The sequence below is a fragment of the Prionailurus viverrinus genome, chromosome E1 (assembly GCF_022837055.1).
Source record: "Prionailurus viverrinus isolate Anna chromosome E1, UM_Priviv_1.0, whole genome shotgun sequence".
Classification (NCBI taxonomy): Eukaryota; Metazoa; Chordata; class Mammalia; order Carnivora; family Felidae; genus Prionailurus; species Prionailurus viverrinus.
The window spans coordinates 51888371-52136517 of NC_062574.1; the positions used below are offsets into that span (position 1 = coordinate 51888371).

General features: G+C 59.5%; 17 protein-coding genes and 1 long non-coding RNA gene across 36 annotated transcripts; 7 read left to right on the forward strand and 11 right to left on the reverse strand.

The window, feature by feature from the left end:
* Positions 1-4248: 4248 nt before the first annotated feature.
* Positions 4249-7075, reverse strand: ACTG1 (actin gamma 1). Its single transcript, XM_047832780.1, has 5 exons — positions 6933-7075; positions 6211-6579; positions 5489-5927; positions 5215-5396; positions 4249-5122 (listed from the first exon to the last, which is right to left on the reverse strand). Exons 2-5 carry the CDS (start codon positions 6571-6573, stop codon positions 4979-4981), a joined length of 1128 nt encoding a protein of 375 aa, XP_047688736.1. The 5' UTR covers positions 6574-6579; positions 6933-7075; the 3' UTR covers positions 4249-4978.
* A 14002-nt stretch (positions 7076-21077) lies between these two features.
* Positions 21078-27168, forward strand: FSCN2 (fascin actin-bundling protein 2, retinal). Its single transcript, XM_047831623.1, has 5 exons — positions 21078-22438; positions 25349-25505; positions 26045-26166; positions 26550-26717; positions 26829-27168. The coding sequence occupies exons 1-5, from the start codon at positions 21613-21615 to the stop codon at positions 27032-27034; spliced, it is 1479 nt and encodes a 492-aa protein (XP_047687579.1). The 5' UTR covers positions 21078-21612; the 3' UTR covers positions 27035-27168.
* Positions 27169-29333: 2165 nt separating this feature from the next.
* FAAP100 (FA core complex associated protein 100) lies at positions 29334-42065 on the reverse strand. Of its 5 annotated transcripts, XM_047833944.1 has the most exons (10): positions 39333-42065; positions 38883-39001; positions 37088-38046; positions 35807-35963; positions 34186-34958; positions 33952-34088; positions 32655-32771; positions 30618-30704; positions 30182-30324; positions 29334-29889 (listed from the first exon to the last, which is right to left on the reverse strand). In XM_047833944.1, exons 1-9 carry the CDS (start codon positions 39495-39497, stop codon positions 30193-30195), a joined length of 2646 nt encoding a protein of 881 aa, XP_047689900.1. In that variant the 5' UTR covers positions 39498-42065; the 3' UTR covers positions 29334-29889; positions 30182-30192. The 5 variants fall into 5 exon arrangements, 2 of the variants coding, with proteins under 2 accessions (XP_047689900.1, XP_047689901.1); XR_007147059.1 differs by lacking the exon at positions 29334-29889 and having other exon boundaries at positions 30263-30324; positions 30618-32523; XR_007147060.1 differs by lacking the exons at positions 29334-29889; positions 30182-30324 and adding an exon at positions 32004-32523.
* A 144-nt stretch (positions 42066-42209) lies between these two features.
* NPLOC4 (NPL4 homolog, ubiquitin recognition factor) lies at positions 42210-103946 on the reverse strand. 3 transcript variants are annotated; one of them, XM_047833948.1, is made up of 17 exons: positions 103841-103946; positions 99910-99990; positions 90412-90524; positions 85853-86029; positions 84116-84164; positions 83246-83340; positions 81469-81592; positions 80220-80399; positions 77004-77090; positions 74093-74164; positions 73595-73721; positions 69828-69988; positions 52894-52965; positions 49385-49480; positions 48199-48315; positions 46522-46624; positions 42210-44529 (listed from the first exon to the last, which is right to left on the reverse strand). In XM_047833948.1, exons 1-17 carry the CDS (start codon positions 103853-103855, stop codon positions 44372-44374), a joined length of 1827 nt encoding a protein of 608 aa, XP_047689904.1. In that variant the 5' UTR covers positions 103856-103946; the 3' UTR covers positions 42210-44371. The 3 variants fall into 3 exon arrangements, with proteins under 3 accessions (XP_047689904.1, XP_047689902.1, XP_047689903.1); XM_047833946.1 differs by lacking the exon at positions 103841-103946 and adding an exon at positions 103151-103330; XM_047833947.1 differs by lacking the exon at positions 42210-44529 and having other exon boundaries at positions 44536-46624.
* Positions 103947-104039: 93 nt separating this feature from the next.
* TSPAN10 (tetraspanin 10) lies at positions 104040-113724 on the forward strand. Of its 5 annotated transcripts, none has more exons than XM_047834036.1 (6): positions 104040-104353; positions 105612-105783; positions 107754-107880; positions 108843-108989; positions 110324-110898; positions 112039-113724. In XM_047834036.1, exons 4-6 carry the CDS (start codon positions 108954-108956, stop codon positions 112532-112534), a joined length of 1107 nt encoding a protein of 368 aa, XP_047689992.1. In that variant the 5' UTR covers positions 104040-104353; positions 105612-105783; positions 107754-107880; positions 108843-108953; the 3' UTR covers positions 112535-113724. The 5 variants fall into 5 exon arrangements, with proteins under 5 accessions (XP_047689992.1, XP_047689996.1, XP_047689994.1 ...); XM_047834040.1 differs by having other exon boundaries at positions 105615-105783; XM_047834037.1 differs by lacking the exon at positions 104040-104353 and adding an exon at positions 105185-105339.
* A 136-nt stretch (positions 113725-113860) lies between these two features.
* Positions 113861-119257, reverse strand: PDE6G (phosphodiesterase 6G). Of its 4 annotated transcripts, none has more exons than XM_047832164.1 (5): positions 119177-119257; positions 117605-117694; positions 115300-115510; positions 114850-114890; positions 113861-114461 (listed from the first exon to the last, which is right to left on the reverse strand). In XM_047832164.1, the coding sequence occupies exons 3-5, from the start codon at positions 115443-115445 to the stop codon at positions 114385-114387; spliced, it is 264 nt and encodes an 87-aa protein (XP_047688120.1). In that variant the 5' UTR covers positions 115446-115510; positions 117605-117694; positions 119177-119257; the 3' UTR covers positions 113861-114384. The 4 variants fall into 4 exon arrangements, with proteins under 4 accessions (XP_047688120.1, XP_047688119.1, XP_047688118.1 ...); XM_047832163.1 differs by having other exon boundaries at positions 117536-117694; XM_047832162.1 differs by having other exon boundaries at positions 117437-117694.
* A 26-nt stretch (positions 119258-119283) lies between these two features.
* Positions 119284-120801, reverse strand: OXLD1 (oxidoreductase like domain containing 1). Its single transcript, XM_047832158.1, has 2 exons — positions 120686-120801; positions 119284-119877 (listed from the first exon to the last, which is right to left on the reverse strand). Exons 1-2 carry the CDS (start codon positions 120743-120745, stop codon positions 119458-119460), a joined length of 480 nt encoding a protein of 159 aa, XP_047688114.1. The 5' UTR covers positions 120746-120801; the 3' UTR covers positions 119284-119457.
* A 144-nt stretch (positions 120802-120945) lies between these two features.
* Positions 120946-125964, forward strand: CCDC137 (coiled-coil domain containing 137). The gene is made up of 6 exons (XM_047832160.1): positions 120946-121103; positions 121465-121598; positions 122899-123121; positions 124379-124461; positions 124592-124671; positions 124842-125964. Exons 1-6 carry the CDS (start codon positions 120952-120954, stop codon positions 125064-125066), a joined length of 897 nt encoding a protein of 298 aa, XP_047688116.1. The 5' UTR covers positions 120946-120951; the 3' UTR covers positions 125067-125964.
* Positions 125965-127533: 1569 nt separating this feature from the next.
* ARL16 (ADP ribosylation factor like GTPase 16) lies at positions 127534-129877 on the reverse strand. 3 transcript variants are annotated; one of them, XM_047832155.1, is made up of 6 exons: positions 129782-129877; positions 129568-129626; positions 128979-129092; positions 128620-128667; positions 128293-128408; positions 127534-128128 (listed from the first exon to the last, which is right to left on the reverse strand). In XM_047832155.1, the coding sequence occupies exons 1-6, from the start codon at positions 129840-129842 to the stop codon at positions 127936-127938; spliced, it is 591 nt and encodes a 196-aa protein (XP_047688111.1). In that variant the 5' UTR covers positions 129843-129877; the 3' UTR covers positions 127534-127935. The 3 variants fall into 3 exon arrangements, with proteins under 3 accessions (XP_047688111.1, XP_047688112.1, XP_047688113.1); XM_047832156.1 differs by lacking the exon at positions 128620-128667 and having other exon boundaries at positions 129782-129876; XM_047832157.1 differs by lacking the exons at positions 128620-128667; positions 129782-129877 and having other exon boundaries at positions 129441-129722.
* A 142-nt stretch (positions 129878-130019) lies between these two features.
* Positions 130020-144469, forward strand: HGS (hepatocyte growth factor-regulated tyrosine kinase substrate). Of its 2 annotated transcripts, none has more exons than XM_047832152.1 (22): positions 130020-130176; positions 131641-131725; positions 132056-132131; positions 132526-132618; positions 134286-134409; positions 135667-135719; positions 136130-136198; positions 136903-137027; positions 137894-137972; positions 138108-138206; positions 138331-138432; positions 139038-139076; positions 139161-139304; positions 139397-139456; positions 139982-140192; positions 140561-140733; positions 140821-140961; positions 141056-141233; positions 142803-142936; positions 143011-143130; positions 143323-143412; positions 143798-144469. In XM_047832152.1, the coding sequence occupies exons 1-22, from the start codon at positions 130140-130142 to the stop codon at positions 143906-143908; spliced, it is 2343 nt and encodes a 780-aa protein (XP_047688108.1). In that variant the 5' UTR covers positions 130020-130139; the 3' UTR covers positions 143909-144469. The 2 variants fall into 2 exon arrangements, with proteins under 2 accessions (XP_047688108.1, XP_047688109.1); XM_047832153.1 differs by having other exon boundaries at positions 134292-134409.
* A 1062-nt stretch (positions 144470-145531) lies between these two features.
* Positions 145532-149632, forward strand: MRPL12 (mitochondrial ribosomal protein L12). The gene is made up of 5 exons (XM_047833259.1): positions 145532-146021; positions 146645-146831; positions 146990-147073; positions 148976-149110; positions 149239-149632. Exons 1-5 carry the CDS (start codon positions 145948-145950, stop codon positions 149353-149355), a joined length of 597 nt encoding a protein of 198 aa, XP_047689215.1. The 5' UTR covers positions 145532-145947; the 3' UTR covers positions 149356-149632.
* Positions 149633-151208: 1576 nt separating this feature from the next.
* Positions 151209-152680, reverse strand: LOC125151795 (uncharacterized). Its single transcript, XR_007146952.1, has 2 exons — positions 151934-152680; positions 151209-151866 (listed from the first exon to the last, which is right to left on the reverse strand). It is a non-coding gene; the product is annotated as an uncharacterized LOC125151795 (long non-coding RNA).
* An 865-nt stretch (positions 152681-153545) lies between these two features.
* SLC25A10 (solute carrier family 25 member 10) lies at positions 153546-161520 on the forward strand. The gene is made up of 11 exons (XM_047833258.1): positions 153546-154094; positions 156593-156712; positions 157311-157425; positions 157522-157570; positions 157789-157830; positions 158541-158584; positions 158743-158813; positions 158935-159027; positions 159366-159443; positions 160208-160264; positions 160396-161520. The coding sequence occupies exons 1-11, from the start codon at positions 154002-154004 to the stop codon at positions 160495-160497; spliced, it is 864 nt and encodes a 287-aa protein (XP_047689214.1). The 5' UTR covers positions 153546-154001; the 3' UTR covers positions 160498-161520.
* Positions 161521-187032: 25512 nt separating this feature from the next.
* On the forward strand, positions 187033-194687 carry GCGR (glucagon receptor). Its single transcript, XM_047833238.1, has 14 exons — positions 187033-187084; positions 190816-190987; positions 191096-191198; positions 191904-192011; positions 192094-192215; positions 192311-192417; positions 192505-192661; positions 192750-192909; positions 192986-193046; positions 193294-193363; positions 193586-193674; positions 193795-193933; positions 194009-194050; positions 194417-194687. Exons 2-14 carry the CDS (start codon positions 190925-190927, stop codon positions 194645-194647), a joined length of 1452 nt encoding a protein of 483 aa, XP_047689194.1. The 5' UTR covers positions 187033-187084; positions 190816-190924; the 3' UTR covers positions 194648-194687.
* A 5031-nt stretch (positions 194688-199718) lies between these two features.
* On the reverse strand, positions 199719-206410 carry MCRIP1 (MAPK regulated corepressor interacting protein 1). 2 transcript variants are annotated; one of them, XM_047833819.1, is made up of 5 exons: positions 206327-206410; positions 201679-201734; positions 201467-201585; positions 200846-200947; positions 199719-200636 (listed from the first exon to the last, which is right to left on the reverse strand). In XM_047833819.1, exons 2-5 carry the CDS (start codon positions 201684-201686, stop codon positions 200572-200574), a joined length of 294 nt encoding a protein of 97 aa, XP_047689775.1. In that variant the 5' UTR covers positions 201687-201734; positions 206327-206410; the 3' UTR covers positions 199719-200571. The 2 variants fall into 2 exon arrangements, with proteins under 2 accessions (XP_047689775.1, XP_047689776.1); XM_047833820.1 differs by lacking the exon at positions 206327-206410 and adding an exon at positions 204881-205249.
* Positions 206411-206996: 586 nt separating this feature from the next.
* Positions 206997-208343, reverse strand: PPP1R27 (protein phosphatase 1 regulatory subunit 27). Its single transcript, XM_047831616.1, has 3 exons — positions 207687-208343; positions 207451-207601; positions 206997-207132 (listed from the first exon to the last, which is right to left on the reverse strand). The coding sequence occupies exons 1-3, from the start codon at positions 207874-207876 to the stop codon at positions 207009-207011; spliced, it is 465 nt and encodes a 154-aa protein (XP_047687572.1). The 5' UTR covers positions 207877-208343; the 3' UTR covers positions 206997-207008.
* A 3437-nt stretch (positions 208344-211780) lies between these two features.
* On the reverse strand, positions 211781-221361 carry P4HB (prolyl 4-hydroxylase subunit beta). The gene is made up of 11 exons (XM_047833158.1): positions 221141-221361; positions 220038-220244; positions 218489-218622; positions 218215-218352; positions 214970-215074; positions 214660-214785; positions 214278-214478; positions 213830-213950; positions 213535-213716; positions 213342-213428; positions 211781-212675 (listed from the first exon to the last, which is right to left on the reverse strand). The coding sequence occupies exons 1-11, from the start codon at positions 221289-221291 to the stop codon at positions 212595-212597; spliced, it is 1533 nt and encodes a 510-aa protein (XP_047689114.1). The 5' UTR covers positions 221292-221361; the 3' UTR covers positions 211781-212594.
* A 4648-nt stretch (positions 221362-226009) lies between these two features.
* ARHGDIA (Rho GDP dissociation inhibitor alpha) lies at positions 226010-230091 on the reverse strand. Of its 2 annotated transcripts, none has more exons than XM_047833906.1 (6): positions 229968-230091; positions 228282-228501; positions 228083-228166; positions 227709-227785; positions 227557-227620; positions 226010-227393 (listed from the first exon to the last, which is right to left on the reverse strand). In XM_047833906.1, exons 2-6 carry the CDS (start codon positions 228469-228471, stop codon positions 227194-227196), a joined length of 615 nt encoding a protein of 204 aa, XP_047689862.1. In that variant the 5' UTR covers positions 228472-228501; positions 229968-230091; the 3' UTR covers positions 226010-227193. The 2 variants fall into 2 exon arrangements, with proteins under 2 accessions (XP_047689862.1, XP_047689861.1); XM_047833905.1 differs by lacking the exon at positions 229968-230091 and adding an exon at positions 229021-229442.
* Positions 230092-248147: the final 18056 nt, after the last annotated feature.

The window sequence follows — 248147 nt, forward strand, 5'->3', positions numbered from 1 at the left end:
CAGACCTGGCGGCCCCCCGATCTGTCTGCTTGACCCCTCTCCCCCGAGAAACAAGGTCACGCCAGACCTCCTTCCCGGGAGCGGGGCACGGCCTTGGTGAGCAGGCCCCCCCCTTGCAAGGGGACCGGGCCACACCAGGCCGGGCCAGGGAAGAGGGTGGGCCAAAGCCCCCTCAGGAGGGGGAAGTGGGGTGGATGCGGGGGGCCGGGCTGTGGACCCCCCTCTCTCCCTCCTCCTGCAGCCTCAGCAGGGGTCTCTGCACCACCACCACCCCCCCGCCCCCCGCCACGCGCTCTCCCTCCACACGGCAGGTCCTGCCAGCCCTGTCTCGGACCCCGAGCCGCGCTTCTTTGCCAGGATCCTTCTGGATCACCACACCTGTGTCTGTGGAACATTCTCAGGCCTGTGCCCGGTTGGTTTCAGCCTCGTGCAGCCCTGAGGGCTCGGCCGGTGATCTGCTGTGCCCTGTTCCCGCCGGCAAGGCTTCGTGGCCTTGTCTGTGCCACTGCGCTGGCCCAAGGCTGCCCGGACCCGAGGGGAGCAGCCCAGAGAGGGCACCGGGGGCCTGGCAGGGGCCTCCCCGAGCCGCCCGCAGGGCCATCCCCACCCCGGCTCCTGGCCAGGACAGGGAAATGGAGCAGCGTGCAGACCTCGGGCCGGGAGGCATCAGAGGGGCACAGCCACGGCGGGCATCCCAGGCAGGCTCCGATCTTACGCAAAAAACACCATTAAGACTTCCACAGGAGTTGCACTGAATCTGTAGATCACTTGGGACAATACTGACATTTTAACAAGATTTTCTCCAATCCATGAATATGGGATACTTCAACCTACTTACGTGTTTTAAAATTCTTTTTTTTTTTTTTTTTTACAAAGTTTTATAGTCTTCATTGCACAAGTCTTGTATTTCCTTGGTAATTCCTGAGTATTTTATTCTTCTTGATGCCGTTATAAACAGGATAAATTTTATATTTTGTATATTTTAGCGCAATTTAAAAGAGAGACGGGGCTGCCTAGGTGGCTCAGTCGGTTGAGTGTCCAACTCTTGATTTCAGCTAAGGCCGTGATCTCACGGTTCGTGAGTTTGAGCCCCCTGAGCGTGGAGTGGAGCCCACTTAAGATTCTCTCTCTCTCTCTCTCTCTCTCTCTCTCTCTGTTTCTCAAATAAGCGGCACCTGGGTGGCTCAGTCAATTAAGCATCAGACTTCGATTCAGGTCATGATCTCGCGATTCGCGAGTTTGAGCCCCGCATTGGGTCTGTGCTGACAGCTCGGAGCCTGGAGCCTGCTTCGGATTCTGTGTCTCCCTTCCTCTCTGCCCCTCCCCCCCAAATAAATAAACATTAAACAAATTTAAAAAATAAAATAAATGGTTAATTACAACGAAGATAGATGATAGGTAGGTAGACCGATCGATCGATCAATCAATCTTACACTCCAGGGATGGAGACAAGTAACACAGGCATCGAAATGGGGGGTAGGTGCACGGGGGGCAGACTGGGCTGTGCAGGGATACCATGGATGGTCGCACAGGTGGTACACTGCACAACTCCAGAGGGTGCCGCTCACATCTACTGTGATGTTGTATCGGGCAGGAGAGGCTCGTTATGCTGCATAACACGTGACCCCACAATCTCCTTGACTGCTAGCGATAAAGATTTCTTTCCTGCTCACTCCGTATGTCCATCCAGGTTGGCTCTGATGGCATCTCTCCAGCCTCCAGGCTGAGGCAGGAGCCTCTCTCTGGAATACTGTGGTCCCAGGGCCACTCCGCTGGCTCCTAAAGCTCCTCCACTCCTATTTCATTGTCTAAGGCACGCCCCAAACGTGTGCCAAAACCCACAATCAGCGGGGTGGGAAGGGTATCTGTCCTCAGAGAGGGGCAGCCTCCCCCAAATGTTAGAGGACCCTTGGGAATCACACACCATGACAGGCCTCCCTGGAGGACACCCCTAGGAGGGGCCCCAGCAGGGAGAGGAGAGGGAAGGAAAGCTTCACCCGGATGGCCACCGGCCAGTTGGGGGGGGAGGCCGCAGGCCAGCACGGCTGTGGGAGGCCACGAGGCCCTGGGGGCTCCACATGTAGCAGGGACCCCCGCAGCAGCAGCCCACAGGCTTCTCAGAGGGAAGCTCTCTGGGTTGGATGTTTGGGGCCTCTAACCAGAACAGGTTCTGGAAGCCATAGTCTCTCACTCACCGGAGACCAGCCTCGCCAGTGTGAATCCTTGAAATGGTCCCTGTCTGCTCCTAGAGCACTGGTCATTTGGGATGAAAGGACCTCGGACTTGGAATTGCAGCCGATAAACACAATGTCCTTCTCTTGCGTGGGGACAATGACTCCAGGTTGGAGCGGTCACTGACCGCCTGCTGGGCACGTGGACGCTCCTCACCCTGCGGGAAGCTTGGGCACCCGCGAGCCTCCCGCCCCACTCAGAGCGCACCCTTCACCTCTGCCTCACTGTCAGGACACCTGAGTGGCCGTGGGGAAGGAGCCGTTCAGGGGCGCACCGAGTCCCCGGGGAACACAAGACGCTTCTCCAAGGAGCCATCCCTTCCAGAAGCTTCCATTTGTTAAACTAAACAGCATTTAAGACAGCCTCTGAGGTTTCATCTTCTGGACGTCGTCCTCTCACATGCTTCCTTTCGCTTGTCGGCAGACTTCCCTGACTTCGCCTCGCTGGTCTGCAGCTCCTTGCGTAGTCTGGAGATAAACCCCTGGTTCTCCATTTAGGGGACGCTGCACCCCAAGTACTGGTCTGACTTGGTTGATGGCGTTCTTGCTCGAAGAGAGCTTTTTCTCTTGTAGAAGCAGGCAGAGCTGTCCCCGTCTTGCTTTGCTTTAAGCGGATGGTTTCAAAAGCCCTCTCAAGCCCCATCTCCCTTCTCAAGACAGCCTCTTGGTGGATTCGGGGCCACTGAGAAATGAGGCTAACGACAGGTTTCCTGGCTTAGGTGTCAGGGGCCTCACTGAGCCTTCACATCCATGGGGAGGAGGCACTGCTCTCCTGTTTGGGGACACAGGGCGTACATAGAGGGATGAGCCCACCCACCCAACACCAGAAAGGTGGAGTCCGCACGGGCCTGTGTGGCCACCACACCAGAGGTCTTTCTCCCCCAACACATATGGAGCCCAGTCCGTTCTGTTCCTGGGACCCAGCACGCTAAGAATCACACTTAGTCCCAACTCAAAGTGGAAAGCTGCCCAGAGTAAAAAAGGAATTTGAGGGGTGCCAGGGTGGCTCAGCGGATTGAGTGTCAAACTCTTGGGAGTTCAGCTCAAGCCGTGATCCCAGGGTTCTTGGATCGAGCTTCACCTTGGGCCCAGCATGGAGCAGGGGGGCCTAAGATTCTATCCCCTTCTCTGCCTCTGCCCCACACCCCCACTCACTCTGGACAAAACAAAAACAATCTGAATGGCCGCTCTGAATGGTCACAGGAGGGAAAACAGGATGAAGGCCCGAGTCTGGCAAATCCCACTTCCGGCTGAGATGCTCCACAGCCCTCAGTCATGCGCTCTTGGGTCCCCTTGCTGCGATCCTAACAAAGCCCCTCCCAACCGGCAGAGCCCCCGCTAGGAAGCACCACAATCCTCCCTGCTGAAATGTGCTTCCCAGCAGCAAAGGCAAAAATGGCCCATCTGCCAGTCGAAATACTATTCTCCCATTTCAAAATTAAGTCCTTCCAAATTCCTAAGCTTCTTCAGTCTAGTTAACCGTCACTTCCCTGAGCCAACCTGCAAACGATAGACAATAGTTTGAAAATCCGAAAAACCTGAAGACTGAGGCGTGCCATTAGAAGCAGCAGACCTGTGACTGAGTCCAAGGATTTAGATGAAGGCTCATTAGCCTCCTTCACACCTAAGACTAGTTCCTTGGTTCAGTAACCCGAATGTTTCACGGATTCCGTGGCTGCTTCACTGAAACTGGTGGGAAGAAAGCAACCCCCAAGCCCACGATCAAGGAACCTGCCCCCTTAGGCCTCGAAGTGCTTCCCAAGTACCCGCAACACCGTTTTCCCCACAGCCACTTGCAGAGTTCTCCTGCCCAGGATCCTTCACGCAAAAGCCCCCAAACGGGAGGGCAGGGGACCCCAAATCCCAAGCTGCTGTGTGCTGGGCTGTTCACTAGACCTTATTAAAATACTCCCAACTCCTGGTCTGCAGGAAACCAAGCTGCTGCCCAATTTCAGCCAGTTCTCCTCCCAAACCACCCGCCCCTGCCCCCCCCCCCCCCAGACAGAAGCCAGGGCGCTTCACGGCAGCACTTTATTTTCCTCGCACAAGGACGCGTTGCTGGGGCCTAATGTTCTCACATGACAGTAGAAAACCAAAATTTGTTGTCATCTCTTCAAGAATTGAGAATTGTGTACAAAAACCTTACATAAATTAAAAGGATGAATAAATTTACAGTTGTAAATGCAAACCGTTTTCCAACTCAAGGCAATTAACAACCCACGGTGTTCTGGCAGGAAAACATCGGGTAAGAAAGGAAAGTGGGTCCCAAGGCTCGGACCTTCCCAACCCTGTCAGACCGGCAAGACAGAAATGACAACTGGTTCAGGACTCTTGCCAGCCTCTAGAGAAATCCTGGAATAGGCAGCTCTTAGACATTAATACCCTGCACAGATGGAGAATATCATGGTCTCGAAGATTCTCAAACCAATGGATTTCTCTTCCACGAACACGTTCTCAACCTCAGCCACGAAGTGACCGAGCCGCACGTACTAAGGATTTAAATCAAAGAGATGTACAGGGTATTAAACATATACCAAGGGAACAGTGAACTTGGATACAAGGTCAAGATCAGCAACAAGTTCTACAATCCAGTGCTGACATCAGATACAAGCTTCAAGGACAGATTTCTTTTCAAAGGCTTATTCCAGTTTCACGAGGCCAGCAGGAGGCGCACACACTTGCCAGGGCAAACCTAGACTTCGGAATTCACTCGTGCAGCAGACGCTGCGCATCTGCCCGCAGTCCGTTTAGAAGCATTTGCGGTGGACGATGGAGGGGCCCGACTCGTCGTACTCCTGCTTGCTGATCCACATCTGCTGGAAGGTGGACAGCGACGCCAGGATGGAGCCCCCGATCCACACGGAGTACTTGCGCTCAGGGGGAGCGATGATCTGTGAAAACAAAACCGTGGCTTTAGTTTAGGCCGCGGTGGTCTTCACAGCGGGGCCCCGGGAGGCCCAGCCCACGGCCACACTGGACTCACCTTGATCTTCATCGTGCTGGGCGCCAGCGCTGTGATCTCCTTCTGCATCCTGTCGGCGATGCCGGGGTACATGGTGGTCCCGCCGGACAGCACCGTGTTAGCGTAGAGGTCCTTCCGGATGTCAACGTCACACTTCATGATGGAGTTGAAGGTGGTCTCGTGGATGCCACAGGACTCCATACCTAAGAGACAATGCTCTCCCTTAGAGGGCGTCCTCCCCTCTCCCGGGCCCAAAGCGACGCAGCCCGAACTCGCGGCTGCCCAAGACACCTACCCAGGAAGGAAGGCTGGAAGAGCGCCTCGGGGCAGCGGAACCGCTCGTTGCCGATGGTGATCACCTGCCCGTCGGGCAGCTCGTAGCTCTTCTCCAGGGAGGACGAGGACGCGGCCGTGGCCATCTCCTGCTCAAAATCCAGGGCCACGTAGCACAGCTTCTCCTTGATGTCACGCACAATTTCCCGCTCGGCGGTGGTGGTGAAGCTGTAGCCGCGTTCCGTGAGGATCTTCATGAGGTAGTCCGTCAGGTCCCGGCCAGCCAGGTCCAGACGCAGGATGGCGTGGGGCAGGGCGTACCCCTCGTAGATGGGCACGGTGTGGGTGACCCCGTCCCCAGAGTCCATGACAATACCAGTGGTGCGGCCAGAAGCGTACAGAGACAGCACGGCCTGGATGGCCACGTACATGGCTGGGGTGTTGAAGGTCTCGAACATGATCTGGAAAAAGGCAACGGGCTCCTTAGTCAGAGACAGGGACCCGGAGCCACCCCATGCTCACACACCGCATGCTGGCATGCCACAAATGTGATGTGTAGAGAAAAGAAAAAAAGGTTGCAGGCAGAAACACAAACAAGAAACCTTGAGACTTCAGGAAGGAAATGCCAGGAGAAGAACAGAACCCTGGAAATATCGAAAGAAATACTTGAATTTCAGAAAATAAGGCGGAACAGAAAATGGCTAATGAAACAGACGAACGGCGGGCGCTTGGGGCAGCGCTTACCTGAGTCATCTTCTCACGGTTGGCCTTGGGGTTCAAGGGGGCCTCGGTGAGCAGCACCGGGTGCTCCTCGGGGGCCACGCGCAGCTCGTTGTAGAAGGTGTGGTGCCAGATCTTCTCCATGTCGTCCCAGTTGGTGACAATGCCGTGTTCGATGGGGTACTTGAGGGTCAGGATGCCCCGCTTGCTCTGGGCCTCGTCGCCCACGTAGGAGTCCTTCTGGCCCATGCCCACCATAACGCCCTGGTGTCGGGGCCGCCCGACGATGGACGGGAACACGGCTCGGGGGGCGTCGTCCCCAGCAAAGCCCGCCTTGCACATGCCAGAGCCATTGTCGATGACCAGCGCGGCGATCTCCTCTTCCATTGCGGTCTGCGTGAAGACGCGGCCGGCTTAGACACTGAGGGTCCGTCTGCCCGCCCCCCGCCCCCACCGAGCCTGGCGGGGAGTAACTGCCCGGAACTGGGACCCGGTCTTTCTCGGGGCGCCCCGCACTCGCTCGCGGCGGCGCGACCGGGACTCTCCGCACTGCGGCCCTGCCCCGCCCCACCCCCCCCACCCCCCGCGCCAGCCGTGCATCGGCCGTCCGCACCACACCCCGCCCCGGCGCGGCCCCCGCAACTCCCGAGGCAGTGTTGCGGGGACCCTGGGACAGGAGGCGTGGCGTGCACCTGCGGCGCCAGACTCGGGGCCCCGGGGCCCGCGCACGCAGGCCGGCCTCTTACCGGTGGAAGTGGCGGCAGTGGACGCGGACGACAAACGGCGGGACGACACAGAGCACGGGCCGGCTGCGGCGAGTGAGACCGAGCGCGGCCTCCCCCGCCGCTATTTAAGCGAAGCGGGACGCGCGCGCGGGCCGGCGGCGCGCGCGGCCCCAGAACATGTCCATATATGGCGATCTTTCCGAACGCCGGGCGCCCATTGGCTCGCCCGGCCGGGACACGTGGGGCCCCGCGCCCGGCCCCGCCCCCCGCCCGCACCGCCCCCAACGGCCCCGCCCGCGCCACCCCCGCGCGCTCGCGACCCCACGCCCCAGACCTTGTGCGGACCCGCGCGCGCGCGGGCCGAGCGGGTGGGTGCCCCCCACTTGGGGTCGCGGGCAGGGCTGCGGGTCCGACCGGCCCGCCCCGGGACTGCCGCGCCGTGGGGGAGGGCCCGGCTGCGCCCCGAAACTGCCTGGCCCAGAGCTGGGCCGCGCCCCAAGCCGGGGTGTGTCTCCGCGGCCCGGCCTCACGGGGGGCTTCGCCCCCGGCCCCGCGCGCCCCCTCCGAGCTTCCCCCCCCAGGCTCAGCTGAGAGCGTGGACTGTGAAGGCCGACGCCGGGCTGGGGGAGGGGCAGGCGGGGGGGGGGGGCGTCCCTGTCGGTCGCTCTTGCGGTGCTCTGGGCCCCGCGGCCCGGAGGAGCCCCGAAGTGTCGTGACCTCGTTTCGGTGACGGGAGCTAGGAGCCGCGTGTCCCCCAGCGTTGCTGGCCACCGCGCAGGCCCCTCCGCCGGAGGATGGGGCTCCCTGCCTGGGGTCTCTGGAGGTGCAGAGACAGAGGCTTCATTCCAGTCTTAGCCAAAGCTTCCCGCCCCTCAAACCGCAGGCCCGATTGTCCCCTTAAGCGAGCTACACTCGGGGTTTGGGGCCATTCCCCCATCCACTGGGGAGGGGCTTTGTTTTGTTTTAAATTCCTGTGAGCGTTATAAGGAAACTGAGGCAGATTAGGGAAGTTTTGACCTTCCGAACGGTCAACTCTCAGCGGGCACCATCTTCTCCGCTTTATGACACTAGAGAGAACCAGGGTGGGAGTGGGTTTGCTGATCCCCGGGAACAGGAAGCCCCGCTGCTCTCCCGACCCCAGGTCGCCTCCAGGCCGGCCCCGCCCCAACTGCCCTGGAATTGTAGGTTCTCCTGGATACCGGACGCGCCCTTTTCTCCAGCAGCCTGAGTTGGAAGACCTGTCATTGCCAGCAGGGTCTTGGCCGCACCTGCTGGCGCCAATGTTTTCTGCCCAGAGGGGAATCAAAGGCTGGGCTTTCTTTGGGCTGATTTGTAAGCTTTCGGAGTTGCTCAGTATAGAATTAAAGGTCAGAGGAGGCGTGGGGGAGAGCACAGGCCAAGAGTGGGGGCAGCGGGGCCAGGCAGAGTGAGGCAAGGGACACAAGGTCCCCCCCCCCCCCCGGCGCTCAGCTTGACCCGGGCAGGTGTCTGACGGTGGGGGGGCGGGGCCAGGCGCCCCAAGAGCCCCGCGAGCTGAACTGGTGGCCACATCTGTGGCTAAGGACGCTAGGCCCAGAAGGTAAGGCAGCTGTCCAGCTCACCTGAGGACTGCGGTTCCCGAACGCCAAGGCCTTGTCTGTGGCCACAGGCCTAGCTGGGTCTCCGACTCCCGGGCGTTTTGGGGGCGCGGGGCAAGACTGCTGTGCATCAGGTGTGTGCCCCACCCATGAGAGAACCCCGGGGCTTGGCCTCCGTAAAACCTATCCTTATTCGCGCCCTTGGGCACAATCACGGCCTGCTCAACCCTCAGGTGGGGGTGTCAGAGATGCGAGGAGGGCTTCCACTTGGGGGTCCCAAGGTGTCACGCACAGGCCACGGGGAAGGTGGGAAGGGCGGGAGGTCTCCACGTCCTGGGCCCGCCCACTCCGCGAAGGCGTCCAGGCCTCTGACTCGGGCTGGGGGGGCACCTGCCCCTCCTCCAACGCCAGTTCCCTCTAGAGCTCCTTTGTCTGGTGTGTTTAAGGGGCGGCCACTTCTGGGAACAGACGGGGAGGGAGCGGAGATCCACAGACCTCGGTCCCCGCCCCCCTTCCTCGTTCCGCACCTTGCAGTCCGCGGGACGCCGGGTGCCCGGCCCCGAGGTCGTGGAGGTTAGCGGGGCGGGGCCCAGGAGCCCCGACGTCCCCCCCCCCCCCGCGGCGCCGGGCGGCGGGGGGAGGGGCGGGGCGCCACTTCCTCTTCCGCGGCGTGTCACCGGCTGGGCAGGCGGTGGCGGGGGGGGGGGAGGGGGGCAAGGTGCGGCCGCAGGTGAGCGGCGGGGGGCGGCGGCGCGCGCGGCGCGGTGCGGCCATATTAGGCGATCTCGGCGCCGCGGGAGCCCCGCCCGCCGCCCGGGAAGCCGCGGCCCGGGCAGCCCCGTCCCCGCCCGCCGCCGGCCCTGAGTCACCGGCCGGGCGGGGGTGGAAGTAACGGACGGGGGGCGCCGGGCGCGCTCCTCGCCTTATTTAGTCAAGGAGGCCGCCGATTGGCCGGCGGAACAAAGGGGCGGTGGCGGGCGGCCGGGGCGGGAGCGGAGGGGGCAGCGGCTGGCCCCCGCCCCCACCCCCGGTCCCCACCCCCGGCCGCCCGCGACCCCACAGCTCCGCTGCCGGCGCGGCCCCGAGGATGGGGGTGGGGCTACCCGTGCCCGCGCCCCCCCCCCCCAGGTCCGGCGGCTGCATGGGGTGCGGGGGATGCGGGGCTGGGTCGCCTCCCGGCGGGGGAGGAGGGGAGTGACGCCCCTTCTGGGAAGCACCGCCGGGAGCCGGGAGTACGTGGACGCGGAGGAGCCCTGCCCCAGGTAGAACTGGGCCCGCCGACCCCGGCGGGGGGGGGGGACGGGGGAGCGCCGCCTTCTGTGCCGTGATTTTTTTGTTTTGCAACCGGGCAGTACGAGGCCTCGCCCAAGGTCACCTCAGGGCTGTGCCCTTGGAAGCTCGGGGCCGCCCCCACCCCTCCTGGAGCGGGAGAGGGCCCGGCGTCCCTGGGGAGGGGACCGCGCGGACGCGGCAGCCCCTGGTTCGGGCGAGCGGGGAAGCTCTGGGGAGGAGGGAGAGGGCCAGCAGTTGCGCCCTTGCCCAGAAGCGGGTGTGTCCTTTCCATCTTGAGAACAGAAACTTGGGCCTCAGAGAAATGATGTGATTTTTTTTATTGTTTTTTTTTTCCCTAGCTCAGTGCTGGCTTTGGGCGATTTATTGTGACTTTGCTGCATGTCATTTTATCTTCCATGCGTTTAATGGCTGAGGAAATAGCGGGACGGGGAGGTGGGGTCACCTTGCAGGTAACTGTGGTGGGGCTGAGACTTAGCTCGAGGCCTTGCCTCCGGGTCCTGGGCACTGCCTGGCAACCCCACGTCGCTGTCATCTCCCTGCTCTCTTCAGGGATGGTCCCCAGGACTTCTGCACTTGGTAGCGTGGCCACCAGCCCACCTGCACCCCCTCCTCACCCTGCTAGCCTCCCACCTCTAGCCACCTCCCAACTAGTCATTACTTGTCAGGCACACAGGGCAGGTGACTTGGTGATGGGTCGGCCCCCCCAGCCTTTGGCCTGGCCATTCCCACCTGCGAGGAATGCCTTGCCTTCTCCATGCAAATGCGACGTGGGATCCTGGTTTGGATCCTGGGACACAAAAAAGGAAGGCGGCGGAAGGAGCAGTGAAATCTGAGTAAAGTCTGGAGTTTAATACCAAGTGCCAAAGTTCCTCGCGGTGACAGCTGAACCACGCCTGTGTAAGTTGTTACCTTAAGAGAAACTGAGTGGGGAGGCTACAGCAAAGCTCACGCAATCTTTGCTACTTTTCTGTAAATCTAAGATTATAATAAAAACTTCATTTTAGAACATCTAAGCAAAAGCAAAGTTTCCCTACCCGTAGGTCCCTGTCTGGTTCTCCCAGGCCTGTGGACAGATCAAAGGCAGGATGATTCTTCTTCTGCCTGTGTCTGCAGGGCGCGGGGCAGTCTCCCGTGGAGAGGGGGGCAGGCTTGGGCGGCTATGTCTGTCTGTCTGTCTGTCTGTCTGTCGGGAACAGTGGTCTTGAGGGCTGCGGAGGTAGGCAAGGCCAAGTTCCTGCTGGCGTGGCCTGCTTGCGCCCGAGTTTCAACTCCCAAGGGCAAAGTCAGGGCCACATACTTCTGGCCTCGTGCCCAGTGGGGGCCGTTCTGAGGGCACCGTGTCTGCTGCGGCACACCTGGAAGCTGGGGCTCCAGATCCTCTCCCTGCAGAGCCTTCTGGTGGCTGGCCATTTGGTCACGTGCACCAGGCGCCGCCGGCTTATCACCGCCGCTCGTCCTGCAGCCGGAAGCTATGAACCAGGCCTCTGCATGTGCCTGGGGAGGTGCCCTGAAACCATACCGTTTTGCAGGTGGGGAAAACAGGATTGCAGGTTACGCTCCCCACACGCAGTGTGGAGAGACAGGAGTACAGAGACAGCCAGGCCAAGAGTCCCTGGGCCCCTCCCTCCTTAACCTTACCCACTGCTCCAGCAGAGGAGGGTTCCAGGCATTTCAAAGACGGGTGGGCCCCCGTGGAGTTTATCAGAGCTTCTGTCTCCCCATCCTGATGCAGCAGGAGCCAAGGAGGCCCCGGGAAGAGCACTGGGCGAGGAGTCAGGCCCTGGGTTCTGGGCCAGGCTCAGCCTGTGCCAGCTGTGACCTCCCGCTGCCTCCTTCTGTAAAGAGGTGGGCTAGTCGTGCAGCCCATCAGAGGCTCTGAGGCTGGCGGCCCTCTTGCACTGGACGACAGGTCTCCAGGCCTCACTGCAGCTTTCTCAGCCTCGGGCTTTGACGTCTCGGCGTTCAAGTTTCGCTTAAGAAACACTCAGTCGGCGCCTCTGTGTGTCAGACCCAAAATTCCTGGGAGCAGCGGCCTTTGATGGAGCAGCTGGCTCCTGGCTCTGCTTCTGAGGGCACTCTTCCAGGCCTCACTTCCTGGGCCTCAGCAGGTAGAGTGGCAGCGCTCCCTGATACCACAGGGTGGGGGTGCGGGGCCCGATACCGTGGCCCAGCAGTGGTCCGTCTGCTGCCCGTCACCTTTGCCAAGAAAAATTATGTTTATGTCGTGGACGCGCCGTGGGCCCGCCTCACAGCTGCCTCCCCAAGAGATCACCGCTCGGTCTCTGCACGGCCCTTACTCTCCGGGAGCTGCACCCACAGATTGCGGCGGGACCCCGAGGATTCAACCCAGGAGTCCGGGCCTCCGGCTGCTTCGCAACAGCCCCGCCTCCGCACACAGCTCAAGCCAGACACCAGGTGCCCGCCAGCGACGGCACATCCGCACGCCCCTGACCTGCCGTGCTGTCTGTCCAGCCGGGCTGCCCGCCTCCCACTTCCACGGGATCCATGTTGCAAATCAGCTCTCTCTGCTCCCCGGGCCTGCCACTGCCTCGAGACAGAGCCTGAGCCCTTACCCTTGTGCTGGAAGCTCTCTGGTGGCCCTGCCTGACCCCCCCAAGCCCTCACCTGCTGCCTCTCTTGTTCACTGCCTTCCAACCTCAGTTGCTGGCTGGCTCTTCCTCTACAAGTTCTTCTGGTTGGCCGCCACTGCCCTGCAGGCCCCAAGACCTTGCCCTGGCCTCAGGTCCAGTCCCCCACCTCCTCCCTGAATACTGGTTATTCATTGTTTGTCTGCCCCCACCCTCTGCCCCAGAGTTTCCCCGGGGAACAATGGTGAAACTGGTGTCCCCTGCGACCGGAATAGCGCCTGGCACCTTTGTGGCTGCAGGACGCCTGAACGGAGGCAGAAAGAATGAAGACGGAGCAGCCCCGGAGGGACCGTCACAGGGGGGGCTGGGCGAGCTGTCCCCTACCCAGACTCCGGGATATGCTTCTAGGGCTGAGAGGGAAGGGTCGGCCTACCCCGGCTGGTAGGCTCGCAGGGCTGCAGGGGGCAGTGCTGAGGTGGTGGGGTAGGGCACCGAGAAAAGTGCGGGCTCACCCGCACCTCCCGCTCTGGCCCCGGCCTGTGGGGAACGCGCCTGGCCGGCCGAGCTCTCCCGACTGGGCCAGAGCCCCGCGCGGCCGGTGTCCCCAACGGCGGAGGCGGAGGGCATGGAGGCGATCAGGGCGGGACACCGGCAGGAGGCGGCTGCCCTGGGCGCCCCGTCCTCCCCGCCACTGTCGCGAGGGCTGCAGGGGGCGTGGACAGAGTGGGCCAGGCTAGGGTCGAGCCAGGGCTCCGGACCGGTCACCCGACCGCTTGTTGCGCCCTCGCTCCTCCGCCCAGACTTCCCGGGAAGGCTGCGCGGCGCGCGGGGGCCTGGCCGGCGAGGCGCGGGCGTGGCCCCGCCAGGCCCCGCCCACCCTCCTGGGGCTGGGTATCGGGCGGGGCGGGATGGGAGGCGAGGGCCCGACGCTTCGGGGGAGCCGAGGAACCCCCCCCCCCGGTGGGTGGGGCCGCGTGTCGTTATGGACAGGGTGCGGTGCCCGGCCACGAGACCACAAATTCTCGCGCGCCCCTCCCCGCGCCTGGGCCCGGCCTCGCCTCCGGGAGCCGAGTCCCCGCGCCCTTGGGGGACCGCGCAAGTGACCCCGCACGGAAATTCAGAGGGCGGCCGAGGACCGCGGAAGAGGCTAGCCCAGAGGCCGCGCAAGCTGGGGCTGGAGCCCGGGGGCGCCCTGACCTGTCCAGACCCGCACCGTCTCCGGGGATGCGCGCAGGGGTCGCCCGCAGCCCTTTTGCGCTCCCGCTGTTAGCGGCCCTCAGACCTGGCGTCGGAGCCGTCCGCCGCACCCCCGCGTCTCCTCTGCCTCGGCGGGGTGCGGGCAGGCCCGCATCAGCGCGCACCTCTCCGGGTGGGCCACGGGCTGGGAATCGGGACACCCCCGAGGGGCAGCGAACTTGAAGGCCTGGGCCAGGAGACGGCGCCCAGCTCCGAGGCGGGCCCGGTGTGATTCCCAGGTGGGCCGCCAGGTGGGTCCCGCTAGCGGGGTTGGGCGCCTGGGGCTTAGCGAGAAATCCAGGCTGCTCCGGTCTGCGCCGCCCTCTCGAGACCGCTACGCGGTGGGCCGAGCCCTCCCCAGCGCAGGGAGGGACCCCTACAGCCACTGACGGGGTTGGGGAGGCGCCCGGCACTGCGGGCCAGCCGCTGAGTCACTGCCGCCAGAGAGTGAGGGGAGTGGCCGGTGACCTCAACCAGTGCCGACGCAGGGAGAGAAGGTGGGATTGGGGGTCAGCCGGTACTCAAGGCAACGAAGGGGGAGGGCCGGGGCCTCGACTCAGCCAGACGGGGCCAGCCCACCATGATGCCCAGGTACCTTCTGTCCAGGAACAGACAGCGGCCAGAGGGGGACACCAAAGCCAGGGCAGACCTGGACCTGATTCTTGGAATACACAGTGCTGGTGCCCAGGAGATGGGGACGCAGGGGTCCAAGCAGCCATGCCCCGTCTGCTTCCTGGGCACACGGGTTATTTTGACAGCTAGGCCACCCAGGCAGGCGGCCAATGATAAGCAATTCAGAGAGAATGACATGGGAGCTCAGAGGCTGAGGCAAGTCCCAGGTCCCACGGCCAGAAAGGTGGGGCCCGGAGACAGCCAACTCTTTACTCACCCTGCTAGCTATGGGAGGCCCGCCCGTGTTGGGGGACAGAAGGGGTGAGTCCATTCCACTTGTCCAGGGGCCGTCCCAGGGCTGTGAGAGGCTGGGCTAGCCCCAGGAAGATGGCAGCGGGCGCTGGAGTGCCCCACTAGGGCAGTGGGGAGTCACAGAATGCCCTGGGGTGGGGTAGCGCGGAGGAACAGAGGTCGCCCTGAAGGTGGAGGGGGGGGGGAGGGGGGGTGCAGAGACAGCATACTGCGAGGAAAGACAGATGATGCTCTTGGGCATTCGGGACACCTCCACCTCCCTCGGTGACGGGTGGGTTGGCCCCACCGTACCACCAGGGACTGAGGGAGCCCACCCCCGGGAGGGGCCCCTACCCATAAGCACCTGGAGCGAACCTGCAGCTTAGCTGTGCTGAGCACCTTCCCAGACCCCTCTCTCCAGGCCCAGCTTTACGCCAGGGCGGACGGAGTTTGGTGGGCCCCCTGGCAGGGCGGGGTACCCGCACAGGCCTGTATTTTACCCTACCTGGGAAGGGTAGTTTGGGGAGTGAGGAAAATCCATGTTGAAAATGTTCCCTTTGGGGCGCCTGGGTGGCTCAGCCGGTTGAGCATCTGACTTCGGCTCAGGTCATGATCTCACGGTTCGTGGGTTCGAGCCCTGCGTCGGGCTCTGTGTTGCCGGCTCGGAGCCCGGAGCCCGCTTCGGATTCTGTGTCTCCCTCTCTCTCTGTCCCTCCCCTGCTCACATTCTCTCTCTCTCTCAAAATTAACTAAACATAACCATAATAATAAAGAAAATGTTCCCTTTGGATTTTGAAGTCTTGACTCTGTGTCTTGTTTATGCTGTTGTTTTTGGGGAATAAGTGTCATTTGAATCCTGATCCCATGTTCAGGATTGTTTTGTGTTTTCTCCACGAAGCTTTAGGCTTCTCTGTTTCTGCTGATCTGAGATCTCTGGGTGTGCTTCTGGTGAAGTCTCTTTGTCTGGACCACTTGTAGGCCCTGGCCACTCAGTACCCTTCGGTTCTGGTGAAACATCGAAATGTCTTGTGTCCCTTCTATCACAGTTTGTTTCTTTCCTGCTTTATTTTTTGCAGCATTTCTGTCTTGGGATTTCTGTTATTGGGCGTCTTACCTCTCAGATGAGTCCTTTAACATTATTCCTGTTTCTGCTTCCCTCCCCCCCCCCCCTCCAACTCTCTGGGACATTTCTTTGACTTCTTCTGACCCCGTGATGGAATTCTTTATTCTAGTTATGATACTTTTTAACCTTTTTGCTTTGAGATAATTTCACACTTACTGTTTTCACGTTTCCCACACTTGCCTCATTGTTCTTTCTCTCTTCTCATTTCTCAACAGCTTGGGAGTTGGCCCCAGACATCCCGCCCTTTTCTCCTTCATATTTCAGTGTGTTTTTCCTGAGAACAGGGACATTGTCTCACGTAGCTACAGTGCAGTGATCAAAGCCAGGCGACTTAACGTGAATAGGACACGTTCATCTAAGCCACAGCGTATGTTTTAATGATGGCTGTCCCAACAGTGACTTAACCCCGGATCACCTATGTCATTGAGTTGCCATAAAGTCAGATAGTATATCCCCACGACCCCTGTCTTACTCTCTCGCCACTTAGAGCATCACCCAAAGGTGCGGAGAGTTTTACAAAAAGTGGACCAGCACAAAGGCCCGAGCTGATGATGCCCCTGGGAGCCATCTGACAGAGGACGGTGGGCACGTGCGTGGCTTTTCTCACGGTAGGACGAGGAAATGGTCCATTGCTGTTTGGTCCCAGAAGTCCTTTTGGCTCTCTGGCGAGACTTCAGGCACACAGTAGGTACTTACTGTGTGTCTGTGCTTGTCGGCGTGCGGGGTGTGGGCTGAGCCTCTGCGGACAGACGGCAGCTATGTGCATGTGTGTCTGCGTCTTGCTGTGTGTGCGTGGCCGCGTGTGAGAGTGCCGGGCTGCCCTGGTCACCTTCAGAGTCGCGGGCTCCTGACTGTCCCTGCCAGGTGTGTGTCTGGAAGCCCAGGTGGACGGTAATTACCCCCGTCGCTTCTTGGACTTGATCTGGTCCTGATTCCGAGCCCCGTGCAGCCAGGGATTTACTCTCAGATATTCTCGTGAGTGCTCCCTTCCAGTTCCAGAAATATGCAAAGGCCCTGGGGTTTGGGTGCTGGAAGACAGCAGTGGTCACAGGGCATCTGGACTTGCTGAGAGGCCCGCAGTCCTGCCCTCATGGTCCCTTCAGGGATGCTCAGCCTTGCGGGGGCCCTGGACTTCTGGCCAGGCTCAGAGGTCTCTCTCTCTCTCTCTCCCCCTACACCCCTCCAGAAATAACCGCCCCCTCCCCAGGACTTGTACGATTTTACAAGAGACAAGAGACAAGAGCCGAGCCGGGAGACCACACCGGCTTCCTACCCAGACAGCGGCTCTCCACTTCGGGGGGTCGGGGTGGGGGGCGCACGCCGGAGAGGAGCCCATGAAAACCAGTATTTCAGTAGCTGCCCTGCCTTCAGGAGGAGGGGGGTTGGGGTAGGGCTGAGGGGGAGGGGCGAGGCCGGGGGCTGGACTTTCATGGGGAGCGGGCAGCACACGGGCGGGCACCCCCTGGCCCCCTCCCCACACTCTTCATCCCAAGGACTGCCCTGTCCTTTCTGCCCTGCAGAAGGGAGCCTGTCACCCTAAACCGCCCGCAGGCCTCCCGTAAACCAACCCAGGCCCCGCCCGTGTAAATGGAGCTCCAGAGCCGCAGAACTCCACCATGAAAGAATCATGAGGCAACCGAGCCTTGGGCCTGTTTTCAGGAACCATGCAGGAGGCCGGGCCTGGGGCGCCTGCCAAGCTGGCCCCCCCAGGAACAGATGCTGGGGCTGGGAGCATGAAAATCAGGGCCTTGGGCCAGGCCCAGCAGCCTCGAGGCCAGCGGGATAGCCCTCGCCTCGCCTCGCCTCGCCTCGCCTGGGGGGGCCGGGACCAGAAGGGGGCCTGGCGGAGTGGCCTGGCCCCCGGAGGGCACGGTGCCTGGAACCGAGTAGGACAGGAACTCTAACCAGAGCAGCAACTGTCCCGGGGCTGAGGCGGGGGCAGTGGAGAGCCGGTGGGGAGCTGGAGATTTCCTGGAAGGCATTCCCAGAGACTCACTGCCCTGCGGGGAGGGCACAACCGGCCTTGCTCTAGCAAGGGACCCGAGACCCGGGTCCGGGACAGGTGTGGCCCGTGGAGGTCCCTCAGGTGGTAGGGCTGCCCCGGTGTCGGTCCTGGGCCGTTTCCCCATTTCCAGGGTTCCAGGCCAGCCGAAGTGGGGACCCACCCCCCTCCCCCGGCCTGTACACACACGGGGCCTGTGCCAGCTCACGCCACCAGCATCCGAATTGCCCGGGCACCCGGCCTGGTACACGCGCCGGTCGCCATGGCACCAAGCCGTGTGCCGGCAGGAGCCCGGGCGGGCCTTGCGCATCCAAGGCCAGTGGTCTAGATACGTACAACCGAGAGTCCTCTTCCCGGCCGCCCCGGGAGGGGCCCGACGGGGTTGGGGAGGGAGGCCCTCCAAAGCCACCCCCCAGCATCCCAGGGAAGGGACGGCTTCCTGAGATCTCTGGGGTCGATGCCAGGGGCCGGGGGCCCCAAGGCCCTCTCTGCTCCTGGCCACAGCCCGACCTCACTAAGTGGGGCCGGCGGCGGCGGGGGATCTGTCCCAAGCTTGTCTGCTGGGAGCTCAGAGCTGAGGCAATCCCTGCTTTGCAGGCCTGGCTTCCGCAGCAGGGTCCGCCCAGCTCTGTCCGTCTACAGCTGGCCACTCCCTGAAGGGGGCGCGGGGTGCCGCTCACACGAACAGCCCTTAAGCACCCATGAGGGAAAGGCACCTGTCCTCGAGTGACACAGGGCTGCAGCTGGTGCATCAGTCAGGCTGACATCATCCTGGGGCCTCGTCCGGAGGTCGCAGATGAAAGCCCAGGTCAATGGACACACACGGGGGGCACACGCCCCCACCCCCCAGGAGGACAGTTTCAGAGGTGAGCAGGGTCAGGGGGCTTTGGAGGCCCCTGAGGGCATCCTGGACAGGCCCCAGACCTTGTGTGCCCCCAGACGGTGGCTGTGTGGACACCCCCTGGCGGGGGGCGTGGCCACAGGGTGGCACATGTTTCTGTGAGGAGTGCTCCCTGTGGCCCGAGGACACCTCCAGCCCACCACAGGCGCTCACAGGGAGTCTCAAACCGACTCCCTTGTGCTGCACGCAGCCTGATCACCCTCCGGGCGGCCATGAGTGGGCCCTGAGGCTGGGGTCCAGGGAAGCATCTCCGGGGCCGGGGCTGGCCCAGCAGCTGCCTGCGGCTCACTCTGCCCCGCCCCGTCCGTCCGTCCGTCCGTCCGTCCGCGGGCACCTGCACACACAACATCCACACTGGTGCGCGTGCTGCAGGGTCTCAGCGCATCACACAAGGTCCAGACCTTCCCAAACATTCACAGTACCTACTGTGTGCCAGAGCCTCACAGGGGATCCGGAAAGGAACCGTGACCCCCGGCAGCCATCTGGGCCTTGGGGCCGGAGGGGGGTGGGAGGGTAGATCCATGCAAACTACCTGCCTCCAAGGAAGCCCGGGCTCCGAGGCCCACCTCTCAAGAGTCCCTTTGGGGCCTGAAAGGTCACCCCTGGCTTAAACTCTGGGTCAGTGCCAGGCAGCCCCACCCCATGCCCACCTCGGGCTGTAGGGCTCCAGAACTGAGAGGCCACAGCCACTTCTGGCCCCGCCACCAAGAGGCCTCCTGGAGCCAGGCCCACTTAACGCCTGGCAGCTGGCCGCCCTCCCGCTAGGCACGTGATGCCCGTGAGCACCCTGCCAGCACCCGTCAGCACTAATGAGGCCTTGGTGCTAATCAGGCATCCCGCGCTCCGTCAGAGCTGGGAGTTGGGGGGACCTTGGGCATGCCCCGCAGCCCCCCCACCGACAGATGAACTGAGCAGTGCTGCTGGGCACGTGTCCCATGGGTGTTCCCAAAGCCCTGGGAGATGGCACAAAGTGAGATCCAGCGAGGAACAGGTGTGGACAGCATCATGGCTTGTACCCCCACACCACGGACATTTCCCTGGCATCGCGGCTAGGCCCGGGCCCCCGGGGCTTGGGAAGATCTCATGTGGGCACTATCTCTGGGGGGAGGATACGTCTCCCTGCCAGTGGGTACCTGGCACACAGCCCAGCCAGGCACACAGTTGGTGCCCCCTCAATGCGTGTGGGTCGCAGAGATGGACGATGCCAGCCCCCAGGGAGGGCCAAGACCAGCCTCACTTGACCAACCCACGGCGTGCACCGAGCTATTGTGAGGTTTTGTGTCCAGGTCTGTCTCCCGGAATCCCACTCTGGCCCCCGCGAAGGGACATGTAACCCTGTCTGTCTCCCCAGTGTCTGCATGTGCCTCCAAGGGTGCTGCCCAGGGCTTGGAGAACGGAGGAAGCACTCTTGGGTCTTGTCCGCCCTCCCCGCTCCCTGGGGCCCACACACGCCCAGCCCCGGGCCCTTTCCCCCAGTGGGGGGGCCGTCATGGCCTCCAGAGGGTCGAAGGGGTGCTGCCGGAGCATCCGGGACCCACGAGGCCGAGGCAAGGCTCCGGAGGCTTGGCTGGAAATGCCCGTGGCCCCGGGCCCGTTCCCCAGGGAGGCCCGAGTGGCACACGTTGCAATGAGGAAGAGGGAGCCACGGCTGGCCCGGGCCCAGGCCGGGCAGCTCTGCTTTCACCGCTTGGCCCCCAGCCCCGGAGGCAGGTGCAGGAGACAGACAGGCAGGGTGCGGCTAAGCTGACCCCTGCACGTCCCCAAAGATGGCCCCCGTGGGCTCAGGGGGAGGGAGTCTAGCCAGGTGGTCCCAGCGGCCGGGGCCGGGAGGGGCTGGAGTCGGGTGGCCGGCTTCCGGCCTCCCCCAGCCCGCTCTTCACATCTGACTGCTGAGAGGGCTTCGGCCCCCACAACCCCCTAGACCAGACCCTGTAAAGACCTCACAGACCAGTCGCCCCAGCAACACAAAGGACAGTTTAGGAGTCCCCAGGGCCACGCAGCAAGGCTGGCTTCGGCTCCGCTCACCCGGGGAAGGGGGAGAGTGGGCTCCTTGTGGTGCCTACAGCACGGGGGTGGGCTCCAGGCCTGGTCCTCCGGCCCTGGGTCCACACGGCCTTTGGGACGCCATCTGCTCCACGCTCACGGTCCCATGTCACCTTCCCTCGGTGTGGTCCTTGAGGCGGGCATCGCTCTCTCCATCACACTACTGCCATCTTGGCAAACTGGGGGCCTCTCCTGGGCCCCGCACCACCAGGCCGCCCGGCCGGCCTCTCCACACTGCCTGCACCCTGGCTTCGGCCTGGATGCCGCAAGGGCCGGGATGGGGGTGCCTGGGCGCACCTGGCCACTCGATGGCACTGACGCCCCCGCCTGCCACTCGCCCAGCCGGGGCCACCCTGGGAGAGGTACCGGGCGCGGGGCTGCAGGCTGCCTGAGTCGGGGGGCCGTGCTGGGCCCCTGGCACCAGGAATCAGAGAAGGGTAACTAGATCCCGCCGAGGATCTGGCGGCGGCTGCGGGCGGAGGGCTGCGATCGGGTTGCGGCCCCGCTGCGACTTTCCATCAGGCGGCTTTCTCTGCATCGGGAAGGAGCCGGGCTGGGCTGGAGAGTCTGTGCAGTGGGTCTGGGGGCCCTGAGGTGGGAGACACGTGGGAGAGAGGCCAAGAGGCGCGGGGGCCAGGAGGCGGGGCACAGGGCCCCCGAGGCGTGGGCCTGGGCGGCCGCCAGAAGACAACAGGGAGGTGGGCGGCCCCGGGGCGGGCGGAGCTCTCCAGCCGGGCAGGCCCCGGGGCTCCGGCCGCTCACTGGTGAAGTCCAGGAGTGGCTGAAATCCAAGCTGGGGTAACAAAAGGCAGCCGCTGTCCCTAAGCCGGCACAGCTCTGATCCGCCCTCCCACCCGCCCTCCGCTGCCCGCGGGCCATGTAAGAACGGCCCCGGGGGCCCCGCAGCCGCTGGTCAGAGGGCAGCGGGTCCATGACGCCGGCCAGGCCTCCGGGGGACCTCGGGGGCCGTGAGCACGCAGAGAGAGCTTCCCGGGCCCCTCGGGGGCGGGGGGGCGCCGAGGGCCAGCCCCGAAGATGCCCACCAACGGCCTGCACCAGGTGCTGAAGATCCAGTTTGGCCTGGTCAACGACACCGACCGCTATCTGACAGCCGAGAGCTTCGGCTTCAAGGTCAACGCCTCGGCACCCAGCCTCAAGCGGAAGCAGATGTGGGTGCTGGAGCCGGACCCGGGGCAGGGCCCGGCCGTGCTGTTCCGCAGCAGCCACCTGGGCCGCTACCTGTCAGCCGAGGAGGATGGGCGCGTGGCCTGCGAGGCGGAGCGGCCGGGTCGTGACTGCCGCTTCCTGGTCCTGCCGCAGCCCGACGGGCGCTGGGTGCTGCGGTCGGAGCCCCACGGCCGCTTCTTCGGTGGCACCGAGGACCGGCTGTCCTGCTTCGCCACGGCCATCTCCCCGGCCGAGCTGTGGACCGTACACCTGGCCATCCACCCGCAGGCCCACCTGCTGAGCGTCAGCCGCAGGCGCTACGCGCACCTGTGCCCGCAGGAGGACGAGATGGTGGCGGACAGCGACACGCCGTGGGGCGTGGGCGCGCTCATCACCCTCATCTTCCAGAACCGGCAGTACTGCCTCAGGTCCTGTGACAGCCGCTACCTGCGCAGCGACGGCCGCCTCGTGTGGGAGCCCGAGCCCCGAGCCCGCTACACGCTGGAGTTCAAGGCGGGCAAGCTGGCCTTCAAGGACTGTGATGGCCGCTACCTGGCGCCCGTGGGCCCCACTGCCACGCTCAGGGCGGGTCGCAACACGAGGCCCGGCAAGGACGAGCTCTTCGACCTGGAGGAGAGTCACCCGCAGGTGGTGCTGGTGGCCGCCAACCACCGCTACGTGTCCGTGCGGCAAGGTAACGTGGGTGCGACCGGGCCGGCCGCTCTGACCTCAGCGTGGGGGCTCGCTTGGGGCAGTGGCATCGTGTCCGCGCGGGTGGCGACGCAGGGTGGCAGTGCACGGGGCAGGGGCGCACCTTGGGCCGCGTGTGGGGGTCCCGGCCGAGGGCTGTGGCTGCAGGGCCAGAAGGAGGGGGGCCCTCTCGGGACCACTGAGCCCTGGGCGTGCTGGGCAGCGGCTCGAGTGGGGGACGGGCAGTGCCCAGCAGGAGGCGGGCAAGGCCCAGGCCGGCTGCTGCGAGGGGCAGGGGGCTGCCCCCGCTGTCCCCACCCACACCTTCTCTTCCACCGCTCCATTTTCTGAACTTTACAGGAAATTGGGGAGGGGGCTGAGGAAAGGGCCAGGAGCCAGCAGGAGTGCAGTGGGCAGGGCTCCGGTGCCCACACCACCCGTGCCTGACCAGCGGGGATCCTCCACCAACCCAGGGGTGGGATGAGGAGGGACCTCGGGGTCCCTCCAGTCTGGTGCCCGCCCCCCCCCCCCCCACCCCCCCGCTGGGGCCTGGGCTTCTTGGTGGAAGGCACGGTCTCTGCCCGGTGGGTGCAGCCTGGTTCTCTGCATCCTGGATCATCGGTCACCTGCCTCGTGTGCCCAAGGGGCCTTTCCACGTGTGATCACACACCAAGGGGTGAACACGGGCAACTGCTGCTTCCTTGAGAAGCTGAGGTTCCGGAGTGGCCCCTCGCTGGGCCCAGGCCGGCAGTCACGGCTGGCCCTACTTGGGCTCCTGGGTGTGTGCACCCTGACCTGGCCCCTGGTCCCACTGGCAGAGGCCCAGCCACTAGCCCCCTGGTGGGAGGGGGGCGGGGGACAGCCCTGCTGTGGCTGTGGGGGCCCTGCCTGGAGTCAGGGTTCCCAAGGCCAGTCCTGTGTGGGGACGGTCATCCCGCAAACCAACCCCTCCTGCACACCTGTCTGGACCGTGGCCAGGTCGCGGGGCACAACGGAGGGCAGTCAACCCTTGTCCTTCCCAGCACAGGCCCTACAGTCCAGGCGCACGGCTCTCTGGCCTGCGGGAAGGCCCCTGTGGTTGGTTCGTCAGTAAAACGCAGCCATCGGTGTGAAGGGCTTCCTCTGCGAGGGTCAGAGGAGGTGTTGGACACAAAGGCGGCTGTGCGTGTTCAGCTGGCGAGCAGGGCCGCGGTGGCACTGGAGGTGGTGACAGGGACAGTGCTGGTGGCGGTGGTGCCGTCCGGACTGTTCTCCCGTCTCGGGACCACCGTGCACCTGCCTGTCCCTTTCACGGGGGAGTCCCCTACTAAGGGCAAGCTCTGCCTTCCAGGGTAGAAGCCGGACACGCCCCACGTTCGCCTGCTGGGTCCTTTGCAATAAGCCTGAGGGCATATGACCTGCCCGCCACCCCCCATGTTCAGATGCTGACCTGGCAACCAGCGGCTTGGGGGGGGGGGACACGGGGGCTGCCGAGGCAGCCGGAGCTGCAGGTTCTGCCGAGTGCTGGTGGCTTCATCCCAATGCTGTTGCCGGCCGGGCAGCCCCAAACCCGTCTTCCTCCCCATGGGGTGTCTGGGAGCACCCCACTGGCCTGCACGATCTTCTTTAACCTCCATCAACCAGAGCCTGCTTGTTTCTGCTGCTTCCACCGCTGGCCTTCAGTGACACAGTGTGGCTAACAGAAATATGGTCCCGAATGGCCCAAGGACACAAAGTATCTCATATGAGTGCAAGTCTGAGGCCCCGGGGTCGTGGGGTCGCAGGCAGGACACCACTGCCAGTCCAGTGGCGTCATCAAAGCCTTTTGCTCGCTTCTCATGGGGCTGCTCTCCTGGGACAGCTCTGACATCGGGCTGGTGCCCTCGTGGTCACAAGACGGCTGCTGACAACAGCCGTGTGAGCTGGAGCCCCTCAGCCATGGTCTGTCTGGAGGGGTGTGTGACCGGAGATGCCCAGGACGCTGGCCTCAGAGGTGGCAGCGGTGTGCGGCCCCGGCCAAAGCCCACAGCGCCCACGGGCACTGGACACTGTCAGCACTGCTGATGGGACGGTGGCGGTGGAGACAGACCCCGCTTTGGAGGGACGGCCTTGGGAGCCGGCCAAGGACCCCAGGTCTCACCCTCTCTAGCACAGGCCCTGCCTGGCGCCTGCCCCACCTTCCTGGGGACAGGCTTGGACAGGATCTGGCCCTGACCCTCAGGCCCCCATTCCCTCCGGCCCCACCAGCCGGACACGCTGGAGGCCAGCCTCGTCCGGAGCTCTATGATGTGTCACATCACTGGAAACAGGGGGGTGGTTCATGGGAACATACCAGGGAGGCTCCGGTGCCTGCCCTCTCCCCCCCACCCCACCCCGGCATGAATGTCCCCTGTGTCCCCCTTCCAGGAACCCCAGGCAGAGCCTCAGATAGTCTTGCCCTCCCTCAAGGCTCCTGGGAGACCACACATGTGAGAGGGGGGCTGGGGAGGTGACAGGGGGGCCAGCCTCTGCTCGGTGGACCCCAGGCCCCAGCTGTGTGTCCTGGGCGATGGCTTGAGGAAGAAAGGGACCCCACTGTGCCCACCCAGTGGCTTAGAGTGAGTTATAAATAGAGGCTGGTGTAAGGCTTGGGTCGAGAGGGCAGAGGCAAGCTGATTACCTGACGATTAGCAGAGGCAGGGGATTTGCCGGCACGGAAGGGCCCGGCTCCTGGGGCTGTGGCAGGAGCTGGGCCAAGGGCCTTCAGGGAACCAGACACATGGCCATGGGGGGCCCCGCCCTCCGAGAAGTGCCCTCCAAGTCTTAATTCCAAAGGGTTCTGGATGAGAGCCCCTCTGTCTCCAGCGTTGCCCCCAAGCATGCTTTTCCCCACCTTTCTGCTCCCACCCCCCGACCCAGGGAGAGGCGTGAGGGGCTTCCCATATCCTCCCTCCAGGGGTCAACGTCTCAGCCAACCAAGACGAGGAACTGCATCATGAGACCTTCCTGATGCAAATTGACCAGGAGACAAAGAAGTGTACCTTCTATTCCAGCACGGGGGGCTACTGGACCCTGGTCACCCATGGGGGCATCCAGGCCACGGCCACACAAGTGTGAGTGTGTCCCCATCTCCGCAGCACCTTCACTTCCACATCTGCCACCATCACCACCTCCACCACCACCTCCGTCACCACAACTGTCACCATCACCACCATCACCTCCACCGCCACCTCCATCACCACCACTATTGTCACCACCACCACCACCACTGTCACCACCATCACCTCCACCACCTCCGTCACCACCACAACTGTCACCATCACCACCATCACCTCCACCGCCACCTCTGTCACCACAACTGTCACCATCACCACCATCACCTCCACCTCCATCACCGCCATCACCAGCACCATTACATCACCCTCATCTCCAGATCCATCACCACCGCTGTCACCTCATCTGCACCGGGAGGACCACTGGAACGAATGCCCACTGGGGTGAGGGGCAGCTCCTAGTGGTGGTGGGTGTGCCAGAACAAGGCAAGTGTCTCCCCCTGGGGGGGTCGGTCCTGGACCTGAGGGGGACGGGGAAGCCTGACCCTGAGCTCCCAATGTCTTGCTGCTCCGAGGGGACCATGCCCTGCCTTTTCCAGTTCAGCCAGCACCATGTTTGAGGTGGAGTGGCGCGGCCGGCGGGTGGCACTCAAGGCTAGCAATGGGCGCTACGTGTGCATGAAGAAGAATGGGCAGCTGGCGGCCACCAGCGATTTTGTGGGTGAGCACTCCTCACCTGTCCTGCGGAAAGAGGGCTGGGCTCTCTGCGCAGAGACCCCGGTCCCCACTAAGAACCCGTTCCTGCCCCCTGCATCACTGCTGCCACAGTGCTTGGTAACCGCAGTCATCCTTGCTGGTCCAGAAAAGCGCTCGGGACACCAGGGAGCAGTCGGAGCCCAGACCGCCCTCATCTCCACTGTACATTTGGGGGGACCCGGGGCTCCGTGGCCGCGGGCCCCTTGCCAAGGTCACCGATGGCCGTGGCCCACGGGGCCCACAAGAGGCGCCAAGAGTCCGGGCCCTTGACGTGCCCCGCCCACCTCACCCAACCCGGGAAGGCGGCAGGCGCGGGGTCACCCCTCAGCCCCCGACTCCGCCCCCCAGGTGAGGACGAGGAGTTCATCCTCAAGCTCATCAACCGCCCCATCCTCGTGCTGCGGGGCCTGGACGGCTTCGTCTGCCACCGTCGTGGCTCCAACCAGCTGGACACCAACCGCTCGGTCTACGACGTCTTCCGCCTGAGCTTCAGCGACGGCGCCTACCACATCCGAGGTGCGGATCCGGACGGGAGTCGGGGGCGGGGGGGGGGGGGGCGCGGGCCGGGGACGCGGCGATCCGGAAGGGCCCGGGAGGACCCCCGCCGACCGCGTCCCCCGCCCCCAGGCCGTGGCGGCGGCTTCTGGTACACCGGCAGCCACGGCAGCGTGTGCAGCGACGGCGAGCGCGCCGAGGACTTCCTCTTCGAGTTCCGCGAGCGCGGCCGCCTGGCCATCCGCGCCCGGAGCGGCAAGTACCTGCGCGGCGGCGCCTCGGGGCTCCTGCGCGCGGACGCGGACGCTCCCGCCGGGGTCGCTCTCTGGGAGTACTGAGCGGGCGGCCGGCCTGTCCCCCATTAAACCGTGTCTGTGTCGCAGCGGCCGGCGGGCTCCGTGGCGCCACCGGGCGGGGAGGGGTGTACGCGGAGGGTCTGCACCTCGGCCCCGGGGGTCGTTGGGCCTCCCCATCCCTCAGCGCCGGAGACCCAGGGCTGGGGAGCCGGGCCGGGAGGAGGGTCCAGCTGCCGGCACACCACCCCTCCTCCCGTCCAGGGACAGCCCGGACCTTCTCTGGCTCCACCTTGGTTTCCCCCCAACCCCCACCAGCTGCTGTCACGTGTTGGCCACACAGCTGCTCCCCAACACCCAGGGAGAAGAGCCCCCCTTCCACCTGGCGGGACGGGGTGGGGGTGGGCTGCCTGGTCCGAGACCCCGCGTATTGCAGCTTGCAGGGGCTTCGGGGTGAGGTGTCTGCTCACACTTTTCTCCCCAGGGGCAGGGTTTTAGAAAGCCCTGGAAGCAAAAGCGACCCCACCCATCCCAAGCAGGGCTTTGTCTGGCTAACCCTGGGGAGAGAGCCCCTTTCAGCCCCTGCACCCACTTGTTGCTACCAGGCCAGGAAGGGGGCTCCAGGCCTCCTATTCCCAGGGCGCCCCCCCCCCTCACAGACCCTGAGCCTGGGTACCTGCAGGCTGGGCTCCCTGTGGCCAGGCCGGATACCAGGACAAAGTCTGTGGTTCACCAGCCAGCACCCAGAGCCCCCAGCCCTCCAGGACCCCCACCCAAGCCAATTCCCCCTTGGATGGGCTGGGTGACCTAGGCCATGAGGAGAGCCTAGGGAGAGAAGTAGAACCGGGGGGGTGGGGGGGGGGGTGGGCTGGGGGAAGGGGTAGTACACGGCCAGGTGGCCTAGAGCCTGAAGGGAGGGGAGACAGCAGACGCCCTGCCCCGAGGCCTACCTCCCACTCCAGACCCCGGGCAGCCCCTGCCCCTGCCCCTGCCCCTGCCCCTGCCTGGGGGCCCAAAGCCCCGCCCTCTCCCCCAGTGAGTCCAGCCAGTGTGGGCCAGTTGGGACTGGGGCACTTTGGGGAGGGGGTTCAGGGCAGGGGTTGCAAGAGTGGATGTGCTGGACCGGAGAGGGAAGGAAGGGAACCCCTTTCCCTCCCCTCCCAGGCCCCTCCTGGGCCTGGCCTGCTCCTGGCCTCACCGCCCCCTCCCTCTGCCTTGAGTACAAGGAAGGGCAGGGACCCAAGTGGGTCCTTCCGTCCAAGGTGGCTGAGTTAACCCTTTTAAGACCACACACCAGAGCCTAGGGGAGGCAGAGGCAAGAAGCCACGGCCTGCGCTGCCCCCTGGTGGCATCCAGGGCAGGAGAATTGGGGGGCTCATCTGCTCAGGGCTCACCCCGTGCAAGAAGGCAACAGGACTGCATTCACAGGAAAAGATACCCTCGGGGGTCCTCCGGCTCCGCCAGAGAGTACACTTGGCCCCAGGCACCTGCTGAATGGAGCCCACACAGCGGCTGCAGGGGGGCAGGCAGGGAAAGTGCCTGGGTCACCGGGAGGGGCCAGCTGGGGTCGCAATAAGGGTGCCTCGGCACCCCCAGTCCGAGAAACAGACTGGAGCAGGTGGAGGACAGTCTCTGGTGGCTCGGAGCCGTGCGCGGGGGACGGAGAACCACAAGCAACAGAGACGGCTGAGGGACACCTGGTGCTCAGCGTGGCGTTCCATCCCGGACAGGGCACCGAGAGGGCACCCGAGAACACGAGACTCCCCAAGCACCCGGCTGGGCTGAGGTCGGTCCCCTGGCCTGTGTCCCATTTGCCACCAGCCCCCTGCAGATCTCCGCCAATCCACGAAGCTTCTACACAGTCCCCTTCTCTCCGCCACGCATAGTTTTTCTCCTTTTCCGAGTGGGGGTGGGGAGCTGCACGCTGGGGACCAGGGACAGCCAAGCAAACGCCAGGTGCTGGGGTGGCGGTCCCAGCACTGCTCTTTCCACACACTTGCGTGCCCACCGCCTCCGTCACTCCTCCCTCCTGCCCTGGAGCAGCCTCCAGGGTGGGGTCCGTGGGACGACCACCCACTCTCCCGGGCTCTGACTGGAGCACCCCACCGGCCCCTCTCCCTCCCCAGAGATGTCCTCCGTTCTCCCCGGGAGGGACTCCCGTGTCCTGAAGGCCGGGTGGCCACTTCACCCCAGTGCTGGGGACTCCCTACTGGCCCCCAGGACCACGGAGAGGCCAATGTGGGGTTCACCCAAGCATACCTGGGGGAGGCCCAGAAATCCCAGTCAAAGCTGCCACCCAACTGAGGAAGAGGGCAAGCAGAAATAAAACACAGCTGAAGCCAAGGCAGCTTGACAAACAGTGGACATGTCTTGCAGCGGGGGTGCCTCAAAGACCCCATGCGCACAGAAGAGCACCACGTCACAGTCCAAAGGAGGGTCACCCTCCCCAAATGCTAAGTGTGCCAGCACCAGAATGGGAATCAAGCTGGGCCGTTGCCCAGGCTGAGGGAGGCAGCTGGGGGGGGCTGCAGCCCACCCCGAGGGACCCTGCAAACAATGCATAGTGCCCGGTGCCGAGTGCGGCCTCGGATGGGAGAATCTCCCGGGGGAGTGCTCCAGCCCCTGCGAGCGTCCTCCCAGCCGGTGAGCTCAGCGGCTGCAGAGAAGCAGGGCTGACGGGCCCACAGGTGGACGAAAGGGTCTGTGGGTGGGTGAGTGGGCAGCCCACCCTACGTCACACCCAGAAACTTTCTCCGGGGCCTGGGCAGGCCACGAGGCAATGCCACCGTTCTGGAGTCCAGACCCCGTTTCCGGGCGGAGGGGACTTCGCCGATCCAGCTTCCAGTGCTCCAGGGCAGAGACCGCCCAGCAGGACCAGGTGCAGCGGGGGCGAAAGGAAGCTGTCGAAGGCAAAGATGGGACCTGGGGCGTCTCGGGCCGGCTGGGGCCAGGCAGGCGGGGAACAGGAACAGGGCCCAGTGCCCCGCAGGGCAGACCCCAGAGACCTGGCACTTCACACCCCACCTCCTCCGGGCACACCCCCCCAGCAGCCAGGAGCCCTGCGTCCAGTATGCACCCCTCCCCCACATCTAGAGAAAGGGTCGGGGCTGGAAGCGGTCCTTTCTCCATTGGAGACCCAAGGCCCCCGAGCTGTGGGAGGTCCAAGGAAGGCCCAGAAGGGGTGGGGCTCACCTGGAGGGACATCACACCAGGAGGAGGCTGGGGCTGCGCAGCTGCCGGTACACCTGCAGGAGCCGCTCCACCGTGGCCCGTGAGCTGGCCTCATCATCTGTGCTCAGGCGGTCCCGCAGGGTCTGCACCTCCCGCAGCAGAGTCTGCGGGGTGGGGAGGGGGAAGGGGCAGCACTCAGACTCCCCACCTCCCTGCTGGGCACGGCCCCGGCCCCTCTGGGGGAGGCCCATCCTACTTGGGAGGACCGGCCCCACTCCCCGGGTGGCGGGAGGAGCCCCCCGTCCAGACCCTCAACCCTCAACCCTCGGGCTGTGAGTCCTGGCAGGCTCCACTGTGCTGGGGACACCTGAGGCCCTGTGCATGTCCCCAGAGGAGCCCAGCCAGGTCCCGCGCTTGCTGGCCAGGCTGGGGGGGAGGCCCAGATGAGGGACCTCACCTCGTGGTTGACCTGGATCTGGTGGAGATACTGAACACGGAGGTCGGGTGGGCTGGAGCTGTGGGCGGCCTGTTCCACAACCATCCTCTGGTGGGGGGACAAGGGGCAGGTGGTTGGAGAGGACACTTCCCACCTCCCATCTGGAGGGGGTGCCTGGGGCCCCATCACCTCCAAGAGCCCCGCTGCATGGTCTGCTGCGGCCCCAGCAGGTTACTTGGAAGGAACGTCCTTCTCGCTCCCCGTTCCTCTGCTGCCCACTCCCTCCCTTGTCCTCGCAGAGCCCTTCTCTCCTCCTTGGTGTCAGGACTGGCGCCAGCTGCTGCCCTCGCGGGGGCCACCCGACCTGCCCCATTTGCTTTCTGGGGAAACCCAGGCAGCTCCTGGGAGCTCAGATCCAAGCCCCCAGACAGGCTCGGGCTCGGGCGGCGAGGCCCCACCAGCCTCTGCGGCAGCCGCTACAGGAAGACCATGTGGCGGGGGGAGGGGGGGGCCGACCGTTACGTGGGGCACGGTGTCGGCTGACAGGACAGACCGTGGCCTGCAGTCTGCCTGAACGTTCCTATCAAGGGAGCGTCTGCAGCTCCCTGTTAGGAGCCAAACCTGCCCCCAGATCCATACGTGGAAGCTGCCCCCAGCAGCTCAGCACATGACTGTCCTCCGAGCTGGGGTCTTTGCCAACGAACAAGGGAAGAGGAGGCCACGTGGGTGGGCCCTAAACCGACGTGAGCGGCGTCCTTGTAAGAAGCGTGCAGACGTGCACAGAGGACAGCCGCGGAAAGACACAGGAGAACACGGCTGTCTGTGCACCACGGAGAGGCCTCAGCCTCCAGCACGCAATTCCTGCCGTTCGTGACCAGGCTGTGGTTGTCGTGGCACCTGGACACGAACGTCCCCTCCCTGCCAGTGGTCGGGTCAGCACGCTCCTTCCCGAGTGCCACGTTAAGCGTCAACCTCCTGGCTGCCGTGCTCGGCATGTCTGGAGACGGCCTGGCAGGTGCGAGAGGACGGTCGAAGAGGCCCCTCTCTGGGCACAGGGAACAAGAACCAATCCGGGGGCTGGTGTCCCCACCAGGCCCACATCCCTCTGACAGCTCGACACACTCAGGACTAGATCCCTGAACCACATGTGCCACGGTGGGGACATGTGCCATCAGTGTTGCGTGGGGGGACCGCTGGGGTCACAGGCTCCTGAGTAGCGCCCACCTGCCTGGGCTGGTGAGGGCTCCAGGCTCCCCAGGGTGCACTGGAGAGTCTAGACCACCACCACTCAGGTCCTCGTCAAAGCCTAAACGCCAAGACCGCGGGTTCTCCGATTCCCAGGTCTGGGATGGGGCCTGGGAACGTGCTCTGGTAAGTTCCAGGGGGAGGCTGGTTCCCGAGCCATACCGCAGAGCTGTCACCATCGGCCGACGGTTACCACCGCAGACCCCTCTATGACTGTCAAGGCCTCGTTCAGAACAGGTGGGAGGAGATAGGCCGGCCAACCTCGGAGCCAGAGCTCTGTCCCGCCAAGGGCACCAGGTGGCAGGTTTCATCTGGAACCCGAGGACAGCAATGTGACAGCTCATCCCATGCCAGGTGGCAAAACGGGCCCCAAAGGCGTGTGAGAGGTTGGCCGTCACTCCTGCTTTCTTGGCAGAGATGTGGAAGCTCAGAGTGTAGGCACCTTGTCCCAGGACCCACGTTCGGGGCATCTCGCCAGGGCACGGCCTCTCGGCACAGCCAGGCAAGTTGGGAGGCCTGCACGTGAGCGTGACAGGTAGCACACGGACCGTCCTCTTTTGACGCAGTGCCCACGTGGGTTCGTGGACGCGCTGGGGGGCCGCCGGCACACCAGATGGCGGTGCGTTACTGAAGTGCCATCAGCAAAGCTGCCCTACTCACCCCTCAGCTGCCCACAGCTCACCTGCACGACACAAACACGCACAAGCAAAGAGGATGGAGGATCGTCCTGCAACACCCACGCAGGCAGCCACAGTCCGCCACAGTCCCCTGTTCCCACCACCGCACTCCGACCTCCTGAGCAGGCCCGTGTACCTGCAGACGCCCAATGACAGCATGGTGTGCCTGGCACAGATTGGCCAGGGAGGAGCTCTCCACTTGGATCTCCACGGCCTGCATGGGCCCTGCCGCGCACAGGTGGGTCACCGTCACCTGCAAAGCACGAGGAGTCTCGCTGTCCACGCACCGCCCTGCCCCACCCCGAGGGCAACTCTCAGAGGGCCCCAACTCCCGAGTCTGGGCCGCCCCACCTGCTAACTTGTACCTGAGAGCCCGCCACCTGCACCCGACCAGCAGCATCCCGTTGGGAACTGCCGTCCAGAAGGCGTCCCGCTCCCATGGGACGGACACGCACGGCTCCCGTGGGACGGACTACGGCCACGGCACTCACTCTACAACGCAGTGACTCTGTGCCCACTCCACCGTGGACAGCCCACACCGGGCATCCCGGGTCACCCGGCAGCAAGGTCAGGGTTTCAGAAGTGAAACTGGGAGGGGGCTGGGTGCCCAAAGTCAGCCAAGTGCCCCCAGGAAGTTCTGGGCGCACCGAGCTCAGGGTGAAGCCCCGGCACAGCACGGGCAGGCCGGAGGCCAGGACGCGCTGCCTCGCTCCCCACGCAGGACCCAACGGCCCAGGGGCGGAGCCACTGTCCTGGAAGTTCTTCCTTCCGCAGCCTGGGGATGTGCTGGGGTTGCGAGTGCTCACCAGGTCGACTACCCGGCCCTTCCCACCACCTGGGGAGCCACCGTCAGGGCTCGGAATCGGCCCAGGGATGCGCCAACCCAGGCACGCTGATCTGGCCTGAAAGGCTGTGCAGCGGGCGGCCCGCCACCTCAGGGACAGGTGTCTTGGCCGCCCGGGCCACTCTGTGAGCCTCCAACGCTGGATTGTGAGAGTCTGCTGGACGCGACCCCAGGCCTGCCACCGGGAGCATCTTGGGAGGGAAGGGGTGCGCGAGAAGCGTGCTGGCAGTTGGTTCCGGGGTCTCAGCGCCCCTGTAGGGCAGGGGTTTGGTGGTTCAGGGCCTGGGGTCAGTGGGGTCCCGGAGTACACACTGTCGCCAAGCAACGCTGGGGCACCTGGCCACGAACTCCAGCAGTGCGTGGGCCCGTCCCCACAGGGGCCTGAAACGCGAGGTCCACGCTGCCACTGGCCCCGCGAAGGCTGTTCCGGCACAAGTGTGCGTCGGGCGGTGCACGTCAGAAACCTCCGGAAGGTTGGGCCCAATACCCTGATTCCTCTCAAGCCCAGAGATGCCGTGGGCTCTCAGACGCCGCTCTGAAAACCACCACTATCGACACGACTTCCCCAGAGAGCTGACCCCTGGCTTGCCTCTCGGACGACAAGGTGGAGGTCAGTGCCGTCGGGGGCCACTCCCCGGACGGAGGACAGCAGTCGGGCCCTCACAACGTCCAGGGCGCTGTTCTCGGCAAGCAGCCACTGCAGGGTGGTACAGCCCAGGGACACGCCTGGTGGAGAGAGGCACCGCAGGGAGCTCGCACAGGTCCTGGAAGAGGAGGGAGCCCCGCGTCCACAGGCAGGAGCCAGGCCGTCAGCGACACCAACCTGGCTGACCGTCCCCCAGGGCGGCCCTCAGAAGCCCTGCTGACACCTTGATGGTGGCCACCGACGGGGGCGGGAACTTGGCCCGCAGGGAGGCAGGTCCGGCCGGCTCGCTGCCCGGCCCGAGGCGCGCTCCCAAGAAGGTGTCCACAGGGTCGCCAGTGGGGCTGTGCGGGCTGGGGGCCTGCGTGGGGGGCGCGGCCAGGCCAGGAAAGCGCAGGCACTGCAGCACGTCCACGGTGTGCTCGCTCAGGGGCAGGCAGACGCCGTCTTGCTCAGGCAACATGTCGGGGGGGCACCCTTCCAAGGAGTGGTCCTCGGAAGAGTCTGGGGGGGCGAGGGCCCCACCCACAACCTCCCTGAGGCTGTAGTGGAGCGCACAGGACACCGTCACAGGCAGGTCCAGCGCGCCGTCCTCACCGGGACCCAGGGGCAGCGTCACCTCCCGCCGGTCGCCGGGGCCCAGCCGGTCCACGGGGATGGTGTAGGTGGTGGCCGAGCCGGCCGAGTCTGGGTCTGAGGCGCGGGAGCAGGTACGCACCTGCACACACCAGGCCCAGCCCCGGTCCAGCCTGAAGCCGCTGCTGTTCTGCAGCCGGCAGGTGGCCGTCAGCACGTCCTGCAGCTGCGCGCGGCTCCAGGCGGTGGCAGTGGTACACGAGATGGGCCTGGGGCCCTCGCGGCTCGCTAGCAGGACGCAGCTCACGTTCATGGCTTCATTGAGGCACACGAGGGCCCGGTTGCGCTGGTCAACTGCCTTCTTCAGAGAAGACACCCTGGAAAGAACGAACACGGCACCTTGGGGACGGGCGAGGAAGCACGGGGGTGGGTGCCGCATCCCCTCCTCCCAGGCCTGGAAGACACCAGGACCCGGCCGGCCCCGTGACGTGCGTCCAGAGAGGAGCGAGGGCCTGCCTCGGGGTGGCTCGCCGGCCCCACCCCTACCGGAGCCCTTTTGAAGGTGCCCCCAGCTGTCTAACTGAAGCCCGGCTCTCGGGCAGCAGGGCCACAGGGGACAGAGGCTGAAGCTGATGGCACGCCACTCGGCGGGCCTGGCCTAGTCCACCAGGCTCATGGCCACAGCCAACCTCGTCGGGGCCACATGGGCCAGGTGGTGCCACAGCAGGGCTGGCCTCTCCGCTGCGTTCCCGGCCACGTCCTGAGCTGGCCCCTCTGCTCCTCCGCAGCAGTGCTGTGACAGCCCAAGGGACGGCAGGCACTACGGAACGGCCTTAAGTGACAGGGCCCGGAGCCTACAGACCGTCACCCCGGGCCACACAGAAAGGCGGGTCAGAGGATGAAGCCGCTGGGGCCTTTGTTGAGACGGGGGGGCTGAGACCTCCGAGGAGAGGGGACTCCTGGGGGAGAGCTGAGGCGTCGGCACAGAGTGTCTCCCCGATGGCAGGGAAGATGCGCGAGCAGGGCCCAGGACGCAGCGGACGTCCCTCCCGACCTCCGGGATGGGACACGACGTGGCATCTGGGGCTCTCACTGGGGTCAGGGGCAAAGCGACAGGCCTGGCCCGAACCGCCGCCACCCAGAATGTCGTCCCCCCCGAAGGATACCAACCCCCAAGGACACGGCACTGGCCTCCACCCGGGCGACAGGCAGCTCAGCCGCTCACCTCTCAGAGACGGTGCCGATTCCAGAGAGCAGCTCCTTAATTTTCTGGCCAGTGTTCACCACTGTCGCTCTGGCGGGGCAGGGCGCCTCGGAGCTCAGGTCCAGGCTACAGGTCATCAGGCGGCCCCTGGCAGACAGGGCCAGGAGCCTGGTGCCACCTGAGGATGGGCACCCACGGGGCCTGGTCAACAGGCGAGAAGGGGCAAATGGCTGGAGGCACGGGACAAATGTGGCCAGAAGCCAGGACCCAGGCGAGAGAGGGGGTCCTGGCGACGGCCCTGAAGAGATGCCGGATGACCAAAGGGCCCTGGACGTGGGCCGGGGGGCGGACCCACTGCCCACATCCACCTCACGCATGTGGCATGCGGGCCATCAAGTCAGCCCGGTGCGGCTCTACCTTCGACGGGCCACACACGGCAGAGCTGCCTCCAGACCGAAGGGTGCCGCACAAGCTCCTCGTCCTCACTCTGCACTCGCCGGGGCCTCCCCAGAAGCCTGCTCTCTCTAGCACCTGTTCCGTCCCCTCCCGCACCCCCGGGCTCCTGGGGAGCCTCCAGGAGACAGGCTCCACCTCCTGCGACTTGGCCACTGGTCCCCCAAGCCCAATGCCGCGGAGGACCCGAGCCCCGGCCCGGGCTGCAGCAGCCAGAAGAGCGAGGCACAGAGCACGCCCAGGCCGAGCCGCTGCTGGGCGCAGCCATCCACACGACCCTCTCCCTGCGGTACGGACACTGGTGAGTACCGTCCACACTGGCGTCACGGGCCTCGTGCACCATGTTAACAAGAGCGCACATTTCGCTAACCGTGGCGCCGGGCCGACACGGCAAAAAACCCTCTGCGGCTCTATCTGGGGAAAACACAGGGGCAGAGTTCCGGGACGCCGCCCGCACCGGGGCACAGGAGGCTGGCCAGCAGGACACACGGGAAGCAGGGCAGGCGCCTCCCACCTTCAAAAAACACCACCTGCCCCTCCTTGGACCACCCACCGCAGGAGACCCGTAGGTCACCCAGGTGCAGACCCCACCCGGGGCGAGCGGCCGGCTGCCGCTGCGGCCCCCACAGGCCACACACGACCAGACACCCCGTGACCCAAAGGAAAACAAGTACCGACCCCCAGGCTACTCCAGGCAAGGAAACACCTGCCTGTCAGGTTTACGAAAGGCGCGAAGGAGACGGAGAGGGGAGGACGGGCCAGGTCGCAGGAGAGAAGACAGCCACACGGAAAATTCCACCCCCCGCCACGACAGGCTCCGGTTTTCCAGGTTTAAACAGCGGCTCGTACCTTCAGGCACCTCGGACAACACGGAGAGCGTGACGACGCTGCACACACTTAAGCTGGCTGGACACAGCAGAGAGGGCAGGCTTCCCGGGCCCCTGTCAGGCTGCACGGGGTCCTGGGGGGCACCTCCCCGAGCCAGGTCCACGACACAGAGGTCCGAGGGGGTGCTGTGGTACACACGGCTGCCTCCGCCACAGGCTGCACACAGCACAGGCCCTGGGAGCCGGTACTCCTGCAGCTCCGGCACCAGATCTCCCGCCTCGTCCCAGGTGGCCTTGATGGCCAGCACCCGGCCGTGGCGACCCAGCGCCACTAGGCAGTCTGGGTGTGTGTCCTCCACGTTCTCGCCCGAGGACTCTGTCCTCAACACTCCGATGGAAACGACGGGTTCCTCCAGGTGATGGAGAATCTTGACAAGGGCCTTTGGGTCACCAGGGGCCAACCTGGAGGTGACCAGAGTCTTCAAGACCACACAGCAGAGCTGGCCATCAGGGAGACCACAGAGGATCACAGGTGATTCCAAGAGGGAGGCGTCAACTCCAAAGAGCAGCCCGAAGAGGGCCCGTTCCAGCGTGAAGCCCCCAGAGCCCGGCATACGGCCACACAGCCCGCTGCAGCCCGGTGGTGACACACAGCACAGCACTGGGAGGAAGTGGGGGGCTGTGGGCTCCCCAAGGCTCCCAGCCAGAGGGCTGGAAGTGGACAACTCCACCTCGCCGATCTGGCCTGGGGGCCTGGCGTCCTCCCCTGGACGGTGACACCGGAACAGCTGTACCTTCCACTGGGCAGGGCCCTGTGCCAGGGTGACCAGTATGTCGTCGAGCACAACGAAAGCACACAGTGTGGCGTCAGGGAGGATGCAGGCATCTGGGTCCACGGGGATCACGGGGCAAGGGGGCTCGCCGTCCTCACTGTCCTCATCATTCTTGTCGCTGTCATCCCCGTCACCTTGGCTCACAGACCTTCAAGAACCAGCAGACTGTTGGTCAGAACGTTCATAAGCTCTCTTCCCAACAAACCGCCAGCGAGCACACGGGGCACAGAGTCTCCACGGGGAGTGGCCTTGGTGAGGGGGGTTACAGCCCCTCAGCAGTGGGCGGAAGGCCCCCCCGGGAGCGGCTGGTCTGCCCCACTGCCTCCCACCTGCCCGCGGACTGTTCTGACCAGTCACCCAGGGACACATGCGACGGGATGTATCCAGGCTTCCAGAAACGGGATGCCAAAGGAAAATTCTCATCAGTGCAGAACCATAAGAGCCCCCGGGGCCCAGGCTCTGAATCGCAGCCCCCACCTTTTTAAGTCCTAAACCAGCAACGAGCAGCTGCCTGCGTCCAGCCTCTGCACTGGTACCTGGTTGAGGCCTAACTCCTCAACATCGGTCCCCCCTCAACTGACTCAGGGTTCAGGGTGCCTTGGCTGTGACTGCTAACCACAGGGGCCCACCTGAAAAGTGTGTCACAGCAGAGGGGACAGGGTCCCACCTCAGGCTGCACACTCTACAGCCTAGACCTCATTTAGTAAGGGTTCTCCTCCAGCAGGAGCCTGCTAGAGAATGTAGACGCTGGGGGCTGGGGGCACCCAAGACTTCAGAGCCGGCCCCGGCGCCCAGCAGCCCTACAGGGCTGGTGGGTGCTCACTCTGAACCTAATCCAGGGGGCAAGCAGAAGGTACAGGTCGCAGCAGGCACAGAAGCGTGTTTCAGAAGACAGGGTAGGGAGGCCACGGTCCCAGACAACCACAGTCCACCTGCGACCATGTCAGCCTCCGCCATGAGGGCTGCCCAGTGACCCCTCTTCACCTGCTCGCCTGGTCCAACGACACGCAGTAGACGCCTTTCTGGGCGCACAACACGTAGAGCACCCCGCCAAGGGCCGAGAGCTCCAGGTGCCACACCCGACCAGGAAACCTGAAGACGGCCTGGACATCGGAGGGAAAGCGGCGTCAGGCCGGCCGAGGGAAGGACCGAGGGGAGGCGGAGAGCGGCACCCAGTCCTTACACAAGCTCCTCAAAAGCGCCGGCCCCTCCCAGAGAACCAGGACCCCCCACGTCCAAGTCTCCTCACCCTCGGAACCCTGTCCCCTCGCCCCGCCCCCTCGCCCCGGGTGGCCTGTCCTCCCCCGACCCCGGGCTCCAGACACCCGATACCTCCCCGCATTCCCGGTCCGGGACCCCCGCCAAACCCTCCGCCCGACAGCCCACCACCACTCCCCGCCCCTCCCGGGCCCGAGGTCCCCGCCCGGCGCTCACGGTCAGCAGATTCCCCTCCTGGTCGTAGACGTAGACGAGCTCGCTCCCGGTGGACACGAAGATCTCGGCGCCGCGGCACAGCACGCGGGGCTTGCCCGCCGCCAGGCCTCCGAGCGGGCAGCGGAAGCCCGCCAAGTACTGGACCCGCGGCGCGAAGCCGGCCATGGTGCCGGCGGAGGCTCGGGGGGCGGGGCGCTTTACGGCCGCCCACGTGGCGGCGCGACCTCCGCCGTAAAGCGGTCCGGACGGGGGCGGGGCGCGGGGGCAGGGGCGGGGCCCGGGGGCGGGGCCCGGGGGCGGGGCCCGGGGGCGGGGGCGGCTCCGGCTCCGCGCCGGGTGCCGGGTCCCAGTTTGGGTGGCAGGCTGGGAGGCCCCGCCCCTGCGAGGAAACTAGTGGGCACAACGGCTTGGCAAAGGGCCCGCGTGTGTAAAGCCAAACGCGGGGAACCCCAGGGAATCCCGCCCGTGCGCCGCGCGGCCCCAGGCGCCCTCGAAGCGGGGAATGCCGCGGCACCTCCCACGCCGGTGCGGTGCCTCGGGGCTGGTCGGCCGGGACCGAAGTCGCGTCGCGCCTCCCCTGTACGCCGTACGCCGTGGAGCCAGGCAGGGGCCGGAACCCCGGGGAGGGGGTGGGTGGGCCGGGGCCAGCGTACCGCCTCCTCTGGGCAGACGGTCCACTCCTAATGCGATTTTGTGGGGTTCCGGGGAGCGGTTGGACTTCTTGGAGGAGTCCAGGGCTCCCGCAGCCCGGGCGTTCCAGGCCCGAGGACGGGTCACCTCCCTCTGAGCCCACCCCAACCCCAGGGTTTGAGCTAAACATGGACAGAGGTGCCCCTCCCTCCGATCCTGGCCACGAGTTGTTCAGGGTGTGTATTAGTTTGGCTGGACAATGGGGGCAAAGGATCATGAAGAGGAGGGTATAGCTAACCAGAAATCGGTTTGGGGGTGAAGTGAAGCCAGGGCGAGACACCTCTCGTCTCCACCACCCTGGCTGCCCCTCTCTCTCCACATTCCCTGGGGCTTTGAAGTGCTCACCAGAGAAGAGCCAAGAGCTCTCCTCTGGATGAGTCAGGAGGCCCAGAGAGTCCCTGAAAGGTGCCTGCAGACGGGAAGGTCAAATACATGCCACTCCTTGCCAACGGGAAAATCTCCAAGGTCAGAGACCAAGGAGTGAGCGAGGCACCTGCGGGGTGCAGCCTAGCACAGTACGTTAACCGTTCCCCGGGCGTGGAAGTTAAACTGACATCACCGAGGCTGCCGTGTCTGCCAAAATGCACAACCGGTAGCAGTTCTAATTGGCTTTGCTGAGGCGGCCCCCCCCCCCCCCCCCCCGCTCCGCCCCGGGCAGCGGACAGCCACCGCTCCATGGTTTCTGGGTGCTGGGTTGAACACAACGTGAACGTGACCCTCGCAGTCTGTCGTTCGCCCTTTTTGACCCCAGGTGAAGTCTGGGCTGGAAAGAGATCATGGCCTGAGCTGAAGTTGGGACTGAGCCACCCAGGTGCCCCATAAGCCTTCATAATTGGGAAGTGGGGGCAGGCTCCTTTCCTGTGCCCGGGGCCCAAGGCCTGTCTGCCAGTCTGACCACTATTCCTCTTGAACTACCCGCTCATATTAACTCCCATCCCAGTCCTCCCAGGCTGTTCCCCAACACCGAGGAGCTGTCCTAGAGAAAATGAGCACATGGGGAAGTGGATCTAGGAGGTGGGTTGAGCTGGGCAGGCCTTCCCACACCCCGCCCAGGTCTGGCCTGGACGGCCAAACCCTTGGCTGGCCAGGACGACCCTGCAGGCGGTGTTGGGCCAGGTCACTCTTCTGTCCCTCTCCCTCTGCTCAGGAGGCCTAACAGGATCCTGGCCCCAAGCCGGGGAAGCCCACACTGTGATGTGAGGATTTATGAGCAATGCCCTATATAAACAGAGGGGGGCCCTGGGTGCTGACCCCTGGAGTTTACAGACACGGACATAGGGCTGAAGGCCAGCAGCCTCTCGTGGGTGTGCAAGGTGCACGCTCCCGCCAGTGCTCTCTGTGCCAAATCTGGGGGCAGTTCAATCTTCCTAAGGTCAAATGACACTGCCAGCCTGGGGGGGGGGGGGGGGGGAGGGCGAATCCCTGGTGTGTGCAGGGCAGCCCCAGGCCCTGTTGGGCCCCCTCACAGGCAGCACGTCCCCTCTGCTTGGTTTCCTGAGGTGGGGGTGGCTCTCCTCAGATCCAGCAAGTCCAGCATTCTGAGGCGCACCAAGGGCCGGGTATGGCAGTGACCCCAACTCGGAGGCCGTGGTTGGGAGTGTGAACCGCACGCTGCTTGGAGCAGCCAGGCCCAGAGGCACCTAGGGCCCCCCGACGTCAGCAGGCGCCGTTTTCTATATACTTGTCCAGGGAGCAATGAGTCACGTGGCCCAAGGCCCACCTTTCTGGGTGGTGCAGAAAGGTGTGTGTGTGAAGGCGGGCACCTGAGCCCCAAGAGGGAGTGCCTCCTGGCCGCCATCATGCGACAATTCAGGACAGGCAGCCTGTCACCTCCCGGCTTGACACCCCTACACCTGTGCAGTGGAGGGGCTTCCAGACTGCGTCCTTCACCTGCTGCCTGACACCAGCACCTGTCCCCAGACAGAGAGACCTGGGAGCAGCCACGTGGCTGACAGGCAGGGAAGCGCCCGAAGGAGGCCACGCTCTCCTCTTCCACCGGGTGACACACCACACACAAGTCAGTGCCGGGGAGCCCGGGCAGGGGAGAGGGCTCCATACGAGGACAGTGACGTGCAGAGGAAAGTGAAGTCACGCAACAGGAAGCAGACTCCGACACAACCTGCAGACAGAAGCTCGACGCGCAGGGAGAGGCCTCGGGGCCCGGGATGACAAATGGGGAGCCCAAGAGTCGCTTCAGGCGTTTTATTGGTTTCCCGGCAGGGCCGGAGTCCAGGTAACGCTAACGCAAACCCAACTGACGCCCACCTGTAAGCCCCAAGCGGAGCTGGAGCGTGAGCACCAGGAGCGGACCAGTCAGAGGAGGCCGGGGCGGCCAGCCGTGTGCACCTGGGCGGGGGAGCACGCGGTCACCCCTCGCCTGGTGACGAGAGAGGGTGTGTGCGCACAAGGGCAGGGAGGATGCAGGCGGGGCCGGGGGACCCTCCCCCGGGCAAGAGGAGGTGGCTGCACTGCCCACGGCCAAGGCCTCTGGCAGGGCGCCCCCGCCACCCGCATGCTGAGCTGAGTCTATTTGGACGATGAAGGAAAGTGCGTTACTGAACAAAGAGTGACTTGAAACCAGAAGCAGAGAAATCACTTTTCCTTCAGCTCAGAGACAGAAGGAAACGAGTTCTGCATCTGCCAGAACTTCAGAGTGAGGAGACTGTTGGCTGAAGAGAGACGGAGAGCAGCAGGTGGGTGAAGGCGACACCAGGAGAACCGGCGGGGGCGGGCCCGGGAGACACACAGGCCGAGCACAGGGTCCCCCGCAGCCTCGCGTCGGATCACAGCGGCCAGACGACACGGGGCCACGCTGGCGGGGACTCTGTGGTTCAGGCCGGCCGCTCCGCACCTCTCCCGCCACCCCCCACCCCCAACCGATGGCTCTGAGGCCAGACCCACCCCAGCTGGCCCCTGGCCTGGAGAGCAGACAAGTCTCGTGTGCCCCATGCCCGGCGGACTCGGAGGTTCCGGGCACAGCCCTTGCCACAAAAGCAGCCAACACGCAGAGAACGGGGCTCTCTGTCCCCAGTGCTACGGGTAAGGGAGGGTCACACAGGCCCGCCTCCCACCCCCGGGGCAGAGACATGAAGTCCTCAGCACGGTCTGCGTCCGGGCCGGCCTCTCGTGGGCATCGTGCAGCGAAGAGACGTGGCCGGCATTAAGGCAAAGAGGCATCAGGGTGCCGCCCACAAGTCCCCGGGGACCCCAGAGCACACGTGCAAGGTCTGACCTCGACCCCTGGCAGCGGCCCTCCCTACAGGCGGGCCCCTGCTCTCTCACGCAGGCCTGCCTCAGCGGCCACACACCACGCGGGCGGCTGGGGGCCGGCAGGGCGGTGGGAGGGAACGGTGTACAGGGCAAAGCGGGTCCTGGACAACCCAGCTTGCCCCACGCAGGCCTGGTCCGAGGCCTCGGGGAGGGGGCGGGGTGGGGTGGGGGGAGGCGATCCTCGGCGGAGCCACCGCCCCTCCTGCTGGTCCACTGAGTCCGCAGCTGTGGCGGCTGTGTGGCTTGGCAGAAGAGTCTCAGGCACTGAGGTTTACTTCCAAGAACTGACTGTGGGTTCCCGTCCACCCTCGCCCACCCTGTGCCCACCCTGTGCCCGCTCCCAGGGACTCGGTATGGGAGGGCAGGAAGTGGAAACTAGTCTCTCTCACTCCCCTTTTATGTTGTTTTTACCTTAAAAAGAAATAAATAAAAGTCTTCCGGGCAGAAATTACTGATAACTGTTATTACAACCAACGCAGACTTTAAAAAGCCCCACCTGGATGTCTGGTGAGAGCGAGAAGAGTGGGCAGCAAACTAAGCCGCAGATCAAGCAAACGGTGGGTTGGCGAGCCCGGTCCTGCTCACGTTCCGCCAGACGGCGGCTGCTGGCAGGGGAGGAAGAGGCCTCACGGGCAGGGTCTGCCCAGAGCGACAGGTACGGCGGCCACCAAAAACTCCCAACTGGAACCACGGGAGGGGCAAGAACAAAAAGCATCCAAAGGGAAGGGAAGAGAAAGCTGGATGGTGGCAGTAAGGCCTCGGCGTCCCTCCCAACCCCAGGTGACGATTCCGAGGCGCCCGGGGCCTTCCACCACCTCGGAGGCCGGCGTGGGGCGTCTGGGGGGGGGGGGGGGACCACCATGCCGCTCCGCTAGGAGGCTGCTGCCGGCCCGCAGAGCGCCAGGCTGGCTCTCCCTCCACGGAAGCCTGGTGCTGAGAAGCTTCGTGGGTCAGAGACCCCAGGGCAGCCCCCCTGCCCCACCCTTCAGGGCTGCCCACCGCGGGGCGACGGTTGCAATGATCCCGGCTGCAGAGAGAGGCTGCGGTGGGCCGAGTCCTGCCAGCAGGGGCCGGGGGCCCTAGGTCCTAGGGAGGCTACACATCTCGCAGTGGCCGGTGCCCGGCTGGTTCATGAAGGTGCAGTGCTGACAGGCCCACATGGCGGCCGTGGCAGCGTGCGTGGAGCCGCCCACGGCTCCATACTCCTGGAGGCCTGGAAGCTGCACTCCGACCGTGCCTGTGGGGGGAGAGAAACGGCCACTCGTCGTGGTTCGTCGGTAGCGGGTGGGGCGTGGAGGGACGCCCCACCCGCCCCAGAGCTCTCCTGCACCACCCCCAGAGCAAATGGGGGCTCGCAAAGAAAGCACTACAGGTAGGGACGGCCTGGGTGCCAGGACCCCCGCTGCGAGTCCCCTGCTTGCACACAGAACCCCTAAATACACGACACCGTTGCCCGCAGAACCCGAAGCCGTCACCCGTGACCAACTCTACCCCACCGCCACCCTCCTCGTGTGCCGTGTCCATGGCGCCCTCCTTCCTCCTGCTGCGTGTGGGCTCTTTGTGAGAACACCGGTGCTGGCTACCCACTTCCCTGGTGATGGCCATCTGGGTCGTTGACAGTTCCGAGCCGTTATCAACAAAGCTGCCATCAACATGCTTGCACGCACCTCCGCGTGGGCCTGTGTTTTCACGTCTCGGGTGAAAACCTAGGAGCAGGCTCGCCGGATCCCAGAGGAAGTGACCGTTTACAAAACACGGCCAGACGGCTTTCCTGTCCTCACCAGCGTGGGCGAACTCGCGAGCACGTAACACTGCCAGTTTCTCGTCTCAGCCACTCTGCCGAATGGGTAACGGTCTCTTGTTTATTGCACTTTGCGTTTCCCTGACGACTAACGATGGTGACCGTCGCCGTTACCTCTTTTTGTGAAATGTCTCGCCCGGTTGTTGTGTTTTTAAATTCGAGTATGGGTGACGTACAACTTTCTATTAGTTTGGGTGCCCAACACGGTGACTCGGCGGTCCCGTACGTTACCCAGTGCTCCCCCCACGTTATCACAACATCCCTGACTGTTCCCCGTGCTGTGCTGGTCAACCCAGTGCCCAGTCTCTCTGGGCACTCCTGGGCTGACGCTGAGGGCCCCGGAATATTCAAGCTGTTGCCATCCGCATTCCCGTGTGAAGGATTCAAACGGCACGGTGCCGGCGTGGGGGCCACGGGTACCAGAGACTTGCACCAGGGGCTGAGTGCCGCTGGCTGGCACCAGACCGCCGTTCTCCCGAGGACACGAGGCTGCAGGCCTACGTTTTCGGGAATTTGGTGGGGAGACCTTGTCCTCTGCCTCAGAATACGCGAGCAGTGTTTCAGAACGCCAGGGCAAAAGTAAAGGCACGTGGAGCCGGCCGCGTTACTGGTCCGTCAGAATCGTACAGGAAAAAACCTGACGAGCAGCGCAGCACAACAAATACTAGGCCCTTCGGGCCCCCGATCCCCCGGGGACCTTAGCATCAAGAGAGAACGAGAACTCTCCACCTGAGTGCCCTCACAGCGGAGACTCCACTGGCTATGAGATCTACCCACTGCACTGAGCAAACGCTACAGACGCCCCCCATGTGGACTTGCCAAGCCGTGTGAAGAGGGCATTCCAGAGCTTCTCAAAGCCACAGGGCAAAGGGCTGCACCGCGGCCACCACTCTCAGTGCTCGGCCAGACGGGTCGGCCACAGCGTAGCACCTGCCCGGAAGGAACCACAGACGGAAAGCTCTCCCTGGGCAGCGTGCCGAGTCAGGTTCCGAGACACAGATCCCCACATTCTCTTCGGAACACTTTCCCTCCTTATCCATCGAGAAAGTTCGGAGGACCAGCAGAAAGAAGGGGAGAAAGAAAAGGCTGAGACCAAAGGTTTCGGGCCTTTCGGCACTTACGTGAATGTGAGGTTTCTGTTTATCTAAAATAAGGGCTTCCGAATGGCTCCTAAGACGCTGGACGCTTAGCAGATCCCCCGTACACATGCGGGTGCGTGCACGGAACCGCATCCCAACGATCTGAGTGACCTTTACAGCACGCACGTCACAGCAACGAGAAGGGCCGTGCTCGTGTGATGGCCCATGACACCCGTCGGGGCGCACCGGGGGGTCGGGCTCCCGGGACATAAGCAGCTTTGCCTGGGCTCCAGCGCTAGGAGTATGAGAGCAGGACCCCCGGGACCGAGGAGAAAGGGAGGACACTTACTGCAGAGCTGCTCGATGGTGGCCCACTGTTCAGACTTCTTCCACGTCTGCGCGAGCTCCTCATTTCTGGTCCTCACAGCCTCCAGCAACAAGCTGATGCTGTCCTGCAAGAACCCAAAACCGAAGGCTCCAACTGGCTTTGCCTATGGTGGGCACACTCCGCTTAATAAGCGGCTTCTTATTAACCGTGCGTCGGGAAACATCGAGACGCTCCTCAAAGGGAATGTAAAAAACCTCACAGGCCGTCACCATGAAACATAATACCACACACCTAGGTCTATACATCTACATGCTGAATTTTAGTGCTAAAATTAAAGTTCTTCCCAAATAGCCCTAACGTGCTGCTCTCTGTCCTAAGCCAACCAGCGCTCTCAGCCACCGGACACTGAAGCTCACATTCCTTTCCCTGAGGGCCCGGATGCACAGACAAGCGCCTGTGGTCGTGGGGTCCACCCTCCACCCTCACGCTTCTCCCTGGAGGCTCTCTACCTTCTCAACCAAGTCTGTAAAAATGCTCTCTAGATCCCAGGCCTCCAGGGTCAACGTGCAGAGAATTAAAATAGTTTATACGTTGAGAATCTATAAGAAAGCTTTAGGGGCTCTCAGAAGCTCCCCGGAAAAATGTTTTCCAGCAGGTGACCGCCAAACAGTACGTGTTTACTGGCGAGGAGGCCGTGGTGTGAAGAGCCCAGGCTTTCGTCACCTGTCCAACCGGATCGGCAGTGGCTACGCTTGGGGCCGGGGGGGGGGGGGGGGCGCCACTCTCTGGGTTTAACAAGGCAGGCAAAGAAAGCCAGTGGGGAGTCTCGGGGTGCCTGATATCAAATACCAGAAGTGGACACTTCGGGGACAAAATACAGACACAAGATAAACCCAGCAGGACCCAAGAACGGCTATAGGCCACCTGACATAGGAGAACAGTGGGGAGGGAGGGGCATCTTCTCTCCTCTCTGTCACCTGCAGGGAATGTGTTGAGTCAGTGGCTCAGAAAGAAACTCGTCCCCCTCTCTCTGGTGTTTCCTTGGGTCTCCGACAGAAAGAAGGCACAAAATAAGTAGGGGCCTCCTGGCTGGACCCACTGACCACCGCCTACCGCCCCCCACCCCCGCAATGCTCAGATGGCAGCCAGTGTCGGTGACAGACGCCCTCTTCTCCCTGACGGCATGCCTTAAAAATGCCAACTATGCAGCTGTGCACTCAGGGTCTGGACGCTGGCCAACCTTCTGGGCCTAGGCGATAAAACCAAAGCTGATTCAGGAGGAGGCGAGAGATCAGTAAGAAGCAGAGGCTAGGATCCCAAAACCGTTAGGACAGAAATTACGTAAATGGTTGATCTCTAAAGCTGCACGCTAGAGGACACGGAGCTCACTATTGTCTGCCTCCCACGGGATTGTAACAAACGAAGCTGTCCTCCATCACGGGGGGGGGGGGGGGGGGGGGCGGCAGGCACTTAAAACAAGTTGTTTCAGTGCAAATGCTTCGTGTCAAAAACCCGTCATTCTACCGGCAAGCCCCTGGTGAAAAGCCGCCGCCCGCAGGACCTAAGGGGGACTGCGACCCGGCTTCCCAGCCACGCTCTGGCTTGAGAGGAAAAGCGGCGTCTCTTTGTAGCCAATCCCGCCCGAGGACCACAAAGCCAGGCGCTCGGTGGGCGCGCACACACAGGCCGGGCCCGTACCTGCAGAGGCATGACTTCGTTGGTGACCAGAAAGAGCAGGAGATGGAAATCCGAGATGGTGTCCAGGAACACGGAGGAAGTATTCTGGGACAGGTAGGTGGCCAGACTGTGGAAGTCCTAGAGTGGCGAGGCAGAAGGACGCAGTGAACGGGGGGCATGCTGTGGCCACCCCACGGCCCAGACAGCTGTCCGTCTCCGCCTGGGCCACGGCCAAATGCAGGGTGCGGACACACACCTCCCCGTCTCGTTCTACAGCCGACGGGGGCCCAGGCATAGGGATGCACGTGGCCGCGGCACAGGCTGTGGCCCTCGGCACCCGTGACGCGTCGAGGGACGTGCAGGGGAGCACGTTTACAAAGCCGACCCAGCTGGGAGACGCGTTCAAAAAAAGGCACGTCCAGGTGGAGCGGGCTGCGGGAAGGGCCACTCCGGGGCGAGACGACTGGTCCGTGCTCCCTGTGCAGCCGCGCTGCTGATGCAGCCGCGCTGCTGACTGGGGCAGCGTGACTGAAACGGGGAATAACCATGTGTGCGAGCTGGGGGGACTAAGAGGCGCTGCGCCGCCGGCAAAACTCAAAGCAGCTCAAGAGAGCCACCCGGTAAGTGGCTCTGCGCCGCTACAAGCGGCCCGGGTCCCGGCACAGACAGATGCACCTAGGAACACACGTGTCCTGGACCATCCGTGTGGCGGCACGAGGCAGCCTCAGCAATTCTGCACGGCCTCCGCCGTGCCTCAGAGGAGGGGCCACCGCGCAGGACGTGGCGGGAAGCCCAGGCGGCCGGGCCGCCCGAGGCCCACGCGGCAGGACGACAGAGCAAAGAGAGACATCTCCACAAAGACGGGACGCTGGTCAACAAACAAATGACACAAAAGTTGTTGGGAGAGGACACAAGTGATGAATAGATCTGGGGAAAAAAAGAAGTCAGCCGACCACGGCTCTTCCAGCAGGTCCACAGGCCTGGGGCCTCCGAGGATTTGCCTTTGTGGGGATTCATCAACCCCACTCCAGAGAGGGTGTCACGGTGACCTTTTTTCGGTGTCTCGAAAAAAGTCCCAGCTTGTGGTTTTGCCGTAAGAATCAATCGCCAGAGTGTAAAAGCTTGGTACTTTCTGGGAAAACGACACTGACACCAGATAAACAAGCGGCAGTTACTTTAAATCATGTCTGTAAAGAAAAGAGCTTACCTGTGTCTCACCCAACACGTCCCGGTTCTCAATAGGAAACGGATTTTGCGAGATAGAAAAAGTATAAACTGGATCCTTGGGGAAAGTTGTTGTGATCTAATGAACAAAAACACAAAGCCACGATCACTCGTGTGCCAGCGGGTGAGGGCGGCCCTCAGGGGCCACAAGCAGCGCCGATCACGACGCCCTCCCCGAGCCCCGAGTCCCTCACGGCCGCGGAGGCCCGACTGCTCCACGCTGGACGCAGCGGTTACCCGCTAACGACACGCCTCAGTGAAACCCCTGATGCTTAGGACTCTGGGAAGCGAACCGCAGAATCGTTTTTGACGATTTCTAGGATCATGCCATTTGTGGCCGGTTTCTGTAAGCCGACGATAAGCCAGAGGGTGCGCCGTGGGAGCACAACGGACGAGGCCGGGAGAACTCTCGGGGGCAGCCCGCGACGGTCTGAGAGGCGCAGTGACCTCCAGAGAGCCCGCGGCACCACTGCAGGGGGTCAGGACACGTCCAGGCCGCAAGGGAGCCGCCGCTCAGCCCTGAGGCGCGGCGCACGGCGATCCCGCTCCCCCTCAGACGGGCTGGAGTCAAGAACGTGTGTCCAGGGGGGAACCTAAACTCTTCATTTGGCTCAGACGTGCTTTCCGAACAACAGAGAGCATTTTAAATCCAGCACACAATCGACAGACACTACAGGACAGTGGTAAATGTGCAACAATCGATACAAATAGTTTTCACTCCTCTGGGCAGATGCTCCCCCCGCCCCAAAGTGCCACATTGTGGCTGACGCAGCTTTTCCTCTGCAACGTGACACCAGCGGCAGCGGATTACACCTCGTCCAGGTTCAGAGCAGCTATTCTGGTTCCTTCGGGACTGTTTCTCGAGGAGGAAAGTGTTGTTCTGGTCTGTTTTCTGCATCGGCGAAGGCAGCGGGCTCTCTGGGGCTGGCCCGGGATGTGCCGTGATTGTGCCAGCAGGCTCAAGGACGAGCTGAGCCGGCGGCAGCATCTGAGACCAGAGCCCTGACGGTCTTGAAGATTTTATTTTACTTTTTAAAACAATTTTTTAAAGTTTATGAATTTATTTTAGGAAAGAAAGAGCGCGAGCCAGCAGGGGAGGGGCAGAGAAAGGAGAGAGAGGGAGAGAGTCCCAAGCAGGCTCCACTCCTCGCTGTGGGGTTCCATCTCATGACCATGCAGCTGTGACGCGAGCCAAAATCCAGAGTCAGACGCTCAACCGTGTGAGCCGCCCAGGCACCCCAACTGAACAATTTGTTGATTTTTACTTTTATTTTTGTTTACTTTTAAATGTTTATTTAAAAAAAAAAATTTTTTTTTTTCAACGTTTATTTATTTTTGGGACAGAGAGAGACAGAGCATGAACGGGGGAGGGGCAGAGAGAGAGGGAGACACAGAATCTGAAACAGGCTCCAGGCTCTGAGCCGTCAGCCCAGAGCCCGATGCGGGGCTCGAACTCACGGACCGTGAGATCGTGACCTGGCTGAAGTCGGATGCTCAACCGACTGCGCCACCCAGGCGCCCCTAAATGTTTATTTTTGAGAGAGAGAGGACGTGCATGAAAGCAGGTGAGGGGCACAGAGAGAGGGGGACGAGGGATCTGAAGTCAGCTCTGCGCTGACAGCAGCGAGCCCGACGCGGGGCTCGAACTGACGAACCTCGACATCATGACCTAAACCGAAGTTGGATGCTTAACCGGCTGAGCCACCCAGGCGCCCCATTTAAAGATGTTATTTTTACGTAATCTCAGCACCCAATGTGAGGCTTAAACTCACAACCCTAAGGTTAAGAGCCACACACTCTACCGACTGAGCCAGGCTGGCACCCAGCCCACTCATCTTTTACTGACGAGAGCATGCAGCCGTGTGGACTCCAGCCCCGGGGCCACGTACTGGCTGTGCGGCCTGTCAGCTGCGGACAGATCCTAGGCCTCGCTCTGTCCCTCTGCAAGACAAAGACAGCCCCGAGTGCCTACAGTCACCAAGGTTCAGACACGCAAGCCTGCATTATTAGTCTCAGCCTCTGTCCTTGCTGCAGAGACAAAGGTCTGTGGACTGTGCAGTGCTCTCCCTTCGGGAGGCAGAGACAGTGGTGGACCAGCACAACAGGGCAGCTCCCAGGCCACAGATGTGGAATTAAGAGATGTCTGTGCTGGACTCGCAACCTCCCCTTAGAGCACGGCCGAACCAAAGTGCCCTAGGCGGTCTGTGAATATCTCAGACACCGGAGAGGGGTGCGGTGAGCCCAGCACCTCGTCTCCTGTTTCAGTGCCCCCCACCCAGCCAGCTTCAGGTCATCTGGCCAATGCCCGGCCGCCTCCACAGCACATCCACGGCATTCCGGGTAGCGAGGCCCATCCCTCCTCTTGCGTGACATTAGTGGCCCGGTCACGAGGTTTGAGGACATCAGACAAGCCTGGTCGGGCGTGGGGCTGGAGATGGCCGTCTGGTCTGGACACCTGCTCTCAAGGGACTGTTCCAGCCTCCCTCCACAAGAACAGAGAGCTCAGGTGTCTCAGGGCGCAATGTTCCCTTACAAGCAAGCTCACTGACACCGCACACTAAGCAAGAACTCGGTTCTTTTCTAAAAGGAAAGGGGTGGGGAGGCCACGGGGAGGGGAGACCTCAGAAAGCTGGCTTTAAATCATGCCGACCCCTCCTAAGTGTATGTTCCATCAATCTGTTTTCATCTTAATTACACCCTAGGTAGTCTAACAAACAGATGCCTTTACGGCCTAGGTAATAAATATGTTCTCGGGAGCTGTCAATTGGAATGGAGCACCGGTGGGCTTGGCTCACGGGGACCTGCTGCTCCAAATGCAATGATATTTTACATGCCCTTCCTGAGTCCAAACACGGCCGAAGAGATCCTGGCCGGAAGCAGTCAGGAAACGAGCCGCTGCCCATCCCCTTGGGACGGAGCTGGCTGCTACAGATGCCTCGGGCACTGGAGCCCTCTGTGGCGCTCTGGCCGGGGGCCACACCTCCCGCCAGGAGCGGAGCCTGGATGGTGGAGCCGGCTGCCTCCTTGGCTCCTGGAGCTCTGCCCAGGAGAGCACCCGCCGACTCACCCGAGGACAGTCACAGCCGTGTGCCCCCGGGACTGACTCAGGTGAGGCGGCCCACCGCGAGCCCGGCCTGGCAGCCGCACCGTCACCAGCACAGCACCGAGCACACCGAGCACAGAGCCACGCCGGGCTGGCTGGCTGATCTCCAGAGGCCGCCTGGCCAGGTCGCTGGTCCAGGGTTGCATTTTTGTCAGGGAGAGGTAAACCCTAAGTTGTTTTTAAGGAAGTAAAAAAACAAGCTAGAAGAAAACCCCCATAAAGTCACCAGCTTTTCGGGGATGACAGGAGCTCAGGGATTCACACGCTTTCTGGGTGGCTGTCCTGGGCCAGATAGAGGAGCGACTGTCCACGCCGCAGCCGCCACTGAACGCAGCCTCACCCAGCAGCCCGGGGCGGGGGGGGGATGGGGGTGGACGACGCACACTTACGTCTATGATCAGATACTCCACGGGAAGGGGCCGGGCCAGCTGGGTGATCTCATTGCCAAACTTGTCTATGTCCTGAAACGGGAAACAAAAGCGAGAGGTGTGAGCAAGGGTTTGCTGACCAGTGACACGGCTGGCCTCTCACAGGCTTGTCTTACCTGGTCAATGGCCACAATTCTTGTGGAGCATGTAAAAAGGAGAGGAAGATGTGCATGTTTTTGTCCCGCATCTGCCTCTGTTATGATGGCCACAACATGAAGGAGCAGCCGTGTTCTTGGTTAACAGGGAGTCTCCACTGGGAGAGCGTTTTCTAGCACCCCCCCACCCCACACACACACACCAGGCCTGGCACTCGCTGCCCCTTGCAGGACATACGGCCCGGGCCCCTGCCCGCAGGCCCCACCTGCACCTCTCTGTCCCGCACAAGCGCTCCCCAACCTCGGGACTGAGTGCTAGCTCCTAACGACCCCCCTCACACCCTCCTCTGAAATCCCCACTTCATCCTGTACGTTAATAAAATAAATACGTACGCAAATGAGCACACGTACACACAAATACGCAGCCGTGGAAAACCCCCGCCACCGATCTGTCAGAGCCTAAACTTGTTCTGCTTTGTCAGATGCACAGAACATAAAGTTTAATTATGGGGAAAAACGGCCAGCATATGTTCATTAATCATAAAATGACAATTATATCTGATTTATGTCAAACATGCTGAGTTCAAACAGAGCTCTAGAAATAAATTCATAAGAACCAACACTTTTCATTAAAGATTCTGTGAGAGGGGATCATATTTTCTATCTAAATCATCACTTAACATCATATAAATCATTCTCTGAGTCATATATAAATTATATATCCATAACTTCCAATTATGAGGCCTTACATAAAAGTTTACACTTATTAAAGCTCTCAAACCTGAAGGGAAGCCAAGCAGGTCCCCCGGAGGGGCTCCCCCTGCAGGATGACGCAGGGCCACCCCGGCACACGGGCACCTTCCCGGGGACGTCAGAGGTGTGCACCTTCTCTCCAGACAACCCACGTCGGTGGTTCCTAAGTCGAACCAGGCTTATCACCCTAATGGCAAGACCAGGGATCCCATCTGGCCCAGATCCTGTTTTTTAGAAATTAAAATTTCTCATCTGCAATACGTCTCCGTTTATCTAGGCTTTCCCTCCCTTCCTTCCAGTCACGATGGAAGAGAGCTGCCCGCCAGCACCTGCCCCTCGGCTCTCCCAGAAAATGGTCCAAACAGCTTGAACCAGCTAGCTATCCAGGGAGCATTAGCACCCGTCAAAGGACACGATCCCGAAAACAACACACCGCTTTGTCTGTCTGCCTTCCTTTGAAGTCGGAGTGACTTCCTACTGAATTCGGGGAAGAGTCACTTGTCCTGCCACGTGCCAGGTGGCTACCCTGGGCTCGTCTGTGCAGCAGTCAGGTTGGGCCCAGCTTTCCGTGGCCCTGCCGGCTTCACAGGGGCAGCTGGAGACAGGAGACTGCTGAGCGGGGTCCTGGGGCCCCAGAGGCGGTGGTTTCTCAACAGAGGAGATATGGTAGGAGGTGGGAATCAAACCCCATCAAACTAAATCACCATTTCCAAAAATACGCGCTTGCCCCTACAAGAAAGAACCTGCAACAACTCATCCATAATTAGCCCATCTGGAATTCATCTTCAAATCTAATTAAGCTCTAATATGCAGGAACATTCCTCCAGCACCTGTTCGCTTTAATCTCCCCCTCTAGGGATTTTTCTTGTTAAATGCCCCTCTCTCCTTTTTCTGTGTCGTGCTATTCTCTTTCAAATTTAACTACCCAACTGTACCTTTCTGCTCCCCAAGAAAATAAAGGTGTTGCATCCCCCTCTGTTCCCCGGGGCTGGGGGAAAACAGGTAACTTCTCTCTCTCCCACATGCCTCCCTGCTGATGTCTTTGCCAGCCAGCCCCCAGTCCTCTACCGCATCTCAAAAGCAATTACTTTTTATGGGCGTCAGCAGATGTCGGACTGAGGGAGGAGGGCCTCTCAATTCCCGGGTCAGCAGTCAACAAAGCGTCAGCGGTTCCTCGTCCGAGGGGAGCGAGCCTCCGGGAGAGGCAGGGGTCGAGGTCCCCAGCACCCCCCCACCGGCAACGACCATGAGCAGAGACCGCGGCACCGTAGTTGTGACATCACAGAAGAGTCCGGGGATCTCTGTCTTTGTGCCAGGAAGAGGGCAAACTCCACGGACCGGGTGGCACCATCTTGCTTTGGAAAAGGCGAATGAAATCCTTGATGTATTGCTTTTCCCTTTATGTTATTTTTTAAAGTTTATTTGGTTTTGAGAGACAGAGGAAGAGCACGAACAGGAGAGGGACAGAGAGAGAGGGAGAGAGAATCCCAGGCAGGCTCCGTGCTGTCAGCGCACAGCCTGATGTGGGACCCGAACGCACGAACCAAGAGATCATGACCTGAGCCGAAATCAAGAGTCAGACCCTCAACGGGCTGAGCCACCCAGGCGCCCCTTTTTTTAAGTTTACTCCTATTTTGCTTTTCTCTTTAAAGAACTGGCAAGATCTCAGAACAAACTTTCTCCAAGAATCACCGTCTAGGAAACGGTCTCGCTGATAACCACCTGCAGACTGTCTGTCAGATGCAGACACAACCAGTCGCCGGCATGTATTAGGCGCTGGTAGCCTACAGTCCAGGCTAGATACCGCGTGCACACAACCCCTGGGTCCCCAGTGCATGATGAGGACACGAAGGGCTACCAAGGTGAGTTAACCTGCCCAAGATCTAACGGCTGGGAGGGGTGGAGGGGGCCAGAGACCCGGTCCATCCATAGCAGAATTCATCTCTGCATCAGAACTTGGCGATCTCCGCTCAACAACGCGATGGCGCCGTGAGGTCACGCACTCCAACCCTACTCCTCCCCTCGTGGGGACCTTGTGGCCACAGACCCTGGTCCTGACAGCAGATTCGAATGAAAGCCTAGCTTGGAGATTCCAGGTACCACAAAATCCTTCTTCTGAGACTGGACATTATGCTAGTATGTTGTTCAGAATCTCTTCTCTTTTTGGCAATTTCTTGATTAATTGCTAAGTTTTCCTAAATAACGTTGGTAGCAAATGTAATCTCTTGTAATTAAAACATTTTGGGAAGGTGCCTGGGTGGCTGAGTCGGTTGGACGTCTGACTCTGGCTAAAGTCATGATCTCACAGTTCGTGGGTTCGAGCCTTGTGTCGGGCTCCGTGCTGACAGCTCAGAGCCTGGAGCCTGCTTTAGGTTCTGTGTCTCCATCTCTCTCTGCCCCTTCCCCATTCGTGCTTACTCTCTCAAAAAATAAACAAACATTAAAAAAAAAAAAAAAAACACCATTTGTTTAAAAAAGCTAAATGAGGGACATCTGGGGGGCTCGGGTGGTTAAGCATCTGATTCCTGATCTCTGCTCAGGTCATGATCTCATGGTTCATGAAATTGAGCCCTGATTCAGGCTCTGCACCGACAGCACGGAACCTGCTTGGGATTCTCTCCCTCTCTCTCTCTCTCTGTCTCTCTCTCTCTCTCAATAAACAAACAAACAAACAGCTGAATGAGTGAAGGTTCCCACCCTGACAAACATGTGATGTATAAGAGAACTACAATAAATAAACCAAAAAATAACGGATAAATGGATCACGAACCTCAATGTAAAATTAAACGATAAAAACACCAAGAGAAAACATAAGTAAGTACGTAGTTTTGGGATAAAGAATTATTTCCCAAATACAATGAAATGGGCAGAAATTATAACGAAAAAGACTCTTTGAACAGAAACGATTGCAACTTCTATGTATGACAACTATAAAGAAAACGGCACCCTGGCATGTGTGTGCAGCACATGACGGGTTAATCACAAAGTCCGGCCGACCGAATGCAGAAAGCACAAGGCAATTCCCCAAGGAAACAGAAGACACCCTCTCAGGATGAAGGGGTGCGGCGCGGGGTCCCGACAGCATGGCCCCGCGGGCTCAGACAGCGCCACCTTCTCGGAGATTTGGGAGAATGCATAAAACCCCCGAAACACACTTATCCTTCGACAAATGACGCCGGCGCAGAGCACGTGGCAGGAGTGAGGCAGGGCTGGCCCAGAGAGCACTCCTGGGTAAGCGCCAGGCACTGGGATGGCCCCCGAACGATGGCGGAGACAGAAAGGGGCTCCACGGGCCTTGAGAGCCCCCACGGCAGCTCCCTGCAGGAGAGCTGCCCCTTCTCTGCCTCCCTGTCCCCTCTCCCCCTTCCAGGGCCTCCAGAGCGGAGGACACCAAAGATGGCTGGCTTGGCTTCCTTGCGGTCCGGCCACGCCAGACCTCAAACACACAGCCCCGGCCGTGCTCACGGGGCTACTCACCGAAGTTCATGACTCCAGTGCCTTCCCACCCACCCCAACCAGAGGCCTGGCTCCAGCCCGGGTCCCTTCCTGCTAGGACAGCAGAGCCCTGGGCCCTGGCACCCAGTCTCCACACCCAAAGGCCACAGCCAGTGGACGCACGTCCCCTGAATGACAGCGCCAGCCTCATCGGGCTCCCCAGCCCTGTGCCCACAATGACCTTCTACGACAGTGAGCTCCCTCCCCTCCTAGCGCGCCTCCTCGCGGATTTCAGGCCCACCTCACATCTCCCCCCTGCTGCCCTCTCCCAGCTCGGCAGCCAGCATGTGGTGCTTGTGTTGCCTGCCGCAAAATCCACCCGCCTCCACATCCCCTCCGGCGGGCACGTCCCAGAGCCACCTTCCACCTCTGCCCGTGTCTTCCCGCCACCCGCGTCACCATCTCCAGCGCACTCCACCTACCGCAGAGCCACGGCCCCCAGACGCATCGGGCCCTGAGGACGTGTGGTCCCTGGACGAGGCCCTCCCCACCTGGCTAACTCTCACACTCTTCAGTTCTGGAGCGCCCTGCCACGCCACACCGGGACACCCCCACGGTCGCCCCACGGGCCGCCTGGGAGGAGGGCACCGGTGCGACTCGCCCACCGCTGTCGTCCCGGGACCCAGGTGTGACACCTGGCAGGGGGTCTAGGTCTGGCCTGAGTGAAGACGCTGCAGACCCTGGCGATGCCGTCCTAGGCTCTCCTGCCCCCACGCGTGCACAGTGGATGCTGGAAGCACAGGTGAAGGCTGGTGCCGGGCGCCTACTTCCCCGTCATCTAGAATTTCGGATTTCCCGGAAGCACACGTCCGATTTTGTATTAGTCAAGTCCCTGTACGTTAAGTGAGACACAGACCTGTGCCCCTGAAGCACATGCGCCCTGGAGCTGCAGCACCCCGTCCGACGGCACCCCCTCGGGGCTCCCGCTGCCTAGATGCTCGCTGGCGAGCTTCCACCCACTACTTGTGGCCTTGCTCTCGGCCGAAGCCTGGCTTCCCGTGTGCAAACTGGTCCCCCGAGACTCCCAGTCCCAGCCCTCCAGCAGCGGCCCGCCGGCCCGGGAGCTCGGGGCCCCCGTCCACCCCCAGCCGGGACCGTCCTGTCTCTGAAAACCCCGGAGCCCAGGGCCGCCACACATTCTCTACCGTGCTGCGCTGCCGCAAGGACACCACTCGCGGTCTCCTCTGTTCCCCGCCCGTCACCTCTTCCCACAGGACACACACGCGGGGTATTTCTCTGACGTTCACGAAACCCTGAACGAGCAAGTGTCTTGGCCCCGCTTCCCACAGCAGCACCGGCCACTGCTCCGCCTGCCTTCCCAGCAGACCTGGCTCCTCCCTGGTCTCTTCTTTAAACCACCCTAACCAGCCCCGCGTTCCCCACGCTAGCTGCGCCAGGCCCCGACGGCCACGTGGTGCCAACGGCGCCCCCATTCTGGACCTACGGGCGCCTCCTGACAAGGAAGCTCTGCCTGGCTTCCGGGTGTGCCCTTGTGCCCCGAGGGTGCACGGCAGCCCCGCCTGTCCGTGCTGGGGGCCCAGGCCTCAGCTGGCCCTGGACGCTCGTCTCCACCTCATCCAGGCGACAGCCCCGAACACCATCCAAACACCACGCCTGCAAATCAACCCCCAGGGAAACCCCAGGGAACGCAGCACTCTCCCAATCCGCACCCTCACCTACCCGCGGCCGGGGTGACGATGGGGACACCGGCACCGGCGTCCTGTCCAGAGCTGCACCAACGTGCACCAGCACCCCTAGCGGCATCCAGGAGCAACGGAAGCAGATGTCAGTTGTTAAATACGTTGATTCAGCCACATATTCAATAACGTGCTCCCTTATCATTATGAGCCCCACTTAAAAACCTGATGGGGCGCCTGGGGGGCTCAGTTGGTTAAGCATCTGACTCTTGATTTCGGCTCAGGTCAGAATTTCAGGGTTCGTGGGATCGAGCCCTGTGTTGGGCGCTGCACTTGCTTGGGCGCTGCACAAGCACCGGCTTGGGATTCTCTCCCTCTCTCTCCACCTCCCCTGTGTGCGCAGGTGTGCTCCCCAAATAAGTAAACTTAAAAAAATCTGCTCTAAAATAACAGAAATGAAAAGGAAACATGCTAGACACAAACAGTGGCTACCGCTGATCACGACTTCCCTGTGTCTTTTTGCAGGAATCAAGGGTGCGACCATGAACAAGTACAACTCTTGCATTAAATTATAAAAGAAACACACACGTAGCATCAACGCAGCACAGAAGACAGAAAAGACCAGTGCCCTCCACCGTGAACACCCCCCCGAAGACAACCCAGGTCAAGCAGTGACTCCTTCAGGAAAAGCACAGAAAACACGACGCCTTGGCCGTCCTGCGGGTCTCTTCACCTTCCTTCCTTCTCCGGTGTCTCGGTCTCAGGGCACCTCTTCCCAACCCCCGGCCATTCGTTGCAGGCTGCACAGTACGTGCCGGGACATACAGATCGGAGCTGTGGACAAGCACCACCCTCCCGAAGGACCCCCGAGCTCTCCAGCCCCGTCCTCCGTATAAATGCACACATCGATGTGCGCACAAACACCTACACGTGTATCTTTACGCTGCACGTACAGGTACACGCTTAATTTTACATTATGAGTTTTATCCCAGATATTTTTTTTTTTTAAGAGAGCGAGAACAAGTGCGAGCAAGGGAAACAGGGGAGAGGGGAAGAGGGGGAGAGAGAACGTGAAGCAGGCTCCACACTCAGCACAGAGCCTGACGTGGGGTTCAATCCCACCACCTGAGCCAAAACCAAGAGACAGACACTCAACTGACCGAGCCACTCAGGCACCCCTATCCCAGATTTTTAAATAATTTTCAAGCACATGCCTTTAACAGTCACATACGTAGTATTTTATCCCAGAGACATATTTTGATTGAAGGCCCTGTTAGTGAACTTGTAGAAGTACTTCCCATTTTTGTTTACCACATACAACAACACGATGAGTAGCCTCAGACAGGCATCGGTGTGTGTCCCATCTGTAAGCCTGCAGGCCACAGCCCACAGCCTACAGCCTGCGGCCCACAGGAGTTACTTCAATGCTTGCCTGTGGAGGTCTCTTTGCTCAAACTGGTATTTTCCTAAAACATGTGAGAAATGACTGTCTCAAACCCCGTAAGTCCGTAACAAATTGTGGGAAGCACTGCTAGCCTGCTCTCACCGACAGGCGAGTGAGCAATCCAGGGAAACCACAGCAGGATTAAAGAAACAACATAGGCTCTGTGACAAAAGGGAGCTCGCTTCTTAAGTGCAAGAAACTTACAAGACATGCAAGCAAAAAGCAAATCTCCAAATAAAGAGCATTACCAGAAAGACAGACTCACAGTTAATGATAAAATCCTGAAAGCACTTATTTCATGGTCACAAACAAGATAATAGTACTGGTCCCTGGACACTGTTCTGGAAGCCCTACCAGCACGAGGAGCCGAAATGAATGGGAAAGGGCAGACAACTGCCATTTCTGGACAATATGCTCATCTGTGCAGAAAACCCACAGAATATGTATATAAATTAGAGGAACTTACTACCCAAAGCAATCTACATATTCAATGCAAGTCCTATCAAAATAACACCAGCATTCTTCACAAAGCTAGAACAAGCAATCCTAAAATTTGTATGGAACCAGAAAAGACCCTGAATAGCTAAAACAATCTTGAAAAAGAAAACCGAAGCTGGAGGCATTACACTCCCAGACTTCAAGCTATACTACAAAGCTGTAATCCTCAAGACAGTATGGCACGGGCACAAAAACAGTCACTGGGATCAATGGAACAGTATAGAGACCCCAGAAATGGACCCACAAACGTATGGCCAACTAATCTTTGACAAAGCAGGAAAGAATATCCAACGGAATAAAGACAGTCTCTTCAGCAAGTGGTGCTGGGAAAACTGGACAGCGACACGCAGAAGAATGAATCTGGACGACTTTCTTATGCCAGACACAAAAAGAAACTCAAAATGGATGAAAGACCTAAACATAAGACAGGAAGCATCAAAATCCTAGAGGAGAAAACAGGCAAAAACCTCTTTGACCTTGTCCATGGCAACTTCTTAACTCAACACGTCTCTGGAGGCAAGGGAAACGAGCAAATATGAACTACTGGGACCTCATCAAAATAAAAAGCTTCTGCACAGAGAAGGAAACAATCAGCAAAACTAAAAGGCAACTAATGGAATGGGAGAAGATGTTTGCAAACGACGTATCAGATAAAGGGTTAGTATCCAAAATCTATAAAGAACTTATCAAACTCAACACCCAAAAACCAAATAACCCAGTGAAGAAATGGGCAAAAGACGTTAACATTCTCTAAAGAAATATCCAGATGGCGAACAGACACATGAAAACTTGCTCAACATCACTCATCATCAGGGAAATACAAATCAAACCCACAATGAGATACCACCTTGCACCTGTCAGAATCGCAAACGCTAACAACTCAGGCAACAACAGATGTTGGTGAGGATGCGGAGAGAGAGGATCTCTTTTGCACTGCTGGTGGGATTGCAAACTGGTGCAGCCAGTCTGGAAAACAGTATGGAGGTTCCTCAAAAAACTAAAAATAGAACTACCCTATGACCCAGCAATTGCACTACTAGGCATTTATCCACGGGATGCAGGTGTGCTGTTTCAAAGGGGCGCACGCACCCCAATGTTTATAGCAGCGCTACTGACAACAGCCAAAGTATGGAAACAGCCCAAATGTCCATCGATGGATGAATGGATAAAGATGTGGAATATATATACAATGGAGTATTACTCAGCGATCAAAAATCTTGCCATTTGCGACTACATGGATGGAACTGGAGGGTATCATGCTAAGTAAAATTAGTCAGAGAAAGACAAATATCATATGACCTCACTCATATGAGGGATTTAAGATACAGAACAGATGAACATTAAGGGAAGGGAAGCAAAAGTAATATAAAACCAGGGAGGGGACAAAACATAAGAGACTCTTAAGTATAGAGAACAGAGGGTTGCTGGAGGGGTTGTGGGTGGGGGAATGGGCTAAATGGGTAAGGGGCATTAAGAAATCTACTCCTGAAATCATTGTTGCACCATATGCTAACTAACTTGGATGTAAATTAAACAATCAATAAATAAAAAATAAAATAAAATAAATTCAAGGAACTAATAACACGCAGCAAAGCTGCCAAACACACATTTACCAATTTCAAACAGTTTGAAAACCTAATTTTTTTTTGGCCCAAATATAGGCTAATGTAATGCTAAAAATGTAATTTTAAAAAGACACAGGGGCACCTTGGGCGGCTCAGTCGATTAAGCGTCCGACTTCGGCTCAGGTCAGGATCTCGCGGACTGTGAGTTCAAGCCCCACGTCAGGCTCTGTGCTAACAGCTCAGAGCCTGGAGCCTGCTTCTGATTCTGTGTCTCCCTCTCTCTCTGCCCCTCCCCCATTCATGCTCTGTCTCTGTCTCAAAAATAAATAAACATTAAAAAAAAAAAAAAGTTAAAAAAAAAAGGTAAAAAGACACAGTGTAGGGGGAGGTGCCTGGGTGGCTCAGTAGGTTAAGCGTCCAACTTCGGCTCAGGTCATGTTCTCACGGTTCATGGGTTCAAGCCCGCATTGGGCTCTGTGCTGACAGCTCGGAGCCTGGTGCCTGCTTGGGATTCTGTGTCTCCCTCTCCCTCTGCTCCTCCCCAACTCCCACACGCGCGCGCGCTCTCTCTCCCCCAAAAACAAAGTTAAAAAAAAAGTATTGGTTGGCCAACTGAAAAAGTAATAATCCTCATATCTATTTGATGTTTCATTCCAAAAACTTTGAAAAGAAAAACAGATGGCAGTTTGATTCATCTGAAGTGACGTTTTCATTCGTATTATGCACGTGAGGGCTTCCTGAGCATGTGCTGGGGTGGAGCCAGGGGCCCACGCTATTGCTAAAGGAGGCAGAGAGCCTGGGTGAGGGGCCTCGGATGGGAGACACTCAGCTTGTGAAAGAGGATACCGGATTCTGTCATCACCCGCAGACCCACAGCTTTCCTACAAAGGGTCAGATGAAGTCACTGTCCAGCTGTTCAGAATGGCGTCCAGCTGTTCAGAATGGCAGCCAGCAGGACCTTAGGTCTCAAGTGCTAAAAATGAGTCAAAATACTGGTTTTGCATTACAAAACACTGCATCACAAATGCATCTAAGGTAGGAACTTTGGGGGTGGTAGGAACTTTGGGGGTGGGGGCGGGGATAACTTAACTCTCACATGGGTTCCTGGCAGGGTGTGATTTGACGAGTGAAGTACCTGCTACAGAAACAGGACCTGAGGGCCAGGTCTGTGCTGTCAAGCCTCATGGTTTTGGTTTTTATTAAACACCATGAGGGAGTTGGGGCAGGGGGAGGGGTGGAGAAGCCCTAAACAAGGGACTAGGAACCACCCCCCTGGAAGACCAATGGGAGCACCCCTCCCCATTAGCTCCATTACTGCCCCAGACCTGAGAGGCGTCCGAGCGAGCCGTCACAGGAAAGCCTTACTCTCCCTCAACGGCACCAGTCTGGAAGGAGCAGGGGCGGCAAAAGCCATGGTCCTTCACTCGCAGGCATTTCCAGACACGCGGCCAACAAGGAAAGCATGCCTGTCCTCTACGACACACGCCCTGCCGGTTGCCCAGCATGTCCAGCCGGGACCCCAGGTTTCTAGCCAGAACCCCGTGTATCCGGCCAGGACCCCATTTGTCCAGCCAGGACCCCAGAGTGCCGCCCCTGCAGTGGCAGCAGCCGTGTGGACTCAGGAGCAGAAAGAACGGAGCCAGGAGGTGCCGGGAGCCAGAGCACGGGCGAGTCGTCTGCTCCTCTGCCCTGTCCCTTCCCCATGCCCGGGAGCGCCCCCACCACCCAGTAACACGGACACACACGCACAGATGAAGCAATCCAGGGGGTGTTCAGCCTCTATTTCCTTCTGGTTGGTGAGGAAGTAAATTCTTTGTTACGAGTGGGGTCGTTTCCAGTTTCAAAAGTCCCTCTCCAGGTCAAGGCCCCGCCGCCCCCAGCGGGCCGCCTGGTGCGCTGATGAGACAGACTGAGGACCACACCCCACAGACACAGCTGGACCTAAAGACGTTATGGGAAGCGGTGAAGGACACATCACAACAGATCCCGCGTGTGCGATTCCATCAAGCAAACCCACACAGGAAGCAAAGGAACAACTACCAGGAGTCTTAGGACGGGAGGCTCGGGCTCTGTGGGTTTCTGTCTAGGGGACAAAGGTTCTAAATTAGGTGGTGGTGCTGGCCCCCCGACCCTGTGAATATGCTACACACCAGCCAACCGTGCGCTTCCAACGAGTGACTCGGCGGTTGTACTACATGTGAATTTCATCTGTCAAAAATGGTTTAAAAATTTAGACTTGAGGGGCACCCGGGTGGCTCGGTCAGTTGAGCGTCCGACTTCGGCTCAGGTCAGGATCTCGCGGCCTGTGAGTTCAAGTCCCGCGTCGGGCTCTGTGCTGACAGCTGAGAGCCTGGAACCTGCTTCGGATTCTGTGTCTCCCTCTCTCTCTGCCCCTCCCCTGCTCGTGCTCCCTCTCGCTGTCTCTCTCTCAAAAGTAAATAAATGAACACTGAAAAATTAAAACAAAATTTAGACTTGAGGGGAGCCTGGGTGGCTCAGTAGGTTGGGCGTCCGACTTTGGCTCAGATCACGATCTGACGGGTCCGTGAGCTGGAGCCTCCCACCAGGCTCGCTGCAGACAGTAGGGAGCCCGCTTCAGATCCTCTGTCTCCCTCCCTCTCTGCCCCTCCCCCACTCGAGGGCACTCACCCTCTCGCTCTCTGTCTCAAAGATGAATAACCATTAAAAAAAGAATAAATCTTTGAAAACAAAAAAAAAGAAAATCTCTCTCCACGTGGACACCTGCTCATTAAGAAAAGGACGTCAAAGGCGTCACACAGCCTACAAGCACCGGAACGAGTTCCAGTTCCGCAAGCACTGCCTCCAGGCCTCTCCCAGCCAATCACTCCAGAACACGCACTCCCGGCAGCGCAAACCTCCGGAAAGGGAATCCCCTCCAAAACTCTGTGCGCAACGAGGACTCTGCACAGACAGCGAAGAGAGGGAAGCCCTTCCGCCAGGCTTCACGCAGGGCATCCGGCTCAGCAGGCAGCGCCCTTTATCCATTCTAGAACTCCACGTGCTAGGAGCGTCACAAGTCTCGAGTGTCCCCAGGGATGGTGACAGGCTCCCGCGCGGGCAGCGTGCTGGCGCCCAGACCCTGCGGTCCCGGCAGCCCCCGCCTGTGCCCCTCCACCTGTGGCTGCGCGAGCCTCCCTGAGCCTCCTCTCTCCAACCAGAAAGGGGAGGGTGACAACCACAATCGGAACGAAACCTAACCCAGCGGCCGAGGTGGGGAGTAGAGGAGACGCTTGCAGCTCTCAGAAAGCCACGGCCCACGGGAAGCACAGTTCTCAGGTAGGAAAGGAGAGCCCCGAATCCCGCCCCCTCTCAGATCCACGCCTTGGCACCCCGCCAGCTGCCGGGACCCAGAGACACCCACACCATGTGCCAAACGGCCCCCACGAACAGCTTGAGAACACGGACTGTTAAAGCTGCACTTGAGAAGCTGTTAGAGAGCCGTGGGCACGCGGTGGCGAGGGGACAGGGGACTGAGCGGGGGGCTGTCCTCAGGGTGTCCAGCGCACGCAGAGCCAGGGGCGTGCTGGGGAGGGCACGTGGCGGTGCCACAGCTACAGACTGGACACTGGAGGCCCGGAGCGCACGCCCCCCCCCTCCCCCGCCCCGGTTCAGCCCTGAGACACACGGAGGCCGCGCACCTGGAGGGCAGGTCACAGCCCCCGTGCGATCTCACGGAACAGCCGCCTCACTTCGTCTTACTGTGCTTTACAAATGCTGTGAGATTTTAGAAACCGGGGTTTGTGGCCGCCCTGCCGTCACACAAATCCACCGGCGCCATGGCCCACACCCTTTGTGCACTTCGTGTCTGTGTCCTGTTTGGTGCTTCTCGTTAGAACCACATTTGTCGTGGTGACCCGTGCCCAGTGATCTCTGCTGTCACGTAAACTCGTGCACGAGGGGGCGGTGGGGTCTGAGAGGACGGCCTGTGGCTCCGAAAGCTCTCCTGGGGGTGCACCGCTGTCAGACAGCGTCGCCTACTGCAGAGGAGCCATCGGCGAGGGAACGAGCCTGCAGCAAACTTCCCGGCTGTCGTCTGGCAACAATTTGCCACAGCCACCCGGGCTTTCGGCAGCCCCCACCCTAACCGGCTGGCAGCCCCCAGATCAAGGCAAAAAGATTACGACCTGCCGAAAGCTCAGATGATGGTTAGCGTTTTGGGGTAATAAAATATGGTTTTTTTTAATGTTTATTTATTTTAAAAAAAATTTTTTTTTTTTTTCAACGTTTATTTATTTTTGGGACAGAGAGAGACAGAGCATGAATGGGGGAGGGGCAGAGAGAGAGGGAGACACAGAATCGGAAACAGGCTCCAGGCTCTGAGCCATCAGCCCAGAGCCCGACGCGGGGCTCGAACTCACGGACCGCGAGATCGGGACCTGGCTGAAGTCGGACGCTTAACCGACTGCGCCACCCAGGCGCCCCAAATGTTTATTTATTTTTGAGAGAGAGAGAGAGAGAGAGAGAGAGAGAGAGAGAGGGCGCACACGTGAGCAGGGGAAGTGCAGGGAGAGGGGGGACAGAGGATCCCAACGGGCTCTGCGATGACAGCAGTGAGCCCGACGTGGGGCTCGGACTCACAAACTGTGAGTTCATGTCCTGAGCCAAAGTCAGATGTTCAGCCAACCGGGCCACCCAGATGCCCCAATGAAGTATTTTTCAATTAAAGTTTTAAAAGACGCTGTTTTTTAGACACGACGGCACGGCACGCTGAACAGACTGCAGTGTACCCAGAACTTCAGCACGCGCTGGGAAACCAAAACACGCGTTTGACTCGTGTCACGGCACCATCTGCTTGACTGCGGTGGCCTGGCACTGAACGTGCAAGACCTCCGAAGAGGGCTGCTCTGAGGGCAGGAGGGGCCTGGAGGCCACACAGCAGGGCAGTGAACACGCGGACGCAGTGATGAGGGCCACAAGGCTTCCCCACTCCCGAGAGCATGAAGGGCTGGGATTTCAGCTCACTGGCAGCGGGCCGGGGCCGCACACAGAGAACCTGACAGAGACGGGCTTTGCACAGGGCTGGGGTGACCACGTTTGAGACCCGGGGGTTTGAAACACACAGCCATTCTCCCAGTCAAGATAATACAAGTTTTGAAGTGTGTGGGGTGGAGTCTCCACGTGTTTACACTGCACGACACAGCAACCAAGCTGAAACCTGTTTCAGGAGAAGACTGAATCTCCCAGTCATTCAGGGCCGAGGGGACAAACACCCAAAGCAGGTGTCATCTTACAGAGCAGGAACTCTGGACTGCACTCCATGAAAAGGCAAGAACCCGCAGCGGACAGTCTTCCATAAATGTCAGTCAGACCTGACCCCTAAGTACCGCTCTGGTGCATCTGGGTGCTGCATCGTGGCCCCGCTGGACAGAGGGGGGGTCGTCTCCAGGGAAAAACGTCCTCCGGGGTCTTTGGCTTTTTCATATGCGATGACCAGCACACGGCGGAAACTTACCAAACTTGTGAAGAGAAAAGACAGACATTACACCAAAAAAAGACAACAGCTGCAAACCCACAGATGATACAAATGTTGGACACGAGGACCTTAAGACGCCATGATCACAACCCATAATTCGGGGAAAAAAAAAAAATCAACCAATCAAAACTGATCCAGAAGTGACAGACAGATTTAACAGATCGGGACATCAAAATACTCATTATAACTGCATCCCATGCGTGCAGGCAGGTGGAGGTGTGGGAAACACACACACACACACACACACACACACACACACACACACACACACACCAGAGGAAACCGCAGCGATCACGCCCGGGACGGACGGTTTGCTAGATGGGAGCGGCAGCAGACCAGACGCCACACAAGCCAGGACGAACAGGCCGCAAGAAACAGCAACGCAGACTCCTCAAAATGAGGCACAGAAAGAAAACAGACTGAAATACGACAAATGGGGCATCGGTAAGCTGTGGGACTTTAAGCAGCCAAATACACGTGTGACTGGAGTCCCTGAGCGATCAAAAACAAACAACAACAACAAAATCCCAAACCAAAAAAGAAAAAGGTACTGAACGGCTGGCATGTGCAGAATTCTACAGAATTCTAGAAATGGTTCTGGGATACTTCCCAGCCTCCTCCCCAGGACCGTGAATGGGAGGAGGACACACACCCGTGGATCTGTCCCCTCACGTGGCAAAGGGATTCTGCAGGTGTGATGAAGGTTACTAGTCAACTGACCTTAAAATCGGGAGATGACCTTGGACTAACGGGCAGGCCGGGAGGGCACATTCCTGCGGGCCTCCAGGGAAGAGCAGCGGACGGCCCTGCCGTGACCTGCCGCCGGGCCGGGGCCGGGACACTCGGTGCTGCCGACGCCTCACGCCACGGAGAACATCAGAGCCCCAACCGACCCTGCCGTGGCCCGGGCAGACCCTAGACCCCTGAGCACCGGACTACGAGGCAACGCCTGAGCCGGGTCTCATGGCCGCCACGTCCGCAAACACCTGTTACGGCAGCAACGTAAAACAAACACGATGGCCAAAAACTGACACAACTCGCAGACCCGAGAAGCTCAACCACCGCCAAACGCAGGACACGAGGAAGACTACCCGAGTCAAAGTCAAGCTGCTAAAAACCAGCGATGAGACAAGAACGGAAAGGCAGTCAGCAGGAAAGTCACACTGTGAATGGAGGAGCCCACGAGGGGCACAGGGGCTTCCTGCGAGAAACACCCCGAGGCAGGGGACGGTGGAGCTGACCGGTCAACCCAGAATTCTTTCTACCGCGAAGACACCCTTCCAAGTGAAGACAGCGCCCTCAGACGTGGCAAGGCCGCCCCGCGCCAAGAGACATGACTCAAGGAGCCCTCCAGGCGGCAGGATGGGGCAGACGGGACCCAAGTCCACCCGACGGGACCCGAGAACGAGTGCCGAGTAGAGGAGGAAAGCGGGCTCTCCGGCTTCCCTTAGGGAAGCACCTGACTCCTACATGTTCAACAGGACATTTTTCGATAAAAACAGCTTTTATAGCTTTCACAAGGAAAAGGATTTCTAAACAGACGACCCTTTGTCCAACTTGTTAACTCAAATGCCGGCGCCCCGCGGAGGGCCTAATTACTGAGCACACAGCTCCACCCTGGACTCCTGGTGATGTATCCCGTCGTCTTGTCTTGGGAAACAGGAATGGTCTCTGTGCTGCAGGGCTTTGATTTGGCGGCAGAGGACCCAGCCCCGTGAATGCTTCGTCTCCTTTCAGTTAGAAGCCCGAGCAGCTGAATACCAAGCCCTGAGGCCCTGAGGACGGGGCGCTGTTACCCACAAGGTGGGTCCTAAACAAGCTCAGAGGAGAAGCAGCTGAGGGCACCGCGGAGTCCAACACGGGTCCGCGCCCACGCCACGCCGCACGATTCCTTGGGTACCGTGGTGTTTTTACCTTATAAAACACGTCAGGCACATACTGCTCGCTGCTGGACTCCTTGGCGTAGCCGAGCTCAGGGGCGTCTTTGCACGGCAGCAGACACTCGTCACGGACCAGCGCCATGCACTGATTGGACACCTGGTACCCTTCAAAGTGGACCTGGTTGTCGGGACCACCTGCAAGAGAGAGTCCTTCGATGAGCATCCACGAGCGAGATTCGAACCCAGTCCGTATCTGTCACTCTTCACTCCGGACCAACAGAACAAACCCACTCCAAAGAGTCTATCTCGGGTAAGAATTCAAAAACGCGCCGCCGCAACTTTACGAGTGGCTGGAGCGCACGGCAGCGGACACGGGGCACGAAGACGCAGCGCAGCTGTTCAAGCGGTTCCCACCAAGGACACGCTCTCTCAGAATCAGAAAACAGGACTGGTAAACGTTCTCCGATCCTGGGGTGCCTAGGCGTCTGACCGGCTCAGGTCATGATCTCACGGCTCGTGAGTTTGAGCCCCACATCAGGTTCTGTGCTGACGGCTCAGAGCCTGGAGCCCACTTCAGATTCTGTCTCTCTCTCTTTCTCTCTCTCTCTCTCTCTCTCTCTCTCTCTCTCTGCCCCTCCCCCATTCACGCTCGGTCTCTCTCTCTCTCCTTCAAAAATAAACAAACATTAAAAAAAAAAAAAATCCTCCAATCCCACCCCAGACTATGTGTGCTGTCACCCAGCACCGGGGCTCTTAGCTGTCAGGAACACCAGAGCCCTGCCTCCAGCACGCTTGCGTTCGTTCCTGAGTGAGCGGAGGGGGACGGAGACGGACGGGACAAGCGGTGAAGACAACACAGCGTCTGTACCGTGGTCTCTACCCTACAGACGCCCGCACGGCCACGCACTGTCCTCTAGCGCCACACTCGGGAGGCGAGGACGCTGCCACAGAGCCAGGGCCAGCACGCAGGGGGCCTCAGCCCGGGCCGCTGGCTTCACTGTGCCATGTGCGGCCCTGCGTGCCTCTCCCCACTCCTCTCTCCATCATCGCTTCATAAAACCTCCAGCAAGTCTTAAAATTAGGGACAAGGACAGTGCAAAAGCCACTGAGAGGGAACCATCCAGCGAAGTGGAACCGAGCGGCAACCTGGCTGAGAGGAGACCCTGGAGAGAAGGACGGGCACCACGTCAAAGGCGGGCCCCGAGCCTCTGGCCGAGGGAAGACCAGGCCGTGCACCTGGCCGACTTCCACCGCCACAAATACACGCGCCTCCATAATCGGGTGACGTTCTGACAACTCTAATGTCCATTATCGTTGGCGGCTTTGGAAAATTTAAAAAAAACAAAAAATTCTCGATATCTCTACTTTAGTCTCCTGACAAAAACGAAGTTAAGTTCCTCATCGGGGAACAGAAATGTTTTTCCATCTGGCTTTCAAGCATTTATCAGAAACCAGACCTGATGACCAAACGATCAGAAAGTGTGAAGGACAGGGGCAGAACCAGCCTGGAGAGGACAAGCCGGGGGCCTGCCGTGTTCCACTCTGCACACCAGAGGACGGCAGCAGCCGGCTTCCCAAGGCAGAGCTGAACGGGCTCCAGGGGCCCACCGGCGAGCAAGCCTAGCATCTCTCCGGCCCTGACGCACATCCTGGGGAGAGCTGGCCACGACCGCTCACTGAGGTCGAGGCGGCAGATGCAAGGCCCTTCACCCTCCGGTGCGCTCGGGGTCAGGCACACCACCCTCACACCAAGGAGGAGCGCGCTGGCCTAGAAGGAGCAGAGGGGAAGGTGGGGAAGGAGCGTGGCGAGGCCGCCCTCAGTGGGTGCCTCTGGCCACCATTTTGCTTCGGGCGTTGTAAACCCACCCTGGCTTTTGGATGGATCATTAAAACAGGATGGGTCGTCGGAAAAGAGCCTGGCCTTTGAGGACCAGCGAAAAACAGAAAACAGGATTTGTAAAATGGAAGGCGATTTAAAACAAAGCAGTATTCACCCACACGGACGGCCTCCAAAGGTACATTCGATGAGAAGACACGCTCGTTTCCACGCGGAGGAGCGAGACGCCGAGCTCTGGCGGGTCTCTCTAGGCTCGAGGGAGGCCCGATCCCGGCTGAGCTGAGGGGATTGTGGGACGAGCTCTCTCACTCCCCTCCTAGTCCACCTGCCAAGGGAACCTGCGCGCAGGAGGACAGGGCCCGTGGCGGAAGAACTCTGCGCCTGGGCCTCAGCCTCGGGAAGGCACTCCCACAGCCCCGAGGTGTGGGCGGCCAGCCCTCCAAGACACACCGAAGCTAGCATTAGAGCAGAGAGCTTCAACTCGGGCTCGACGACGCCTTCTCCTTCCAGCAGACCCTTCGTGTTCACAGGAGCAAACCCCACACGCGATCGTTACTCCCTTCCTCCAAACGTCTGGAGCTACGGTTGTTCTTGGCGGGGAGGGGCGAGGGGGAGCTCAGAGCTTCAGCAGCAGCTCGAGGGGCGGCTGCGGGCACGGGGCCTGCAGAGGCACCATAAAGCCGGGATGCAGCAGTCTCCTGGGAGACGGCCGCAGACACACGGGCCCGCTCCTTCCCATCCCACCGGGGCCTCGGGCGTGCGGCGTGGGGAGTGCAGCCCTAACAGCTCCACGGGGCAGCGACACGCCCCCGGTGAGGAACCACTGATGCAGGGGGACGGCGCGCTTTATTTTCATTGGGAGCGGGACGAGGTGCGATGCTTCGGACGGCCCCCCCGCCCCCCGCCCTGCCCCGGCTCCCCTGCTCAGCGTCCAGTCTGAGCTGCTCTCCTCCTGCTCGGCACCCACCGTGACAGCCCGTAGCCAAGCCGCCTTCCTGGAAGGACCCTACGCTGGGGAACCGTTTACTGTAACCCCACTCGACGCTCTCATCCACTCCCTTAAGTACCTGGCCCAACAACAGGTTAGGAAAATAAATCCAACTCAACTAATTCACACTAGCATGTGAAAGCTGCTGCCATTGCCTCTCACTCGTCAAAAGCACATTCATTTCAAAGAAGTGACTACCAATCCCAATGGACCTCAAGCCGATGCATCTTAAAAACTCAGGCAGTGCAACCTGGATTAGCAGGGGATCTAGTTGCTTACGGGCTCGGGCTATGTGCGCACTGGTGTGACCTGAGGGTGCTTCTTCCTACAAGACTAGGGGAAGGATGGCCACCGTGAACAAACTGTGAGAGCAGAAACCAGACCTTCACGGGGTCCGGGTTAGACTGGACCAAAGTGACCAAACAGATCATGTCTGCAGGAGTTGGTTCTCAAGTTTAAAGTTCCTACTCGTTTTAAACCGCATGGTCCTATGGCTGGCTCTTCCTACGACAGCGTCCGTCAAGGATGTTATGGGAGATGTGGTGGCACTTTTTTATGGGGCCCCGATTTTTCTGGTCACTATCTACTTGTGACGCACATAACACGGAATAGGACATATATAACCTCTCACACACACACACGTGCACGGAAATGGTATCTTGAATGACTCCTATTCACGACGTCAAAAATAAATAACAAACAGTAAGACTTCTCCTGCACGGCCAGAGTCACTCTTGGTTCCCGGAAGGGGCAAAGGCAGCCCCGAGCAGAGACCCAGAACCAAGTGAACCTGACCTTGGAACGGGAGCAGATCAGGGAAGAGCCACGCGGAGGCCCCAGTTTCAGTGGCTCTGCGGGCGATGCAGGTAAGTTCTAGATTTCTACCACAAAACAAAAAGAGGAATCTGCATCTCACAGGCACAGTAGTAACTAAGTTGAGAATGAAAAGCCACCAAAAGAAGAACAAAACACATACCTGTAGCCACCGCGGTAACGAACTTGGATCCAAAATGTCCATCTGGAGAGAGTCGACATATGTTGGGATGCTTATTTTGGAAGTCTCCTGCCGTGATACATTCTTCCGAACTCAGGAAATAGGTGTCCTAAGAAAAGAGAAACGGCACATGGAGTTGTACGGCATCTATTTCTTCTTTAGAAAACATTAAGAACTGAACTCTGTCAACGGCTACACGACGTCAACACCTCCAGTCCCTAGCTGTCACGGGCTCCTTTCCCACCGCAAATAACTATGAAGGCCAGAAGCGTCAAGCATCCGCCCTACAGGCTCACCTTCCCACAGCACTGGCAGGTGAAGGCCAGGGGTTTTGCTCTAGAAGACACGTCGACAGACCCATCCGTAATTTATCGATTTTCCCCACTGTGTGGAAAATCATTTGGCCTAGAAGCCAGGATGAGCTGTGCGTGGCCACCCCGCGGGCTCGTGACCAAGCTGCGGGCTCCCATCCCACCTCACCTTATTCCGACTGTATCGCACCGTACCCTTCCGGGTGTCTTCTGAGACCAGGTCTGTAAATATCCAGCCAACCTGCAGGAAAAAGGAAAGTATCTTCCGAGCCTCTTCTTGAAAACGGGTGGTGAATGTTTTCTGGCCTCTGCCCGGAGAACTTAAGAACAATGTTCTCAGTAAGAGACTCTCTCACGAGCCAGCTCCTCAACTCAGCTACCATGACTTCCAAACTCCACTCAGTTGCAAACGGCCACACTCCCCTGGTACTGCTGGGCTGGAGGTGACGGTGAGCGAGCAGGGCTCACCTATTGTTAGAAGCCCCGTGGCACCAACTCGGTACCCGGCCCCGTGCCGGGTGTGGGGGGAGACCGCTGGCAAGAACAAGATTAACAGAACGCTTACACTCCAACCAGGAAGGCACACAATGAGCAAGCAACTAGAGACGATGCTGTTTAAGAGGCTACGGCTTTCTCTGTGAGACAAGAAAGCGGACTCCATAGAGAAGGCACTTAAAATAAGGAGCCCTACGACGGAGACCTTGCCCAGCTGCTCCCTTGCATTCTGCTGCAGTGCTGAAGAAACCGTCTGGGGGGTACAATGAGTGAGAGTCCTGTCACTAGGGCACCCACACGCCCGTCCCGGACGGTTGCCTGTCTGTGTGCTCCGTGATCCCTGATCCTCTTGTACCCAGGAACCTCACAGCCGGTTGCCCCTCCTGAACCAGAGCCGGGCTGGGGATGGAAACCAAGTACACATCCTCCGGAGAAGCGATGCAGTGCCCAAGAGCCTCTCCGGCACAACCCCGACACAGAACTCTTCAAATCCCTCTCCCGCACACAAGACCAGGCAAATGTGAACTTCATTTTCTTCAAAAATACCCAAGCAAACGGGGTGCCTGGTGGCTCAGTCGGTTGAACGTCCAACTTTGGCAATCACGGGTCGGGATTTCACAGTTTGTGAGTTCAGCTCTGTGCTGACAGCTCAGAGCCTGGAGCCTGTTTCGGATTCTGTGTCTCCCTCTCTCTCTGACCTTCCCCCATTCATGCTCTGTCTCTGTCTGTCTCAAAAATAAGTAAACGTTAAAAAAAAAAAAAAAAAAAGTACAAATTAAAAAAAAAATTTATTTTATTTATTTTTTTTAAGAATGGAGGGTTTTATTTTTTTTTAATTTTTTTATTTAAAAAAAAAAATTTTTTTTTTCAGCGTTTATTTTTATTTTTGGGACAGAGAGAGACAGAGCATGAACGGGGGAGGGGCAGAGAGAGAGGGAGACACAGAATCGGAAACAGGCTCCAGGCTCTGAGCCATCAGCCCAGAGCCCGACGCGGGGCTCGAACTCACGGGCCGCGAGATCGTGACCTGGCTGAAGTCGGCCGCTTAACCGACTGCGCCACCCAGGCGCCCCTAAAAAAAAATTTTAAAAAGAAGTTATACCAGTTTCTCTTTTGAACAAGAGAAACTTCAAGAATTTAAACCAAAATCTGGCCCTAAATCAAGATGCCGATTCCTTGCTAGAAACAATAGGACGTTTCTGAAAGCTTTTGTGAAAATGACTTTGCTTTATAACATTCCTAGGTTTTAAATACATTCCTTATTTTGCACTTTTATCTTCTGTAGAGAGTTAATTTTTCCATGTTCATAAGTTGATTAAGAAATTAAGGATAGGGGCACCTGGGTGGCGCAGGTGGCTGAGCATCCGACTCTTGATTTTGGCTCAGGTCATGATCCCAGGGTCATGGGATCAAGTCCTGCAACAGGCTCCACGCTGGCCACAGGGGCCTGCTTGGGATATTCTCCCTCTCTTTCTCTCTCTCACCTTATGCACCTTCCCTGCTCACACATGTGCTCGCGCTCTAAAATAAAAAATTAAAAAAAATAAAAACAAAATTTTTTTTTTAATTTTTTTTTCAATGTTTATTTATTTTTGGGACAGAGAGAGACAGAGCATAAACGGGAGAGGGGCAGAGAGAGAGGGAGACACAGAATCGGAAACAGGCTCCAGGCTCTGAGCCATCAGCCCAGAGCCTGACGCGGGGCTCGAACCCACGGACCGCGAGATCGTGACCTGGCTGAAGTCAGACGCTTAACTGACTGCGCCACCCAGGCGCCCCAAAAACAAAATTTTTAAATTAAAAAACAAATAATAAAGGATTGGGGAGCCTGGGTGGCTCAGTCGGCTAAGCGTCTGACTCTTGATTTCAGCTCAGGTCATGATCTCACAGTTTGTGGGATCAAGCCCCACTTGGGATCTTCTCTCTCTCTCTCTCTCTCTCTCTCTCTTTCTGCCTCTCCCCAGCTCGTGCACTCTCTCGCCTACTCTCAAAAATACGTAAACTTAATAGAAAAAACAAAACAGACTCAAAACGAAAGTTCTCTGTTTTCTAACTGCCCAGTAAAATTGGGAAACCTCACGTGCTCAGACACCTAAATCAGAAATAGGAAGTCCAATGATGACGGAAGAAGGAGCACCGGAGGCTGCAAGCACCTGAGACGGAAACAGAACCCCACACACAGGCCTCTGTCACCGGCTCACACCAGGAGCCCGGGCCGCAGCGGGCGGGACACATAGCCCGGCATCGAGGCCCCTTCCCGGACAAAAGAGGGGGTCTGGCTCCCGCCATTACATTCCTCCATTCTCTGAGCTGTCCTCAGGAACAGGGGCCGGCAGATTTAAACACAAGCCCCAGAATGGGGAGTCATCTGTTTTCATTTTACTTTGGATCAGAGAAACATTCTCATTTTATTCCAAATCAGAGGAACAGAGAGGCAGTGGCGCCCAGTAAACACGCTGGGCCTGCACCTGACCTTGAGTAGCTGGGAGCTCAGTCCCAGACAGGACCTGGCTGTGCCACCCACCTGGAGGTCCCCAACAGACAGCTCCGACCCCCCCATCAAAAGCCAGCAGAATGTTCCGTACCTTCCTCAGGCCAAGCTTGGCGGCAATCTCATCCACCACCTCAGCTTTCGGGTCTTCCAGAAGCTCCAGGCTATTCTGCGTGCCAATCTGTTGGGGCAGTAAAAGGAGCAGACCCAACTCAGAGGAGCCCACAACCACCCGGCTCCAGTTCAGGAGTCCCAAGGGCAGCTAAACGCAGCCCGGGGGCTTGGCCTCCTCAGGCCGTACGGTGCTCTGCAACCCAGACTGAGAGGGCAAGGTGGTTCCCCCCACAGTCCCTCGCCGAGTACGTGGCTGCTCTCAGGGAGGAGAAAGGCTCTCTACACATTTTCCTGCTGGGTTCCTTCACTGAGCAAAGTCCGTTTCAAAACTCCCTTGGGTAAACAGTTGCCTTCCAAACGGGTTGGGCCGGGTTAGGCAAGATTATTTGAGCTGTAAGGTAACACGTTTCCAGAAAACCTAAGGTGACGCGTCTCCAGAAAACGGGCGAGGAAAACGTGTGCGCCGTTTCGCACACAGTGCTGCACTTCACAGGACCAAGTGAGCAATGATAGGCGTGCACACCCTAAGGAAAGGACAAGGCAACCTGCTGGTGGGTGGGCAGAGCACCTGGCTCGGGGCGGCAGGTGGGCTCAGACTCTGGCTGGCTCACACACAACCTACGCCGGCCACAAGAGCCCAACTCCCTGCCGTGGACAGAGCCTGCGCTGACACGTAGCTCAAGGGTCATTAGGAAGTACCGTACCCGGCAGAAACCCCAGCCACAGGCACAGAAAAGTGAAGGCCGCCCCAGACCCAGTTATACTGATTGGGCGCGTCCTTGTAAATTAGTCAAATTCTGGCAAAACAACAAAAGAACTTTCTGTCGCTGAGTATTAGCACGTGGAGATCACCTACACCTCCGGAGCACAGGTCCGGACAAATCTAAGGATCTGGTTTCAAGACCTGTCACGGCATGGGCTTCCGCTTCTAACGAACCGGATGCTATTGGAGGTCAATGGCTTCAACCTCCAGGACGATGCTGTTAGGAGTCTGTCTGGACGACAGAGGTTTGTTTCCGTTTTTAATTCAATCAGCTCCCAACAGACCTGCTGAAAACTCCTCACGAGAGAGACCCGGTACGAAACCCAAGGCGAACGTACTACGCTTCCAAAAGCGGCCCCCTCATTACGGAGCACACTTAGTGCCCTACCGGTTGGGCAATCCGGGGATCCCGGCTCTCAGGCAGAGCCTCTGTCGCCACCTAGCGACCCCCGTCCAAGGAGCCACCACAGTAGGTCCACTCAGACACCTCCTCTGCAGCTCTCGGTAAATACAGAAATGGACAAAGGGGTGTAGACGACATTCAGAACCTGCATAGATACAGCCGGGGAGACAACGGCACGTGTGCAAGAGCCACACACCCGCACACCAGGCAGGAGCGACGGGGCCCGCGGTTTCAGACCTTTACTTAAGAAGTCGGTGGGTCTCGGGCTCCGTGCTGACAGCTCAGAGCCTGGATGGAGCCTGCCTCAGACTGCGTCTCCCTCTCTCTCTGCCCCTTCCCTACTCATACTCTGTCTCTGTCTCAAAAACAAATAAACGTTAAAAATAACATTAATAATAATAAAAAAAGAAGTCGGTGGGTCACAGACTGACGTAAAGAACACAGTGCAAGGCGACAAGGGTGAGTATGCTAGGCATACACCCGAAGGATAGTATGAATATCTATTCGCTTGTATTTTAAAAACTCAAATTTTAGGGGCGCCTGGGTGGCGCAGTCGGTTAAGCGTCCGACTTCAGCCAGGTCACGATCTCGCGGCCCGGGAGTTCGAGCCCCACGTCAGGCTCTGGGCTGATGGCTCAGAGCCTGGAGCCTGTTTCCGATTCTGTGTCTCCCTCTCTCTCTGCCCCTCCCCCGTTCATGCTCTGTCTCTCTCTGTCCCAAAAATAAATAAACGTTGGAAAAAAAAAAAATTTTTTAAACTCAAATTTTAGAAGTCTAAGTCAAATATTTCGGAAAGAGGGACAGGATGAAGGGGGTACCTTGGATCTTTGGAAACGTGATTTTTTTTTTCTTTTCTAACATTTTAATTAAAAATTTCAAACATAGGAGCACCTGGGTGGTCAGCTGGTCAAGTGTCCGACTCCTGATTTTGGCTCGGGTCATATTCTCGTGGTTGGGATCAAGCCACGCGTTGGGCTCCAAGCTGAGTGTGAAGCCTGCTTGGGATTCTCTCTCTCCCTCTCTCTCTGCCCCTTCCCTGCTCACATGCTTGCTCACTCTCTCTCTCAAAACAATTATTTAAAAATTTTTTTCAAACATACAGAAAAGTTTACAGAATTTCTTTGTGAGGACTCATACACCGACTACTTAGAGCCAGCCACTAACATTTACTATACTCTAGCCACCCCCCAAGCCACCTTAGTTTTTCTTATTTCATAGGGAACTAGAGACACAAGCACACCCTCCCCAAGTACTCCAGCACGTGTATCACACACTTGGGTTCCATGTTTCCAGTATTCACTTTCGTAATAATTGTATACAATGAAACATACTTCATGTAATCGTGCAACACGTTTAAGAGTATACATACATAAAACCTATGCCTAAACGCTGCAAATAAAACAAACAAACGTAAATGTGTTAACTAGTTGGTGGCACAGTCCTTAAGAGAGGACTTTCCAAGTGACTTTAAAACACTATTTGATTGCTGGTCCCTCATGAGACACGCCCTAAGGACCCTCCTCCTTCCACCAGAAAAGTTTCCAGTCTTATACCGGTGGTGATTTTGGTGCTGTCATTCTAAGATAGCTGTGTGTGTGGCACAGGGATAAAGACCCTCTGGTTCCATCATTTCTGAGCCAGCTGACCACAGGCATGGGCAAAGAAGCTACAGAATTACAAGGGAGAGAGCAGCCGTGTGGCACTTGGAGACAAGAGACAGAAGTGGAACATAGGGCACAGATGACAATATCGCCTCAATGTTCAACCTACTGAAGTTGACAAGTGTATTTATTATTAGGTAAGAGGACATCCTTATGCGTTAGAAAGGCACACTGAAATACGTAGGGGCCGTGAACTTACCCTCTAAGAATTCGGAAAATAAATACCGTGTCTGTGTGCACGTGTCTCGTATAGACACAGACGGAGACAGACTGGGAAATGATAAAGCAAAAGGAGTGAAAGCCTGAAACGAGAGTCCCGCGCAGCCTTCAGAGCAGAAGCCACAGGCCACGAAGCCCCAGCCCACCTACCTGGGGAGGCTCGTAAATCGCGGCCACTTCGGCCCTGATGCCAAGAGGAATGTCTTTGTGCTCTGTATACCGTCCGTACAAATACCCGAAATGCTGGTTCCCTGTCTTCCTCCAGAAGTCAAGGAAGCGATCAGCAACCGTGTGATTCTCAAACATGATATTGTCCACGTGTCTGTATTTCTGTAGAGCACACAATGGGGTGATGAAAACACTCAGTAATAAATAACTTATTTTTCTAGTCTAAGCCATTCATAAATTGCCTTCACCTAGCTCTTACACACATGCACACATGATTTAAGAATGTGCCCTGAAGGGGGCAGTAGGGCTGGAGGGCTCAGTAGGTTAAGCGTCTGACTTCAGCTTGGGTCGTGATCTCGCGGTATGGGGGTTCGTGCCCCCCGTCGGGCTCTGTGCTGACAGCTCGGAGCCTGGAGGCTGCTTTGGATTCTGTGCCTCCCTCTCTCTCTGCCCCTCCCCTGCTCACGCTCTCTCTCTCTCTCTCTCTCTCAATCTCTCAAAAATAAACATTTAAAAAAAAAAAAAAAAGAATGTGCTCTGCCATCAAGATTCTAGAGGGTGGGTGGGTAGAGGTGGGATTCCTCTGTAAATTAATTCAAATTCATCTTACTGGGATTTCACCTAAAGTGCAGGTTTTCAGGATCTCTGGCATAAAAATCAGTTTTCAAAAAAAAGAAAGAGAAGGGGTGTGGGGGAAGGGAAGAGAGAAAAGAAAGAAAGCCGTCCCCAGGCAGTCACAAAGGCTATGGAGAGCTTTCTAAGGAGGAAACATGGGCCAGTGGTGCAGGGAAGGCCAGGCGAGCACGGAGACCAGAGGGGAAGAGGCCAGGATACTGCGTATAGCTTTCCCTGTCTCTTCCTCCTTCCAGAGTCCAGCTCCCTTCTTTACCTGGCCCGGACAGGTGCTCCCAGGGGGCTCCAGGACAATTCGGTTCCCAGCTCCCAGAAGGCAAAGTCACAACCAAGGAGCATTTTAAAGTCACCAAGAAAATTCTACTTCCACGCAGGCCGACAAAACAGAAAACTGAAGACCCCCTCGCCCACGCCTGAAACAGATCTCACAAATAACACCTCCAGGCCTCCAGCGTAGGACTTGAAAGTGCACTTGAACTTGCACTCTGCACGGGGTGGCTCCCTCCAAGGATGGCCCCTTCTGGAAATGTTCATTTCCGAGCCATGAAAACCAATCTACCGCTTTCCGCTGTCTAGGCGGGCACGGCAAACGACTCACCTGTCTGTTCAGTGTGATGGCACTTGGCTGGCACTTAGTACAGATGCCGTTGGGCCACGGAAGGTGCCCCTCACATCCTGATTTAATCTTGCAGCTGATGTTCTCCAGAGCAACAAATTTCCCCCTGCACAAGAAGAGGCAACTTGAGTAAACATTCCGATGGTGAAACGTTCAGCAGGAAACTGGAAATCATATGACAAATATCCTACCCCTCCTGAACAGAGTTCTAAAGACCTAAGCGTGTGGAGGCAACAGCAAGGGAAACGTGCTAACAAGTGCTCTCGCGGAGTCCCAGCCTCCGTCCTGCACATGCAGACTGCGCACGAATACAGAAGTACCGGCCTACAAAAAGTCTCCATTTTCAATGTCGGTCACTAACACCCATGAAGACTTTCAGGGACGCAATTCAATATCTATTGCTCTAACCCGTGCCACTAAGAGGAAACAACGCCAGTTTTTAAGTTTCATTAACTCATCAGCAACATCTACGTCACGAGTCCAGTACTCGGACGCTCGTAAAAAATTCAGAATCACAGGGAAGAACCCCGACGAGGGTACGTTACAAAGACCTCTGTCCCCGGCTTTCAGCTGGAATAAAGACTATCCCGTGAGGAAGCCAGGGCGCCACCTGGATGTGGGGAGAATGTGCACATGTGCCTTGACCCTCTGCCAGCTTCCCATTCACAAACGGTCCCGTAACTCAGTCCTGTCTTCACAGGCCAACAGCACGCTGGCAGCAGGGACCGCCGCCGGCCTGCACGTTACCGACAGCTGCAAATGTGCGGGAGGCTGACGGAGTTCAGCACGACAAAATCTCTACTCATACCTAGTCCAGGAAGTTCCACGGCTTACCCCACGGACAGGCAAGAATGGGTTTCTGGTTGGACTTTTTTCCTCCTGGTCTAACTTTTTTAAAAACTCCTTTTAGGATGTCAGCAGGTTGTCAGAGAAAAAACGACAATCAGGCCAACATGACACCCTTCACAAAACGTTGCTGCCTTGGGTTCAGCCACCATCTCGTCCTGCTGCACTGATGGGAATTGTAAAATCCTGGTGTGAAGTCCATCGCTTTCTGGGAGGGTGAAGTATAGTCAGCGGAAAGGGGTCGCACAGGCAAGTACTCGACGTGGCTTGGAAGAACTCAAAATGCTCTCGGTCAGCCCCTCTCCAGCCACTGTCACCGCCCGCGCTCAGGGAGCCCAGAGCTGGCCGCCCCACCGCCCACCTGGCCGAGGCTGCAGCCCACGCCTGCCGAGCCCACACGATGGCTGTGAGATCAAGCTGATAAAGGGGCGGGCTCCAGGGCAAAGGGCTGATGGGGGCTGTGGAATAAGTGAGCCAAGAGAACCATGCGGTGGTTCAGTTTTTCTGAAAAGCAGAGGCTGAGCCCACACGCCACAAGACTGACCACCATCGTGCCGCCTTATCTTATCCGCCTTCACATACCACTAAGTTGCCGGAGCACCACGTACTGGGGGAAGCGGGGGACGTTCACCAGGGGCCTCCACAGAGACCACTGCCAGCTTGGCATCTGCCCGCCAGTCCGGGCAAGGATCATGACAGGGCATCAGAGGCTCCACCCGTCTGTTTCTTTTCCAGAACCGGGGCAGAAGCCACGAATTCAAATGTTCCACGCCCAGACCCCGATCTTTGCTTTTCTCACTCACGCGCTCGTGGTCTTTAAGCGACCCCTGCCAGATACACAAAAGGGGCACCCGCACGTCAGAGCCACGCCAGAGCCGCACCGGCACAGCCTAACTGCGCTCAGGTTGCTTACTTGTCGGCCCCCCCGGTCAGCTTTCGGATGTAGGCGTGGAAGGACATGTGCTTCACAGGAGGCTCAAGATGGTTCAGGTAATCCTCGTCGAACGGCTGCCGAAACACACACGGTTAGTACAGTCCCACGCCCGCGGGCGCAGAGAGGTGAGGAGAGGCGGGCAGCTGCACTCCTGCTGCACGCCCCCCGGGGGGGGGGGGGGGGTCAAGCCAGGCCCCACGGAGGGCAACGAGAGAGAACCGGGGCTGGCTTCTCACTTATCGTTCTAGGTCAGAACCAAAGGTTTCTTTGTGTACCAGCTATCTTCCCGAGATTAAAATAAATCTCTATTAAATACAAAATGCTCTAGGTCAGGTAGCTATCAGGAAAATTTGGCGGGGCGGGGGGAGCCGCAAGATGGAGAGGAGGCTCACGAAGAAAATCAGGTTGGCCTTGCTGCTGTAAACTCAGCAGTAACCAGTTACCAGTCAGCATTATTATGGTAACTCTCAATCTCACCAGGACAAATCAGTAGGAGGACGGGAGACTCAGGGAAAAGTAAATCAAAACGACGTCGAGCACAGAAACCGCCAGCCCCAGCGCCGTGTCAGGTTTCAGAAGGATTGTCCGGGGAGCCCGCCGGAACACTGCCCGTCCATCACCGCAATACAAACGCGTCGGCCATTCATAACCCACCAGAAGGTCGCTCGCATAAATACAGGCCGGCCCTCTTCACGCGGCTTGCACCAGCGGGAACGCCAGGGCCCAGGGCAATAGACAGGTAAGGTCCGCTCCGGCTCCGGCCCGGCGCAGGGGTGCAGAGCGGACACCTGACACGCCCTGGGAAGCAGTCCCTCCCGCCAGCCCGGAACTTACGCTGCACGCTCTCACCTCTAGCGGAACACAGTGCACACATTTCCCCAGGGGGCCGTGTCGGCACCTGAGAGCACGGGCGAGAGAAACACAGTGATTAGTAGGCCTGTTTTCCTGTTGCTGCCTCCCAATGTTTTTGATATTTAAAAGCGCACACCATACTTAATAAAGTTTTTCCCGACCTGCGTGGAATTATTTTATTTATTTTTTATTTAAGTAAACTCTGCGCCCAACACGGGGCTTGAACTCACGACCCCGAGATCAAGAATTACAGGTTCTACCAACTGAGCCAGCCAGGCACCTGCTGTGCAGAATTATTTTAGCTGGGATGTGAACATTTTTATTGTAATAAAACAGTTTAGTATTTACTCGGACGTGTTATTAGAAAAAATTCATCAGGACGTCAAACCTGTGATTCTATGGGTATTAACTGCTTAAAATGACACCGAGTAAAAACTAAAGTGAGTATACTTAAAATCAATTTCGATAGAGGTTAAGTAAATACTAACAAAGCCGGGATGAGGATGTGGCGAAATCCTTCTCAGTGGAACAGAAGTCACTCCAGTTTGGAAAACACCCACTTTGCGCAAGTTTTGAGAAATGCATGGAGGATGCCTGGCCCTGTGGGTTTCGGCCATTTCGGTCAGAGAAGCCTTAAGAAGACCCACACGTGCGAGGTGACAGCACAATGTGCTCCAATGAGGAGGGCAGTGATGGGCTGGTGGGAAAGCCAAGTGGCAGTCCCTCTGGGCTCAAGCAGATCCTTTTCTAAACGGGGTCAGAACTCCTGGACGCATGAGCATTCTACACTTCAGAGTAGAGACGGCCTGTGTCTACTAACAGGCAGGCTCTCACAGATGGCAGGCCAGAACGCATACATACACGCACACAGCCACCTTGGAAAGGTTCCTAATGAAGGCCCGAAGACACAGGCCGTGGGGGAAGCCAGCGCGGGATCCCTGGGAGGAAATGCAAATGAACAGGGACACAGGCTGTGGCTCTGGAACGGCTCCATGCTGAGCCGCTGAGCACCACTTGGGCTCTTTAGTCCAAGACCCGCGAGTTGCTAAGGCAGCACTTAGATCCCAGCATCTCGGCGTCAGCACCCCGGCACGTTTACGGAGCTCTACTGCAGAGACGAACAACCTTCCCCCAGACAACTTCCCATCACTGAGCGTCCACTCAGATGTTTCTAACTGGTTTCTTTAAAAGAACTGCAAAAAACCAAAACTACACAAACGCGCCCCACGTAATCCCGGGTGGAAGGTAACCGTGCCGACAAGGAGCAGCGAGCGTCCCCGGATGGGACACCCGCCGAACAGAACGGGCAGAACGTACTGTGTGGATGCGCTGTTGAAATGTCCCTCCTGTAAGTGAACGAGGGGACCCGAACAAGGACCTTCCGCTGCTAGGTGCCCAGGCGTCACCCCCCCCACCCCCCACACTTGCCCCGCCGCACCCACACCCGCTAAAGCCGCGCCCGCTGCGTGGGCAGCAAGTGTCTCAGGAGCGCATCCCGGGAAAGGCTTGGTTCCAGTTCCCTCCCGTATTCCAGATCTTAGTTCCAAACACTTGAACGCTTTTAGAGTACGTGAGACTCACACGGTAAGAAAAAGCTTCCAGAGTCACTTGGAGTGAAATCTCGCCTGAACGGAGAGGATCCAACTCAGAACTTGCCTCTCTTCCTCAGCCACTCCCTAAAGCAGGGCCCGTCCGAACCCTTCCCTCCGCCAGCTCAGCGGCGCCAGCACTTACAGCTGTGGGTCTCGGCTTCTGTAAATCTTCCCGTCCTGCTTGCTGAGGTACTGGTCGATCTCGTCTTCCGCCACGGTGGGAGCGCCGCAGGCCTTCGACCCCGGCGGGACCGACGTCTCCATTTCCGACGAGGGGCCGGCGAGGCCCGAGGGGAACAGGAACAGCAAATCTCCATGCCTGTCAGGTGACGAACACAGGGCAGGTCCTGCCTCCCTTCCTCTCACAACCTGGGCCGCCCAGACGAGCTGCTCAGATGTGAGGGTCTCCGGCATCCGACCTCCCCGAAGGCCCAAACGACGAGGCTGCTAATTCTAAGAGCCCAGAGCCCTCCCTGCACGGCACTGCCACGCGCCTAGCACTCCGAAGGTCAGGGAGGGCGCTCCGTGGCCGTGACTTCATCTCTCGCCCAACTGTAAGACCCCCATGCCCGCCCGACGCCACACAGATGAAACACGGTCGCGACGTATACACCCGGCCCGTGGGCGGCACTCTCCCCTGCTCACGCCGCGCCTGGCTCCCACTTCTCTTTGTTCCTTCTTCCCCGCCTACTATCGAGCACTCCTAAGTCTCGCCGCCTAGTACACAGCCTTCCATTTCCACCCTACGTTCCCTACGTTCCTCCCTACGTTCACACTCACCGCCCCACACGTATGCACAGACACGTACGTCCCACTCGATAAAAATGAGATGACCGAAGACGTATTCTTTGCATCCGCTTTTCTCATTCAACGACACCTCACCCGAGATCCCTCCAAACACGGTCTAGGTCTGAGCACTGCTTCTAACGGCCGCACCCCCCGGCGAGCCTGCCTCCGGGCTCACCCCGTCTCCCACGCCGGTGGCGTGTGCACCGACGGGTGTCTGCCGCCATGGGCACCACTGGACGAAACGACCAAAGTCAGGCAGCTGCGTGGTTTTACTTCTACAGGGCACGTTTCCAGAAGTGGCCCTATGAGGAGGGCTCTGCTGGTTTTTAAAGCCAAACAGGCTGCACAACTCACATTTCAAACGGCAGAGTTTGACCTTCTGTCATTTGCCATGTCAACTACGCTCCTTCTTTGCTCACTCACACTGCTGACTCGCCGCCAGACCCGGCAGCACAGCCAAGCCCCAGGCCTGAGGCGTGTGACGTCCCCGCTCACAAGCAGCGGTCCAGACGCAGCATGGGCTCCCGCGCGCGGAGGGCCTGCGGCACGAAGATCAGCCCCGGTCTTGAAGGCAGAGCTGTGGCACCACGTGTGGTAGGCACCGAACTGCCGGAAGACCGAAGGGACAGCCTGCCGCACCCCTGACCCTGCTCCCCGAGTGAGGTGGGGCAGCGGGCCTCGAGCACAGACACCAGAGACACAGGCCGCTAAGAGGCTTGGCCCTTTGGCTCTGCAGCGGGTCTGTTCTCCCCTCTGCCTCTTCCCCACCGAGGGAACAAACCTGCCAGACTCCAGCTAGAGACCTCCGTTTCTAGCAAGGGACCGGACATTCCTCCACACCCCCAGCCGTGGAATTCTTGGCTCGGCGGCTACTTCTGCTTTAGCAGATCTACTCCGACAAGCACCGCGGAGCTCTGGACAAAGTACGGAGCTCCCGCAGGGTCTCGACAGCCCACAGTAGCTCAAACAAGAACAGCGAGAGAACACTGCACGACAGGGGCCCTGAGCTTGGCTTACACAGTCGTTCTCTGGGCAACGGGAAGCGAGGCCTTGAGCCAGCCTGTCCAAAGCAGGTTGCCCAGCCTGAAAGGCCACACATAAAGCCAGACGTCTTAACAGCTGGGAGAGACCACCAGCTGAGAATAGGAACCAAGGAGGAATCCTGTCTTCCTCCACCTACTACGCAGCGGTGGATGCTGTAGTCCCTCAGGGTCTGAAACCAAAGGCCTGCTGTGCCACACGCACCGGGGTGGGATGAGGGATGCTACCCGGCTCAGGAAGCCCAAAGACAGAAATTAACTCGAAGGCCCGCCAGGTGCACGGGTCCCTTTGTCCCAACAGAAGCAAGTGCAGGCCTCCCTCCACGGAAAAGCCACTCCCCTGCAGCTCTCCAGGACTCCCCAAGACCAAGTTTGGTCAACTACAAGCTCTCAAAAAAGGGTCACCAAACGCAGGAGAGAACCGAGTCATCACACGCACGAGTGGGCAGAGACAACAATACCAGAGAAAGAGAACCGAGGACTTCAGATTTGGAATTACACGACTTGGAACACAATCTGCCACAGAATGGTCACCGGAAACGGGATGGAAAAAGCCCAAGCAGCAAGAGACCACCCAACAACATGGGCTTCTGGGAGCAGGGTGGCAGGGTCACAGATTTAGTAAATCTTCCCAAGTCCCCCTCATACGTACAGGCCAGACAACCACAGACAGCACCAACATGCACCCCGATTCCATACGGGGGAGACAGACCACAGACACCCCAAGACCCCAGACAGAAGCCTCACGCGTGTGACTGGCCAAGGCAGAGCCCCCGGGGAGCCCGGCGCTCCTCACCGGAAGCCTAGAGGCCGGTGTGAGAGCAGTGTGGCCCCCACGAGTGCATGTTGCTAACAGCTGGATCCGAAAAGAAATCAATTCGAACATTTTAGAAGTGAAAAATGTAATCACTGCAATCACAAAGAGAACTGGGGAGCAGTGATATTTAAAGAGATAATGGCGGGGCGCCTGGGTGGCTCAGTCGGTTGGGCGTCCGACTTTGGCTCAGGTCATGATCTCGCAGTCGGTGGGTTCGAGCCCCATGTCGGGCTCTGTGCTGACAGCTCGGAGCCTGGAGCCTGCTTCCGATTCTGTGTCTCCCTCTCTCTCTCTGCCCCTCCTCCACTCATGCTCTGTCTCTCTCTCTGTCAAAAATAAACATTTGAAAAAAAATAAAAAGAGATAATGGCCACAAATTCTGCAGACCTGATCTACAGGTATAGGAAACACAGTGTACATCAGGCAGGATTAAAGGAACCAGGAATCCACACCTGGACAGATCAGACAGAAACCAGGACCCCATGAGAAACAGAAGATCTAAAAGCAGCCAGAGGGAAAAAAGGATCACCTCTAAATGAACAGAGTCAAGCAGACTGGACTACAACCCCAGAGGCCAGAAGAAGTGGGGAAAGACCAACACCAAGGTCAAGGAGAGGCACGTCACTCCTGCCCAAAGACATCAGGTAAGAGAGAACATAGCCCTCAAGGTCAGATCCAAGTTGGACAATAACTAGTATGACTATCACTGGAAAGATACATTTAAGCGTGATTCACAGCGCCTCCAAGTGCCCTCCAGGATGGCCGAGCTGCCCCACTCCCGGGCCCCACCCCTCTGGGACAGCTCTACGACAACACTACAGTTTGGAGGCTTTCTCTCAGAGGCGTTTCGCTCTGTAACCTCCGCCCTTGCTTGCATCCGCTATCAAAACAGTTTTGGGCAACACAGGCATCATCCGCACACTCGCCGTGGGCAGGCGCTGCACAGCCACGGGAAGGCGGCACTGCTACTCGAGGACCAAGAGGGTGAGGCCCAGGGGGGTTAAGTAACTTCCCCAGATGAACCCAAACCACGGAACGTTCACGAGAAGTGATTCTCAAGATACAAAGCCCTTTACAAGCTGAGAGGAAGGATGACCTCACCCACGTGGGGAATGGACGTCAACAACGAAAGGCTTTAGCTAATTACAGAAACAGGCAAGTGGCAGGTACCCAACAAATATCTGTTGAGGAACAAATGAATGAATGTTATAATTGCGTATTTTTCCTCCTAGGCATACTAATTCACGAACCTAAAAACGATCACACAAATTGTCCAAATAGCCTATTATTCTAACTGGTAAACAGACGCAGGGCCGACCGCCAGCAAAGCCAGCTCGATCACCACAGCAGCCACACAGCCTGCAGCCCCGACAGGAGAGAGCTCCAAGCTCGCTGCCGAGGACAGAGATCACCGGCACGTGAGCAGGTATGCCCAGACAATTCGGACAGGAGTCAGCAAACTTCTTCTGTGAAGAGCCAAACAGTAAATATTTTCGGCTTCGGGGGCCAGGCCGTCTATCACAATCACTCAGCTCCCTTGGAGCACAAGAGCACAGCAACGCATGGATGTGGCTGGGCTCCAATTAAACTACGGAGAACAGGCAGCGGCCACGGTAAGAGGTTTTTACATCCTGGAAACGCTACTGACGTGACTGCCCCCCCCCCCAAGGAGCTCGAGGGGGTCACGCCACCAAGAAATATAGTGTGGGCGACGGCCCCTCCTCCCCGCCAAGCAGTCCCGAGGCAGAACTCCCCACAGCCGCGTTCAAGGTCCTTCTCTGCAGAGACAGAGCTGAGTGTGCAGCTGGGCGCACACCCCGAACCCATAACTCTCTCTCCTCAGTGACAAAAGCTCAGAATCTGCAAGTCAATCAGCTCAGCACAAGAGGACCAGCGAAGCCGGTGTGACTGCTGAAATCCCGGCAAAAAACACGCTCACCTGCACTCCAGCCACGGCGCGGTGGCACTGGGAGGCAATCAGGTAGAATGAGCGATCGGTGGGCCACTGGAGTCACCCCCTCCCCGCCCTGTCATCCCCCCCGCCACGGCACTTACTTGATTTTGAGCAGACTCAGGGATTTGGTAGATGATGCTGTTATCTCTCCAGTCTTGTTTCTATTTATGTAAACTGAGAAGCCATTATTCTGGAAGCCAAACTCTTTTGCGACCTAAAACAAGCAGAAAACAACAGAGATTTAAAAAAATTTTGAGTATCACTACTTGGGCCACACACATACCAAATAATAATATTAGAACACTCGTTAAATTTAGAAACTGTTCCTCGTGAACCAAATTTCTTTTGTTATTTTGCTCTCTTGGGAGGAAATCTGTGCTGCCCACACAAAAAAGCGGCCAAGCAGAAGCGAAGATTTGTGTAAATGATAAGACTGAATGACACACGTCAGAGTTTGACGCAAGCAAAAGTCATGGCCGTATCTGGAAAGTTTATCTCTATTTATGAAATCAATTCCAATGTTAAAGCCCAGCAGAAGAAAGCCAGAAGTGAAGAACGAGGCTCCCGTGCCTATGACAGCAAGTGTCCACCATGCCAGGTACTCGGTGGGTGCTGAGAATACTCACCGCTCACTCACCAACCGGTAAACGGTCTTACGTGCCGGCTCCACTCTGGGTGCTCCGAACACGACCGTGAACAACAAAGCCAAGGTTCCTGCTATCGAGGACCTCAGCATCACAGCGGGGAGAGAAAGTTAGCAGATGAGAAGCGCAGGTCGAGGTCAGCACCACGGCAGGAAAGGAAGAGAGGGAAGCATGGGAGAGGCCACTCTAGATGGGAGGACAGACAGGCCTCTGCGAAGACCACGTCTGAGCAGAGGCCCGGAGGAAGAGACTAAAGCTGCTACTCAGAGCTGAGGAAGAAGAGTGCAGCCAGCAGGAGCAGCACAGAGGCCGAGAGGCAGGAAGGGGGTGGGTGGGAAGAGAGAGGCCAGTGAGGCCAGAGCCCAGCGGGCAGAAAGGAAACGGTCAGCAACAGAATGGGAAGGGGGACAAGAGCTGGCACACAGGGCCGCAGGGGCTAAGGGCAGGGGGCTGCCAAGCCATCGACAGTCTGAAGGTGGGAAGAGAGCCCAGAGGAGACGGGCTCAGACACGGCCAAGACTTGGGGACGGAGCGGGGAGGACCTTCCGGCTCTCATAAGCAACGGCCTCTGCTGATGGGTGGGATGAGGGGCAGGACAGAGTGAGGGAAAGGAAGGGCATAAGCGGGGCGTTCAGACTTCTGGCTTGGAAGCAGGTGGGATGGAAGCCACACGTGTAAGGAAGCAAGGAAGAGGGCCGAGGAGGAGGAAGACTGAAGGGAAAGCCAAGCCTTCCCTCCAACGCCCAGGCGCCCTGGGGAAGGCATCAGCCGGCAGTCAGCACCTGAGACCCGGCCAGGAGAGGAGTCCGAGCCATGGCTCAATGCTCAGGGGCCAGCAGGGTAGAGGCAAACGAAGAGACCAGGGGTCTCATCAGAGAAACAAACAATACAAGAGAATCAAATGGAAATTCTACAACAGAAAAATACGGTAACTGAAATGGAAAACACCGATGGGCTTGCCAGCCGAAGGGAGAAGCAGAAGAAAGAGTCAATGTACCTGAAGACAGATTACTAGAGCCTGCACGACCTCAAAACAGAGATTTGTCAGAAAATGAACAGAACCTTCAGAACTCCGGGGACAATATTTAATTAATGGTCCTACGGAAAAGAAAATAGAGAACTGGAAAGCATTTGAAGAGAGAATGGCTGAAAACCTCAAAAGTGACAACAAACCGAGTAACAAATCCAGGAAGTTCAGCAAATCCCAAGTGAGATCCATTAAAAAACCACCCCTAGGTGCATGCATCATGCTCGAACCGCTGACAGCCGGAGATCAATGGAGACCAGAAGACAATGGAAGGACGCCTTCAAAGTGCTGAGATGGAACAAAAATCTGTCAACTCAGAATTCTGTATCTGGCGAAAATACCCTTCAAATACAAAGGCACACTGAAAACGTTTTCAGGCCAAAACCTAAGAGGGCGTCACCAGCAAGCCTCCACTACAGGAAATGCCGGATGTTCCCCAAGCTGATGAATGCAACACCAGGTACGAGTCACACCGAGGAAAAACACTGGAAGAATAAGGCAGAAAGTATGACAGCAAAAACTCTAAACTATACAATAGGAAACTATCACATTAAATGTTTCATGATTGGTTTAAAATCTTTTTTTATGTTTATTTTCAAGAGAGAGAGAATGAACAGGGGAGGGGCAGAGAGAGAGGGAGACACAGAACCCAAAGGAGGTTCCAGGCTCTGAGCTGTCAGCACAGAGCCCGATGTGGGGCTCGAACTCACGAACCATGAGATCGTGACCTGAGCTGAAGTCAGATGCTTAACTGACTGACCCACCCAGGTGTGTCTCGTGTGTTTCTTTAAATTTTTTTTTTTAACGTTTATTCATTTTTGAGAGACAGAATATAAGTGGGTAAGGGGCAGAGAGGGAGACACAGAATCTGAAGCAGGCTCCAGGCTCCGAGCTGTCAGCACAGAGCCTGGCATGGGGCTCGAACTCACAGACTGCGAGATCATGACCCGAACCGAAGTTGGACACTCAACCCCCAACCGACTGAGCCACCCAGGTGCCCCTCTCGTGATTGGTTTTAAAAAAAGAACTGCAGGGGCACCCGGACGGCTCAGTGGGTTGAGCGTCCAACTCTGTGATTCTGGCTCAGGTCATGATCTCACTGTTCATGGGCCCAAGACCCATGATGGGGTCTGCACCGACAGCGTGGAGCCTGCCTGAGATTCTCTCTCTCTGCCCCTCCCTGCCTTGCGCACGTGTGTGCTCACTTTCTCTCAAAATAAATAAATAGATAAATATTTTTAAAAATGTACAGATTTATTGCTAAAACCTACTATTAATTCACTATGAGAAAAAAGTTGATTTAATGATTAACCTTACATATTAACCTTATTTTCTACTGTTTTTATTTTTGAACGTTTATTTATTGAGACAGCGCATGTGCGCGAGAGCACAAAAGCTAGGGAGGAGTAGACAGAGAGGGAGAGAGAGAATCCCAAGCAGGCTCCACACTGTCAGTGTGCAGAGCCCGATGTGGGGCTCGAACTCACAAACCATGAGATCATGACCTGAGCTGGTATCAGATGCTTAGCCAACTGAGCCACCCAGGCGCCCCTCTACTCATTTTAAAGAAATGGAATGCAAGTAACTCCAACCACCAGGATAATAAGGCAGAAAGTATGACAACAAAAACTCTAAACTATGTAATAGGAAACTGTTGAAAACTCTGAAATTCTCCAAGTGATAAGAAATGGTCTTCAGACAAACAAGATTTTCTATCAGACAAACATGGTGTCCGATACCATCCATATGGTTTTTTCCAGGCTAAAACTGACATTAATAAGGGGCCACTGGGTGGCTCAGTAGGTTGTGTCCAAGGCTCAGGTCATGATCTCACGGTTCGGGAGTCTGAGACCCGCGTCGGGCTCTCTGATGTCAGCGCAGAGCCCACTTCAGATCCTCTGTCCCCCTCTCTCACCCCTTCCCTGCTCTCTCTCTCTCAAAAATAAAATATTAAAAAAATAAAAAAGGCATTAATAAAATAAAGCACGAGCAAATGAAGACCATGAAATGTGTATTCCCAACTGCAGAAAAAGACTAAAGACTAAAAATAACGTCTTTAGTTTGACTTTTCTCTGAAATAACTTAGGTATAAACCGAAACTAACCGACTGTGGCATTTCGGCTTTTCTGCAAAAGTATCGTGTGTTTCCGTACACAATGCCTTGCAAGCTATTCCCAAAAATGAGAAAGCTCTCGCCAGGAGTGTGAGCTCCATGAAAGCTGCCAAACACTCCCAGGATGAAAAGGCGTTTCCCAAATGGGGCAGGGTTGTTGTAGAGCCGGCCCTTTGTGTGAAGGCAAGTCCCCCGGGGACCGCATGACCAGAGCTTTGCGCTTCCTGTTAGGCCTGAGATGCAGCAGCGTTTTCAAACGTGCTGACCAGCAACAGTACTTCACATACGTCGAATCCCACTTTTGAGAGAGACAGAAGTGTACGGAGTACTTTTTTATGCTACTCCAACGAACTGCTTCTGCGAACTTTTGAGTGCTTTACCTAAAGATCCGGCCATCTACCACGAGGCACCGACCATTAACAACAGAAGTCTGAGCACAGTCTCACAAGGGCATCATCAAGGTCTTAAAAACTTTACAGTCACACCTGAGGTAAACTCTGCGTACGGTTACCCTAACAGAGCCAGAAATGGTATGGAATGAAATTGATACACGTATAATTCAAAGTAACAAGAACACACGGCATGATTGATTCCGTTTACTCCGTTTACGTTAGATTCAGAAACAGGCAAAACCCAAATCTGGGGTTTAGGAACGCACGCTGAGGTGGCACAACACAGAAAAGCGGGGAAGCCCTCCGCGTCAAGCCCGGAGAGAGCCGAGGGAGCGGGGAAGGCCGACCGGCCGATCCCGCGGCACCGGCGGTGCCCCCGCTCGACCTAAGTGTCTCCGCCACCTTCCGTCACTTGGCTGCCTGTAATGCGCGAGCACATCTTAGGATGTACTTTACTTCGTGGTTAGAAAAGAAGAAGACGGGACCGGGTCCCAGACCGCAGAGGGCAGTCAGGACCGGACGGAGCCCTCCACCTGCCCGGGCGGGGGAGGCACAGCAGCGGCCCGGCGGGTCAGCTGGGGAGCACGAGGGGTGGGCACGGGCACCGGCCAGACGAGCGGCCCCTCCGAGGGGCTTACGGCCTGGCGGCACGCGGGACGAGCAGCGTTAGATGGTCTCGAAGAACCAGCCGCGCCGAGACCGTGAGAGCCGCTCCACCTCACCCGTGTCCTCACACCCGCAAACATGGTTCCTTAGGGGGCGCAGCGCCACGTGCTGAGGCGGGATCAAGGCCGTCCAACGTGGGGACGGCAAGCCGGAGCCGGCAATGGTCACAGCGGCCGACGCACGAGTCCGTGAGGGAACGGGAAAGCCACTCCAGGCCCACTTACGCACAGCCAGATCGCTAGTTACTGAAAATGAGTACGATCTACTTCGTGAGACCCCCGGAGTGGTCCTTCGCGGAGACACAACGCGCGACGGCAGATACCAAGGGCCGGGGGGTGGCGAGAAAGAGGAGCTATCTGTTTATGGGGAGAGTTTCAGATTTGAAAGACGAAAAAGTTCTGGAAACAGATGGTCGTGACGGTTGCACAACGATACGCGTACACTTAACACTACTGAACTGTACGCTTAAAAACGGGTTAGATGGGGGCGCGTGGCTGGCTCAGTCGGTGGAGCGTGGGACTCTCAGAGTTGTGAGTTCGAGCCCCACGCTGGCTGTAGAGATTACAAAAAAATAAACTTTAAACTCTTAAAAGAAAATGACACACAAAATTTACCGTCTAAACCAATTTAAAAAAATTTTTTTTAAGTTCATTTATTTTTTTGAAAGAGAGCACGAGCGGGGTTGGGGCAGAGAGAGAAGGAGACACAGGATCCCAAGCAGGCTCCAGGCTCTGAGCTGTCAACACAGAGCCCGATGTGGAGCTCGAACCCACGAACCGCCAGCTCGTGACCTGACGCAAAGTCAGACGCTTAACCGACTGAGCCACCCAGGCGCCCCTAAACCAATGTTTATAAATCTCTGGGTGCCTGGGTGGCTCAGTCGTTTAAGCATCCATCCAACTTCCGGTCAGGTCATGAGCTCGTGGTTCCTGAGTTCAAGCCCCTCATTGGGCTCTGTGCTGACAGCTCGGAGCCTGGAGCCTGGAGCCTGTTTTGGATCCTGTGTCTCTCTCTGTCCCTGCCCTGTCCACGCTGTCTCTATCTCTCAAGAATAAACACTAAAAAAAAAAAAAAATTTGTTTTTTTTTAAATTTAAAGTAATCTCTACAGCCGAGGGGCTTGAACTCACGACCCCAAGATGAAGAGTTGCGTGCTCCACCGACTAAGTCAGCCAGGCGCCCCTGTTAGGCGTTATTTTTAAACATAATTTTTAAAAAGATATAAATCTACATTTATTGACATAAAACCATTCCTTAACGTATTGTCAAGTGAAAAAAACCAAGTTACAAATTCTCCTGTAAGTTTTTAACATCTTTGGAATGGATGCATCTTAGGAACAATGGCGTGTTACAGTTCTTGCCTGTGGGACAGCAGGACATACAGGTGACTGCCTGAGCTCCTGTAAACCTGTCACCTAGGTAGCATGGTTGAGTAACTGTCATCCCTCAACATTTCTGTCAAACAAGCCATCTAATGATCAATCAAGGAAAGAACAGGAATTTTGGCTGCTGGGCCCCGCCCGCTAGTAAGACAGCAGTTTTTGAGTATTCCCAAGAAAACCTCCAGTACCAGCGCCTACGGAACAGGTGTGGGCAGCTGGTGTTAATCCTCCTGACAGAGCAGAAGATGACCCTCTGCAGGGAGATGGGGACAGTGACAGCTGAATCCAAACAATGGTTCAGAAGGGCCAGACTCTGAATATGACATTGGAGAGAGATCCGACCCAATTAATTTCACTCAGATTTTCTTTCTTGTGTATGTATAAGAACAACACGTGATTAAAATAAACTTCCAGGGGCGCCTGGGTGGCTCAGTCAGTTAAGCGTCCAACTCTTGTTTTCAGCTCAGGCCATGATCTCATGGTTCGTGAGATCGAGCCCTGCACTGGGCTCTGTTCACAGTGTAGAGCCTGCTTGGGATTCTCTCTCCCTCTCTCTTGTCCCTCCCTTGAGCACGTGCCCACACGCTCCCTCTCTCTCAAACATTTTTTAATAAATAATTCCAAGCAAGTCTAGAAAAACACTTTATGTAAGTATAAAACCTAAATGACAAGGGAAAGCAGGTGTGAAAGCATTTTTTCTTTCCTAATGGTACATAAATGTTTCTCCTTAAACTCAACAATGTCTTAGATTTGATGAAATACAGCGACAGTACGGTACGATCCCACTTACTGAAGATGTGCACACACCTGTGTATGTGTGCACGCGTGTGCACTAAAGACATGGTGCCATGTTAACGGTTATTTCTGAGTGGTTCTCACTTGCTTCTTTATACTTTTCTGTATTGTTTGCACCTTTTATAATTAATCCATATTACTCTTCTAACCAGAAGAAAGGATTTTCATTTAAGGGGAAACACATTTCAGAGTAATAAGTATGTTTGTTTTTTGAGTATTCCCAAGAAAATCTCCCCTAGACGGTAACTACTATGCAGACGATGGCTTCAGAGACAAAGCGGTCAAAGCTACCCCACATCCCCCAACTCCAACCCTCCCAGTGACTGGTTGTCATTCTGCGTCTCCCTGTGTGAGGTCACAATGAACTACCCAGAGGGAAATACTAGCACTGTAAGGATACTTGTAAAGCAAATAAAAGTGAGAACTACGATGTTATATTCTTAGGTTTCTCTGAAACCTGAATGTAACCTGTTTGACAACCCTACATTTGCTACCAAGCACAAAAGCCTCAAGTTAAAATCAAAATCATATTCCTACACGGTCACTATAAATTTAAGAAATTTCCCTACCACAAAGCCTCAAAGAAAAAAAGAACTGCATGCAGGACTCTAATGGCCGGTGTTTACCACGCAATTGCCTAAGCAGTAGCTACTTAATGCTTAATCTCAGTCTCAGATGATCTCTCGAGAATTCCAGAATGCACCGCACCCCAGCTCGACCCCTAGGAGCAAGCTGACCACGGTCAGCAGCTACAAAAAGAGCAAAGAGGAGGAAATTAGAATTTCTTAAAGACTCAGAGATTCTCCTCTCTGGCGTCCAGCGCAGCTAATTCTCTCTCCTTTTATTCTTATAAATATAGCCCTGTAAGCGGTGCTATGGCATTATGATAGCAACTACCTTTTAGAAACCAAATTTCCCAAGGGTGGCTGGGTGGCTCAGTAAGTTACGCATCCGACTTCAGCTCAGGCCATGATCTTACGGTTCGTGAGTTCGAGCATCACATCAGGGTCTGTGCTGACAGCTCAGAGTCTGCTTTGGATTCTATGTCTCCTTCTCTGTTCCTCCCCTACTCACACTCTGTCTCTCTCAAAATAAATAAACGTTAAAAAAAAAAAAAAAAAAAGAGGAGGGGCACCTGGGTGGCTCAGTCGGTTAAGCGTCCGACTTCGGCTCAGGTCATGATCTCGCAGTTTGTGAGTTTGAGCCCCGCGTCGGGCTGTATGCTGACAGCTCAGAGCCTGGAGCCTGGAGCCTGCTTCCGATTCTGTGTCTCCCTCTCTCTCTCTGCCCCTCCCCTGCTCATGCTCTGACTCTCTCTGTCTCAAAAATAAATAAAACATTAAAAAAAACATTAAAAAAGAAAGAAAGAAAGAAAGAAAGAAAGAAACAAACAAACAAACAAACAAACCACGGCTGCCTGGGTGGCTTAGTCAGTTAAGCACCCGACTTTCGCTCAGGTCATTATCTCACAGTCCGGCCCCACGTCCGGCTCTGTGCTGACAGCTCAGAGCCTGGAGCCTGCTTCAGGTTCTGTTTCCCTCTCTCTCTACCCCTCTCCCACTCATGCTCTGTCAGTCTCTCTCAAAAATAAATAAACGTTAAAAAAATTTAAGAAGAAAGAAACCAAATTTCCCAAATAAGTGTTGTGGACCCACTAACAGATGACAGCCCAGTGATCCTCCTAAATCTGTTTACTTCCCAGGCCTTCAGTTTCCACCTTTGTGAAAAAAAGAAAAGATCAGACTACATGACACCTAAGATTTCCCCTGGCTCTAACACTCTATGACCCCGAAACCTTTTTTGTTTATGAAAATGAAAAACAGTATTTATTATTACAAAGGTAACATCTGCTCACAACAGATTCAAATAACACAGAATGTATAAAGGCGGGCACACTTTTTCCCCTAAAGGAAAGTATATATTTTCGCAAGCCATATGGTGCCCGTCACAACTACTCAGCTCCTTGTTGGAGTTCAAGAGTAGCCAGACGATACATAAACCAGTGAGTGTGGCTGGGTTCTGATGCAACTTTATTTACAGAAATAGGAGGTCAGGGAAATGCAATCAGCGTGCCGAGGGGGAAAAAAATCAGTCCGCCCATGAGCCATAGTTTGCCAATCTCTGGCATGGGGTATAAAGCAAGGGCCACTCTCCTCCCTGGGTGACCCTTCTTAAATCTGGCTGTGCTCTTTCCCATTACATTCTGTGCTCACCCAACACATCTGTGCACGTGGCTCTAAGTCTCTAGGAGCAAAGTGGATCACTCTATACGTGTTTTTAACAACTCTCCTTTGGTGGACAGCTGAAGTCTCTCACTCTCCAATATTTCATTCTCGTAAACACCAGTCCCGTGAACTATTTTTCCACTCATCTTCGGCCCCCTGGTCCTACGAGTGTAAGCAATGGTCAGCTGTGACACGATCTGACGCCGGGTCAGTCCAATCCGTCATGACAGAGAAAAGCAGTGCCAGAGGCTGAGCTAGGGAGTGGGCAGAATCAGGAGAGGAGGAGGGAAGAGGCAGCACAGACGGGAAGGGAGCAAAAGAGCAGGGGAGGGAGGACACACCCAGGCCACAGCTACCTTTTTCAGAAACGCTGCGGCTGTTTCTCTCTTCGTGGCTGTGATCCGCTTCACCCCGTCAGGGGACTGGACACGGATTATCTGTCACAAATGAAACAAGGTGGTCACCACATGGATGAGTAAGCTCCCGACCTACCACTGAAACTAACATCTGCAGTCTCTCAGCATCTGGGTCACCGAAACTTAGAGCCAAACCTCACCGTTCCCCTGGCAACACCCAACCCAGTATTTCAAAAGATGAAGCCGAGGTAGGGGAGAGTCACCACCACAAGGGAAGAAACTCCATTGCCATTTCACTCGGAGAAACACTTCAGGTTTTAACCACTATTCACAAGGAAGATATCTGAAACACTTAACATTTTTCTCTTCGGATTTACAAAAACAACAACAAACAACAGCAAGAAAAAACTCCTCCATGAACCACGAACAGCCAGCCGGGTTCTTTAAAAAAGATCTCACCGCGTTCCAGAATCCGTACACAAAAAGTAGAGTGATCTAAAAGAATCACAGGAAACCTCCCAACTTTAATAAAGAGACTAAAAGAAAAGAAATAAAGGTGTTTAACGCCACAATGAGCTTGGCAGGGTTTTTTTTTTTTTTTTTTTGGGACAGAGAGAGCCAGAGCATGAACGGGGGAGGGGCAGAGAGAGAGAGGGAGACACAGAATCGGAAACAGGCTCCAGGCTCTGAGCCATCAGCCCAGAGCCTGACGCGGGGCTCGAACTCCCGGACCGCGAGATCGTGACCTGGCTGAAGTCGGCCGCTTAACCGACTGCGCCACCCAGGCGCCCCGAGCTTGGCAGGGTTTTAAGAAAAAATACCTTTCTGGCAGGCCTGGAAGGCCACACAAAGAGCACCACTTTCTAGGACTGGATTTTTATGCTGATCAAAGTCCTTGGGGGGCGGGGGGCGGGGAGGGAGCCCAAGTGCCTGCCTTAGTCAGGGAGCGTGAAAGGACATGCCCTGCCACCAACAAGACAGACAGCGCTCCCAGGGACACCTGGGACAGGAGGAAAGGGCAGGAGCGCAGCACCCAGTGCTCCCGGTGCACTCTCCTCCCAGCAACTTCTGCACTGTGCCCCGCACAGAAAACCACACACACACCAAACAAACAACAGAACCCTTTACACGTGGAAAATGTCACAAGCCATTGTTTTTAAAAAAGGTTTTCACTGGAGCCACCTGGCTGGCTCCGTTGGAGGAGTGTGTGACTCCTGATCTTGGGGTTGTGGGTTCAAGCTCCACGTTGGGTGTAGAGATCACTTAAAAATAAAAATCTTTTTTTTTTTTTTAATTTTTTTTTTTAACGTTTATTTATTTTTGAGACAGAGAAAGACAGAGCATGAACGGGGGAGGGTCAGAGAGAGGGAGACACAGAATCTGAAACAGGCTCCAGGCTCTGAGCTGTCAGCACAGAGCCCAATGCGGGGCTTGAATTCATGGACCGCGAGATCATGACCTGAGCCAAAGTCGGCCGCTTAACCGACTGAGCCACCCAGGCGCCCCAAAAATAAAAATCTTAAAAAAAACAACAACCGAATTTTAATTAAAAAAATTTTTTTTCACTGATTCACAACAAAATGCCACAATGGCTTCTGATCTACTGCCTGCTACTTTCGAACAAAATAAGAATCATCTAGATTCTCCTCAAGTAGCTGGACTGTCTCATTTTCTACTTTCACTTGACTGAAAAGGCTTTGTCTCCACAGTTCTCAATTTTGAAGATTTTGTTTTGAATAACTCTTAAGAAATCCCAATTGTTAAGAGCACAAAACATTTTCTGTTTGCTTAACTACATCTGTTCAACTTTCTCCCTCGTCAGTGAGGAGCGCAAATACAGATTCTTTTGAGTTTTGATTTCTACTCCACCTCACTCTGGACTGAACACCCAGAAAAACGGTTCCACGATGCACAGCACGGGCGGCAAATACTTCCATTTGTTCCCGAAATCTGTCTGCAACACTGTGGCACGTTAACAAGAGCTGCGTTGCTCTGTGGGAGATTTTGTGACCCTCCCTTTGACCGTTCACTTCGGAACAAGAGCCTGACACTCCACCTCTGAGCTAAAGGCCAGGCTTACATGTTTCTGGAATGTTCTGAAGCTTGAGAAGTCCTTCTATTTGATCATCTGCAACAGGGCGGAGTCCGGGTTTCTCAACTAACCCCAGCATTCAACTCCAACAAACGTAATTTGTACCGAGCGAAGTTCTAGCTTGGTCTCTGACACAGGCCACAAAATAGAATACACAAGGAGAGGCAGAGACACACAGCCTCCTGCTAACTTAGGTTTCACTATCTAGAAGAAAAGGAGCCTGGAACACTTCTTGGAGAGTCCAAGCATTAGCAAGATAAAAATCAGTTACACCCACAGTTTCTACCCACAGTTTCTAAAACAGGTTCGTCCGTGGCTACTTGAACTAAAAGTATGACAGTAAAGAGAGGTTGAAAGGAGATTTGAATGCTGATTCTCATCCCTTTTCTAGAAGTTACTGATGGGGGCGCCTGGGTGGCTCAGTCGGTTCAGCGGCCGACTTCAGCTCCGGTCATGATCTCACGGGTTCGTGAGTTCGAGCCCTGAGTCAGGCTCTGTGCTGACAGCTCGGAGCCTGGAGCCTGCTTCGGATTCTGGGTCTCCCTCTCTCCCAGCCCCTCCCCCACTGGTGCTCTGTCTGTCTCTCTCTCTCTCTCTCAAAAATAAAAATTAAAACAAAAAACATTAAAAAAAAAAAGAAAAGAGGGGCGCCTGGGTGGCTCAGTCGGCTACGCGTCTGACTTCAGCTCAGGTCACGATCTCATCACTCCGGAGTTCTAGCCCCGCGTCGGGCTCTGTACTGTCAGTGTGGAGCCCGCTTCAATTCCTGTCTCCCTCTCTCTGTGCCCCTCCCCAGCTCACGCGGTCTCAAAAATAAAAACATTTAAAACGAGAAAAGAGTCAATTTCTCTTAAGTTTCTCTTGGGGCATTTGTTCCCTCTGCTCGTCCATGGGAAACAGGGAGGAGACACCAGGGGGCCTGCGTGGCAGCTGAGGGAGGGCTAGAGGAAAGCCTCCAACTCCAGAGCTCCTTCCTGTAGACCCAAGACACCCAGAAGGGAGAATCCAGGCCAGTCTGGACCCCCCAGCCAAACTGCAGAAGCCATCACTCCACTAAAGCAGGAATAGTACCTGCCACCCAATACTGCTTTGCTTCCCCCCCAGAAATCCCAAATATTCCTTAACATTAACCAAAATTCTTCTGTCCACCTGGTCTGTTGATTTTTTTCCAGCCACATTGACTTCTGAGAGGGAACTTGCTGCAAGTAAAGGTAGGACTGTTCTGTTTTCCGATTTGGTTTTGTTTTGTTGTTTCCTCCTCGTTTCCACTGACTTCTTTAAGGGGCACGGCGGGGGGGATGGGGGGGAGGGCATGCCAATTCCTAATTCCTGGTCACAAGTCAAATTCTAAAAGGTCCCCTTTCAAACAGGTAGCTGTCAAACTGTCCTTGCCACCGAGGAGCAGGAGGCGGCGAGCCGCCGTGCGCCCCCCGCCCGGCACCCCGCGTCCGCAAAGGCCCCTCTGGACACAGAGCTCTCTCCTCGCGGGAACTCTGAGCCGGCACCTCCGGGGCCCGGTGCGCGGGCAGGGGCGCGCCCCGGCTCCGAGGGCCCGCCGCCCCGCAGCCCTGCCCCGCAGCCCGGCCCGCGCCGGGGACGTGGTGGCGGAAGGCCCGCGGCCCAGCACCCGGCCCGGCCCGGCCCGCCCGGCGGGGCCCGCGCGGCCCGCGTCGCCAACGGCCGGGGAGGGGCGGACGGGCGGACGGACGGGAGCGCGGGGACGGCGCGAGCCCTCGGCCGGGAGGCGGCGGCGGGAGGCGGACTCCGCCGCCCCACAGGCCGCGCCGGTAAATCTGCTGCCTCATCCCGGCGCCCCGCTCGCGCTGCCGCCCCACTCACGATGCTCTCGGCCATGGCGGCCGATCCCGCCTCCGGGCTCGAGCCCCGGGCCGCCGCCGCCTGCCGCCCCGCGGGCCTCGCAGCCCCGGCCCCGGCCCCGGCCTCAGCCCCGGCCTCCCGCCGCCGCCGCCACCGCCGCTCCAGCTTCGCCGCCGGCCGCCACCGCCGCGACGTCCGGCGCCTCGCCCAACGCGCTCCGCCGGCAGCGCAGCCCCGAAACTGAGTTCCGGCCCTCCAACGGCCCGCGCATGCGCAGGCGCGCGGCCCCGGAGCCCGCCTCGGAGCCGCGCGCGGAGCCCAGGGCCCCGCCGGGCAGGCGGGAAGGACGTCCCGGGGACGCGCTGCTTTCTGAAAGCGCGGGCCGTGCGGAGAAAGTCCGACTCTCACCCAGAAGCCATCCCTGCTGGCTGATAATTGAGGAAACTAGCACGCCCTCCGTCTTGCCGGTAGCATGCAGAGAAATAATTTCAGGAAGGAAACGTCACACTTTCATGCTACGAAAAACGAAAAAAGGTATTGCCAGGAATCCGACAGAAGAGAAACAACTGAATTTAAACTGCATTGAAGGTCAACATTTCTCCGCCCCAGAGATGTAATATTCTAAACTGTGCCGCCAGGGCCAGCCTCCCGGGCCACCGACTGGCCCAGAGGCCCCGCCCCGTGCTGGGTTCGACGTTCAGGTGCCAAGGGCTGGTAACTCTTCATAATGTTCAGCTAGGAGCCCCTCCTTGTTTTGCGCTGGGCCCTGCAAAGTCCGTGGCTGACCTTGCCCATGACTGTGGGGGAGAGTTATGAAAACTTTTAAAGACCCAAATCCGTGTTTTTTAACCCCGTGGCTCAGCTTCAGGTTGTATTTATCCCCTGTGCTGGAAAGTTCAGGGGACTGCCACTCTCCTTTCCTCCCTGTCGGCACCTCCTACCTTCCCCCGCTCTGTTATTACTGCTCCAATCCCCACGTTTACACCACCATCTGTTCTATAACCTCAATCTCAACAGTCATTTGAGCTTGCCTTGTTCAGTCTGTCAACAGATAACTTTTCAAGTGTCTTCTCCGTGTGTGGCTTGGCTAAGCTAATGCCGGGAATAGAGCAGAAAGAGATCCCCTGGTGGAGTCTTCCCAGCAGGAGGCAGGTTGTGGTATACATGCAGGTATACGATGTCCAGTAATGGACAACCAGAGCAGGGGAGGAGGTGGAGGGTGATAGAGACTATTTTATTTTTCTCAGTTTGTTTATTTCTTTTGAGAGAGAGAGAGAAGGAGAACGAGAGCACAAGCACAGGAAGGGCAGAAAAGAGAGAGAGAATCCCGAGCAGGCTCCACACTGTCACTGTCAGAGCCTGATGCAGGACTCCAACTCATGAACCGTGAGATCGTGACCTGAGCCTAAATCACGATTCGAATGCTTGACGGACTGAGCCACCCAGGCGCCCAGAGGCTATCTGAAAGCAGATGGTCAACAAAGACCTCTCTAAGGAGATGATGTGTGAGCGGGTCCTAGGTAAAGCGAGCAATATGGGTATCTGAGGGAAGAGTGAAAGGATGAGGGGAAAGCATGTGCAAAGGTCCGGCGGCGACCTGAGAAGTGCTGGGTGCTCCAGGAGCAACAAAGCAGCCAGCGTGGCTGGAGTACCATGAGTGAGGGCAGGGGAGGGCTGGGTCAGGAAGAACCACGTGAGACGTGGAAAGGCCTTTAAATTCTATTCTAAATAGAAGTTAGGAAGCCTTTGGGGGGAAGAGAGCAAAGAAGGCATGCTCTCCATTATGTTTCAGAAGGATTCTCCGGAAGCTGAAGGGACAAGAGACGGCGGGGAGAAGCAGGGAGACAGGTGAGGAGGCTGATGCCATAGTCCAGAGGACAGCGGGGTGACAGCAAAGGCTGAGAAGTGTCCAGATCCAAGACAAACTCCGGAGGGAGAGCCGAAAGGGTTGCCTGGAGATCAAGGTACTGGGTTTTATTCTGCCAACACGCACCCTTCTATTTCCTGCTCCTCTTTTACAGAATGGCCTCTGGTGTTTTTGCTTCTCTTCTATCCAAACGTATTCATTAAAAAAAAAAAAAAATGTTTTAATCTTTATTTATGAGAGAGAGAGAGAGAGGGAGAGAGAGAGACAGCAAGCAGGGGAGGGGCAGAGAGAGAGGGAGACACAGAATCCGAAGCAGGCCCCAGGCTCCGAGCTGTCAGCCCAGAGCCCGATGCGGGGCTCGAACCCATGAACCGTGAGCTCATGCCCTGAGCCTAACTCGACGCTTAACTGACTGAGCCCCCCGGACACACCTATTACACTGACTCTTTAAAGTTCTATGGTGGTCGTTTCACTTTGTTAGGGCTGCCGTAACAAAATCCCACAGACTGGAGAACTTAAATCTGTTTTCTCGTGGTTCTGGATGCTGGAAGCCTGAGATCAAGGTGACCAAGTTCGGTTTCTTCTGAGGCCGGCCGCCTTAGCTGGCAGACAGCTGTGTCTTTCCTCTGTGCTCAGGCATCCCTGGTGTCCCTGTGTGTGTCCCAGTTTCCTCTTCGTACAAGGCCATTGGCCCATTTGCCTCATTTTAAGTTGATAACCTCTTTTTTTTTTTTTAAGGAAATTTCAAAAAAAAATTTTTAACATTTATTCATTTTTGAAAGAGAGAGAGAGACACAGAGTGCAAGCTGGAGAGGGGCAGGAAGGGAGACACAGAATCTGGAGCAGGCTTCAGGCTCTGAGCTGCCGGCACAGAGCCCGATGCGGGGCTCGAACTCACACACCATGAGATGACCTGAGCCGAAGTCAGCCGCCCAACCGACTGAGCCACCCAGGCGCCCCAGATTTAAATATATTAAGATGAAATTCTCAGGGTGCCTGGGTGGCTCAGTCACTTGAGCATCCAACTCTTGATTTCAGTACAGGTCATGACCAAAGTCATGGGATCGAGCCACATCCGTCTCCGTGCTGAGCATGGAGCCCATTTAAGATTCTCTCTGTCCCTCCTCCTCTCTCCCTCACTCACACACTCTCTCTCTCTAAAATATGAAATGATATGAAATGAAATGCAAATGAAATTCACGTCACATGCTGTTAACCATTTTAGAGTGGACAATTCAGGGGCATTTAGTGCTTTCAAAAGGTGGTACAACCACGTCCTCTGTGGTTCCCACACATTCCCATCACCCCCAAAGGGAAACCCCACCCCATTCAGCAGCAGCCCCCCAGCCCCCTCCCCCAGCCCCTGGCAGCCACTGATCTTCCTTCCGTCCTTACAGATTTACCTATTCTGAGTATTTCACGCGACGGCATCCTGCAGGGTGGGCTTGTGTGTCTGGCTTCCTTCACTGAGCGCGAATTTTCCAAGGCCCAGCTATGTTGTAGCAGGTGTCAGAGTTCTGTTCCTTTCCGTGGCTGACATTCCACTGGGTGGATGGAGGACATCATTTGGATTATCTGTTCTTCGCGGATTCACACCTGGGCTGTTTCCACCTTTTGGCAGTTGTGAATAGCACTACTGTGAATATGCGTGCATGTGTATTTGTTTGAGTCCCTGTTTGCAGTTCAGGACATACCTGGGGGCCAGATGCCTCACAGTGGGGCTCTCCCTCAGCACCTTAGGTAAGACAACACCCCTCCCCCCAACTCTCCTGCCTCCTTTCCTGGCTTCATAACTCTGGCGACCATATAAAATCACATATATTCACGTATCTATTCGCCTACTTTGGGACTTCCGCTTCCTGCTGACAAGTTGACGAGTTTTTCCACTGCCGTATCGCCAGGGCTCCGACAGTCCCTGGCATATATCCGTGATCTCTTGCGACAGTTATCTGTCGTAGGATTGTGTATCTATTGTAAATCTATTGTGACGGTAATGGGGTGAAACAAACTCTTCCAAAACTTAGCGGCTTCAAACGACAGCCACTCGTTTGCCTCACGGTCCTGCAGGTCGGGAACGTAGACTGGGCTCAGTTGCGTGATTGTCACATGGGAACACGAAGCCGGAACACAGATCATTACAAAACGAAGCCAAAAGGAGCACATTAGAAGTGAAAAGTGCCCCCCAAAAGCCCAGGTGAGGGGAGGCCTCTGCTCGCTGGGCAGGATGTGGTCTGGAACTGGACACAGGGAGGAGATTTCAGGGGGTGGCAAAGGTCAAGGGCACTTGAGTGCTTGGCAGGCAGCCCATGGGGCTGGACTGTAAGGCGGCGGGGGGGGGGGGGGGGGGGCTTGGATGTCAAACCGAAGCAGCCAAGAAACACCAGAGGAGAGGATGGTGAAGACAGCGGGGCCTGTGGCATACCTGCCCCGGAGGAAGCCCCCCAACTTTCTCCTGCCATGGAAACATGTGCTCCCCCAACTTCCAGAGATCCCCGCGAGCCAAGGACTCACCTTCGTATCATAATCCCACACATCACAAGGGAGGGAGGGAGGCGTGGAGAGGTATGCGCCCATGTTCTCAAAGCACTGGTAGCGGGTGGGCATCTGCTCTGAGCCTTGCTTCCCCCCCGCCATCCAAACCAGGGAGAGGGGCCAGGAAGTACAGGGCCAGAGAGCACCCTGTCTGCACAGCAGCTGCGTGGCCCGGGTTTGTCCAAGCTCTAGGGCCCAGTGGACACAGTGAACACAGTCCTGCCCCTGAAAAGACAAACTCAGAGAGAGTGGGGAGCCCACATACCTCAAAACCAGGAGGGACGTGATCTGGCCGGTGGACACGGCTTTGTTCTTGCAGTGAATGAATCGGGAGGATAACCTGGCATCTAGCTGCTGGCGGGTCTCCCAGGATTGTTTCTGGGAACCAGTTCGCGGGTCTGATTCCCTGGGTGAACTGATGGAGCCGACCTGCCAGGCCGAGGCCCACCCTGGGGGCCTGCAGCGGTCACCACGAGGTGGCAGCCGACCCACATCACGCCTGCACGGAGCCTCAGGGAATCCACAGAGGCTCTCCGTCTCAACAAGCAGAGGCTGCCTTAAGCCCTAAAATGTGATGCCTCACATGATCTGGTCATGACTGTGGCCTCCTGGCTCGGTTCACAGCTCAGCCGGCCCCGACTGCACAGCTCACAGACCGGCCAAGGACACGGCACCAGCTCTGCGTCCCAGCTAGAGAGGCCAGGCGGGGGCCCAGCGCACCTGTCCTGCTGGGGAATGGAGGAAGGGGAAAAGAGCCCCCTGCTGGTCCAGGTAAGCCAGTGCCCTGTTGGCCTCAGCCCCGGATTGGAGGTGTCTCCACCCCCCACCCAAGGCTCTTGGGAGGACCTCAGGCTGGATTCACCCCCACCCTGAGCCTTGCGGTGTGCTGGGACCGGCCAGCAGGTGGGCGCCCGTGAGGAGCTAAGTTTAGGACGGGGGGTTACTGATCAGGCACCCGTCCGTCACCCCACACCTTGCTCCAGCTCCGAAACGTTTCCTGTTGCTGCCTTGTGTTTGACGTGGCTGCGTCCATGCTCTGGGAACGGGGGGACGGTGCCCACTGGGGCCTTCGGGACCTCCCTCCTGTCCTGCTCATCCACCTCCACCTGTGACTACGCCCCCACCAGCCTCTTGGCCTTCTTACCCGCCCTGGTGCCCCCTTCCCCCCCTCCAGCTCCCCCCTGCCCCCCACAACGTGGTGCCAGCAACCTGCCCTTTTGCTCCTGCTGACTGTTGGGGTCTCAGGGGCTGATAAATAGTTCTCTTCTTCTCAGCTCCAAGTTCATAACGGATGAGGTTTTGATGCAGAGTCAGACGTGGGGGCAGGGGAGGGGTCAGCACTTCCCGACAGTCCGCACCTGGCCTGGCCAGTGCCCCAGAGGGTGGCTGAGTGTCCTGCTGGAGGGCCCTGAATCCCACAGAGCCCTGGTCTCAGGCCGCCCTTCTCCCTGCCCTGGGAGCCTGCCTCCTACAGCTGTAGGCCCGGTACCACGTCTGTGCTCCGACAGTGGGACCAGCCCAGCAGATCCTGGGACATTGGGGCTGGTCTCAGAGGGGGGAGCAGAAAGGGCAGTCCCCTGGGCCAGCCCTTCTGCCTGACAGGCCCCCACCCCCCTGGCCTGGGTGGGGAAGCCCCTCTCTCCACTGCACGTACAGACCAACCCACACAGATGCTTTTCCAAACCTGGGGTAACCGGCTGCCTGCCCCGTGCCTGCGCTGCAGGCAAGTCAGGGGGCCTGACCCACATCCTTCATCACACGGGTGGGTCGGGGGAGATAAAGGGCAGGAGCGTGTTGGTGGAACGGCTGCTTCTCTGGATCCCCTTGCTCAGTCTGGACCGTGAACTGGCAGGGTACAGGCAGCCCTTGTTCGAAAGGAGGTGGGCCCTCACCGTCCCCTCTGCCGCCTGGCTGAACGCGACGAGCCCGGAGGCCACCAGGTCTCCGGACTCCGAGGGTCTCTGACCACCCCCTTCTCTATGCACTGTCCAGCCTCTTTCCCGCTGCCGGGCTCTGACCCCTGGCCGCGAGGAGGAGGCCACCTCCCTGTTGGTTATCGCATCGTGCTGGTGAAGTCTCCCTGTTCATCCCTCCCTCCTCTGCAGGACCCCGGGTGCCAGGAGGGGCCGCTCACTTCAAGCCGTCCAGGTCCGGTGCCCCAAGAGGAGCGGGTCTGGAGGGCAGGCCCCGGGGGAGGCCCGGCCTCCTCCCTCCCCTTGGGAATCAGCTGCCTGAAGTGCCTGACCTTCCTGCTCAACTTCCTCTTCTCTCTGCTTGGTCTGCTGGCCCTGGCCATCGGGCTCTGGGGCTTGGCCGTCAAGGGGTCCCTGGGGAGCGTCTGGGGGGCGGCCCTGCCCGAAGACCCCATTCTGGGACTGGTACTGGGGGGGCTGGCCGTCAGTGCGGTGAGCCTGGCGGGCTGCCTGGGGGCCCTGTGTGAGAGCGCTTTTCTGCTCCGCTGCTTCTCGGGGGGTCTCGTCGCCTTCCTGCTGCTGGAGGCCGTGGTGGGTGCCCTGCTGGTGGCCCTCTGGGGCCCACTGCAGGATGGCCTGGAGCACACCCTGCGTGCGGCCATCACCCACTATCAGGATGACCCGGGCCTGCGCTTCCTTATTGACCAAATCCAGCTTGGGCTCCAGTGCTGCGGGGCGTCTTCCTACCGGGACTGGACGCGGAACCTGTGAGTCCCGGGCCCAAGGGGGAGGGACGGTCCCTAGCGGCCAGCAGACCAGGCCACGCACTCGCTCGCGTGGGCACACTCACTCATGCACGTGCTCACGTGGACACACTTGCACGTATGCACACACACATGCACGTGCACACTCTTGGGCCCGTGTTTCTGCTCCCTCTCGTGGACCAGGACCAGGTGGACCGAGATCGAGCCAGCAGAGTCAGAAAGTCACTTTTGGGGGTGTTTTTGTGAAGGTCATCGTACAGGACATCTCAGTGTCAAATGAAAATGACTTTTAGGTTACTTGGGGACACGGCTCTGGGCTCCACGGTTCTCCCTCAACAGCGTGTGCACGCCGGTGTCCGTGTGCGAGCGTGCGTCTGTGTGTGCATGGATTTAGGAACACGGTGTAGTGTATTTTTTACACTGTGCCTGAGGACAACTGGCCACGAGAGACAGAGCCATACAGAGGCTTGAAAAACAGCCATCTGTATCCAACGGTCACTCAAACATGCCAGGCATTCCAGAAGCATCCATGTGGGTGTTCTCACTCACGGGCTGTGTCTGACTTCGGATTGGTGGCAGGCCCCTGTGGGGTCACGTTGCCACCTATCCTGCCGGCTTTCGAGTCCTTGTCTTGGTGAAGCCCACTCTTCCGGGAGATGAGAGCAGGCCTGTGAGGGAGGGCAAGGGGGGTGACCTGGAGGCACAGGACCCTGGACCCCAGTCAAAGGCCGGGGACGCTGGGCTGCTGCCTGGAGGCGGGGGCCGTGAGGAGAGCAGCTTCCTCCCGCCTGGCGAGCTCCTCCCAAGTGCTGCCCCTCACTCCCCGTTGTGACCCCCTGCAGGTTTCCGCCCACCTGCCCCCTCCAGTCCTGCCTGTTCAGACCAACTCAGCAGCCCCCACCGAGCGAGGCGGTCTTCACTCCCCCCCCTCACGAGCTTGTCTCCCCTTGAACCCTGTCACCAAATACGTCCCTTCTAGCCGAGATTTTACAGGTGCCCGCATGTGCGCAGGGCTACTGGGTGCTGGGATAAGCTCCGGAAACCTGGGTACTGTGTGTGCACAAGTATGTGTGCGGGCGTGCACGCATCTGTGTGTCTGCGTGTGCCCTCCAGACTGACGCCCAGGTGTGCCCGCCCTTACAGGTACTTTAACTGCAGCTCCCCGGGGGTCCAGGCCTGCAGCCTTCCTGCCTCCTGCTGCATCCACCCCGGGGAAGACGGAGCCTCTGTCAACGACCAGTGTGGCTCTGGAGCCCTGCGCCTGGACGAGGATGCCGCTCGGAGAGTGGTGCACCTGGAGGGCTGTGGCCCTCCTCTCCGGCGGTGGCTGCGCAGGAACGTGCGGGCCGCGGGCGCCTACGCCATCGTGGTTGTGGCGGTCCAAGGGGTGGAGCTCCTGTTGGCCAACCAGCTGGTGAGGGCCCTGGCCGTCCGCCGGGGGGAGGTGGACAGCCCCAGAGCCGCAGGGACGGTGGCCTTGTCCACCCGCGCCTCACACTCCGTGAAACGGCCCTTGCCAAACTGGCCCAGGGCTGACAGCCCAGGAGGACCCCCAGGGAAGGTGTCCTACAGCATCCCAGATGCCCTGGCCTCCTCCACCGGCTGTGCCTCCGGCCCCCCAGGGCCCCCCTTCCCCTGAGGGCAGAGCACGTCCGCCTCCTTCCCGGTTCCATCAGGCCCCGCTAGAATGAGTCCCTGTGCCACCTCCCGATTTCACGATCTTTTGGGGACTTTTGTTCTCCACCACTGAGTCGGGCACTGCCTGCTCCCTGGCAAACGCCGCTGTGACCTGAGCGTAAGCTGAGCCTGGTAGGTGCTGCTGGCCGCTGTCTGCCTCCTCCGGGGACGCCAGGCAGAGCCACCGGGCGGGCAGGGAGCGTGTGGGGTATGGAGACCGGATGAAATCCTGCTGCCAAGCCCCCAACTCCAACCTCCACCTCCGACCGCCTCTGTTGCCTACCTCCAAACCCTCCTCTGACCTCCACTCTGACCCCGCCTCTGACGCTTTGCCTAGGATGTCACCTATGACCCCCAGTCTTGATCCCAGCCCTGATGCCTCACTCTCTCACCACGGCCTGGGTATCTGCTCTCCTCTGGGGTCACCTCGCCCTTTCCCACCCGTTGTGGTGGTTGAGGTGGGGCCCAGGCGGGAGTAAACTTGAGCGAGAGGCAGCATCCACACAATAAACAGCGCCGGTGTTAAGCGGGCAGCGTGAGGAACCCTTACCTAGCTAAGCACCTGCAGATCGGCTGCCAGGTCAGGAGCCGGCCTCTGCCAACTCCTCTGCCCCCTTGCTGCGGGCACCCCGATCGCACTTCATCGCCGTCGGTGACCCTTTCACGTTAACGGGACCCCAGAGGGCCCTTCCCAAGAGTCACGTCTGCACCGTGCTGTGTGCAGACGCCCACAAACGCACCTGGCCCGTGTGGATGCACACTTGGGTGGCTTCCAGATGGTGACTGCTGCTGGGGACAGTTCCACACAGGTGTGTGTGTGTGTGTGTGTGTGTGTGTGTGTGTGTGTGCAGGTGTGCCCGCTTCCCCCGGGTGTGGTGTCAGGGGAGGAGCTGCTGGGTCACGGGTGGGCGCCCATCTAGCTTTCGTGGACCACCGAGGACAGGCTGGCTGGGCCACTGAGCAAACTCCACAATCTCTCTGTGCCTGTTTCCTCACCTGTGGGGCAGGGCTAAGCGTCCCTCTTCCCGGCAGGAGCTGTGGCTGGGCCCCATCCACCCCCTGGCGGGTGGGCTCCGGCAGCCGGGCGTGCGCGCCCTGCCCCCCAGCGTGTCTGGCCTTGCCGGGCGTACCCCCAGCCACCACAGGCCCAGGCTCAGCGCCTCGTGGGCGTCCCTCCCCCTCAGCCCAGCCCCTGCGGCCCCCAACACCCTGCACCTGTACCCGTGCACTCCGGCTGGAGACCCACACCTCTGGGCCCTGCCCGCACCACGGCACACTCTAGACGAGCGAGGGGAGGCATGCTGACTTTATTTTGCAACACGGACAGCAAGCATGGGCCGTGGCGGGGAGGTCAGGTTTCCTGCTGGCGTGATGGGTTTGGAGGGGTGCCACGCTCTTGCTGATGCCACCGGGACACCGCCCCCCGCCCCTCCCCCGCCACCAACCCAAGGGCACCAGCTGGGAAGGACTGGCGAGGGGGGCTTGTCCTCACCACCAGATAGCAGGACGGGAGCACGGGGTGAGGGACATTTCTGGGAGCCCTGCCCTGGCTTTCCAGCCCTAAAAGAAGATCTGCGGGCCTCTGGAAGTTAAGCAGGGCCTGACCGGGCCCGAGATGTCCTGCAGGGAGACGGGGGGCCTCTGGTAACTAGCATCTAGGGTCCCAAGGTTGTCACCTTGCAAGGGTCTCCAAACACAAACTGGACAATCCGGACACCCTCGGGGGGATGGGCTTCCTCACAGGAATCCTGACCAGGGGTCGGAGAGGGCAGCGGGGGGTAGGGCCCTGGGACTCCGGGTCAGGCTCTCGCGCTAGATGATGCCGTACTGGGCCAGTTCGTGCAGCTCCAGGTGGTTGAAGGCCTCCCATGGGCAGATGACCGTAATATCTGCAGGAGAAGGGACAGTGGGACCAGGAGGGTCATGGCCCCAGGGGCCACCATCCCCTCAGGGGGTGAGAGAAGTCCTGGGTGCAGAGCCCTCCCCACCGGGGCACGCCAGCCGGAGCGGGCCGGGTGGAAGACAGTGGGTGCAGTAGGCCAGGTGGAGAGAGGGACGGCAAGAGCTCCCCATGCCTTTCCAGCCCCTCCAAGTCCACAGTGAACCCACCGAACGGGAGGTCTAAAGCTCGATATTGGGGCAGAGAATGAAGGACAGGCTTGGGGCGGCGCCCTAGATAAGCTTCTGCCAGAGGAAGGAGAGGAAGGGTGGGACGGCAGGCAAGCCCACAGGTGGGGGAGTGGGGGGGACCTGGGAAGACCCTCGAGGACATCATACCTGTTCCCAGGCCTTCCATTCCAGGGATGTCATCCCCAAACCTATAGGACAGAGTGGTCAGGGCCAGCGGCCAGGAAAAGAGGAGTGGGGGTATGTGGGGGGGTGTTCATGCACTTGACCGCAGACCCCTGAGTCGCCCAGCGTGCCCTGGCTGTGAGTGTGTGTGCAGGGACACACGTCAGTGGTTGGCCTGTGGCTGAATCCCTAGGTGGCAGTGAGCACAGTCTCCAGACCCATTTGGCAGTAACAGGTAGAGGGGGACAGGAGCCCCGGAGCCCTCCCACACCCCCACGCTGAGGGGGACCCTCAGGCCCTCCAGAACCACCCCACCCTATTAGGATGATGGGACCACCCTCAGCCAGGACAGGACAGCTGAGCACCCACTCAAAGTGTAGCCCCGCCTCCTTCCTGTGTAGCCTGGGGCTGGGCCCCTCCCCAAGCCTTGCTTACCCTTGGACGCCTTTCTTGGGGGGTTTGCTCTTGAACTGCCTGGTTTGCCGCTGCTTAAATTTGGGGGGCCCTTTCCTGGGAGTGACAGGCCCCCCAATCACCCTGGTGGCCGACCGGATCTCGGCCTTGGGTGGCTCCAGGTTCATGGCCAGGATGGCGGAGACCTCTGGCTTCTAGACTTCCTCACGCTGTGGGCTGGGGGCACACCAGGCTGGTGGGGGGAGGGGATGCCAGTCAGCCCCCTTGCAGGCCTCAACCCAGAAGAACAGAGGAAATCCTGAAACACGAGATCCTGGGCATGACCCCGACAACAGCCCCCCTCTCATCTCCAGGTGGGGCTCCAGCTGGGGTCAGGCAGAGGGAATGAGAGTCCTGGGTGGCCCTGCAGGTGCACCCCCCCTCGGGTGGGTGGGGACACTCTGTCTCATTCCCGGTGGCATGCCAGGCAGCTAGTAGTGTCAATGAAGAACGACTGAGAAAGGGAGGGCAGCGGGCCGTGTCTCAGGGAGGGTCGTGTCTCAGAACAAGTCCAGAGCTCAGCTGTGCAACCCTCCCCTCCACCCCAGCAGCTTCCTCTCTCAACTAGTAGACTCTTTCACCCCCCACCCCACCCCCGGCCACTCGCTGTGCTGAGGGACTGCTCCGGGCACCAGTGCCACCTGCTGGTGTCCCTGAACCCACTGCATAGGGTGACCTCCCCTCTGCCCCTCCCGCAGAACCTCTCCCTGGATGCCCTAAGCCCCCTGACCCTGCTCAAGGGCAACTCAGCTTCCCCTAAGCCTATTAGCTCCGGAGGGAGACCCTAATCCCTCAGGGCCACTGTGAGCCTGGAAGGTTCTGGGGCTAAGCACATGACACAGACAGGAGCCCCTGGCACTGGATACCCCAGGCACCGCCTCTTGGGACCCATCCCTGGTATTGTGGGCTGCAGTGCCTGAATCCAGCCTTGGGCCACTGCCAGCTGCCTGCTAGAGCACCAGGGCTGAGACTGGCAGGCGAGGACAGGTGGGCCCACCCCGAGGAAGGCTGGGTGGTGGGTGTGGGCACCCGGTACCAGGGGGACCCCACCACGGACCTTCCCTCCCTAAGATTCCGCCTCCATGCCAAGAGGACGTGCACGGGGCCCAAGGTGCATGGCAGCGGGCCTGGTGGTCCAGGCTGCTCAGACCCTGTGATGCCCACTCCTCACAGCCTAGACGGTGTAGGCTCAGCCAGACCCTGCCCCAGTCCCAGGCCGTGGGCCTGGCGTGCGCAGCCCTGGCCCAGACCGAACTCCTACTCTCAGATGCTGGCCTCATGGAAACCGCCGTCTAAGCTCTCCCAGCTGCCCCGGCCCCAGCCCAGCCTGTGGCTGATGCCCACTCAAGTTGGCTGGGAGTGTGTGGCCCAAGGTCCCCGGACCATTGCTGGCCTTGGGGGCTGCCTGCAGCCACTGTTTGATATGGGGGAGCTGAAAGTGATTGGCTGGGCAACCTCTCTGAATAGGACAGCAGGCAGACCCCCACAGACCCAGTCCTCACTCTGGTGAAAAGCCCGCCAGCTCCCCATCCTCGGGGCAGATCCCCACCAACACCCTTGGGTAAGTGGCCACCAAGAAAGGCAACCAGGAAGGTCACTACTCACCACGCACTGGGCAGGTCTCAGGGGGCCATGGGTGTGAGTGACCAGGTCTCCCTCAGCAGGGTGCGGCTGGAAATTTATCCTGCCTCCGGCTAAACCGATTAGGATCGTTCCCTGACGCTACACTAATGAGATCATCAGGGCCATTCGGAAGGGCAGAGGGAGGGCGCCACCTCCGAGGATTCAGGGAGAGGAGGGAAGGGGCTCGGGTGTGGTCTGGGGCCCAAGGCATGAGCCAGGGATGTGGTCGGGACAAGGGATACGATGTGCGATCACAAACAGCTGGGGACGGACAAGACCCTCTCCTGAAGCTGCTCATCTCTGAAGCGAAGAAGAAACTGGCTGCTGTCCTGGGTCTCCCCTGCTTTCCATCCTCCGACTTGTAAAGAAACTGCCTTCATGGCCCCCAAGTCCCGCGTAGTGTGGCCACTATCCACTTCTCTGACTTCATCTTTATCCCTCCCCCTTGCTCTCCCCCTTTGCACCGGCTGCCCCCTCCGGTGGGTGTATTCTGCACCTGTCCTCGTTCGCCTAGCTCCCTCTTCAGAGCTCCGCACCAGGATTCCTTCCTTAGGATGACCCCTCAGGCTAGACCAGGATACGTATTTCACAGGACCTCATGGCAACTGGAACTTTCCTTCATCACTCTTACGTGGTCGTTCGTCTGAGCAATGCTTGTGTTAACCTCCGTCTTGCACGTTCCAGTGGAGTGGGGCAGACGTTTCTGTTGGACCCCAGCGGCTAGCCCAGTGCCAGAACGTCACAGATGAAGTACCTGGGAAACAAACAGATGCACAAGGGCGAGATCCACACCCGCATGCGTCTCAGCAAGCCTGGTGTTATGCTGCCCTGGCACGATTGCCGCGTTCCACGAGCAGGAGGGGCCTGCCTCGCTGGCAGGGCCAACGCCAGTGGCTTCTTGATGGGGACAGCTCACATCACACAGGCCTCTGCTAGGACTGTTGAGCTCTGAAGCGAGGCCAACTGAGTAGCATGCACTTGATGTGTACGTACGTGCCTACACGGGTACGTATACAAAACCTCTATAAATCTGATTTTTTTAACATCTATTTTGAGAGTGGGGGAGAGGCAGAGAGAGAGGGAGAGAATCCCAAGCAGACTCTGCACTGTCAGCACCGATGCTGACGTGGGGTTTGATCTCACAAGCCATGAGACTATAACCTGAGCCAAAACCAAGCTTCGGTCGCTTAACTGACTGAGCCACCAGGCACCCCATAAACCTGAATTGTTGAGAAAAATACAGAAAACCTCTATGTCTCTGAGATAAGCTACCCCTTCAGGGAGGCCCAGAGCCCACCAAGCCTTGCTGTGCTGCTGTCTCGGGAAAATCTTTCTCTTCCTGGGCCGTTTTTCAGTCTGTGTGAGGATGCGGTTAAATTAGATGTTCTGAGATATAATCTAATAAATGTGTCACCATAAATCAGGTTTCTCTGAACCAATCAAAACCCTGTTTCTGGAGGGCACTCAGCTGTTCGGAAAGACAGCCTAAGCCACAGGGGTCTCACTAGGCTCACATGTTCTCCCACTCCCTGGCCCACACATCGCCATGTGATACACTAGCTTTCCATTAAAGCCCCTACCTGGGAAGACCTACCAGCTCAAACCTCTCACCAAATTCTAGTACAATCTTAGCTTTTTCTTTAAATGAGAAGAGATAAAACAGGCATAAATTCTTTTAACCCCCCGCCTCGTCCAGGCTGCTCGTATCAGCGCTTGGAAATGCTGGGGGAGGGACAGAAGGTGGGACAATTTCCATGCTGGCGGTGAGCAGGAGAGGTGGGCAGTGAGGACCCTAAGACAAAGTCCTACCTGGGCTGGATGGCCCAGCAGCCAGGTCTGCAGCCGACCTGGCTGGTTGCCTGGAGGCTGATTCTAGGGCTGATGCGCTGGCCAATCTCCCCGATCCTCGGAGCTAAGTGGGTTGGAAGGACTGAAGGCTCAGGCCCCAGCGGTGTATCTACCGCCTCCCCCCTGGCTGAATGGGTATCTCCCCAAGGATCCCCGCAGCTGGAACAAAGGGGCCCTTCCGAGGCTGCCCGCGGGCGTTCATTCCTGCTAGAGGCCTTGCCAATAGCAGCTTCGAGGGACCAGATGGCCCTCCCTCTGCTGCAGCCCTGAGAATAACCAGAGCTGACCTCGGGGCAGGACTTCTGGGACGCTGGGAGGCAGAAGGGGGTTCCTGGGGTCGTCGTCACATAATCATTCAAAAGAATGGAGCTTACGTAGTTACCCTTACAGGTTGGTAAAGCTGTAGGCCCTCATCGAATGTTCGATTGCAACCTGTACCGTCTTTCTGTGACAACGCAACGTCAGTCCTGCAAACGACAACACGGAAGCCTCCGGTCTGAGCACCACAGAGAACTTATTTATTCCCAGATGAGGTCAATAAATAATTCTTCCTACTCCTGTCTGGCACCAGCCTCGTGAAGGGCTGTGAATGAAGCTCCGTGTTGCTTCCCGAGGAGGAAGGAGCTGCCAGGCCGGGGCCTGTCTGCGTGCGGGTGTGGGCAAGCCGGCTCAGCCTCCACTCCTCGCTCGGAGCTGGATCTCCATCCTGAGGAAGGCCTTGAGGTTCTCGTCAGCCACGTGTTCCTCCAGGGCGGCCAGGGCCCGCTCCCCGCCATCCTGGTAGTGCTGCAGCAGCGCGTCCGCATACTCCACCCACACGCACTTGGGGCAGCCACTCATGCAGCAATTTGTGGGGGGTTCGAGCCCGGGGGGCAGGGGAAATGGGGGTTCCAAGGGGCCCCCGCCAGGCAAGGAGGACTTGTGCTGCCTGGTGCCCTCCGCACTGGACTGAGAGCCCACCTCCACGTGGTCCTTCCCGAACTCTCCGTGGCCTTCCCGGGCTTGGACCCAGGCACAGTGCTGGTAAAGAGTGCTGCTGCCTCCAGGAAGCCTTCGGCACCAGCCCCAGCTGGAGAGTCGCCGTGGCCCCTAAGGAGACAGAGGCTGGTAAGGCCTTGCCTGCCCCCGGCTCCAGGGGAATTTCGGCCCCTGTCATTGGCAGGGGGCCCCAGGTGCTTCTCCACTCCCTCATTTCCCATGAGACCTTACACAAGTTACTTCACCTCTAGACTCAGTTTTCCCTCTGTAAAGTGGACATAAGGGCTGCTATAACACACAACTCATGAGAAATGCTGGTTTCGGGTACAGGCACTGGGTGCGCCCTCCAGCAGATGGTGGTGTGGGGGGTACCTTGGCACCTCCAGCTAAGAACGCTCTGCTCCTTTGGCAGAATGGGGGCGGGGCGGGAGCCTGTGAACTCCGGCCGCACAGCTGCTTCTCCCTCTCCAACCAGCGCAGCCTCGTCCCTGTCCTACCAGCCTGATTGCGGACACCGCCCCTTCATCCCTGTTTTCCCCCAGGTCATCCCCCAAAGGCTCCGAGGGCAGCCCTCCCGCTTCCTATCCGTTCTCCGGTCCCAGGGTCCCCTCCCCTCTCCACTGTGTCTGGGGCCCTCAGCACTGACAGACGCGGCCCTGACTCTATTTATCCATTTCCCTAACTCTTGCGAGGAGCATCAGCTCCTTGTTCACCGCAGCTTCCCCAAAGGGCTCGCACACAGCGGGCGCGCAAGGGACACTGCTGAGCGGGTGGGTCCAGCGCAGGGCGGTCCTTCCCGTGGAGCCAGGGCAGGCAGCCACGGTCCCCTGCAGGCGGGGAAGGCAGGACGTCTCCAGTCCCTGCCGGCCCCGGCCTCCCGAACGCGCCCAGCCCCGGCCCCCGACCCGCTGGTACTTGCCGGACGCCGGGCAGCGGCGGCCAGCGCCCGGCCTCCCCCCGCCAAGCTCCGGAGCGGCATCACACACGGCCCGACCCACGCACACGCGCGCCTCACCCCGCCCACCGAGGCGTGAGGGGCGGCCATTCTGGCCAATCCTGGCCCGCCAGGAAGCGGCACCGCCCCAATGGGCGCGGGTCTGAGCGCAGGAAGCGGAAGTGGCGGTCGTGGGGCGGGACTGTGCGGAAGGGCGGAAGTGGCTTCTTCCTGGAGCGCCCGGCGTGCAGATGGCGGGAGCCGGGCGTAGAGGGGCTGCTGCGGCGGGGACGGCGGGGCCTGGGGGTCCGGGGCGGCCGCAGGGGAGAAAGCAGCGGCCGCAGGGGAGAAAGCAGCAGCTGCCGGGGAAGCAGCGCTCGGCGCCGTGGCCCGGACCGCGCAGGTGGGTCTCTACCCGGCCCCCGCTGTGTCCGTGCCATGGGCGCGACGGGGGACCGGCCGGGTGAGGGAAGGCGTGAGGGTCTCCAGCGTGGAGGCACTAGCCACCTTCCGGGGTGCCGTGTTTGCCATCCTAGTGGAGGTCAGGGACGAGTCCTCCTGGGGCTGTGGGAGCGGCCCTCCGCCCCAGCGTCCTGCGAGAACGCAGCGCAGGGACGGTCTGCGGTGAGGATGCCTCCTTGCCTGGCACGCACCCCAGCAGCCAGGTGGCCTGCGAAATTCCCGTCCCAGGCCCGGCTTCAGTTTCTCTGATTCTGCTTATGCCGAGCTTAAGTCTCGTCTCACCCTCCTGTTCTCCCTCCCAGCAAAGAAAAAAAGAAAGTAAATTGCAAGCCCCAAAACCAGGACGAACAGGAAATCCCTTTCCGGCTCCGAGAGATTATGAGGAGCCGCCAGGAGATGAAAAATCCCATCAGTAACAAAAAGAGAAAGAAAGAAGGTAACGCGCAGGCCCATGCTGGGTGGTAATAAAGCTTTGTGTGTTTGAATCCACTTGCCGTGTTTCAGGCAGAAGAAATCTGCCAGGACCCAGTGGTTTGAGGGTGCAGGAACATGTGGGGGCACTAACCAAGGGCTGGTGTCACCAGGGCCAAAGAGGTGGCTGGCAGCAGGTGGTAGTGTGGTTTCAGATGAGGCTCCAGAACAACCCCAAGGGGCCTCCTGTGAGGATCGTGGATTCCCCTCCCAGAAGTAGTGGAGATCCATCAGAAGAGAGATCACTGTGTAACAACTGAGGGGGTGGACACGACAGGCCAGTGAAGCTCTTGCAAGTGAGAAATGGCAGTTTCTCGGATGGGAGTGCGGAAAGGATGGTGCAGCGAAGTGGATGTTTTCCGGAGGTTAAGGAGAGAATTGATCGGACCCCCCTGAGAAACTTACCTTTCCAACCCTCACCCAAGGCCAGGCTGGGCGCCCACCTGTCAGCCTCTGCCAGAAACAACACTCAGGGCGTTTGAGGGGGATGGAGTCCAGCATGTTCTGTGTATGTAAATGTTTTGCCAAATGTGAGATTGATTTTACAGCAGTGCTGTTCTAGAATTTCTCTGTAAACCTCCTGCTTTTCATTGGGGTTACGTGACTGCCAAAGAGAACGTGAGAGAGGCACGGAAGGGGAGAATTGGAGGAGGCGCGCTGGCCCCAGTGGCAGATGGCACACTTTGAACTGTGCCCTCCTGAGCTGGCCCTCGTTTTTGGTTATTTAAGAGCTGTACGCTCACGTACGCGGTAAATCAAGCAGTTCTGAGAGGTATGAGGCACGGCATAGCCTGACTCCCTGTCTCTGAATCCTGCTGTCACCCTTTGAGACAAAGCACCGTTCATCTTGCCAGATGCCTTCTCGAGAGAGAGGGTCTGCCTATTTTCACGTGTTAACGGCGGTAAAGCTATGCCTCCATCCCGTGCTTTGCTTACTGTCCTCGATTTGTGTGATAAAGTCTTCGCACGAACATAGGGTGCTCCCTCGAGCAGCCATGTTTTGATAGACGTTTAGGTTATTTCCTGTTCTGTTTTTCAGCCGAGCCGTGGTGGACGTCTTTAACATGGAGCGGTGGGCCATGGGGATCCCATCCGCAAGGGTGCCCGAGCTGGGCATCGTAAATCCTCTCTAGCTACTGTGGTTGGGCTGCTCCCACTGGGTCTGGTCTTCCTTCCCCGTGGCCTGGGGCAGAGGCACCAGCACGTGCAGCCAGCCTGGCACCGTCTCCCTCCTGCCCCTCACCCCACGCCCGCTTTGTCCTCAGCCCGGATGGCCTTCAGAAAGACATTGGAGAAGGAAGCAAGAGGAGTGGAGCCGGACATTGCTGTCCCCAAATTCAAGCAGAGGAAGTGGGAGTCTGACGGGGCCTACATCCGGCGTATGGAGCAGGAGGCCCAGCATGTGCTTTTTCTCAGCAAGAACCAGGTGGCCCGGCAGCCTGAGGTGCAGGTGGCTCCCAAGAAGGAGAAATCTGAGCGGAAGAAAGCGTGAGTGGGGGCGGGGTAGGGGCTGGGGTCCCACGACTGTCTCCTGCAGTGTCAGAATGGGGAGCGCAGTAAGAAGTGAAAAGCTGGTCAGTCGGTGAGTGTTCTCTCTACACCCGAGCCTCTTAACCTTGGGGTGCAGGGAGCCTCTAAACCCACGGAACTCTGAAGGCCTAGCTCTGTCTTTGCCTTTCTCTGGAAAAGCATCCAGGGGGCCCAAGAGCCAGATGAGGTCAAGGGCCGGCCGTCCTCCTGGCCAGTTGCAGTAGGGAGGTGGAGAAAAGACAAGGCCCCGTGCTCTCTCGGGAGGGCTTGCTGAACACCGGGGGACCATGCCGCCTCTGCCGGAGATCGGTACTACATGTGGGGTTCCCACGCAGCCCCGGGGTTCCCCTGCCTCTGGCTGGGAGATGCCACGTCATCTCTGAGCGCCTTCAGCTGTGCCATATGCGCAAGTTCTGTGACCTCTCTCAGCTCCCGTGTCCTGTCCGCAAAGTAGGGACACCAGCATCTCCAGGGGGGTTCAGGCGGCATCTGGGGCCAGGGGGAGCCCGCTGCCAGTTGCTGCTCCCCTGCCTCCCAGCCCTGGAGTCTGGGAAGGAAGCCATGTGCCACCTCCCTGGGCTTGGGGGCCGGAGCTGGGAGGTGGTTTTGACAAACAAGGGCTTTTCGAGATGTTTCTGCCATAGCTGCGGCTTTTGAGCCGCACCAGCCCGGGCTTCATCAGCAGTGCCCTCAGCACCTATGAGTTGGGGATGGTCTGCAGCCTCGTGGGGCTTCCCCGTCTGAGCACTCTTTGTGCTTGTAGTCGGGTCAGGTGACCAGAAGCCCATCACAGGAAACCTGTCCCACGTACCGTCTGGAGCCGCAGCGATGCCCCGGACACAGGGCCGCTTTGTGAGACCCTTTAGACACGGTCGCACAGCTGACACTCGGGGCCGGTCATTCTCTGGGGTGGGGGCACCATCCCCGGCCTCCACCTGAGGTGCCAGGAGCGCTCCCACCCGCTGTGACAACCCAGAACATCTCTGGATGTTGTCATACGTACCCCGGGGCACCGTCGCCCCCACTGAGAACCACTGACTTGGAACTCTGGGCGCCTGCCGTTCGGAGCCCTCTCTGGCGCACAGCTGTGGGGACACGGTGGCAGCTCACTGGGGTCCACTCTAGGGCACCCTCCCGGGCAGGGTGATCTCCACCTTCGGAATCCAGAGAAACGAGAGTTTAGGAATCTGAACAGCATCGTGCTTTCTTCCCCAGGTTCCAGAAACGGCGACTGGATAGAGTCCGGCAGAGAAGGGAGGAAAAGGCAGCAGAAAGGCTGGAGCAGGAGCTGCTCCGAGGTGGCTCTTCCTGAAGCGACTGCGTCGGCCTCGGGCCCCGCTGTCTTCCCGGGGTCAGCAGTGGGGGGTCAGCGGATGGGGCCGCGACTGTGTGGGCAGAGGCCTCACTTGTGCTCCTCTGCCCCTGCAGACACGGTGAAGTTTGGCGAGGTTGCCCTGCAGCCCCCAGAGCTGACCGCCCAGCCCAGGATGAGCAGGGGCGGGGGCCAGGTGAGCAGGGGCGGGGGGTGGCCCTGTGTGTCCCCCAGCGCTGCCGGGTCCACGGCTTACGGACGGAATGCTGTGTTCTCCCCGGGCGTCCAGCTGTCAGACCAACGTGGGCCCTTCCTCATCTCCTTCCTTCCCGAACCTGTGCCTCAACTTCTATCTCTGTTCTTTAGCCTGGGAAGAAATCGCTGATGCTGAGGATGCTTCTGAGCCCTGGTGGTGTGTCCCAGCCTCTGACCGCGTCGCTGGCCCGACAGCGGATCGTCGGGGAGGAGAGAGAGCGGGCTGTGCAGGCCTACCGGGCACTAAAGACACGGCAGCGGCAGGCGGCTCAGTCCCCACGGCCACCCCGTTCACCCCACCCCGCTTCCAGGAAGAAGGCAGAGACCTGTCTGTGACTGTGCGACCAGGGCCTCCACACCTGGGTCGGGGAGGACACGTGGATGGCCTGTACACAAGGGTCCTTTCCCTGGAGCACACTGGGACTCCCAGGCCCCCGTGTACTGGCTCTCGAGTGTAGAACAGGGCTCCAGGTCTCTGCTCTCTCGTTTTTTCCTCCCCGAAGAGGGCTCTTCTGTGCCTGACCGTCTGCTGGGCCATCTCCCAGAGGGCACTGTCCATCCCAAGTCCCCAGAGACAGACCAGCACCTGTTTGGGACACAGCCAGTGGGGCATCACGCACGGCTTTGTGCTGAACGCACAGGTCCAGCCTGAGACAACCCACGGTCACTTCGGGGAGGGCCAGTCCCGTAATCCTGTCCTTAAATGCCGACTAACTGTAGACACTGCAGACTTGGCCAGCCAAGCCGATAACTGGGGCCCCGTTGGGTTCAACGGCGCAGCACAGGTGGAAACACAGCCTAGGTGGGGGTGGGCTCAGCGCCTCGGCCACCTGGACCCTCTCCTGGTGCCTTGTCCCTGATGCCACACCTCCACGCGGAGTGGGTTTGAGGAGGTCTGTTCCTGGCGTCCCCAAGGACTCGGGGGAGAGAAGAGCAGGTGTGAAGCAGCTTGACGGCAAGGACAGGCCCCCGGCCCCACGACTTTCTTGTAGTTCGAAAGGCTGCGTGAGAATTCCTGCCGAAGGAGGGAGCCCCAGATGCTCCGAGGGTGCTCGGCTGTAGGACTGGGGGGGCGGGGGTTGAGCATTAAGGGGAGGAGTCCTGCTCACATCCCTGTGAAGGCACCTGGCTCCTCCCTCGGCCTCACCAGCTCAGGTGCCTCTGGCTGGCAGAGCTGGGCTGGGACGGCTCAGGAAGTGCTGGCGGTCTCCACCTTGGCCAGGGTGGCCCTGCACGACATGGGGCGGGGGGGGGGGGGGGGCGGGGGGTTCTGTGGGACCCTTTTTTGCCCTAAGTTTGTATCCCTTACAACATTTATTTTCAAATCCAGAAACTTTACATCGAAGCTGTATTTGAGATCAGAGCTATTACCTTCTCAGGAACGTGTTTCTGTGTGGCAGGGCCCGTCCCCTGCATGGGGTGGGGCAGGGGTGCTGGCTGCCATTACTGTAGGCAGGGGTCCCGCCCAGAGCGCAGCAGGTAGGCAGGGGCGGGACCAGGGGTGAACACAGTCCCTGAGAAACACCCACGTCCCTGGGCTCCTCGCCAAGCATGGCACAAAAGCAGGAAGGTAGAAATGGGTTGTGGTGGGAGGAAATTTGCCTTTCAAAACCGAGTTCACGTGTCCGCTTTGCTCAGGCCTGTCAGTCACCCCCAAACTCACCAACTCGGCCCATGGCTTTGCCGTGAGAGATTACCAGGCCCATATCTCAGAGATGGACCCTGAGCCGGGGGTCGCCCTCAGAGACAGAACAAAGTGCATGTCCCCTGAGCGCACGGAGCTCTCTGAAGGTGGGAGGTGTGAGGAAAGCCCATTCACCCCGGATGTCAGGTTGTCCGTGACATCCACCAGGACTCGCCCACGGGATGGAGACCACCGCGTCTACAGCCGCACAGTGGGACCCCTGGAGCAGTGGTGCCCTTGCCAGAGAGGAGGGGGTTTGTCGCTTCCACAGGGTGGGGGTCGGGGAGAGACTCAAGCCCAAATTACCCCGCGGTCTATGCAAGAGCCTTTCTGAGGCATCACTTGCAACCCCCGAGCGAACACCCCAGCAGAGCGGCCAACAGGAAACCGTGTGTGGGAGGAGGCCCTGGGCCTGGTGCCCTGCACGCAGGAAGCGAGACAACTGATGCCTGGCATTCTTTCGTGGTCCAGCCAGCCCCTGCTGCCAGCTGAGATGGAGAAAGCCGTTTGTCGGAAACTCAACCACGCCCAGGAGTAGAGGCTTCTTGGCCAACTGCAGTGGGCTGGACGGCGGCCCTAAAGAGGTCTCCCTGCGGCCGGAACATGCAAGCGTCCCCTTACTTCAGAAAAGGGCCTTTGCACACGTAATTGTGGACCTCAAGAGATCATCCTGGATTTAGGGTGGCTTCTAAATCCAGTAACGGGTGTCCCCATAGGGAGCAGCAGCCGTGGGAAGACAGGCAGGGACCCTAGTTCCGTGTGTGACAAGCCAGGTCACGGGAAGAAGTACAGCAGCCGCTAGAAGCCAGGAGAGCGGCAAGGAACGCACTCTCCCCTCAGAGCCTCCAGCCCTGCTGACGTCGATCTCAGCTTTGGCCTCCAGAACTGTCAGCACAAATTTTTGTTTTAAGCCACCAGGTTTGGGCTAATTTGTTACGGAGGCTCTAGGACACGAATACACCAGTAGGTGTCCCCCCCCCCCCCCCCACGTGAGCCCCCTCAGCTGAGCACAGCACCCCCTGTGCTCTAGCAGGGCCGCTCCCACTTGCACCGACCCGCGGGAGCCCCGTGCCCTCCTCGGGGCGACGTACGTTTGCGGAACGAATGGAGACACTACTCTTGTCCTGACTCCAGGCTCGGTTCTTCCTAAGATGACGGCCTCACACAACGGAGGCCACACTGTCGGCATGTGGGAAACTCCACAGGTATGGCTTTGTGCCACAGTCCCCAGAGCAAGTCTGGTCCCAGGCGGTGCAAACACCGTCAGGAAAGTAGAGCTGCTTTCCCAGTGGGTGGGAAGCACATCCCAGGATGGCGGCAGGACACGCAGCCGCCTGCAAGCCTGTCCTCCTCTCCCAGCCCTGGGGACGATCTTTTCGTTCAGAGGCCAGTTACCCATCACCGCCACTCAGGACAGGAGCCCATCTCCTAGGCTCACGTCGGGTTGTCCTGTCCCTGATGAGAACAGATCGCCAGAGGCCAAGCGGTGCGGTTCTCTGCCTCCTCCCCAGAGCCGGCTGGTCACGGTTCTCCTCCTGGCAGTCGCCTGTCAGTTCTGTGGGTGTCCTGGAGCCAGCGCAGCACCTCCGATAAGCCGGTGCCCTTCTGGGCGCTGATTTCGGCCGTGGTGATGTTCTGCTTGGCACAGGCAATGATGTCTGGGAGCCTGATCAACGACTTCATCTCGTCTACGGTCATGTAACAGGGCAGATCGCTAGGGCAAAAGAAGCACCCCGTCACGGCGGGCTGCCACAAGTGCATCCCAAACCCCACGGTACCCCCCACCCCCCAAGCCACGAGCCACCGTCCCGGCTCCACTCCAAGGGAGCTCCTCCCAGGACTCGCGGCCGTGCTCTCCTCCAGGAAGACAGACCGTACATCTTATTGAAGAGAATCAAGACGGATGCTTCTGCGAGTTGTTCTGCGGAAAGGAGGCCCAGGAGTTGCACACAGGACGCGGACAGCTGAGTGGGGTTAGCGGCGTCCATCATGAACTGGGGAGGAAGAAAACAGAGATGGGACCACCCCGTGATGGAGACAGTCCTTCCCAAATCCCCTCCCTGGGGCAGCAAGACCTGGCTCAGGAAGAGCAAAAGGACTTTTAAACAAAGGATGTGGGGGGACAGCAGAAGTTAGGGGAAATGACTTTCACGAGAGCGACCTGATGTCATTTGCTTTCACCTACGTGGAAGTCCCTCTACTCACGTGGTCATCGGTTCTCCCAGGAAGGGTCCTGGAATCTGGGGCACAGGCCTTGCCAGGATGGGACAAGCCCAAGAAATGTGAGATTCAAACACAAACATAAAAACACACCCAGAGGATCAAGGCAGAGAGCAAGCGCCAGTTACTGGCAGAGAACAAACGCTCCAGCAAACCTTGCATGAGCTTTTATGCCCGCTCTGAAGCAGAAGCATTTAGGGATCAAGCTATTGGGAAAAGGAAGCAACTCGAAGTTCCATCATGTTTCCTTGCCTTCGCGTAATTGCTCAGGAACCCAAACTTCAGCCTACGCAGAGTGAGGTCCAGCACCAGACAACGCTTAAGTGCAAAGGATTACGACCTACCAGGAGAGAGTGGCAATTTCCAAAGTAGCTGGACCAGATGGGGCCCATACACCCCCCCAGCTCCCGGATGGTAATCTTTCTCTGGACGACGATGTCAGTAAGGTTGGTGCCCACCTGTGGAAAAACTCGAGATGCACAAAGGACACGAGCACTTTCCCATTGGGAACTCCTGGCTAGCAGCTCTCTACACTGTGATCCAAACCCCAAAACGTCCCTTGTCAAGGGCTTAGCCCCTAAACACAGTCCTAGGTAAGGAAAACTAAATTGAGTTCCAACGCCCTAACCCTCAGAGCTGACTGTGGCCGCAGCACCCACACCCATCGGGGGATTCTCCCTCCGAGGCGACCAGAAAAAGCAGTCTCAAGAGTGGTGAGGGGCGGGCGGCTCTGGGCCCCTGTCCCGCACCCACCTCCCCTGCAGCTGTGTCCCAGGAGGCAGTCTCCTTCCCAAGACACCCCTCACCTCCTGAGGGTTGGGTTTAACACAGGGACCGGCCGGACTCCAGCATCCGCTTAAAACAGCCCAAAGCACTTTGCAAACCGCGAAGGGTACCCCCTTCTCGTAGCCCCGCGAGAGGGCGGGTGCCTACCGTGGGGCGCGTCGGGGGAGCATCGCCAAGGTCGCCCTTCCCATCCCCGGAGCTCAGCTGTGCGCGCGGTCAAGGATCCCCAGAGCCAGGCAGGGAAGGCGGGCGGCAGCCGGACCCCGCCCGGGGAAACCCCCCCGTCCCGGCGCCCCCAGCCCCGCCCCCCGGGAGCACCCCGCCCCCCACCCCCGGGCCCTCGCCCGACGCGGAAGGATAGTCTGCAGCCTTTTCACCAACAGCGTTTTCCCGACACCCGAGGCTCCCAGGAGTAGACACATCGCGTCCCCCGACTCCACCCGGCACCCGTAGCCCGCGCAAGTCCCGCCCTCCACCCCGCTTTCATTGGATAGGCCTCACGTCCAAGTTCTTCATTGGCTCGCGGCGCTCACGACCTGGTGCAGCCCAATCGGCGCACAGCCTCTGGGGCGAGCCGAAAAGCCCGCCTCCTCGCCGCTCGCGGCCCGGCCGGCGCCGCGCGCGTGCGCGCGCCCGGGGAAAAGGCGGAAGCGGAAGTCGGGGGCGCGCCGGTTCGCAGCGGGGAGCGCAGCGGCGTCGGGTCGGGGTCCTGGGGCGCCATGGGGCGCGGCAGCGGCACCTTCGAGCGTCTCCTAGGTAACGTGGCCCCCGCCCCCCGCGGCTCGGCCCGCGTCCTGGGAGCTGAGCCGGGAGGCGGCCGCCGAGCCCCCGGGGTGGGTGGGCGCGCCCGCGCTTTGGGGACCGGGCAGTCCCGGGTGCTGGGCGCGGGCTCCGACCCGAGTAGATGAGGGTCCGCGGAGGAGACCGGGCCCGCGCCCGCGGCGACTGCGCCCGGGGCTCTGCTCCTGGGCCGGGAGCGGGGCGGTCCCGGGGAAACAAGCATCTGACTGAGCGGGCCACAAGTCCTGAGTCACGGAAACGGGTGACCTGGTCACATAGACCCGCTCCCCCCAAAAAAACCTAGGTTGCATGGGGTTTGAGGGTGCCCCAAACATTGGGCTCCAAACGGTGGAACCAGTAGTGTCTTCACTGGGACCTGCCACGCTCTTATGAGCGCTGCTTCCCTGGGGAACCAGGCCGGCGCTGTCTGTCCCCACTGGGCTCCCGGAAGGCCGCGGTGGTTTAGGAAGGCGGGTTTTCTGTTTGCCGGAGGTGGAGCTGATCCTTTGGGAGCCTCCTGGAGGTCACGAGTTTTAGCAAAGAAAATGAATGTTTAGGGACGTGTCCTCTTCTGCCCCCAGTGAGACTGCGTTGCGTGGGCTCTGTTTGGGGCCAGTGCTCCCTGTGCTCCGGTGGTCAGTCTGAGCCTGTCACGCTTTCCCCTTGAATACGGTTTTGGAGAAGACCTCAGATGAGGCACCTTCCTTGTTCTGAGCACACGCAGCTGAGCGGTGGCTCAGCCCCCCAGAGATCAACCCCGACGTTACTGCCAGACCAGTACTGCGAGTGGGTGCACCTTGTTAGATCACCTGTGTGTCCCCGGGAGGAGAGCCAGCAGGGCTGGAGGACAGAGCATGTGTGTCTCCCTGAGGCAACTGTGATGTGGAGAGTGTGGAGGTGTCATTCGGAGAGTATTTCTTCCGGGTCAGTCCTGTCCTCATCCCACGAAACACTTGGCATCTTCTCCAGCCTCGCCCTTGCTGGGATCTCATCAGCTAGGCTAAACTTGGGGGAGAACCAGGGACTCTGCGGGATGAGGTGGCCGAGTGTAGTGTTGAACTCTGCCTGGCTCTGCCCCAGCGAGCCGTGTGACCTCACTTCTCGGCTTCCTTGTTTTTGTCGGTAAAGAGGATGGAAACAGGACCTTGCTGGCGAGGCTGTGTGAGAATTCAGCATTTGCATAAAGCCTTTGGAACGGCATTTGGCCCACAAGCGCGTAACCGGTGCTCCGTATCATTATTTTTTAAGCGGTTTGTCCTTTCTCTGAGAAGGACAGCGCTGTCATTATCAGGTGGCAAGAGGATTTTCACGTGCCTTTCCATTCAGTCCAAATGTTTTAAATGGGAAGGAGACGGTCTCTCCTCCCTCTTGTGGAGCTCTGGGGCCACCTAGGGCATCAGACGAATGCCGAGCCCCAGTAATGATGCGTTTTTGCTTTAGACAAAGCTACCAGCCAGCTTCTGCTGGAGACCGACTGGGAATCCATCCTCCAGATCTGTGACCTCATCCGCCAGGGGGACACACAGTAAGTGAGGCGGGCCTGTGCCGCCCAGAAGCGAGGGGGCGGCACCATGGCGCGCTCGGGGTTGCTTGGTGCCCTCTGATGCGCCAAGATCCGGCAGTGGCCTGCCCTCATGGGAGCAGGTCCCGAGGTGGAGAAGTGAATGGTCTCCACACTGGGAGTTTTGGGATCTGGGGACAACGAAAGGGCTTTCTCTGTATAGTCTGGAGGCGTGTGATTCCCTTACCGTGTGCTTGGGGGTTTTGAGGACCAGAGGGCGGGTGGGCTCTCTTCACGTTAGCTTCTGAGGTGGTTCGTTTTTCTATTTCTTTTACCAACGTCCTTTTCTTTCAGAGCAAAATACGCAGTGAGTTCTATCAAAAAGAAAGTCAACGACAAGAATCCCCACGTGGCCTTGTATGCCCTCGAGGTAACTAGCCCCGCCCCCCCCCCCCCCCAACCCAGCGCTCTGGCCACCTCAAGAGTCCCCACCCCAGTGTCCGTGTCAGGAAGGCAGAGACGAGTTGAGTCTGGGGCCTTGCCCACCTGCCTGGGGAACGAGGGAGATACGAGCGACCTGATAGAGGTCATGCCTCCGCTCTCCCACCTGCAGCCGGCTGACTTAGGGGCCAGAGATGGACTCTAGTCTCTGTCCCTGGTAGTAAAAAGTGGAATCAGAAGGGGCGCACGTAGCAGCGGTTGCTGCCCGACCCAGAGCTGCCACGTGGGTCCCTCGACAGGCTGGCTTGCCCGAGGGGCCTGTCCAAGAGGGGCGTCCCACCCTGACCAGTGACTTGGCCCGTCCCCTTCCTCGGGTCCCGCAGGTCATGGAGTCTGTGGTGAAGAACTGTGGCCAGACGGTCCACGATGAGGTGGCCAACAAGCAGACTATGGAGGAGCTGAAGGAGCTGTTGAAGGTGGGCTCTTGGAAGGGACAGACGGTTCTAGACTGTGGGGAGTGCAGTGGCCCCGAGGCCGGGCTCTTCTGGGTCTTTGCCGGCACCTGGGGCAGAGCAGTGCCGGGCGGAGCAGAGGACAGGAAGGTGAGCACCTCAGCCTCAGGAATCTCAGCTGGGTGAGGTCGGGGCGTCACCAGAAGTGAACCAGGCTGCTGCGTCTGGGGACACAGAGGAGACCCTGCCGTTCCTAGGGGAAAGGCTTCCCAGGGGCTGGGCTCAGAGCCTCACTGGGTGGTGGGGAAGGAGCTGTGTGTGCGTGAGTAGCTGTGGGCAGGGTGTGCGGGTGGAGGCCTGCGGGGAGCCCCGAAGCGTGGGCGGGGGGGGGTGGGCGCTGTCCCACACGCAGAGCCAGGATTCTGAGCAGGGAGGCACGTGAGTCTGACGTGTTCGTGGAGGGAGAGCTGGGGGAGACGGCATACCGGGGACACCTTGGGGAGTGGGTTTCACACTCTCTGTTCTTAGGGGAGGGACCGGTCCTCCAGAGTCCCTAGAGAGAGTGTCCTGCACGGGCCACCGCCCAGCTGCAGGGATTGTGATGTGGGTGGTGACAACATGAGGTTGGGTGATACAGAGCAGGTGGTGCGACCATTCTTTGAGGTGAAAGGGCATCTCGCAGGGGTGAGGCCACCTGGAGGCGGCCAAGGAGCCCAGCCTCATATACCGGCTCTGTCACCACTGGTGGGCGGGGCCGCCGCTTCCCGGCCCGGGTGGGCACCCGTGGGCTCACGTGGCCAAGAGCCCATGTGGGGCCTGAGGTGGGCTCCGACTGGTGACCCAGGCAATCCTTAGGGTGGCCTGGCTACAAGGTCAGAAGGGCTAGCCCTGCCCCTCGTGCTATCGTGGCCACGTCCCATGTGCCACATGTGGCTTGAGCCTGTTAACCCCGTTTTGTAGAGGGAGGTAACCGTAAGAAAGAGAGCTCCACTCAACTGGATGCAGGTTACGGGAAAGAACCGGAGGCCTCGTGTGTGAGTCTAGTTGGCATCTCCAGGAAGCAGCTTACTCGCCCTGCTGTCTTCCTGAGCGTCCCTGAGAGAGCTCTGGAGATGTGACTGGCCGTGCTGGAACCTGGTGGAAATGGCGGCTGTGCACGCGGGGAGGTTCCTGGAGCGGCCGGCCCCCACCCACACAGGCTGGCTGTGACCAGAGGAGAGGCAGCCGGCCGCGTGTCCGTGGACTCAACGCAGTCCTGCCCACCTCTGCCTGTTATGGCCTGGCATTTGCTGGAGCCACAGGGGGTTACAGACTGAGGGGCCTCTGGGCTTGGTTAGGGCGCCTTGGGGTAGGGCAAGAGGAGGCAGGGTAGTGGATCTGGGGAGCTGGGCTTCAGGGAGGCCCCAGCTTTTTCTAGGGGACTGAGGACAAGTTCGGTCCTGTGTGGGTAGATGGCTGTGATGGGCTTGTCCTCGGGGCCGGGCTTCACGGAGGAGCATCGGGCCTGGGGAGTGGGTCCGTGCGTGGCCCCTGTGTCCCACGCAGGCCCCCCCCACACACACACACCCCTGCCGGCCCGTGCGCTCAGAGTGGCGCGGTCTCCCTGCCACATCCTCGCAAGGCATCTCTCTGCTGTTCCCATTTCTCACGGCCCTCCTCGTTCTCTGTTCTCCTTTCTCCTTTCTCTGCAGAGGCAGGTGGAGGTAAATGTCCGAAACAAGATTCTGTATCTGATCCAGGCCTGGGCGCATGCTTTCCGGAATGAGCCCAAGTACAAGGTGGTCCAGGACACGTACCAGATCATGAAGGTGGAAGGTGAGCTGGGCGGGGTCTGTCAGGTCCCAGGCTCGGGACACAGCCTCTAGGAGCTGAGGGGCCGCTCTGCACCAGGCCATCCCAAGGAAGGCTGTGTGCACCGTGTGCGGGGCAGGGGACGGCATCGTGCTGCGCGATCGGTGGCGGGAGCGTGAGGTGGTATCGCCGTGGGGGAACCCGACACCCCCTGGGTGAGGCAGATGACACACGAGCGAAGGGTTAGTGAAGGAGCCAATTCCCGAGCGTCAGGTCCTAGGAAGGAAGTAAAGCCTGGGAACCCTGCCTCTAAACCCTGGTGCTGGTTTAGCCCGAGGGCTGGAGAGCGCCTGGGGAGCAGGCAGCTCGCACACCAGACCTGAACACTAGAACGGGCAGTGAGAAGGGCCGGGCCCTGGAATCCCACAGAGGGTTCCGTTCCAAGGCCCTGGAGCCACGGCGGGCTGGTGCGAAGGCATGGGAGGTGCCAGCCCGCAGGAGAGCTCAGGCAGAGCTGGTCCCAGGAGGGCTTTAAGCTGGGCCGTGACAGCTGAGGTTCCTCCCCGCCGCCACAGTGGCCGTGCCGAGCTGGTGGGGTCTGGCAAGGGCTGGGCCACCATGGCTGAGCGGGTGTGTCCCCACCGGTGCAGAGTCCTCCGGCCCTGAAAATGAGGCCTGGGGCAGGGGCAGGGTCTGGTGGCTACGGGTGGGTAGGAACCTGTGGAGAACCTGTGACAAGGGTCCTGCCCGTGTTGGTGAGTTGGCCTCAGGCCCGCAGTCCCTGGACCTCAGACCTGGGATGGTGGGTATATGCTCACGTTCACTTTGCTGAGGAGAGCATCTGAAGCTCGAATTCTCGAGGGATCTGCGTCTCAGAAAAGCTCGGGAACTGGTTTTAAGAATCCTGAGAGGTACAGGGGGCTGGAGCGTGGGGCCAGGAGCCAGATGGGAGGTCCAGGGAGGATCCGTGAGGCCCTGGTGTGGTGGGAGTGCGGCCAGGCTCCATGCCACAGCCCCGGAATGGAGCGGCCGTGGGGAGCCACCCCGGGTACCGGGCAGGCCCACTTGTGCACCCAGGCGCACTCACCTGGTGCCGGGTCGCTGCTCTCTGCTCCCAGGGGCTCTAGGCCTCCTTTTGTAGGTCTGTTTGGGGAGGCGGAGGCCAAGAGTTAGAACGTGGCTCCTAAAGGTCTCGGGGCAGACGGGGTGAGGACAGGTGAGGCGGTCAGGGTCTCGCGTGCCAGGGTAGCACCGGCGGTGACCGCGGGCTCTTTTCTCCAGGACACGTGTTCCCGGAGTTTAAGGAGAGCGATGCCATGTTTGCTGCAGAGAGGGTGAGTTCACCGGTGGGCAGATGCTGGGCATCTGGGAGTTAGGCTGCTTTGAGGGAGCCGAAGGGAAGCCCGGGGGGCCCGGCTTGTTGGGAACCTTGGTGGGGGAGCTGCCGTCTCCACGAGAACGTGCCGCTGGGTCTCGTCAGGCTGGGGTCGGAAGGTCGTTCGAGGTGCCTGTGGCTGGCGGGCTCGCGTAGTTAAGACCCGCCGTTGTGTCGCTGCGGCCCGCAGGGAGCCTGGCTGCCACGTGCTTAGAGCGGACAGGGTGTCCTGGAGTGGCCTCCCTCCTCGCGTCTGCGGACTTGGCCCCCAGCCCCTGCGCTCTCTGGGGTCTTCCCCCATTTGTGGGGAGCGGGCATGTCGGCAGGGAAGGCGGGGGCCGCGTGACCCTGACTCTGCCTGTCCCCCAGGCCCCCGATTGGGTGGATGCCGAAGAGTGCCACCGCTGCCGGGTGCAGTTCGGGGTGGTGACCCGCAAGGTGAGCGTGCCCCCCGGGGCAGCCCCCAGACCACCCGCTGTTGCCGTGAGGCCGCTGCACCCACTCGAGGTCCTTTCCCTCTTGGCTGTGACCTCGTGGTGCGGGGGGAGGGGGGGGGGCAAGTCCACCCCCAGCCGTGCGGTCATCATGGTCACCGAGGGGTCCTGAGTCTGATCGCCTGTGCTGTCGGAGGAAGCTTGGGCGAGGCTGCGGCCCCCAGGGGACAAGAATGCCGTGGGCTTGGGGCCGCGGGAGGCTCGGGCGTGTGTTTCCCGGGCCTGCTGTGCCCTTAGCTGCACCTCACGGCCGACAGCCTGTGCGCTCCAGCCCCCCGGCTGCAGCCTCCCTTCCTGTTGAGGCACAGATGGCAATGGTGCAGGCTGGGGCCGGGGGGGGGGGGGGGTCTCAGCTGACGCCCCGGATCTACTGTCCCGCAAGTACTCATCCCCGAGCACAACTCGTGCGTGGGTTTTTTTAATTGGACTTCTTCTCCCACAACGGTGGCTGCAGTCGGGAGCCTGGAAGCGTGCTGCTTCCCGAGGGTCTTTGTGGCCACTCAGGCCTGCCTTCTGCCCGCTCTTGGCCCAGCTCCCACCCGGGGAGGCCCGGCCGGGGGCACTCAGCAGCAGGCGGAGGTGGGCAGGGTGGGCGCGAGAGGGCAGCGGCCCGGCGGCGGGCCGCGCCCTGACCCGCCCCATTCACAGCACCACTGCCGGGCATGCGGCCAGATCTTCTGCGGCAAGTGCTCCTCTAAGTCCTCCACCATCCCCAAGTTCGGCATCGAGAAGGAGGTGCGCGTGTGCGAGCCCTGCTACGAGCAGCTGAACAAGTGAGTCCCCGCCGGCTGCCCCGAGGGCCTCGTGTGCTCCGGGTCCTGGCTGTCCAGGAGGGGGGCTGGCACGCACCCAGGCTCTCAGACCTGCCAGCCGGGTGCTAGGGTTTGTGTGCTTCTTAACTTTTTAGCTTGGACGTAAAACTTAGGGAAAAGACGCAGGGGTGGTAAGCAGACGCCATATGGTGTGGCCTCCTCCCGGCTCCCTCAGTGTTGAGGCCGCCACGTTGGCATAATTGCACGGTCCCCCTTCCCCACCCACCTGCATGTTCACGCACACCGTGTCCGTTCTGGATCTCTGCGAGCGAGCCGTGGGTAGCCCCCCGCCCCCCTGTACCCCAAGCCCCGTGTGTTTCCCTAGAAGTGCGCGCTCTCCTGGGAGCACAGCACAGTTGTCACACCGGGCCACGTGACATCAGCGCGGGGCCAACACCTACTTTGCGCTCCCATTCTGGTTCCACTGCGTCCCTGTCAGGCCCATCCAGGTCCGTGGCACATGACAGGTGGCCGTCCCACCTCCTTGGCTGCCTTAGAGTCTGGTTCTGTGCTCCTGGTTCCGTCCCGGGAGTGAGGCTTCGTCCCTCTCGGTGCGGCCCGTCTGGAGGCCCGTGCTGTCCATCCTCCGGCGTCTGCAGGCCGCTCCCCTGAAAACTTCCTTTCCCATGTGTGAACCTCATTTTCAGGAGAGGGGGCTGGGGCTTAGGCCGGTGACTTGCCCAGGGTCCCGCATCCCAGAGGCGACAGCTGGTTTGAGGGACCGGCTTTTCTCTAGAGCATGGCCTGTGGCACTTCTGTTGTCGTTCTGTGGGGATGCTGGGGGCTGGGGTGAGGTGCTCGGCCACCCAACGTTCTCTCGCCTCCAGGAAAGCAGAAGGAAAGGCGTCGTCCACAGCGGAGCTGCCCCCAGAGTACCTGACCAGCCCCCTGTCCCAGCAGTCCCAGGTACTCCTGGCCCCGGGCCCCTCTCACCGGCCTGTCTGTCCCCAGCTGCCCCCAGAGTACCTGACCAGCCCCCTGTCCCAGCAGTCCCAGGTACTCCTGGCCCCGGGCCCCGCTCACCGGCCTGTCTGTCCCCAGCTGCCCCCCAAGCGGGACGAGACGGCCCTGCAAGAGGAGGAGGAGTTGCAGCTGGCCCTGGCCCTGTCTCAGTCAGAGGCTGAGGAGAAGGAGAGGATGGTGAGCCGAGGGAGGCTCCCCCGGTCCGGGGGCACGGGGGGAGAACGTCCCTAGACGTTTGGGGAGGGCCGAGGAGTGTGGAGGCTTAGTCCGCCTGCGCCCTGACGCTTCCCTGCTCCTGCAGAGACAGAAGTCTGCCTACGCCGCTGCCACGTACCCCAAGGCAGAACCCGCGCCCGTGGCCTCGTCGGCGCCCCCTGCCAGCAGCCTGTACTCCTCGCCAGTGGTGAGCCCGTCCCAGGCCGGGCCGCGGTTCTGTGCCAGGGGGTGGGGAGGCAGGCCGGAGGGCTGCCCCAGAAAAGACGGCGCCTGATGGGGTGGGTGAAGGTCGAGGTCCGGGCTGGCCCTCCCCGGCCTTCCTGCCCCTGGCCAGGGGTCCCCTGTGAGGGGAGAGGACATGGGAAGGCTGGAGGCATTCCCCCCCCCCCCCGCCCCCACCCCGAGCAAGAGCAGATGGGTGAACCCTGGGGTCAAAAGGGGTCTGTCTTTTTCTGGCTTTAGCTCCCTCTGTAAATAGGGGGTGGGTGGCAGGTGGGGCGGAAGATTTAGGAAGTCATCGTGGGCTCTGCGGGGCTGCACGAGCAGGGGGGCCAGCTGGCCAAGGGCCTAAGGAGACCCTGCACCTGCCATTGGGACGTTACAGTGTGGTTTCTGGGAAGTGGCGTGGGGGTACCACACCCAGAGCCCTGGGGGCCCCTCGGACAGACTGGCCGGTGCTCAGTGCCCACTGTCACGGCTGTGGCATCCCAGCATCCTGAGCGATGGCCTGGGAGGAGCTGGGTGAGTGTTCGAGCCTGTGGGTCACTGCTGATCTGGTCTGTATCTCCCCAGACCTCGTCGGCGCCTCTGGCTGAGGACATCGACCCTGAGGTGAGGGGGCGAGGGTGCCTCTGCGCGTGGTGCTTTCCCCTGCAGCTCCCTGGCCCTCGGGAGTGACCTCTGTTGCCCATGCAGCTTGCCCGGTACCTCAACCGGAACTACTGGGAGAAGAAGCAGGAGGAGTCCCGGAAGAGCCCCACGCCGTCTGCCCCCGCGCCCCTGACGGAGCCGGCTGCCCCGCCCGCGGAGGGGCACACAGTCCCTGCCAGTGCGCTGGAGGTGGGCTGCTCTCGGCACTCCAGGCCCACGGTCCTGGGGGGGCGGTGCCTGGGATAGGCCGGACACCCCTCTCACCCTCTGGCCTCTTCCAGACGCCCCTCCCGGAGACAGACTCTCAGCCCGTGGCCCCCTCCAGCGGCCCCTTTGGCGAGGTAAGCCGTGGCCCCCTCTGAGGGCCCCGTTACGGGCACTACTCCTGGTGGGGCCAGGGCCCTGCCCACAGTGACCTCCTGGAGGCGAGCTGTTCCAGCCGGGAACTCCATGGAGCCCCTGCGCACCAGCTGGCTCTTGGCCACCTGCTGCCTGGCGTGGATCAGAATATTGTAGGGCAGCCCAGAACCACCCGGATGAATCTTTGTTTGCCCTGTCCTGGGACTTGGGGGCTCTGTGGCCCATTGACTAAGAGACCAGGGCCTCTTCAAGGGAATCAGGCCACCTTGAAGGGTGCTGAGCCAGGCCGTCCAAGCTCGGCCAGCTCCGTCCTGGCCGACACGGAGCCCAGTGCGGGAGGCGCTCCTGGGGCTCCTTGGGGCTCAGCGGCACCATTGGGAGGATCGAGTCAGATGCACAGCAGGGTCGGAGCGTAGCGCCTGGAGTGGCGGGTCCTGTCTGGGGGCCCTGGAGGGCACGGGGTGGGGCGGGGACGCTCAGCAAGGTCCCACGTGTGTCCCGAGCAGCAATTCCAGAACGGGGAGTCGGAGGAGAGCCACGCGCAGTTTCTGAAGGCCCTGCAGAACGCCGTCACCACCTTCGTCAACCGCATGAAGAGCAACCACGTGCGCGGCCGCAGCATCACCAACGACTCGGCCGTGCTGTCCCTGTTCCAGTCCATCAACAGCATGCACCCCCAGCTGCTGGAACTGCTCAACCAGCTGGACGAGCGCAGGCGTAGGTGCCGCGGCGCACGGGGCACCTTCCGTGGCGGCCTCGCTGCGCCCCTCGGGGCAGTGCCGGCCGGGTCGCCGTGGGCGCGGCAAAGGTTTTTAGGGTGGGGGCGGGGCCGGGCCACGGGCAACTCGGGGAAGTGCCCCCAGCGGTGGGAAGTACCCCGCTGAGCATAGGGCAGTCCGCTCAAGGAGGAATCCCACCCCCGGCCCTGCCCCTGAGAAGCCCACACCCCGGCCGTGCCCTGTCGCCAAGCCCTTGGCTGGGCAGAGGCAGGCCCGGTGGCCACTGTCCAGAGTGGGAGCCCAGCCCCGGGCGGCCAGCGCTTCCCACCCACTCCAAGGGCTCCCGGCTCCGCCCTCTCCCCACAGTATACTACGAGGGGCTGCAGGACAAGCTGGCGCAGATCCGCGATGCCCGGGGGGCCCTCAGCGCCCTGCGGGAAGAGCACCGGGAAAAGCTTCGCCGCGCAGCTGAGGAAGCCGAGCGCCAGCGCCAGATACAGCTGGCCCAGAAGCTGGAGATCATGCGGCAGAAAAAGCAGGTGCGGCGGTCGGCCCTGCGGCGGGGGGGAGGGGGAGGGGGGCGCCCAGGCTGCGGGCAGCCCTGACCCCTGCCTCGTGGCCCGCAGGAATACCTGGAGGTGCAGCGGCAGCTGGCCATCCAGCGCCTGCAGGAGCAGGAGAAGGAGCGCCAGATGCGCCTGGAGCAGCAGAAGCAGACCATCCAGATGCGGGCCCAGATGCCCGCCTTCTCCCTGCCCTACGCCCAGGCACGCACCCCCCGCTGGGCCCACCCCTGGCCGGGGACGCCCACGACCAAGTACTGCCCTGACCGCCCTGACCGTCGTCTCTCTCTGTCTGCAGCTCCAGGCCATGCCCGCGGCCGGGGGCGTGCTCTACCAGCCCTCCGGCCCAACCAGCTTCCCAGGCACCTTCAGCCCAGCAGGCTCGGTGGAGGGCTCCCCCATGCACACCGTGTACATGAGCCAGCCGGCGCCCACCGCCGGCAGCCCCTACCCCGGCATGCCTGGGGCCGGAGCAGGTAACAGGGCGGGCACCTCCGATGAGCCCCAGACCGCCAGCTGGTCCTTCTTCGTTCTGGAGTAATTTTGGATTTACAGGAAAGTGAAAACAGCACCGAGAGCTTTCCAGGTTTTCCCCACGTTAACGTGTCGTTACGTTTGCGCTCTCTTTTCATTTGGGCACGTGTGCACTCTCCTGAACCTCTTAGAGTAAGGGGCAGGCACGATGCCCTTTGCTCCTCGTGGTCTCGGCATGCGTGTCCTAAAACCAGGTCACTCCCTCACGGCCTGGGCACGGATGCCCTAGGAGCCCCTGAGGCCATGGCGTGACGTCCTCCGCAGCCGGGTTCAGCTCTCACACGTCCCTTTGCGCCAGTAGGAACCCCACGGTTGTTGTCTTTACTGGTTCTGTTTCTTTTTATGCCTAACCTAGAATGTTCCTACTCTGTGTGTTTCATGACACGGACTTCTCAAAGAGCCCTGGCCCATGTCTTGCAGACCACCCCTCAGTGGGTTTTGTCCGGTCTCGGTCAGCGTGACGGCCCGTGGCTGTGTTTGGGCCAGTCATCAGGGGGGCTACAGTGTTCAGCAGGAAGGCACAGCCGGCCGCTGGCCACGTGGTGCGTGGGCCGTCTGTTGGGTGTCCTCCCTGGAGGGAACGGTTTTCCCGTAACCAGCAAGACCCTGGCGAGGAGATAAGACACCTACATCCTTGTTCTTCTGCAGGTTTTAGCTCGTGGTTTTAATGTTTTTTGCTAGTTTTGTCTGAGTTTACCATAACATTTGCCAAACGGTGACTTTATCTCGTTCCTCCCGTTGATCAGAGGTCTGTTCAAAATAAGGCACTTTTTCTTCTCTCCTGTTTACTTTTTCATCAGGCAGACCCATTTTATTCAAATTTCACAGTGTGTTTGGACGCTCAGATGGTCACAGGGTTTCCTGTGGCCCCAGGAAACCCCTTCGGCTGCTCCATTTCCTGAAATGTAGCTCCCGTCCAGCGAGCCCCTGGTCCTGATAGCGGAGGCTCTTTGGCAACCCGGGCCCAGGTGCGCTCAGCGCAGGGGACTGCCGGGACGTGTAGACGCACACGCGCGGCTTATCTTCCGGCAGGCAAAGCTTCAGTGATACCGCACGGGGCTCCCTCCCCTTCCCACGCCTCTCACTCCTGCCTCTCGTCCACTCCACGTGTGCTGTTTTGTCCGTTCCTGGGATACACACAAAGTGGCTCCGGGAACGCCAGCCCGAGCCACTGGGGACAGGCGCTTGCTGACAGGTTCGCTAGGTCTGTGGTCCTCTCTCGGCCGAGGACGCAGGGTCCAGACGCTGAGTTTCCGAAGGCCCGAGGGCTCATTTTCACCAATTTCCCGTGTCCTCCTGTCACTGTCAGTACAGTTTGGTTCATCTCTTCTGATTTCGTTCTGTTTTAGAACTCCTCTCCTATTCTCGTTGATTTCGTTGCTTTTCTTTTTGGGAGAACGTGAAACACGAACTCGCTCCCAAAAGTCACGACAAAAAGGGAGACTCCAGAAGTGCTGCCCCTCCCCGCCCCCCACCCTGCAGGACAGCCAGCTTGCTCCTCTCCCCTGCAGATCCCGGCATGGTGAGCGCCTACATGTACCCGGCAGGAGCCGCCGGCGCGCAGGCGGCCCCCCAGGGCCCGGCCGGACCCACCGCCAGCCCAGCCTACTCCTCCTATCAGCCCACCCCCACGCAGGGCTATCAGGTAGGCAGGTGGGGCCGCTCCCTCTCCCGGGGGAGGACCCCAGCCTTTGTCCCATCATGCCCTTCCCTCCACAGAACGTGGCCTCCCAGGCCCCACAGAGCCTCCCGGCCATCTCCCAGCCTCCACAGTCCGGTGCCATGGGTTACATGGGGAGCCAGTCGGTGTCCATGGGCTACCAGCCGTACAGCATGCAGGTGAGAGACTGTGAGGCGTCCACACGGAAAAGACGCCAGGGGAGCACTGGGCAGGGCAGGCCATCCTGCTCAACACCCCTTCCCCACCGTTAGGGTCTCCCAGCTGGTGGGCGTTTGATTTTTCAGGTCAGAAACGCCCCCCCTTTATTGTCGGCAGGACTCCTTAACGTGAGTTTCGCTTCATTTCCACAGAACCTCATGAACACCCTTCCCAGCCAGGACACACCGATGCCGCCCCCACAGCAGCCCTACATCTCAGGGCAGCAACCCATGTACCAGCAGGTGAGCCTCTCCCAAGGCTGCCGGCGAGGCTCAGGACGCTGAGGGTGGTGGGGCTGCCCTGGGGAGGACAGACAGTGCAGGCCAGGACTGGTTCTCGGCAGCGAGGACATCAACACACACCGCACGCCCACCACAGCACCCACAGATATCCAGGCTACGCACGTTTCCTTAAAAGTTCGAGGCCAAGTCAGCTCAACTCCACAGACGTTGGTCGGGAACGCGTGGGGTCTCTGCTGGGGCAGGAAGGGAACCGGAACCGGCCGCACGCTGGGAGGAGGGAGTGGGGCGGGGCCTCACTGGGGCTGAGACCAGGGCAGAGCATTCTGTAGGACAGCCAGTAGAGGGTGGGAAGGCGGGGCCAATGGTTCCTGTGTGTCCCCTCCAGATGGCGCCCTCAGGGGGACCCCCCCAGCAGCCGCCCCCCGTGGCCCAGCAGCCGCCGGCACAGGGCCCTCCGGCACAGGGCAGCGAAGCCCAGCTCATCTCCTTTGACTGATCCCCAGCTGGGAGCTGGCCATCCAGAACAACACTACGGTTCTCTGAAACCCCTGCCTCCGTCTCTAACTAGCATCGTCCTGCCTTGCTCTCCTCTTACCGTCCTGTAGTGTCCCTGCTACAGGCAGGGGGTGGCCCTTCCCCCTGGCCCCTTCCCCCTTTCTGTCCTCTTCTGCTGACTCCTCGTGCTCCAGGCCCTACCCTCGTCCCCATCTCCCTGAGTTGGGTCTCTGACCTCTTTCCCCAGGGCCAAGCCTCAGAGGGTGGGAGGGAAGGACCTTCTCTGAGAGGGAGCCCCTAGCCCAGTGTGTCAGGTCCTGTGAGGGCTGCTGGAGTGGGGCCCTTCTGTCCCGTGCAGCCTGTGCCCTCCCATCTGCACCGTGAGCCTGTGCAGCCTGTGGTCTGACTAGTGTGCGTGCCCCCCAGCGGTCAGCAGGCACTCCCGGCCCTCACGGGAAGGTGGGGGTTCGTCGCCAGCTTCTCTGCTTTTGAGCTGCCATCTCATCCAGTGCCCCGAGTAGACGGAATGGAACACTGAAAATAAAACGTCTTTCAACAAGTATTGGAGTGTCTGTTCAGAAAGAAGGTGGTAGGCAGCCGGCCCAGGTCTGGGCAGGGGCGTGTGGGCACGTGTTCGTAGGCCAGCCTGTCCTCCAAGCCTGGCACAGCTCCACAGGCAGTTGCCAGGGGTGGATACTCTCTGGCAGCAGCTACAGATCTGCTCCCGCCCTGAAAACTGGGCGCCATTGAGCTGTGCCCTTGGGGACCCAGCAGCAGCCCTCTCCACCCTGCTCTGCTCTGCCCAGACTCCTCCAAGACTTGCAAAGCCCAAGGATCTGGTCTGATTCTACACCAGTTGTAGTCTGGAAGAAAATATTTTAAGAATGTAAACTCACAGCCCTTTGCGTCTAGAGTTCAAAACATTTCACACCTTAAATACCAAGTCTCTTAGATGACCCGGCATTAGCTCTTCTGAGAAAGAATGGACTAGTTTAATAGGCAGAGAGGTGATCTGAGTGCAGGTCAAAAGCAGGGCCAGGAGAGCAAGAGGTGGAGGCAGAGGACGGCTCTGCTTTCGTGATCTAAAGTGTGGTTCCATGCCTGGCTCTTGGAAAATGAGCTGGAAGAGGAGAGACCCAAGGCCCTCAGGGCAGGTGTTGGCTGAGCGGGGTGGAGCTAGAAGTCTAGGCAGAAGAGCAGGTGCGGAATGTCTGGGAGCTGGCTGGAAAGGCAGCTGGAGACAGAGCCAGGTGTATGGCTAGCCCTCCCGTCCAGGGCTCCATCCCTCGACCCTTCAGAGCTCAATCACAACCCTTGGCAACGCTGTAAGGGGAGAGCCCCCAACTCAGCTGCCGAGGCGCTCCCGAGGCTACGGGAACCGCGCGGGCGGGAAAGGCAATCCTTCAGGAGGAGGAGGAAACCAAGGAAAAGACTGCCCAGAGGGCAGCGGGGGCTCCCCGCACTAGGTGGCTCCTGGCTGCGGGCAGCCAAGGCCCCCAGCACGGACCTGCGGAGAAAGGACACCTGGGATCCCCGTGCCCGCCCCGCGGCGGCGGAAATTCGTTGTCAGCCGCCGCGAGGCTTCCCCAGGTTCTCCCTGGCCGGGCTGCCCGGGGGCCGGGACCGCCTCCCCGAATCGGCCGGAGCCTGGCTCCAAGCGTCGGCCTTTTCTGGCCTTGATTCCCCCAGAGAGTAGAGGGCCCCCAGCCGGTCACCGTCCAGCCCCAGGCCCCCGGCCGCCACCAACGACCCTCTACGCCTGCGCGGTTTGCCGCCTAGTGGGTAATCTCGGGAAGCGTGCGCGAGGTGCGGCTAGAGCGTCCTCTCCTACTCGTTTGCCCGGCGGCTTCGTCGGCTAGAGCGTCGGTCCCCAACCTTTCGCCCGTTGGGCCCGCGCGGCTAGAGCGCCCTCGCGCAGCTCGTATGCTCGGCGGCCTCGGCGGCTAGAGCGTCCTCACGCAGCTCGTATGCTCGGCGGCCCTGGCGGCTAGAGCGTCCTCCTCCTGGGGAGCCGCGTGTGACCTTCCCGCCCGCGGACCGATGCTGCCGGCGGCCGCTCGCCCCTTTTGGGGGCCGTGTCTCAGACGTCAGGGCGCTGCGCTCCGTCTCGCCAGGTACCACGGTCCGCCGAGGGCTGGCGGGGCGGCAGGGTCGGGGCCCTGGGCCGGCAACTGAGGGTGCAGGTTGGGGGCGGTGTCCGCGTGCGGCGGGCGGGATGCCACCCCCGACTCGGTGGGGCCCGGAGGCGGTGCGGGTCGCGGGGGTCCCCACTTGCCGGCCCCCTAACCACGCGTGCTGCGCAGAGTGCTAGGGGTGGTCCCAGATGACCTTGCTCAGGTCCCTGCCACTCTGCGGGCCTCAGTTTCCCCTGCAGGCCTAGTGACGTTGGAGGTCTTCCATCGGTGGGCCCGGCGTTGTGCCGTCCGAGGGCCCCAGGTTCTGAAGGCCTTAGTGTAGCAAAATGCCGTCAGGTTGCTGCCCTGCTCCCGTGGGTTGATAGAGAGTTTTCCGACACGGGAACTTAACGGTGTGGGTAGTCTGTCTGCAGATAATCGCGTGCATTTCTACGGCTCTTTGAAGTGCTTAAGGTAGCTGGGAAATCCCCTTATTCGCGTGGACCCTGGAATCTGAGAACCCTGGGTTGGGACCTAGGAGCCAGAACTGCGCTCTTATCGTCAACCTGTCTGGTCTGTGTCACTGGCCTGTGCCAGGCTGACAGCTTTGTTTGGGGGGCTAGGCAACAGGTGCCCCGTGTCTGCGCTGTGCGGCTGATGAGATGCAGCAGCCCTCGAATGGGGGAGGCCCTCGCCGGCGCACCCCTGGATAACGCCCCCAAGGAGTATCCCCCCAAGATCCAGCAGCTGGTCCAGGACATCGCCAGCCTCACGCTCTTGGAGATCTCAGATCTCAACGAGCTTCTGAAGGTACCACAGGCCCTGGCCTGTGTCTTATTCCTGGTGTATTTGGGGTGTGTAGTAAATTGCCCAGAGTGTGCCCTCTGAATGTGAGGATCCTGCCAGGCTGTGTGTTTATCTTGGGTGTGATGGGCAGCTACTGAGATTGCTCTCTCCCCTCCCTGCAGAAAACCCTGAAGATCCAGGATGTTGGACTCATGCCAATGGGTGGCACAGTGCCTGGTGCTGCCCCTGCTGCAGCAGCCCCAGAGGTGAGCCCAGGCCAGGGTCCTGTGCAGAAAGGCTCCCGTCTTGCCTCGTGTCACATGGCCCGACGCCCAGATTTCTCTCATTGTCCCTTGTCTTGGCCCTGCATCAGTCAGCGCGTCCTTCAGACCTGTGTGTGCTGGCTGTGGGCTCCCCTGCGGCCCTGCCAAGGGTGTGCAGGTCCCTGCCCGCGTGGAGACCACGTTTTCGCGGGGGGAATTGACAATGAGTCAGAAGAAAATTTTTGTTGAATAGCAGGACTTGAACTTAAGTGCTATGAGAAAAAAGTAGGGAAGAAGCTGAGGGGAGAGGAGGGTTATGATGTCAAGAAGGCCCTAAAGCCGAGGAGATGTGAGGATACAGGAGGCAAGCTGCAAGGGGGCTGCATGCGAGAGAGCCATGGGGGCACGTCAGGGGCTGGAGCGGCGAGAGGTGGGGAGGCACTGGACAGGCTGGGGTCTCTGTAAGGAAACCAGCAGACTTGAACCCACATGTGAATTTGTTTTTTGTTTTCTAGGTTTTTTAGTTTGGTTGGGGGCTGTTGCAATTTTTACAAAAAGTTTCGAAGTTCTATCTGCAACTGCAGATAATGCCCTGTGTATCTGTCTCCAGTCTCGATAATTAGTAAGGTTTTGATATTTAATTCATTTGTCCTTTGAAGCTTAAGGCAAATTTCTTTTTTTTTTTTTTTTGCTTCTTTTTTTTTTCTTAACATTTATTTATTTTGAGAGACAGAGACAGCACAAGTAGGGGAGGGGGAGAGAGAGAGGGAGACACAGGATCTGAAGCAGGCTCCAGGCTCTGAGCTGTCAGCACAGAGCCCGACGTGAGGCTCAAACCCACAAACCATGAGATCGTGATCTGAACCGAAGTCAGACACTTAACTGACTGAGCCACCCAGGTGCCCCTCAGGGCACATTTCTGATCTGTCCTTTCTTGGTGCGCTCCAGCCCACCTCTCTAAGAACACAGGTACTGATGTAGCCAGGAGCCGTTTGTACAACAAATGTAATTAGCGGTGGTTTTCTATCTCAGTCTATTTAGATTTAGCTAATGGTCCCAGACTTTATAACAGTTGGTTTACCCAAATCTGTACGAGGTCTGTGAATTGCATTTGGTCATTGGGTGTCTGAAGTCTGGATCACTGTCCTCGGTCTCCTTTCCCTGGCCATCCATCCCCTACCAAGGAGACCAGGTCAGGGGTCCCATAGAGTGCCCTCCCGGCTCCGTATGTGTCTGTGGCTCCCCTGGCATCACATCCACTCCCCCACCTGGCACGAAGTGGTAGCTTTACAGACTCATCATGTTCAGCCTGAATGTTTGGGACAAGGAGAGAGAATTACTCTGAAGTCTGTCATCTAAACTGGGACACCTTGGGGGACGAAGGAACACTGTTAATAATAGGGCAGGTGCAAAGCAGGACAGCCCCAGGCTGCCGGGCCGCGTGCCCCCTGCTCTCCATGGTGCTGTATCTTCACATGTGGTGGGAGGGGCTCTGTCAACCCCAGTCCTCCACTGGTCACCTGGGGACGGCGCAGCTGTAAATGTGTCCATGTGATTTGGGGCTCACCCGAGGATGGGCCGAGCACTGTTGGTGTCACCCTGACCGGCCACAAGTGATTGTCTTTAAGGGACGAGGGAACCTGAGCGGGGTCGGGGTGGGGGGAGGTGGTTTCAGAACCGCCTCCGGAGAGATGGCAAGGTTTCCAGCGACGGAGCAGGTGTCGCTGAGGAGCACATGAGGGAGGGGCCCCGGCACTGGCGAGGCGGACCGGTTTGTCCTGAGCCCAGCTGCCCTGCGCGGCCTCCCGCTGGAATTGCGGGCCTTGCTGTGCCATCTTGGCGACTTTGGGGCCACAGGACCGAATGTGCCTGCTTTACCCCATCCTTTCTCTCTCCCTCTCCCAGGAGGCAGAAGAAGACATCCCCAGACAGAAAGAGCGGACGCATTTCACCGTCCGCCTGACAGAGGCAAAGCCTGTGGACAAAGTGAGGCTGATCAAAGAAATCAAGAACTACATCCAGGGCATAAACCTCGTCCAGGTGAGCTCCGCGCTACACAGCCCTCTGGCTGTTGCCGCTAACATGCTAATGGTACTCAGACCGGCCCCTCCTACGGCAGGTTTTTTGGGGGCAACATGGGCCCCATTTCTGACTTTGCTCTCTGGCAGGCAAAGAAGCTGGTGGAGTCCCTGCCCCAGGAGATCAAAGCCAATGTCTCCAAGGCCGAGGCGGAGAAGATCAAGGCAGCCCTGGAGGCGGTGGGCGGCACCGTGGTTCTAGAATAGGCCAGCTCTGAGGACTGGTGGACTGGGGTCCCTGGGACCTGACCTGGGGGAGGCCCCCTCCTGCTCCAGCCCTGGCATCCGGGACCCGTGGTGGGAGCGGCTTCAGGGCAGAGCTCTGGCACTGGCTCTGCCATCACTGCTCCGGGACAGACAAGGGACCTGCTGAGACGGGGGGCAGCTCCTGTGTGAGCACCGGGGAGATGAACTCTGGAACGTACCAGAGGCAACACGCGCCCCCTGGTGGCCACTGAGAAAAATACATTGTTCGGGCGCCGTGTGTGCAGTGGTGTGTCTGGGTCAGCGGCCAGTGGGCGGTGCGGGCTGGCTTGGAGCTCCTGCCCGCCAGGGAGGCCGCCCGGGGGTGGCAGGGGTCACTCCCTGGGGGGCACGTGGGGGTCGGCCAGCGTTCCTTGTGTCTTCTCTGTGCAGGGGCCTGACCTCAGAGGTCCGGCAGCAGCTCACGGAGTGGGGGACGGGGGGGTTGGGGCAGCACCCAGCTTGCCTGAGTGGTGGCAGCTGCCGCGAGGCTGATGTCAGATCGTGACCTGGGAGGTGGGCGTGGGGCACCGGTGCTGGTCTTCAGCAGGAAGCGTAGCACTGGCCTACAGACAGGCAGGAGGTGAGGCGTGTACCTGAGAACGGCCAGCCCCCGTGTCCCCTCCCTGGCCATGCTGGAAGAGTGGTCTGCAAGGACAGGGCTGCGGGCCCAGAAGGAGATGTTGCATCTGGGAGTGCTGGGCTCTGGGTACCCTGAGGACAGGTCTGGGGAGGACATGTGCCCAGGTGGGCGTGCCCAGCACCTGGATGCCACCTGTGGGCCCTCCCGGAGGACCCTGCTGGATGCCACCTGGAGCAGCCTGACCCAGAGAGCCCCACCGGCCAAACCTGTGGCCCGCACAGTCCCAGGGAGTTAATGATTCACCATCAGCAGGTCTCTGGGCGTGCCTTCCCTCAGCAGAGGTGACTCCTGGGCCACCTGAGGCGGGTATGACCGGTTGGGTATCCTGCTGGCCCAACTGCCCTTCCCAGGGGAAGGGAGGATCTAAAGTCAGGGATAGCCTTCAGCCTCGGCCTCGCACTGGTGGCCCGAGTCTGTGTGTGCTCTGAGCCCGTTTGTCTTTCCAAGGGACTTGTGGGTGATGATTAGGACTCTCCTCCCCTCCCCTCTTCCTGGGATGATGACACCCTCGCTGCGTCCTGGACGTGCTGGGGCTGACTGCTCAAAAGCGCAGTTGACCGTGTGCCTCAGGCCATACTCATTTTGCTTCCCTGATGCTGAGTGTCACCTGGTGCCCCCCACCTGACCTCACAGTCCCTCCTGGTCCTGCCCCCACCCCACCCCACCCACCCCACCCCAGCTGTGGTCTCCACCTGCTGTGGTGCAGTTGGCCAAGTGTCTCAGACCTGGCAGCAGATGGGGTGTGCCCTGGGTCCCCAGAGGCCACTTGGCCTTGGCCCGTGGGCTCGACACCAGGAGGTAGGTCTATGCATCCTGCGTTGGCTCGATGTTACTAGCACAGAACCTTGCGAGGCCCCGTCAGATCCTGGTAGGAATCCGCGTACCGCGTCTTCGTCCAGGCTGGTGAAATGGTCACAGAGGACCCGGCAGGGGGAGATCTGAAGCTGGCCCCTGGCTCCTGCCCGTTCCAGGAACCCTGGTGTCCACCTGGCCCCGCGTGGTGCCGTCCTAGCTCCCTAAGCGCCATGCAGGAGCGCTCAGGGACGGACGTCCTCCAGAGACGTGGCCGGCAGCCTTGTTCTCGAGACCTCACCTGACCTCTGCGTCTCAGAGCCCCTTGGATTTATGCAGAAGTCTTCATGATCCGTTTGAGAATTTGGCTGGGGATCTTCTTGAGTCCCCCCTGACCTGCAGCTTGCACAGTCCCACCTTTTTCCTTTTTCGGTTGCCAAATGATCTTCACGGAAGTATTTCCTTTGGTAGTTCTTAGCTAGCGGGGCATCCCACTGCGCCACTGTCGATGTCCTCGGTGGTGCCCTGAGGGTGGTAGCCATTGGTGTTGCAGCCCACAGACCGGGCCATCCCCAGGAGGTCTTTAATGGTTCCAGAGAGTTCTCTGGCTAAAGATCAGTGACGCATCTGTCAGGCAACGTTGACATTCTAATCAAAAGCGACATTGCCGCTGTGCTTAATATTTTTCTGCTTCTTTCTGTCTCCGCGGTTCCTTGAGGGTTTTGATGAGCAGGACGGAGGTGGAAGGTACCACTTCAATCTGGGCCTGTCCCGAATGGTCAGTTTCACTGTAACCCCCAGACCCTTCCAGTCACTGGTTGCCTTGGCGATGTCATCACCAACCTATCTTGGAGATAGGCCAGTAGGGCTGAGCTTCGGGGCCAGGGCGGATGTAGCCCCGACTCCCCCACTGGCGCACCTCAGGTCCACGAGTTTGATTTCGTCTTGCTCGGGGTGGAACTTAGGCGGAAGGGTAGAGGCGGCCGCTGTCGGAGGAACTCGGACTGGGGACTGCTGAAGACAGTAGCACCTTCGCGCCCCTGAGCAGAAAGCCAAAAGCTAGACCCCTTATTTCTTAAGAGGGCGCCCCACACTCCACACACTTACCATTTTCCAGGATTCCTCCGCACGTCCAGGGCTTCTCCCGTTCTAGGCGGGGCTTCGCAGATCGCTCGTGCTGTGTCTCATGTTCTGGGCGGCCCACCATCTGTACACAGCAACCGCTGGTCCCTTGGCCCCTCACCTTCTGGGCTGCCCGCTCCACGCCACTGACGTGTTTGCTTAGTCAGGAGATGATAACATTGCCCTCGGGTGATCCAGGATTCCAACCTCTCGATTTATCCTGAATGAGACCGGTGCAGGGGCAGGTTTTGTGCTGGCCTGGGTCTCAGAGAGGGAGTGGGCTCAAAGGTGCTCCTACTTCCCATAGGACCCTGGACAACGAGGCCCCTCCTCTGCAGCCTACCAGTTCCATCTGGTAGCCCTGTTTTTTTTTAAACAAAGGGCCAGCTCAGCTGTGAAAGCCATCTCGCTGTTTGGTGACACATTTTCACATTTCCTTACGGAGCTGTGTCTCGCATCCTCTCTGGTTTCTTTTTTTTTTCTTTCTCTTTGATGGAATTGTTTCTCCTGATTTAATTGTCAGATTGTTTATTGCTGTTGTATAGAAATACAATTGAATTTTGGTTTAAGTAAGCTCTATGCGCAACGTGGGGCTTGACTCACGACCCTGAGATCAAGAGTCACATGCTCTTCCGCCTGAGCCAGCCAGGCGCCCCCTCTCTGGTTTCTTCTGGAGAACTGCTGCCACCCTTCCGACCCTTCCCTTCCGGCTCCGGGTCCCACTGGCCTGTGTTTTCATCCAGATGCAGCTCCCGTCTCTCCCCCTTCCCCCCCCCCCCCTTAAGAAAAAGCCAGATGTCTGTGTGGCCGACGCTCCCTCCACCTCCCCAGTCCACAGCATTTCTGGGCTGTTCACTTCCCCAGATGATGACCTCAGGGTCAGAAGCCTCCTAGCCTTCTGGAGGGCAGTCTCCTTAGTCTTCAGGTGGCCACTTGAAGCAAATAGGTTTGCTGGCCCATCTTACCCCTCTGACACAGCGAGATAACTGCTGGGCGCTCAGAGGCCAGCTGGACTTGTTATTCAGGGTTCTCAGCAGGTGCGGAGAACCCCTGGGTCCATGTGGCCCCAGGGATTCCAATTTCCATCTTGCCCAGCAGGTGTGTCTTTGTCCAGCACTTGCACCTGCTGTTTGCTGGATGGTGAGGTGAGAGTGGGAACGTGTGCACAGGTGTGTTTCTCCTGGGGACAGGCAGCCGGCCTCCTGATTGCCACTTCCCAGGAGCCTGAACCCCCGTGGCTCAGAACTTTGTCCCCTTGTCCTCCTCCGGGATGGCTGCCTGGGGCTGTCTGGTCAGAGCAGACCTGAGGCTGGCCTTGGCTGGGAGCTCCGGAGAGTGGATTGCCTTCTGCCCCTAGTTTTCATGTAATTCGCAGGTTGGCTCCAAGAAGGTTTTGTGCCACCTCTTTTGGGCGCACGTGTCCCAGGGCTGACCCCAGGGCCTGTGTGGCTGCCTTGGGACACAGGGTGCAAGGTCAGGGCCTCGGCTGGGGCGGGGTGTTTGCAGGAGGCCGGGCTCCGGGAGTGGCGGGGACTGGCCGAGCGCCGAGGCCACTCCTCAGCCGTGACCTTCGGAGACCTGCCCTAGGCCTGAGGGTGGCCCTGGGGGAGCTGGAGCAGGGCGGGGGAAGGACGCCCGGTTCTCGGGGAGAGTGGAGCAGCCCACTCAGCAAGCTCCCGGGGGTCCGCGCGGCCGGGCCCGTTCCCCTTCCCTCTCCCGCCGCCTGCTGCACACGGGGAGGCGGCTCGGAGGAGCCCTTTCCGCTGGCCAGCCCGAGCGCGGCCGCTTTAAGGCGCGGGGCCCGCCCCCTGGCTCGAGGCGGGGTCGCGGTGGCCCCGCCCCCAGAAGTGGTCCCGCCCCCGGGGCCGCGCGGGCGCATTGGCTGCGCGGCGCGCGGGTGGCGAACGGTGCTTTGAACTCGGAGCGGACGGCTACGCGGGCCGGGGTCCGGGACTGGGGTCGGGGTCCGATCGGGGCCTGGGCCTGAGCCGGGGTCTGGGCGGCGCGAACCGGGGCCGGCAGCCGGCGCTCCTGGGCGTCCGCGGCGCGAGCCATGGCGGCCGAGGCGCGCGTGTCGCGCTGGTACTTCGGGGGGCTGGCCTCGTGCGGGGCCGCCTGCTGCACGCACCCGCTGGACCTGCTCAAGGTGAGGTTGGCGCGGGCCGGGCGGGGGCGGGCGACGAGCGCTACGGGCCGGGGGGGGGGGGGGGGGGATGGGGGGGGGCGAGGGGGCCCGCCCAAGCTCTGGGCGCCGACCAGCCTGGCGCTGCACTGCCCGGGAGGGCCTCGGACTTGGGTCGGCCTTGGCGCCGGGCCTGAGGGGCATCGGTTCACCGCCCCCGCCGGGAGACCCTGCCCACTCCCGGATGGAGGCGCCCCGTTGTCGTAGCTCACGGGCCGCGGTTCCCCCATACTACCTGTGTGACCTTGGGCTAGTCACTTGGCCTCTCTGAGCCAGTTTCCACCCCTCACTTTTGAGCACAGTTCTTCTGCCTGGTTGCAAGTTGAGGGGGTGGTTCTGTGAGGCGCACAGAAGTTGGCATCTAGAGACGAGCCAGGGCTCCAGCACACCCAGGGCCCAGGTGGCCTCCCTGCCTGGTGGGGACCCAGCACACAGTGAGGGAGTGCGGACTGCAGGTGGCTGCTTCCTCCTGGACCGGGTGGGCACCTGGAAGCCACCTGGAAGCCAGGGACCCTGCGCCCGTGCAGGTCCTGCCCTGTGAGGGTGAGCAAGAAGCATTCATGCTCACTTTACTTCTTTTAGAAAATACGCTTATGGGGCAGTACAAGACAGAAGTTCTCTTGTCTCCCAGAGCCGGCGGGGGGTGTTTTCTGCCCCTTTCTCCCCACAAAGAACAAAGAAGAAAGGGCCAGTGATGCAAAGCATAGCCTGCCCAGGAGGCCCTGCCCCGGGGAACCTGGACTGGGGTCACATGGACCCGTGGGCAAGGGACAGCAGCCCAGCCACCTCCTTCCCTGCCCCCACCCAGAGCAGCCTGATCCTCACACTGACCCTCTGGGAGGGACTGGCACGGGGGCCCTGTTAACCCAAACCTCAGCCTCGCTTGCAGCCCGGCCAGGCCCCCACGCTGTTGTCCCCCTAAGGTATTTTCCTTCCAGCGACTTTTTTGCTGAGTGGAGGAAATTGACTTCTCGAGTAAAAATGCACCCCCTCCCCGGTCAAGGCAGCATTAGCAGATGGGGAGGGGGGCTGAGAAGCTGGTGGCCCCTGGGCTTCTCCTGGGAGAGGCCTGCGTGGCTCCTGGTAGTCCCCAGGGCCTGAGCGCTGCCAGAAGGAGCAGGGCCAAGTCAAGGCTGCTCTGACCCCCAGAGAGAGGGGAGGCAGGGTCCCCTCCTTGTGTTTCATTTTGCTTCCCCCATGTCCCCTCCCCCGTCCCCACCGTGGGGCCCTGGAGGGTTAGGCTCTCATCCGATGGTGAGAGGACGCAGCTCCCGGGGGCCCTTGGAGCCCTCGCAGGCAGCCTGCAGTCATTTGTACCCGTCCACAGGCCCCGTGCCTGCCCCCCAGGTGCTGTTTTGCCACAGAATCCTGCGGGGGGAGGAGGTCGAGAGAGGCAGGCAGCCACAGGACCGGGGCCACTGTTTGGCCCCTGCTGGGGAGCAGCAGGCAGTGTGGACAGCCACGGAGGCCAGCCTCAAGGGGAGGCCCTGGCTGAGGCTGTTGCCTCTTGGCCCTGTGGTCACTGGAGAAATTATTTTATAGCTCGTTGATCTCTCCCTTTGCCCCTGTGCCCTGGCTCAGTCCTCAAGGCTGCTTCTCGCCTGGACGAGGGCTGCTTCCTGCATGGCCACCTTGCCCCCAGGCCCAGTGCCCTCTGTCCTATCCAGCTCGGCTGATGTGGCCGTGCTGAGCACGAAGCCCTCTCCACCCCAACCCACCTTTGCCCCACCACCAGAGCCCCTGGGCAGCGACAGAGTGGGAAGGGAAGGGTCCGTCCACTGAGCTACTTAGTGCTCACAGCACACCAAGGAAACTGAAGCAGGAGGGTCGGTAACCTGCCCAGCAGGCCCAGCCAGAACATCACTGAGGCTGGACAGACCCCGGGGTGGCCGTGCCCTGGCCCTCCCAGAAGTGTCTTTCCCCTTCTCCCCCGCTGAACTCCCACCACCTCTTCCCAGCCCACTGGGACTGTCTCTGAGTCCCCATGACTCTTGGTCCCTCTTGAGAAGGGGCATAGCTAAGAAACGGGGCCCTGCAGTCACCTGGTGGGTGTCTGCATGGTGCCTCGGTGTCCTCATCTGGAAAATGGGACTGCCAACCGCCATCCCAGTGGCAGGTGCCATGAGGACTCAGACACATATGTGGAGTATTTCTCACGGGCCTGGCAGGCTCACGTGTCAGCTGGTATTGTCACTTGTCGATGAAGAGTGTGGGGTCGCGGCTGGGGCCAGGTGTGGGCGTGGCATCCCATCTCTAACACCCCAGCTGGATGCCCTGAGGACACCTCTCTGCCTCCTCGTGCCTCAGTTTCCCGGCTCTAAACTGGGGTGCTGGTAATAGTCGGCCCGTGGGGTCTTCATGAGGACGTAAAGTGGTAGATGGTGGGAAAGGGCTCAGAGCAGAGCCGGCCTGGGTGGGCCCTGGGGCAGGGGCCCTGTTCTGAGCAGGTGTGACCCCGACAGGTACATCTGCAGACGCAGCAGGAGGTGAAGCTGCGCATGACGGGCATGGCGCTGCAGGTGGTGCGCTCCGACGGCGTCCTGGCGCTCTACAACGGCCTCAGCGCCTCCCTGTGCAGACAGGTGCCCCTGGGGGCCCCCCTCCCAGGACGCCGGGTGGGCAGGACGCATGGCCGGGGCACTTCCGCCTCCCGGCCAGGGGCTTCCTTAGGTCCCGGCCCCAGAGCCCAGGCAGGTTGAAGGGAAGCCTGGCGCCCCCCAGGCCTGGACTCAGACACAGCCACGCCTCCTCGCCATGGGTGCCCCGTGGGCCCGGAAGTGACTTCTCCTCCTCTTCACGGTGGTTAGGACAAAGGAACCACGGGGCCCAGGGACGGCAACTCCCAGATGGCACAGGGTGCCGTGGGATCGGGTGTGCTCTGCCTCCTACGGGGCTCAAGACCCTCCTTTACAGGTGGGGAAGCTGAGCCCAGGGAGGGAAAGAGAGAGGAAAGGGCAGGACTCTGGACTCCGCCAGCCCCAGATTTGCACATTGTCTCAGCCACTTGCTGACCGTGTGGCTTCGAGAGAGTCCCTATATCCCCATGGCCCATTTGGTGATGACTGTGCATGGGGGGCGGGGGGGGGGGGCCTGGAGGGGGGAAGCCCGACAGGTGTCAGACAGACATGCCCAGCAGGGTCCCTCCACCTGCGCCCTCTGAGCTGGGCCCCTTTTCCCCAGATGACTTATTCCCTGACTCGGTTTGCCATCTATGAGTCCGTGCGGGACCACGTGACCACGGGCAGCCAGGGACCCCTGCCTTTCTACAAGAAGGTGTTGCTGGGTTCCATCAGCGGTGAGCTGCCAGCTGGGCTGGGCTGGGCAGGGGGGGGGTGGGGGCATGCGGGCATCGCCAGTCACCGCATGCTGGCTCCGGGGTCTGTCGCCCCAGGTTGCATCGGAGGCTTCGTGGGGACCCCTGCAGATATGGTCAACGTCAGGTCAGTGTGCACACCCACCCAGGTCGGGGTCTTTCCTGTCCCCTGACGGGACCGCGGTGTGTTCTGCTCGGAAAGAGCTGCTCACGCCTTGGGGTCCTGGGCGCTGGGGGGCAGGCCGGGGCGGGCCCAGCTGCTCACTGCCAGGGTGAGCCCTGGAGCCCGCTGACCTCCGTGCGGGGCGTGTGAGGCGCCCCCTGAGCCGGTGCCCCCCGTTCCAGGATGCAAAACGACGTGAAGCTGGAGCCCAGTCAGCGCCGAAAGTGAGTAGCAGGGCCGAGGTCAGCTCCTGGGGCTTCCTGGCGGGTGTGGGGGGCCAAGCAGGCGCCAGCGTGGGCCCCAGTGGGCCGTGCTGCCTGTGGCGGCTGACAGCTTTGGGAAACCCGCACGGGGCACGGCTGTCCTGGGTCAGAAGGCCTCTGGCTGCTTTCTTTGGGGGAGAGTCTGGGATGGTGGCCGGGCTCCCAGGGCCCCCGAGGCCCGTGCTTGTCCTTGTTCACAGGGAGGATGGTTTAGAAGTTTGAGTCTGGGCCTTCAAACAGGTTTGGAAGCTGGGTTTGTTTTGTTTTTTTTTAACGGTAAAAATCTTATTTTCCATGAAGTTTAAGTTCCTGTTAACTCCAAGGCTGCCTACGGTTTGCCGTCCTAGCTAAGGTGCAGACACGGGCTACAGTCAGCTGAGCAGTGAAATGGGGCTCCAGGCAAGCCCGTTGTCCTCTCTGTGGCCAGACTGTGAGCCAAGGGAACGGGGTGGAAGGAGGTCAGGCAGGCCCCCTCCTCACCCTCAGCAACAGCGGGCAGACAGGACCAGCCCCAGAGCAAGGGTTTTCTGGTGGTAGTTGGGAGATCTTCAGGCTCCTTTGTCCCCAGACTCCTGTGAGAGCTGCATGGCTCTCCCCAGGGAGGACCCTCCCTCCCTCGGGGGCTGGCGGTCAGGGAGAGCCTCACGGCGTCCATTCTGTGTCCCTGGCAGCTACGCCCATGCCTTGGATGGCTTGTACCGCGTGGCCCGAGAAGGTAAGAGGAGGGGACCAAGGAGGCCGAGGGTGTGGGGAGCGTCGTGCAGGACCTGGGGGGGCCTCACCTCCTTCCTCCGGCATGGGGGGCGTGTGCGGGACCTGGGCGGGCCTGAGGGATCGGGCTGGGCTGGGCGCCTCACCTCCTTTCTCCGGCAGAGGGTCTGAAGAAGCTGTTCTCTGGCGCGAGCATGGCGGCCAGTCGCGGGATGTTCGTCACCGTGGGCCAGGTGGGGCTTCTGCTGGCCCTGGGGTTCGGTCAGCCCAGGTGGTGTCACTGTGGGCCCCCATCCGCTTTCCCCAGAGCTGGGGGCCCTCCTCCAGGCCCTGATCGCCCCTGCACGCCCACAGCTGTCCTGCTACGATCAGGCCAAGCAGCTGGTCCTTAGCACCGGGTACCTGGCCGACAACATCTTCACTCACTTTGTCGCCAGCTTCATCGCGGTGAGTGCTGGGTCCGCGGAGGTGGTGGGGGTCCCTCACCAGCCTTGGGAGCTGAGGGTACCCAGGATGAGGCCCGAGCCCAGAAAGCAGGAGGCTTGGGGCGAGTCTGGGGGTGTCCCTCCGGGTTGTGTAAGTGGGCACCGAGGCCCTGGGGAGGGAGGAGCTCACGGATGCCCTGCTGCCGAAGCTGGGACAGTCCCTGGTTGGTTCCTGGTGTCCCTCGGGATGCATCCGGGGATCCGGGCCGGGGGCTGTGAGGGGAGAGGGAGGGTGCTTGCGCACTCTGCCTGGCAGGCCCGTTGGTGATAAGCGCCCCCACCTCACCCCACCCCACCCAGGGTGGATGTGCCACGGTCCTGTGTCAGCCCCTCGACGTCCTGAAGACCCGCCTGATGAACTCCAAGGGCGAGTACAAGGTGAATGGGGGCTGCAGGCACCACCCCCTCCCGAGTACAGACCCGGGGGCCCGGGGGGCGGCGGGGAGGGAGGGAGTCCCCGTGCTGCCACTTGACGCTCCGTCGCTGGAGGAGCCCCGTCCTGGCAGGTGGATGAGGCTCTTCCCCCTGTGACTGCGTCCCCTCAGTTGTCCTCCCCGGCTGGCCCCGGGGCAGCGGTTGGCACTGTGTGTGTTTTTAAAGATTTTATTTTATTTTACCTTTTTTGAGTAGGTTCCATGCCCGACATGGGGGTTGATCTCACGACCCTGAGATCAGGAGTCGCAGGCTCTACCGATGGAGCCCGCCAGGCACACACACCCCCCCCCCCCCCCCCCCGTATGTGTTTTTAAATCCGATTCCTCAATGCGTTCACAGAGGCAGCCGGTTCACTGTAGTCCATGAACTTTCGGGAAGTGCCCGGGGCAGACCCACAGCACGCGCCGCGGCTCCCCAGTCATTACGGTGCCCTGCTTCGTGCCTGCCCTGCCGCGTGAACAGTCCCCCACGCACTGTGGGGGCCCGGCCGGTCGCCTGCCCTGGCTCTGGTTTTGCTGTGTCAGCAGACGGGGTGGCCGTTTGCCCCCCCCCCCCCCCCCCGCACTCGCCTCCAGCTGTCGTTACCTTTGACCTCTCTGCACAGGGCTGCTGGCTGGTGCTGAGGGTGGGAGGGGGGTTGATTTGTGCCTTTCAAGCCAAAAGCAGCCTTTCTTTTATTGCTTTGCTTTGTTTTGTGTTTTCTGCAGGGTGTCTTTCACTGCGCTGTAGAGACAGCAAAGCTCGGGCCGCTGGCCTTTTACAAGGTTGGGCAGGGCTGAGGCGGCAGGGCTGGGGCGGCAGGGCGGGGGCGGCAGGGCTGGGGCAGGGCTGGGGCGGCAGGGCTGGGGGTCCCTCTGGGGTCTTCTGACTCCCTGCTTCCCCTTTCCCCGCCCAGGGCCTGGTGCCTGCAGGCATCCGCCTCATGCCGCACACCGTGCTCACGTTTGTCTTCCTGGAACAGCTTCGCAAACACTTTGGCCTCAAAGTGCTCTCCTGACGGGGGCCAAGGAGTGGGCTGAGCCAGGGCCAGCCCCCAGCGCCAGGCTCTTCCAGGGTCTGGGAGGGCCGTGGGCGAGCGCTGCCCTGAGCCCAGCATCTGCCCCGGCGCGCCCCGGCCTCCCTGGCCCCTGGCCCCAGACCCCACCCTGTCCTTTCCCAGCAGGCTCATTCCAGTGACCTTCGCCCCCTCCATCTCCTACCTGCCCGCCCCAGCCTGTCCCCTGCACACTGCTGACTCACCCAGAGGGGAGGGATCCAGGCCCTGGGTCCAGTTTTCTCTCCTCCCTGGGTAGCTGGTTAACACTGGAGGTGGGAGAGCTGGGCTGGGGCTTCTGGGGTCTGGGGTCCCCTGCCCCTTCTCCTTTGGCCCCTGAGGTTTCTTCATTTCATCGAGCAGCCGCCTGGGGCCCTCAACACCATCTTCCAGCAGCTTCCGTGGAGGACCTGGGTGGCAGAGCAGTGGGGCGTAGACCCCCTGCAGCGCTTTACCAAATTGCGTGTGTGCACGTGGCACTTTTATCCGTGGAGAGGGACCACCGCTTTTCCGAAGTTCTCGAAGGCGACCATGCTCTGGTAGCTCCAGGCCAGTGGGCAGATGGCACCGTGCAGAAACCACGTGCCCAGGAGGGAGGTGACCACATGGCCCGCGGGCGCCAGGTCCGGCCAGCCCCCGGTTGCTTTCACAAGTAGTTTCGCCAGAACCTCAGAGCCAGGAGGTCCTGCTGCCTTCAGGGAGCGTGCGGTGTCGTGCACGGGGTCCGCGCCTCCCCCTGCTCCCTGCACAGCGCCCTCTGCGCAGTGTCCCTCGGGGGCCCTCTCTGTGTGGACGGCAGCTGTCCGCGAGGCCCCCCGCAGCCGAGACCCAGATGTCAGCACCTGGGTTCTGTCCAAGCAGCCTGTCCTCCCGCAAGTGGGCCGGGGCCACGTCCATCTGCCTCCCCAGGACCCCCGGGTACTGCACCCCCACCCCAGCAAGGGGTGTTCCGCAGGGACACTAATAAAGGACCGTGAAGTGCTCTGAGTCTGGCCTCCAGGGCAACAGACCCACTCTGCACCCTCCAAGGAGGGCTCTCCAGTGTCCGGGGCGGTGGGGGAGGTGGGGGCAAGGCTGAGGGGCCAGAGTGGGAAAGAAGCCCCTGGATACATTGGGGCAGCCTGCGGGCAAAGGAATTGGGGGACACTGGGCTGACAGCAGCCCAAAACCGGGGAAGGAGAGGGGAAGGGTGTGCAGGTTGGAGGTCTGGTCAGCGTTGAGTTTCCAGATCCAAGTTACCATGGACCCCCAGGGTTTCCCTTTTCAGCGGGCACCTGAGCGCCATGGTTTGAGGGTCCCCTGTTGGGCCGGCCGGCTGCCCTGGGAGCCCCCCCCTTTGGCTGTGGGAGGAGCTCCTGGAGTCGGAGTCCTGGGCTCTTGGGCACTGCCCGGTTGTCTGGCAAGCCCAGAAAGGGGCTGGGGAGACCCTGGCTCTCGAAGAATTCAGACCTTCGGGCAGGCGGGCTGGGGCAGGAGCTGGTGTGAGTACCACCTGAGGCCTTGAAGTGTTCCAGGACCTGTGGGCGCTGCCCCGGGGGCCACCTGCTCACCAGAGACTGACAGGTGGTCTGCTGGCAGCTCATCCAGACATGAGGACCTCCGACACCGTCCTGGAGCATTTCAAGTATATAAAAAAATTAGTGGTGAGGGTCGCCCAGTTCTGCAAATGTACTAAAACCCACTATATCCTGATAAAGCTGTTCCTGCAAAAACAAGCCTGTCCACCCCAGCTACAGGGTAAGCACCCACTGGCTGTCCGTGACCTTCACGCCCCACAGCCCCGTCCCCACCCACTGCATTATTTGGAAGCAAATCCCAGACTTTGAATCATCTGCAGACAGATACTTCGCACCTGTACCTGTACGTTAGTCTTTCAAAGCATGTGATCGCTGCGGTGGTAATCCACCCAGGATAGAAACTAACGGTCAGTCTTCACTACCCTCGGGTTTCCCGGCTGCCCTGTGCTGGCTGTGTGCAGAGCGGGGTCCCCTCCCTGCCCTTTCTCTGCAGCTCGTCCAGTGGGCTCTTTCCTAAACCCAGCAAGCGATCTGGATCCAGGCCCACTCCTGGGCGAGAGAACTTGGTGTGGGGCGTGGTTCCTGCCACATCCTTGCCAGAGGTCTCCGGGTCTGGCCACGTTTGGGGGTCAGCACAGAGCAGCCGCGTGCCCTGACATGCACAGAGGTGCGCTCTGGCCCTGCCCGGCTGTGCGGTGGCCTGGGGCTCGCACAGGGTTCCCCAGCCCAGGCCACAGCCCCCCCATGGAGGGGACTAGAACCCACAGCCCAAACAGGAAATCAGGACAGGCAGGGGTGAGTGAATGAGCCGTAGGAAGGCTGCTGCTTCTTGGACCCGGCAGCAAGTTTGGGCCACTTGAGGGGCAAGTTCTCGCCTCGAAGCCGCTTGGGCTCACCACAGGATGGTCTGCCCTACGTGAAGCTGGCATTTCACCAGCTGCCTCCCAGGACCAGGGGGAGGAAGTGCCCTGACTGGTTTGGTAGGAACAGGACGGGCCTGGCAGGGACGTGGCAGGATGCGGAGGAGGGAGGGACGCTACCTTTCCTGGAGCAGAGATGTCCACCCGCCCACCCCGTGGCTTCCCAGGGCGGAGCTTGGGGCGGAAGGCGGCTGGAAGGCCTGGGCCCCTCGATCTCTGTGCGGCCTCAGAACCCAGGCTCCACCTGTGGTCTGGCCCCAAGCCGATTAATTTCACATTGGGGCCTGAGGGCACGTCAGCATTTCCAGGGTCTGCCTCAGCCCTTTTTTTTAAAGAAACACTTTATAATTTACAAAAAGTTACGTGACAGGCATTGTCAATTTCCAACAAGGGCGCCGAGACCAGTCCTGGGGAGAGGGCAGCCTGTCCACGAGCATCGCGGGGCAGCTGGGCGTCTGCGTGCTGAGGCGTGCGGCCGGACCCTCCCCTCGCGCGTCCGCAATCTCACCGGCAGTGAGTCTTCCACCCCCGTGTCAGAGCTGACACGGTGACCCTGGCGGGAACCAGCAGGGGCCACGCACCCAGAGCTCGCTCTGGCAGAGGCCAAGAAGCGTGTGTCCACACAGACACTTGTGCACAGACGGTCACGGCCGCCTGTGGTGTAAAACCAACCGAACGTCCACCACCTGGCCCGGGGACCACGTGTGTGTTCACCTAACGCAGTATTCTTTGGCCATAAAAGAACGAAGTCCAGACGGCCGGGAGAATCCAGCGTGTGCTGCGGGGACACCGGAGGACCCCAGCCCCGGCTGCAAGGCCCGTCTCTCCGTCTGCACCCCGAGGCCGCCCCCCTCCCCCGCCCCTGGCGCAGCGCCCGGGGCGGTGGAGGTCAGGTCACCCTGGACTTTTCCCCCATTGCCATAGGGGGAAGTTACCGAGTGATTACTGAGTCAAGCCTCCCGCTTTGGGCCGTGGTTGTCCTCGCCAGTGGACGCTGTCTCAGGAGTGAGGACAGCCAGGCGCAGGTCCACAGCCGCGCACGGAAACGGGGGAAGGTTAGCGCAGCTCCAGCACCAGGACCGCACGCAGTTAGGCATTCCGTAGTTTCCCCACTAAAAACTGGGTTTTAAAAAAGAAAGGGGCACCTGGGTATCTCAGTGGGTGGAGCCTGCGACTCTTGATCTCCGGGTTGTGGGTTCGAGCCCCACGCTGGATGTAGAGACGGCTTAAAAATAAAATGCTAGGGGTGCCTGGGTGGCTCGGTTGGTTCAGCATCTGATTTTGGCTCAGGTCATGACCTCAGGGTTTGTGAGTTCGAGCCCCGCGTTGGGCTGTCTGCCGTCAGCACAGAACCCGCTTCAGATCCTCTGTCCCCCTCTCTGCCCCTTCCCTGCCTGTGCTCTTTCAAAATTAAACATTAATAAGCAAATAAGTAAAATGCCAGAAAGGAAAAAAATAAAAAAAACTTCAAGCAATACACAAAACTACAAAGGGAGCCAAACAGGTAGAAATGTCCCTCCCCACCAGCTCATTCCCCAGTAGTAGTGTTGGTAACACAGAAACGGGACCATCTGTTGTAATGGGACTGTAACATATGGGAGCGTTTATAATGCTATATGGAAACATTAAATAAGACATCCATTTCATATCTTGCTTAGAAGGGAGATAATTATATTTAACTTTGAAAAGAGAATTTCCTTTCCAAGATTTTACTTTTAAGTAACGTCTCCGGCCGACGTGGGGCTCAAACCCACAACCCCGAGATTGAGAGTCCCACACTGTGCCGGCTGAGCCAGCCGGGTGCTCACAGGAATAAGTGATGGACTAGGGACCCTGCGAGCAGCCACACTGAAGTGGGGGACGCGAGGGGGCGTTGGGGGCACGGCCTTGTGACGAACACACTGCCCTCCCCGCCCAGCCCCTCCAGGAACTTTGGATCCCTGCATGAGGCTGGTGGGCGTTTGGGGCAGTTGGGGACAAGGACGGAGCCCTGAAACCAGCCCAAAGGAGTGTAGAGGGCAGGCTGGTGGGCAGGGAGAGCCTTCTCCTCGACCCCGCCACCCTGGGCCACCAGCCTCTTCCCGCTCTGCTCCCCCGACCCATTAGTTCCTCTGTCCGTTTAGGGGTTTTAAGGGACCTTGCACCTCGACACAAACTCCACATCGGGAAGGCTCTTCTTGGGACGGTACACACACCTCCCTCCGACCAGACCCTCCCCGGAAACACCCCGTCCGCCTGACCTGGGTACTTTCCCCGCTTCGCCGGGCTGTGACAGAGCAGGGGACAGACAGACATGCCACGGGGAATCTCCGCTGCTCAGGAAACGTTCCACGAGATGCTAGTTCCCAAAAAATGATGGAAAACAGGGCAAAGTGGAGTCATGTGCCTTTTCTCCTCCCGGCCCCTCCCCTCCTCTCCCCTCCCCTCCCCTCCCCACTCTGTCTTCCTCCCTCCTCCTCCCCTTCTCTTCCCCTTCCCCTCCTCCTCCTCCTCCTCCCCCCTCTCCCTCCCTTTGTCTCCTCTCTTTACCCTCCCTTCCTCCCCCTCCCTGCTCCCCCTCCCCCTCCCCCTTCCTTTCCCCTTCTCCCCTTCTCTTCCCCTCCCTTCCCCCCTCTCCCCCCTCCCCTCTCTTATTTCTCCTCCCCTCTCCCCCCTCCCTTCCCCATTCCTAGTCCCCTCTTCTGCCTCCTCTTCTTCGCTCCCCCTCCTCTTTCTCCTCCCCCTCCCCCTCCTCCCCTCCCCTTCCCTTTGTCCCCTCTCTCCCCTCACTTCCTCCCCCTCCTCCCCTCCCCTTTCCCTCTCTCTCTCTCCCTCACCTCCCCTTCCCTTCCTCCTCCTCCCTTTCTCCCCCTCCCCTTCTTCCCCTGCTCCCCAGGCCACCCAACCACCTGACACCCAGTGGTCAACCTGTCCTCTGAGACCAGTGGCTGTCCTGCTGGTGCATAAGCCAGAGGGGTCTGTCCCTGGGCTCAGGCCCACACTCTGCGACCAGCAGGGCCCCTTCTGAGGGTTGGGCACAGGCGACCCTGGAACTTGCCCCTCCTGTAGTGTGTGTTCTCCAGCACGGAAGCTTGCCTCTGTCCTGCCCTTGAAGGTGCCCCTGGCTCCCCAGCAGCCCCGTCTGGACCCTGCCCCTGGTCTCCAGGACCCTCACCCTCTGCCGCTGGGACCTGGACCCAGGGGGACAATCGGCGGGAGGTGCCCCCAGGCCTCTGAAGATCCAGCTCTGCCTCCTACCCTGTGATCCCCAGGAAGATTCCTGCTGGCCAGGGTTTCATTGCTGGGGAGCCTCAAAGAAAGGCTGGGGTGGGGGTGGAAGTCTCGGGGTCTTTCAGCCTGAACGCTACCCTTTGCCTTGTGAGCCAACCACAGCCCCTGGACACCTTCCGCCCCTTTGTAAATGCTGAACCCTTCCTTACCCTCCTTCTTCCGACTCCGGGCCTGCATGGTTCTTCAACCCTGAATTTCAGTGACAACCACAGTGGGTCTCAAGGTCTGTCTGTGGCAGTGTTTTCCTGGAACGTGTGCACCTGGGATCTGTGCATGAGTCCCTCCCGGGTTCGGACCTCGGCTTCCGTTGTGCCTTCTAGAACATTTTCTGCCTCAGGTAAAGGGCTTCCCTCCAGAAACACCTTCCCCTGGGGAGTCTTTGTGCTGCGCGCCCGTTACTTTTCCCAGGTTGCTTGTACCTGCGCCCCTTCTGTGTCCCCAGGGACAGCCACGCTGGGCTGTCCCCGCTGTGAGTTGTCCCCAGGCTGCCCCTGGCTGGCTCTGTCCTGCTCCTTGACAGCAGGTGGTTAATTTGAGCGATTCTCCCCCATTCTCCGAACGCCCTTTGCTCCTTCCTTGGTTCCTTTCCCCAGATCGGGCTTTTGGTCTGTCCCTGCAGGCTGCCCACTGGCTTTCCTGGGCTCTCTGTCCTCTCCCTCCCTCCCTCCCTGCTCTCCCTCCCCCAGTACGCCCCTCCCCTCGCACCCACTCCACCCCTTCGCTGGGCACCGCCCATCTCTGCACCCCCTGCTCCGATGTTGTTCGGTTCCCCTGAGGTCCTCTGGGGTTTCAGGGACACGGCTGCCCATGTATAGTGCCCGCTGCCCCACCCCCAGCCTGGGGCACCCTCGAGGCCCAGAGCAGGCAGGGAGCTGCCTCCCCAGTGGACCTGCCATCCAGCCCGGCTCTGCCCAAAGCTCGGCGTCCGGCTCCCGGGAGAGGGGGTGCTGCTCCCTGACCCCAGTCCCAGGGTCACGCCCCAGGGTGCTTTGCTGCCGGGCCCCTCCGGCCTCCACAGAGGACAGCCGGACATCAACTGCCTGGGAGCAGAGGCCTCCCCGCCTCTCCACACACGGCACTGCCGGCCAAGGCCAAGGTGCTACAGCCCAAGGTGTTACCTGGGCCCGAGCGACAGTCATCACCGTGGCTCCCACTAAGGGGCCTCCTCGGGCCGGGGGACCCCGGGCCTGTTGACCCGAGTGCCCACAAGTGGCCCCCCGGGTGTCTCACAGCCCGGCCACAGCGTTCCAGGAAGGACCTTCCCCAAAGCGGGTGTTCCGGGAGACCACGTGAAGTTCTTTCTTTTTTAAGTTCATTTATATATTCTCTATAAAAGTGCTATATCTTTCCTCGTGTCCTCGCCTCCAAGATGACCAATAAAAGAAGGAATACTGGTCGTGCCAAAAAGGGTCGGGGCCGCGAGCAGCCTGCACCATTGCCTGCCAAGGCCAAGGCCAAGGCCAGGAAGAAGTTCCTTATTCGGGGTGCCTGGGGGCTCCCTTGGATGAACATCCGACTTTGGCTCAGGTCTTGGTGTCTTAGTTCACGAGTTGGAGCCCCACGTTGGGCTGTCCTGTGCGTCTGGGGTGCGTTTTCCTAAGGACAACCAAGATGCAGCCCTTTCCTGTGCGTGGGCTCACCTGCCGCGGTACCCCTCCCCCTCCCTCCCCCTCCCTCCCCTCCCCTTCCTCCCTCCCTCCTTCCTTCCCTCCTTTTTTGACCCTTTTTACTTTTTATTTTGTTATTTTTTATTATACAGAAAGAAAGTATGCAGGGGAGAGGGGCAGAGGGAGAGAGAGAGAGAAAGAGCGAGACTCTTAAGCATGCTTAAGCTCAGTGTGGAGCCTGTCACGGGGCTCGACCCTGCAACCACGACCTGGGCCAAGATCAAGAGTAAGGTGGTCTCAACTGACTGAGCCACCCAGGTGCCCCTCTGTACATCTTCTTTAGTAAGGGGTCTGTTCAAATGCTTTGACCGTTTTTTATAATTGAATTGTTTTCTTATTATTGGGTTTTTAAAACATAACCCCAGCAAACTATTTATTTTGGTTTATATATTTATTTCCGTTTTCCTCGTAGCCAAAAGTTGGATTTCTTTAGTAGATACAGGCCTACCTATTCGGATCACCTACTTCTTTGGTGAGCTTTGTACTTTACGTTGTTCAAGGAACTTGGTGAAGGTATTGGCCTGGAACTGTCCGTAATGTTCCTTTAGCGCCCTCTTTTTTTTTTAAATTTTTTTTTTCAACGTTTATTTATTTTTGGGACAGAGAGAGACAGAGCATGAACGGGGGAGGGTCAGAGAGAGAGGGAGACACGGAATCGGAAACAGGCTCCAGGCTCCGAGCCATCAGCCCAGAGCCCGACGCGGGGCTCGAACTCACGGACCGCGAGATCGTGACCTGGCTGAAGTCGGACGCTTAACCGACTGCGCCACCCAGGCGCCCCGTTTAGCGCCCTCTTAATCAGTCCATTGATTACTAATTACTCACATTTTCTAAGTTATGCACTTATGGCTGCAGACTGTTTTCTCTGAGACCCGCTTTGGCTCCCAGGTCTCTGATCAATAGTGTCCTCCCAGCCCCGAGATCAAGAGCCTCTTGCCTCTCACCCCCCCACGCGCCCCCACTGAGCCAGCCAGGTGCTCCAGGCACTTAAAATTTGTTTCCTCTTTTGCTCAAGAGTCCTCTCAAAGGGTTATTTTGAAAAATAGACAAATTCATCATTGTGATTGGACACTCGACCAATCACACTTGACCCCTCTCTCAGGTGATAAAAAAAAACTGGATAGAAAATCACAGGGGAGGGCCCCTGGGTGGCTCATTCAGTTCAGCTCCTGACTTCGGCTCAGGTCATGATCTCACAGTCCGTGAGTTTGAGCCCCGTGTTGGGCTCTGTGCTGGCAGCTCAGAGCCTGGAGCCTGCTTCGGATTCTGCGTCTCCCTCTCTCTCTGCCCCTCCCCCACTTTCACTCTGTCTCTCTCTCTTTCAAAAATAAATAAACATTTAAAAAATTATTTAAAAAAATACTAGGAATAAGAGGAATGATCTCAACATGATACAGAACTTCTCCAAAAAGCCTACGGCTAACATGACACTTAATGCTCGGAGGCAGGGTGCTTCCCCGAGGTCAGAGCGGGCCCTGGGCTCAGGACACGACTCGAGGACAGAAAACAAAAGGCATACAGAGAAGGGAAGAAATAAAACTATCTCCGTTGACACAAGAATCTACAAAAGGAAAAAAAAAACATTCTCCTAGAACTAAATTTTTTGTTTATAAAAAGGGAGGCTCTTTGAAAGAATAACATGTGCTTATAAACTAAAACACAGGAGTTCCTGGGTGGCTCAGTCGGTTGAGTGACTCTTGATTTCGGCTCGGGTCATGGTCCCAGGGTCGTGGGACTGAGCCCTACATCAGGCTCTGTGATGAGCGTGGAACCTGCTTGGGATTCCCTCTCTCTCCCACTGTCCCTCTCCCGTGCTTAGCACTCTGTCTTAAAAAGGAAAAAAAATAAGGGGCCCCTGGGGGGCTCAGTCGGTTAAGCGTCTGACTTGGCTCCGGTCATGATCTCACGGTTCGTGGGTTCGAGCCCCGCGTCGGGCTCTGTGCTGACAGCTCGGAGCCTGGAGCCTGCTTGGGATTCTGTGTCTCCCCCTCTCTCTGCCCCTCCCCTGTTCACGCTTTGTATCTCCCTCAAAAATAAATAAACATTAAGCAAATCTTTTAAACTAAAACACACACTCTTAATGATTTAGCCGCTGAAGGGGCGATCACAAGGGGAAACATGAAAAAAACTAAGAATGACCAACGATGAAAGCAAAACCCATCAAACTCGTAGCTGCGGCCACAGCTTGTCCACTGAAAGGGAAGCTCACAGCCTGAAATGCATTTGTTGCAGGATTGAAAGGACACCTAAGCAGCTTCAGCAGCATGAAACAGCAGAGTAAAACCCAGAGAGAACAGAAGGAAGGAAATACTAAGATAAGAACAGAACCAGTGAAAGAGAAATCGATCGACAGAAACACGCAACAGGGCCTTTGGAAAGACGAATGAAATCATCCAACGTCTGGATGTCCAACGAGGGGAAAACAAGCGAGGGTAGAAACCACCCGTGAAGGAGAACACCTTAAAGAAATCTTAGAGATTAGAGTCCTAAGCAAATCCCCCAAATGGCTCGCAGATTTGGAAGACAAGATCGGACAGATAATGTTCTAGAAGAACGGAGACAGAATACACAACCGCACGGTGGTGACATATGCCAACACCACTCGGGCCCCAAACGGCCAGGACTTGGTCAATAACTGCCAGTTTCCCTAATTCCTGCCTCAACTGCCCACTCGGGCCCCAGCAGAGAGCCGGTGCGCCCGCTCAGCCATCACAGACGTTGTGCCTCCTGCTCCGGCCCGCGGCTTCCCCAGGCCAACAGCCCCGTCCCCGCCGGGGAGCCCCCGAGCCCCCCGCTTTGCACCACGAGCTGTCCCTCTCCTCCGGCCTGAGTCTCTGCCCGAGTGCGAGTCGCGGGGGCCGCCTCCGTGCCGGATCGGGCTCTGGGACCTGAGCCCCGGCTGGGCGCCTTCATCGATACCCCGCACCTCGCCCGAGTCCCAGAGCTGGCTGGCTCCACAGGTGAATTTTTGCCGCATGTCCACGGACTGTGTCCGGATCAGAAAAATCCCTGCCCTACAGTGTTCGCAGAAGGCTAGCAGGCGCTCGGCCGCAAAACGAATATGAGTAGAGCCATCTAGGTCACAGCCGTGCTGCACAAAGCTTAAATAGACTGGCAAGCAATGCAAGGAGCTTCACACAATTTAATACTCGTTTGTGATTTAAAAAAAAAATCTCTTAGCAACTCAGGAGTAGAAAAACGATTTCTTGATCCGCTAAAAGGCATCTCCTTAAAAATGTACAGCAAAATTAAAGCATACGTTTAGAAGGCGAGATAGACATTTGATTATCTAACAATCTTTTAAAATTACGCATGGCGGGCGCCTGGGTGGCTCAGCCCGTTAAGGGTCTGACTTCAGCTCAGGTCCTGATCCCGCGGTTCGTGAGTTCGAGCCCCGTGTCAGGCTAGGATTCTCTGTCCCCCTCTCGCTTTGCCCCGCCGCTGTTCGTGCTCTCTCTCTCTCTCTCTCTCTCAAAAAAACAAGTAAACATTAAAAAAAAAATAAAGTTATGCACGGCAAAAAGTTTCATAAACAAATATACCAAACACGCACACAAATAACGAATCAGAGACAATATTTGCAAAGTTTGTAACAAAAAGTCCCTACTAATTGCTAATTAATTAGCAATTAATTGCTCTTGCAAAGTACTCGGAAACCTGATAAAAGAATAGGCTAAGACTGTTACTCTTTTGTGGCTCATACACTCACATTAATTGGGAATCTTCTGATTACATGGTACAGAAACAAGGTTCAAAATGACAAAAGAAAATCATTGGCTTCCATGACTGAAGAGCCTGGGTGCTAGCCTTCAGGCATGGCTCGATCTGGGTGCCTCACTCATTCCTCGTCTCCTGCCTCAGTCCAGCTTTCCTCTACGTGGCTTCCTTCTCAAGCAGCCTCTCCTCAAATGGTGGCCACATTCCACCAGTTCAGATTCCCCATGGGAGGGGGGCACGGGGGGGGGGGCAGTAAACACCTGGACAGCGTCTCTTTATGCCGCCTGAGCCATTTGGCCCCCGGGCCAACCTCAACCTTAGCTGCCCTGGACAGGCTGAGCAGCCGAGTCTGAGGCTCCAGCCTCCCTTAGCCCAAGAGTGGGGAGAAGGTCCCCAAGGGAAAACCAACATGCTGTGAACAGACGCACAGGGAGGGACTGGAGAATGTTCTGCAGGCCAAAGAGAACTCTGTCCCATGCAGCCCCGTTTAGAAATTAAAAGAGCAATGGAATATCACTCAGCCGTCAAAAACAATGCAGTCTTGCCATTTGCAATGACGTGGATGGAGCTAGAGAGTGTAACACTGGGTGAAATAAGTCAGTCCGAGAAACAGTTACCATATGATTTCACCCCTACGTGGAATTTAAGAAACAGAACAGATGAACACGGTGGGGGCTGGGGGGACAGAGAGGCAAACCAAGAAACAGACTGTTGACTAGACAGCAAACTGAGGGCTGATGGAGGGAGGTGGGGGATGGGCTAGATGGGGGATGGGCATTAAGGAGGGCACTTGCGATGTAAGCGATGAGTCTCTAGAATCTATTCCTGAGGGGCGCCCGGGCAGGGGGGGGGGCCTCAGTCAGCTGAGTGTCCAACTCTTGATTTCAGCTCAGGTCATGATCCCAGGGTCACGAGATCGAGCCCCGCCTCGGGCTCCTGACAGGGTGTGGGGCCTGGTTCGGATTCTCTGTCTCCCTCCCTCTCTGCTCCTCCCCTCGCTTGTGCGCGCGCGTTCTCTCTCTCTAAAATAAAATTTGAAAAAAGGTTTTTTAATTTAGATTCTACCTCCTGAAACTAATATTACACTGTATGTTAACCAACTGGAATTTAAATTAAACTTGAAACTACAAAAAAAAGAGAGAGAGAGAAAGAGAGGCACCTGGGTGTCTCCGTTGGTTGAGTCTCTGACTCCCGATTTCAGTTCAGGTCATGATCTCATGGTTCGTGAGTTCAGGCCCCACATCGGGCTCTGCGCTGACAGTGTGGAGCCAGCTTGTGACTCTCTCTCTCTCCCTCTCTCTCTTCCCCTCCCCTGCTCGCTCTCTCTCTCAAAATAAATAAACTTTAAAAAAAAATGAAAGAGAAAAAGAAATTAAAACATCTCTGGATCCTGTCCTGCTCAGAAAGTTTGTTCTCACCAGGTGACGTGGAACACCTACTATGTGCTTTAAGACGAACACCTACTATGTGCTTCAAGACGGAACACTCTCTGTCCTGCAGCCTCCAGACTGGACTCTAATGGACTGACTGCACAGACACCGTGGGAGCAATTCAGGAAAGGGGCTGGAGAATTGGGAGCGGGGGGTGGGGGTGGGAATCTAGGGGGAGCAGGGGAAGGGAGGGGAGAGCCCGCCCAGGACCCCCAGGGCAGGGAGGGTGCACGGCCGGCCGGGCTGCGTGGCAGGGGCTGTGGGAGCCTGGGTGGGGGCTGTGGCCGAGTCAGGACTGGGAGCTGGAGGCCCCCCCCGCTGGCGGTTCCTCAGGGAAACCCTGAGTTACCGCTGCCCCCCCGCCCCCCTCCCGGGTTTGTGCCGGAGAAGTGAAACTCGCGTCCCCACAGCAAGCTCCGCCCGCTCGCTCGAAGCCCCCTTACTCATAATCGCCAAAAGGTGCCAACGAGTCGAGGGTCCCCTGGAGGAAGAGCGGATAAACGAACCGTGGCAGGCCCATCCAGGGAAAGGAAATCGAGGCTCGCACAGCAGTCCCGGGGGAACGGCAGACACTCCTCCCAGGGAAGGAGCCAGAGCAGGGGGCAGACCACAGACAGCGGGTCCCTGGACAGTGTGTCAGCGTCTGGGGGGTGGGGGCGGCGGCAAGGGCAGGGGTCTCTCTCAAGGGACCACAGGCTCCCAAGCCCCCTGACGGTGCACTTCCAGGGAGTGAATGGGGGGGCGCCAGTAAAGCCGTTAGAAGAAACAGAACAAAAGGACGCCTGTGGCAGGTGTGTGAAGCTGGAGGACAGCGCGTCCCTGGAGGGGACAGCGCGTCCACTGGCGCCTCGGGCCGCCCACCCTCCCCACGGGGAGCCCAGCACCCCCCGCAGAAGGGAGGTCGTGGCGCCTAGAGCACGGCCCCGGGCAGGGCGCGTCGGTCCCTCTGTCCCACGTGCCAACTGCCCGAGTGTGCGAAGTTGTCTGTGTCCTGCTAGAAAGGTGGTCCCTGAGCAGGGGGACCGAGTGCTTCCTCTGGCTGTGTCCCTCCAGCCATCGGGCCAGCTGGGGTCTGTCTTCGCAGAGGTCACTGTTTGTTAAGTGGATGGATGGATGGATGGACAGACAGACGGATGGATGGACGGACAGGTGGACGGACAGATGGACGGATGGATGGATGGACGGATGGATGGACGGATGGATGGACAGATGGACGGATAGACAGGTGGGCGGGCGGATGGATGGATGGGCAGATGGACAGACAGACGGACGGACAGGTGGGCAGACGGATGGATGGATGGACAGATGGACAGATGGATGGACGGACGGATGGACAGATGGTTAGACAGATGGGTGAATGGACGGATGGACGGATGGACGGATGGATGGACAGATGGACAGATGGATGGATGGATGGGCGGATGGATGAGCAAGCAGCTGAGCGAAGGAGTGGATGGGAGAGGAGCTGGGGGTGAGTGTGCCCACCTGGCAGGCCAGCAGCCACGGGGAAAGCCTGCCACCCCCTGAGTGGCCGCGGGGTGGCAGCCACGAGGCGCCAATGGCCAGGACGGCCCAGGAGTGGAACAGCCCAGGCTCAGGAGGTGACCCAGAAGGGTGCGGCCGGGGCTCCCTGTGCCAGGCTGGCTGCTGAGGGCGTGGCCCTCCAGGGTGGAAGATGAGCAGACGAAAAGTTGGCTGAAATGTTTCTGGGTTTGCCTGGGAACAGCAGTGGTCTGGAAAATACAAAACTACAAAAACGGGGATCAGAGGCGGTCCGAGCGTTCAGAGGGGGTGGCTGTGTCCAGGCGGGAAGGCCTTCCTGCACCTGCCGGCTCCTGGGGGCTTAGCCTTGGGGAGAGGGTGCGCGTGGGCTCCCGACCCCCAGCAGAGAGGGTGCTCCAGGGGCACAGGTCGGACCCTAGGGTGCCTCTGTGCTCCCCACGCGGACGCCGGCACCAGACCACAGAGGCACCTCCTGAGGAGGGAGGGTAGGCAGGGTGAGGGACATTTGGGTGGCCTGAGCCCATCTGGGGGAAGCACGAAGGGGACACGCCAGACCATGTGACGAGTCTGTCCCTCCAGATTCCAGCTGGGGACACCTGGGAGTTTACAGCGGGAGGGAGACCCCAGAGATTGGGGCAGAAGGTTCTGGCTGCCTTCGGTGAATGGTTTGGGGAGCATGGTCTTGAGTTCAAACGGGACAGAGGGGGCTGGAGGGACGGGGTGCAGAGGACCGTGCAATGGCAGGCCTCGGGGTGCCTGACGCGGGTGCAGTGGAGGGGCGTGGAGAGAGGCCTGGCTGTTTCCATTGTGGGCCCCTGGGGCCTCTACACCACCCCTTTGTGGCTTCCGACCCACCTGCCCCTTCTGCCCTGTGTGGGACCAGGTCCTTCCTCACCCGCGGGGGCCCAACCGAGCGCAGGTTCCTTCTCCAGGTGATGGCTCCGGACCCCGTGAGGGTTACCAGGAAGCCCAGGACCACCGTGGGGCTCCCTCCCTCCCCAGCACCCTATACCAAGAGCACCGCCCCCCCCAGGGAACTTGGAGCACCAGCCACTACGGCCTGCTTTGCCACTGAGGGCCAATGCAGAGGCCACACCTGGCATCAGAGAGGAGGTAGGTGATTCATTCTTTGGGGCACCCGGCACGCAAGAGGGCCTCACCTCCCATGACAGGTGCCTGTGGTCCCTGGAAGCCTGGTCACTGCAGGCTCTGTGAGTCATTCCCTCTTGGGGGATCAGGGTCAAGCCCGACCCAGGGCCCACTGTCTGCTCCTGTAAGGCTCAGGTCCCCTGGGCCAGCTCCCCACGCAGGCAGGGCACGGCTCCACTCTTCTAGGCCGAGAGTGGTTCCAGGGAGGTCTGGGCTCTACCCAGGCAGCTGGCCCTTTCCCCAGGGTGGTCAGAGCGGAAGTCACATGGGACCAGGCACCTGGAAGGACTATTTGGTCTCCACTGAGGCACCTAAACTTTCTGCATGTGTGCATGGCGTGTGGGTCCGATGGCAGGACTGGCGAGGCCGCCAACACATAGAGTGGGCAGAACAGACAATCCCAGAGAGATGGAACCATAGCCCTGATCAAGCCTCTCCTGAAGCTGGACCCTCAGCCATTTAAAAAATTTTTAATTTTTAAAAAATGTTGTTTGTTCATTTATTTTTTTTATTATTTTTTTTAATGTTCACTTATTTTTTTGAGGCAGAGACAGAGCATGAATGGGGGAGGGTCAGAGAGAGGGAGACACAGAATCTGAAGCAGGCTCCAGGCTCTGAGCTGTCAGCACAGAAACCGATGCGGGGCTCGAACTCACAAATCGTGAGATCGTGACCTGAGCCAAAGTCAGAGGCTCAACTGACTGAGCCACCCAGGCGCCCCTGTTCATTTATTTTTAAAATAATTTTTGGGGCGCCTGGGTGGCTCAGTCAGTTAAGCGTCCGACTTCGGCTCAGGTCACGATCTCACTGTCCGTGAGTTCGAGCCCCGCGTCGGGCTCTGTGCTTACTGCTCAGAACCTGGAGCCTGTTTCAGATTCCATGTCTCCCTCTCTCTCTGATCCTCCCCCGTTCATGCTGTCTCTCCCTGTCTCAAAAATAAATAAAACGTTAAAAAAAAATTTTTTTTAATAATTTTTGGGGCGCCTGGGTGGCACAGTCGGTTAGGCGTCCGACTTCAGCCAGGTCACGATCTCGCGGTCCGTGGGTTCGAGCCCCGCGTCAGGCTCTGGGCTGATGGCTCAGGGCCTGGAGCCTGTTTCCGATTCTGTGTCTCCCTCTCTCTCTGCCCCTCCCCCGTTCATGCTCTGTCTCTGTCCCAAAAATAAATAAACGTTGAAAAAAAAAATTTAAAAAAATAATTTTTGATGTTTATTTTTGAGACAGAGAGAGAGACAGAGTGTGAGTCGGGGAGGGGCAGAGAGAGGGGGAGACAGAATCCAAAGCAGGCTCCAGGCTCTCGGCTGTCAGCACAGAGCCCGCCGCGGGGCTTGAACTCACAAACGGCGAGATCCTGACCTGAGCTGAAGTCGGTCGCTTAACCGACCGAGCCACCCAGGCACCGCTGTTCACTTATTTTTGAGAGAGAGGGTGGGGGTCAGAGAGAGAGAGAGAGAGAATCCCAAGCAGGCTCTGCAATGTCAGCCCAGAGCCCCACCCAGGGCCCCATCCCACAAACAGCGAGATCATGACGGGAGCTGAAATCAAAAATCGGACGCTTAACCGCCCGAGCCACCCAGGGCGCCACGTGGACCCTCGGTCATTTATTGTTCCAGCAAGTTTGAGTTGAGTTTGCAGTGACGTGAAAGCAGAAACACCCTCACTGGTGTGCACATTCCCAAAGGCTAGAATTGCGGCGGCAGAAGCAGTCACCGGGCAAAGCAGGAAACGTGCGGCGGCCTGCAGGTGAGCGCCAGCCGCTTCCCTGCCGACGGGACGTGGGCGCACACCCCCCGGTCCAGCCCCGGAGCTCGGGGCCCTGGCATCCCACGGGAACTCCAGGGACCCCAGCTCTGGCGGGGCCCACCACCAGCGCTGGCCGAAGGAGGACCCACGGCGCCTCCCACGGCAGCTCTCGCTGCCCTCCGGGCCTCCCGGGGACTGGGTGGGCGCAGGGGCTCTGATCTGGCCACCCCGGCCCTCCCGCCTCTCCGCCCCTTCGCCCTAGGCAGCCGGGGCGCCTCCGTCCCGTTCGCCGCAGGGCCTGGCATGCCCCAGCCTCGAGGGGCACCGCGGCGGCTCTCACGCAGCCTGGCCAGGATTTGCAAAGTGCCTCGTGTCCATAAACTCCTCCGGTCAGGCCCAAGCCCCCGGCAGCCTCAACATTCATCCCCTGGCTCGCACTCTCCCGGGGCCTGCTGGCCGGCCACTCCCTGTGCAATGATGCCCCCCTGCCTGCAGCCTGCAGAGCCTTCTGCCCGGGCAGCTCAGAGGGTCGGCAGGGAGGTCGAGAGGGACAGCTGGCCCAGGTGACAACGCGGCCCGGGACGCGGGAGGCTGGCCCCCTCAGCTGGCCCGTGGGCCCCTGCTGCTGGCTCCTGGCCGCAGGTGAGAGTCCCGTAGATACCCGCCCCCCCAGGGGGTGGGGTCCGCTCTGTCCTCGGGGGCCCTGGCTGCAGCATGGGAGGAGGACTGAGGAGTCACTGTCCCCTCCTTTGTGGCCCCAACACCCTTTCATCAAAGCTTTGGCCTGATTTCCAGGACAATCCACTCCCTGGCTTTAGGAGTCAAGACTCTGAATGGTGCTGTGGCGGCCGGGGACGGTCACGGCACGTGCCACGGACTGGGGGCCCAGACCAGGTCTAGAGCCTGGTTCCGGCCCTGGTTCCTCCCCAGGCTTCTCTCCTGGGCTCAGAGGCCTCTTCTTCCATGTCCTCACATGTCGTCCCTCTGCATGAGTCTGTGCTCGCATCTCCTAGTGTCTCAGGGCCCGCCCACAGGACCTCATGTACGTTAATGACAGTCACACCCCGCGGTACCCGGGACTAAGACTTGACATAGAGATTTGGAGGGGGGCGCCTGGGTGGCTCAGTTGGTTAAGCGTCCGACTTCGGCTCAGGTCATGATGTCGCGGTCCGTGAGTTCGAGCCCCGCATCCGGATCCACATGGAGTGCTCCATTGCTTGGGATCTTCTCCCTCCCTCTCCCTCTGCCCCTCCCTCACTCGTTCTCTCTCTCTCTCAATCTCTCTCTCTCTCAAGATAAATAAACATTAAAAAAAAATTGAATGCAGATTCAGGGGTGCCTGGCCGGCTCCAGTCAGTAGAGCATGTGACTCTTAGTCTCAGGGTCGTGAGTTCAAGTCCCATGTTGGGCGTGGAGCCTACTTACAATAAAAAATTTTTAGGCACACCTGGGTGGCTCAGTCGGTTAAGCGTCCGACTTCGGCTCAGGTCATGATCTAGTGGCTCACGAGTTCGAGCCCCGCGTTGGGCTCTGGGCTGACAGCTCAGAGCCTGGAGCCTGTTTCAGATTCTGTGTCTCCCTCTCTCTCTGCCCCTCCCCCGTTCATGCTCTGTCTCTCTCTGTCTCAAAAATAAATAAACGTTAAAAAAATAAATAAATAAATAAAATAAAGAAATTTGGAGAGACTCCACTCAGCCCACATAGGGCACTTCTGGGTCTCGCCGCAGGCTCCGAAATCTGCTGACCGAGCCGCCTTCGGGGCTCCACGCTAATGCCCAATCCGCAGAACTCCTGTCGCCCCCGTATCTCTTGGATGCTGGAGGCGAGTCTCGGCCGCTTGTTCCTGTCCTCGCGGCCCAGGCCAGGCTGCGGAGCGGCTGTCTCCACCCGTAATCACCACCCATTGCCAGCAACCCTTGAGGCCGGTGGCAGCGAATCTCCAGCGTCCCTGCCCCAGGACTCTACCAGTTCACCTTTTTGAGACAAGAGAGGGAAGCAGAGACCAGTCTGTGTCCGCTGAGAGGCGCAGGGCGCGGGGGTCATGGCAGGTCTTGAGCCGCTGGGTGTGCGCAGAGGTGGTGGGCCTGACCCCGGGAGGCACCAGACTTAGCCCCCTCCGGTGCCTTCCCCAGTCCTCACCCCGTCCTGCCTCCTTGTCCCCCAACCCCACTTGGCCTGGCTCATTCTGCAGGAGCCCAGGGGCCATGCCTCCTCCTGTCCTACATCACCTGGGCTCCGTGACCCACATGGGGGGGTCCTGAGCTCGTGGGTCAGGGGCCGCCTGTCTCACAATCTCCTCCATGCCCCTGCCCCCCTGTCCTCGGGTCCCCCCTGCCAGCAGCACTGGACCCCAGCCTCCCCTGTCCCCGTTTTGTCACTGACCCGAGCCTGGCCCCATCCGGAGCTGGCGGCCCCAGGGCCCCTTCCAGCCGCCACCATCCCTCTAAGTGGCCTGATTTGATCCAGCCACTTGGCATGACACCTAATATGACTTTGCAGAGCCAAATGACACTGATGGTGGCCCCAGGGCGAGAGGCAGCCGGCGAGACAGAGGCCAGGACCCAGGTGTCCTCCCAGAGGATGGGGGTCACTCGGGGAGAGAACGAAGGCCGTGGAGGGGAGGCCATTCTCCTTGGTCCCGCCCCCCTTCCTGCAAGCGGGGGGCCTGGGTCCTTTCCCTAGGACGGGCCCTGAGGACAGAGGGTGACCCTGGACCAGCCACTTCACCTCCACAGCCTCAGGCTCCCCATCTGCAGAGGGGAGAGCACAGCCCTCCCCTCCACAGAGGCTGGTCCCAAGGATCAGAGTCCCCTGCAGGTCAAGTGCATGGGTTCTGGGCTCCAGATGCTTCTTCGTCCTGGAGGGTTGTTGGGCAAGCTTGCATTATTCAGTTCCTCTGTGCCTCAGTTTGTCTTCTCGGAAATGGTGCCCGGGCCAGCGTCCAGCCTGGAGGACGAGGGCCGCCTACAGATGTTTCTTTTACAACCAAAATTCAAAATCAGGTGGTGGGGGGGGGGTGGGGAAGGGGAGAAAAAGCAGGTCAGGAGGAGGAAGACAGGAAGGAGCCCAGGGGCAGGGGTTGGAGGGTCGAGGCCGTCCTGTGCTGCAGCCATGGGGGTGGCCAGGCTGACACCAGGACCTCACCCCAGTCACACGCACAAACCCCGCACTTCTGCCCCCAGCCTCCAGGGCTCAGGGCTCCCACCTGCCACCTGCCACCTGCCACCTCAAGGCAGTGCCTCTCTGATGACACAATCTTTTGTTTGCAGACGGAACTGAGGCTTTCTACCCACAGCTGGATCTGCGTGGATGGACAGGGACAGATAACTGCCCCCCCCCCAACCTCGGATGCACCTGCCACCGGGACACTGACCTGATATCTTGGTGCTTTACATTAAGAAAATACCAGGGGCGCCTGGGTGGCGCAGTCGGTTAAGCGTCCGACTTCAGCCAGGTCACGATCTCGCAGTCCGGGAGTTCGAGCCCCGCGTCAGGCTCTGGGCTGACGGCTCAGAGCCTGGAGCCTGTTTCCGATTCTGTGTCTCCCTCTCTCTCTGCCCCTCCCCCGTTCATGCTCTGTCTCTCTCTGTCCCAAAAATAAATAAACGTTGAAAAAAAAAAAAAAGAAAATACCACACACACACACTTGAAAATGAAACAGAGCCTTGTATTGGTGAAGATTAACAACAGAAACCCCCAAATCCTACATGGGGTGAAGATGAGCACAATAATTTTATTTGACTGATTTATTTTTTTAATGTTTATGTAGTTATTTTGCTTATATATGTATCTATGTATATGTATTTATTTTCTTTATGTATGTATTTTGAGAGAGAGAGACAGACGGGGCACAAGCAGGGGAGGGGCAGAGAGAGGGGGCACAGAGCCCGACACGGGGCTCGAACCCACAAACCGCGAGATCATGACCTGAGCTAAAGTCAGACACTTAACCGACTGAGCCACCCAGGCGCCCCCACCCTGTATCTTTTTTTTTTTTTTTTTTCCACCCTGTATCTATTAAAGACATTGAACTTGTTAAAGGCCTTCCCACAAGAGGACAGCTCCAGGCCCGGACAGCTTTCCTAGTCAATTCTACCAACTTCTTTTTTTGTTTGTTTTGTTTGTTTGTTTTTGAATCCTACCAACTTCTAAGGAAGTAATAACACCACCTCCACAGAGACTTCCAGGAAATAGAAGACAAGGGGACACTTTCCACCTCATTTTATGAAGTCAGCATTGTCCTGATACCCACGCCAATTTTCTTAATACACAAAAAATAAAATTATAGAATAATACCCTTAATTAGGACAGATGCAAAAATCCTTATTAAAATGCTAGCACATCAGGGGCGCCTGGGTGGCTCAGTAGGTTAAGCGTCCCACTTCGGCTCAGGTCAGGATCTCGCGTGATCTCGCGTGATCTCGCGTGATCTCGCGTGAGTTCGGGCCCCGCGTCGGGCTCTGTGCTGACAGCTCAGAGCCTGGAGCCCTGCTTCGGATTCTGTGTCTCCCTCGCTCTCTCTGGCCCTCCTGTGCTCACGCTGTCTCTCTTAATAATAAATAAATGCTGAAAATTTTTTTTCTAAAAACCAAAAACTGCTAAGGAAACTGGAGACCCAGCCAACATGTAGAAGAAAACACAGAAACACGTATCCGGTACAGGACTTGTGTCCAGAAGGTATAAGGAACTCTTACAACTCAATAGAAATAATAAAATAAAATAAAGAAGCCGATTTTTTAATGAGAAGTAGATTTGAACAGATGATCATGACAAAAGCCGCACCCACGGCCAGGCAGCACGGGCGGGGTTCCTGGGGAAGTTCAAGTGAAGACGCCCCAAGTCCCACTGCACATCTACTAAAATGGCCAAAAGAACCAAACACAGAGAGGCCCGACAGCCAGGACCGTGGAGGGTCGGCGGGGTGGGGTGGGGGGCGCCTGCCCCTCCCCCTTGGGCAGATGGGAACCCAGACGGAGCAGCCACTCCAGAAAAGGGCCGGGCAGTTTCTGTCGCAGGGAGCAGACGCCTGCTCTGGGAGCCGACAGCCTCAGAGAAACGACCACCCGCGTCGCAGGGAGACCCGCGCTTGTCCACTCGCAGCCGCCCGAGAGGGGACACAATCCGGGTGTCCGCCGGCCCGAGAGCGGAGAAACAGAGCTGTGGCTGCCAGCGGGGGACAGACAGAAGGGACTATTGTCACATCCCGCGGCAGAGGAGAACCCCCAGGGCTTTGTGATAAAGAAAAACAGTCGGGCGCAGAGGGCCCCACACCCCATTACAGGATATTCCTGGAAGGGCAGGACCGCAGGGACAGAAGCCAGGTCAGGGGCGGCCTGGGGCTGGGGGACAGCAGGGACTTCTGGGGGCAAGACGCTGGGCACCCCCATTGTGGGGGTTACCCGGCTGCATGTGTGCACTGAACTACACATCTCTCAAGGGTAAGTTTCTCTGTGTGCAAATGAAGCCTCCACCAGCCTGACTTTCAACGGGGACGTGTCCATCAGAAGACAAAACACAATGCTGGCGAGCGCGGGCTTGCGGGATTACGAGGGGACACAAGCGCTTTAGGAACGGCCCGTCAAACCTAGCCACCTGACGATGGGCACAGCCCGATGACGAGAGAGCCCCGAGCCCGCGTGCACAGGAGGCCCGTCCGGGACCGCTCCTGGCAGCTCCACGGTCACGCCCGAGAAGGAAAGGAGAGGACGGCGTGGGGAGGAATCGAACCCAGTGCCCTCCATCGGACGCATGAACAGGAAAGTGGGCTTGCCCCACACGCGGGACTACCAGGCGGCAGCCGAGAGCCAGTGCGCCCCCCGGCCAACACGGGTGAGCCCCGGCTCACGCTCAACCACTTTGTTTTTAAAAAAAATTTCTTTTAACGTTTATTTATTTTTGAGACAGAGAGAGACAGAGCATGAACGGGGGGGTGGGGGTCAGAGAGAGGGAGACACAGAATCTGAAACAGGCTCCAGGCTCTGAGCTGTCAGCACAGAGCCCGACGCGGGGCTCGAACTCACGGACCGCGAGATCATGACCTGAGCTGAAGTCGGCCGCTTAACCGACTGAGCCACCCAGGCGCCCCTAACGTTTATTTATTTTTGAGACAGAGAGAGACAGAGCATGAACGGGGGAGGGGCAGAGAGAGAGGGAGACACAGAATCTGAAACAGGCTCCGGGCTCTGAGCTGTCAGCACGGAGCCCGACGCGGGGCTCGAACTCACTGCCCCGAGATCGAGAGTCCCACGCTGTACTGATTGAGCCAGCCCAGGTGCCCCTAACGTTTTATTTCTCCAGACACCTGATATTTCCTGTACTTTTTTGTGTGTGAGACGTTTCATATATTTTTTCAATGTTTATTTATTTTGAGAAAGAGGGAGTGCGTGAGAGCACACGCAAGTGGGGGAGGGGCAGAGAGCGTCCCAAGGAGGCGCCGCATCAGCACAGAGCCCGACACGGGGCTCTAGCCCGCGAGCCGCGAGATCATGACCTGAGCCTAAATCAAGAGCCGCACAAGGTGGGGCGCCTGGGTGGCTCGGTGAGTTGAGCATCCGGTTCTGGCTCAGCTCGTGATCTCGGGGTTCACGGGTTCAAGCCCTGTGTCTGGCTCTGCTGAGGGCTCAGAGCCTGCTTCAGACCCTCTGTCTCCCTCCCTCTGCCCCTCCCCTGTTCTCTCTCTCAAAAATAAATAAACATTAAAAAAAAAGTCGGACGCTTAACCAACTGGGCCACGCAGGTGCCCCTCAGATACGACACTTTTCATCTACAAGGGCTCTCTCTGGTTCTCTGCCCGTCTTCCACGATGTCCTGTTCCCGCTGCAGGGGCGCCTCTCGCCGTCACCGCGCGGTGAGCAGCGCGGCCACCACGTCGCTGACGTTTTCTCCAGCGTCCTTCTTGCCCTCAGTTCTCGGTCCCCGGTTTTCCATCCACATCTAAGAGCGAGGTGCCAGGACCAGCCCGGGCTCTGGTTGAGTCAGATCTGATGGGTCTCACCCAAGCGCAGTGGCGCTGAGATAGGCGCTCCGTCCCCTCTTGCTGATAGAGGGGACATTTATGTGACAAGTTAGGGTGGGGAGTGCAAAGCCGGGAACAAAACTACGTCCAGTCCCGGGTCAGGAGCCCAGGGAAGGTGCCTGGAGAAACCGGTCCACGCTGTCAATGGCGGCTCTGTCTGGCCGGAGGAACCCCTTCTGGCTCCACCTTCTCTCCTGCAGCCCTGATGCCCCTCCCAACCCGGGCTCCCTCTGCCCTCGTTTCTGTTGTTCGGCCACCGGTCTGGCCACCCTAGAACATGAGGGTGGGCGTCTGTCAGGCAAGCGGGCGCTGGGCCTGTGGGCAGCACTCCATAAGCTGGTCAAGCACCTGAATTAAGCCCTGCTGGGCTTCTCTCCAGACCTCGCGGTGCAGACAGATGGAGCCCGCATTCCAGTCTTCACCCTGGCCTTCCCCAGAGCCCAGCCAGCATACCTCCAGGGACATGCCACTCCCCTCAGAACCCTCGGGGACTCTGCAGCGGGCAGGCACCCTCCTCAGCACTCAGGCTCTGTGGGAAGGCCCAGCCCCCTCCTTTCCCGGCTCCCACTTTGTTTATGTCTTATGAGTTCCGTTATGTAAATAGAGGTGGCCCAGCCCTGGGAGGCCCCCCACCCCGACATGTCCCATCCCCTTCTGATGCCCCCCCACCCCACCCCCCGCCCCCGCCCCAGTCCACACGTCACAGGTGTTGCCCCCCACCCCCCATCTCTTTAGCTTGGGACCCAACCAGGGCTGCAGGGCAGGGTCTCCCTTGGGGATGGACGGGGCGTGACCCAGATCTGTGCCCCCCCCTCCACGGGCCCCACCACAGAAAGGTGCGGGGCGGGGGGGGGGGGGGGAGCTGGAGGAAGGGGATAGGGGGAGGGTGGAGGCAGAGGCAAAGGGAGTCTTTGGAAGCTAACTCCCTCCCGCCCCCAGCCCAGCACCTGCACCCAACTAGCTGTGGCCCTAGGTGGAGCCACAGTTTCTGACCTTTGCCTCTGACCTTTGCCTTCTGCCCGTTCCCAGAATGAAAACAGAAAGGCTAGCTCTGGGGGCAGGGTCTCGGGTGGGCTGGTAAGAATGGAGGCCCGAAGGGCACCCCCACCCTGGGATGGGGTGTGCGGCCGGGCACAGAGATGTGCTAAAGACCGGCTACCTGTAGCCCAGCGGGGCCAGCTTTAGCTCTGTTCCGGGGACTGCGGGATGGGCGGCAGGGGTGGCCTACAGGTTCCAGTGCCCCCCTAAAACGGAAGTAGAGTCGAGAGAAGGGTCCCAAGGACAAAGGGTAGCACCAAAAAAGGAGCTGGGCCAGGGAGGCCGTCCTGGGTGACAGTGGGTGGCTGGTCAGGGGTTGACAGTGGAGAAGAGACCCGATAGATTCCAGAGAGATGCAGAAGGAGAACGGAGATTTGCTGATGGACAGGAGGCCTTGGGCCACTGCCCGGTGTCCAGAGGCGGGTGGGGTGGGTGGAGGAAGTCCCTCTGGGAACTGGGAGCAGGTGGGGGGAGAGGGCTTGGGGGGGCCTTGGGCACCCAGAGGAGGCGGGGTGGGGGAGACTGGGAGCTGTGAAGGAGAGAGAGAGCGCAGGGCAGTGAAGAGGGCGAGGGGGGAGTGCCACCCTGGAAGCCACAGACACCAGATAACGTTCTAGAAGGAGGGAGGACGGTTAGGGTCCCAGGATGCTGAAAGGCCAGGAAAGAGGAGGCCCCAAAGCGTCCCTGGGGTCTGGTAACCCTGAAGTCACTGGGCACAGAGCAGGGGCTGGGATTCAGGCTTTAGCCCCCTCCGGGGGGGGCGGGGAGGAGAGGGCACCCTCAGGAGGGTGAGCCCAGGGCAGAAGTCTGGGGAGGAGGAGGTTGGGAGGAGCAGAGCGTCCCCGGGGCACCGGGAGCAGCGGCGGCATCGGTGGGAGGAGTCGGGTCCGGTGGCACCGGCAAGCCAGCGGTGCTGGAGAGGCCCCGAGGGCCCGGGCCGGGGGACACCCCACGGGCCGCCCTGCCCCCACCCAGCCCAGTCTGCCCCGTGGCGCGCTCGGAAGAAATGTCCCCCAGAGCCGAGGCGGGGGTAAGTGGGGTCCAGTCGGCGCGGCATCCGGGAAAGAGGCGGGGCGGGGAGCGGGGAGGGGGGGCGGGGGGGGGCGCGAGAGGAGGGGACGTCGAGTCACAGCCCCCCTCCCGCCACGGCCAAGCGCTCTGCGCACCCCCACCAGTCCCCCCCGCGTCTCCTGTTCCCCGGGGTAGCCGCTGACCCGCCGCGACCCGGTCTGCAGACCCGTCCCGGGGGTGGGGGTCCGCAGGGCAGCGATCTGCGGGCAGGAGTCCGGGACCCGGGCGCGTCCGGAGGGCGGGGGCGGGGGCGGGAGCGCGGCGCCGGGTGGGGGAGGGCGGGCGGGGACCCTCCGTGCGGCTCCCCCTCCCCCCACCCCGCCCCCCGCGGGGCCGCTCCCGCCCCCGCCCCTCCGCCTCCGCCGCCGCCGCCACCGCCACCGCCACCGCCACCCAGCGTCGCCGCCGGAAAGTTTGCGCTCGGCGGGCGCGGGAGCGGAGCGGGCGCCGACCCGAGAGCGCGGAGGGCGGCGAGGAGCCGGGGCCGGAGCGGGAGGCCGAGCGGCACACGGTGAGCAACCCGGTCCCGGCCCCGAGGGGACGTCCCCGGAGCCCACCCGGCCAGGGCCCGCGGGGTGGGCAGCGCAGAAATGGCCGGCGGGGACCCCTGTCGTGGGCCGGGCGGTCTCAGGGCCCGGGGTGTCGCTGTCCTCACCCCGGCCAACACCTCCGTCCCCATCCGATTCGCCCTTCCAGCCCAGACGGTCAACCGGTCAACCGGGTCCCGCACCGTCGGGCAGTCTGGGGTCTCCTCCCTGGGGAGGGCGGCCGGGGTTGTGGGCGGTGGTCCGGGCGGCCAGGCGCTCTGTCCTGCGGCCCCAGTCAGCTCTCCACTCCTGTCCAGCACCCGCCCCCTTGGCCGCCCCGCAAGGCGCCCACAAGCAGCTCTAAGGAGACACCCCAGAGATTCCCAGGGGGAGGGCAGAGGCAGTCCTGCTTGCCCCCTTTGGCCCCAGCTCCCCAGAACAGCCCCCCCTCCCCATCCCCCCAGCCCCAGGTCCTCAGGACTCCCACTGCTCATCCCTTCTAACCGGCTTCCCCAGGAGGGGGCGAGTGGCGCTGCACCCTGCCCGGCCCATTCTTCCTGGGCCCACACTTGTCACTTTGACCCAGAGTGAGGGCCGGTGGCTGACCTGCTCTGCTCTGCCCCCACCATTCCAGTGCCCCCCCCCACTACTTCCAGGCCTCGGGGTTTCTGTCCCCACCCTGAACCAACTGACCCCTGACGTCTGGGCACCCGCATGGTCACAGGACTGGCCCTGGCTGTCTCTTGGTCCCCCAGCGCTGGGGGATGAGGGTTGGAGGGGAATTGCACCCTGGCTGGCATCCAGGTCTGCCCCGCCCCACGGGGGTGGGGAGGACACGGGAGTCAGGCTTTGTCAACAGCCGGTGGCCCCTGATCCTGCCCCGGGGCCATGACCTTCCTGCTGCTTGCTCTGGTTTCACAAAAACACCCCCCACCCCCACTACCTCACACCCCTTTGAGGCTGGGAATCCTCAAACCCACCCATTTGGATCGAGGGGCAAACAGGGGGTGACCCGTGCAACCTAGCCGGTCCCCTGGACCAACCACCCATTCTGGGGCCCCTCCTCCAGTCCAGTCTGCCAGTCCTTCAGCTATCCCCAGTGGAAGCTGGTGGGATGGTGGCTGGGCCGTGAGCACCTAGGAGTGGTGCCTCGGCCAGGCTTGGGGCTGGGCACCCCCTGCAAGCCAGCCCAATAGGTGGTGTGGGGGGCGGCGGAATCCAAGGGGGAAGGGGAAAGGGTTGGGAAAGGGGACAGGAGGTGAGCGGAGCAGCTGGGGAAGGCCACCTCGTCCTTTCCTAGCCCACCAGACCTCCCACGAGGCCCCTGACTCTGCCTCTCCACTTGAACCCCTGCCCACCTCTCCAGCACTGAGCTGACACTTGTGCGGGGGCAGTCCAGGACCAGGTCACCCGGTCCACGAAGGGAGGAGGCTCGGGTCCCTGGCGGGCCGTGCCCCACCCCCGCCGGCTCAAGCTAGGGTAATAAGGTGGAAAATAGCTCTGGAACTGTGGCCGATGGGGGGCTGGGGGAGCCCCAGAGCCGCGTCTCCGCCTCTGACCGCCTCATCGTCTCGGCTTCAACCCTCATCCAATCCAGCAAATATTTATCCCGGGGCTGGATTTCAGTGCTCCCCGGCGGTAGGGCAGGGGCCTGGCCACGGTCATCCCGTGTGGCAAAGCTCATTTACTCCTCAAGATAGGGAAGCAGGGATCCTCATTTGTAAAGTGGGGAAACTGAGCCTCTGGGAAATTAAATTCTTTCCCCGTGGTCCCAGAACCGGAACGGGGCTGGCACGCGACAGGCCCTCTGTTGTGGGGCCGGCCTGGCATCTGGGTGCCGAAAGCCAGGGCCCGAGACCCTCAGCCTTGCGCGGCCGAAAGTCAGCAAGGTGAGCTCCCCTTTTCCAGCCGGCTGCTCAGGTGCTGCCAGGCTTGTCCCGGCCGCCACCCCCAGCTGTGGTCCGAGGGGCTGTCCTTCTGGCGTGGAGCTCCTCGCTGGTCCCTGCGGCTCCGCCGTCTCCCCATCCCCAGCTGCGGGGCTGGGCAGGGAAAACCTACTGGGCGGTCCTTCCTCCCCGTGTCCCCTGCCTGCATCTTCCCTGTCCGCCGTGCCCCAGCCAGCCCTTGCCTCCCCCTCCCGGCCTCTCAGGCCACCCCTGCACCGCCGAGCCTGCCCACCAGCCCCTCCTCTCCCTCCTGCAAGAGGCTGGCTCCTGTCTGTTCCTTACCCACCCAGCTCAGTGGCCGGAGCCGGCAAGGGGCAGGGCAGAGGACGAGGCTGGCCGATCAGCATCAGGAGATAAGGCCCCTTGGGTGACCCCAGGGCTGGAGATACCTGAACTGGCCTTCATTCTCCACCTGCCTGCCACTTTCCCTGCCAAAAGGGTCCTCCACACTGTGGCGCCTCCGCTCCTGAGCCCTCAGCCAGCGTGTCCCCTCGCCTGGCTTGTAGACTGGGGACCGGTGACCGTTGGGTGAGGCTTCTACCGGGCTGGCCTGCACCCGTGGTCAGGGGCTGGGTCGGGAGCCCCACAGAAGTGCCCGTCCTGGATCACTGAGCTCTCACCCCACGTGGTGACGTCTCAGGGTCCCCTTAGGACTGAGGAGTGAATTCAGGGGAGCCCTAGGTTGAGCTGGCCCCACGGGGGCCCAACTGGACGCTGATGGGAGGAAGCTGAAACCTTCCACCTGCCTGCACCCCACCCCGCCCCCTCCCACCCCTGGCCGCTCACTGTCTTCCAGCCAACTGGTTGTCCATCTGTCCATCCATCCGTCCATCACTTGTTCACTCCTTGCCAGGGTGCCCACAGAAGGGATTATCCAGGGCCCTGGAGGGCTCACGCAAGCCATTCCTAAAGGAGTCCACACCCAGGCCCTAAGGGGCCCCTCCCTCCTGCCCTCGGGGAATTCACTCAGAGCCAAAGACAGGCTCTGAAGGCAAAGAAAGTCCATCCGATCTGCCACCCCAGATCTCCACTCAGACTCAGGCCAGGCCCAGGGCACCCCCCTGCAGGCACCACCACGGCGGGGGTCCCGAGCTTGGGCAGCCAGCCACCAGCATTATGTGCCCCAGGGGATCCAGGAAGCCAGGCCTGAGCCTTGGGTGGGGCCCAGAGGGTACCCCTCGACACCCCAGTCCTGGGAAGAGGGCACGTGTGTGACAGGGACTATCCTAGGCATGTGCCCGGCACTCCCGGCCCCTGGACGAGGCTGGGAGCTGGCCTGGGGCCACCTGGATAACCACGGCACTGTGATGGATGGCCCTGGCACCCCGCCCCGGCCTGGCAAGCTGCCTTTCCCAGGGGCTAAGAATAGGTAGGGAGGATGGCAAGGGCCGAAGGGAGGAGGTGGGTAGCCAGGGAGGCTGCTTCGAGCAGCTTTGTCGTCAGGCAGGATGGTGACCGCCACCAGCACGGGGCGGGGAGAGCTCCGGGCCCGTCAGAGCTGCAAGACAGACAGCCACCAGCCGTGGGAAACCCAGCTCCCCCCGGGGGAGACAGCACAGCCTCCACGACACTGGGCAGCACCTCCTGGCACCGGGCCGGACCCCAACCCTGTCGTTGGCCAAGAGCGACTTCTGGCATCTTCTCCCTCCCGGCTCCCACTTCATCAACAGGACCAGAGGCTCGGAGGGGCGGTTTCAGGGAAGAAGAAAACCCCTCTGGTCGCAACGGAGCCCAGCTGGCTCTCCTCACCCGTGGGGGTCCCTCCGCAGGCCCCGCTGCTTCGACCGGACTTCCCCAGAGGAGCGTGCGTGCCCAGGAGGACCGCTTTGCCCCAGCCGCGCAGTCCCAGCCAAATGTGGGGGGCGGCCGCTCAGAGGCATGCCCCCCGCCCGGCCACACCGCCCCCACTTTCTCCCGCTGCTGCTGCTGCTGGCCTGCCAGGTGAGCACCACGGCCAGACGCCCCGCCAGCCCCCCCGGGCTCCCACCCACCGGCCTGCCTCTCCCGCTGATGCAGTCCTGTCCCCTGTCCCTTCACCTGTCCGCCCAGCCACAGGCCCCCTCCGCCCAGGTGATGGACTTCCTGTTTGAGAAGTGGAAGCTGTACGGTGATCAGTGTCTCTACAACCTGAGCCTGCTGCCCCCCCCCACCGGTGAGCCCCTAGCCTTTCACCCTCCCCCCGTTTATAGGGGAGCCGCGGAAAGGCCAGTCAGCGACTTACTCAAGGCCACACACCAGGAAAGAAAAGAAACGGTCCAGAACTGGGAGCTACACAGTCCCCCACCTCCCCCCCAGTCCGCTGCTGGTCCCAGGGGTCATGTCTTTGCCCCCATGGAGCTTCAGGCCCAGCGGGCAGATGGGGTGGTGAGGGAGGCAGCCCACACGAGGCCCGGGTGCAGAGGGAGATGGGCCGTCGTGCGGCGCAGGCAGGGACAGGGACACATAAGTTCTGAGGGTCACTCGGGGTCACCGGGGGTACAGCAAGGGATTAGGGCAGACCGGGAGGGAGGCTCTCGAGAGCCGTTGTCCGATGGAGGGAGGGAGCCCGTGCTGGGCCGAGGGAAAGGGGATGTGAGCCACAGACTCGGGGCTGGACCCTGGAAGGAAGCCAACGGATAGGGGTTCGGCCCCCAGAGAGGGAGGCACTGCAAGGGGGCGCTGGGAAGAGGGACGAGCCCGGGTGGGTTTGGGGCACGTTGGAGACGGCAGGTGTGCAAGGGGAGTGGGGGAGGGCTGCATGCTGGGGAGCAGAGGATGATAGGCAGGGGCTTCTAAGAGGAGGCAGGACGGTCGGTCGGCCGCGTAGGCCGGGCCCTGCTGAGGGGCCCCTCCCAGCCCGCCCTGCTTTGCCTCGCAGAGCTGGTCTGTAACAGAACCTTCGACAAGTATTCCTGTTGGCCGGACACCCCTCCCAACACCACGGCCAACATCTCCTGCCCCTGGTACCTGCCCTGGCACCACAAAGGTAACTGTGGAGGCGCGGCGGGGCTTGGCCGAGGGGCGGGGCGCCGGGGCCGGGGGCTGACCACCGGGGCCTGCCCCTCCAGTGCAACACCGCCTCGTCTTCAAGAAGTGCGGGCCTGACGGGCAGTGGGTGCGCGGGCCCCGGGGGCAGCCGTGGCGGAATGCGTCTCAGTGCCAGATGGACGACGACGAGATCGAGGTCCAGGTCAGCCCGCGGCGGGCGCGGCGGGGCCCCGGGGAGGGGGGCGGGAGGCGGGGCGCGGCGGCGCCCCAGCCCTGACCTGCCGCCGCGCTTTGCAGAAGGAGGTGGCCAAGATGTACAACAGCTTCCAGGTGATGTACACGGTGGGGTACTCTCTCTCCCTGGGGGCCCTGCTCCTGGCCCTCGCCACCCTGCTGGGCCTCAGGTACGCCCGCCCACCCTGCCCGGCCCCCCTCCGCCCCCACCGAGGGAAGCGGGCCGGCGGGCAGGCACCGACTCGCTGTCCCCGCAGCAAGCTGCACTGCACCCGAAACTACATCCACGCAAACCTGTTCGCGTCCTTCGTGCTCAAGGCCGGTTCCGTGCTGGTCATCGACACGCTGCTCAAGACCCGATACAGCCAGAAGATCGGCGACGACCTCAGCGTGAGCGTCTGGCTGAGTGATGGGGTGAGCACCCAGACCGGGCCTCCGGGCCTCCCGGCCCCAGGGCGGCAGGTGGCCGCGGGACCTGAGCTCACACCGCCCCTGCGGCCAGGCAGTGGCCGGCTGCCGGGTGGCCGCGGTGTTCATGCAGTACGGCATCGTGGCCAACTACTGCTGGCTGCTGGTGGAGGGCGTGTACCTGCACAGCCTGCTGGGCCTCGCCGCCTTCCCGGAGAGGAGCTTCTTCGCCCTCTACCTGGGCCTCGGCTGGGGTGAGTAGGCCGGTGCGGGGCGGAGGCGGGGCAGGCTGGCTGGGGCCACGGGACCACAGCCGCCCCCTCCCCACAGGTGCCCCCATGCTCTTCGTCATCCCCTGGGCTGTGGTCAAGTGTCTGTTTGAGAACATCCAGTGAGTATGGGCCGGCCAGAGGACAGGGCTGGGGGCGGCCCCAGGGTGCCGGGCCGGGTGTGTGGGTGGTGTTGGGACAGCACTGTGGGCGGAGTCAATAGTCAGAGGGGGGGGGGCGGGGGGCGAGCCTGCCCAAGGATGGGGGTCACTTCCGGCCCTCTCCCTTCCTCTCCCAAGGCACTGACTAGGCCCCCCATGGGTGGGGGGAGGGGGTGCTGGCGGGACCTGAGCCGCCCCCGCCCTGCAGGTGCTGGACGAGCAACGATAACATGGGCTTCTGGTGGATCCTGCGCTTCCCCGTCTTCCTGGCGATCCTGGTGAGGAAGTGAGGCACGGGGAGGGGTACGGAGGCTGCCGGCGTCTGGCCCCTGCCCCCTCCTCCTGGGTGGGCCCCGGGGGCCTGAGGAGGCGGACAACCTTGTTGGCCGCAGGGGGGGAGGCCCTGGCCCTCGGCTGGGACACCAGCCGGTGCCCAAGCCCGGGCCGCGCGGCCGCCAGTGACAGGAGGGGCCGCCCTGAGCTCTGCCCTCCACACACAGATCAACCTCCTCATCTTCACCCGCGTCCTCCGCGTCCTCGTGGCCAAGCTGCGAGCCCGCCAGATGCGCTACACCGACTACAAGTTCCGGTGGGTGCGGGCAGCTTACGGACCCCGAGGCCAGGAGGAGGCGGGAGGGCTGGGGGCGCGGGGGACACCAGGGCCCCAGCGGGCAGGGCTGGGTCCGGCGGCTCAGGCTCCTTCCCACAGGCTGGCGAAGTCCACGCTGACCCTCATCCCCTTGCTGGGGGTCCACGAGGTGGTGTTTGCCTTCGTGACGGACGAGCACGCCCAGGGGACCCTGCGCTCCGCCAAGCTTTTCTTCGACCTCTTCCTCAGCTCCTTCCAGGTGCCCGCCCCACCCCCTGTAACCACCCGGCCCCCTCCGGGCCTGGGTGAGGCCCTGACTGCCTCCTCTCTCCAGGGCCTGCTGGTGGCTGTTCTATACTGTTTCCTCAATAAAGAGGTAGGCGGGGAGGTCTGGGACCCGGCCTGCGGTTGGGGTCGGAGGGGAGCTTGGGCGCCCTGGCCTCACCCGTGCAGGGGGCACCCCCCACGTCCATCTGCATTCACTGGCCACGGTCCCCGTGATGCCGGGTGCTGCTCCCCCCCCCCCCCCCCCCCCCCCCGAGATGGTCAGCCTCGGCCTGGTGCTCGGGGCGTGCGCGGTGAAGAGGGGGGCCCGGGAACCGGAAGACCCCAGGGGCCCGTGGTGGTGCAGCCCGCCTTGTCTACACCCGGGCCGCCGCCGGCGGGTGCTTCAAGGCTGGGAGGTTGGGGGTCCCGGCGGGGGCGGGACTGGCCCGACCTGCCCCGCCCCCCCGCCCCCCAGGTGCAGTCGGAGCTGCTGCGGCGCTGGCACCGCTGGCACGTGGGCAACTCGCTGCGGGAACAGCGCCACGTGCACAGGCCCCCGGCCTCCGCCCGGCCCCGGGGCCGCCCCGCCAGCGCGAAGCTGCTGCTCTCCGGGGGCGGAGGCGGCAGCAACGGGGCCGGCCGGGACCCCTCCCCGGAGACCTGCCGGGTCAGCAGCCTCCCTGGGCTGGCAGAGAGCCCCTTCTAACGCCCCCGGGGGCCCCGGCCGAGGCCGGACTCGGGTGCTGAGAGAGGGCCCTGCTGAACCACCCGGAGCCCAGGCTGGAGGGACGGGAGCCGGACAGCGGCCCCACCGTCCACCCGTGCCCCGGTGTGGGAGGTCTGGGGGCCTCCCTTCTGCCCTGTGCTGGGGGGGGGGGGGGGGCGGGGTGTGACGGGAAGCCGTTCTGTGAGCGCCTGCCGGTGTAGCCGGCGTTTAAGGACGTGTGTACCCTCCAACAATAAAGAGTCTGAGTAGCGGCCGCACCCCGTGGGGAGCTGGGCTGAAAGAGAGGGCGGGGCCGGGCCCAGGGCCTCCCCACGGAAGGGAGCAGCCTTGGATGAGGACTGCAGCTGGTGTGCTGCCTCTGGGAGCCCCCCATTTCCCCGATAACTTGGAGCTGGAACCCCTGAGGGGGTCCCAAAGCGCGAGCGGTGGCTGACAGCGCCCCTCCCCGTCCCCACCGGAGCGGTTTCTAGCCACCCTCCCATGCTGGTTTAGGTGGGGCTCGCCCACACCCTGGGCCCGAGGGGCCGGCCCATTCGTTTTGGCTCCCGACCCCCAGAGGGTCACCATCAGCCAGCGGAGGGGCGTGAAGGGGCGGACGATGGCGGAGGGAAGTCGGCGGGTGCCACAATCCTTCCGCCAACCCCGCGCGAACACCTCGGGCCCTCTCCTGGAGCCAGGGCTGAGCTCAGGCCCGATAGGGGCATCGGCAGACGATCCAGAACCGGATGTCCTCCACTGGCCGCTACTCGATCCCGGCTCTAACCCCAACAATTCGCAGACCATTTAGCAGATGAAGTGGGGAGGAACGGACCCCCCAGAATTGAAATGGTCTGAGTGACGGCAGCAGCACTATTTTCCCAAGACCTCTGCGCCGTCCTGACGTCATCGCTTAGCAGAGAAGCCCGACCCGCTCCACCCAAGTGAGTGCAGCAAGGACACTGTCCGTGGCATGATGGGTGGGCACCCTGCTTGGCAGGCAGCAAGGGCCGGTGCTCACCAGGGAAGAGTGGAGTGTCCTACACAGGAAGAACCAGGCGGTGCACTTAGGTGGGGAGCCCAGTTGCTTGGGGAGCACCCCGAGGTCAAGGTTGCCATCTTGGGGATAGTGTCTCTGACGCGGGGATGGAGGCAAGTGCGGGAGGAGGAACGAGCGTGGGGATTGTGGTCACCCCTCCCGAGTGCCCATGCAGCCAGTGCGGTGACACCTGCTGGGCTGTGTGTCAGAGGAGAAAGGAGCCAGAGGAACAGAGAGCACAAGCTAACCAGCCTGCCAGGTGTCCCCGCCGCAAGGACCTGGGAGGTGACCACTGAGCTCTAGGGTGCGGGGTGCCCACAGCCCCCACAGGCCACGTGGGCTGGAGCTGCTCAGGCAGAGCCGGGCTAATTGGAGAAAATGAGAGGACAGAAGGCCTCTCAGGAAAGGTAAATAAAATTACTCACCCGCCAGGCACTGGGGCCCTCCCGAGGGGGCCTTCACCTGTGCTGCCCACACCCACCCCAGGCCCGGATGTGGCAGGGAGGGAAGTGGGGGGGGGGGGGGGGGAGGTCAGGGAGGCGCTGGAGACAAGTTAGGGGAGATTGAGCTCTTGCGTGGCCCAGGGGGGTCTCCAGCGTTACTGATTGATGGCAGTCTGCAGAGCCGACTGTGCCTCTGTAGGACTGGTGGGCAGTGCCAGCCATGCAGCTGGAAGACTGAGGGCCTTGACCTTGAGGCTTCAGGCTACCCCTTGTGCCAGGGCCTCCCAAGCCCCTGCCCACAGGGCACCCCTGCCGGCCCTTGATGCCCGGAAGCCTGTGTGGGCACAAGGAGGGCGTAAGCTCTCCTTCACGCCAGCTGAGCTCAGGGGTGGTGACTGCCTTGGGGAGTGTGCCACTCACCTAGTGGCCTCCTGACAGCCCTCCCTATCCTGACTCCCTCTGCCCTTATCCTCCTTCACCCTTGTCCCTGTCCCCACGGGAACTGGAGCAGACCGGTAGAGCTGAGGGTGGAGGCGGAGGTCTGGCAGGGGCTGGACCTGCCCAGCCAATAAACACTGGCTCTGACCAGGCAGCCCTGCAAGTAGGGAGGAGGGGGGTGGTTCGAGAAACCCACTTTCTCACAGCCCAGCACCCCCGCCTCTCTCTGCCCAGGAGAATGAACACTCCAGGCCCTCTGCCTTCCCCATCGCTACCACAGTCCTTCACCTCAGGCCTTACCCCCAAAGAACACATGGGTACTGCCTTGCCTGTGTGCACATGCATGTGTGTGTACATACGCGCTACTAAAATGAGTGTGAAGAACAAGAAAGAGGAATACCTAGACTACAATAAACAGGGATCAAACCTAGGAGAGTTGAGGGGTCATTCCCCAGGATGGCAGCTCTGCACCAGAGTGCATCACTAGGTGGAGGGCGGACAGCTCCAGGCGAGACACCCTCAAGAGGACCAAAGTGACTAAACCGAGGGGAAATTTAAATGACCTGGTGGAGAATTCAGGACTTAATTAGTGTTAATACATAGAAAACTAAGCAAATGAAAAAAAGAAGGCAATTAATAACTTCAAGGAAAACAAAAAGTTGGGCAGGACAGAAAAACAATCACAATTTACCACATGGTTCAGCTTCAAATACAAACATAGACGTCAGAATGTAAATACTCAACACTGATGTAACCAAAGGTAGGGGAGAAAAAAAGAACTGTCTAGGAAGAATAGTGAATGGGAACGGCGTATGTGTGTAGTGGAAAATCAAGAAGGAACAGCATATGCTTGCCACTTAGAAATACAAGTCAAAGAATCAGCTGAAGAGCTGAAAAGGGTTGCCTGTGGGTGGCGGAGGGGTAGGAGAAGACTGACGGCTGCTGGTCCACTCTCTGAGCTGCCTCAACCTCTTCCTGGACACTTTGGCAAGCCTCAGCCCCAGATCCTCCCCCTGCCTGCTCTTTCTCTGACCTTTCCTCTGCTCAGTCCCTTTTCCTGCTTCCTCCTCCCCTCCCTGACGGCCCTGCCCAGGGACCAGGCCACATTTCTCCTCATCAATTTGTGAAAACTATCTTTCTAGATGATTCCCAATTTTATCTCCAGCCCCTGTGGCTCTCTCATATCCACACTTTGGACCCATCTTCCCACGTAACACTTCAAATCCTACAATCCACAGAGCTCCTCACTGCCCCACCCCCACCCCCAGCTTCCTCTTTCTAGAGTTCACTGAGATAGCCCTAATAGGTCTCTCTCCTTCTACCCTGAAACTGCCTACAGTCCTTTCTCAACTTTAGCAGCCAAAGTGATCATATTACATCCAAGGTCTCTTCCTATGAATCCCATCAGGCCTCTATATCTCACTTCAGTTTACATAAACGCAGGGGACAGAGGAGCCCGTTAACAGAAGGAGGTGAATGGCCAAATCCAGAGTGTGGGAAACCCCACTTTGAAGCACCCCAGGGTCCTCAATACCCAAATGGGGCAGGGCAGCTGTTAAGACTTAAGGGACGTGTCAAGCAGAGGCAGCTGATGCACTCTGCCTTCCCATCCTGGGTCCGTGACCCACCAAGAATGCATTTAGATAAGGGGAATGTGGACTGGGGATTATTGTTCATGCTCGACACATGAACATGCTCAATATTTACTAAATTAAAATTCTGATAAAACTAAAGTCCTAAAACTTGAATTAGGGCAGTCTCTTATAGGAGGCCATTTCATTCACGAAACCAGGGTAATAAAACCTGCCCCACGGAGTCACTGACATCGAATGAAATGACGTGCACACGTGCAGCACACAACGTGGAGAAACAGACGCAGCCCTGGTCCACCACGCTGCCCGCTGCCCTCACTGTTCCGAGGTGAGGCGTCTCCAGCCACTCGTAGGCAGCCGCACAGCGCTGGCGAAGGCACCTTGGACAGGGAGGTGGCAGCACTGCTGGGGCCGGGCTCAGCCCGGAGGACCCATGCCCACCAGAGGGCTGGGCCAGGCCAACAGGGAGGACTTCTGCCCAACCACCACCTCCCACTAGCTAGCATCCCTCCACCCCATGTCTGCCCCTTCCCCCCTGGTCCCAAGACCCCCTTTATGACCACAGAGTCCTCATCCACCGGTCATAATCTCCAAATGGACACCTGGACCCCAAGTTAGGGAAGGGGTGGTTCCACACCTAGCCGGCATGCCTCCTCCGATCTGCCCTGCCCCCACCCGTCCCCTGCCCCCCGAGCCTCCACCCACCTCCCAGGTGCTCTGGACAGACACCACAGGCTGAGGGCCTCCATTTCACAGAAAAGCTAAGTTTGCAGGGACATGGAGAGTGAAAAAGGCTTCGAGGGGGTGTCCTGTGGTCCCCCCCCCCCCCACAGTGGTGGGATGTACGGGTCCACGGCTATCACCACTAGTGCACGAGGCCAGGGAGGGTAGCTGCGGGCACTCAAACCCTCTGCAAAACACCCCATGGGTCCCCAGGGAGCAAACAAGGCCACGTGGTTAGAGGCTTGGCTCAGGGCCTGGCACCAGCCAGCGCCCACTGGCAGCGAGCCAAGGCGGCTGTTTATTGCATGACCTGTCCTTCCTGTGCCCCTTCCCTGGGGAGCCCCCCTCCCCCCACCGGAGAAGATGCCTCCTGGAGCCACCTGTAGGGCCCCAGAATACTCTTCCAGGAAACAGTGTTCCCAAAATAAATTCCAATTTGGCTTATCTGGGCCTGGCCTGCCAGGGCTTTCCAGGTTTGAAGGTCAAGTGCACTTGGGTCTCTCTCGGGGCTCAACGGCCACCCCTTCATCTGAACAGCAGCGAAGCCACTTCCCTCCGGGTTCCAGCACGGAGGTTCAGGGCTGCAGAGGGAGGCTGCTGCCTGCAGGGCCCCGCCCTTAAGAGGATGGTCCCCTGAAGAGCATAGAGCCACCCCAACCGATCTCTCCTCCAGAGAGCCCCACGTCCACCTCCCACGGCCCCCCAGGAGGCCTGAACCCCCCTAGAGGATCCCAGGGATCAGATGAAATTTCTGGATTCTGGCGCCCGGACCGTGACCTTGGACCTCCAGCCCCGCGTGGGCTGCTGGGACAGGGGCCTGACAGACCAAGGGGGGCCGATCCAGCGCCACCCGCCTTTATTCACTGGTCCTTGGGCTTCAGTCACAGACACTTGGCTTTTGGAGAGCACAGGAAGAAAGGGGGGCCCTGGTGACCGTCCCAGCACACAGCACAGGGCCAAGGCCAGCCTCATACCCCTGCCCAAGGGGGCTGCTGTGGCCACAGGGCCACAGACAACAAGGGGCTAGGCCTGGTTGCCCAGGACCCCTTCTGAGCGGGTGCTCGCAACATCCCAGGCCCAGAGGGCTGGTGCCAACCTGAAGCTGATGCAGGGAAGGACAGGGCCAGTCTGGACAGTGGGGTGAAGAATTAGGTGCTCCCCAACGTGTCCAGGCCAGAGAAGCAGCAGGAGTTGGTAGGGAATACAACAGGTATGGAAGGGCCACCCTTGTCCTGCCTCCTGGCCACTTCAGGGCCAAGGCCAGCCCAGTACCACCAGCCTGGGAGACGGCACAGGCCCCCCCAGGTCTCCCTCGTGACCTTGGAAGTGGCCGGGGGGCAGGGGGTGGGGGCAATGAAGGTGACGGGAGGTGGAGGGGAGTCAGAGCCGAGGCCCTGGGGTGGGGGCAGGCAGCTCCGAGGAGACAACTACAGGGAGAGCGGGGGCTGGCAGGGCCCAGACCCGCCCAGGGGCAGGGGCAGCTCGAGACCCCCTAGGAGGAAAGGAGGGGGCTCGGGGAGGAAGGGCAGGCCTTGGCCACCAGTCGTGCCCCTCCCGGTCCTGGGGTTGACAGCCCCCTGGGCACACGGCCCCTCCCCCTCCCAGGAACTGAGCCCACGGGAGACCAACATCAGGTGGCACCCGGGTCTCCCAGAGGCAGGGGGGTGGGGGGGTGGGGAGGGGACACCGGCTTCAGGACTTCTTGGCGTCAGGCGTGCTCCGGCGCTTCAGGTCACCCAGGTCGATGGGCTTGAAGGCTGTCAGGGGACGGGGCGGTCAACGGTGGCACAGACGGAGACCGGGCCTGGGCCCCCCATCCCGTACCTGCCTCTGGAAGCCCTGGGCCCGGACCCGTGCTGCCAAACCGCGTCGCCAGTGGGCAGCCCTCTTGCCCTCCGCCCTCCACCCTCCGCGGCGCGGGGCCCCTGGCCAGGCCCCTCCCTCCCGGGTCGTCTTCCCCACTCACTCTTCAGACTGGGGTTGGGGACCTTCTCCACGTACTCCTCCACCAGGCCCCGCTCGCTGCCCGACATCTGGCTCCGCAGGTCTCGCTCCACTCCCTGCCAGGCTGCGGAGGGCAGGGAGGACGTCAGATCCCCCAGCGCGGCCGGGCGGTGGCAGGTGGAGCCCACGCACGCTCAGCACCCTCGCCCCTTCCCAGCCCTCAGAGCTCCGCCCCTTGTCTGTAGGGGGCTGCGGTCACAGAGACACGCGACACGCGGGACCCGACACGCGGGACCCGGCAGCTCTCCTCCAGGAGGCTCTGGGCCTCTCCCGCCTCCTGGCACACTCATCACGCACACGCTCGTATGCCCCGGCCACACTTCTGGACACCCCTGGGTCCTCCTGGGGTGCACCGTCTGCCCGTCTTCCACAACGGTCCCCTGTCCTCAAGGAAACCTGGCCCGCTCCAAATGGGGCCTGTCCTAGGAGCTGCCCGCCTCCCACTACAAGGACCGGGTCTCCTCACCAGACAAGTCCCCAGTGACCCCAGCTGCCGGGCCCCTGAAGGCCAGGGGAGAGCCCGTATCCCGGAATGGCAAGAGGGGGGTTCTGGAGAGTTCCCGGCTGGCGGTGCCCCGCGTACCTTCGTAAATGAAGCGCACATTCTCCTCATGGGCCGGGGTGAAGATCTCGCTGCTGCTGGGGGGAGAGCGGGGGCTACTGTTCCTCTTGCCGTTGTAGACGACTCTGGAGACGGGGGAACTGGGGGGGCCCAGCACGTGAGGAAGGGCTGGGGGCAGAGTGGGGCCCACCCCCGGACCCCTGGGCGAGGCCGCTCCACAACCCGAGACCCACCTGGTCATCGCGGGGGTGTCTGGTCCTCACGCTCCGCTGCCGGGTCCCCTCGGCCTCTAGGAGAGAAGCCCAGACCCCAGAGGTGGGACAGAGTCGCGCCTCCTCCCTCAAGCTGCCCACCGGGGTCCCTCAAGGCTGGGGCGCAGCCCCAGTGTGGGCAGAGTCAAGCACGTGGAGGCTGGGGGCCAGCAGCCGGCACCTGCGCTCAGAGCAGCCTCGGTTCTGGGCAGATCCCGGCGCCTGGGCCCCCGCTACCCAGGGAGCCCCTTCCCCCGCAGTCAGGCAGCCTGGGAAGGCGCTGGCAGCAGAGCCCAGATGCCCCCTTTCCAGAGTCCCGGGACACCTGTCAGGGAAGCGTGGGCCTGCGGGAAAGGGCTGCCACCATCCCAGTGAACCCCACCTCCGCCCTCACTGCCTGCGGGGCCCGGGGGCCGTCTCCACTGAGCCTGGTTCCCTGTCTGCGGGGCCGAGCTTCCTCAGTGAGGAGCCGAGCAGAGCCGGAGCTTCCTGGTCCCAGAGGCCGGGGCGCGAGTGAACTGGGGCCCTGGACACAGAACCCAACGGGGAAGGAGGGCCGGGGTAAAGGTGCGAGCCTGGAAGCAGCAGCTGGGCCTGACCGAGGGACCGAGACCCTGGGGTGCCGCCTGCCTGCGGCCATAGCCCTGGGCAGGGGTTACTCTCAGGCTCACTCTAAAACCAGCCAGCTGGACAGGGTTCCCTCTCTGGTGGACGACACAGCACAGGGTGAGGACGCTGCCTACTGCCCACACGGGGCCGGTCCCAGGCCTGGCCTCAGGACAGGACAAGCCTAGGTGCCAGGGGCGGACGGAGGGGGCCCTGAACGCAAGAGCCCCTGCCCCTGCGGCCCCAGCGTGCAGCTACAGGCCTTCCCAGAGGGCTGGAGCGGCGGGACGCTGTGGACATCCGCTCTCCGGTTCGCTCGCCGTCTCACCAATGATCAGGCATTTGAACACCCGCACAGCTGAACGCAAGCCCAGGCGGCAGAGCAAGAACAACAAAAAAAAGCACAGAACCAGCTTCCTGGAGGGTGCGTGCAACCCATGCCCCTCCCTCACAAAGTGACGTCTTCTTTCTTGGACTCAGGGGTCTCCCTGCCCTGGTCCTGTCTCCCAGGCGCCGGCCCCTGGAACACCAGAGCAAAGAGGGAGCCCTCTCGGGCCTAAGGGTGCACTGGTCGACCCGGGGGGCTATCGGCAGTGGGACACGGCGGGGAAGCTCCGGTCCTGCCACAGGATGGCCCCTCGCCTCAGCCAGGCCCCCCTCTCCTCCTGTACTTTGCTCTCCTCAACCCCGGAGGCCACTGCTCAGGGCACCTGCCTTCCCAGCCTCACCCGCCCCAATTCGGGCCTCTCCCCGCACGGCAGCCTCTGCCTCTTTTGGCCACAGCCTCTGGGGGCCACCCAGCCTTTGTGGGCACTGTGGCGTCATCTCAGGGCCGCCTACTCACCCTCTCGGGCTAACTCAGGTGCTCACCCCCTCCTGGCTCCGGTCGCCCTGCCTGCAGGCACGTGCCGAATGGGGTTCTCTGGACACCTCACCAGCCCCCCTGTCCCTGCAGACCTAAGGCCAAACCCGGGTTGGGCCCAGAGCAGCTGGCCCGCAGGGCTGTGCCTGAGACCAGAGCCCTGGACCCACAAGGCACTCGGTCCCCACACCAGGGACCCGGCCCCACTGCCTGCTGGGCTTCCTGACCAAACCAGGAGCAGGATGAGGTCACATCAGTTCCCTGTCCCAGGGCTGTGCATCTGTCAGCAAAGGCCCGCCTGTACGGACATCCTACTTTAGCTAAAGAGGTTTCTGCTACTCTGGAAAGACAGGACTGGCCACACAGTCAGCAGGTTCTCACCCCCTGGGGACTTGAAGAACGAGGCTATTATAACATTTATGGGCACCGCCTTCCGCCTCCTTCTGCAGCAGAAAATCACACCCCACCCAGCTGACTCTGCCACGGCCTAGGTCCTACCAACCCGTCTTCCCAGGAACATCTGGGTCCTCCTGCCCCCTCCAGAGCTCAGCTTCAGGCCCTGGGTCTTCACCACCGAGACCTTGTACTGCCCCCCCACCCCCCGGGCCCTGCCGCCCGTCAAGACCCGGGGGCACTGAGAGACTTCTCCTGGAAAGAGACCAGGGGCCTGGTGCCTTCCTGGAGACAGAAAGGACAGTGACCCGCCACTCGCTCACCCTCATCACCTCTTCCCATGTGCAGCCGCCCCTCCTGCATCTACCACCCCTCACAACACGACAGCCAGCTGCACCATTATCCCCCACCCTTGTCCTAATTCCCCTCCCCAAATAATTCCCCACCCTGCACGCCCTGGGCCCTCTAAAGCCATCAAGCCCTCAATCTGGCCCCAGTCCGTTTCTTCAGGTGTCACCCATTGCTGGGCCCACCCCCACACACAGTATAAACAGAGCCGTCTCTGCCAGCTGCCGTCACCACGGAGAACCACACGCGAATGTCCCCTTTGTGCGCCTTGACTCTTACCCAAGCCCACGGCAGGGCCCAGAACCATTCTGTGGCTGGAGATCATCCACCCCCTGCTCTGCTGCCTCCAGGGAAATCCCTCCCTCTCTGGACCTCAGAGAACTCACTGAAGCCAAAGCAGCCCCCGAGATGGCTCGCCAGGGTCTCCCGCTTGACAGGGACCCCAGCACAACCATGTGGAGCTACCACCTCGAACGACACCTCTGTGGCTCCTCATCCAATAGGACCACAGACACGCCCTCAGACAGGACCGTCCTAGGAAGAGCGCGCTAACTGGGCACTTCTGGGAGCGGAAGGGCCACTGTTGACCACAAAGCACGACTGTGGACAGTGCTGGACACACCGAATGCAGAGCCAGCCACTCAGAGGAAGGCAGAGGCCCAGGAAAGTCCAGCATATGTGAAGAGGCTGCGGTACCGCCAGCCACAGCAAGCACTTGCTACGGGCTGGTTACAGGCTTGCTGGGCACAGCAGCCCGGCACCCAGCAAGGCAGAGTCTGAACCCCAAGGAGCCCTAGCCTCTGGGCCTCCGGGGCAGCAGACAGGGCCAGGCCCGGACAGCTCAGCCGACCTGAGCCCTCCGGAGCCCACCACTGCCCTTGCCTGCACCCCTGCCAGGTCCCGGGACACCCCTGACGTCAACGTGGCTGTGCTCAGAGACAAGGAGGGAGTCTTCCAGATGGGTGAATTTTGTACCTTGCCCTTCCATGGGAACCAAGGACTTCAGAGACCTCCTAGGGGAAGGCAAGGCATTGGGGGGGGGGGGGACCCGAAGCCCAGCCTCTGGCCACCCAGTCTCAAATTCTCCCCCCCCACCCCCCCACAGCCATATGCTTTAGGACAGGAAAGAAGACGCTACTTTGTTTTCCAGAAAAGTGACAATGAGTATTCCAGAATTAGAATCGGTGATGCAAATGGTGGGCATTCCTTTAGAATTTCCGATGTTAAATTTTTCTTAGTTTCCGCTTTCCCATCACATCCTGTGTCTTTGTGGTACTCAACAGTTTCAGCCACTAAGACTTCTAGAAATGATGTTACCCCAACAACAGCCAGAATACTGCTGTACGCCACGTCCAACAGGGGCTTTCCTTGAAGACCCCTCAGGCCAAGCCCCTAGCACTGCCCCACCCCCACACCCTCTTTTCTGGCTGCTGGCAGCCGCTCCCATCCCCAGCAACAGACCAGCGCCAGCGTGTGCACCCCCCCCACCACGTGACCTGGAAACCTCAGCTCACCCCAAATCAAGCCCACGCCCCGCTTCCTCTCCTCCCCACTCCCACTCCTCTTTTAAAGCTCTCTACCCAGGACTCCCTCACTGCTCACCACAGACACCTCAGGGCCTTTGCTCAAGGTGTCCCCTCTGCCCAACATGATCTGACTCATCCTTGGGAGTCAGCTGTAAGACAGCCTTTTCTTGGAAGTCTCCCTGGGGCTGGGCGGAGAATACAACTTTTGCACCTCCGTATCATCTGATGTTTATGACAGCCCGGTGGCCTTCGTGATTAGAAAGCCGACCTCCACACGGCTTCCACCCCATCTCTGGAAGCCCCCTACGGTGGTCAGGCCCTGCAACCCAGGGAGCTCCCCGAGGGCGGGGCAGACGCAGGCCCGTCTTCCCCCGTTTCCACCCTGCACCTGGCACCGCACCACCTGGCCTGCGGAGGCCGGGGCTGTGGGAAAGGCTGGATAACGGAAGGCAGGGAAAACGGCGGGGGGCCTGGCCAGCTGCATTCCAAGAGCCAAGGAGCATCCTCAGGAATGCTCCCTTCGGAAAGGGGGGAAGGCAGGACATTTGTCAACCACCGCGGCGGCAGCTTCAGAGAATGGAAAGGGCGGGCCCATCGCTGCCCCTTCCGCGCCCGTCTCCCCCGGGGGGACCCAGGCGCCGCGTCCCGGGGCAGGTGCGGACCGGCCCCGCCACGTCCCCACGCCCCCTCCTCACCGCACCGCCCGCGGCGGGATGCGCGCCCCCCCCCCCACCAGCAGGCCCAGGGACTCAGGCGCAGCGGACGGAGCGGGGCGCCCGGTCCCGGCCCTCCGCGACCCCGCCCGGGCCCTGCCCTCGCGAGCCGCCGAGCCAGGGCGGGTCCCGGCCGCGCCCGCCCCGCCCCGCCTCCGCCCCCGCCCCCGCTCCCGCCTCACCTCGCCCGCTCGGCCACCGCCGCCGCCGCCAGCTGGGGCCCGGCCGGAAGTGACGCCACCACCGCGCGCGCAGGCGCAGGCGCGGGGGGCACGTGAACGGCGCGCGCTCCTGGGGGCGGGGGCGGGGCCGCTGGGGGCGGGGCCAGAGACCGGGGGACCACGGGACGGGCGCCTTCGGTTTCGTTAGGTCCAGGGTCGGCGGGGTACCGGGGGGAAGCGGCGGGAGCGGGGGCTGCAGAGCCGAGGGGAGCGGAGCTGAGGGCTGGGGACGCTGGGGTTCTGGGAGTCGGGGGCCGGCGGGGTCAGAGACCTCAGACCCCGGAGCCCCGAGACGCTGGCTCCCTTCCCTGGCGCTGCCCCCTGCACCCCCACGCCTGGCGCTGGGATGGCAGGGCCCACTGACCACCGGAAGCGGAGAACCGGGACGGCCCCGTGCCCAGTAATCAGGCTACCACCAGGGGCTGGGGAATGACGTTTATTGAAAAAGTAAAAAGTGTCACGATAAAAAAAAATTCACCTGGAGAAAAAGCCAGGCCAGAAGCGTGGGGGGTGGGGGTTGTGCCCAGGTACGGGCTCCTGGCCAGCTGCCGCCCCTACCGGTGGGGCAAGTCCTCGTACGTGGGGGAGGTGGGCACCCAACTTCTCTCCGGAGGCTCAGAGCCCTGGGAGGGCAGGGCTGGGCTCAGTCCATCCGAGTCCCTTGGAAGAGCTCCACCAGGTCCTTGAAGTCTGGGTCGATGAGGTCTGAAGGCAGGTCTCCATCGTCGTTGGCTGCGTCTCTGTCTGCCCCCAGGGAGATGAGGTACCTGGGGTGCAAAGGTTGTGGTGGGGGGAAGGCGGCCTGCAGGATGTTCACCCCAACCCCGGGGTAGCAGGCTGGAGTCCTGGGGTGCACCTTTTTTAAAAAATGTTTCCAGGAAGGGTGAAGAGGAAGAAACTATCCTCCAGAAACAGTGGCTGACTTTTCCGGTTTGCTCTAGGGAAGGCAACAGGGTAGAAAGGAGATCCTAGAAGCTCTTAGGGCTCTTAGCTCTACTGCCAGGGCCGCCTTTCAGGAGGCCACATCCTGGAGGCCACCTGAGGTCAGGGCATTTGGGATGAAACCCCTGGCCTGGCCCTCTCACCTGGCTATGTCAGGGTACCCGTCGCTGCAGGCGATGTGCAGGGGCGTCCACCCAGTCTCGTCTCGCTGGTGAATGTCAGCTCCGTACTTGACCAGCAGCTTCACGCACTCCAGGTTTCCAGAGAGCACGGCTTCGTGCAGGGCGGCCAGGCCTGGGCAGGGCAGGGCGGGAGGGGTCAAAGCTGAGGTCTTCCCCCAACACCCCAGAGACCCTCGGCTGGCCCCACAGGCGCTCACCTGAGGGGTGGATGGTGTCCAGGGTGACTTTCCGAGCCCGGATAAAGCGCCCTACCTGCTCCAGGTCACCCTGGCGGATGTGGTCTAAGAACAGGACGTCGTTAGGGAAACGCACGCTGCGATCGGCCAGCATCCGCCGGCGCCGATGTCGTGGGCTGTATCGGGCGTAGCGGCTGGTCCTGCTGGGCATCCTGGGGGCTGTGCTGGGTCCACCTTGCGGGGACCCTACTGCTCGGGGGAGGGACGTGTCCGGCCCGGATCCGACAACGCATACAGGCTCTTCCTGCGCCACCGCCGCCCCGTGCTCTCCTGTGATGAGGCCACCTCCCTCTTATATAGGGCCCGCAGTGCTATATAAAGCTGCGCAGTCATGCTCACACCGGGAGGGGCTGAAACAGAGCAGCTCTGCCCTGCACACAGGATCATGTTTAGTGGCTCGTCTTTCAGCCCACCTGTCGCTCTGCCCCGGCCAAAGGGGTCAGATCCTCCCTGGCCACTGCTGTCTGCCCCACAGCTGGGCCTAGAAGGTGCCTTACAGAGGGCAGGAGAAGGCACTAGAAAGACAGGACCCATAAGGACGGCAAGCGGGTACCAAGGTCATGGAGAGGGCCCAGGCATCTCCCACAGGCCTGGGAACTCAGGGAAAAGGCCCGAGGTCTGATGGGGGTGGCTGCTCCCACCTCCTGAGAAGCAAGGGGCTGCCCACATCTGAGGAAGCACAGGGTCCTGACCATGCCAGCACAGGTCCTGCCCCGCCCATGTGCCCCCCTGCCACCTGTCACCTTCCAGCTGGGCCTGCACCACCTTGCCCTCCCGCCGGGAACCTTCCCAGGTTAGAATGTAAATAAATGCCTCTGCTTCCACTAGCCCACCCCACCCTGCCCACCAGGTAGCCCTCCCCACACCGCCGTCATTTCCTTCTAGCCCCGTGCCCTCCACCCCCATTTCCTCTGGCTCCAGGCTCCTGCCTCTAACTGCCAAGGACACACATGCTCACGCCTGAGGGAGCATTCAGTCTGCTCCCCTCGGAAGGGCCGTCACGGCCCGGGTGGCGCACGCACTCTGCCTGGTCCGGGCTTCCCTGTAAGAACGTAACCAGTGCGATGCGTCGAAGATGCCCGGCAGGCTGGGCCGGCGCTAGCAGTCCACCGCAGCAGCCTGTGTCCAGGGGTGGCCGAGACTTTGGTGGGGAGAAGAGCCAGTGGAAATGAGCCTTGCGCACAGGCGCAGAGCTGGGCCAGGAGCTCACGGGGTCGGGGGGGCAGCGCCCGCAGCACGTGCTGTTGGCTAGCTGGGTGTGTTTGGGCTGCTGTAACAAAGTGCCAGACTGGGGGCTGAAACAAACTTTATTTCCGGGGCACCCGTGTGGCTCGGTCAGTTAAGCGGCCGACTTCGGCTCAGGTCACGATCTCACGGACACTGAGTTCGAGCCCCACATCTGGCTCTGTGCTGACAGCTCAGAGTCTGGAGCCTGCTTCGGATTCTGTGTCTCCCTCTGTTGCTCTGCTCTGTGTCACTCGGTCTCTCAAAAATAAACAAACATTGAAAAACAAAACAAAACTTTATTGCCTCATGGTTTTAGAGACGGGAAGTCCAAGATGAAGGCGTCAGCAGGACTGGTTCCTTCTGAGGGAGAATCCAGGCCCCCTCCTGGCTGCTGGTGTCTGTCTTTGTTCCCTGGCTTGTAGAGACATCACCCCATCTCTGCCTTCATGTTCACACGGCCTTGCCCCTGTGTGTGCCTGTGTCCAAATTTATAAGGTCACCAGTCATTGGATTAGGGGCCGCCCTACTCCGGAATGACCTCGTCTTGTGCGACCACATCTATGACAACTGTATTTCCAAATTAGATCACATTCTGAGGTCCCGGGGGTTGGCACTTCAACTTAGGAATATTGGAGGATGCAGTTCAAGCCATGACATTGGCGAGAAGCCCCCGGGGAGTCTCTGGAGTCCTGAGTAAGGACAGAACCAAGGCTGACTGGCACTCTTCTTGGGGGTGGGGCCGGCCACCTGGTCACCAGCAGCCTTGCATCACCAGGCTGGTCTCCATCCAACAGAACCAAATCAACAAATGTATTTAACACCCTCTAGGTGCAAAGCCTTGGGGCCAAATGCTGTGGAGAAATGGGGCACCGCCTAAGACAGACTCCCTGCCCTGACAAGGTTTTTCTCGGCTGGTCTCAGAGCCCCTACCTGCTGGCCGGGCCTGGCCACCATGGAACCCTCCTCCCCGGCCAGGCCCTGCAGGGCCCCCAATCCAGGGGTGGTGCCTGGGGTTCCTGAGCTCCGGGGCTCAGAGGACGGTGCTGGGTGATCTTAACTCCTAGTCACCTGGGAGGAGTCAGTATACTTTCTTCTGGCGTGTTTACAGGAGAAAACTTTCCTTTGATGTGAAGATGGCCTGTTCTGGTGTCGTGGAAAGTTCTGTCTGCCCTCCCTGCTCAGGGGATCAAATGAAAGAAGGCTTTATGAAGCTGCCACCCAGGCCTTCCCGAGAGTGGCCAGGCCTCGGGCTGGAGACAGGCCCTGTCCTACCGGGGTGAGCTGAGAGCTTGGGGGTTTTGGCTTTTGGGTTTCAGCTTGGGCCAGAGAAGGGACTGGTGCCCAAAGCGCCCCCCCCCCCCATTCACAACAGACTCCCCTGAAAGGTATTTAATGTGCTTTTAATTCTTACCTGGGCACTGGAGCCGTCCTCTAAACCATGGGCCTGGCCTGAAGCGTCTCACTTTGGAACCTTTTGTCAGAAGCTGGCTGTGAGCGTCTCACCTAAGAATGTTGATTGGCAAACCCTAACTACCTGTAACCACATCAGAACCGCACCTGTATTCATGTGGCTTTCTTCCTGATGCCCGTGTGAACCCGCGATCTGGCTTATACGATGTTAGGTTTCTACCTTCTAGAGGAATAAAGCAAACCAAAACATTTAATGCAAAAAGCCCACTTTGAAAAGTCCGAGGAATGCGACTAGTGGTGCTTTTTATCCAGCAGAAAACAGGAGCCAGAGAGCCCATTGGGAGACTGGGTGCAGGGCCCACCGTACAGCCTGTCCGTGCCAGCAGGCTCTGAGGCCTGAGGACCTGGGGGGGCAGGCGGGGGAGGGGTGTCTGGTGCACCAGGGCAGTAACTTCCTGCCACCTGGAGAGAGAAGTGAAGGAGGGCAGGGGAGAGGAAGAGAGGGAGATTGGGACGCCCGGGCTGCTAAGCCTTAACTGACCACCCTGAGTGTGCAAAGTTGCCTGCTAATCCAGCAGCCCCGCCAGGTTTTGGACTCCACCCTCACAGCCTCCCAGCAAATCCCGGCCCTGGAATGTGCTAATCAGCTGCCTCTGCAAAAGGGGAAAGGTATGGGTGATTCACCGCTGCTCCCAGGAGCACATGACACTGTGCTCCCGCCCGGTCCCAGCTCTCCACGCGAAGGGGCCTGGCTCTGGCGCAGTTGGGTCCACAGGGTCACCCACACCGGTCGCTGGGGCAGGGAGCACAGGATTGGACCCCGCCTCCCCCTCCCCCGTGGCAGCCTCACTCTGTGCCGGGTTTCCTCCTCTGGAGGCTGGAGGCCGTGCGCCCCCTGGGGGAGCGGCTCCCATTTTGGAGGGCAGGGCCGCCGTCCTCCCACTGAAGCTGAACGGCGGCGCCAGCTCACCTTTCCGCGGCTAGGCGTCTCGTTGTGCCAGCAGGACGGAGGCACCGCACACCTGAACCCGGGAGCGGACCAGCTGGAGAGCTGCCGGCACAGGCCACCCGAGACCGGAGAACGGGGGAAGGAAGCCCAGCTACGGGCAACGCTCAGCGTGGGCTACTGAGCTGGGGAGGCAGCACGGGTCTGGTCGGCGCTGCCCAGAGTGCTCACACCGGGTGCTCCCTGCCCGCTGGCTGGCTGTGGACCGTTCGCCTGGGGGGGGGGGGGGGGGGGGGCGGGAGCAGCGCCTCCACCTGGTGACCTGCAGGCGGTCACCACCTCGGGCTGACGACCCAGGAGACTCCTGTGGCTCCCGTGTTGGCGCCACGTGCCGCCAAGAAAGGCCCTGGCGAGAGGCCCCACCCAAGCCCAGGCCCCGGAGGGACCGTAGAGCAGAGACGACGAGAGGTAGTAAAATTTGAACTTTATTTGGCCAAAATGTGTTCAATTCCAATATTGTGGTGGAAATGCCTGAAAACTGTCAACGTTTGGTTCGGCTCAAGCACTCCTGACCATTTCCCAGCCTGGAAATGGGAGGTTCTGCCTGGCACGGGCCTCAGGTTACCCTGGAGGTCACAGAACGGGGGGCCTGGCTCGGGAAGGATGGGGGGCTGCCCGGGGCTCGGCCGGCACCCACCACCCCTCCAGGCACAGAAGGCCCCCCGCCTTCCCCACCGTGCCAAAGCGTCCATTTAACCAAACACCGGGAGAACCACGCTCAGCCATGGCAACACCGGCATGTGGAGAGTGGCTGTCCAGGCCGGCCGGGCCCCTCCCCGAGCAGGGGACAGGAGTCTCCGGGGAGCCACGGCCAGAGTGGAACAGACACCCTGACGTCCAAAAATGTCTAAAAATCCCACCGATGGCATGTTCAAAAGTGACAGTATAAACCTAACAGGAAGGAGGCTTCACCTGCCCGAGATTCCGAGACATTTTAACGAGCACTTTGGACAAAACCATGTACGAAAAAGTACATCACGATTTAAAAAAAAATGGCCCAGAAGATGGGCTGGCCTGGAGATAAATCCCTTTCCAAAGATTGAAAAGCAAAGGGTGATGGGTTTCGATTTACACATGTGTTAGAATGAAGTGTTGCTTCAGAAAGTTCCCTGCATTTCCGATGGACGTTCCCTCCTTCCGGGGAGGGGCCCCAGCTTCCGGAGGCCGCGCCGCTGGGTGTGCGGCCATGAGGTGCCGTGTCTGGGCGCCAGGGTCTGGCCTCCGTGTCACAGTTCATCCTTCACAGCTTTCTGATCGTCATCTTCCTCCAGGTCAGGCTCTTCCGCCTCTTCCAGATCTTCTAGGTCCTGGGGCGCAGCAGGAAGAGGGAGGGAAGCAAGCACATGGGTCAGGAGGGACCAGGAGGGACCGGGAGGGAATGGGAGGGACCAGGAAGGACGGGGCGGGGCCTCGGTCAGCCAGACACTGGCTGGCCCTTTGGGCAGAAGCAGCCAACTGTCGGCTCTCAGAGCTTCTGCCCACAAAACGGTGCAAGGGGAGCCCGGGACCCCAGCCTCCAGGGTTTGTGGGGCCGCCGACAACCCGCCGACCACACCCCACTGAACTGACCACTGCCCTGGCCCCCGCCCCCACACCACCCTGCCCTCTGGCCTGGGCACACACCAGCCTCCACTCTCCCCAGCCGCCCACGGCTGCACGGACAGGCCCAAGCTGGTGTCCGGCAGGACGCCTCAGCCGGCGGCCGGGGAGGAGCGTCCGGGTCCAGCGCAGTAGGGAGCCTCACGGGACAAGTAAGTCTCTTAAGCAAATGTCAGCATTTAAAGGCCCCTCTCGGGTGCTCCGTACTGCGTCTTCATCAGGGAGGATGGCTCTGCGGGGCACGGTGAGGGCTTCCCGGCAGCCCCCCAGCCCGGGTCCCCGTGCCTGCCTCAAGTGGCGCCCACGGAAGCCTGTCCCATGGACTACAGGGTGTGACCCAGAGGCTGGCCGGGCGGAACCAACGTGCCACTTACATCGTCGTCTCCGGCCCCGTCCTGCCCACCGCTCTCCAAGAACTTCTTAAAACCGTCTAGTGTCCGCTCCCCGTTGTAATCAATGACCTGGGGTGGCGGGGAGAGAGGGGGAGCGAGAATGTGAATCAGGGAGCCGGTCCCGCGCTCCCCGGCCCTGCCCCCCTCCTCCCCCAGCCCCCCGCCGGAGGCGCACCGCTCTGTCGGCGCCGGCTGGGAAGAACTTCAGTGTGGGGAAGCTGTGCACTTTGACGGCCTCCACCTCGTTAGCCGTCGAATCCATCTTGGCGATGACGACGTTTTCGTGGTCCTTGTACGTCTCTCCCAGCTTGTCCCAGATGGGGGCCAACTGTTTGCAGTGCCCACACCACGGGGCATCTGGAAGAGAGCAGCGGAGTCCCCCCCTTGGGCCGAGGAGCCGCTTTCTGCCCACCCCCGGCCCGCTGGCCCTCGTGGGGGACACGCGCACGAGCGGAAGAGGCTCCACTTACAGAATTCCACGAAGACGTTCTTTTTCTCGTCAAAAGCAACTTCTTCGAAGTTTTTCCCGACCAGCACTTTGACGGGCTGCTTGTCCCAGTCTTCGGGCAGCTCCTGGCTCATCAGGTGGGGCTGGAGGGCAGGCAGAGCAGGGTCAGGGATGGCTCAAGACCCCACTGGCCCCCAGGACCCCCACCCCGGCCCGAGACACACAGGGACCAGAGCTGCTCACGGAGCCTCGGGAGAGGGCCGAGCCCACGGGGTCGGGGCTGCTCTGTGCTCCCCAAGCAGTGGGACCACCGCGTCTCTCCCCAAGCATCTTCACGCCATCTGGGACCCCGTCCACAGGAGTCCACGCTCAGCTCGGACACCTTCCAGATGCAGCCGCAGGGAGCCCGGGACCCCAAAGGCCGAGAGGCTGGCGCGGGCCGGCTCCACCTCGGGATGTGGCTCCCCCACCTTGATCTTGCCCTCCAGGAAGCGGTGGCAGAACTCTTCGATCTTCGCCGCCGTCAGCTCGTCCGACTCCGGCTTGTACTTGGTCATCTCCTCCTCCAGGGTGATGAGGCGCACGGCGGGGCACTCCTCCTTCTTGAGGCCGAAGAACTCCAGGATCCGCTGGTTGTCCGTGTGGTCGCTGTCGATGAAGATGAACAGAATCTAGGGGAGAAGCGGCAGGTGAGGCGGGGGACCGCAGGCAGCTTCCGCTCCCCTGCCTGGCTGCTTCCCGCCACGCACACTGTGCAGACTCGCACCGCCACGGCCTGGCCCTCCCAGAGGGACCCGGGAGCCGCAGAGAGCCCCGGGCCACCCTGCAGCCTGAGTCACTTGAGCCGCTCACCTTCCCCTTGAAGCGCTCGGCGGCCTTCTTGAAGTTGCTCAGTTTGCTCTCATAGTCAGACACGCTCTTGGGCAGGAATAGCAGGATGTGAGTCTTGATTTCACCTCCGAAAATCTTCGGGGCTGTCTGTGTTGTAAACAGAGGTTACTGGGTCTGAGCCACGAACTAAGCCATTTACACAGAACGTTCTCTCAACGGCTGCGATGCCACCGCTGCCACGATCTGTACGTGGGGGTTCCTGGGGTCGGGACCCCACGACCCTCCCACACCGCCCCGCCCTCAGGACTCAGGACCCACAAGAAAGCCGCACCTGCTCAGTGAACTCGATGACCAGCGGCAGCTGGTTGTGCTTGATGAAGTCCAACAGCTTGTCTTTGGTGATGTCCCCCTCGAAGTTGTTCCGGCCTTCATCAAACTGTGGGCACAGAGAGGGCTGGGAGAACCTCGGTCCTCCCAAAGCCTCCCATGCCGCCCCCCCCCCCCCCCCCGCCCCCAGAGCCCAGGTTCGGCCCGGCACAGCAACCCGGAGTTGCGACAGCAGAAGCCACACGCCTCTGTCCACCGAACAGAGCCGGATGAGGGCTGCAGACAGCAGCCTCTTCCGGGCACTGAGCCACAGCGACACCAAGGGGAGAGTGTGGGGCCCTTCCAGAACAGCTGCAATTTCGTGCTCTTGCTCAGAACACGCGTTCTCCCGAGTGTGCTATGCCCTCAGATCAAAGCAGAGTGACAAGGGACGTCCCGACAGACTGACATCAGCCAGGTCTGCCCTCCACAAGGTGGAGGCTAGAAAGCAGCAGAACCCGAACACGCTCACCACTCAAATGCAGTTGCCTAGGAAAAACTAACTTTCACAAGACCTTCTGATTACACGTAACTGTTACTTAGACGGACGAGTTCTTATTTAAGTAGGCTCCATGCCCAATGTGGGACTTGAACACACAACCCTGAGATCAAGAGTCACTCACTCTACCGATGGAGCCAGCCAGACACCCTAGACGGTTAGGGTCTTAGAAACATTTCTCGGTTCTGATTCCTGACCTGGTGAAAATCAATAGATAGAATCCACAGCAACAGAATCTCTTTGGGATCCCCAGTAATATCTAAGAGTTTCAGAGGTCCTGAGGCCCCGAAGCTGGAAAGCTGTTGCTATAGACCAGAGAGGCCCACGGGCAGCCGTGCAGCGAAGCTGCAGCCCTGGCTCTGGGTGGAGCACAGAGACCACTCCCAGCACAAAAACGATGTTGTGTCTACACCTGTTCACACGAGCATCTCATCCTTCCCTCTGAACTCTCGAATGAGTCCCACAGAGAGAAACTGCTCACCTTTTCTTCCCAGTCATTTCCAGTTACACTTCCCCAAAGGAACTTCCAGAAAAGCAGGTGGCCACTCCCTGCTCCCGCCAACATCACATTACAGCCTGACCTTCATTCAGCTCGACTATGACACTGGCTGCTAAAGTTAGACCAGATCGAGGGCCAGGTGCCAGGGGCCACGAGCACAGCACCCCCAGGAAAAGCTGAAGCCTGCTCTCTCTTCCCCAAACCCAAGGAGAAGAGGGGAAAGGGGATGAAAAGCCAAGGCCAGGGGGCCCGGCTCCACCAGGCATGCTCCTGAGCCCCTACCAGGGGCGCACAAGCCCCCACTGCTCCAGAACCGTACCGCCAGCCCCTCCGAGCAGTGAGCGGTGTGCCCAGTTTCATGCCCAGAGGCCCAAAGAACAGAGTTGCCGCACGCACCTGTCTTGAGACACAATCTTTTTAGTACTGGGGTCACGTCACGCTACAGTCCCCCCCTACTTCAGTAAAAAGCACACAACCGGCCTTCATTCAGCCAGGGACAGTAGTGAAGCCCAGCCCCGTCAGGCCACAACGACAAACATCCCCAAAAGGCTCAACGCTGCAGGCAGCGGAGGACAGGCCTGGCCCGACACCTACTCCTACCCCTCAGTTTCAGGAAAGAAAAGCAAAGTAACCACCAGGACGAATAAAGACACAGAATAGCTCTCAAACCAGAAGTCCAACTGCCAGTGACCCATGACCCAAGCCGCCATCCGAGCCCCCATCCTTCCCAGCAGTGGCCTGCCCTGTCCCACTAGGGAGGTGCCTGACTCAGTGAGGCTGCCCACAGCGGCCCCTGGACAGACCCAACACACTGCAAGAAATGGGATCGAACAACCTAGAGAAAAGGGAACAAGAAAGACTGAGGAAACGGGCACGATGGAGAAAACGGGGGCCGGCCCAACAGAGCCGGGAGGGGCCAGACTTGAGCCTCCTCCTTCTCGTCCGTACAGTCTGTGACTGCAGCTGGGACCCATACTGACCCATGCGGCACAGAGTCCCCGGGGTCCTGCCAGGCCTCTGCTCGAGGCTGCCCCCACAACTGGCACCAGACCCAAGGGGTCACGTCACCCAGGCCGCGCCCAGTGCCCAAGACGACGGGGAGCCGAGGCCGGAGGACGCGTGAGAACCGGCGCTCTGGATTTTCAGGAGGTAGGAAAGCACGGTGTGGACGCGGGATGGCACATGGGTCTCGGCGGTCTCTGAGACACCCTCCCCCTCCGTCAGCCTCAACCTCAGGACCCAGGACTCTGGCCACCCGCAGAGGCCCATCCCACCCAGGCCCACCATGGGGGCCTCACAGCCCCTCCGTTCCCTCGCGGGGGGCGGGCGCTACGAGGATCTGGAATTGTTTTGAGGAAAGCAAGACTACAGAAACACTGGAGTGGCAAGGACGCTGGAACAGAGCCACCCGGAGCCACCTTGGTGTCCCCAGTCGACGGAAGCACAGCCACCTTAGCGTCCTCAGGAGTACAGCCGGGAGACACCCTCACCCCTCCCTGCCAGCCCCTGGCAAGGTGCCAGATGCGGCAGTTTCTACACAAGGTTACCTGTCTTCAGTCACTCGGCCCAGATGCCCTACACGTGGGGCGCACACGCACAATGGCCTTAGACCAGAAGCCGGCGACCTTTCTGACCACAGGGTTTCCTGCTTTGCTGGAGTTCCAAACCCGCCCTCTTCCCACCAGGACAAAACAGGAGCGAAAGGCCCGATCCTCATCCCCGAAGACACGCCTCCTGCCCCCTGCCCCTCTCTCCTGATTTCTGTCCTCCTCTGCCTGCCACCTGCACGGCCTCCATTTCCAGGGATCAAAAAGTTGAGCAAACAGGAGTGTCGGCCGCACGGCACCATCAACATAACTGATGCCTCGTACTAAGAATCACGTGCTTAGAAAAGGTTAAGGCGGCAGACCTTCCCGAATATTTTGCCATTTTCTTTTTTTCGGAAACACTGAACACTCCAGAGCAGCTCTGCCTTCATCAAACACGGCCCTGGAGCTGCCACTCGAGCCGGAACAACGGGCCCACAGCGCAAAGTCTGAAGGCCACTGTCTGAGTGGCTCCTATGGTCTGACGTTGCCAACAGGCCCCCGATAAGTCCAGCTGGCGGTCCAGCGCCGCCCGGGCAAGGTTCTCAGGGGCTGGAAGTGATAAGGAAAGCAGCCCCCCCGCGGTGTCTCCATGCCCTGGGCGGGGCTGCTGGAGGGCCACTTACCTTCTTGAAGAGCACAACCCCATCCTTGTCCAGCTGGTATTTGGAGAACACGTCGCTGTTGGACGTGATCCCAAAAGGTATGTCATCGATGGCCTCCGCTGCCAGCAGGAACTGCTTGGCAAAGTCCGACTCCACATCCTACAGAGAAGCAGCAGAGGTGGCCACTCACCCAAGCACCGAGGGTCCCGCCCGGGCCGCCAGCAGGACCGACAGGCAGTACCCAGACCACAGGGAACCTTTCCCCGACGACGGGGCGCAGTGTCGAAGCCTCTACCTTGAAGAAGCCGATGACGGTCACTTCGCTGGACTCCAGCAAGGCCTCCGCGGCGGCCCTGTCGGGCAGCGTGCTGGCGGCGGGGCCGGTGCGTTTCTTCAGCCAGTTCACGATGTCCTCAGCTTCTCTGCCAGCTGCACCCAAATACAGGCGGGTTCCGCTGAAAACCAGGGCCCACCCTCCCTGCCCGTTCTCTGAGCTCTCTGCCAAGACCGGGGCTCAACACTCTCCTTCCAGAAGAGGAACCTTGTCTACGCGCCTGTGCAAATCCTAGCGCTAAGGACACTATTCTGTCTCTTGAGAAACCGGGACTGGGTGTGAAGCAGGGGAGACGCAGCGGCTGCCCCCAGGGTAGCAGAATCACGCCGCCGCCCCCTCCTCTAAGCCCTCTGCACTTTCTAAATCCCTCGACGCTTAAATTCATCAAACACACACTTTCCCCCAGGGGCCTCGCTCTAGGCTCCATCATAATTAAAGATGTGATGGAATTCAAAAAATAAAAAATAAAAAAAGGCTGCTCGACCCCCGCCTTCCCCGAGCTCTAGCTGGCCTGGGACATGCGGGCCGCTCAGGGGTCCCTGTCCTCGGCCTGGCCCTCCCACACGCCTCCCAGACCAGCAAAATGAGAGCGATCAGGCTCCCGCACGCCACCCAGAGCTGACAAGCCGAAAAGGTAGAAGCCTGCTCCTCCTAGGACTGAGGCCGAGGAGGGCCTTCCTCCCCTCAAAGCATCCGGCCACCTGGCCCGGCACGAGGAGGGTGCGGGGCTCACGCTTAGAAGGATTCTCCTAAGTGGCAACGAGATGCTGACTCATCAGTGCCAGGTGGAGTTAGGAGCAGCTGTCTCATTCACCAAACCTAAGCGCGAGCAATGGGACCGTGGGAACTCTGCACTTCCTGTCCCGAGAGCGAACCCAGGCGAACGTGTGAACAACAAGACAGCAGCCTAGTAAGAACACCAGAGCCGCAGACGTCAGAATCAACGAGGCCGCTCGAGAGCATTCTGACAGAAGAGCCACAGAACCGGTTCTGTGGACAAAAGTCTCTCCTCTTGTCCCGGTACCTACCAGGCTACAAAGGGGCCCAGGCCCCAGGAGGCAGCCTGAGGGGCCAGGCCTTGCACTTGAGCTCTGCCAGGACAGGTGAGTGACGCCAGCCTGTCACCCAGTGGCTCTCAGCCTCAGCCCTTGCCCTGGGGAAGGCCCTGGGCACTTGGCTTGGCACACCGGACAGTCCCAAATCGCTACACCTGTTGCTCCAAGTGGGCCCGAGGGCCCCAGCCTTCCTCCTCTCACTGGTCAACCTTAGGACAAGCCTCAGCTTGCCACCCGCCCCGGAAGGATGTCCCTCTCTACCTGACGCACTCTTCGGGGATGGGAGCACTTTCCTCACGAGAGCGTCAGAGGCTGACCTCGACTGAGAACCCAGTCTGAGACCAGGTTCCCCGCCTTGCCTCTGAAAGCGGGCCTCCCCACCTCTCAGGTCTCTCCCAAAGGCTGCAGGCACACCCCTGTCTGCCGGGAAGAGAAGGGCGGTGCGGCAACCACACCTGTGTACTCTCTGGGGGCAGCGGTGTCTCCGTTCTTGAAGAACTTGATCGTAGGGTAGCCACGCACACCATACTGCTGAGCCAGATCGGACTCCTCGGTGGCATCTACCTTTGCCAGTCTGATCTCCGAGCCTTCCGCCTTCAGCCTGCCAGCTGCTTTGGCATACTCGGGGGCCAGAGCCTTGCAGTGGCCACACCATGGCGCATCTGGAAAAGAAACGGATGCTGGAAAGCAGCGTCGACCAAGTTCCACCGCTTCCCCCACCTTCTCCTGGCACTTCCTTCCATAAAAATCTTATCTACTCACCAAGATAACCCCCCTGAACCCACAGGGCTGAGCTGATAGCTTGACGCTCTTGGGCAATATTGGTACAGAGGCCACGAACGACAAACTGACACCAGACCCCAAGCTGCTTGGCACGGGACAAACGATGGGTGACTTCCCATCATCTGCAGGCAGTGAGGACGGTCACGTCTCTGGGATCTCCCAGAGAAGTCAAAAGGCCAGCGCCTCGGCACCTGTACGCTCAGCAAGACCTAGTGGTGAATGTGCAACGCACACCTGTGCACACCTGCCCCAAGACTCCCACTTAAAAGCGACTCTTTGCCAGCTCAGGTTAGCAGCTCTGGCGGGCTGGAGCTTTCCACCCCAGGTAGTGCTTACACACTTATAAACACAGACGGCGGTGCTGAGTCTGCGTGACAGCACTGCTAAAGCGAGCGGTATGGGGTTGAAGGTGGGGCGCTCTGGGATCAGTCCTGGGGGGCGGTCAGGGGGCTGGACCCCGGCGTGCTCTTCTGTATTGGTGGCAGCTCACACAAGGCTAACGGAGGGCCCCTGCCATGTGGACGTAAGGCACAAAGCATGTCCTGGCTGTCGGCCTGCGGCCAGCCTTGGGACCCGGCTCAAGCAGGAGGGATGCCCCCAGGACGTGGGCAGCGCGGGGACGCCGACAGCAGCTCTGCGCGCCTCACCAGCCCGGGACTGCGCCTCCTGAGTGGGGGCTGGATGCTGACAGCCCCGGAGACCCCCGCCCGTCCCGCCGGCCCCCCCGCGTCCCCGCCCCGCCACGGCGAGGCCCGGCCAGGCCGGCGGCACTCACAGAACTCCACCAGCAGGTACTTGTGGGCCGCCAGCGCCTCCTCGAAGTTGCCCTTGTGCAGCACCAGGACGTGGTCCTCCTCCTCCGGAGCGGCGGCGCCCGCGCGCGTCAGCACGGCCAGGGCCAGGCAGAGCAGAACGCGGCGCAGCATGTCGGCAGCGGGCGCGGCGCTTCGGTTGGCGCCGCCGGGACAGCGAGGCCACGAGAGCGCGCGCCGGCCGCCCCGCCCCTATAAGCCCGGCCGCCGCCGCGCGCGCGCCCGCCTGCGCCCACTCTCGATTGGCTGGCGGGCTCCGGGGCCCACCTCCAAAGCGTTCGCATTGGCTGTCCGTTCTGGCCCCCGACCCCGGATTCGAAATCGCCGTGGGGGCTTCCCTCGCCCTCGCCCGAGATTGGCCGGGGAGCTCGCGCTCGCACTCTACCCGGTTTTTTCATTGGCTCCCCATGGAGAACTTTCTCTCCCTCGACTTGTGACTGGTGGCTTTCTCCTACACCTTCCGCGGGTCTGGAATGGCTGCTACCTTTGGAGGCCAGGATCTGCGGCTCCTGATTGGCCAAGAGATACGCGCACGCCCGCGCGATCCGTCGTCAAACGTGGCAGTGGGGCGGAGCTCCCGAGTGAAGGGCGGAGCTGCGTCTGCGCCTCTGAAACCCTTCGTGTTGCATTCTGATTGGACGGCTTGTCCTTAACTGACACCGCCCCCCCAGCTCTGTGAGTCGGCAGGTGAGCCTACGCAACTTCCGGTGCGCGTGAGGGTCGGGCGGTGCGTGCCGCGAGCCCAGCACCGCGGCTGGCGGGGCTGGCGGGGCCGGCGGGGCCGGCGGGGCTCGGCCGTCTCGGGCGGTGCCGGCGGCGGGTCGGGGACGCCGAGGCCGAACGTGATACGGCCGGAAGGCCGGCGAGGAGGCTCACCAGAACGGGCGCAGGAAGAGGGAGGTTGGGCCGCTGCAGCTGAGGGTCCAAAAGCGGGGGACTCGGGGTCCCGGGGGAGGCCGACTCGGGGGGCCGCGCACCTGCCTCCCCGCCGGCTGCCGATTCCTGCTGGCTGTCTGCGAGCCATCCCGGGCCCCTGGGCGCGCTGCCCTCCGCGGCGGTGACCACCTGGCACCGAGGCGACGGGAACTCCCGTAACTTTTTTATATTCAGATGTTGCGTTGGTATTTTGTATACGTTGGGCTAAATTAAAATGTTTGACTAGCTTCTAGAAATTTTAAAATATCGTTTGTGGCTCCCACCCTGTTTTTGCTGGACGGCGCTGCTCTAGACTGATCCGCCGTCCCTTTCCGTCACTGCTCAAAGCCTCTGCCACCACGTCTGCTTTTCCCTGGCAGCCCGCCCCACCCCCACCCCTGGAACAGACCGTTTGTCTCCAGGAAACCTTCCTCTTCATTTGTATTCGCTTTCTCTGTTGCGAAACGCCACCACCAGTAGCTTTGAGACTGCTCATCAATTTAATAGCATGGCAGGAAGAAGAGAAACACGCCCACGTTAAATGTACACGTTGGCTGTAATAACATCCTCGTTTCAGAAATGGTAAGACAGAAAAAAACACACTTTCGTGCTTTTGAGAGTTCACATTTGTCGAGGGGTTGCTTTTGGAGGGGAGGGCATGTGTTCCTGTCTCTCCTGTGTGGGGCTGCCTCAACTGGTGTATGCACTCCTGAAGGTCAAGGCCGTGTTCTCTGCTCTTCCCCCAGTGCCAGGGGAGCAAGGTTCACAGAGGTGCTTGTACCTGCTGGCATCCGTGTCTTCACGGGGACGACTTGACAGGAGCTGGGACTTTGGGCATAGAAAGGCGGTGGACGTGTGCCTGGCAGGTGCCGGCCTGCGCCCCAGCCAGGGGGGCATGGGGTGGGGGAAGCCCTGGCCTGGGGCTTCAACAGATGAACGACAGCTCTTGCTAACAATTGCCAGCGGAGTCCTCCCCCTCTGCTCTCTGGGTATGGGTGGGGATTGCCTCATTGCTGCACTATCTCCTAACGTTTTTACGATTGCCACAACCCTTGTTTTACAGACCGCGGGGCCTGATACAAGGGTTATTTGTATCCTGTCTAGATTTCGGAAGCGCTCGTGAGACCAGGGTTTAGGTGCCTAAAGAGTGGGGTTTGAGTTTCTTCTGCTGGGGACAGTGAAGAGATACAGATACCACGACGACGAGTTTGTGCCAGCACGGAGGCAGCTTCGCCCCAGAGCCTACAGTCCCGACAAAGATGAGAACGTTGGGATCAAGGGGAGAGTAAAGCAGACAGGGGTGCAACGGCCGCGAATGAGCCTCCCTCTGGCCGAGTCTGCCTCCATGGCTGCAGCTGAGGGCGGCCGAAACGCACCTTGATGCGGGTGACTGGCCTCTGGCCTGACCCAGGCCCGGTATTCCGATACCTCAGCCGCACCAACGTGCCTTCGCCTCAGGATGCCTTTGCTCATCTTGAATTGGCCTCACGTACCAGCCCGTGCAGGAGCAGCAGAGCGGGGGTCTCAGCTGGAAGGAGGCCTGGTTTGGGGGAGGCCCGAGACCTCCTGTTTCTGTGGGGTTGGTCCCGGAACACAGGCTGGTTGACTGAACACCTCTGCAGGCCTCAGCTCTGAGGGGAGGCCCGGCTCCGTCTCATTCTTCCTAAGACCCTCTCACATACCTTCCAAAATCAGCTCCAGAGAGAGGCAGTGGGGCGTGTTCACCTTGTGCCCCAGGCCCTGGGCCGGAATGTGCCCTGGGAGGTTGGTGCCCCACCTGCCCCTGTGGCTGTGTCTCTGGGGACCCACACAACTACAGGACATCCTCCAGGCGTCGCATTCCCCGGAGAAGTTGCCCATTAAATAGCTGATGTTTTGATAAATACCGTTCTCAAAAGCAGAGTTCTCAGAATAAAACTGCCTTCCAACGCGTGATAGGGTTGGAAGGAGGGATAGGGTCGGATAGGGTGTGTGGAGGGAGTCATGGCAGGTTCACGGACACCCCAGAAGTGCTCGCTGGGCCACTGAAATCTGACTAGGTTCCCGGTCAGGCACTATCCCGCTGTCCTCTTCCTGTGCGTGCTGGGGGCGAGGTGGTGAGCATGCCCCCGGGGTGGGGGCTGCAGGCGTCCTGATCGTGGAGTGGGACTGCACGGGGGCATGAAGATTATCCTAAACCACAGTATTCGGTGATCAGTCACATCAGGGGTCCTGACCTGGTGACCATGGCACCCTCCTCAGTGGAAGGGAGGGCCCATCTTGGAGTGGATGAGGAGGTGGCAGCTTGGGGATTTCTGGGGGACGGGGAAGAGGACGGAAGGGAAGAGGGCCACAGACACCGGCTCCCAGACTGTAGACAGGTTCAGGGTGGAACCAGGAGGGTCAGATTAGACTTGGGACCCAAGAGCCACGTCCTGCAGGCACCACCCTGTGTTGCCCCTCAGCGGGGGCGGGGGACAAAGTCCTGGGGATTGGCAGTGTGCCTGTACAACTGGGCACTCTGGGTCCTGAGTTCACATGTCTAGTAAAGCTGGGGAAATCCAAGAGCAAAAGGAGTAGGCCTTCTGGCCTGACAGCCTCAGAAAGCCCTGGCCCAGGGCGCTGCTGACAACACAGGATTTCCCTGGGTTTAGAGGTTTGCACTGGACCTTTCAGGAAGTGTACTGGGAGAGGGAAGGTGGTGGCCCCAGCGCTACGGACTGACTGAGATGGGGCTTTCTGCCTCTGGGGGTGGGGATGAGCGCCAGAGGCAGCCGCGTCCGGTTCCGCGAGAAAGGCCTCAGAGCCCGGAACTGGTCTCACTGCAGCTCCCTGCCTGAGCCTGTCCCACTAGGCCTGTCTTGGGGGCTGCACGGCTCTGGCTCTGGGAGAGGTGGGTTAGGGTCTTTAACCCTGTGGAATCAAGAACTGGGGCCCAGGCTGCTTCCTGCTTGGGCTCTTGGGTCTGTGTCTGGGCAGGAAGTGCCATTTCCTCATGCCATCGAGCACGGGGCCCCCATAAGGAGGGTTGAGGCAGTGACCAGCCCTGCAGGAGCTGTCCTGGCACGGGCATGTGGCCCAGCCCAGCTGGCGATAAGCTGCCAGCTGAGCACACTGTGCTGGAAGCAACGGAAAGAGGGGCAGGCCGCCTTAGGTGTGGCCAGTAGAGGCTCCAGGAGAGCAGTCCCGCGTCCCCACTGTGTGGCACCTGACCGCTTTTGTGACCCACGTGGGCCAGGTAAGAGGGTGTCTGGAGCTTAGGTTGCCCACCCGCCCTTTCCTCATCCTGGGGTTGGGGAGGGGCGTCAAGGTTACTGAGTGCCCTGAGGGTGGTGCTTGGAGAGGAGGCAGGACCATCCTCCTCTCCACTCCCCACCACCCCAGGCCCCGCAAAGGCCTCGCCCGTCCCCGGTCCCCGGGATTGGCTGTTACTCAGGACTCTCCTCCGGGCACTTTTGCACCTTAGGCAGCGAGGGTCCTCTAGTCTCCTCCAGTCTACCCTCGCTTCGCCCTTTCCACCCTTGGACCGCTGATCCTGCCTGTTCCTGCAGCCCACAGCACTGACTCCCCCCCCCCCCCCCCCAGCACTACCGGAGGGCAGCGCCCCTCCCATCCCCTACCTGGATGTCTTGCCTGCCGCACAGGCCTCAAACCTCCAGCGAGGCTCCCCTTCTTCAGGGTTGGGGCATTTCCTGAGGAGCCGGTGCTCTAGACCCCAAGACGGGCCTACTCTCCCGTCCCTACTCTCCCTCCCACTGCCTCAAATCCGGGGGAACTTGGGCACTTTGGGGACTCCGGTTCCTCACCCACAGTGAACCCTGGCCGTTCCACATTAGTATGAAACTGGTCACAGAAGCGGCGGCCACCACCCAGGGAAAAAGCATTCCTGCTGCCTTCCTGCCCCCGCCCGCCAGGAGACAAGCAGCGCACACCCTGGCTCCTTTGGGGGAGTTTATTTCCCGGTCAGAAAAGGAGAAGCAGGTTCAGGCTCCTGGGCGTTCTAGGCCCCGTCCTGACAGGGAGGTGGGGGGGGGGGGGGGGCACGGGGAAGGTAGGGGAGGGGAGGCACAGGGGAGGGCTCCGACTGTGCGCGCTTGGTCCCACGGTTGTCCTGGCTGGGTGTGGGGAGGGCCTGCCGGGGACGGTGGCACCGAGCCTGGGGGCAGAGGTGGCAGGCCAGGGGGCCCAGAGGACGGCACATATGGAGGCAATAAATACTGACGGGCCAGGCACGCGACCCCGGGCCGGCAGGCCCGGGTGGGACACATAAGGCTCGGCCGCTGGCTCTGTCCGGCGAGGGCTGTCTGCTGGGGCCGTGGGCTCCAGCGCCGCCCACCGGGACAAAGAAGGCAGAGGCGTGAGGACACCCGGCCTCCCGGATGGGAACGGAGGCAACTTCAGTTTTGGCAATTTGGCTTTCCCAGAGCCCCTGGAGCCGTCCCCACAGCCCTGGCCGGGGGAGGGGGCCGGCTAGGCCCTGGCGGGCAGGGGAGCAGCAGCACATCCCACACGCTTCCCGGGGCCACGGGGATCGCAGATGGGGCGGGGACCGGGGAGACCACATGCTCATGCAGACACGGGGGGAGGGGTGGGGGGGTGGGGTTAGAGGTTAGTGACGGCCCCCACAGCACACGTTCCACATGTTAAGGCATCATGGTTAGACGGTTACTGACAGCGATGGATGAACTGACCGGGGACAGGTGAAAGCAGGAGGGTGGCCGGCCCCCAAGAGGCCTCCAATCATGCACCCCACCCCACCCCACCCCACCCCACCCCCGAAGAACAGGATTCAGGGCAACTGCCAAGGCCACGAGGTTCCCTTGGAAAAGCCGGGGCCTCAAGTCGGGTTAGGACAGGTGGGAGGGAACCTGAAGGGGTATGGAAAGGGAGGTGGAGGCCTGAGGTGCAGGCTCCCTCCCCTCTCTACCCCCCCAGCGCAGGCAGAAGCAGCAAGGCAAGGCCGCCGAGGAGGAGGAGGCCGGGGGCCCGCGGGCGGGTGGGGGGAGGGGGGGCAGGCCTGTCAGCACTTTGGTAGGGGGTTGGGATGGGGTGGGGGCGGTGGGGGTGGGGCACGTCAGACAGGTCCGTCCGTCCGTCTGTCCGAAGGCCCGCCCCCCGGGGCTCAGTCCTTCCAGTCCTTCTTGATGGTGAGGCTCCACTCCCACGACAGGTGGTCGGTCTTGTCATCGTCTGTGAAGCGGGACTTGATGTTGTAGCTGCCTCGAGCCAGCATGCCCTTGGGCGCCTCCTCCATGGGCGTCAGAAACTCGTACTCCTCTGCCCGGGGCCCATAGCTCCCCACCATGTAGTCGGTCTTGTCAACTGCACGTAGGAAACGCACAGGTCACCAGTGCCGCCCGCCTCCACCTGAGGCCGGGGACGCACACCGCTTCCTTCCTCTCTCCCTGCTGATCCCCGCGCCCTGGGCGGCCACCTCCGCCTGCCCCTTCCCACGGGCCAGCCAGGTGGCGCTCGCCTCACTCACTCTTGACGCCTTTCCTGTACGTGTGCTGGATGTACTTCATGCCGGACACGATCTCCCGGTTCACCTGCAGGGACACAACCCAAAGACGGCTCGGTGGGGCTCTCCAGGCCCAACTCCTCCCAGCACCCCCCGCCCCCCGGCGTCTGCCTTACTCGGAAAGAAATTTTTATCCGGTACTCCACGCCCTCCTTCAGCACAAAGGACTGCTTCTTGAAGCTCTCCAGATCACCTGTGCCGAGGAAGAAGCTTGTACTGAAAGGCTCGGCTACAGGAAGCTGCTCTGACCTCAGCATGTCCCCCGTCTGCAGCTGCAGGGCACCCCTTCCGCTCCCACCCTGACCCAGGCGGCCCCAGGTAGCCCCACCCAGGACCCAGGCCTCTCCAAAGTCAGAGTCCACAAACACTTCCTGGCTGCACTTCTCCGGCCCCCCACAAGAGGGCACCAGCATTCCAAAGGACTACTTTCAGCAGAGCCGGCAAGGTGCTGGGCGGCCTGGGCCGCAGAGGACCCCCGGATGCCACTCACCTGTCAGGTCCAGCTCCAGGGGGCCAGGGGCTGTGCTACACACCAGGGTCAGGCGGGTCACAACAACATTGGGGACGTTGGGGTCTGCGGAGTGAGAGCAGGTTAAAGCTCTACCCCGCTAGTGACTCGCAGGATGGGGGAGGCAGCAGAAACCCCAAAGTGACAGGTGTCCCTCTCAGCACTGCCTCAGCCCACTTACCAGCAGACACAGCTACACGGCCCAACAGGGCCTCCTTGTACTTGCGCAGACTCTCGTCATCCTTGTCCAGCTCCTGGATCTCCTGGATACTCTTCTGGGCGGGGGGCTTATAGTTGACCGAGTGCTCGTCCTCCTCATTCTCGGCTGCAATCTGTGCTAGCTGCTCAGCTGTGGGCTCCTGCTCGGCCATGCTCACTTACTCTAACTGGGTCTGGCACACCTGTGGGCAGGGACAGGGCTGTGGCAGCCTGAAGGGACCCACAGTGTCCACCTCTTCTGCCCCTCAGCGAGCCCCACAGCCAGCACAAGTTCGCTGTTGAAAAACCTCTCCAGGTAACCAGACTCTCTATTTGGACCCCGGGGGATAGTTGCCTTCTGGAAGAAAGCAGCTCCTAGCAGAGCTTTGCAAAAGGCCCAGACACAGACTCCTGAGGCCCAGAGGGAACCACACTCCTTGCCCTGCCCACCTCGGGGACCTGCTGGCACAGTCTGGACAGGGCATCCAGAACTAAGTGGGGCCTGGAGCCCGCTCCTCAGGGAGACCTGGCATACCTCTCCCGCCCTGGGGAAAGAGACAGACCACCAGGCCCAATTGACAGGGCCCCTGCGGGGTCACTTCTAAAGCCCTGCTGTTCTTTTGGAGCTGCCTAGACCCTCTCCCCAAGGGACACCTCCTCCTGGGTCTCCCTGACCAAGCACACTCCTTCGGCCTTGTTCCAACAGTGAAGCAAGGCCTCACCTTGCAAACGCAGGGCTCTCCTGGAGCTCAGACGACCTGGCCAGCCTGAGTCCCACAGGTGGGTCCCAAAAGTCATGAGGAACCCTAACCATCGGCTAATGTTCTTTCCAACTGTGAGGGTTTGTGACCTGCCTATGCTTTCAGGACCCTCGTTCTGGATCCTGGCCCAGAAGAGCTTGGGACAGCGCTGTGGGAACAAGGAGCAGTGCATGAGGCTGGCTTCAGTTAGGGATCCCCATCGCACCCCGCTAGAATCTGAGAAGTAGCGGAAACCACTCAAGTCCTCCTGGGCGGTAAGGGAAGTGGGCCACAGCCCGGTCACCACTAGACCTCAGGCTGCCCCAGAATGATCACCAACGCCTCTCCCCACGGGACCAGCCTAGCAGCCCGGAGCTGCCCGAGCAGCGGACCTCACAAAGGGCCGCTGGGAACCCCGAGCCGGCCGGCCGGCCGGCCGGCCAGCCGGCCGCCACTGGTGGGGTGGGGCCCGCCCGCTTTTCCAGGCCTCACGGCCGCTTCCTCTTAAATTCCTCTAAAATGCTCACGCCCTAACGCCACCCAAGTGCGGCCGCGGGCGACAGGCTCCTCCGAATGCGATGGCCGCGGCCCACACTTCCTTCCGCGGGGCCCCGCAATCTGGGCGGGCAGGCGCGCCGCGCAGGGTGGGGTGCTCGGAAACCCGGCAGGGGCGCGGTGCCCACGCTTCCCTGGCCGGGTGCCGGGCCCACCACCCCCGGGGAGGGGCCGCCGGGCCCGGGTCCAGCCGGCGCGCATCGGCGGGGAGGGGGCGCCGCGGGACTCGGGCGGCGGCCCCAAAGGAGGCCCGCACCGGCCCGCGCCCACCCCCGGCGGGCGGCGCGAACAAAGGCGCCGCACCCCCGGCCCCCGCGGCGCCCCCTCCCCAGCCCCGCCCCGCCCCGCCCGCCGCCGCCGCCGCCGCCGCTCACCGGAGGCTCGACCGCGCCGCTCTCACGCTCCCTCCCGCACGGAATGACGAACGTCGCCGCCCCGCCCGCGCGCGCCCGGCCCGCCACTTCCGGGGTCACGCGACTTCCGCTCGCGCCGGGCGGCGGCGGAGGGCGCATGCGCGCGCGCGGGCTGCCGGGAGCGCGCCGCCACCATCTTGTGGAGCCGGCCTCGCGGGCGCGTCCCGCGAGGGCGGGGCCGCCTGGGGGCTTCGCGCCCTTCGCTGCCGCTGTTTTCCGGCCCGGGACGGTCCTCGGGGCTCGGCCGCTCACCGTGGGCACGGGACAGTGTCGCAGCCTCCCGTGCGCCTTCCCCCGGCGCCCGTCCGTCGTGACATGTCCACGAGGTGCCGCGCGGGGGCGAGCCGGCGCTGTCGCCCCACCCCCGGCCGTGGACGCGCGCCCCGAGCCCCCGTGCCGCACGGCCGGCGCCGCGGGAGGGGGTTCGATCCGGAGGCTCCCGGCGTGCGCGGTCCGCCGCCCCGGACGGAAGCGGGCCGGTGTCCGAGGCTGGCCGCGCGCCGGGTCGAGGGAAAGTTCGTAGCAGCGGGAGGGACCTCGTGAAGCGCGAGGCCCTCTCGCGGGGCCCGAGTCCCTGAAGGACCCCCCCCATCGGGGGCGCGCCCCCCGCCGTCGCCCCCTCCCGACCCGCGAGGCCAGGCGGGGAACCCACGCGGGGGGGGGGGGGGAGGGGGCGCGGTTTCGGCCGCGAACTTAATGCAAAACAGTAACCTTGGTTATCTTTTGAAGATTCTCTCCTATTTGAGGAACATTTGCGAATTTTGTGTAACTTAAGAGTCGCGCTGGCGGCTCCTTGTGCAGAGAGTTGAGCTGCCCCGAAGCAGAGCCTTGTGCGGCTCCCTGTCATTGGAGACCCAGGGTACCACAGACCACTGTCCCGCACTGCTGGGTGGCTGGGTGAGGAGAGCGCTGCCCTCAGGTCACCCAAGTGCTTAAAAACAAAAGCAGAAAACCCTAGTGTGGAAAATTCCAAACGTGCATCTTGTTAGCGATCCGTGTGAGAACGTGCCCTGGAATTTAGCAGCCGCACACGCTTATTCTAGGGTTTCTGAGGATCAGGGCGCGGCTGAGCAGGTGCTCTGGCCCCCGCCTCTCAGGAGGCTGCAGTCCAGCACGTGCTGCGACCTGGAGGCCCAGTTCCTCGTGGCTTGGGGAGTTAGTGCCCTGTCACCCGCAGCTCCCGGCTGTGCACAGGGCTGCTCCCGGGTGAGGCCTCGGAGACGGACAGGTGGACAGAGAGCAGGCGCAAGGGAGCCGTCAAGCACTCCAGACGCAGCCGCGGCGTCTCTTAGAAGCAAGGTCACTTCTGCCCTATTCTGGTCACACGGGCCTGCCCTAGTGCAGTGTGGGAGGGGGCCACCACATGCACCAAAGTGGAAGGAATCGGGTTGTGAACCCAGTGGGCCCGCTGCCGGGCTTCAGTCATTTTCAGCCGATGGCCTCTCTCGTTTCACCCGTGCCCTCCCCTCCTCCCCTCACATGCAGCCAATTTGAAGCGAACCTCAGAGGTTATTTCCACCATAAATATGTCAGCACTTCTTGCGGTTTTGTTTTGAGAGAGAGCGTGAGCGAGGGGCAGAGAGAGAGGGAGAGAGAGAATCCCGAAGCAGGGTTTGGGCTCACCCGATGGGGGCCTTGAACTTACAAACTGTGAGACCGTGACCGGAACCAAAGGTGGATGCTTAACCGCCTTGAGCCCGGCGCCCTATTTCAGCACGTATTTACTTCGAAGGAAGAAGATCCTTGGTGGGGACAAACAGTAGCCGTGGTGCCACTGTTTCACCTGTCCCACGTCTCTGCTGCTGTGGACGGAACCACTCCAAAGCGGAGCGGTTTGGAGCAGCGGTTTACAGTTCTCTGGGTTCGGTGGGCTGGGTGAGCTCAGCGGGAGCTCTGCTGCAGCGGCAGCCGGGTCGGGTCCATGCTGGGGCCAAACAAGGCCGGGCCGCCTAAGACAGAGCCACCGTGTAGTGCCCCGCCGAGGCTGCCGGCCGAGGCCGCTCCACACGACTCCTGTGGGATTGGGGCAGCCGGACACCAAGAACCAATGTTCTGAAAGGCCCGCCCACGAGTCTTCGGGTGAACCCACTGGGAAGTGCCAGAACCAAACTTCTGCGGCCTTCCGCCGGTCAAGCCCGAGACTTGAGCCAGCCTAGGTTCGAGGGCAGGGAGTTAGACTCCATCTCTCTCAACGGGAAGAAAAGCAAAGAACACGTGGCCTCTGATCCAGCCACAGTGACCCCCATCCCCCTCTGCTAAGACACTGCCTCCCAGCACCCCCCAAAAGTCTCATCCTACTCTGGCTTCAGCTCAGGGCACAGGTGAGAGGGCACAGGTGAGAGGGCACAGGTGAGAGGGCACAGGTGAGGTTTCCCTTCATCTGAAACCTGGGGCTCGAGACCCGGAAAACCTGCCCCACAGCGCCCCACGCACCACCCATCTCGCCCTGACCTTCGCAGTCCGCGAGTGTGAGATAAAATGGTGCCGGGGCGCCTGGGTGGCGCAGTCGGTTGAGCGTCCGACTTCAGCCAGGTCACGATCTCGTGGTCCGTGAGTTCGAGCCCCGCGTCGGGCTCTGGGCTGATGGCTCGGAGCCTGGAGCCTGTTTCCGATTCTGTGTCTCCCTCTCTCTCTGCCCCTCCCCCGTTCATGCTCTGTCTCTCTCTGTCCCAAAAATAAATAAACGTTGAAAAAAAGAAAAAAAAATGGTGTTTGCCTTACGCTAAGTTCTGGGTAATCTCTCACAGAGCAGTTGGCACCTGGAATACCAACCAGGAAAAGTTAACGACAGTCCTAAACAGAATTAAAGATCCAAACGGTATTTTCCTTGATTGCCTTGTGAGTTCTTTCACGTTTTATTTGAACCTGAATCGAAGCTACGTGCGTTTCAGTTAGCGATACATTAATGTCTCAGTCGATAGAATCATCCTCTCTCTGCTCCATGTGGTGTCGTGTTGAAGGATCCCGGGGTCCCATACAGTCTCCCGTGGCTGAGACCCGGCTGGTGGCCCCACACCACCGCCCTGACCAGTCCCTGTCCTCCGTCCTTCCTGTGGGGTGCAGCTCAAACCTGTGGGAACCAGACCCCTTCAAATGTGATGTGGCGCATACTTCGCACCGTGACAAGGGAGCAGTGACACTATTTTGAACCTTTTATCAAGTTAGCAAAGAGGCGCCCGAGTGGCTCGGTCGGTCGAGTGTCCGACTCTTGACTTGGCTTCGGTCATGATCTCGTGGTTCATGGCATCCAGCCCCGCATTGGGCTTTTGCTGACAGCGTGGAGCATCCTTGGGATTCTCTCTCTCTCTCTCTCTCTCTCTCTCTCTCTCTCTCTCCCCACCTCCCTCAAGCTTGCTCTCGCACGCTCTCTCAAAATAAATGAACATTAAAAAAAAAAAAGACAAATTAGCAAAGGACCTAAGGGATGTGAACACCCGGTATAACAGCCTGGCCATACCTGACCCGGGGGTGGCTGGTGGGGCTGAGAGCCTGCTGTGAAAATAAACCTTCCACCTTAGCGTAACCTTCAGGTGGTTTGGCTCAGCAAACAACATTTTTTGTAATCTTAAAGTTTATTTATTTTGAGAGAGAGCGTGCGTTCATTCGAGCACGAGCAGAGAAGGGGCAGAGAAAGAGGGAGAGAGAGAATCCTGAGCAGGCCCCGCGCCAGCAGCACCAAGTCTGACGCTGGGTTCAAACTCACGAACGAACCGTGAGCTCATAACCTGAGCTGAGGTCAAGAGTCAGACACGTAGCTGACTGTGAGACACCCAGGCGCCCCAATCACATTGAAAAACCTACCCCGAGGAAATCACAGGGGGTGTGAGCAGAGGTTTGGGTACAAGACAGTTGGTTACTGCAGCATTTGTACGGCAGCAAACATTTCCGTAAAAGGGACGAAAGGCATGGTCCAGCTGCAGAAATGTCCCTGGATGGCCACGTGTCACAGGAATATCTACGTGGTAATTCATAAATACTAATACATAGTAATTAAAAAACCCTCTGAATTAAAACTTTTCATGATTTAAATAAAAATGGTTAATAACATAGAAAGGTAAACCAATTTTTACAGCTTTTTAAAAATGTTTATTTACTTATTTTGAGAAAGAGAAGGAGGAGCAGAGAGAGAGAGAGAGAGAGAGAGAGAGAGAGAGAGAATCTCAAGCAGGTTCCACACTGTCAGCGCAGAGCCTGATATGGGGCTGGAACTCACGAACCGTGAGATCATGACCTGAGCTGAAACCAAGAGTTGGTCACTCAACCGACTGAGCCACCCAGGTGCCCCTACAGCTTTCTTCCCCCAAATGTTTATTTATTTATTTTGAGAGAGAGAGAGAGAGAGCAGGAGAGGGACAGAGAGAGAGGGAGAGAGCGAATTCCAAGCAGGCTTAGCGGACATTGCAGACCCAACTCGGGGGCTCGAACTCACAAACCGTGAGACCACGACCTGAGCCGAAACCAAGAGCTGGTTGCCTAACGCGCCGAACCACCCAGGTGCCTTGTTTACAACTTTATCGAGGGATAATTGACAAAATCCGCTCATGGACAGTGTATCATTCAATTATTTTTTGGTAAATTTGTCGGGTTGAATAAACATCATTACAGACTTTACCTTGAGCTCTTTGTCACTGATGCGTGCCCCCACCGTCACTCCCAGACCCTGGCACCTCTGTCCTGCTTCCTGTACCTATATATTTGCCTTTCCTGACCATTTCATGTCAGTGGCATTATACAACGAATGGTCCTACGGTGTCTTGTGATCCCGCCTAGAGCGATGTTTGTACATTCCATCTAAGGCACAGGATGTGCATGTCGTCCTGTTTATTGTGTAAGTATACCACACACACTTGTCTGCATTCCTTGGTAATTGATGGACTTTTCACTTCCGTTTGTCTGTTACGAACATTTGCATTGATCTTTGTGGGAACATATGTTCATTTCTCTTGGCTAGATTCCCAAGAGCGGAATCCCCCCTGATTTCCAAGGTGGAGGTACCGTTTCACAATCCTGCCAGCAACACGAGAAGGTTCCACTCAGGCACACCCTTGACAATACGTGGCATTGTCTGTCTTCTTGATTAAAGCTGGGCGTGACGCGGTGCCTCCTGGTGGGTCTGCTTTGCAGCCCCTGATGAAGGGGCTTCTTGGTAAAACATCTACTCGAGCCTTTGGTCCATCTTTAAATTGGACTTTGGTATTCAGTTGTCACAGTACTTACGCATTCTGGATAGGAGTCTTTTCTCACATGTATGATTTGCAAATATTGTCCGTGGCGTGACTTTCATTTTCTTTTCTTTTTTAATTTTTTTAAAATTCTTTATTTTATTTTTGAGACAGCACGAGCAGGGGAGCGGCGGAAAGAGAGAGAGACACAGAATCCGAAGCAGGCTCCAAGGCTCTGAGCTGTCAGCACAGAGCCCGATGTGGGGCTTGGACCCGTGAACCGCAAGATCACGACCTGAGCTGGAGTGGGACAGGTGCTCGACCCGCTGAGCCACCCAGGCGCCCCGACTTGCATTTTCTTGATAGTGTCTTCTGAAGACAAAACCTTTTATTTTATTTTATTTTTTTAATTTTTGTTTTAACGTTTTATTTATTTTTGAGACAGGGAGAGGCAGAGCATGAACGGGGGAAGGTCAGAGAGAGAGGGAGACACAGAATCTGAAACAGGCTCCAGGTTCTGAGCAGTAGGCACAGAGCCCGACGTGGGGCTCGAACTCACAGACAGTGAGATCATGACCTGAGCCGAAGTCGTCGGACGCTTAACCGACTGAGCCACCCAGGCGCCCCCAAAACCTTTTATTTTAATGAAGTCTAACGTCATTTATCTTGTTTTGTGTTTTGTTTTTTGTTCTTGTTTTTGCTTTTTTTCGTGGCTCACGCTTTTTGTGTTGCGTCTCAGAACTCTTTGCCTGAGCCAAAATTGTAAAGATTTCCTCCTCTATTTTTTTTTTTTTTTTAGTAGTTTTAGAATTTCAGCTTCCATTTAGGCCTGTAATCCATTTAGAGTTTATTTTTGTGTATGGCATCAGTTAAGAGTCAAGGACCAATTGTTTTTTAAAAATTTTTTTTTTTTTTCAACGTTTATTTATTTTTGGGACAGAGAGACACAGAGCATGAACGGGGGAGGGGCAGAGAGAGAGGGAGACACAGAATCGGAAAGAGGCTCCAGGCTCTGAGCCATCAGCCCAGAGCCCGACGCGGGGCTCGAACTCACGGACCGCGAGATCGTGACCTGGCTGAAGTTGGACGCTTAACCGACTGCGCCACCCAGGCGCCCCAAGGACCAATTGTTTTGTTTAGGGATATGTAATTGCTCCCGTACTTATCAAAAAGACTAATAATTTCCCCCATCAAAATGTCTTTGTTGGGGCGCCCGGCTGGGTCAGTTGAAGAGCATGTGACTCTTGATCTTGGGGTCTTGAGTTCGAGCCAAGCGTTGGGTTATATAAAAATGAATATATACATAAATATAGAAAGAACAAATAAACTTTAAAGTACATACGACACCCAGGGAATGCTCATCCCAACAAGTGCCCTCCTTAATGCCCATCCCCCATTTAGCCTCTCCCCCTCCCCCTCCCCTCCAGCAGTCCTCAGTTTGTTCTCTGTATTTAGAGTCTCTTATGGTTTGCCTCTCTCTCTGTTTCAATCTTATTATTCTTTCCCTTCCCTTATGTTCATCTGTTATGTTTCTTAAATTCCACATATGAGTGAAATCGTATGATGCAGTATTTGTCTTTCTCTGACTTATTTTGCTTAGCATCAAACACTGTAGCCATCAGCATTATTCTTTTCAAAATTGTTTTGCCTGTACAAGGTCTGTAAAATGTCCATATAATTTTTTAAAATTTTTAATGTTTATTTATTTGTTTTTGAGAGAGAGACAGAGTGTGAGCAGGGGAGGGGCAGAGAGAGAGAGAGAGGGAAACCCAGAATCCGAAGCAGCTCCAGGCTCCGAGCAGTCACCACAGAGCCCGATGCGGGGCTCGAACCCACGAACCGTGAGATCATGACCTGAGCCGGAGTCAGACGCTTCACCGAGCCACCGAGGCGCCCCTTTAAGATTTTATTTTTAAATAATCTCTGTACCCAATGTGGGGCTCCAACTCACAGCCCCGAGATACAGAGTTGCACGCTTCACCCACTGAGTGCCCCTAAAAGGGCACATTCTCCTATTTCTTTTGTGAACCGCCTGTTCACGTCCTTGTGCATTTCCCAATGTTTAGTTTTCTTAGGTATTTTTTTTATTTATATAAGTTTTTAAAAGCCCTCCCCACCCTTAACTTTTCTTTTTTTTCTTTTTATTTTTTAACTTTTAATTTTAATTTTTGGGGGGCCTCTGCCTTCTCCATTTCACCTGCGAAGATAAGGACTCATTTTCAACACAACGCCACCAGTAACACACCTACCAAAATTAACAGTGCTTCTCGGTATTATCAGATACTGAATGTTCACCTTTTCCCGGTCTCAAAACCCCTGTTCAGGCTGGTCTATGTACATCAGGGTCCAGATGGAATCAACACCGTGCACTTGGACAGCGTGCTGCTGTGATGTTTTTCTTACACCGACCGTCCGAAACCACCCGGGTATCCCACGGTTCAAGTAAATTCTGATGCTCTCTGGAGTCAGCCCAGACCCTGCAGGCTCAGTCCCACAAGAGGGCCCGGAGTCCAGACGCCACAGGAGGGGTGCCCAGGCTGCCCACGCTCTTGCCAGCAGACTGCAAATACATGGGTTCCCATGACCCCCCCCTCAGGTTTGGCTAGTTGCTAAAACAACTCGCAGGACTCACGAAAACACCTTATTTGCAGTTACCGGTTTATTATAAAGGCTGTGACTCGGGAACAGCTGAATGCAAGAGAGGTAGAGGACTCGGTGGGGGCGGGGGCTGGGGCATCCGTCCCCGCTGTGGGTGCAGTGCCCTCCCAGCTCCGCCCAGTGCCCACCAACCAGAAGCTGAACCCCGTCACTTGGGGCTTTTTTTTAGAGGTTTCATTAAATGACAGGATGGATTAAATCGTTAGCCATTGATGATTAACTCCATCTCCAGACTTCCCCCCTCCCCAGAGGTTGGGGTGGGGTGGGGCCGAAAGTCCCAGTCCCCTGATCATGGCTCGGACTTTCTGGTGACCAGCCCCCCACCCCGGAGCCATCCGGAGGCCCCTAAGAGTCATCCCGTCAACGTCGACTCTGGGACGGTGGAAAGGGGCTTGTCACAAAAACCGCTCCAATCATTGAGGAAACTCCAGGGGATTTGGGAGCTCTGTGCCAGGAACCGGGGACAAAGACCAAATGTGTATTTACTATACCTCAGTCAAGTCATTTTCGTCTCCTTTTCTGTGCCTGTGGCGCTTAGGTGCGGAGGAAACCAACACGCTTGTGGTTGAGACTTTCCCATGGCCACTTCTGGATTCGCCAGACTGAACCCTCCAGGGCTGGTCCTGCGTGCCCCAGCTGATCTTCAGAGGGCTGTGGGCTTCCCACCGCTTCCCCTCAGGGGACCCTCTGTTTGTCCCACCTGTAGTGAGGTCCAGTAGGCTCCTGGACGTCAGGCTGGCCCACCCCTCATCAGTCGCCACATCAACCTTTCATCCAATGGCTTCAGCAGCCTCTGAGGATTATTTTTGGCGTGTATTATTGGGCATCATAAAATGGTGACTTTCTAATACTTCTGCATTTCTTAGCTAGAATTCTTAAAAAAATTTTTTTTAATCTTTATTCATTTTTGAGAGACAGAGTGTGAGCAGGGCACGGGCAGAGAGAGAGGGAGACACAGAATCCGAAGCAGGCTCCGGGCTCCAGGCTCTGAGCCATCAGCCCAGAGCCCGACGCGGGGCTCAAACTCACGGACCGCGAGATCGTGACCTGAGCTGAAGTCGGACACTTAACCGACTGAGCCACCCAGGCGCCCCTAGCTGGGATTCTTTAAAAGAAACCTCGAGTCATCAGCTATTTAACCCCTTCAAAATATAATTTGTATAGAAAAAAAAAAAGATTAAATTTTGATTTTCTCCTTTCATTTTGCACATTCTTAGAAAATATTAGAGCCCAAGTAACCTCCAAAGATGGACATTAAATGTTTTTTTAAAATAACTTTTAGGGGCGCCTGGGTGGCGCAGTCGGTTAAGCGTCCGACTTCAGCCAGGTCACGATCTCGCAGTCCGTGAGTTCGAGCCCCGCGTCGGGCTCTGGGCTGATGGCTCGGAGCCTGGAGCCTGTTTCCGATTCTGTGTCTCCCTCTCTCTCTGCCCCTCCCCCGTTCATGCTCTGTCTCTTTCTGTCCCAAAAATAAACGTTGAAAAAAAAATTTTTTTTAATAAATTTTAGGGGCGCCTGGGTGGCTCAGTCGGTTAAGTGTCTGACTTCAGCTCAGGTCATGATTGCACGGTTCGTGAATTCGAGCCCCACATCGGGCTCTGTGCTGACAGCTCGGAGCCTGGAACCTGCTTCGGATTCTGTGTCTCCCTCTCTCTCTGCCCGTGCCCTGCTCACACTCTGTCTCTCAAAAAGTGAATAAATGTTAAAAAAATATATTAAAAATAAATAAATAAATAAAATAACTTTTAAATTTTATTTAAATCCAAGTTAGTTAACATATAGTGTAATAATGACTTCAGGAGTGGAATTTAGAGATTCGTCAGGTACATATGACACCCAGTGCTCATCCCAACAGTGCCCATCCCCCATTTAGCTCATCCCCCCACCCAACATCCCTCCAGCAACCCTCAGTTTGTTCTCCACATTTAAGAGTCGCTTATGGTTTGCCTCCCTCTCTGTTTTAATCTTATTTTTCCTTCCCTTCCCTTATGTTCATCTGTTTTGTGTCTTAAATTCCACATGAATGAAATCATATATTTATCTTTCTCTGACTGACTTATTTCGCTTACCACAATACACTCTAGTTCCATCGCTTTGTTGCAAATGACAAGATTTCATTCTTTTTGATCATCGAGTAATATTCCATGGTATGTATATATATATATATATATATATATATATATATACCACACTTTATCCATTCATCAGTCGATGGACATTTGGGTAGATGTTTTTTTCTTAAGTATGAACACTTGGTGGGGCGCCTGGGTGGCGCAGTCGGTTAAGCGTCCGACTTCAGCCAGGTCACGATCTCGCGGTCCGTGAGTTCGAGCCCCGCGTCGGGCTCTGGGCTGATGGCTCAGAGCCTGGAGCCTGGAGCCTGTTTCCGATTCTGTGTCTCCCTCTCTCTCTCCCCCTCCCCCGTTCACGCTCTGTCTCTCTCTGTCCCAAAAATAAATAAACGTTGAAAAAAAAAATTTAAGTATGAACACTTGGATGTTTATATATTTGACAAGAACAACAACATCAAAAAGAAATGGTAAGTTTATGAAATCATTAATGGTACTTTGAATGGCTTGTTAATGATGGATATGTTCATCAAAAAACCTGGTGCGCTCACGTTAACATGCTAAACATTTTCTAGTTTCTTTTCACAACTTGCATAGGTTACATGAATATCGACCCTGCCTAACGCAGGCTAAATGATCACAGACAAGTTGGTACGTTTAAACATTTTTTTATTGTTTATTCATTTTTTGAGAGCGAGATGGGAAAAGAGCTTCAGCAGGGGAGGGGCAGAGACAGCGAGGGAGACACAGGATCCGAAGCAGGCTCCAGGCTCCGAGCTGTCAGCACAGAGCCCGATGTGGGGCTTGAACCCACGAATTGGGAGATCATGACCTGAGCCGAAGTTGGATGCTCAATCGACTGAGTCACACAGGCGCCCCACAAATTGATATGTTTTAAATTAATGAGTTGAGGGGTGCCTGGGTGGCTCAGTGAGCTGAGTGTTGACTCTTGATCTCAGCTCAGGTCTTGAGCTCAGGGTTGTGAGATCAAGTCCCATGTCGGGCTCCATGCTGTGTAGCCTACTTAAGAAAAATGAAATAATAATTAATTAATTAATTAGTTTATTTCTTGGTACTCTGAAGGTTTTATTTCTGCATTAAAATCTTTTTTTTAATTTTTTTTAACGTTTATTTATTTTTGAGACAGAGAGAGACAGAGCATGAATGGGGGAGGGGCAGAGAGAGCGGGAGACACAGAATCGGAAGCAGGCTCCAGGCTCTGAGCCATCAGCCCAGAGCCCGACGCGGGGCTCGAACTCACGGACCTCGAGATCGTGACCTGAGCTGAAGTCGGACGCTTAACCGACTGAGCCACCCAGGCGCCCCCCTGCATTAAAATCTTTAATGACATATAACTTTTCGCTATTTTCCCCCAATGCTGAGTTGATCTCAGAGTGAGTCATTAATAACAGTGAATTACTGTAAGTCAGATAAACAGTTATGAACATTACACAAACGTGTATAATTCCATAACAACTAATATATGTAAAATGCCAAAAAAAAAAAAGTCAACCAGGGTACGTGGGGTAGCCACAGTGGGACACCAACGGTAACAAATGAACCTAACTATAGTACAAATTACACCAAAGGGGCGGAGAAGAAAGGGACTCGCCTGAGGGACTCTGGAAGCTGGTACTTTCACTGGATACTCTATGGCTCAAGACGGAAATAACAGAACTCAGTACCGTCCCTAGTTAGGAAATGTGTCTCGTGGGGGTGGGGTATGGGGCGGCAGTTCTGAAACTAAGGTAGAGGACTGGCATCATATAAGCAAACAATGAGCAGGTTCCCCCTCATCACAGAAAGAAGTTACAGGAAGGAAAGGGGAGGCAGGGCTGTTGGTGCTGGGTTGGAATCAGAGGCATCGGTAAAACTCACGGTTTTCTACCACGTTAGCTAGATAGGGAGAAGACGGTAGGTGTGTGTGCACCAACTCATATGTACATCTCCTAGCCCCGTGCTGGGAAGGCCGAGGAGCACCAAGAGCCCGGAGGCAATGAGCACACCCAGCACCCAGATCTTGGTTGCTAAATACCCGTCTCCGTGAAAGTTGCCGGGCAAGCTGAGCCTGGAGCTCCTCCTGGTGTCAGAAAGTCAGAAAAAGCTGAGGCAATGACATGGGACGTCAGAGGGCACAGGAGGGACCATGATAGGCTCCTGAGGGCCGAAGCTAAAACAGTCCGAGCAACAAAATAGCAGCTACCAGTTTATGACTCATAGAATCAAATAAATATCCACGAGTCCATCCTGATATAAATAGCTGAATAAATGGGTGGAAAGGGACTTGTCTTTCTTAGAAAAGGATCCCGATTATTGTTGAAGGAATGAGGAGAATATAAAAACTCACCGTCAAACAGCACGGCGATCATGTTTGCACAACTGGGCACAATTGGGCAGAACCTTGAGAAACGGGTATTCACTTAATCCCCAAATGTCTCCCTCAGTGGGGTGCCTGGGTGGCTCAGTTGGTTAGGGATCTGACTCTTGGTTTCTGCTCAGGTCATGATCTCACAGTTCATGAGTTCAAGCCCCGCATCAGGCTCCGCACTGACAGCACAGAACCTGCCTGGGATTCTCTCTCTCTGCCCCTCTTCCACTCTCCCTGGGTCTTCAAATAAATGAACTTAAAAAAAAATGTTTTTTAAATGTCTCCCTCAAGATAGTTGTGGGTTACAAAATGCACAGTAACTCTACAGTAGAGAAGCAGGCAGCTCCCATCTGAACTAAGGCCGCCTCACCCACAATAAGACAGACAGACCGCCATCATGCACCCCAGAGGGAGCACTGAAATGGAACAGTCCATCTGTGTATCTTACCAAGGATACATAAGCCTGGTCTAATCATAAAGAAGTGAGACCCGGGGCGCCTGGGTGGTGCAGTCGGTTAAGCGTCCGACTTTAGCCAGGTCACGATCTCGCGGTCCATGAGTTCGAGCCCCGCGTCGGGCTCTGGGCTGATGGCTCAGAGCCTGGAGCCTGTTTCCGATTCTGTGTCTCCCTCTCTCTCTGCCCCTCCCCCGTTCATGCTCTGTCTCTCTCTGTCCCAAAAATAAATAAACGTTGAAAAAAAAATTAAAAAAAAAAAAAAAGGAAGGGAAAAAAAAAAAAAAAAAGAAGTGAGACCATCCCCGACGGGACCGACCTTCAAAAGTGTGGAGGTCAGGAAAGAGAAGGAAAGCACTACCAGGTTAAGACAAGTAGAGGCATCTCGAGGTCAGTGGACCAGGCATCAAAGAAAGAAGCATCTACAACACGGACTGTTAGGACAATTGGCAACGTCGAATCAGGTCTGTAGTTCAGATCATGGCACTGGGTCAATGTTAGTGTCTGACTATGTAAGAGAATATCCTTGTTTTTATTATTGATTGATTGATTTTTGAGAGAGAGGGAGAGAAAGAGAGTGCACAAGTGAGCTAGGGGCAGAGAGAGAGAGAGAGAATCCCAGGAGGGGCAGAGGGAGAGAGAGAGAGAGAGAGAGAGAGAGAGAGAGAGAGAGAGAGAAGCGGGACTCACCTATTTGGGGGGCTTGTGTGAATATCCTTGTTTTAGAGAAATACGCAGAGAAAGAATCAGGGGTAAAGATGCATGGTGCCGCACTCACTCGCGATCAGTTCAGAATAACACGGACAGGTGGAATGCCAGCATCTGGGTGAGGAACATGAAGGAACTCTCTGTCCTGTTCTCACTCCTTTCCTATCAATCTGAATATCAAAATTACAAAATAACACCCAAGAACATTCACAACGAAATAGAGAAATAGGCTGACATTAAAAGAAATGATGAGGATTGGGGCGCCTGGGTGGCTCAGTCGGTTGAGCGTCCGACTTCGGCTCAGGTCAGGATCTCGTGGTTTGTGAGTTCGAGCCCCGCGTCGGGCTCTGTGCTGACAGCTAGGAACCTGGAGCCTGCTTCAGATTCTGTGTCTCCCTGTCTCTCTGCCTCTCCCCTGCTCTCTCGCTCTCTCTCTTTCAAAAATAAAGATTTAAAAAATTACTTACAGAAGCAGGCTCCAGCTCCGATGTGGGGCTTGGACCCACGAACCGCGAGATCGTGACCTGAGCCGAAGTTGGACACTTAACTGATTGATCCCCTCAGGCGCCCTGAGCTTACTTATTTTGAGAGAATGAATGAGGGAGGCAGAGAGACAGAATCCCAAGCAGGCTCCTTGCTTTCACCACAGAGCCCAACATGGGGCTCGAACTCACAAACCATGAGATCATGACCCAAGCCCAAACCAAGAGCTGGATGCTTAACCAACTGAGCCACCCAGGAACCCTTTAAAGATAAAATCTTAAAAAAAAAAAAAAGTAAAATAAATAAACCCACTGTGGTACCAGGATTTTGTCTGGAGAATGTGGGAAGGCAGTTCTGTCTGTGCCATCACACTTCTGTGCTGACTGAATGTATTATTATTTTTAATCTATTTTTAAAGTAAGCTCTACACCCAACATGGGGCTCGAACTCACAACCCTGAGATCAAGAGTCCCACTCTCCATCCATGGAGCCATCCAGGAGCCCCAAATGTGTTATTTTTTCAATTAAAAAAAAAAAGGGTTTTTTTTGTTTGTTTATTATTTTTTTTTTAAATTTTTTTCCCAACGTTTATTTATTTTTGGGACAGAGAGAGACAGAGCATGAACGGGGGAGGGGCAGAGAGAGAGGGAGACACAGAATCGGAAACAGGCTCCAGGCTCTGAGCTGCCAGCACAGAGCCTGACGCGGGGCTCGAACTCCCGGACCGCGAGATCGTGACCTGGCTGAAGTCGGACGCTTAACCGACTGCGCCACCCAGGCGCCCCTTGAGGTAAATTTTTAAAAATGAAATTAAAAAAAAAAAAAAGAGGACCTCATGTTCCATTCGCCATTAATATAAAACTACAAAACCCACTCCATGGCCTCTGCCCTTCATCCACGCTGAGCCCCCGAATTCCGGGCCCAGGCAGCCTTTCCCCACACCCTGACTTTTGCTCAGGGTGCATCTCTGGCTGATGTCCCCCCAGGGCTCCTTCCTTCACCTCAGCAAAGAGGCCAAGTAGTGAGGCCTCACGGCACCTGCCCCCTCCACCCTGGCCACTCTGGGGTCCCCGAGCTTTCCCGTGTTCTCACCTCAGGGCCTTTGCCCTTGCTGTCCTCTCTGCCGGCAAAACTTTCCCCTCAATACCCACATGCCTCACACCTGCACCCCCTGCCTCCTCAGCAAGGCCTCTCCCTACTCCTCACACAGCCTTACCACCATCTGACACCCTTTAACTTTTTAAAAGATACTTATTTTGAGAGAGTGTGTGAGGGCTGCACACGTGTGTGAGCGGGGAGGGGCAGGGACAGGGGTGGGGGAGACAGAGAATCCCAAGCAGGTTCCGTGGCGTCAGTGGAGTCCAATGCTCAGCTCCATCCCACACTGTGAGGTCACAACCTGAGCTGAAACCAAGGGTGGGGCCCTGAACCCACGGAGCCACCCAGATGCCCACCTATTATCTTTCTTAAAAAAATATTTTATTTCTTTTTAAGATTTTCAGTTTTTTTTAAGGTTTATTTTATTTTTCTGAGAGGGAGGGAGAGCGTGCACACCCGCGTGGGGAGGGGCAGAGAGAGACTCCCAAGCAGGCTGTGTGCCGTCAGCACGGAGCTCCGTGTTGGGCTCGATCTCACGAACTTCACGATCGCGACCTGAGTCAAAAACAAGAGTTGGACGCTTAACCGACTGAGCCACCCAGGCGCCCCTGACACCCTGTGTTTCACCTTCCCCCATCTCTCCCTCATCGGAGGGGCCAGTCTGAGGGCAGGGATTTCTGTGTCTTGCTCCCCATTTCCCCCAGCACGTGAATGGTGGCTGGCGCGTGGCGGGGACCCACATACTTGTCGGAGGAGTAAGTGTGCTGTGTTTTCTTTAAACTCTGAAATAAAGCGATCACTTCACCGGGTTCTTGGGACGATGGGTGCCATGCGCAGGGGACGCCCAGTAACGTGTGGGTCACGGGCCCTCAACAGACGCGTGGTGCACGTTCCGCAGCCAGAGGCCCACGCGGGGCCTCGCTCGCGCACCAGCTCCTATCGCGGTTATCGGGCCGCATTCCAGTCTCCCGGGTCGGTTTCCTGCATCGGACCATCAGCTCCCCGAAGGCAAGAGCAAACCTGTCCTCTTTCTCAGGAGCACAGACACACAGTGGGTCCCAGGGTGCCACAGGGGTGTGCGAAGCGTGACGCTCGCTCAAGGAGTCCGCCGCCCCGGCCTCTTCGGGGTTTCCTACAGTCCGCAGGGACAGGTTGTTGCTTCTTATTCCAGATTCCTCAGGAACCACAGGGATCTTTGCTCAACCACCCGAAAGCCAAGCATACGTGTTGACTGCCTCTTCCCCACACGAGCCACCGGGTAAGGGTCAGGCCCCAGGCCCAGGGCCTGCAATCCGTGCGGGTTCACTGCCTCTCCTCCCTGGTGCCGGCTTCTGGCCAAGCGAATCACCTACGCGCTTCTGGCCCCACCACTGGGCTTCCGTGCAGACTGAGGGCCAGGAAGAGGGCTACCCGGCGTCGGGTCTGGGCTAAGGGGGTGGCCTGATCCATCTGGTTGGCTGTTGACAGGTGCTGGCCAATCGCAGTTCGGTGTCTGGGCGCAGTGCAGGAGGGACATGCAAGACCGCTAAGTGTCACTTTGGCTTTGTCTCATTCGATTGGTACTTTGGGGGACGAAGGGTGCTGGCCAGTGCAGGGACGCCTGGCACTGTCCCTTAGGTGGCCAGATGCCTGGTTTGCCTCGGACCACGGATGCTGTCCTGCGAACACAACAGCCCCCCCGCCCCCCGATTTTCCTCTCAAGAGCTTCCCGGCAGACACAGTGACAGGGTCCCCCAGCCCTTGAAATGAAATGTCCCCAGGGAAAGCGTCGGAGGCTTCTTCCAGCTCAGGAGTCTGGCCAGCAGCCCCCCACCGGACTCACCTGCAACATCTCGGGTCTCCTTATTTAGTCTTCCTCCCCCTCAGTGGCCTCCCCAGCCCATGACATCACCCCCTCTTGCATCTCCTGTCACCTCCAGCCCTTCCTGGGCCACGCCACTGGCCGTGGCCTTGCTAGGGTCCATGTGTCAACAGCCGCCAAATTGACGACGTCCAACTCCAAGCACCCATGGGGTCCCAACTCCAGGCCTGACCGTGTCCGGGGTCTCTGCTCACCTCCCGGATCCAACACGGAGCGGACCCTTTCCCTGCTTTTCTCCCGGGCCTTTCTCTGCACCATGGCACCCTCGGCCACTGTTCTGATGCCTCTGGGCCGCCACCCCGCCCTCCCCATCCCAGTGGCCGTCAGTTCCATACTTGTGGCCTCTGGCCTGGGCCTCCCCCGACCTCCACCAGGTGTTCTCTTCGGGTGGCCCACCACCTTAGCCTGGCACCACCTCCCAGGGACACTGTCCCACTGCACCTGGACGCTCCGACCTCCATCACGTCCGGGCCTCCCAGACACAACACCGGGGCCGGGCACGGGCCGGTCCTCTCCCCTGCTACGCTGGGCTCCCCCAGGGCTGAGCCCGCCAGGGGAGTCACTCTTCTGCCCAGTCCCCAGCATGACACAGGCCGTTCCGATGGCGGCCACTGGCTGCGGAGCAAGAGCTCCGACAGCGAAAGGGCCGCTCCTGTACACGCTCCTTTCTCAGGACTCTGGAGCACTGTCCCGAGCGTGGAGGTCGACCTGGGCCACGGGCTGTGCTCCCCACGGCTCATCCGGGTCTCTTCTCCACGGCCGCACCTCGTCCTCCCTGCCCACAGCACCTGGCTCCGTGCCCGCAGGCCGCAGAGCCGGGGCCCTCGGGTCGCACTGGCTTTGGGGTAGAACCGGGTCATCCACAGGCGCCAGAGAGGGAGGCGGAAAATCCTGAAGACTCCAGACAGGTCTCCATGCCCTGCCTCCCACTGGGACCCGGGCGGGCCTCTTCCGAGCCGCAAGGTATAGGGAGTAGAGACCAGTGATGTCACCGGCTTGCTCCGATCTGTCCCAAAAGGGGGTCCAAACGGGGCACCTTTCTTCCAGTCCCTCCAGTTCCCTGCACGTCAAACCGGACTCTGCCACAGCTCCCCAGGCTACCTCACCAGGCACATCCCGGTCCTCTTACGAGAACGCTTTCTGGCTCGTCCCTTAACATAAAGGACAGAGAAGGCCACGAAGGGATCATGCTGCCGTCGCTGCCGAACCCAGGCTTCTGAGAACCAGAGCACCAGAAGGAAGGGAACGGCCCAGCCGGGGCACGTGAAGTCTGGCAACAG

What these genes read in the sequence shown, in the direction of transcription:
- ACTG1 (XM_047832780.1), bottom strand. Translation starts at nt 6,573, where the DNA reads ATGGAAGAGGAGATCGCCGCGCTGGTCATCGACAATGGCTCTGGCATG. An exon ending in ACCGTGAGAAGATGACTCAG is followed by an intron (nt 5,928 to 6,210) that starts GTAAGCGCTGCC and finishes GCCTTTTTCCAG; the next exon opens with ATCATGTTCGAGACCTTCAA. An exon ending in CCAGCACGATGAAGATCAAG is followed by an intron (nt 5,123 to 5,214) that starts GTGAGTCCAGTG and finishes TTGTTTTCACAG; the next exon opens with ATCATCGCTCCCCCTGAGCG.
- FSCN2 (XM_047831623.1), top strand. Translation starts at nt 21,613, where the DNA reads ATGCCCACCAACGGCCTGCACCAGGTGCTGAAGATCCAGTTTGGCCTG. An exon ending in CTACGTGTCCGTGCGGCAAG is followed by an intron (nt 22,439 to 25,348) that starts GTAACGTGGGTG and finishes TCCTCCCTCCAG; the next exon opens with GGGTCAACGTCTCAGCCAAC. An exon ending in CAGGCCACGGCCACACAAGT is followed by an intron (nt 25,506 to 26,044) that starts GTGAGTGTGTCC and finishes TGCCTTTTCCAG; the next exon opens with TTCAGCCAGCACCATGTTTG.
- FAAP100 (XM_047833944.1), bottom strand. Translation starts at nt 39,497, where the DNA reads ATGGCCGGCTTCGCGCCGCGGGTCCAGTACTTGGCGGGCTTCCGCTGC. An exon ending in AGGAGGGGAATCTGCTGACC is followed by an intron (nt 39,002 to 39,332) that starts GTGAGCGCCGGG and finishes TCCGATGTCCAG; the next exon opens with GCCGTCTTCAGGTTTCCTGG. An exon ending in ATCGGCACCGTCTCTGAGAG is followed by an intron (nt 34,959 to 35,806) that starts GTGAGCGGCTGA and finishes CGTTCTTTCCAG; the next exon opens with GGTGTCTTCTCTGAAGAAGG.
- NPLOC4 (XM_047833946.1), bottom strand. Translation starts at nt 103,315, where the DNA reads ATGCCCTCCCCCCCATCCCCCCCGCCGTGCCCCTTAAAGAAGTCAGTG. An exon ending in CCAAGCTTGGCCTGAGGAAG is followed by an intron (nt 74,165 to 77,003) that starts GTACGGAACATT and finishes TTTTTCCTGCAG; the next exon opens with GTTGGCTGGATATTTACAGA. An exon ending in TGCCTGACGTGTTTTATAAG is followed by an intron (nt 52,966 to 69,827) that starts GTAAAAACACCA and finishes TTCCCGTTTCAG; the next exon opens with GACATAGACAAGTTTGGCAA.
- TSPAN10 (XM_047834036.1), top strand. Translation starts at nt 108,954, where the DNA reads ATGGAGGAAGGGGAAAAGAGCCCCCTGCTGGTCCAG. An exon ending in AGAGCCCCCTGCTGGTCCAG is followed by an intron (nt 108,990 to 110,323) that starts GTAAGCCAGTGC and finishes CCTCCTCTGCAG; the next exon opens with GACCCCGGGTGCCAGGAGGG. An exon ending in CGGGACTGGACGCGGAACCT is followed by an intron (nt 110,899 to 112,038) that starts GTGAGTCCCGGG and finishes CCGCCCTTACAG; the next exon opens with GTACTTTAACTGCAGCTCCC.
- PDE6G (XM_047832164.1), bottom strand. Translation starts at nt 115,445, where the DNA reads ATGAACCTGGAGCCACCCAAGGCCGAGATCCGGTCGGCCACCAGGGTG. An exon ending in CCCAAGAAAGGCGTCCAAGG is followed by an intron (nt 114,891 to 115,299) that starts GTAAGCAAGGCT and finishes TCTGTCCTATAG; the next exon opens with GTTTGGGGATGACATCCCTG. An exon ending in AATGGAAGGCCTGGGAACAG is followed by an intron (nt 114,462 to 114,849) that starts GTATGATGTCCT and finishes CTTCTCCTGCAG; the next exon opens with ATATTACGGTCATCTGCCCA.
- OXLD1 (XM_047832158.1), bottom strand. Translation starts at nt 120,745, where the DNA reads ATGCCGCTCCGGAGCTTGGCGGGGGGAGGCCGGGCGCTGGCCGCCGCT. An exon ending in CCGCCGCTGCCCGGCGTCCG is followed by an intron (nt 119,878 to 120,685) that starts GCAAGTACCAGC and finishes CTGTCTCCTTAG; the next exon opens with GGGCCACGGCGACTCTCCAG.
- CCDC137 (XM_047832160.1), top strand. Translation starts at nt 120,952, where the DNA reads ATGGCGGGAGCCGGGCGTAGAGGGGCTGCTGCGGCGGGGACGGCGGGG. An exon ending in GGAGCAGGAGCTGCTCCGAG is followed by an intron (nt 124,462 to 124,591) that starts GTGGCTCTTCCT and finishes CTGCCCCTGCAG; the next exon opens with ACACGGTGAAGTTTGGCGAG. An exon ending in TGAGCAGGGGCGGGGGCCAG is followed by an intron (nt 124,672 to 124,841) that starts GTGAGCAGGGGC and finishes TCTGTTCTTTAG; the next exon opens with CCTGGGAAGAAATCGCTGAT.
- ARL16 (XM_047832155.1), bottom strand. Translation starts at nt 129,842, where the DNA reads ATGTGTCTACTCCTGGGAGCCTCGGGTGTCGGGAAAACGCTGTTGGTG. An exon ending in CTCCCCCGACGCGCCCCACG is followed by an intron (nt 129,093 to 129,567) that starts GTAGGCACCCGC and finishes GTTTTTCCACAG; the next exon opens with GTGGGCACCAACCTTACTGA. An exon ending in GAAATTGCCACTCTCTCCTG is followed by an intron (nt 128,668 to 128,978) that starts GTAGGTCGTAAT and finishes CATCCTGGCAAG; the next exon opens with GCCTGTGCCCCAGATTCCAG.
- HGS (XM_047832152.1), top strand. Translation starts at nt 130,140, where the DNA reads ATGGGGCGCGGCAGCGGCACCTTCGAGCGTCTCCTAG. An exon ending in AGCTGAAGGAGCTGTTGAAG is followed by an intron (nt 132,619 to 134,285) that starts GTGGGCTCTTGG and finishes CTTTCTCTGCAG; the next exon opens with AGGCAGGTGGAGGTAAATGT. An exon ending in GCCTGTACTCCTCGCCAGTG is followed by an intron (nt 138,433 to 139,037) that starts GTGAGCCCGTCC and finishes GTATCTCCCCAG; the next exon opens with ACCTCGTCGGCGCCTCTGGC.
- MRPL12 (XM_047833259.1), top strand. Translation starts at nt 145,948, where the DNA reads ATGCTGCCGGCGGCCGCTCGCCCCTTTTGGGGGCCGTGTCTCAGACGT. An exon ending in ATCTCAACGAGCTTCTGAAG is followed by an intron (nt 146,832 to 146,989) that starts GTACCACAGGCC and finishes CCCTCCCTGCAG; the next exon opens with AAAACCCTGAAGATCCAGGA. An exon ending in AGGGCATAAACCTCGTCCAG is followed by an intron (nt 149,111 to 149,238) that starts GTGAGCTCCGCG and finishes GCTCTCTGGCAG; the next exon opens with GCAAAGAAGCTGGTGGAGTC.
- SLC25A10 (XM_047833258.1), top strand. Translation starts at nt 154,002, where the DNA reads ATGGCGGCCGAGGCGCGCGTGTCGCGCTGGTACTTCGGGGGGCTGGCC. An exon ending in GCAGATATGGTCAACGTCAG is followed by an intron (nt 157,571 to 157,788) that starts GTCAGTGTGCAC and finishes CCCCCGTTCCAG; the next exon opens with GATGCAAAACGACGTGAAGC. An exon ending in GAGCCCAGTCAGCGCCGAAA is followed by an intron (nt 157,831 to 158,540) that starts GTGAGTAGCAGG and finishes TGTCCCTGGCAG; the next exon opens with CTACGCCCATGCCTTGGATG.
- GCGR (XM_047833238.1), top strand. Translation starts at nt 190,925, where the DNA reads ATGCCCCCCGCCCGGCCACACCGCCCCCACTTTCTCCCGCTGCTGCTG. An exon ending in CCTGCCCTGGCACCACAAAG is followed by an intron (nt 192,012 to 192,093) that starts GTAACTGTGGAG and finishes CTGCCCCTCCAG; the next exon opens with TGCAACACCGCCTCGTCTTC. An exon ending in ACTGTTTCCTCAATAAAGAG is followed by an intron (nt 194,051 to 194,416) that starts GTAGGCGGGGAG and finishes CCCGCCCCCCAG; the next exon opens with GTGCAGTCGGAGCTGCTGCG.
- MCRIP1 (XM_047833819.1), bottom strand. An exon ending in TGTGCGCTTCATTTACGAAG is followed by an intron (nt 200,948 to 201,466) that starts GTACGCGGGGCA and finishes TGCCCTCCGCAG; the next exon opens with CCTGGCAGGGAGTGGAGCGA. An exon ending in CCCCAACCCCAGTCTGAAGA is followed by an intron (nt 200,637 to 200,845) that starts GTGAGTGGGGAA and finishes GTCCCCTGACAG; the next exon opens with CCTTCAAGCCCATCGACCTG.
- PPP1R27 (XM_047831616.1), bottom strand. Translation starts at nt 207,876, where the DNA reads ATGCCCAGCAGGACCAGCCGCTACGCCCGATACAGCCCACGACATCGG. An exon ending in GGACACCATCCACCCCTCAG is followed by an intron (nt 207,602 to 207,686) that starts GTGAGCGCCTGT and finishes TGCCCTGCCCAG; the next exon opens with GCCTGGCCGCCCTGCACGAA. An exon ending in GGGTACCCTGACATAGCCAG is followed by an intron (nt 207,133 to 207,450) that starts GTGAGAGGGCCA and finishes TTTGCACCCCAG; the next exon opens with GTACCTCATCTCCCTGGGGG.
- P4HB (XM_047833158.1), bottom strand. Translation starts at nt 221,291, where the DNA reads ATGCTGCGCCGCGTTCTGCTCTGCCTGGCCCTGGCCGTGCTGACGCGC. An exon ending in GAACGTCTTCGTGGAATTCT is followed by an intron (nt 213,717 to 213,829) that starts GTAAGTGGAGCC and finishes GCTCTCTTCCAG; the next exon opens with ATGCCCCGTGGTGTGGGCAC. An exon ending in ACGGGGCCGGAGACGACGAT is followed by an intron (nt 212,676 to 213,341) that starts GTAAGTGGCACG and finishes GCTGCGCCCCAG; the next exon opens with GACCTAGAAGATCTGGAAGA.
- ARHGDIA (XM_047833906.1), bottom strand. Translation starts at nt 228,471, where the DNA reads ATGGCCGAGCAGGAGCCCACAGCTGAGCAGCTAGCACAGATTGCAGCC. An exon ending in CCGTGTAGCTGTGTCTGCTG is followed by an intron (nt 228,167 to 228,281) that starts GTAAGTGGGCTG and finishes CTCACTCCGCAG; the next exon opens with ACCCCAACGTCCCCAATGTT. An exon ending in GGATAAAAATTTCTTTCCGA is followed by an intron (nt 227,621 to 227,708) that starts GTAAGGCAGACG and finishes GTGTCCCTGCAG; the next exon opens with GTGAACCGGGAGATCGTGTC.